Source organism: Polypterus senegalus, chromosome 4, assembly GCF_016835505.1.
Source record: "Polypterus senegalus isolate Bchr_013 chromosome 4, ASM1683550v1, whole genome shotgun sequence".
Lineage (NCBI taxonomy): Eukaryota > Metazoa > Chordata > Cladistia > Polypteriformes > Polypteridae > Polypterus > Polypterus senegalus.
The window spans coordinates 14,601,462-14,874,327 of NC_053157.1; the positions used below are offsets into that span (position 1 = coordinate 14,601,462).

Here is a 272,866-nt window from a genome sequence, read left to right on the forward strand (position 1 = left end):
TGTTGTTGTTGCAATCAGCCTCTGTGATATGCTGGATGCTCAGCAGATGTCACAGCTCTTCTTATTCTTCTTTGTCCTATTATACTGTTTTTTCTTTCATGTAATCAGCCTCTGTGATATGCCTGATGTTAAGCAGAGGTTGCAGCCCTTTGTATACTTCCTCCTATTATGGTGTAGTTTCTCTTATGTAATCAGCCTCTGTTATTTGCTTGACGCTAAGCAGATGTCCCTGTTCTTCTAATTCTTCTTATTTCTTTTATGGTATTCTTTTCCTTATGTAATCAGCCTCTGTGATATGCTGGATGCTCAGCAGACATCACTGCTGTTATTTTTCTTTCCACCATGTCGCTTAGTCAGGCGTTCACTTTGCCATAAATAAACCCACAGCCACAGATAACTTTCCTGAGGTTTGCCCTTCCTGAGCTTTTTTGAATTTCTAGAACATGGCAGGTTCTAAGTTTTCAATCCAGACCAAGATCAAGGTTTAAGCCCCAGTAGTCTTTGAATAATCGTGTGACAGACAGACGGACCATAGCATTTTGTATAAACAGTACAACTGAATATGGTGGCACAGGGTGCGTTGGGTGGCACAGGGTACGTTGGGTGGCACTGCTGTTTCCCAGATCCCAGCACTTTTTTCTTTATTTTTTTGGCCTGTGCTGAGTTTCCATGTTCTCCCTTTGCCTTTCCCTGTGGCTCCTCTGATTTTCCAGAGACATCCCGAAGATGTGCAGTCGATTGGTGCCTCGATTTGAGCTTCAAGTGGCCATTTGAGTGGAGCTCACAAACGGGCTGATGCCCAGTCAAGGGTGGGTTCCTGCCTGGCACCCAACAATGCCAGCAAACACATACTGTAAGCCCAAAAATGCAAAAAGTGTGTGTGTGTGTGTGGAATGCTACAGCACAATAAATCCAATAAAATATAAAAGCCGAGCAGATTGAACAAATAAACGGCGTTCAAGAACACTACAAGCGCGGTGCCGCGGCCATGAATCACGCCAATAATAAACTCGGCCTTCTCTGAGCTCTCGCTGTGTTTTCAGCCATCGCAATTCTTTCATAAGTCTTTCGCCATTTGTTTTTAATTTTCTTTGAAATAAGAAATATATTGTTTTACTCAAGTCTCATTAAAGAGTATTTAATAACTGGAGCTTTCCAATCGGGTCATAAATCAAAATTATACCGATTTGCATTAAACACAGAAAAGTATGCTAATGGTATCTGACCCCGAATTCGTTCGCAGATAATTATCTTCGACTGCCAACTCTCTTATTAGGATCAGCCTGCTGCGCCACAGAAGTCTGCGCCCGAGCCGCGCGGCGTTTTACAATTCCTGTGTGTGCCACGGGGTCACGAGGAGAGGCCTTACAAACGCAAACACTTGGCTGGAAGGCTGGCCTCAAATTGTTTTCACACCTTTCCATTCCTGCTCCTCGTTTTTTTTTTTGTTTTTTTCTGTTCTGCTCCGATTTTGAACGGGAGCCATTGGTGAGTTAATGTGGCGTGTTGGGCACGAGGCCTTGGGCTCGCCTCCTGGGCCAGTCACCTGCTCAGAGCCTGTAAGGACTGATGAGGACCCCTCTTTTTGGCACATGTGACGTGGCACCAAGAAAAACAACATGGCTCTAGTGGTCTCTGGGATACACAAAATGGCATCATGGGAAAATGGTGAACAATGAGACAACGGGGGAAGATACACACTGGAAAAGGTCTTAAGGCCTGTGCTGATGTCCTTTATCACCTCGTCACTCTGTCCCCAAGGCTCCAGAAAGTGTCACTGCTGTGGAAAACACCCTGCATTGGAAGGTGAGTACAGACCTTATGTCTCACATCATGAAGACCTCCGAGAGGCTGGTCCAGAAATATATATGAGTCCTCTTGTGGTAGGCCACCTGGACCCACTGCCTATCGGACAAAGACTGGAGTGGAGGGTGCAATGATCTGTCTGCTGCACAAGGCTGGGCAAAGGCTGGCAGCACTGGGAGGGTTCTGTGTGTTTTGATTTGTCCAGTGCCATCAATGCCAGCCATGTGTTAAGGGGTCAACTTAGGGATATGCAGATGAGTGAGCCTAAGGGGTCCTTGACGATGGACTGATTGGAGGACTGGGTGAGCAACACTGGGGCAGCAACGGGCCTGTCTGCTCGTCTCTTCACTGAGCGAACCTCCGACTTTAAACACGACGGCGGGTCAGGACACTGGCAGCAACTCTCAGGTGACTCGGTACTTATGGGGGTCTGATAAGGGGGACGAGTCGGGGGGGGTGTTTGTCTGTTGGTGCAGAAACTTAATATCAGCAAAACCAAGGGACAGGTTACTGACGATAGATAGATAGATAGATAGATAGATAGATAGATAGATAGATAGATAGATAGATAGATATGAAAGGTACTATATGATAAATAGATAGATAGATAGATATGAAAGGCGCTATATGATAGATAGATAGATACATATGAAAGGCGCTATATAATAGATAGATAGATAGCCAGATATGAAAGGTACTATATGATAAATAGACAGATAGATAGATAGATAGATAGATAGATAGATAGATAGATAGATAGATAGATATGAAAGGCTATATGATAGATAGATAGATAGATAGATATGAAAGGCTATATGATAGATAGATAGATAGACAGATAGATGTGAAAGGCGCTATATAATAGACAGACAGATAGATAGATAGATAGACAGATGTGAAAGGCGCTATATAATAGAAAGATAGATAGATATGAAAGGTGCTATATAAGCGTATACAGAGTGTATATTCTTGGTGAAGTACAGGATGGTGAAATCCCCCCCAAAGCCCCTCGGTTCAGCACCACCGCCATCAAACAGTGAGACGTGAGCCGCGCCGTCGCCCCGACCTGCCGATTGTGTGGATGAACGCCGATGCCACTGGAGCGACACCTCATTGACTGCCTTTCACTGCTTGAGGTTATTTTGTATTTTTTATTTATTTATTTTTTCCCTCATCACATTAGTGTTGGATAAGGATAACGAAGTTTAAAATGGAGACTCAAAGCACGAGGTGTTATGCGTGGGGCTGCCAGCTGTTTTCAGGATTAGTCCCGATTACGACTCGGCCTTTTGTCATCTTCTTAAATAAACTGGTGACGGTGCTATTAAGATCTCGAGCGCCTCCTGCTGTGCTCCGCTGTCAGTGTCACCCTGGGGTTTTGTTTTCGGCCGTATTTTTTTATATTCTGATTTCCCTGTCGTGTTTTGCTCTTACTTTTCTATGTTAATTATTATGTTAATTTTTGTTTCTTGTAATTAATGTTATTTTGTTTTCTGGCACAGCTGATCTCCTGTATCTCCTTCTTCATTTTATTCATTTTTCCCCTCGAGTGTGGAGACCAGTAACTTCATCTCAGACATTATGACTTCATTCCCATCTTCTCCATCTGTGGAAGTCGGAGTTTCGTATCCAGTCGGAGTCGATGCTGTTGGCTCACAGGGGGTGTTTGTTTCTTTCTTTCTTTGGAAGCAAGTCCCATGATGCACATCATGCAGGTTAGAGATAATGGAAGGAAGAAAAATCAAAAATCAAGTAAAGCTCGTATTAGCTCAAACAAATGGAAAATATTACTCAGTGAAATAACGGAACAGTGAAAAGAGATCGCAGAGTGTTTGAGGATGTCTGGGGGAGAAGAGAGACAAGGCAGTGAGACAGAAGGACAGCTGCTGTACAGGCGTTTAAATGCACGAGTTGCAGATCACACTACAAGGCAGCAGGAAGCCAGCAGCTGATCGAGCAAAGAGGAGGTAAAAACAAAACAACTGTTATTTGATTCCCATTGTATCACCGTTTGAGGGGGGGTTTCGGAGGAGCGACTGCGTCTCCTTGGAGTGCGTTCAGCTCCCCTTTTCACAATGGCGCATAGCACTGCCGGAATGTGGGGTGGGAAGGGGTTGGCAAGCGAAGCCCCCTAGTTTTAATCAAAATCTATCAAACTTACTTTGTAATTTCTAAACATAGAAACTGGGAAATAATGGAAGTTGGTTGGAACAAAAACCTGCAGCCCGAGTGGGAAGCGCTGCTCTAGAGGACTAAACGGGTTAGAAAAACGACAGGACTGGCAATGCCTTACATCAGGAAACAACGAACAGTAAATCTTTACCTAAAGGTCAATGCGGCACTCGCGCTTTCATCTATATCTATATAGAAAATCCAACGTCTGTCTGTCTATCTGTCTGTCCGCTTTTCACGGGTTTAGATCTTTAGATCTTTTCTAGAATTTGCTTGCACATTCCAGTTCATTGCGCTAAGAATCACAGTTCACTTGCAGGAGTGATGTCTTCACGCGGATCTGAGACAGAGACTGTGGGCCGAGGGGAGGGGGAAGTGGGCGGGACCTGAGGAGTAGGGAGCTGGGCGGGGCCCTCCTCACACCGCCAGCCTCTGTTTGAGTCACTCTACCTCTCGCCACGTGTTGGAGCGCACCTCGCCTTGATCAGCAGACATCATATCATGGATTGTTAAAGAGTAACGTGTGAGAGATCACAGCTCCGTGTGTTTAGAGGGTAGCTGCTGACTGCCACAGATATCACGGCCACGTGCTTTTCTCCCCACGCAGGGGACGCTCTCCCATCAAAGCTCAACACGATCACATACAGTGGCAACGGTTGACGTTGGAGTGTACGGACCTTCCGCTTGACCAGAATTACATTTTTTAAACTTTGTTTATTGGTTTTTAAAGTTTGTCCTGTTTCACTACTACATAGGCAGAGTCGCAGGGAACAGCTAGTAGTTCAAATATGACATGCCGGAGCGTGTGCTTGTGCTTTAACACTCCTCCTCAGTTGTCGACACTCACGGGATAATGAAAGTGAATGATGTGCGAGGCCCGCCAACGTTTATCTTGCCATAACTCTGCTCGTTTGTTCTGCCTGTTCCCGGAGGCCGTCCATGAATTTTAGCAGATTTATATACGCGGCCTGACACAAGCTGTCATTTCCCGCCAGCGCCGCTCTGGATTCCAAAGCGTGTCTCATCACACCCAGCGCTGCCTGCTAACATTTGATGAATTATTACGAACCTCCCTTCAGTAAGGGGGGCTTTTATTAAGGCAACATTTTCAGGCAGCTACTTCACTTTATGGGGACAAGGCAGGGAAACGCGATCAGGCGCCAGGCCATCGCCAGTTCAAGACATACACACCCAGACACGCAGACATTGAAGACATTTGGATTTTAGATTGAAAGGTGAATATCAGGCGAGAGTTTTGAACGTCAGCTTTTATTTGCTGGTATAGACATGCAGAAGTGTTAAACGTTATGGAAGAGAGCAGCTTCTGAAGCAGACCACCCATTTCTTTTCAGACAAGCTGAAGTATAGGACCAGGGGATTGACTGGCATTTCATGTTCCCTTGGTGTGTCCTGTCAGATTGATTAATAATAATAAGAAGAAGAACAAGAACAAGAAGTAGAAGAAGAATAAGAAGAAGAAGTAGAAGAATAAGAAGAAAAAGAAGAATAAGAAGTAGAAGTAGAAAAATAAGAAGAAAAAGAAGTAGAAGTAGTAGAATAAGAAGAAAAAGAAGTAATAGAAGAAAAAGAAGTAGTAGAAGAAGAAGAAGAATAAGAAGTAGAAGTAGAAGTAGAAGAATAAGAAGAAAAAGAAGAATAAGAAGTAGTAGAGATAGCAGGGACTTACCGCGTACGCGGATCAAACACCGTCAGACCCCGACCAAGATCTTTTATAGTTCGTTTTGAACGATTATCATTTAAGTTAGAGGTGATGGAACTCCTCAGGAAAAAAAGGAAGATATTATATATGAAGATTGCCACATTAGCGTCTTCCCTGACTTCTCTCCAGCAACAGCTATCAAACGCGCCTTCTATAATATTAAACAGCGCTACGGCAAGCCAATGTCAAATACGGCCTCCTGTATCCGGCAAAACTGAAAGTGGAATGGCAGGGTCATTTCTATGTTTTCGCTAGCAAGGAGGAGGCAGAAAATGAGTTAAGAAAGCTGATCCTGGGACTATTCTGATACATAATTGTGAGTCATGGCGGTAAATGATAAAGCTAGGATTAATAATCTACTGTCTGATCTATTTGTTTTTAAAATACGGGTTTTTTATCAGCATATATTCTCATATTCTTATATTATTATTACTTACTTATTACTTATCATTACTTAGTATTACTAGGGCGCTAAATGTTTATGTTTTATTGTGCTTAATTACGTTTTCCTCCTCTTTTTTCTTTTCTAATTATTTCATGTGTACCCTAAATGAGACTGTTCAATATCATACCCTTGGTTTGCTGTTATTGCTATTACTGCATTAAGACTTGTTATGCTTGTTTTGGACACATCTTTAACACCATCACCTGGGTTTATTATCTGGGGATATCATCTTAATGCACTAAAATTGATGAAGATTATATGTATGTATGTATGTATGTATATATATATATATGTATATATATGTATATGTATATATATATATATATTAAGTGCAAAATTCTTTTCTTTTTTTTCCTCTTTTAAAGACTATATTGGTAACAGATATCTCTATCTTTTAACCTTAAAGCGCCACTGCATGGGGGCTTGATGTGCTTTGGGCGTGCTCTGTCTCTGGGTATGTCAGAGGACTGGGACTGCATGAAGTGGGTTTTAGCCTCACCTGGGGAGGCAAAAGGGAGGGTGGGGGTTAAGGGGAAGAGAAAGAGAGCAGGCTTGATCTATATCTAATCTATCATCTCAATCTTTATAATTATAACTATCAACGTAATAATAAGCTGCATGGCAACAACTCTTGGGGGAATAGGAAATTAAGACCTAAACTATTTCACTTCCAGTTAAGACTATAATATGACACCAAAAACTCAGAATCAGTGTCTCCATGATGGGACAGTTAACTTCGTAAGCTGGAATGTTAAAGGCCTGAATCACGAATTAAAGAGAAAGAAAGTACTTTCTCACCTAACAGGTCTAAATGCTAAAATAGTATTTTTACAGGAAACCCACTTACTAAGTAAGGATCAGTTCCGGCTGCAAAAGACTGGACTGGCCAAATGTTCCATTCTAGTTTTACAAAGAAAACTAGAGGGGTGGGAATTCTCATACATAGAACAGTACCATTTGTAGCATCAGATGTAGTATTGGATCCTGAAGGGAGATATGTGATGGTCATGGGAGACTTATCTAACTGTAAAATGATTTTGATAAATGTTTATGCACCTAATGTTGATGATAAGGAATTTATACAAAATTTATTTGCATCCATTCCCAATCTGAACACTCATAAACTTATAATGGCTGGGGACTTTAATTGTGTTCTAAATCCACTTTTAGATAAGACTTCCTCCACAGGGGAACGCAACTAACACCGCAAAGATAATTACAAAGTTTATAACTGATCACAACTTATCAGATCCCTGGAGGGTTTTAAACCCAAATTCAAGAACATATTCTTTCTACTCACCAGTACATCATTGCTACTCAAGGATTGATTACTTCTTTATAGATAATAACTTCTTGCCTAAGATTAAATCTTGTAAATACGATGCTATTGTTATTTCAGACCATGCTCCGATGATCTTGGAGCTGAAATTACTAAGCCCCATACACTCACCCCAAGAGATGGCGTCTCAATCCGCTTCTATTAGCTGACGAGAATTGTACTGAATTTATATCCAAACAAATTGAATTCTTTCTAGAGACAAATACATCCCCTGAGATCTCTGCAGGAATACTCTGGGAAACTCTTAAGGCCTTCTTAAGAGGACAGATTATCTCATATCTTTCCCACAGAAATAAATCCGAGCGAAGAAAGTAGCAGAGATAAAAGCGAAATTACTAAAATAGATGAAGAACATGCCAGACTACCAAGCGAGACTCTACATAAGAGGAGGCAGGCTCTACATTCAGAATTAAACCTCTTGACAACTAAAGAAACCGAACAACTAATTTACAAATCCAGACATCATTATTATGAACATGGAGAGAAAGCTAATAAGCTTTTAGCAACAAATTCACAAGCAAGATGTACATAGCGCAATCTCGTAATTACTCACAAACGGAGATAAAATCATCGAACACAAAAATATAATGTACACTTTTAGAGACTACTATAAATCCCTATATACTACTGAGTTTAAAGAAGACAATATACAATCTAATGCATTTCTGGATAAATTACAGATACCACAAATTGACGCTATTAGTGTGGAGGAGCTCGATAAACCTCTGTCATTATCAGAATTACTGGATGCTATAAAGTCACTCCAAGGTGGAAAAGCAGCAGGCCCTGATGGCTACCCTGCAGAGTTTTACAAGAAATTCTCCGCTCAGCTAGCTCCCTCCTATTAGCAACATTTACAGAAGCCAGAGATAACCAATCTCTTCCACAAACCTTTCGCCAAGCACTAATCACTGTCTTTCCAAAACAAAATAAGGACTTATTACAATGTGCATCATACAGACCAATTTCACTTCTGAATAACGACGTTAAAATACTCTCTAAAATCATAGCTAGAAGGATGGAGAAAGTGCTCCCTCAGTAATATCACAAGACCAAACTGGATTTATTAGGGGCCGACACTTATCTTCAAATCTTGACGCCTGTTTAATGTAATATACTCACCAACTAAATCAAACACCCCAGAAATATTATTATCATTGGATGCAGAAAAAGCATTCGACATGATTGAATGGAAATACCTTTTTACTATTTTGGAGAAGTTTGGGTTTGGCCCGAACATTTGTGCATGGATTAAATTACTGTATACTAACCCAGAAGCTTCAGTTTGCATCAATAACATTTGCTCAGACTACTTTAAACTAGAGCGTGGCACAAGACAAGGATGCCCTTTGTCACCACTGCTGTTTGCAATTGCCATTGAACCACTGGCAATACATTGTCGAAATACTGATCAGATAAAGGGGATTAGCAGAGAAGGACTGGAACAGAAAATCTCATTATATGCAGATGACATGGTACTGTATATATCGGACCCAGAAAATTCTGTGCCTGCAGTCTTAGCAGCACTCACAGAATTTCAAAAGCTCTCTGGTCTCAGAATTAATCTGAATAAAAGTGTACTCTTTCCGTGAATTCGCAAGCATATAATATTAGATTAGACACCCTTCCTTTTATCATTGCAGAACAGTTTAAATACCTCGGGTAAACATCACAAGTAAACATAAAGCTCTTTATCAACAAAATTTCGTGTCTGTATGGAAAAAATTAAACAAGACTTGCATAGATGGTCAACCCTTCATCTCACACTAGCTGGAAGAATTAACACTGTTAAGATGAATATTCTTCCTAAGCTCCTTTTTATTTCAAAACATACCAATATACATTAATAAATCGTTCTTTAAGCAATTAGATTCAACAATAACCTCATTTATTTGGAATTCTAAACATCCACGCATCAAAAGCGACCCTACAAAGACAAAAGGCAGAAGGCGGCATGGCTCTACCTAACTTCCAGTTTTATTACTGGGCGCAAATATACAGTCGATAAGAACCTGGACACAAATAGAAGAACATACACAGGCATGGACCGCAATAGAAGTAAAATCCTGCAGTACTTCTTTGTATTCCTTGCTTTGTGCTCCAATAAACACACGTTATCGGCAATACACTAATAACCCAATTGTGCTCCACTCACTTAGAATCTGGAACCAATGTAGAAAGCATTTTAAGACGGAGAAGCTTCTTTCTGTGGCACCCTGCAAAAGAACCACCTCTTTCAACCCTCACAAACATATGCAGTTTTAATATCTGGAAAAATTTGGAATTAACTTGCTTAGAGATCTTTATATAGACAACGTCTTTGCATCCTATGAACAATTACATTCCAAATTTAACATTCCAGCTACAAATTTCTTTCACTATCTTCAAATCAGGAACTTTGTTAAACAGAACCTTCCAGATTTTCCTCATCTTGCACCCTCATCCACGCTGGAAAAATTATTGCTCAATTTCAAGGAGTTAGACTCCATCTCTACAATATATAAAATCCTTTTACAATCCCTTCCTTTCAAAGATCCAAGAGGACACTGGGAAAATGACCTCTCAATTAATATATCAGAAAAGGAGTGGAAAGTAGCAATGCAGAGAATTCACTCAAGCTCCATATGCAAAGCATACAATTATACAACTCAAAATTATATATCGAGCACATCTGTCTCGACTAAAACTCTCAAAATGTTTCCAGGGCATGATCCAACCTGTGAACGCTGCAAACCAAGCCCCAGCCTCACTAGGTCACATGTTCTGGGCCTGCTCCAAATTAACATTATTCTGGACAAAAATTTTTAATTACCTCTCAGACAGTCTTGGACTCACAATCCCTCCTAACCCATTAACAGCTGTGTTTGGGGTTCTTCCAGAGGGTCTTAAAGTGGAGAAAGACAAACAAATTGTGATTGCATTCACTACACTGTTGGCACGCAGACTTATTCTGATAAACTGGAAGAACCCAAACTCTCCTCTTTAAGTCAGTGGGAAACTGATGTGTTATATTATTTAAAATTGGAAAAATCAAATACTCAGTTAGAGGATCTGTGCAGACTTTTTCAAAACATGGCAGGATCTAATCAGTAATATTTTGAAATGATTTTATAAAGCACAGAGAATTTGTTGATTTAGGTATTTTTAAAAGCCTTAAATTTTACACCGTTTGGCTTGCTCTCTCTCTCAAGGGTGGGGATCGATCTGTTCTTAGCATAATTCTTTTTTTGTAAAACTTGATTGCTATGTATTGATTGTAATAAAATTAATAAATAAATAAAAAAAAAAAAAGAAGTAAAAAATAAGAAGAAAAGAAGTAGAAGTAGAAGAATAAGAAGAAAAAGAAGTAGAAGAATAAGAAGAATAAGTAGAAGAAGAAGAATAAGAAGAAAAAAGAAGAAGAATAAGAAGTAAGAAGAATAAGAAGAAAAAGAAGTAGTAGAAGAAGAAGAAGTAGTAGAAAAGAAGAAAAGAAGAAGAAGAAGAAGAAGAAGAAGAAAAAGAAGTAGTAGAAGAAGAAGAAGTAGTAGAAGAAGAAAAAGAAGAAGAAAAATAAGAAATAGAAGAAGAAGAATAAGAAGTAGTAGAAGTAAAAGAAGAAGAAGTAGTAGAAGAAGTAGAAGAAGTAGAATAGGAAGAAGAATGAGAAGAATAAGAAGTAGTAGAAGAAGTAAAAGAAGAAGAAGAAGAATAAGAAGTAGAAGAATAAGAAGAAAAAGAAGTAGAATAAGAAGAAGAATAAGAAGAAGACTGTGGTGGGCTGTCACCCTGCCTGCGGTTTGTTTCCTGCCTTGTGCCCTGTGTTGGCTGGGATTGGCTCCAGCAGACCCCCGTGACCCTGTGGCTAGGATATAGTGGGTTGGATAATGGATGGATGGATGAATAAATAATAATAATAATAATTATAATAATAATAATAATAATAATAAAAAGAAGAAGAAGAAGAAAAATTCTTTACATTTTGTAACAAGATTGGACAGGAGACATAAAAAGGTTTGGGGCAGCCACCCGAGTGTTATGCCCTGGGAGCAAAGGGTTAATTAATTGAGGCGCTGAGTCCAAAACAGAACTGATGATGTGTGGCAAAGAAGGGGGCTTTAAAGGTCTGGACAGGAAGTGATCTCCTCACGGGGTGCCGGAACCAGAAGTGACATCATCTGGGCAGGAAGTGATGTCATCACGGACGGTTGGAAAAAAAATGGAATTCACGTCGACACAGTGGGGCCGAAAAAAGCAGAAGTGACGTCATTTGGGCAATAAGTGACATCATCACATGCACCGGAAACAGATGTGACATCATTACGGGCGTCCAAAAAAACAGAAGTGACGTCATATAAGCAGGAAGTGATGTCATTACGGGTGCCCAAACCCTGTGGAATTTCCCATGAATGGTCTGCAAAGGATTGGGAGAAAACGCCAGTGCAACTCGCCACCCCCTGGCCAGCCATGGAATTGTCCCTTATTCGAGCCCTTTACCTGCCTCCCATGTGCGTGTGTGTGACAATTTATAAAGCGCTTTTCTCACTATTCAAAGTGCTTTACATACTGAGCAGGGAGCCACTTCAGCCACCACTAATGTGTAGCACCCACCTGTATGATGCGACAGCAGCCATTTTGTCACCAGTACGCTCGCCACACATTAGCTATTAAGTGGTGAAATTGTGACAAGGGGAGAGAGAGAGAGAGAGACAGGGACAGATAGGGACAGGGGATGATTAGGGGGCCAGAATGACCAGGCCGTGGTGGACAATTTAGCCAGGACATCCTGATTCACCCAGCTGTTTATAAAGGATACTCAGGGATCTTTTATGAGTACAGAGAGTCAGGATCTCAGTTTTATGTCACACCCAAATAACGACACCATTTTCACAGCTCAGTGTCCCCCATCACCACAAAGAGATCCACAGGGTAAACTCCACTGGCCTCACCAACACCTCATCCAGCAGCCACCCAACCCAAGCGTTTCCTAGATGGTCTCCCACCCGAGTACTGGCCGGGCCTGAACCTGCTGAGCTTCAGGTGGGTGACCTCTTCTTCTGAAGGGCAGGTACTATGGCTGATTGTTTAACAATAAACGGCTCTGATCGTCAACTCTCGGGTTTCACCCACGAAGACTGCATTTGCTGCTGAAAATGATAAACCAACAATCAAGACCAGAGAGCTGGTGATGGCAGAAAAGAGACAGAGAAAGTGTGTTTGTGAGGCAGTGGGCACCAACATTGGGCACAGCCAAAACAACAATCCAGAATGTTCTGAAAATAATAAGTTGCATTTATAGAGCGCCTTTCACAATCCCGAGGTTATCTTTACATAAAGATGGGGGAGTAAAAAAAAAAAATCTTTGAAGAGGAAAGTTTTCAGTTGAAATTTAAAGGTGCAGAAAGAGGAGCAGACATTTACAGACTCTTACGTCTGGGCACCTTGGCTTGCGGCAGCCTTTACAGAAGCTCCATTTCTCTTTTTATTAATTTTAATGTAATTAATTCATGTTATTAATTATATGTAGTACTGTGGTTTTGTACCATGTTAGCCATTATAGATGTAATGAGAAGTCAAGCAAAATGCCACCTTGTATTGGCTAACCAAACAGATTACAATATGCCAACTTTTGAGGCAATCTTGCCTGCAGTAGAGGCCTGAGTCGCCCCGAAAGCTGGCATATTGTAATCTTTTTAGTTAGCCAATACAAGGTGGCATTTTGTTTAACTTCTCACCACACCCTGCTACAAGTAGGGTACCGTGTTAGCCATTATGGATGTGGTGAGATGCCAAGCAAAATGCCACCTTGTATTGGTGTCATTTTAGGGTAAGATAGCATTCATCTTAAAGGAACAGCATAAAGGGTTAATACATGTCAGAAACCTGGGCAAGGAAATAAAGAATGTACCAGAAGAAAGGCTGATGTGATGTACTGAAGGATGACTGAGAGATGACTAAGAAGTCAGCAGATATCCTTCACAATCTGAATGGACACTTGTTAGATGTACAGACATCTCAAGGGTGGTGGTGCAACTCAAAGGTATAAGAAGAACCAAAATATAATATAACAGACTTTTATTTTATATTGTGGTGGACGCCTAGAAGGACCGGGAGAGGGACAACACCTCCCCTGGACCACGAGGGGGCAGCTGCCCTGGTTTGCATCAGGGGCCACGGGATCAGAGCTTAGAAGCTCAACCCTGTAGGGGTCCATGGCTACCGCCAGGGTGCGCCCCAAGGAGTATGGACTGCAGCACTTCCACCACACCCCGGAAGTGCTGCCGGCAGAAATTCCAGGGACACCCCGATTGTTTCCGCGTGCTCAGGTGGCACTTCCATCACACCAGGTAGTGCCATCAGAAGATCATCATGAAGCACCTGGAGCACATCTGGGGCGTTATAAAAGGGGCCGCCTCACTCCATTAGAAGAGCCGGAAGTAGGGTGGAAGAAGATGGAGATTGTGTGAGGAGGAGTGAAGGCAAGAAAAGAGAAGAAGAGAGAAAGAAGAGTGGAGTTGTTGTGCAGTATTTGGTGCTGTGTGGAGTCTGTCAGTCTGTCTGTGTCGGGGCTGATCTTTCAGGTGTAAAATATAGGCATTGATTGACACTGAATGTAAATTCAACAGTTTATAAAATGAACCTCTGTTCCTGGATTCTCTGATCATTCTCACCAGGCTGTAACAGACTGCTTTCTGAAGGATGCTCCCTCTAATTAGGAATAATTTAAAGATACCATGAACAGCTTTACTCCTTTGTCCTCTTAGAGGATGTTTCTTTCTTGAATCCTCTGCTTCTGGCTGCTCCCGTTAGGGGTTGCCACAGCGGATCATCTTCTTCCATATCTTCCTGTCCTCATCATCTTGCTCTGTCACACCCATCACCTGCATGTCCTCTCTCACCATATCCATAAACCTTCTCTTAGGCCTTCCTCTTGCTGGCAGCTCCATCATTAGCATCCTTCTCCCAGTATACCCCTCATCTCTTCTCTTCTCTTCACATGTCCAAACCAACACAATCTCGCCTCTCCGACTTTGTCTCCCAACCGTCCACCCTGAGCTGACCCTCAAATGTCCTCATTTCTAATCCTGTCCATCCTCGTCACACCCAATGCAAATCTTAATAATAATAATAATAATAATAATAATAATAATTCTTTGCATATATATAGCACTTTTCCCACTATTCAAAGTGCTCAGCAATTATAGGTTAAGGGCCTTGCTCAAGCATCTGTAACTCTGCCACCTCCAGCTCTGTCTCCTGTGCCACCGTCTCCAGCCCATATAACACAGCTGGTCTCACCACCATCCTGTAGACCTTCCCTTTCACTCTTGTTGATACCCGTCTGTCACAAATCACTCCTGACACTCTTCTCCATGCACTCTCTTTTTCACGTCTCTTCCACACTCCCCATTATTCTGTACTGTTGATCCCAAGTATTTAAACTCATCCGCCTTCACCAACTCTACTCCATGAATCCTCATCATTCCTCTGACCTCCCTCTCATCCACACACATGTATTCTGTCTTGTTCCCTCTGACCTTCATTCCCCTCCTCTCATATCTCCACCTCTCCAGGGTCTCCTCAACCTGCTCCCTACTCTCACTACAGATCACAATGTCATCAGCAAACATCACAGTCCACAGGGACTCCTGTCTAATCTCGTCTGTCAGCCTGTCCATCACCATTGTAAATAAGAAAGGGCTCAGAGCCGATCCCTGATGTAATCCCACCTCCGTCACTCCTACCTCCGTCCTCACCACTGTCACACTTCCCTCATACATATCTTGTACAACTCTTACGTACTTCTCTGCCACTCCCGACTTCCTCATACAATACCACATCTCCTCTCAGTCACCCTGTCATATGCTTTCTCCAGGTCCACAAAGACGCAATGCAGCTCCTTCTGGCCTTCTCTAAACTTCTCCATCAACACCCTCAGAGCAAACATCACATCTTTGGTGCTCTTTTCTGTCACTAAAAAAATTTGCATCTGCATTTGGGAATACAGGGATATGTGTTGTGACAGACATGCGCATGGGAGGCAGCTAGAAGGACCAAAAGAAGGCAATTCCATGTCAGGCCAGGGAGTGTGCGGGGTCCATTAGACCTTTCTCTTTAATCTCTGCAGACCAGACTCGGGGAAATCCTGCCTGATTCCCATGACGTCACTTCCGGTTCCGGCCTCCATGCCAACACTTCCGCTGAACTGCCATAAAACCCCCAGACCACTTCCTGCATGGACTCAATTCTGTATTCAGGATTCAAGTATACGGGTGGCTGCCCCAAACCTTCTTTTCGTGTGTCAAGGCTGTTCACTTCACAGTGTGTCATATTTCATCCTCTGCTAATATATTCAGTTTTACACCTACTGAACATTTTATTTTTGACCAATCGATTTGTTTTTTCTGTCGACAGGAGAACTTGAGTGGAGGGCGAATAAGGAAGTGAAGGATGAGTTCGGTTTGGCATAGCCAAGTCTGAACTTCGCTCCTGCTCAGTCGGAGTGTGCGACCTGAGGCGGTCACCATGATAATGACGACTGCAACACAAATGCACAGGCCGAATGTGGTGTTAAGGGTCCACAGCTCACTGAGCAAAGGCCATTTTTAAATAATCACCGCACCCGAGGCGGCTTCGTGAGGGGCAATGTTAGCGAGAGCGCTGGGCGTCGTCGATGTGGGCGTTTCTCACCGTGTGCACAGGTGAGGAACTGCCCACATTCGTGATTGCTCCCGTGGCTAATGCTACAGCTGTGATGGCCCCTCACGTTATAAAAATGAAGCGCAAGTGGTTGAAGGTGAAAAAAAATGGAGGAATGAGAAAAAGAAACGATCGGAGAGAAAAAGGAAAGGAAAGAGGTCAGAGGTTACTGGGAGCGTGGAGCCAGAACCCACATCGTCACATTTGGTGGCAGCGGTGGGATCTTCCCCAGCGTTGGGATTCCCCAGCGGTGGGATGAGCTAGCAGTGGAGGCCAGAAGAGGAGACAGAGCAGCAAGTGGAATTGGTAACTGACTTTTGAAAGAACCCACGTACCCAAGCCGGAGGAAGACATTTTTAAGAGACTGAGCTTTTTAAGGACATTTATTTATTGCTGGTTTTTAATTGTCTTTTAAAGTTCTTATTCTTTTAATGTCCTGTTTTTATGAAGGGGGCTTGGGTTGGTTTGTTTTAGTGGGATTGTTTTAGTGCTTTTATTGGTTTTAGTGCAGTGTAGAGTGGCCGAGCTGTGGACCTGAGCTCCAGTTGCATTGGGTTGGCAGTGGTGTGGAGCCTTCCCATGCAACTGGAGTTTTATGGGGGGTGGAATGTGGTATAGCGGGTCCACAGCTCACTGAGCAAAGGCCATGTATTTTAAATAATCACCGCACCCGAGGCGGCTTCGTGAGGGGGCAATGTTGTAGCGAGCCGCGGGGCAGTCGTCGATGTGGGCGTTTCTCACCGTGTGCACAGGTGAGGAACTGCCCACATTCGTGATTGCTCCCGTGGCTAATGCTACAGCTGTGATGGCCCCTCACGTTTTAAAAAGAAGCGCGAGTGGTTGAAGGGGGTGAAAAAAAATGGAGGAATGAGAAAAAGAAACGATCGGAGAGAAAAAGGAAAGGAAAGAGGACGGAGGTTACTGGGAGCGTGGAGCCAGAACCCACATCGTCACACCGACTTCTTATGCGATGTTCACGTGCAATTGGACAGACGGGAAATAAACGTTTCCAAGTCACAAATTTCAAATGAATGCCCTTTTGACGTTTGAGCAGATTCTCCCAGTTGGGACAAAACGTTGACCTTTCACATACGACATAATCTAGAATACAAATGCAACTGTACGTGTGTACGTGTACGGCAGGTTTGAGTCCGGTCACTCCAAGCAAACCTAATCGGTCAGTTTGGCCTTGGTGGCTCAGTGCCAGGCATGACGACACAACACTTTAGGGGTGTAAAGTTTAATCCCTGAAGGTATTTTTGTTTTAAAATTTTTATAGAGAAACAAAACTAAGCAGGCAGTGTGGTGTGGTGTGGTTAAGGCTTTGGACTTCAAACCACGAGCTTGTGCGTTCAAATCCTCTGACTGGCACCACTATGTGACCCTGAGCAAGTCACTCGACCTGCCTGTGCTCCAGTTGGAAAATCAAAAGAAATGGAACCAGTTGTCTAATAAATGTTGTAAGTCGCCTTGGATAAAAGCCAAAGTGAATGACATACTAAACAACGTTGGGTCGCTAAATACTAACGAGGTGCAACCTGCCCTTCAAAGAGAAGTCATGCCATGTGATTTTGTAACCCGCTTAATCCAGACCAGGGTCGCGGGTTTGCCGGAATCTAAACAACGTGTAAGGTAGAAACAAACCCAGTCCATCACAGAACAAGCACACACACACATATGGTGTGTCAGTTAGGCATTGCCAGGTCAACTAAACTCCATCTCTTTGGACAGGGGGAAGAAACCAGCGCACCCTGAGAAATGCCATGTAAACTCGGGACCCAGGATGTGAACACTGCTCTGCTAACTATGAGGCAGGAGCACCAGCACTGCACCACCGAAGAAGAGAAGGATTTACAAGAATGGAAAAGTCGTTTTCACAGTTGGTAATGGGGAGGCCCACCTATCATTGGTGGTAATCAAAAAGCGAACAGGAAGTGAGGAAGGTACCTCAAAATGAGACGCCGGCTTTATGGAAACGCGATCGAGAGAGAAAGCACCTGCGCTGGTATAAAGTAAAAGAGAACAACCTGATCCATCACAAATGCCATGTTTGTGATCACGAAATTGGAGTGCTGCTATGTAATTTTGATGTGTTTAGTTTGCTCTTTATTTTTGCAAAAAAGTAACAACTTATCTTTAAATTCTTCTTGTGTGGACAAAGTAGCAAATGAGCAGTGACTTCACCTTTCTTTAAAAATGTGACCAGAAACTCCCATGAATGCAACAAACTGGGAAGGTTAGAACAATCATTTAGCCCAATAAAGCTCGCCAGTCCTGTCTGATTAATTCCTTCAAAATAACATCAAGTCATGTTTTGAAGGTCCCTAAGCATAGGTGTTTATTATGATTATCAAGATAATTATATATTGTGACAGAAGGGGGCGCTATCGCTCCCTTGAACCCTCACGTACCACGCCAGACACCAGGTAAAAGTGCAATAATTCTTTGTTTTATTATAATAATTATGTGCACCAAGCACCCTCCACTCCACACTATTCATTAACCAAATACAATACTATATAATCAATAAACCAGCTCAGCTTATTGTCTGGGAGTTCCCATAGTCCTTTTATACTCCCTGACTCGGAGGTGTTCCTGCCCAACAGTCCACAAGTCCTTATTCCTTCCGGGTCAGGGTGAATAGTCCTTATCTTCACCCCGGAAGCACGTCACTTCTTCCTGTCATGGGATTATGACGCACTTCCGGGTCATAGGGCATAAATGAGTCCATTGGTCTCCCGACAGCGACTCCCAGTGGTCTCCAGCAGGGCTGTGCATAAAAACTACATAGTCCATGAGGCCCTGCTGGAATTCGGGGCCCGTCCATGCTGTCGGGAGAGCTCCTCCAGGCGGCCTGTGGGTGAGGGCCGGAATAGGAAGCCGGCCATCCATCACAATATATATATATACACACACACAGGGTGAGTTAAAATTATGTTAACACTAATGGATTATTTTTATCTTAACCACACCTTTCCAGATCGATGGATAGGTCATGGTGGACCATTGCCATGGTCTCCTCACTCCAATGATTTTACACCCTGTGGTTTCTGGTTATTGAGTATGGTGAAGGAGCGCATGTATAGTAGGACAGTTTGTGATATCAATGACCTGAAGGACAGAATACGGACTATGGTATCATCAGTTCCCTGCAAAGTGTGTGTCGGGGCTTTAAGTGGTACTGTTGCTTGTTAGTTTTGTGTGTTGAACAAGACGGCGAACTGGTTGAGAAATTCCTGTAAATCATCTTGCACACGTGAAGTATGTTCTGTGAATAAATTGTTTCCGCCATTCACGTTAACATAATTTTGACTCATCCTGTAAATATACTGTATATATATATTGTCACACATGCGCGAGTAGGAGGCCGCGGGCGGATTTTAACACACCTGGGAAAACATTCGCCGGCAGGGAATGGCGGGGTACTAACTTTCTCCCTGTGCTTTCTTACAGAATAAAGGACGCTCCGCCGCCAAAAGCCGGCTTTGCCCGCAGTACGTTTACTTCCGCCTTTCCTCCGCCATCTTGTCCTGACGTCATTGGTCCCAGCATTCCTCCACTTCCGGCTCCTCCCTCATAAAATGGCCGCCGACGCCAGGCTTCGGCGTCTCGCATTTGAACTGTTTAGTTTATGTTTGACCTGCTTTTTCTTTTTTTGATTATTGTGGATCGTCTACAATATACGGGGCCAGAAAACCCCAAACCTTTGTGCTGTCTCCTTTTGGAGTTATTACAATATATCTATTATATAAAAAAATCCTGGAACAAGACAAGGCTTTTTTCAAAAGATTTTTTCAAGTTCCACGAAACGAGACTTTGGCCATGAGATGTTTTCAAGTCCCGACCTCCTCTCAATGATTTCCGTTTCCTGGCCCACGCCTGCAGTCCTCTCACCTCTCATTCCTGTAAATGCTTTTGACAGACGCAGTTCCTGCGCTCTCTGCTCTTATATTTTAATGTATTTTTCACTTTAAGTTACAAATTAAAGAAGACGTATTATGTCCAAATCTTATTGAAGAATTTCATCATGAAGGGTTATCAACAAAAAAAAGAGTACACTGGCAATCCTAGCAGCGAGAAACGATGAAGTCAAACAAATTAACGTGAAAATTGTCGATCGGTTACACGGCAAATTGGTTAAATGCGTATCAATAGACTCTGCTAAAACAGTTGATGGTGATGGTGCGGATGATGAAAACATCACGTAGAATATCTACAACCGTTAACACCATCCGGCCTTCCACTTCCAAATTATTGTAGAAAGAAGGATGTATCCAAGAAAGGTAATATAGTACATCTTCCACAGATAACACTAAACACCAAAGGAGATCTTGATACGCCATTTGCATTAAAACATTTACAGTTTCCCGTTAGAATAGCTTTTGCAAAGACAATTAACAAATCTCAGAACCAAACGTTCAAAAATCTAATAGAGAGAAAGAAACGAAATTCAATCACGTGCAGTTATACGTTGCGTTGTCACATGAAAGTCCAATCATGAAATCAAAATTCAATGCGATATTGACAAAACTTTAATTCAAAAGATTGCTTTTACTGAAGTTTTATAGTAAAAGTTTCTAAAGTATTTGTGTGTTCATTTCAAAGCCAAACAGAATGAAATCGTACTACACAATGAATAGGACGCAACAGGAAACATAATTTTCTTTCAATTTATTACGTTTTACTATTTTTACTATGGTTAATTACTCGCTTTAATGTAAAACAATTAGTTCTATTATGCATATGTAAGAATTCCCATTAAAATAATAATCTGTTTAAATTGTACATCTGCATCCCCATATGTGAGTATCAGAACCGCAAAGAGGGTAATGCGCCTAGTGTATATATATATATATAAATAAATATATATATATATATATCTATATATACTGTATATACTGTGGTAGATGGCCGGGACCCTTATTTGGCTGGAAAGCCTCCATGCTGGAAGGACCAGGGGAGAAAGTGTGGCCAGAACATTGCCTCCCCTGAAGCGCTAGGTGGCAGCGGTGTCTTGGACTCCCACAGGGCTCCATGGGAAATGGAGTTGAATACAGCCCTGTTCAGATCCATGGGTGCTGCCAGGGGGTGCTACAGCTGCTGCTGAGTCCTTCTCGACAGTCCTTCCGCCACACCCGAAAGCGTTGGCAGAAATGCGTCAACAGGCACATGGAGCACTTCCGGGTACATTATAAAAGGGGCCAGCTGACACTATTCTGGGAGCCAGAATCAGGTGGATGGAGACAAAGCTTGCCTGGAGAAGTGGAGGAGAAAACAGATAGAAGAAGATGATGAAGAGAAGAAATGTGTGTTTGGCTGTACTGTGCTTGGGGACTCTGCTTGGCTTGTGGGAAACGGGGGAAGGCGTTTCCCACGAGAAAAATCAAAAGTCCTGTGTGCTTTATGTTGTGCCTCCTGTGTCTGTCTGTGTCAGGTTGGGGCAGCTGGAGAGTCCTCTAGAGGCCACTATATATATATTAATTACATATTAATACATTAAAACATTTAGAACATTAGAAAGGTTTAGACGTGAACAGGCCATTCAGCCCAACAGAGCTCACCAGTCCCATCTACTTAATTCTCCTAAATAACATCAAGTCGAGTTTTGAACATCTGTAAGGTCCTCCTGTCTATCACACTACTTGGTCACTCATTCCATGCGTCTGTGTTATTATAAGAGAGTTTCATTTTAGTACTCTTTATCATGCATAGGAAAAGCCGTGAGCTGTAAATATCCAAATTTTTTTTTCTTGATGTGTAAGAAACAAATTAAAATACAACTTATTAACCAAATTATTTATTAGTTTTTCCAACACTGAAAAAAATAATTTATACATATATTACAAAAAAAGGCCTAACGTGGGCCACAAATGAGAAGGGGATGTAATAAACCATTTCAAGAACTGTGAAATATAACATTAAAACTAAAGTGCTGTAAGCTATACGTGCATCTCATCTCTCCTCATTGACTGTAGCACAGCTTTCGATGGTCCAGGATGTCCAACCTCTGACACGACTGGAGAGGATGAGGGTGTTTTTGCAGTAAGCAATGACAAGGAAGGAGAAAAACTTGGTGTCATTACAGAAGCCATGAGTCCTAAATTCTCAGAAAGTGGAGAATGGGCATATTTGGGAAAGGCCGTTCTACTCATGAATGTGGGAAGCCGTGGTGGAACTGTCCTAATTCCTGGCTGGGCCACTGAAGTAATTAATGGAGGAGGGTAAATTAATCCCTTGGTTTCTTCTGCTGTGTTTCGTTTTTGCAAAGTTTCATCTTGGAGCTTGGCAATGTCACTGAACACGCTGGCAAGAGGCTGAAACTTGGGCTCCCAATTTAGCAAGTAATCCCAACTGTAACTGCCACCAAATTCTTCATCGGCACTGCTTAGTGAAGCAAGGGAATCCCCCACAGAACTTTGTACATTTGTTTGAAAGACATTCTTATTGTCTGGGGTGTAAGGTTTGCTTTTAATATTTACACTGGGAATTCTTTTACATGTATTATTATTAACAGGATAGTTCTGATTGGAATACTTTCCTCTGTCTTCATTAAATATGTGAATATTCTTAGTCATTTCTGCAATATCTTCAGGGATGGGAATGTCTAGATCACCTTCCTCTGACTGGCAGGAAAACTGATCAGAATCTTGGGGGATCCCAGAGTCTGGCACTCTGGATTCTCTTTCACTGAGTGCGGATCCTGACTCCTTCCGGCACGGATGCTCATTGATCATCTTAATCTCTTCATCTTCAGCATTGTCTCCTTCTGCAGATCCATGTCCACTTGATGCAGAATGTCTACTGGGATGTGTCATCTCTTTATTATCTTTGATGTCCATCTGGGTTTTGAAATCTTCAAGATTAATTTGTCTCTGAACGTGATTATTGGTTTTCTCCAAATTATCTGAAATGCTGTTATTTAATGTTGGTGGCGCGTAATCAAAACAGTCCTTTCTTGCCGCCCCTCTCCTCCTTCTATGCCTTAGAATGAGTATCACAGTACTCATGGCTAGGAGTAAAAAGGCACCAACAGATACAGTGATGTTGATAGTTGGGTTACTTATTTGAAGCCATGAAAATGTTTGAGCAGAGCTTGAGATGTTCACAACTACTAAGCAACTGGTAGATCTTGAGTCCAGCTTAGGGCTACTTGCCTTCACAAAGAACTCTATAAGGTCTTCACTCTTCCTAGCGCTGCCTTTCATTCTGTACACTGTAGCAGACAAGTAAATGGTTCCATTGGTTTGATTTATTGAAAAAAAGTGAGATGGTGAGACCAGTGAGTACAGTACCACGCCATCTATCCCACCATCCTTATCTACTGCTGACACATGACCAATATTTTGTCCCACTTCACAGTTTTCAGGCAGTACAAAATAGTACGACTCTTGAAGGAAGACGGGACTGAACTCATCAACACTTTCAACATCTACAAGGACTTGAACTGTTGCTGTTTTATTTCCCTTATCTTTGGCTCGGGCAACAAAGCAGTACTGGCTTTCTTGTTCATAATCAAGAGTTTTCATAGAATGAATGTCACCACTTATTGCATCTACAGAAAAAAACAGATTTTTGCTTGAGATGCTATAATCTGCAGAACAGGAGGACAACAAGGAATATGTTAGATGCCCATATGGGCCAGAATCACGATCCAATGCATGGAGTGAGCATATTGGAGTAGAGGCAGGTAGGTTTTCTAAGATGGTACAATTGAGAGTTGGAAATCCAAAGTATGGAGCGTTATCATTTTCATCTAGCACATTCACAAAGACCAGTGCAAAAGCAGTATGTGATTTTCCTTTCGTACTATTGTCAGTAGCCTGGACAGTTAGAGTAAACCTACTGTTATCTTCATAATCCAAACTATGGTTCAGTTCAACACTTCCAGTTCTGTAATCCACTCTAAAGTGACCCCTGTCATTCCCGGAAACAATCAGATAGCTTATTTCTGCATTTACACCTTCATCAGCATCATGAGCTGAAACCTGACCTAGCTTGCTTCCAACTGCAGCACTTTCACTGATCTCCATGAAGTACTCAGAAGTGCTGAAGACTGGGGGATTATCATTACTGTCCAAAACTGATACTGACACAACCGCAGAAGCATTTAGCTGAGGTGTTCCTCGATCTGAGGCCAGGACTACCAGATTATAACTTTTTGATTTTTCACGGTCCAGTGGCTTGCACATTAAAAGATTGCCAATGATTTTATAATGGCTGTCAGTTGGAATCACACTGGTCTCAAGGCAAAATGTTCCCTGTTCATTTCCACTTATAATACTGTAGTCAAGGTAAGAATTTTGAAGGGACAGGTCGTGGTCCAGGGCTGTTACGTAAAGGAACGTGTCTCCAATTTTAGCATCTTCTGGGATATTTATCTGGTATGCAGCCTGCATAAAATGGGGTATGTGATCATTCACATCTTGTATATGTATTTCCACAGACGTTACAGCTGTTAAAACTGGATCACCCCCATCTTGGGCTTCCACTATGAGCACAACCGTGGTGCTGTCTGTTAAGTACCGCAGAGGTTTACTGGTGTATATAGAACCTGCAAAAAATAAAAACAATAGCAACAGATTAGTTGTATGAGGTGGAAGAAGAATTTCAAACCATTCTGTTAATCCCAACACTGACTGGATGTTGCCAGCACTTTGTTTTTCTAGTAGAAAGAAGCATTAAACATCCTTTTTGGAAGGGTCAACGTCATCAATTTCTCTCTATTATAATAAAAAAATCCTAGGACGAGATGAGACTTTTTAGCCTGAGACATGACTTTTTCAGAGAGACACTTTCATGTCCCGCAAGACGACACTTTGTGCCAAGAGATTTAACCATGCCCGGGGCTGGAAATAAAAGTCAAAGAGTAGATGACAAAGTAGAACATTGTAAAGAATTCAAAAATGTTGGTGCGATACACATGCAGAGCAGGTTAGAGATAATGGGAGTATAAAAATTCGAAAGTCTCAAAAAGTGAACAATCAATCCTAACCCAAACTTGACCAATTTGAAATTTCAGAAAATATGAGAAACGAATATTTGTATGGAAATAAAAAGTTTTCCTTGCTTTGTAGGTAAAAAAGACTACCCATTCCAAAGCTCCTTCTTACTTTAGGTACATTACTGAGAATATCACTCAACCATCTTTGCTAAAATTAAAACATGAATGTAAATACCAGTCAAGGCAGCCATTATTCATTTACAGCACTGCAGCTTTGATTGCTGGCCTTAGACTATGACTACATAATGAACGATTTTAACAATGAACCCTAACCCAGCCCTATCCATAACCACTTTTGAAAATGTGGCATAGATTTGAATATGATTTAAACTAGAGTCTTAACTGACTTTTTATTGGTAGAAGATTTTTTTACACAATGTGTGCTTTTTAACCTACAAATTACTAAAACTGTTAAGTTACTGTCATTGTTTGTACAGTATTTTACCCATTCTAACTTCAGGAAAGTTTTACCCAGATACAGATTGGATTCACAAGGAAACACAGGATTATTACTACCATCATCAGTCACAAAACAATAATATGTACAGAAACGCTAATTAAATGTTACTCTTATTATCAATACTAGATTCCATGCTGGTTTGCATAAATGCTGAGAGAACATTTAGAGCTGATAGTGTGGCTGCAAATGAACTTTGTCACATCTAGATACTATATATATTTTCACACATATGTGCTTGGGAGACAACCTGAAGATTTATCTAATGGTAATTCAACCCCAAGTCGAGGGTTGCTTTTGCTCTTTTCTCCCCTACAGATCAGATGACTGGCAGTCCCAGTGACGTTATTTCTGGATCACAGTTTCCTGGCCCCCTCTCTTCCGGTCTAGCTTGTCACTACCTGGTCTGTGCACACATGTGTATTGTAAGCCTACTTCATCAAACACTTTACTGTGCTGCCCGATCTGTTTCATGCATTCATAAACAATTTACGGTATTTGTGATGTCATAACCGAGCTGATTTGATACACCGAACATGCACTTAATGAAGATAAAAAAATAAGAAAGGAAAAGTTCACATAAACACATCACATTTCACTTTGTTCCCTCCTCCTTTGACTGAAGTTACATATTACAGGTGAAAAATATTCTTTCAAGATGTTATAAAATTCAAAATCTATTCCAGTAAGAAGTGACAAGACCACTTGTAGAAAGTGATAAATAGCAATACGAAAATGATCTGCAAGCTAAATTAAAATCAGGCGACAGTGGCAAGTGACATGTGTCGTAAATGGCAGTACATATTGAAAATGAGCAGAGAGTACATATGCAATGCAAATCGGAAGAGGGCTTATGTCATAAAGTAAGAAGTGTGGGACAGAAGCAGTAAATAATCTGCATATGCACGTACATGTACATCATACTGACAGCACAGATAGGGCAGCGATACGGCTTCCTCTTAAGGGGCTTTGCCGCCATTTTGAGTCAGTCAGTCAATTCAGTTTGAAAAGACTTCTCTGACATTTTGTTGTTTTTTTCCATCAATTATATGGGGTTTGCCTTTAATTTACCCCAACATTTTACAATAAGTTTAGTTTCTAGGTAAAAACAAAACAAATTTGTTCGCCCTGCTTATTATATATACACTTACCATTTTCAGAGCTGATGTAAAATCCTTTAAATGGAGATGAATAAAGCCGGAAAGATATTTCAGCATTAAGCCCTGAATCTCTATCAATAGCTGACACTGTGAGAACATAGGAGTCCACAGGAGTATCTTCAGGCAATGCAATCTGCAGAATGTGAAAAATATTTGAAAAAATATTCCTAAAGTATTCAGGATACTTTTTGATCACTTATGGAATAACGACAGAATTATAGCTTCCACTTTTCAATGGCCCTGCATGAAGCATCAACACAAGAGAAGTCCGAATTGCTCCTGCTCACTGCTTGTTTGACTTCCTCTCTGATAGTGTATTATCTTCAAAGGTCTTTTACTCATTTCCAGATCTACAACCCCAAATCAGAAAAAGATGGGAAGGTATGGAAAATGCAAAAAAAAAAAAAAGTCACAGTGATTCTTAAGTTCACATTGAGTTTTATTTCAATGCAGACAGTATGAATTTAAGAAATGTCATGTTCTGTCTGGTCAACTAAATTTCATTTGTTAACAGACATCCGTTTCTGCATTTCAGGCCTGCTACACATTCCAAAAAATGTTGGGAAGTGGGCAAATTAGCGTCAAAAGTGAGGTAAAATAATGAAAGAACGATGTGTTTTCACACTGGGGTTTTGATATCCATGAAAGGCTGAGTCTTTGAGGAGTGAAGATGGGCAGAAGAATTTGTCAATAAATGTGTGATTAAATGACTGAACTGTTTCAAAACAAGGGATTTGCATATTTCTCCCTCTGCAGTGCATAATATCATGAAAGAATTCCAAGGAATCTCGAGGAATTTCAGTGTGTAAAGGGCAAAGGCGCAAGCCTAAGCTGTACACCCGTGGTCTCCGACCCCTCAGAGGGCAGGCACTGCATCAAGAAGCGTTACTCATTAATGGCTGATATCACTGCATGGGTGGAGGATTACTTTGGCAAACCTTTGCCAAGTACTACAATATGGAGTTACAGTCAAAAATGCCACTTCAAACTTTAATGGGCAAAAAAGAATGCCTTAGGTTAACCATGTTCAGAAGCAGCATTGACTTCTAAGGGCCCGGAAGGCAGCTGGGATTGACTATCACACAGTGGAAGCGTGTATTGTGGTCAGGTGAATCAGTATTCCAGATCAATTTTGGAAGAAACAGATGCAGTGTGCTCTGGACCAAAGATGAAAGGGACGATCCAGACTGTTATCAAAAACAAATCGAAAAACCTGCAGGGTCTGTCATGGTTTGAGGTTGTGTTAGTGCCCTTGGCAAATGTCATTTATGCTTAAGTGACAGCAACATTAATGTTAAAAAGTACATTGGGATTTTAGAGCTACATATACTGCCTTCAAGATGACATCTTTACCAGGGATGTTCATGCATTTTCCAACAAGACAATGCAAAACAACAACAACACTTCTTTCTATAGCACGTTTTCATACAAATGATGTACCTCAAAGTGCTTTACAGGATGAAGAAAAATTTATAAAAATAAAATAAGGCAAAACTAATTAACTTAGAATAAAAGTATGGTCCGATGGCCAGGCAGGATAGAAAAACAAAATCTGCAGGGGCAAAACCACATTCTGCACATGTGACAAAGGCATGGCTGCGGAAGGAGAGGGTCTGGGTACTCGACTGGCCTGCCTGTAGTCCTCACCTATCCCCAATAGAGAGTGTGTGGAGAATTCAGAAATGAAAAATGCTTCAATGACAACCGCATACTGTTGCCCACCTTAAGATGTGTTTGTAGAAAGAATGGGACAAAATAACACCTGAATCGCTTCACCGCTTGGTGTCCTCAGGGCCAAAATGTCTTTTAAGAGATGTGAGAAGAAATGGCGACATTACAAAGTGCTAAATGCTTTACTGTCCCAACTTTTTTGCAGTGTGTTGCAGGCTTGAAATGCAGGAATGGATGTCTATTTTAATAAATGAAATGAAGTTGACCAGACAAAACATGAAATATCTTGGGTTCATATTGTCTGTAATGAAATACAAGTCAAAGTACATTTAAGAATCAGTTTTTTTTTTATTTGCACTTTTTATACTGTCCCAACTTTTTCTGACAACACAAAACTAATTAATTATACAATGAACATTACTTATGGTTATTACTTACCTCATAAACAGGCAATAGAAACCTGAGATCTTCTAAGTGTGGTCTTGTCACTTTTCCAAGACTCATATTCATTAAGCTTTGTGGCTTTATCTGACTGAAACTTTCATTCTAATTATATATTTAAATTTTGCTGAAAAACTCATTTTTTAGTACACTTTAAACAGCTACACCTGTAACTATTTTCTAATCACAAACTGTAAATCTATTTGCATGGATGATCAGTTCATGTTTACTTGTGTGCACTCATCAATTTCTTTTGTATTGAATGATCTTGCATTTTATCTTGTTACTTTGAATCATTCAGTTGTTTGTAATGAAAAGCTCCTTGTGAATGTTGCCCCATGAATGGAAACATATTAAAGTACAAAATGACTGATTGAAAAAGAATACAAGAAGAAATAAGTTATACTGAAGAGACCACCACAGGGGAGGAGCATTTTGGTTTTATGCCGGGGAGAAGAACAACTGATGCAGTCTTTGCATTGTGGTCTCGGGATATATGAGAGAGAAAGGAGGACCAGAGAAGTATGTGAGGATTGTCCAGGATATGTTTGAGGGAGTATTGGGGAAAAGATCCCAGCTAGAAGAGGTCTGCAAAAGGGATCTTCTTGAAGTTCTTGCCTCCTTGATCTGGTTAGGGACGTGTTGAGTCCTGGGATAAAAGACCAACCATCCTGGAGCAGGCTTTGTGCTGACGAATTGTGTTGTGTAGCACAAGAAAAGAGGGAGTGAAGAGGAAATTGGAAGAATGGAGAAGAGCTTTGGAAGATAGCGGATTGAAGATAAATGGGAAGAAGATCAAATATGTGAGATTTAATGATGATCAGAATTCAGAACTTAGCCTGCAGGGAGAGCTACTTACTGAAAAGAGTGCAGAAGTTTGAATATCTAGCACCAGTGGTAGTCTGAGATGGACAACTAGATGCAGAGATAACGCACAGAGTGCAGAAATGATGTATGGAGCTGAGACATGGGCAGTAAAAGCGCAGGAGAATAAGTTAGATGTGGCAGAAATGAGAACGCTGAGATGGATGTGTGGAGTTACAAAGAAGGACAGAATAAGAAATGAGACAATCAGAGGTACAATAAAAGTGGGAAAGATATCTAGACAGGAAAGGAGGTTGAAGTTGTATGGACATGTGATGAGAAGAGACAATGAATATGTGGGCAAAAGAGTAATGGGAATGGAAGTCCAGGGAAAGAGAAAACAGGGAAAGCCAAAGTGGAGGTGGATGGATAAAGTAACAGAAGATCTGAAGGAAAAGAGTCTGACTGGTGAGGAGGTACAGGACCGAGCTGTATGGTGAAGGATGATCAAGTACATCAACCTCACACAGAAGTAGGAAAAGATGAAGAGGAAGAGCAATAGGAAAAAGAAGAATTAAAATTTATGCTCAATATTCCCTATAAAAGTATCAGCAATACTAAAATAAATGAAGTAAAAAGATTGTTCCCTGGACAAGCTGGTGACTTTATAGAATTTACTGGCTTACAAGGAAGAAGACAAGTAACTGGGGCTTCAGGCATCATTTCCTTAGCAGCTAGATGTTTTAAAATAGAGCCAAGCACACTATAAAGCAAAACACATCAGTGACACACAAAGACACAGTTACACTTTCTAGTCATTATGGTAGAACAAATGTTGTAAATCTCTCAATGTGAAAAGAAGGAATTTCAATCAATGTGACAAAAACTAGTAACTTGCACTTTATGTATTCTACAATTATATATAATCTCCATAAATATGAAGGAAAAAATGTCCATATGTTTAAAAGCCTAAAGAAAGTTTGATTTTTTTTAACATCTAGATATATTTTACTGTTTTAGAAGAATAAGGGTACAAGGGGAGTAGAAGCATAAATAAAAATCAGAATCAATATTACAAAACCAACAAGGTCAACCATTGTTGCTGCATTATCTCTAATTTGCATGAAAAAATTGTGTTATTGTTTTAAAAATTCTTACCTGATACACATTTTGTGTGAAAATAGGAGGGTTATCATTCACATCAAGCACAAGAACTATCAGTTCAGCTTGTGTTTCATGTATAGAGTCTGAAACCACAATTTGCACGGTGTAATGGCTGTTTTCTTCATAGTCCAAGGCCTCAGCCAATGAGATTACACCAGTATAACGATCAATCACAAATTTATTTCCAGGATTTCCATGCTTTGTCAAACTGTATGTCAAACATGGTGTAAGATCAACATCATTAGCTGATACTTTGGTAACAAAATATCCTGCTGGAAGATCTAAGAGAAAAACAAAGAGACATCATCAACAATCACCATTTTTCTTCTACTACTCCCGATGAGGGTCATGGCATCAACAAACTTAGCTGGTCTGAGCAGGCCATATCACATATCTGCATTACAGAATGATTGGTGACCATAAATACTTCTGGTGTGTGTTTGGCTATCTGAGGTGGACTTGCACCCTAACTAGGATTGGTTTGTGCCTTGCACCTGAGGCAAATGCGATACGTTCTTAAATCTGCAACACTAGACAAACCAGTCGCAACGAATGAATGGACAGACACTTCATTTAAAGTTGTGTGGTATGAGACACAAAGCCTTTTATTTGCCTATTCACGACTTCATATTACGTATCAAAATCTGCCAATGTTACTATACAGGTACAGCAGACCTATAGCCACATAGCTCTAGGGATGCAAATTTAGTTCCCAGCTGAGTCACTACAAACCTTTCATCCTCATCCTCTCTGGGTCTATTAGAGACTCTGGTCTCCCCAATAGTTTAAAGATGTGCATGTTACACATTTAATGACTCTTTACTGATTCAGTATCAGTGGCTGTATGCATGAACGTGTCCCAGTTCTGAACGGTGCTCAATTGGCCTGCAACCATCAATTGCAGTTTTTTTTTTTGTGTAAATGTGTTTGTTTGCCTCAGTGTTCAAGTGTTGCACTTTTCTTTTTATTTATAATTCTGCACAAGGCACAAAATGAATATGTAACATAAATAATGTTACATAAACAGTAATATAATTAAGAAATAGAAAAAAAGTAAAACCTACTATAATACAAAGGTGCTAGAATCCAAAACTGTGTGCTACCATGTTTTTACATAACAAAGCTCGTTTTGCACCAGCAGCTCCCTACGCTGTTGGACAACATTGGCGCTAAAGTGAATGTAACACAGATGTGTTTGATGGTAACAGAATACACCAAATTTCCCCTTGGCATGCATATAATGAAGCTTCTGTACTAAAGAATCTATCCAATTTGCAGACATTTTTCAAATACCTAACTTTATAAATGAAACTAAATTTAGTTAAATGATTAAGTTATTTACTCAAGTCTGTTGTGACCGGTTCATTCACATGAATGTCAGTGTGCCAAAGATGATGTTGTGGTGTTTTTTTATGGTTTGTTCAAGCTGTTTCCTCACTTAGTTCATATATACATTGAACCCAGAAATAATATTTGGTCTTCACCTGGGAAATTGCCAGGCTGATTTTCTCATGATTCTTAACTTATGTTCACACATGCCCTCGACCTGACAGATGAACAGTAAATTCCAGAGATAACTTGCATGTGTGAAAGGGGCCCCCAAAGGCTTCATTTTGCTGGCATAGATTTGCATGCCAATCTGTATAATAAGTGACCCTGCTAACAGAATGTTTTTCCTATGTGTGGTTTTAGTGGTATATTTTCAAGCTCGGGTGGCATGGTGGTGCAGTGCAATAAAAAGGCCAGGTTTTGTGTCCCGGATCCTCCCAGAGTGGAGTTTGTATGTTTTCCCCGTGTCTGTGGGAGTTTCCTCCTACAATCCAAAGACATGCAGGTTAGGTGACGTGGCGATTTTAAATTGGCCCTAGTGTGCGGTTGGTGTATGTATGACCTGCGATAGACTGGTGTTCTGTCCAAGGTTTGTTTCCTTCCTTGCACCTTATTCTAGCTGACATAGGCTTCAGCACACCACTGTGACCCTCTTCAGGGACTAACAAGGTTAGAAAATCACTGACTGACTTTAAAGCTCCTTGAACTTCCTACCTTCCAAGACACTTTGGAGAAAGCATTCATCTCTGCCCTTGGATACATCTAACTGCAAGGATGATGTCCATAGATTCAGCAATGAGCAGACTTGCCTTTATTGCTCAGTGCTGAAACTTAATTTAGGCAGGGTATACACTATTAAAATATACAGGTAGGCCTTCTACCTCCTCAAGTTTAGACTTCTGTTTTCAGGTGCAGTAAAGCTGACACCGTTCCATAAAGTTTAGTTTAAAAATATTAAGACAATAAAAATCCTCAATATTAAAATATTAAATAGACATGACTTTTTGGTATTGTGGCTGATAGATGGCGCTATAACACATTAACCCGACACAGACAGACGCTAGAGGCCCAAGTACAAGAAGCACACGATTTATTTCTATTTACAGTGTCCCCAACAGCCCAAACACACTCTTTACTCTTTTTCTTTCTCTCTCATTCCTTTTCTCTCTTTCTCCTCCACTCTTCTTCGGTAAGCTTCGTCCTCCTCCTCCCAACTCTGGCTCTCTGAGTGGTGTCTGCTGACTCCTTATATAAGGCACCCGGAAGTGCTTCAGGTGTCTGATGACGTAATTAAGGCAGCACTTCTGGGTGTGGCGGAACAGATGATCTCAAGGGCTCAGCAGCAGTTGTGGTGCCCCCGGATCCCAACAAGGCTGCACCAAACTCTAACTCCCATGAAGCCCCGTGGAAGTCTGAGATACAGTTGCAACTTAGGGGGTCTGCCATCTAGCATCCCGAGGGAGGTAATGTTCCGGCCACTGCCACCCAACTAAACAGCATAGAAATGCTCCAGAAATGCTGCATCATATTCTAAAGTTTTGATACAACCTTATTTAGATAATCACTTATTAAAACAACATACTCTTACTTACTTTCTACCACCTCTGCTGGCTCCATTGGAGGAATAGATGGGGCATTATCATTAATATCGACAACTTGTATTATGATGGTAGTGGAAGCTGTAAGTTGTGGGCTCCCCTTGTCAACAGCATGAAGAACAAGTCTGAAAATGAAAACAACAGTCACTGCAATTATTTATCTAATAACGTCAGTAACATGTAAAGCAATTACTGTAAAGGAAAAAAAGGGACAGTTCATAATTTTTCAAAAGAATTTATAAAGCAAAGGAGGACATTCATATACACTCACTTGTCACAATATTAGGTACACATGTTAAACTGCTTGTTAACACAAATATCTAATCAGCCAATCACATGGTAGCAACTCAATGCATTTTGGCATGTAGACATTGTCAAGATGATCCGTTGAAGTTCAAACCAAGCATCAGAATGGGGAAGAAAGGTGATTTAAGTGACTTGAAATGTGGCATGCTGATCTATTGGAACTGTCACTCACATCTACCTCTTGGGATTACAGAGAATGGTCCAAAAAAGTAAAATATCCTGTAAACGGCAGTTGTTTGGGCGAAAATGCCTTGTTGACATCAGAGGTCAAAGTAGAATGGCCCGACTGGTTTGAGATGACAGAAAGGCAACAGGAACTCAAATAATCAGATGGGCTACAGCAGCAGGAGACCACCCCAGGTGCCACTCCTGTCAGCTAAGAACAGGCAACCAAGGCTACAATTCGCACAGGCTCATCAAAATTGGACAATGTCAAAATGAACCAAAAGCCCTCAGGAATGTTTCCATTACCTTGTTGAATCTATGCCATGAAGAATTACAGCAGCTCTGAAGGCAGAAGGGGGTCCAACCTGGTACTAGCAAGGTGTACCTAATAAAGTGGCCGGTGAATGTAGTAAATACTTGTAAACAGGGAAAAGTCATAAGGGTTTCCTTATATGTAAAAAGTTCTGCATTGAACTAAACTCGAGTTGTACTTTTTAAATATTTCAGAGAGGTAGCTGAAAAACTACACAGAAACACGATGTGATAAGAGGTCCACGGCAAAGTGAGATTCTTATATAAATAATCGAGTCCTGGAGCATGCAGGCTCCAAATGGGTGCAGGTATGGTGATTGGCTGTTTGCATATTCACATGTGAATGTGGCCGGGTAAGTCAGGTTCCTCAATCACACCTTGGAGTGGCTGGAGGATAGCACTTGCAACCCAATCAGGGTTATACAGGGAGTCTGCATGGCAGAGAGGGGACAAAAAATAAAGATAAGGAAGACATGGAGTTTAAACGAAAGGAAAGGAATGGAAAGGAAAGAAGGGGAGAAGGAAGATGGAGCCAGTGCAATATGAGAGGGGAAGCAGGTGGACAGGAAAGTGAGCACCATAAGCTAACGCTCAAGATGGGGGCAGAAGGGACACTCCTGCTGAGTACTCGTCAGAGCAGGAGTGACCAACAGCTCTGGGAAGCTCCTACAGATGTCCAAAGGATTGTAGCATTTGGGAAGAACAAATAGCAAAGCTTGGCATGGTGCCCTTCGAACACCGATGGATTGGCAGCAGGGACCCGAGCTGGCTTAAGGGTTGCCTGCGCCTGTTGGCGGACGTCTACTCGTGCTCAGGAATCCATAAAGGGTAATCCAAGTAGATGTTGGATTTTAGAGAGAAGCACCACGGCTCGTGGTTTTAAAACAGAAAACAGGATGTTTGCCCTTGATTTTAACCTTGTTTTAATTTAATTATTTATTGCATGTTTTTATCCCTTACTTGACTCTTTGATCTTATATGGGTTATTAATTTATTTATTATTTAAAGATTATTTTTGCACTGCACTATTGGACACTCTTTGCTTGTTGGATTTTAAATAAAGCACAGCACTTTCGCACCAACCCCTTTCTGTCTATGTGTGTCCTCATTTGTCCGGCCCCTATTGATGGTTCCGATTTCAAGAGGCTCCTGGAAGAAACCAGGGAGCGTGAACTCAACCTGGACTATCACACACACATTTATTATAATATCTTAAGTCAACTTTATAATATAATTTTCTATTACTAATGACAGGAACGGCATGTTGCTTATTGTTTTCATTTTCATTGCCCAAATCACTTGCTAATGGCACTCACAGTTCAGAAATTAGCTGTTATTCCTTTAAATATTTTCATATTTAGCTCATAATAACTGGTGGTTTTTCTATTCTAACTGTGGTAGGTGTTAGCTGCTCAATAAACATTAAGATTTTGTATCAAAATATCCATTGATTAGGATTGATTATGTGTGAAATGTGTGGAGGACAGTGTGAAAACTCCACTTACAGTAACTGGAGTTGGACTTCAAACCAGATGTGTGAGGGCACAGTGCAGGTCATTCTGACACCTAGGTGCCCTGGATCAAACATTATACAGTTGCTTCTAGCAATCCCTATAATCAAATGTTTAAACTCAGCTGTAAATTTGGACTTGAACGATAAACACACTTACTCATAATAAGGAACAATTTCTCGATCTAAGATAGTATTTGTTGAAAGGATGCCTGTGTTAGAATCTATGACAAATGCTTCATTTTGGTTTCCAGAAAGAATGTAATACTCTGTCTGCCCATTGGGACCACTGTCAGCATCACTGGCAGAAACCTACAAATAAAAACATAAAAAAGTATTATTATTTTTTTTAATATTACATTAGTAATTTGCTCCAGCAGAAACTTTCTACACAACATTTGGAAAATCTACTAGTAAATGACAACATCCTCAAAACAAAGATAGATAGATAGATAGATAGATAGATAGATAGATAGATAGATAGATAGATAGATAGATCTTTATTTGTCCCCAGGGGGAAATTGGGCTTTTACAGAAGCTCTTTAAATCAATAACGATATAAACAGGTAAATAAGTAAGTAAATAAATAGATAAATATACACACAACACACTTTGGTCTGAACATACAAATGAATGACTACAAAGGAAGATAATTCAAAAGAAAGAAAACTTCTGACTTGGCTGTCACAGTCCCAGTAAAGCATAATAAAGGCATATTGCTGTTGGCAAAAAGGAGCATTTCTTAACACACTTCTCCTGAATAATTTGTTGGCTGAAAATCCTCAGTGTTAGTGTGTCAGAGAAAGGATGTGCAGCATTATTCATAATGGCACTCAGTTCTGTTTTCATTCTCTCCTCCTCTACTACCTCCAGGGGGTCCAGAGTGTGTCCCATTAATGTGCCAACCCTTTTAGTTAGCTTGTTGATTTGGTGGGTCTTTATTGAAGTGAAGATACCGGCCCAGCACCCCACAGCATATAAAATTGCACAGGCCATCACAGAGTTATAGAAGACGTGAAGGATATCACTACTGACATTAAAGGAGAACAGACTCCTAAGGAAGAAGAGCTTGCTCTTTCCTTACTTCTCTAGTTCCTCATTGTTTTGAGACAAGTCCCACCTCTCATTGGCTTTTTTGATGCAACGAAAGAGGAAGAGCGATGGTAAGATGCACTCTGAGAGAAGGTGAGCACTGACAGAGTCACCTTCAAAGACAGAACATATGAAAGCAGACAGGAGGTGAGAAAGGCGCCTCGAAAATAACGAGTCTGAAAAACAGGTTTTTACGAGAACACACTTGAGAAAGGAAGCATGAATGAAGAGGGGTTCAGACACATGTGAATACTGAGGAAAGGCGCTGAAAGTACCCGTAGGGCAAGAGATAGTAAATACTTTTAAAGCTTTCCATTACCTGCCTTTGACTGGTACTGTGGCTATTAATAATAATACCTTTTATTTATATAGCACCTTTTCAATGTTCAAACTACCACTCTGGGTCTGGGTGGAGGAATGACACCCTGAACAAATTCCTCATCAGAGACAAATGAAGATATAACCTGGATTTGCTTAGGGTAGGGGTGAGTCTTATGAGAAGGGGTGTGCACCATTAAGCTAAGTAAGCCACCCTGCACCCTACAAGCCAGAACAGCGGCTGACTGAATGGAGATCATTCTTTATCTGTGGTAGAACTTGCTGCTTGTAATCTCAGAGGCTTTGTGTCCAACTATGACCATGTTAGTATGGTGTGAGGCAGGCAGTATGGTGTAGTGGTTAAGGCTTTGGACTTAAGGCCCTGAGGTTGAAAAGCAAAAAGAAATGCAACCAATTGTATCAAACAAGTTGTAAGTTGCCTTGGATAAAGGCATCAGCCAAATAAGTAACTGTTTTAGGAAGGAAAACCAGCTGGGAGTGGGATTGTTGCCAGGGCTGGGGCAAGTGTAACAGGACGGCCTGCCACTGTGTAATATGAAACCCTCCTAGCTGCAGTAAAATCATTGTAACATAAAAAAAAAACTTAGTAACATTAAACATAAGACTAAACTAACAACAAATGAAGCTATAATTTTATCAACTCTAGAAAAAATAATACTTTAGGAAATTTGAACATATTATATTAGAGTTTACATTTAGTTAGAGTTGGAATCGGTAAAAATCTGACTCCAATAACCCAATATCAGCTTCTGACTCTGCAGCTCTGCAGGTGACAATACACTTTTCAAACAAATATCAATTAGAACGGAAAAAAGAGGATATAGAACAGTGGTTCCCCAACTCGATCCTGGAGACCCCCTGTGGCTGCAGGTTTTTGTACCAACCAACTTCCGTTTTTCATTGGACTCTTAGCCTAATTAAGCGAGTCGTTATTTCCCAGTTTCTGTGTTTTGGGGTCAATGTAGAAATTACAAACTAAGTTTGGTAGATTTTTATTAAAATGTAATAAGCAGTTCTACAGGGAATATGCAGTTTTTTTACGTCGTTATCAGTATTTTCAAGCTAATTTTCATTCTGCTTTTCCTGGTGTTTAGGTTATTTAATTTACTATTTACTAATTAGCAGGTCTGACACTGAAGTGGTTGCTGCTTTCATCATCCTGGGTGTCTGCTGTGCTGGTTATTAATTGTCACTATTAGGGTTAAATGAAGGGAGCAAACTACACAGGTAAAGGGGAAAACATAGGAAAACAACAACAGAGAGTTATGCATTTATAGCTTTAGAAAAAAACAGAAACATTTCTAAATGTCTTATACATGTAAACACCATACTGTTGTGTTTTTCTGAAAGCAGAATACGAGATGAGTAAAAAAGACCAGCTAATTAAATGAGATCAGTTATTATCAGTTATTATCACCAATTGTGAATCTGGTTGGAACAAAAACCTGCAGCCACAGGGGGTCCCCGGAACTGAGTTTGGGAACCACGGCTGTAGAACAACTGAATACAGTAATAATAAAAGAGCATCCTTACTGGATAAGTTTGGATGTAATCAATTACAAACTCCAAATACTGCCTTTTTAATTAGAAAGTTACTAACTACTCTAAATTAATCAGTGACTGAAAAACATGTTCCAAAAAGTTCTAACTCCCGTTTTATATCCACTTTCCTCAACCCATTGTTTACATCACAACTATTCAATTACATCTATTGCAAACATCGAGTCATATTTTGTGTTCAAACCACAGTGTGTGTGTGTATATCTGTTTATCATATAGTGCCTTTCACATCTATCTATCATATAGTGCCTTTGTCATCTATCTATCTATCTATCATATAGTGCCTTTTCATCCATCTATCTATCTATCTATCTATCTATCATATAGTGCCTTTTCATCCATCTATCTATCTATCATATAGTGCCTTTTCCATCCATCTATCTATCTATCTATCTATCTATCTATCTATCTATCTATCTATCTATCATATAGTGCCTTTTCATCCATCTATCTATCTATCTATCTATCATATAGTGCCTTTTCATCTATCTATCTAAGATGTTCATTCTACACTAAGCACCTTAAGCATGGGAAAGGTGCTGTATAAATAAAATGTATTATTATTATTATTATTATTACAAATGTCTGGTTGGTGTAAGTGCAGTATGAAACAGTAGTACATTTTATAATGCATACTGAATAAATTCAGGAACATCGAACCTGTTCTGAACACATTTGTATTACTTTATTACAGCAGTTTATCCTCATACAAGTATTGTGTACAACAGATCCACAAAGTTTCAAAACTATGCTCTATAGACTGTATTAACATAAATACTGTATGTACATATTCTCTAATAAAAAAATCAAAACATCCACATATTTTGCACTGACTACTGACAAAGAAACAAAATTAATTTAGGAAACAACAAAGTGATAAACGGAAAACCCGTTTTAAAATGCACAGAGAAACTAACACAACAACAGATACCTTAAAGAATTAGAAGATACGGCTTGACAACAATGACATAGAAAACGAATCCCTGGAGAAGCCAAATTAATTAGTATGAAGCCAATTCAAAATCTGTCTGCCATTGACCTAATGGTCACAAAACCTCATCAGGGCTTCTTGGAATAAGGTACAAAACACCACAGCAGCTATAACTGTGTTACGATCCATATTCATTGGTCTTTACAAAGCTGTAGAAACGTGGCTAGCATTGTACATTTTATGACAAACAATTCTTTAATATATTTCTTCTGTATCTTAATTAAAATAATACATTTTCTTCTCTTGATACTTTGCTTTTTCTATAGCTTCTTTTAAAAGTGATGGTCAATGAAGGTTCACCCCCTTGCGTCTCCTTCAAACATGCATTTACTGAAATAAGGAAGCAGACAACCTCTTAAATAATTTCAGAAAATGATGAAGCTCTTTATATACTGTCAAACACAAATTTTTGCAAATTCCAAAATAAAATGAAAGTAAATCCTGGATCACTACAATAAATACACAGACACAAGTACAGTGTGAGTTAGACTATGTTAATCTAGCAGCCAAAGTAAACGTGGTAATTAGCCTGTGACTAAAACATTTATTTGGAATAAAAACTGTCTGCAGGCAGCTTGTGGGTATTTAAAACTGCACAATCTGTATACGGTATACGGCTGACTTTTATTGCCCTTCATAAAACTGCAAAAGTAGTCAATTAGTTAGGCCCATGTCTGAAAAGCAAAAATCCATTATGTTCATACCTGCATAACAAAAGTGTTGAAGATCTGCCCTTCCCATACAGCTGTTTTATAAGAACTTTCTTCAAATCTTGGAGGATTGTCATTCACATCTTCAAGTGTGACAGTGACTGTGCAGTGTGAAATGTGTATGGCACTTGTTGCAAGCACCATAAACTGGATCTTATTTAATGCTTCATAGTCAAGCTTTTTGTTGTCTTTTACATAAATGCTCCCTGTAAATTAATTAAATATATTTAGATTAGGTTGGATTAGATTAGATCACATAAACTTCACATACAGACAGCAGCAGTGACATAAAAAACAAGAATACAGACTCACAGGCGAAATAATACAGCCAATCAATCAAATCTATTAGTAAATCAATTATCAATCAATAAGTAAAAATAAAAAATAAATAAATGAAGAAAGACAGAAATATATATTGTGCAGAAATCTCAAAATGAACTGAAAATGTACATCAGGAGGAAGCATTGAATTGCCTGATTGTAGTAGTCAGAAAAGACCCCCAGAGGCCATTCTTAGAACAACATGGTGGAATGAGCCTGTGTCTAAAAGTGCTCCAAGAGAGTGCATCCTGGACGGGATTTCTCATGATGGCAAACACACATTTCAACACAATTATAAATCCATTTAAACTGTGTGAAATCCAAATTAAATTAGATTGTTTTACAATGTCAGTATGTTTTTACTTTTAAAGTTTTAAACTTCTCTTGTACGTTAAAAATTATATTAAAGTGTTAACTTTCACTGGCTGGACTGGATTTAACCAGTTTGAAAATGGATGGATGGGAGTTTCTCTTAAAGTACATATTGCTTAATTACATTTTACAATTTGCTAACGTGACAGTAGTGCTATTACAGAGATCCCATCCTTTAAACAAACGTTACTTTAGGAACAATTGCAAGCTCCTATATGACTCAATTATGGTCAGCATGACATTTTATTTTTATCAAAAAAAAAAAAAGTGAAATCTTCTCTCAAACATACTATTATTATTATTATTATTAAATAACATTAATGCTTGTCACGTTCATATCGCCTGTCAATCCATTTACAAATACCCCTTTTTACTATTAAGGATGGTGGCAAGCTTGAGTTTGTCCTGATAAATTAAACAAATATAATTTAAAGTTGCCATCTTACTACGAGTTCTTTCTTTGCATTTTTGGTAGAAAATCAGGGTTTTCTACAGAAACAATAGATAAACTCTGTGCAGACAGCATCAAGAACTATGGCCAGTGTCACAAGAAGTACACAAATATATCAAAAAGGTTTGGGGCAGCCACCCGTATATTGTGCCCTGGCTGCAAAAGGATAACTTTTGTGAGTTGTGTTCAGGTTAAAATCCAAACTAGAACTGATTTTAGTTTGATAAGATGGCGATTTTAAAGGCCATGACAGGAAGTGACATCATCTGGACTGGAACCGGAAGTGACATCAACAATAGTGCTGGTACCTAGTGGGTTTTCCCGGGGATAGTCTGTAGAGGACGGAGCGAGAAAGTTAGTGCAGCTTGCTACCCCTTGGTCTGGTCTGGTATGGTACAACTACTATTTAGGCCCTCTAGCTGCCTCCCAATTGCACATGTGTCACTCCAGGCTGAAATGTCAAGTTAAACTTCACTTCATGCTCGAAGGCCATGTCAAGATTTGTAAGTGTTCATATTTCTGTCAAAGAAGCCAGTTTCAAAATTGGCCAAAACAGGCAGATACAGTGGTTACGTATTACACAGAATGTTTTTATTTATTACTAATGTGTTAGCATGTAGGCAATTTGAAAAATCTGTCATTTTGCTTATTATTTAGATTATTTTCTGTAGCAGCTTAAACAGCACATACAAATGTCTTGTTGAAATTACTTAAAAAAATTATTATGTTACAATACATACATTGTCACAGGTATGTAATACCACCCCAAGCTGAGAGGGTTGCTGCTGATAACTTCTTTGTCTTCTTTTTTCCTCCAAAACACAGTACAGTCCATGGGCACATGAAAAGGGGACCATCTGGAAAGGAGGTGCCACTTCTGGTTTATGCCTACTCACGAAGTTCTTGTGATAGTCTTTAAAACTACTGTGTTACAGGGCAGCCTTTTATTATTCTTTCTATGAACACCATCATGTGTTGTTTTTGTTTTCCCTGCAAGTAACTGGGGACAGCTGGGTTGGCACCCCAAAGTGTCACTGTTGTATCAGCCTGTTATTCACTTGGATGTCCACAACATTGATTTCAATTACTTTTCCAGCTATAAAATTTCTATTCACAGGGTCTACTCCACACCATTAATTTCTATTAATTGTTTGAGTGGTCAGTAACATTCACATTATATTTTATATGTTCTATTGAAAAAATGTTCGGAGAAAGAAATGATAAATTAACACAAACAGGCACGTTGTCAAGATGCCTGCAGCAACTGTAATTTTTTAGATGATTTATAATAAATAGTCTCAAAGGGATGCATGTTCTTCCAAGAAGCTATGAACAACATTGGCAAGAACGTCTTTAACTACTGATGACAAAGCTATTTCAGTAAATTTTCAAATAACAATTTCCATTACAGAACAATTGCTTATTATTCACTTAGTAAGAGTCAGAGCAGGGATATGCTTGCAAAATGATGTAAAGAAAATACACATTAATTGTCATTAAAAACAGGAATTCACACCGGACAAGTTAAATAACCACAAAAATTTGGCTTCACACATTAAAAATAATTTTTTTCCAACTGGTACTAAATGCAAATGAAGAAAGAATTCACTTTAAGATTATATAAATGTTCCAAACTGTTAGTGTGACCTTGAATTAATTTTTAAAAGATGCGCAGTAACTTCTCAAACATGAAAAAAAAAAGCACTCACCAGTATCTGAATCTATGCTGAAAGTGCCATTATCACTTCCACTAAAAATGCTGTATTTTAATTTGCTTGTATCATCCTCAGAAGAATAGGCAGTGACAGTGGTAACCAAAGAACCTGGTAGAACAAACAAAAAAACAAACAAACAAACAATAGATTGATAGATACATAGATAGATAGATAGATAGATAGATAGATAGATAGATAGATAGATAAGAAAGGCACTATATAATAGATAGACAGACAGATAGTATTTTTTATAAAGTAACCACCCAGTTTCTTTAATTTACAGATTAGCAAAAATTATATTACCAACCTCTGTCACTGTCCTCTTCTATCATATTATTTTCTTCACATAATCAAGATACCCATTGTTACAAATTAATAAATTACATTCTAAACCATTTGATTTGGATTTTATCAAGTACTACAAATATTTTTCATTCATTCTTTTGGAAAAGCTCCTATTCCAGTGCTGGGATTACTCTGGCAGTGGATGGCCAGAGTTTAGCAATACAGTGGAACCTCGGGTACAAACCACGTTAAACCGGTTACCAAAAAGTTCACCAAACTTTTGCATCTGTTCACGACCACACACTCGGGTTACGAACAAGCCAGTTTCCCTTCTGGTTCGTACACACCGATGATTTCTGCACATATTCAGTCTCTTCCTGTGCATTCCCTGTGCAGCGAGCGAGCGAGAGCGCGAGAGAGCGAGCGAGCAAGAGAGAGAGAAAGAAGGCAGTTAAAGAAGGCAGTAAGGCAGAGTAGGCAGTTAAAGAATGCACCGGGCTGGTTTTTAAAGAGACTGCAAGGTTAGTTTTCTCTGTTCAAGGTTTTCTCAGTTATTCAATGTTTTTACATTTAGTTTACTATTACACTGTGCATTCTATGGTATAATTAACTATTTTTTTGCTTAAAAATCTTTAAATAAATATATATATTTACATACAGCTCGTACAGTCTGGAACGGATTAATTGTATTTACATACAATCCTATGGGGGAAATTACTTTGGGTCACGACCAAATCGGGTTGCGACCAGAGTGACCTGAGGTTCCACTGTACTATTGCCTTGAGAACTATATAAATAAAATTATTATTATAGGTATAAGGTAGATATCAATTCTGGACTGGACACCAACGTATTTCTCACAGAGAGTACTTTAGAAAAGCTGATCAGCCTAAGTAGCTCATTTTCTGGATACTGATGAAAACCAAATCACTCGTCTAAAGAATTTCTGAACACAATACTAAAAGTGCTAGGTTTGTATTTTGAACCCAACATTCTGCAGCTGTAAAGCACAATGCTAACCACCGTTCCATCTTGCCGAATGGAGCTAACCTCATAAATGTGATAATTCAAATAAAACTTGTTTGTATGTACTGTATGTACGTATGATGTGGCTTCACTTACCGGATGAACAGTTTTCCCGTATTGTAGCTTCATAGACATTCTCACTAAAACTGATTGCAGCCTCTTCACTCCATAAATCAACAAAGACAAGTCCAGAGGAAGATAGAATGGGATTTCCCTGATCTGCAGCAATCACTTGCAGGACCTTTGTACCAAACTGTCCATCTGGCAATGAGCTCTTTAGCCAAATATCTCCAGTCTGACTGTTAATATCAAAAACTGATTCTGGTTTTGCAAAGCTGAAGCTAACTGTACCATTTAGGCCCAAATCACTATCATAAGCTTGAACTGTAGTAATAATCTGGTTTAGAATAGTGTCCTTTGTCACTTGACCGTTGACTGGGTTCTGAATAAAGATGGGTGTATTGTCATTGACATCTTCAACATCAATCAGAATGTCAACAGCTGTGCTCTTTGGTCCTTGGGTACTACAGTCACTGGCAATAGCCTTGAAAATATACTGTGATTTGGACTCTCTGTCCAGAGCCACGGCAGTTGACACAACACCAGAGGTGTTGTTAATAATAAAAATGCCTTGTGCTTCATTACTGAGTGAATACATAATGTCACCACTGGGGCCTGTGTCTTCATCGGTGGCTGTCAAAGTCAAAACCACAGATCCTGCTTCCAGGTTTTCACTAACTGATATCCAGTAATGATTTTGGCTGAAAACTGGGCTGTTATCATTCTCATCTAAAATATTTAATAAAAGTTCCATAGTGGCCGTCTTCTGGGGAGACCCCAAATCATGGGCTTCTATGATAATTGTGTAATTGTTTCTTTCTTCCCTGTCTAATTTCTTAGTTGCACTAACTATGCCAGTTGAGACATTAATGGTAAAGAAATCATAAGTGCTGTCACCTACAACAAAAAGGTAAAAGCTGCAGTCAATAATGATCCATTTTGCCCCAAATCATTTCTTAAAAATAAAAATCATAGCTGACACCCACAATTCAAAAGATTAGAACATATTTGTTACTTTAGGGTAAACAGAAGTTATAAATCTATGATTCATATCTAATTAACCCACTTAATTAGAAAATTAATCAAAATCACTTTAAATATTAAGGTGGAGTGGTGGCTTTATGGCTAAGAAGATGCAATGGTATCTGGAATGTTGCAGATTTAAATCCCGTTACTGCCAGAAGGAATCCTATTCTACTGGGCCCTTGAGCAAGGCCCTTAACCTGAACATTGCTCCAGGGGTGTACCGTGTGCATTGATCCCCAAAGGTCACGTGAAAAGATAATTTCCCCTTGGGGATTAACAAATTATATCAAAATTATCATCTCTGACAGGAGTAAGTAAACATTTATTTATAAAGCACACAGACAAAAGTCACAAAGCGCTAAACAATAAAACTTAGAATAAAATGAAATATTAAAACCAAATATAAAAAATGGACTAAATAAAGAAACACCCACGCTATCGAAATGCCCGTCTGAACAGATTCATTTTAAGTTGACACTTAAACAGTTCAGTAGGTTCTGCTGATCTCAATGACGTTTCCATAACCTTGGAGTAATGGTTTGAAATGCGCAATCCCCCCCCACATGTTTTTAATCTGGTACAAGGAACCAAAAGGAGATCTAAATGAGGAGATCTCAGAGGACGTCCTGAGGTATAATGCTGAAGGAGGTTTGTGATATATTCGGGAGCATGACCATGCAGAGCTATGTAAGTAAATAAGTGTACTTTTATTCAAGAATAAAACTGAACAAAAGACGATTAAAAATTTTGCACATACATTAGTGTCTTAACAGCCTGTGTAAAGTTATGATACTTCAGTTTTATTCAGTTATATTCACGCTCCCCCCGCCAAGATCTGACACTGTTAGTTTTCAAATAAAGACATGATATAAAGAATTGTGTGTTTTTATGTGTGATTTTTTTCCCCTTCAGTTTTTATTCAGATTTATTCTTAAATAAAAGCACACTTTTTTCGTTGATTTGTCAGAGACTCACATCAAATGCATGTTTTAATTATATAATAGTAACAATAATATAATAATAGCAATAATAATAACAATAATATACATTTACACAGATTGTTGTAGACAGGGAACACACAAGGAATGTATGGATTTCAAATAACGAAAGATTATTTTGCTAAACAATTCTGGACACCTCACTCCCAGTTAAACCGATTTCAGCTGTGAGTATTTTGTGTCCGACTTCAGTTGCCTTAGTGTAGGACAGGATAGCAGGCTGCCTGCCTGTTGCCGACTGACACATTTACAAAAAACAAAGGCAATATTAGTGTACAATTAACGCAGTGATAAGGAGTGTGAGTAAAATTAAAGTGGCCTGGCATTATGAATATTTTCGCAGGCTTCAGGGATTCTAGTGTTAAAGGGACAAAAGCAAAAATAGTGCTAGGGGCAGAAACAATACTCTTACTGTGACATTGGTCCTTAAATGTTTCCTTAAACTATGCATATTATCACAGCTTTTCTTTTCGTAGCTGTGAAATTTGAACAACCAGGTACAGCAGAACATGTTATATGCAATATACCATGTGAAGTCCCTTCAAATATTCATTTTGAGGAAATTCGGGGCAAAATAAAGAGCTACATTCAGCTTCAAGTACTGTCTAATATTTGAATTCAATTGCTTCTGTGTTAAACCATCAATTATATTTTAATGCTATGGAAATGCCAAAGTACAAGTATAGTAAAAGCAGTCTCTAACATTCTTTATAATGAAACAATACTATAATAGTCCAGGCCAAAGTTTACAGATAAAATGCTCAGAACTTTCCAACAAGGGTTGGCTTTGAAAGTATAAAACATATACCTACCAACCAGACTATATATAATGGTACCATTCTCTCCAGCATCTCTGTCAGTAGCCAAAGCTCTGTAAATCATTCCTGGTTCTTGGTTTTCTGGAATGTTCACTTGAAAAGCATGAATCATGAATTCTGGTGCGTTGTCATTATCATCAAGAACAGTACAGAAGATAGTGGCAGTAGAAGACAGAATATGGATGCCACTATCACGAGCTATAACTGGATTAGAAACAGGAAAATCAGATTTACTAAAGTTTAACAAGGTTTTAGAGACAGAAAGCTTTGTTAAAATTTTTATTGAGCCAACAACAAAATCTTATTTCTACAGTTTAACTATTGTTTCTTCCTTTCCTCTACACTGTGTTGTAAAAATGGCGCCATCCCCAGGATGAGATGTAAAACTGAGATCTTGAATCTCTGTGGTCATAAAAGATCCCTGAGTATCCTTCATAAACAGCGGGATGAATTAGGATGTCCTTGCTGAATTGCCCACCACGGCTGAGTCATTCTGACCCCCTAATCATCTTCTGTCTCTCACCCCTTTACCACCTAACAGCTAATATGTGGTGAGTGTACTAGTACAAAATGGCTGCTGTCACATCATCCAGGTGGTTGCTGCACATTAGTGGTGGTTGAAGTGGCTCCCCACTTACTATGTAAAGCACTTTAAGTAGTGAGAAAAGGCTTATATAAATGTAAAGAATTGTTATTATTATTACTCTGATATTGTATCTTACTTTGCTTAACACATAACAATCATTTTATTCATTCCTTGTGCTTTTGAAATAGTAAAAAAATTATGCTTTATTAGGGGCAACAGGGTAAATCCTGGTGGGCTGAAATTCTGCTCATTTTCATTATATCAACTTAAGCCTGTTCATTGTAGCAGAGGATGCCGCAGCCTCTAAATATTTAGGGTTATTTTTCTTTTATTTCTATCCTAGCTGTGTAAGCCCATGCTGTAAAAAGCACGGGGTCCTAGAAACTATTGAAATCGTCAGAAAAAAAATTGAAATGTAGAGGATTGAAAGGAACTACTCTGGGTGTCTCTCTGCTAGGAACATTTGTTTTGCTGACGTGCTTGCATTGCTTGTGAATTAGCAGCTGAGCGACTTTGTGTTTCTTCTGAGGTTTCGTTTTGCCGATGTGCTCGCCTCACTTGTGTATCAGCGGCTAAGTGAGTGTCTGTTTCCTCAGAGGCAGAGTCACTTCCGGGCCGGACAGACAGACAGACACGCTTCCACGAGTAGGCGTTTATTTATAAGACTAGCTGTGTAAGCCCATGCTGTAAAAAGTCTGGGGTCTTAGAAACTATTGAAATTGTCAGAAAAAAAATTGAAATGTAGAGATGACAGGCAATTGAAGGGAACTAGTCTGGGCCTCTCTCTCCTAGGAGGTTTTCATTTGTGTATTAGCGGCTAAGCGAGTGACTCTTTCTTCAGGAGTTTCGTTTTGCCGATGTACTGGCCTCACTTGTGTATTCTTGGAGATGGAGCTCTTACTCCGACTCCACCTCTTACTTCCACGCTAGACAGACAGACACACACACTTCCACGCGTAGATGTTTATATTTCTATATAGAAAGGACTGTGATCTTGGCATGGTAAAGATATGACTTGAAAACTTCAAAGACCCTTAGATCCAAATTGATCTAAGGGGAGGGTCCAGGAAAACAGCAATTGCATAATGATATCAAAAAAATCTAAAATCTGAGCCTGAGCAGAGAGTGGTGAATGCTTGTGCGTGTCTGGTGGTTGGGTGACCAACATCGCTAGGTCTGGTTCCGCCCCGAAAAAGTCCTACAAAGCTGTTCAGTAGGCTTAAAAACTGGAGGGGAAGGGGATAGGTATAATGCCAGTCGAGTTACAGGCATTGATGAATCAGTTCACATATGGATAAGGGGTGATGCATTCCAAAGGACATTGAAAAAGTTTCACAAATTTTTGGAGAGGGTTAAGACTGCGTACCAGTTACTATGACAAAGCCTATTTTGCATTACTGTAGCAAAAATTCTGCTCCATAATCAAACCTTAACCAAAATGAACAATAAAGATTCCTCCCTAATCATGGAACAATGCACTACTCATTTGTCAGTGGAAGGTGCTACAGCAGTATGGGGTTACAGGAGTACTGCTGGTGGTCATTCAGATCTTGTATTAAAAGAGTGAGAGTTGTGTTTGCACACTTAGCATTAGGATAAGTGGATGTGGGACTCGGGTGGAAGTGTTCAAGCACCTCTGAGCCTTGTTCATGCTGGAGGATGTGGAGATTCTGTTATTAATTAATGATCTGGTATAGCACTGTTAGTTTTACAAACACTGAACTGATGGAGAACCTTGGGCTAAATCTTTTGACAAATCCTTCAATTTACCTGTCAGTCTACACCCCTATACTTACTTATGGCCATGACCTTTGGCTAATAAATAACAGACATCACGAGTACAAGCAAGTAAAAGGAGGCTCTTTTACGATATGGTTCATTGTGTAGGGTGAAGAGCTCAGCAGAAGCAGAAGCCCTTGCATCTCTGGATCAAGAGTAGCCAGTCTGGACATACAGTTTTGGTGACCTTTGACTGCCTCTCATGAGAGGTGTTCCAGGCATAGACCACTAAGACAAATCCAGTGACAGACACCGAAGGACTTGAATCTCTTGGATGGCTGAGGACCACTTGGGGAGAATCAGGAGACTTTTGCTGGGAATAGGGAGGCCTGTTGTGTTCAGTTTGGCATGTTGCCACAGCGTCCCTCACTTAAGATGAGTTGAAGTAAAGTGAAGAAAAGGGACACATGGTTACACTTAAAAATGTTTACTGTTTGATAAATATACAGTAAGCTTAAATCTGATTAGGTTTCTGGAAACCATCTCAGAAATATGTAAATAATTTGTAAATTATTTAGTTAGAATGTATCAAGGGAGGGTATAAAAGACGTTAAGTTGCTTGATCCATTTCACAGTCATTGTGAGCTCACAAATGTACAAAACAAAAACAATGTGAGAGTGGCAAAATAACAGGGCTCTGGGCTAACAACTCCTACTTGTAGTGATTATGTGACAATCAAGGAGAAGCCTTTTGTTCATTAATTTGTATGCTATTTCCTACTAAGTGAAACATTACTTATGCCAAACCCTTCCAGTTAGTTCAGAGACATAGACTGATGTAGTACTGATGCTTAGAGTAATAAAGACCGTCTAATTTATACCCTAGTTGTTGACACAGATGAGGACGCACCACCTGGAGTTCAGTTGTGGTTAGGGTCACAGTCTTTACAAGTCCCTAGTTCTATGATAGTGCTAGCAATGCCCACAAAGACAGTACTAGAGCCATGAGCAGATGGTGAAAGAGAAATCTGCCATCATGTCAGGTCATTTAATAAGGCAAGTCGCTCTTTTGCAATTAGGATTTGAATGGCTGCTACCACACAGTAGTACAGAAAATTGGGAGGTCGCACAAATGTAATACCATTGAAAAGGAGGTTGTTTAAAACAAAATGCATCTATATTGACTGAACTGAATCAAATGGAGTGGCTTCCCACTAAAAAGTTCTAAACATCCTCATTAGTTTTGGTTATTAGTATAGAAATTATTGTAATGCTAAAGCCTGTTTCTGTTTTAGCACTTAAATGTAAAGTTTTTATTGTTTTGGCAGTAAATCCACATAGCTTAAGCATAGTCTGTGAATCATACAATATACTGTATATTACTACTACTACTAGCAATAATAATAATGATAGCAATGATAAAAATAATAAAACTAAATATTATTTAAAAGAGCTCAAGTTATTAAAGTGGCTATAAGCTTGGAGTATCAAGATGTGGGACACATCAGTTCTGTCTGCCATTATGGTTGTTTCTTTACAGAACAGTTTATTAAAAGAAATCCTGAAATAATTTAAACAATTTAAAAGAATAAAAAACATTCCTGCTTTGGTGGAAATAAAGAGTTTTATTAAAGCATAACATGTCAACAAAGTACTGAGCACACTGAATGGAAAGTTTAATATTACCTTTGAGGACGTAGCTTTCCTGAAGTTCCCTATCCAGCATTACACTTGTACTAATCACACCAGTCTGTGAATTTATTTTAAAATACTCATACCCTGGTCCGGGAAGCAGGCTAAAGCATATACCAGCATTCATCTCTGTAAAAAAAATAATAATAAAAAAAAAAAAATGCAAAATTATTGAGCATGGGAAAGGTGCTATAAAAAATACAGGGTGAGTCAAAATTATGTTAACATCTGAATGGCAGAAACAATTTATTCACAAAACATACTTTATATGTGCAAGATGATTTACAGGAATGTCTCAAACTGTTCGCCATCATGTTCAACACACAAAAACCAACAAGCAACAGTACCATTTAAAGCACGGACACGCATTTTGCGGGGGAATTGATGATACCACAGTCCGTATTATGTCCTTCAGGTCACTGATATCATGAACTTTCCTGCTATACACACACTCCTTCACCATACAACATTAACCAGAAATCACAGGGTGTCAAATCAGGGGAGTGTGGAGGCCATGGCAATGGTCCACCATGACCTATCCATCGATCTGGAAAGGTGTGGTCGAGATAATAATAATCAATTAGTGTTAACATAATTTTCACTCACCCTGTATATTATCATTATTATAGTACATCATACCTGCAAATTACATTTTGATTATGTAAATTCCAGATCAATTACTATTTACTGCAGTTAATGTTTTTGATGTAGTACTTATTTGGTGTAACGTTACTTTACTGTAGAAAATACAGATGTCAAAGGAACATGACCTGTCATGGTTCTGAAATAAAAGATATAATTTGTATTCACTGTGCATCAGTTCTGTATAATTTTTTACCTAATAACATATGAGGGGAGACTCAAAAATTTCCAGATTCTGTCAATAGTACGGGAGTAGGGTGTAGTTATCAAATATACTACTAAGTATTGTATGCCTTGTGACAGATAGGGGGCATCAGAGAGCCCCCCAAACCCTGGACACAACCAACACAAATGCAGTCATGGGTTCAAAACAGAGGTTTTTATTATCAAAATACCTCACAACGGTTTCTTCAAAAGTTGCAGAAGCACAATAATAAGCAAATTGTTCTTCCTTCCCTTTTTTCTCTTTACACCTCCTTCTACTGAGTGTTGCTTTCTTTCCTCCCGACTGTGACTCCCCTGGAAAAAGCTGGCCAGTTTCTTTTTATGTCCGACCCCCAGAGAACATCCAGTGCTAGGGTATAGGCCGATAGAAGCACTTCCTAGTCAAATGGAATCCCCGAAAAACAGGGATCATGAATCCCAGCAGAACCCCATGGCAGCATCCATGGGACGCAGCAAGGCTGACTCCTGGCACTACAACTCCCATCATGGTTATTGAGGTCCTGGGATGCTGCCATCTAGCGGATGGGGGGATAAACATATTCTGAAATAGGAGCCTTTCTCCACTGCTCCTTTGTTGTTTTGTCCTCATGTCCAGATAAAGTTCCCATGCCCATTCCAGATGGGATGCCAGTATATCATTCTCGTTCCATTCCAACTTCCCTTCTCTGGGGTGGGATGCTGCATAATCCTGGCACTTACAGCCTACAGTCTTGTTAATCAGTCTGCCAAGTGATATTGTGCTGATTTGATCGAGTTCTTACTTATGACATTTACTCTTCAAATGTGTGCATGACTCGGACAAGTTTTTTTTTTCTCCAAGCCGGAAAAAGCACATCAGGTCATATCGAACATCAAAATAATAATAATTGTGTTTTTCGACATTAACGGATTTGTTAATAAATAGTTTTACAGTAAACAGATTGTTAATTAGCAACATTTTTTACTGAACTGCTGACGTGTCTGCTGGAAAGAATCAGGAAAAAAGCAATGGCACACGCAAAAGTGCATTTTGCATCATGACAGTGCACCTGCAACACACCACTTTGTCAGTCATGAGTTTTTGAACAAAAACAACATGTTTGTTGTTTTGCACCCCCAAATTCTCCAGATCTTGATCCATGTGAGTTCTTTATTTTTTCCTGAAATTAAAATGGAGATTACCGTATATATTCGCCTATAAGTCGGGTCTTGAAACCAGAAAAATCAATCATAAAATCAGACCCCGACTTACGCCCGTTCAAAAATGCAACACATTTTTTTTTTCTTCTTGCCTCCTCCAATCTCACACCAGTTTCTCAGACACATCGAATTTTGTTGCAGTAGCCCAGTTACCAATTTCTTTCACCACTTCAACGACGTTTAATTTAAAACCAGCTTTAAATTTTCTTCTGATCGAACGCTCCATCGTAGATAAGGGATGCTTACTTTAAAGGTGTATGAGGGTTTGAGATACAAAAAACACAAATCACTGCAAACGTCACTTCAGAATAGTTTGGGTATTACCGTGTGGTCACGTAGGTACAATACATAGAAAAAAAAAGGCAGTGTGCTCCGTGGTTACTCTCTCAGGTGGGTGTTAGCATATCATAATCTCCTGGACCAATAGCGTGAGTTTTCTGCATTTGACTTACTGTATATGACTGACATTATAAAATACTGGAAATTATACAGTAAAATTAAGCCCAACTTATCCGCAGGAGAACTTAAATGCGAGTAGATACAGTACTTTTTTTAAAATATCAAATATATGAACATGAAACAAACATAAAAAACCTATGTTATCTTTTATCACAGGACTCTACAATGCAGGCTTTACACTCACTCACACACGCCAGTATATACAGTAAATGTAAGGTTAGTACTGTGGAAAAATCCAGAAAAAACATTGCTGGATGCTCTAGACATAGGAACAAAAGATGAGTATGGGAAATGTATCCAGGCATGGAAGAAGCACTGAGACAAATATACTGTGTCTCAAGGGGAGTAATTTGACAGTGACTAAAATGGAATTGCTGTAAGTTGTATAGTAAAATTTCTTTAAGCAATGCTGGAAATGTTTGGTTTCCCCACATCGTATAACTGGGACCCATGAATCTTGAGCTCAGATTGCTTTGTTCTTTGTCTTTATGGTCTTCCCACTACATCCCAAAGACACAGGGTAACTCACAGTTCAAAATGGACCCCATGTGAATTTGGATGTTAATGTAAGTGGAGAGTCACACCTTAGGGTAGGTTTCTGCCTTGCAAATAGTGATAGTTGAATAGACTTAAGCCCCCTAGGAGCATGAACTAACATGAGCAGGTCAGAAAATCTTATGTTATAACACGTCACTAAATGCATCTACTGTGTCTGGTACTATTTAAATAAAGCAGAACATGTTTAATAACTTAGACCTGAAGTCAGAAAACATGGGCTTCTCATTAGTACTCAGTTACAGTGCTGGAATGAATCTTTCATTATTACTTGTAATTTACATCCTGGTAATTGGGTTCATATATCTTTTCACTATAAACTTTGTAGCGAATTCCAAGACAAAGCATGGTTTCCCAGCCAGGTGACACATTTTTGAAAGAGTAAAATGACAGATTTACAGTCGCAGTATCACACTCCAAATCCAATTCTTAAATTATGCTCCACTTGAGATATGAGATTTGTACAGGTTTACATCTATCAACAAACTGTCAGAAACATTTGCTGGATCCAACACAATGTACTGGAATTGTTTTTGCTTCACTTTTTGACTTTAAAGGCAGTAATATCACTAATCAAATTTGTTTTATTGCCTTCAACATTTCAGAGCAAGAACCATGGTATTTAAAAACATCAAAATGCTGTATCAGCTTTAGAAAATATTATGCTGTTATTTAGTTTACACACTTATGTCTAACCCATACTGTATTGAAACAATTTTGGTACTACAGCTTGTAACCACAAGGGGGTGCCAGTGAGCCCCAAATCACAGACACAATGTCACCTAACACAATACCAGGCTCAAATAAAATGTTTTTATTATTGACCAACACGTTTAAATACAAACATCAGCCAAACCACTCCAGAACAAATAGATTACTTCCTCCACCTGTCCTGCTGATGTGTATCACTCACTGCCTCCTGACTCTGACTCAACTGGAGGAAGCTGGACAGCTTCATTTTATGTTGGACCTGGGCCATAATACTGAATGATGGAAGCACTTCCAGGTCATGAAGAATCTCTACAAAACAGGTGGTCCCTGTCATTGCAGCAACCTCCGGTGGCACCCAAGGACCCCAAAATTCCCATGGATCTCTGTGGGTGTCCACACCGGGCCCACTACAGAGGAACACTGTCATTCACTGTACCAAGGGAAGAACTGCTCTTGACAAAAACCACCCCAAACCCTCTATTAATCCTCCTCCATGAATTGGCATGATAATCAAGTCTCATCCCAGCTGGGTTATGCCTCCTTCCATATTGTCATTTCATTATGGCCTCCTGGCCAGGCAAGGATCCACCCTCCATCCCAGTCTAGCTGCCAGTCCATCCATGATGGCACTTACAAGCTATAAAATTACAGAATTAAGATGGAGCCGAATGGTCTGAATTATACAAACCGGATTCCAAAAAAGTTGGGACACTATACAAATCGTGAATAAAAACTGAATGCAATGATGTGGAGGTGGCAACTTCTAATATTTTATTCAGAATAGAACATAAATCACGGAACAAAAGTTTAAACTGAGAAAATGTATCATTTTAAGGGAAAAATATGTTGATTCAGAATTTCATGGTGTCAACAAATCCCAAAAAAGCTGGGACAAGGCCATTTTCACCACTGTGTGGCATCTCCCCTTCTTCTTACAACACTCAACAGACGTCTGGGGACGGAGGAGACCAGTTTCTCAAGTTTAGAAATAGGAATGCTCTCCCATTCTTGTCTAATACAGGCCTCTAACTGTTCAATCGTCTTGGGCCTTCTTTGTCGCACCTTCCTCTTTATGATGCGCCAAATGTTCTCTATAGGTGAAAGATCTGGACTGCAGACTGGCCATTTCAGTACGCAGCCATGATGTTGTGATTGATGCAGAATGTGGTCTGGCATTATCTTGTTGAAAAATGCAGGGTCTTCCCTGAAAGAGATGACGTCTGGATGGGAGCATATGTTGTTCTAGAACCTGAATATATTTTTCTGCATTGATGGTGCCTTTCCAGACATGCAAGCTGCCCATGCCACACGCACTCATGCAACCCCATACCATCAGAGATGCAGGCTTCTGAACTGAGCGTTGATAACAACTTGGGTTGTCCTTGTCCTCTTTGGTCCGGATGACATGGCGTCCCAGATTTCCAAAAGAACTTGAATCGTGACTCGTCTGACCACAGAACAGTCTTCCATTTTGCCACACTCCATTTTAAATGATCCCTGGCCCAGTGACAACGCCTGAGCTTGTGGATCTTGCTTAGAAATGGCTTCTTCTTTGCACTGTAGAGTTTCAGCTGGCAACGGCGGATGGCACGGTGGATTGTGTTCACTGACAATGGTTTCTGGAAGTATTCCTGAGCCCATTCTGTGATTTCCTTTACAGTAGCATTCCTGTTTGTGGTGCAGTGTCGTTTAAGGGCCCGGAGATCATGGGCATCCAGTATGGTTTTACGGCCTTGACCCTTACGCACAGAGATTGTTCCAGATTCTCTGAATCTTTGGATGATGTTATGCACAGTTGATGATGATAGATGCAAAGTCTTTGCAATTTTTCGCTGGGTAACACCTTTCTGATATTGCTCCACTATCTTTCTGCGCAACATTGTGGGAATTGGTGATCCTCTACCCATCTTGGCTTCTGAGAGACACTGCCACTCTGAGAAGCTCTTTTTATACCCAATCATGTTGCCAATTGACCTAATTAGTGTTAATTGGTCTTCCAGCTCTTCATTATGCTCAAATTTACTTTTTCCAGCCTCTTATTGCTACTTGTCCCAACTTTTTTGGGATTTGTTGACACTGTGAAATTTTGAATCAACATATTTTTCCTTTAAAATGATACATTTACTCGGATTAAACGTTTGATCTGTCATCTACGTTCTATTACAAATAAAATATTGACATTTGCCATCTCCACATCATTGCATTCAGTTTTTACTCACAATTTGTTTAGTGTCCCAACTTTTTTGGAATCCGGTTTGTAGATCATAATAAGATTAATTTCAAATGCAAAATGAAAAAAATGGCAGTTGACAGTGATACTGACATATTATGAAAGATTTAGGAAAAGCTGTAGAAAAAGAACATTGACAGAATTATGAAGTACATCAAGAATAAGTGCAAGGGCTTTACATATGAACTGTAAAAATAAAACATAAAATGAAACATCTGAAACTAAGAAGAAGATTCTGCAAAAAATGGTGAATAATGGATGGTCGGTTTTGGATATAATGATTATAATTGCCTTCATTCTCAACATTATTGATATTTCTTTAAACATTTACAGATAATTGTTTCATTCCACGCATTCATTTATGTGAAGTCCATTATGGTTACAAATACACTGCTGTAAAAAGGTGTAAATCTGTTCTGAGTTCCAATAAAGTTCTGCTAACAAGAGAGAAAAGAAAAGAACCTTTTTAAAGGGAGTGAGGTAGGATTCATAGCTTTGAAGAATTTTTATTAGTCTATATATATCTTAAACACATAATGCATTATGAAAACAGCACATTAATTGTCTCAATGCTAGTGTCATGTAACTCATACGGGAATTGACTATATATACAACCACAAGAATTTTTCACACTCACTCAAATGTATCTGAATGAATATGTAGTTTTTGTATGAAATATTCAGATATCAATTCAAGTGACAATTGTAACCACAGGTAAACGCAGTGTATATTATATCAACATACATTACTAAAAGTCTAGTAATAAACAGCTTATAAATATTGCACTTCCAGTTGATTAATTTTGTGTCTGATGCATATCTCTCCGCTCTTCTTACAAGCTTACAAATGAATTTGCTTACTTCTCTACTGTAAAGGCGTTTATATTCTCATGTCAACTGTATTGTACTTTTTTCATTGTGTTTTTCATCCGTTACGAAAAGGTGTAATGGGAGGCCTGTCAAACTTCAGGGGGAAAAAGCAGATATATAACAGGGACAGGACCAGACATATGAATGAGAGGAACCCAATAGCCTGCAAATGGCAATGCAAGTTGCCATTCTGAAAAAAGGGGAAGGATATTAATAAGCCAGTATAACAAATCTGTTGAAAAACTACTCGTAAATTGTTAGGTTTGCACAAATAATTCCCTATTCCTTTGTCATCTATATATATAATTCACTAAGTCCATGGCAAGCAAGACGCATGCAAGACAGAGCCCTGCCCATTAACAATTCACTAAGCGGCCTACCAAGGCATGTAAGACAGACCATTGGATATGCACGACAGAGCCCCGTCCACCAACAATTCGAGCAAGAGCGAAAGCATTTGCCAAGAATGTTTTCATTAATCAAGACACACACACAGGCACGCAAGAGACACACACACACACACACAAAGGCATGGCAAGTAAGACACACGCAAGACAGAGCCCTGTCCACTAACAATTCACTAAGCGGCCAACCATGGCACGCAAGACAGACCATGGGATATGCACGACAGAGCCCCGTCCACCAACAATTCGAGCGAGAGCGAAAGCATTTGCCAAGAATGTTTTCATTAATCAAGACACACACACAGGCGCGCGAAAGAGACACACACACACACACAGGCGCGCGTGAGAGACACACACACACACACAGGCGCGCGAGACACACACACACACACAGGCACGCGAAGACACACACACAGGCGCGCAAGAGACACACACACACACACACACACAAGGCGCACGTGAGAGACACACACACAGGCGCGCGTGAGAGACACACACACAAAGTCGCGCGAGAGACACACACACAGAGATAGACTTGAGACATTGATAATTATGTAGCGTATGCTACGCCGCGGGTTGACTAGTATTATTTAATTATTATTGTACCATTATTTCAGCAATGTGCTTTCATTACCCTTCAGTGTACTTCTTTTTAAGGAAACCCCTACTGTGTGAGTTAGTCTTTCATGGGGATTGTTAGTATTTATACATAACACTGTGCTACTCAGTCTCCATCTTTCAGTGTTACCATAAATCTGTCACTCAGTGACTGAGGTTGCATTTACCTGAATCTCCATCAGAGGCTGCAATTTTCAGTACAAATTCACCAGGACTGTGATTTTCAGGTACAGTGGCATTATAACACAGTTTCTCAAAAGCAGGTGCCACATCATTTACATCCATAACTGAAACTGTAAGAGTCTGTGTAGAGGACAGAGCTGGATCTCCAGAGTCAAACGCCACAATATGAAGGATATAGGTGTTAATGGTCTCATAGTCCAGATGAGAAGCTAGTGAGAGGAAACCTGTGTGAAGAAAATAAAGCATTAAACCAGAAAGTCCTTTACAAAAAATGTCATTATCATTTAATGTACAATATCATACAACCTATTCATCCATCATTATACTTACCAGTTACATAAAACAATATTTTACATTATTATTCCTTTTCTACAAACAAAATGAATTTCCTAAAACTGATACATTTAACATGTCTTTATATTGCAATACAGCATTTTTAAGAAACAGAATTTGTTTTCAATTCTTTTGCTGCTAGAATGCATTGGAGCTTACAATCATTGTTTAATAGAATAACTATTTGATCCATTCTTTTAATGACAATTGTCACATGCAGCGGACAGTTTAACCTTGTTAGTCTGTGAGCATCTGTCTGAGTTAGACCTGAGCATCACACGGGCAACGGTATAGATGCGTCTCATGTAAGACCCGAGGTTTACTCGGGAGGCAAAAGTGCCAACAGCGTTAGTGCTGAGCGTTACTCGGGATAAGACACACTGAGCTTCAGCGTTACCCTGACAACAGTGTAGCCGCATCCTCTCCTAGCCTCATAATGGCGTCTCAGTGATGAGAAGATGAATCTGTCTTCAGGCAGTGAAACGGAAAGTGATTTTGGTGAATCCAAAAGTGACGCTAGAGTCATTTGCGTCATTTGCACATGTGAAGTGTGCTATTAATATTATTATTAGTATCTTTATTATACTTTCTACACTTCTGACTTTGTATTTTTAGTTTTTTTGCAAGTTTTACAGTAGAAAGATGAGATTTACAAAAAATGTAATTTTTCAGTCCAAAAAAATGCAAGGCTTTTTACATGTTTTTTTGAGAAAAAAATGTAACACTAAGAAGGCTAAATGCTCTGCTGATGATGATCCGCTTCAGGGTTTGGCACTGTGTGATAATGCCTTCTCTTTTTCTTGTTCTGCAGAGCGGGAGATTGACGGCTTTTAGCCACTGATGTCACTTCCAGTATCCGGCCACCTGCCTCTTCCTGCCCGAACACAGCATAACTGGAAGCTCCACTATCTTTGAGTCAATCAGAACCAAACTCCCATCTGAAAAGACGAGATTTTAACACTCATGAATAACCTATTGTCTGTGGAAGAGGAGTTAAAAGCTTTAGATTCCTCAAAAATTTTGATTTCCGGTTTTCGATGGATCTTGACATTTTAGGGTTTCCTGATAACGAAAATATTGATATCTTGATGATGGATGTGTGTCTGTGTGTCACAGTTTCTTGATGAAAGTCTAGAGCTAAAATGGCTGGATGGTAAAATACCAAACACGAAACCTACAGTAGGCCTGTTATAAAATAACGATGTGCTGATTAGTTTTTGGGCCAAATTGTGCAAGAGAAAGAAGCACTCGAGAGGAACCCTCAAATACCATAATTCTGCAATTAATTTTAAATTCTTCTCGTCAATTGCTATGTGCAGTGACCTATTTTATGATCAGAAAGATCAGTATCAGAGCAGTAAATAATTACTGAAATGTTACAGAATAGTTCAGGTAATTTGGTTCCAAGGGTGCAAACCCTACTGACACTCATATCGGAATTATTTTAAATCTCAATTACACAAGGTTTGCCCAAAGGTGCCCCAAACCTTAATATTGTGTCCTCTTGGTTCTTACAAAATGTTTGGAAATAAGAAGTGTATGCACACATGTGTAGTGCCACATCAAACTTTTTTATGTAACACAGATATCAAATAATGTTCTTTTTGTGGAACTTGATGGTAATAAGAAATGGGAAATTAGCATAAAATAAACTGAAAGAAATTTTCGAAGAAACTTTTTACATAAAGAGACTGAAGAATACTCTCAAATTCATAAAATACATTATGCCAAAGTTATTTTAGATCATAATATGAAATACTATAAAAATTACAGCACAGCTAAAGCAGTTTACAGTTAAATGGACTCCACAGTGGGTCAGTGGTGACATATGAAACCACAACTTCAAGACTGTAAGCACAACTCTACAATTTGTAGACCACACTCCATAGATAAAAAATTGACAACTGAAGAAGAAAGGAAACACATAACACACAGTGGTTTTAGGGAGAATTTATGGAGTATAAGTGATGTGCTCCATACCCTCTAGAACATTATCAAAACAGTATTCTAATGGTATATAAGTGACTATTTTTGTCTAAATTTACTTTCAGGGAAAACCAGAATAAAAGAGTGATGGAGGTATTTAATATGCCTATAAATTTCATTCTGTTAATGATGTTTTATTCCTCCGGTATAAGGGTGAATCATGCATTCAAATCAGTGGAAATTAAGGGGAAGTGCATTTATGACAGAAGCCAGAAGGCACTTCTTTACACAAAGAGTTTACATGGAGTTAAAGCAGGAACCTTGACAACCTCGAAGAAAAATCTGGATGAGATACTGCCTTTCCCGAGGTTTCTTCCATTTTTCCCTACAAGGTTTTTATTGGGAGTTTTTCCTTGTCTTCTCAGAGAGTCAAGGCTGGGGGGCTGTCAAAAGGCAGGGCCTGTTAAAGCCCATTGCGGCACTTCCTGTGTGATTTTGGGCTATACAAAAATAAACTGTATTGTATTGTATACTGGAACAGCTTAGCTATTAGCTAAAAAATGGGCTTGATGGACCAAATATTCTCCTCTCATTTACCACATTTCTAATGTTCTTATGTTCTATTATTTGAATAAACCTAAAAGTTACAAGTTGGGACCAGGCCAGAGAAAATGTAAGAACTGGAAAAAAAACAAAACAAATTTGAATTACCTTTTATACTCGTGTATAAGACGGGTCTTGAAACCCAAAAAATCAATCATAAAATCAGAACCCGAATTAGACCCCTGTTCAAAAATGCGATTTAATTTTTTTTTTTTACATCTTCTTACCTCCTCCAATATCGCAAAAGTTTCTCACACACATTGAATTTTGTTGCAGCTGCGCAGTTATCAATTTCTTTCGCCAATTCAATGACTTTTCATTTAAAACCAGCTTCATATTTTCTTCTGATCGAACGCTCCATCGTAGATAAGGGATACTCTTACGATAAAGGTGTATGAGGATGTGAGATACAAAAAATACAAAACAGTGCAAACATCGCTTCGGAATAGTTTGGTTATTACCGTGTGGTCATGTAGGCACAATACAGAGAAAAGAAAAGCAGTGTGCTCCGTGGGTATTCTCTCCTGTGGGCGTTAGCATAGGATAATCCCTTGGACCAATAGCGTGCATTTTCTGCACTCGATTTATATGATCGACATTATAAAATACTGGAAATTATATGGTAAAATCAAGCCTTGACTTATCCGTGGGAGAACTTAAATGTGAGTATATACAGTACTTTTTTAAAACATCAAATATAGGAACATGAAACAAATACAAAAAACCTATGTTATCTTTTATCACAGGACTGTAAAATAAAGGTTTTACACTCACAATGCTGAAGTGGACCAATAGCGTGAGTTTTCCACATTCGACTTGTATAACTGACATTATAAAAAACTGGAAATTATACGGTAAAATCAAGCCTTGACTTATCCGTGGCAGAACTTAAACGTGAGTATATACAGTACTTTTTTAAAACATCAAATATAGGAACATGAAACAAACACAAAAAAACAAAAAATGTTATCTTTTATCACAGGACTCTACATTGCAGGTTTTACACTCACAATGCTGAAGTGCAAATATGCACCCAAATCAGCGTACTTGTAATGCCGGATTAACTACTGCATTATCAGAAGCCCCAAATGCCAGCATGCATGTGTGTGGTCAAATGCTTTTCCTATTAACATTAGCTGATCTGTTAGTGAAAAACATTATCTGGCATGCATAAATACTTACAGCAGACTGCCACACATATTTAAGATTGGTGCTTAAACATACCCCCAAAATGTGACAAGGTCTAAACGTGGCTTTAAGACTACAAGTCAATGATCAAAATCCTGACAGAGCGGATGGATGGCAATGGATATGTGCGTTGACTTGTTTAGCTTTTGATGTTACTTTTATTAAACAATACAATAAAAATGGATAGGGTTAATTGAGCCAAACGCAACTTCATACTAATATCTGGTTTAAATGCTTGTATAGTTAGTTATTTCTTAAGGCCTGTGCTGACCTCCTTTGTGGCTATCCTCTGTCACCTGTTCAATCTATCCTTAAGGCTTCAGAAAGTGCCACGCTGTGGAAAAATTCCTGCATTGTTCCTGTTCCAAAGAAGGCAGGCACCTCTTCACCTAATGAATACAGATCAGGGCCACTTACATCTCACATCATGAAGACCTTTGATAGACTGGTCCTGGACTATATGAGTCCTCTTGTGGTAGACCACCTGGAGCCACTGCAGTCTGCCTATCAGACAAAGGCTAGAGTGGAGGATGCAATTTTCTGTCTGCTCCACAAGGTTGGACAATGCTGGCAACACTGTGAGGATTCTGTTTTTTGATTTCTTCAGTGCCATCAATACCATCCTGCCATCCATGTTAAGGGGCAAACTCAGAGATATGCAGGTGAATGAAACTGTGTTGACCTGGAAAATGGACTGTTGGACAAACTACAGTTTGTGAGACTCAAGGATTGTGTGAGCAACAATGGATCACCACAAGGAACAGGCCTGTCTGCTCTTCTCTTCAATCTGTACACATCCGACTATAAATATAACAGCAGGTTATGTCACTTGCTGAAATTCACAGATGATTCTGCACTTATGATAAAGGGGATGAGACAGAGCAGAAGAGTCAGGGGGAAAAGTTTGTTTCTTGGTGAAAAGAGAATCGTCTGGACCTTAACATCAGAAAAGCCAAGGAACCATTTACTGACTTTCACCGTACCAAACAGCCTCTATATTTGGTCTCTGTTCAGTTGATGTAGAGGTGGTCCACTCCATGTACTTGGGGGTCCACATTAATGACAGGTTGGACTGGTCTTGGAACACAGCGGAACTACATAAGAAAGGGCAGATCAGGCTCTTTTTTCCTTACGAGACTGTGTTCCTTTAATGTGGGAAGTGACATCCTTCACATCTACTACAACTCTGTGACGGCCAGTGTCGTGTGCTGGGCTGGTAACATCGCTTCAAGAGAGGCCCACCAAATTAACAGGCTGATTAAAAGGCCAATCTCAGTTATAGGATACACTCTGGACCCCCTGAAGGTCATAGCAAAGGAGAGAATTAAAACAAGACTGACTGTCATTATGAATAATGCTGCACATTCTGTCTGAGACACAACAACACTGAAGACTTTTAGCCAATGAAACATTCAGCAGAAGTGTGTCAAGAAACACTATGGGGACTCCTTTATACCAATATATCTGCATAATGCCTCACTTGGATTGTGACAGCCAAGTCAGAACTAGTATTTCTTTTGAAATTTTCTTGCTTTATAGTAATTCCATCTGTGTATATATTTATTTATTTACTTACTTGACTACCTATTTATATATTTATTTATTTATTTAAAGAGCTTCTGTAAAAATAACATTCTATCTATAAACATTAAACAAATCGAATCCACAGCTTTCTGCTTTCTTATAAGATCTCGTTTTCCATTTCTTTAAAAACTCAAGTTTACAGTATATTCCATGAAAGGATCATTGGAAGCCCAGTGTAATATACTATAAAAGCAAAGGGGGACTTTGTTTTTCACTATAAATGTATTAATGGATTAAAAGTCAAGGGCATGACAAATCAAATTGGGAAGACAAAAACCTATTGTGAATTTTAGCCTTTCACAGTAAAGAACTGAAACTGTGTATTGCCTGTGTTAAAATTATTTGTAACCTTCTAACAATGCATCTAGAAAATGCTGCCAAAAATATAAATATTAGTAAAAACTGTTAGATAGATAGATAGATAGATAGATAGATAGATGTGAAAGGCACTATAAAATAATTAGATAGATAGATAGATAGATAGATAGATAGATAGATAGATAAGGCACTATATGATAGATAGATAGATAGATAGATATGTGAAAGGCACTATAAAATAATTAAATAGATAGATAGATAGATAGATAGATAGATAGATAGATAGATAGATAGATAGATAGATAGATAGATAGAAAGAAAACACAAATCTGTCTGAACATTACACAAAGAAAAGGGTTTACAACTATTCCATTGTAGGGTGACAAAAATGTGTGAAAAGATGGCTGAAACACAACTTAATCTAAACAATACTTATAACACATAAAGACAAAATCAAAATGAAACTTGTAACTTATAAGTTATATATAACTCATATTCTTGTTCCAGTTCCCAGAAAGTGATCAGTGTCATCTGAACTATTGTACTATGCACTGTGAAACATAAATTGAAAGGTTTTCAAAGTAAAGAATTTTAAGTGGCATCTATTTCAAAAAAGACTATACTGATACTTTTCACAAACACTTTAATCATAACAAAAAGTAGAAATGAAGCAGTATAGCTAAGCCAATTAATTAAATGAATGGCAGGTTTTTATTTAACCGTATTTTGTTACTGTTGCTGCTTTTACTTTCCTGCCCAAATATGAAAAACATGAGCAGTGCTTTCAGTAACTAGGGCTGGATGCATTTGTTTTAAACAGATTAATAAAAGTTATTAAATCATGAGTGCTACCAATTTTTACAAAGACTTGCATTTTTTAATTAAGTTTTGGCATTTATCTGGAAATTGTGAGTAAAAAAAAATGTTTTAAGTTCACTCTACTGTATGTGAATTTAATTTACCACAGATGAAATACTGTAAATCCAAAGAGAACTACAGCAATATCATGGCAGGTAATTTCGAAAGCCAATTACAGATATGTTAAAGAATTCAATGACAGAAATAAAAAAAACCAAAAGCACATACTACGGTCCTTTACTCCCATTGTGTGGCTGTAGTGAGTACTGCACCCTTTAAAAAATGAAAGGACAAAATTACATCCTGTAATATTCACTGTTCTGTGCATAATTAAGAAACAAAATCAGTCTGAAATAGTCTATATACTAGTGATGTAGTGATACCGTAGCAATTCAATCAATGAAAGATTTTACAACACAACTGATTATACTGACAATTACATAAAATCCAGTAAATCAGCTTATCCACTCACTGGCCACAATATTAGGCAGACCTGTTTAACTGCTTGTTAACGCAAATATCTAATCAGCTGATCACATGGCAGCAACTCAATGCATTTAGGAGGTAGACATTGTCAAGACGGCCTGCTGAAGTTCAAACCGAGCACCAGAATGAGGAAGAAAGGTGATTGAAGTGACTTTGAAGGTGGCGTGGCTGTTGGCTATTGGTGCTAGATGGGTTGGTCTGAGTATTTCAGAAACTGCTGATCTATTGGGATTTTCACACACAACCATTTCTAGGGTTTACAAAGAATGGTCTTAAAAAGGGAAAATATCCAGCAGTTCTCTGGGTGAAAGTACCTTGTTGATACCAGAGGAGAATATGCAGACTGGTATGGCTGATAGAAAGGTAACCATTCCTTACAACTGAAGTAAGCAGAAGAGCATCTCTGAATGCACAACATGTCAAAGATGGGCTACAGCAGCAGGAGACCCCACTGGTGTGGTCATCTCAGCTAAGAACAGGCAACTAAGGCTACAATTCACACTGCCTAACCAAAAATGGACAACAGAAGACTGGAAAAACGTAGCCTGGTCTGATGAGTCTCGATTTCTGCTGCAACATTCGGATGGTAGGGTCAGAATTTGGCATCAACAACATGAAAGAATATATCCATCCTGCCTTGTATTAACAGTTCTGGCTGGTGGTGGTGTAATGATGTGCTGGATATTTTCTTGGCACACTTTGGATCCCTTAATACCAGCTGAGCATTGTTCAAATGCCACAACCTACCTGAGTATTGTTGCTGACCATGTCCACCCCTTTATGAGCACAGTGTACCCATCTTTTGATGGCTACTTCCGGCAGGACAACACGCCATGTCACAAAGCTCACATCATCTCAAACTGGTTTCTTGAACATCACAATGAGTTCACTGGACTCAAATGGCCTCCACAGTAACCAGATCTCAATCCAATTGAGCACATTTGGGATGTGGTGGAACAGGAGATTCACATCATGGATGTGCAGCCAACAACTTAGCAGCAACTATGTGATGCTATCGTGTCAATATGGATTCCCTGAGGAATGTTTCCAGCACCTTTCTGAATCTACACCATGATGAATTACGGCAGTTCTGAAGGCAAAAGGGGGTCCAAACCACTACTAGTAAGGTGTACTTAATAAAGTGGCCGGTGAGTGTATATGTACACAAGTAAATGTAGAGTAAAATGAACAGGAAATTGATTCAAATGAATAGCTTAAATAATATCAATCTGAAACTAAACACATTGGTTCAGGGGTGCCTCAATGCCTCTGTCCACATCTACCTTTATAGATCCATTAAGTTTGTTAATTTTGTTTTCTTCTTTCTTCATCTACCATGTGCTCTGGTAGGGCAAACAAGCTGTCAGCTATCTTCACTTATTTGAATGTGCGTGTGTGTGTGCGTATACAATTTATATGAATTAAGTATATCAAAAACTACTTTGTACTGTGCAAAAAACTTTGCAAACCAACTGGACTGGTCTTGTGACTAAACAGAGCAGACTGCAAAAACCCCAGTTGAATTAAACAATTTCTACAGCATCATTGGACATACAGTGGGTATAGAAAAGATTGACTCCCTTCAAAATATTCATATTTTGTTGCTTTGCTGCCTGAAATGAAAACACACACAAAAAATGTTTTATCAGCAACATGTAACATTCTGATAACCAGCTATTCCTTTAGCATTCCATTGCTTAGAAGTTCAACTGAAAGCAAACTAGCAACAATGGGTGGCAAGTCATTGTTCAGAAGATCTCAGAGATAATGTTGTTGGCACACAAAAGGCAGAAGATGAATACAAAAAAATGTCAAAGGCTTTATTAGTCCCTAAGAGCACACAGGAAAGTCCATAATCAAGTAGTGAAAGGTGTTTGGTACTACTAGGGCCATTCCCTCCAAACTGGATGGGAGAGCAAGGAGGAAACTGGTCAGAGAGGCTACCAAGAGGACCATAGCATCCTTGAAGCAATTAGAGGAATTTTTGGCAATAATTGGTCATTGTGTGTAGGTGACAACAATATCACAAATACTCCACAAATGTGGTTTGAATGGGAGGGCTACAAGAAAAAAAGCCACTCCTCAAGGAAGGTCATATCAAGTCTCGAATGAGCTTTACCAAAATGAAAACTGAGGCCAAATGGAAAAAGGTGTCATGGGTCAGATGAGACCAAAATCAAACTATATGGCCTCAACACTAAACAGTATATCTGATGGAAAGCAAATATGGCTTATCATCCAAAGAATACCAAACCTACAGTGGGGCAGGGAGGTGTGGTAGCATCCTGTTATGGGGGTGTTTCTCTGCAGGAGACTGGGGCACTTGTCAAGATAAAAGGAAAAATGGAGATTCTTTTTTATATCTAATGCAGGTCAAACTGTTTTTGAAGAATATGGGGATAGGTACTGAACCAAAATAGACCAAAACCAATGAGCCTGCAGCCTGTAATAAGGCAAACACAAAACGACTTGCTTGAAGAAGATACATCAGTTTCTTCATAAGTTATCATTGTATATAGATGTGGCCACTCTGGACAGATATCTCGGAAACCACTTCTTCTAAAATGCTCTATCTTTGCTAGGGTGTGGTCATCCAGGAACTGTACAAAATTCAAAAACACTTAATAGTTTTCAAAAACTGCATTTTGAAGACAAGAAAAAGAAAATTTTTCCCCAGAGACACCTTGCTAAAAGTAATTTTTCTCGATGCTTTGAGCATCATAAAATAAGAATCTGAACTTAACTCAGTAACAAATTTTTGACCCTATCACCAAACTAAATAAGCAAAAAAAAAAAGTAGTTTTGGAAATGATGAATAATTGTTTTCAATTGTCTAAAATGATCAGCATAAATATGCTGAGGTTTGGCTTCTTAAAATATTAAACATTCTCAAACAAGTAAATCCAGAACTCTTTCAGTGTTCTAAAGGGTGTGCCCATTTTGTCACAGCTGTTTACAAATGTTTCTGTTCTGTGAACCCTGACTATCTAAGTGGGCGATGAACTGCTAAAGGCCTAGAATTACTTATTCCGTTAGAAGGTGAGAGAACCCCGGGATGCCTGTAAGCTGGCATTGCCTCCTTGAATCTGGAATATTAAAAATTGTAAACTGAGGATGGACTTGGCAATAAGGACACAGAACATAAGGGGTAGGTGCAAAATGTGCATTGTGATTTCATTTTCCATCAACTATAAAGTGTCCAAAGTAAAGTGCACTGCAGTCTTCTTAAATAAATAATTAAGGCATGATAAAAATGGTGTCCAGTGGAGTTTACAAATTCTACAAATAATCTAAAACCAAATTAAAACACTGTCAGGATCAATCCCTTTAAAAACCATCACAAGCATTGGTCCTTTCTTCTAACCCACATCACTGCTGCTCACCCATACAGTCTGCTCAACAGCAGGGGGCGCCTTCCAAGAAGTGCAGACAAAGTAGCTCCAATTCTTACTACCATCCATTGACATACTGTGCGGACCCCACAAGCCCTGTTCCCTTTGCCCATTGAGGTGACCTGGAATCTGTGGGACTTCCTGGAGCGGATGGTTGGTCGCTCCTGCTTCTTGGGCACTCAGCAGAAACGACCCAACCCCATGAGTGCCGTCAGTTTGCTCCAACCTAGTTCCTGACTGCTTGTCTAATCTTGCATTACTTTTTGTGAAACTAAGATGGCTGCAACAACCATGATAACATGAATGAGTGGCTATGTGACACAATACTTGTAGTCTTGTTAGCTTGCATGTTGTGCCATAGCGACCAATTTCTCCTATATAAAAGTGGCCCTAAAAGCCTGGAAATGTTGTCACTCTTTTTATTCTATTTGAAAAGCAAGACTTTTTTCTAAGACTGTATTCCCTTTAATTTCTTTCAGGGTTACATTATGTTAGATGGGCGGCATGGTGGCGCAGTAGGTAGCACTGCTGCCTCGCAGTTAGGAGGCCCGGGTTTGATTCCCGGGTCCTGCCTGTGTGGAGTTTACATGTTCTCCCCGTGTCTGCCTGGGTTTCCTCCCACAGTCTAAAGACATGCAGGTTAAGTGCATTGGCAATTCTAAATTGTCCCTAGTGTGTGCTTGGTGTGTGGATGTGTGTGTGGGCGCGCCCTGTCATGGACTGGCGCCCTGCCCGGGGTTTGTTTCCTGCCTTGCGCCCTGTGTTAGCTGGGATTGGCTCCAGCACACCCCCGTGACCCTGTAGTTAGGATATAGCGGGACAGATAAAGAATGGATGGATTATGTTAGACATGTATTAACAGCTGCTTATATTTTGGTATATGAGTGAAGGAGATTCTTTTGATTCTACCTCCAGTTCTTAACTATTTTTTTTAAGCTAGCTGTTAGATTTTAGATGTAGATCTTTTGATTTTTCTGGCACCACATTATTGCTAGTTTTATTTAGGGGACTCAGTGGCATTGTACCACCAGGAAATACATTTTTACTTTTATGTAATTAATTAATCTGGCGCAAATATTATTTCTTGGCTGATGCCTCTATCCAAGACAACTTGCAATATTTAAGAAATACAACTGGCTACATTTATTTTTGTTTTTCTAATTGGAGCAGAAGCAGATGAAGTGATTTGCTCAGGGGTCATACACTGTCAGTAGCAGGATTTGATACCACAACTTTAAGGCCTGAAGTCTAAAGCCTTAACCACTACGCCAAGTGCCTGGTGGTAATAACAAGGTAACAAGACAAGTGGAGTTTAGCATCAACAGTAAAAATCATGACTACAGGTAGTCGTCAACTTGCGACTGGATGGACCGGTCAATAATAAGTCGATTTGGACGCAACATGGGCTGGTATATGTATTCAAACACGTATGTAAAGTACTGCATAATAAGTCCCTTAAGTCATATTGCTTGTTTAATATCCTTTTTTATTATCATTTTCAGGACATTATGTAGATTTTCATTTTTTTTTTACTTTTTTTTATTCTTTTGTTTCGTTATTACTATTGCTTGCATGGGTGCTGAACCTTTTTAAAGCTTCACAAATCCTTTCTTTGTCCGTGTTATGATATGCCATCAGTGTGAGCCTCTCCCAGTGTTCAATGTGTCAACTCTAAGAGGGGGATTTGTACCTGCAGAGTCTGAGCACTCATATGCTTTCTGTTTTAACATTTCAGCCTGTTAATAATAAACATTCATAGATAAAGGAGTTCACTGTGGTGTCATTACCCCTTCGTGGTGGTTTGCACCAAATGGCACATCGTGAGTCACAATACAGAAGCTTTGGAGGTTAACCGGATTCAAAACCAGAGCGCAGCAGAATAGTGCGTGCGGTGAACTCCAGTTAAAATGGGATAACTTATGCGAAAATATTCGCTTTCTTTCCTCCCTCATACTACTTGATCATTTTCATTTTTGTGTCGAGATCAATTTACCTTTTCCTTTTTTTTTATTTTATTAATTTTATTGCAATCCATACAAAGCAATCAAGTTTTTACAAAAAGAAAAGTTGAGTTAAGAACAGATCAATCCCCACCCCGACCTTTTCCTTTAATTGTAAGACAGTAGTGGAAACCACTGCAGGTAATAAACTGAGATTGATATAAATGAGTCACGGCATATGCAGCTGGTGTGACAAAAAACTGTCATTTGCCAGTGAGACACGGTAGGGGTCGCAAGTCGATGACTACCTGTAATTTAAATCACAAGTTGTCAGCCTATGCACATATAATTTCTCCCTGCAAACTATAAAATTACAAAGAAGAGAAGAAGAGCTTCAAAAATGAAAATTATATGTAATTAATACATTAACTCTTAATCCTCTGTCAGTGAAAACACAAACATACACTGTACATTAGCAATTATTCATGCTATTAGATACATATGCATGTAAGAAAATAACAATGAGCATTTGGCTCAGTAAAAGTAGTTTTAATTACACTTTCTTACAAAACTTACACTTTAATTTGTAATAAACTTAATGTTATCACTGAAATTACTTATACAACTAAACTTTCTTGAGAAGCCTTTTCTTCATATTGCATCAGCATGGCTCTTAAACATGTTTACAGGTTTATAATTATGCATAGTCCTTTACATTTTTTGGTATTCCAGATATGCATACTTTATCCACATTAAATTAGGGATTGCTGAAAAAGGAAGCAATTATTTCTTTTGTTTTCTGAAACCCACAATCAAAGAAATTCAGTGGAATTAAAAAACACTACTTTCAAATTAACACTACCTCAATTCCGGTACTCCGAGTATTTATATATACAGTATATATTTATTAAATATATCAACATACCTGCTGTTTCATCCAATGCAAAGACTCCTAACTCATTTCCATGAAGAATGCTGTAAGATACCCTTGCGTTTCTTCCTACATCACTGTCCCGTGCAATAATGTGATGCACCAGCGATCCAATTTCCGCATCTTCCAATATGTAGGTAATGTGAGGGGTAACAAATATAGGGCTGTTGTCATTGTCATCTAGAATAATGATCTTTGCTGTCAGGGAGCAGGACCTCTGGTCCTGTGGGTTAACCGCATAGTCCGTAGCAGTCACCTGAAGAATGAAGAGTTGCGACTCCTCCCTATCAATTGACCCACTGGTTGTCAGTGTGCCTTTTGAAGGGTCTATATAAAAGGGAATATCATTTCTGATATTTGATGTTATAGAATACTGTAAAGCACTGTTGTACAAGCTTCCATCACCATCTTTAGCATTAAAGGTAAAGACTGTAGTATCTAGTGGTAGATTCTCATTTATTCCAATAACAATAAAGTCATCTAAAAACCAAGGTGTATGGTCATTAACATCTTGCACGGTCACGCTCACAAAAACTGAAGTATTTTGCATGGGAAACTGACTAGGATCCTTGGAGATCACTTTGAAAAAGTAGTGTGACGTTATTTCAAAATCCAGTTCACGAGCAAGGTATAAGTCGCCTGTAGATTTTTGTATTGCAAAATGGAAGCTGCTGTCACTTTCCACAATAGTATGTTCATCTTCTCTGTTAGATTCATGTGTTAACACTGTGCCAATATAATCTCCAGGCCTGGAATCTTCTTTAACAATGAAGTGCCTGAATATGTGATTGAAGTTGTAAAACCTCATTTTCTCTGCATGAACAACCTGTAAAAAAAAGCAAAAATACAATAAAATAAAATATGACAGTGGATAGCAAGAAAAGAGTGCTACGAAGATGCTATGATTTTTGCTCGGAGTAACAAGGGTAGGCAGGATTAGAAATGAGTATATTAGGGGGACAACACAGGTGACCAGGCAAGAGAGGCTAGATTGAGATGGTTTGGGCACGTGCAGAGGAGAAATGAATTGTACATGGGGAAAAGAATGTTGAGGATGAAACCACCAGGCAAGAGGAAATGAGGATGGCCAAAGACATTTATGGATGTGGTGTGGGAGGACATAATGGCAGACAGTGTGGCAGAAAATGATATAAAAGATGGGGATAGGTAGAGACGGATGATCCGCTGTGACAACCCTTAAATGGGAGCAGCTAAAATTAACGTTCTTGCAAAATTCTTCAAAATTAACAATCATAAAGATTTATTTTATTATGTATGATGCAAATACAGCTCAGTCTAGTGTTATCAGACATTGATATTTTAAATGCTTGATGAGAAAGAGAACATAAATTACAATACTAACATATCTACTTATAATATTTACATTGAAAGCCACATAAAAGTACTTATTTGTAACATGACATGTCTGGAGGCATAGTATTACAAATATACCTACCATTATATGAACTACAGCAGACATTTCCAGGGGCACAGCTCCCATGTCCTTAGCAATAACAGTAAGCTTGTAGTGACGTCGAGGTCTTCGATAAAAATTTTCAGCAATTCTGATTTCACCACTTAAACTGTCTATTTCAAAATCTCCTAAGTCGTCATCTGAAAGTGGACAACAGTACACAATTGTCACTTTTCAAACAAAATATAATATATATAAGAATCTATCTCTAAAATAATACATAGAACTAATCAACCAGTTATAATAAACACATATTATGACAAAGTATTCCTCAGAGCTAATAGCTTCGCAGCAAACTGTAAAATGGTTAAGAGTATCAAAGATGCATGCAGCGGGAAGCTGACTGCTGCACATTACTTTGTTCCACGTAAAAGCAGGTAAAATTTACAATAATAATAATAATAATAGTTCTTTCCATTTATATAGCGCTTTTCTCACAACTCAAAGTGCTTGTCATAGTGAGTGTTGAGCCACTTCAACCACCACTAATGTGCAGCATCCACCAGGAAGATGTGTCACCGGCTATTTTGGTATAAGTACGCTCACCACACATTAGCTGTTAGGTAGTGAAGTGGTGAGACAGAGAAAACCAACTAGAGACAGGGGATGATTAGGAGGTCCAGAATGAGCAGGCTGTGGTTGTAACATCGGTAGGTTGTAAACTATTAGTTGTTCCCTGATATTCTGATATTTCCTTTTTCCACTTTTTGTTAATGTTTACCTTAAATGTAAACCTCTTGCAGTTTACTGCTTACCTTTATATCATTTTAGGTCATTCATTGTATTTCAGCAGATTAAAATTGAAGAAAAACTTGAAAAACTGACATGTCCTAAAACTTTTGACCAGTAGTGTAAAGGATGCCGCTTGACCTCATGCAGGTGAGTTGCTGTCAGATGTGAAGGATGCGCAAAGCACTCCTGGGTAGTGTGGAGGAGAAAAAAGAAAGTGGGGGAAGAACTGTGTTGTGTTATGCCACGGCTTAAGCCTTTTGGAAAAGTATTTGTGAGAATTAACCTTTTTTTTTTATACTGGGACTTGTTTTTGTACAGTTGTGTCCAGTGTTTGTGGTGCTGCAGTGACCCCTACTGGTCAGTAAGAACGCTGTTAACTCTGAAAGCTCCAAACATTTTATACTTCAGATTACAGTATGTACAGTATATCACATTACTTTATGAAAGTAGAAATTCCTGACTTAATAAAAAACTGTATAAGAGAAGTTCTGTTTTTTGTACTTGATCACCTAAGGTGAACAGATGGAATCTTTCTTAGTAGACAAGGTAGGTAGGTGTTGTGAATATACTTTGTTTAAAATTTTGATTGCATAGTTATAATGGTTAATTGGAATCTTATACGTATTCATTTCTGACATTGTTTTGTTTTGTCTCCAGTTTAATATAGTTGATCATTTTTTTGCATCATCTTCCAACACCATTTTGAACGCTACAATTTTGTGGCAGTGTTGTCTCGATGTTGCTATAGAAACGACACAGAAATAAGCACAAATGACATCACTGGTTCAATGGTATGAAGTTCACGCAGCGCACTTCCTTATTATTCTAGTTTGATGGATTTTTTTCCTGTAAATGTTGTGTTTGCTTGATTTATTGTTTTCCCAACATTTGAACTCAACCGTTTCTTTGACTATGAATTAGGATTTTGTTTTGGCTTGACAAAAGTTTGGTCTGATTTTCTGGTTTCATGTTTTGTGACTTACGTTTGATTTCCTGGTCCTCATTTCAACTCTTTTCTGCTATTTCTTTAGCAGAACAGTAAGACGGTGTATTTTTGGGTAAATCACAGCCGTCAACCCTTTCAAAGCCTTCTTTGTGAAAGCAGATGAAGCATTTCTTTAAATTTGTGAAGTTTTCTTCAATTCTACAAACCCAACTGCCACTTGTATTGCTTACAACACATTTTCTTTTGTTAATGTCAGTGTCATGTCTGAAGTACGTTTAGACAGTACATTCCCATTTATGAATACTGTAATTCTTTTTTGTGTGTCCATGTTTATTTCCAATGTTTCATGAAAGACAAGAAAATCAGAAAAAGGTTTTGCAAATTAATGATCCATTAAATTGGATAAAAGTCTCCACATTTTAAAGCAGCAAAATGTGCACAATGCATTTTTATTTTCTTGTTGAGGTCTTTAGATACTTTGTCTCATTCAAAAGTAACTTTAACTGAAATAACATTTTTATTACAATTAAGAACATTTTAAAGAACACATGGTTTCTTCAAAATTGTGTTGGGCTACTACATTTTTTCTTTATTTTAGTATCTTAAATTTTCCAGATAAGGTGGTACTAACACTTTTTTTTTTGTTTATGCCTTTATGTCTCACTTGTTTTGTCTGAAATGTTACAATATAGAATTTAATAGAAAAACATATGCACATACATAAGCTGAATACACTTTACTACTAAAAAGAAGGGTGATTGGAAAGTGGTTTTGAACTGATCGGTTGAAAAGATTATTTAGATTTGAAAATACAAAGAACACCACAGATAACAAATAACCACAAAAGAAGAAACAGAAAAAAACAAACATACAGCTGAGAGAATTACTCTGTATAATTTAAATACTTTTATAAATGCATATTTTGTTAATTGCAAATTAATTCCCAGCAATGTAAACATTTTAAAGCCAAATCAAATAAAAATTAGAACCCAATTAGTAAAAAGCTTTGCTTGAATAAACAATTTAGCACAACAAAATCCTCAAATCTGTACCTGGAGAAAACCTGTGGAGGACAGTTCCATTCTCCCCAGCATCAACATCTTTTGCGAAAAGACTGGCAACCACAGTCCCTGCAGGACTGTCTACCCATACCTAAAAAAACATAAGTAAGTACAACAGTAAGTGTTCAAGATATTCAACTTCAGATTTATTGTCATTTCAATAAAGTAGAATGAAATCTGTCTGAGAATATTCTGGGCAGTCAACCTTCCTTACATTTTCAAAAGATATTCAAGCAAGTTGACTGGCACAAATAAAAACTGTCATAATAAAAATGAGTGTGTTTATGTATGTGAGTATTTGTGTGTGTGTGTGACCTACAATTGACCAGCAGCCATACCACCTGCATCTCAGAAGAGGTTATCCACCTGAAGCTAAACACGTTCAGGTCCGGCCAGTACTTGGATGGGAGACCATCTAAGAAAAGCTTGGATTGCTGCTAGAAGAGGTGTTAGTGAGGGGGTGCTTACCTCTGAATGTGGATCCCAATGCCCCAGTGCAGTGATGGGGACACTGTGCTGTAAAAATGGTGCCGCCCTTCGGATGAGACGTAAAACTGAAGTCCTGACTCTCTGTGGTCATAAAAGATCCCTGGGCATCCTTCATAAAAACTGGGGTGTATCCGGATGTCCTGGCTAAATTGCCCACCATGGCATTCTGGCCCCCTAATCATCTCCTGTCTCTAAGTGGTATTCGCTCTCACCGCTTCAACAGTTAACATGTTGTGAGCATACTGGTGTAAAAATGGCTGCCTTTGCATCATCCTGGAGGATGCTACACATTAGTGGTGGTTGAAGTGGTTCCCCACTCACTGAAGTGCTTTAAGTAGTGAGAAAAGCACGATATGATGGTAAAGAATTATTACTTTTGTTATAGTGTCCAGCCTATAGTGTTTTTTTTCTTTTCCTGCAGTTATTGGTGGAAGTTAAATTAGGTTTCCATAACATTGCAGCATGGAGATAGTCAGCAGGTGGCCTGCTAAAGCCCTAGGTGTTACACAGAACATAGAAATAATGGCACCAGTTTAACATTTTAAAACAAATATTTTTAGCTAAAAACCAAACAATTTTTTTCTTAAACCCAGCAATAACAAAGGGTCACGTGAACAACATGAAGACAACCATAAGAAAGCCGCACTGTAATTAACATCTATTTAGCTTGTTACCCACCCACATCCATTAAAAAACAGTGAAAAAGATAACAGCATTAGCCTCAAATTACAAAATGTGATACCGATGTGAAAAACGCCCTTGTTCTTGATAAGAAGGTTAAAACGCTTCTGTTAGATTAATATGTTCTTTCAAGGAGTTTAAACTACAGTCATGTTTTGCTAGACTTGTGCTAAAATCGATTGCTTACCCCTAAAGTCATTCACTGACTGATCTTTTTAGTTTATTAATCGTAATTGGTCATTTTACAAATGTCAATGGATTTTTCCAAATACTGCACACTAAGTCAAGTGGCTTGAAAGAAATCCCTGTATGCCCATTCATTTTTACTACTATTGTATTAATAAATCAAGGAGTAAATAAAACCTGTCAAAACTTTGCTTTATACTGTATATACATAGAACACGGCTTACTGAACCTACTGTAGTCTATATTCGGCAATCTTTTATTTAAAAAAAAATATCTTAGATATAAAAACTGGACATCTTTCATCTTTTTGAAAACTAAAATCAATCTTAACATGGAGATTATGACCACAAGATGGTGCTCTTTGGTAGTCAAATATTTAAAACCTTAAAACTATTAAAAACAAACCTGTACAGAAAGTTCCTTTTCCAATAACAGGTGGGCGAACTGGGGATGATTGTCGTTAATATCTGTAACAAGGACATAGACGGTAACAGAGGCATTGTGACGTGGAAATCCATGATCTGACACCAGAACACAAAGAGTATGTTGACTACTCTGCTCACGATCCAAAGCAACCCAATTAACAATTTCTCCTAGAAAAAAAAAGAAAAAGACATCATTATAGCAACTGAATCACCGATACATTACCATAAAACTAATACAAAGTGTAAATAATTTGATTAAATGGGTTTGCTAGAGAATGTTTGAATGTTATTGTGCAGTTTACAAATGGACAAAATGACATGAGCCTCTTTGCAACTAGTTCTCTGTGAATGGTGAAGTCTTTGGGTGAGTTAATGTTTATGTGTGTTCCAAGACACACTGATATCCCTACCATGAGTGTTTGCTGTTTGGCATCCAATACAGCAGGCTGCTAAAGATCCTAGCTATAAAGATGGAGGCTGGAAAATGGAAAAAGGAAATAATGGTAGATTTCAAGAGGGTCAAACTCGCTCTGCAACCAGTTGTCATTGATGGTAAAGACATATAAAGTAATAACTACCTTACGGTGTATCTAAACAAGCTTGAGTGGAGTACCAGCACAGAGGTTGTTTACAAGAACAGCCAGAGTCTCCTCTATTTCTCAAGGAGGTTAAGGTCATTTGGTGTATGCAGGCCACTCTTACATGTTTTCTACTGGTCTGTAGTGGCCAGTGCCATTTTCTACATGGTAGTGTGCCGGGGAAGTGGCATTAGTGCAAAGTAAATAAATTAAATGAAGAGTCTGATTCGGTACTGGGAGTCAGGCTGGACTCACTGGAGTAATTGGTACAGTAGAAGTCACTCAGGAAGTGGCTTAGTGTCATGGACAATAAACTCTCATCCTCCTGTATAAGGTCTTGGCTAAGCAGAGCTGCACATTCAGTGACAGACTGAGACAAGTGCTTTGCTCCAAGAAGCACCATGAGAGGCTGTTTCTACTCTCACCAATCAGGATGTATAATGAGTCTCCCCTCAGTCAAGGTGGTCTTTTTCCCTGTGTGCTGAATGGTACTAAGCTGGTCTAGCAGACATCTTAACAGACAATAACCCTATCTGCAATAAATGGTGTCAATTACTGAGATCCTGTACTGTGAAGCTGTCACTGATAGATATATGGAATTCAAATCACTTTGCACTTACAGTAGTAAATACCCACACTTTACTTATACTATATACTTATAGAGAACTCATAATATATTTGTATTTATACCTTTTTAACATACTTAAGAATATGATCATTCTTGCTATATGTATATTTGTGCCTTTTTATGTCTGCTGCTGGAACGCTGCAATAAAGTGTCTGTCGATCTACTGTGAGCACCATTGGGTGTTGTAGCACTTCTAACCCTAGACACAACCTTGCAGACATAAGTGCCAGTCTAAATAAAAGGTTCAATCTTGCAAATACCTTGCACAATGGATTTGGAATGGGCATAAACCAAACAAAACACGATTCTTCTCCTCTTTCTTCACATCACATTCACATCCCAGGCAAGCTTTTTCCTTCTTCCACCTGACTCGCCTGGATGAGGTCAAGCTTGGCTTGGACGCAGGAGTACATCCTGTGTTAGGGCATAGCCTGATGGAATTACAGTACTTTCAGGTCATTTGTAAGTCCCAAAAGGTACGTATTGTGAAGCCCTTCAGCTCACCCTGGTGGCCCCCACAGCAGCCAATAGGGCTGCCCCAAGGTACTACAGGACTCAGCATGCACTGCAGGTGTCCATGTAGGAATCCTAAACCAGGGATGCTACCACCTAGCATACTGGAGGAGAGAATAATAAGCAACCCTCATCTCCCCTGGTCCTGTTCAACCCTGGCCAGGATGCCAATCGTGCATACTGTCTGTCTATCTATCTATCTAGAAATCATATAGTGCTTTTCTCATTTATTTACCTACCTATCTAAGCTCACTAGACAAAAAATTAGTCACTACCCGTGTAAGAGATGATACATGCTTCAGGCAACAACAGAGGACGGCCCAGTAAGAATACTGTCATACAAATAGTCATGTCATGTGCTGCTTGGTTCATAGAGTGACATGTCTTCCAGCACTGGCATATATTGCAGTCAACTGTTAATCATTGCGGTCACAAGACAGTGCTCATGCTTAGGGTCTGCCATTGTGTGTCATGCATTGCCACACTTTGTGAGCAAACCACTTTGCCACCAGGTAAGAATTGCTGCACAGGCCCACAGTAAACAGTTTCCGAAACAAACACTCAGAAGAGAACTGAGCTTAGCATCATCTGCAAACTTAACTTGCATGTAATTTATATTCCTATTCAAATTGTTCATATACAGGAGTGAGCAAAAGTAGATTTACAGCTGTGAGTATGCAAGGCCAGCAATTTGAGCACTTACGAGAGTACACTGTTCCATTTTGAGTTAATAAAGTTAACAAAGCTATCAAGATAATACAATGATCATAACCTGTATGTCTTTTCCATATGAATAACTGTAAACCTACTTTTGCCCTACCCTTATATTAAAAATATCAGCAGCCCCAGCACTGACCCCTGCTGGACACCACTCTTTAACATCAGCCAATTCTGATGAGATTCCTCGCACCATCACCTTCTGCTTCCTGTGTCTGAGTCAATTCTGCACCCGTCTACACAACACACCCTAAACTGCCACTTCGTTAAGTTCAGGTTCTCCTGCATAATATAATTTTGCCTCAGATGATGTGCATGGAGTGAGACAAGTACATTATAAACATGAAAATGAAAAAGAACAACACAGAACAGGGAGTGTGCTTTACATATTTTAGGCCAAAATCTACTTCATATCTGACTCATATATCAGTGTAACAAAATACTTTTTGAGCTTTCAGCTTCTTTATAGGATTTAAATCAAGGTGAACTCAATGTATTATACTTTGTCTAATACAAAACACATCATGTAGGCCAGAATGGACTTTAGAAGATTTTAGGATTTAAATGTTCAAAGTCCTGATTACATGACACACCCAAGCTTGCATATGGTTGTGCTTCAAAGCATGAGTCACTAGGAACTAAAAGCAGGTTAAGACTTTCCACATAAAAACATTCAATGAAAATAAAATGTATTCCTAGATTACTGTGTATCTAATAAACCCACAAATATAAGCCAGCCCTAACTGTGGAACAAAGCAGACTCTTGTCAAATGCTACTTTTCGAGTCTCTGAAAATATTTCAATGACTGCTGTTTACATGGAAAAAAAAAGGTTTAATGTTTACTCTAACATACAACCAGAATGTCTTTTTTCCTCTCGTCTTTTCATTTATCTATTAATTTTGGAATGCTGCAGTGGAAAATGTTCTGTAGCCTAAGGTCTTAGACATGGTCTCAATTATTTTTTTTATCTCAATCAAAACAAAATGATTCAATATTTTTGTTTTTGAAAGCAAGTAAGTTCTGAAACAAGATCCATGACAATTAAATCATAAAAAGAAAATAAAACCTAAGACACAAATATAATTGGTGGTATACTACACAAAAAAAAAATCACTTCATCAGTAACTCAAAAGCTGAAACTAATTTGAAAGCTAAAGACGGAGAACCTGATGTTTTGTTTTCAAATGCTGTCTTAAATTATGAATCACAGGCCTCCATATGGTTTTCTTTCTATTCAAGTAGTCAGCGTGTGATTCATCAGAGTTTAAGTAGCTGGATGATCCTGTAAATACGTTTAGCATATACACGTCAGTACACTGTGACAGGCAGTTGGATTGTATTGTAAGGTGAGTGTTCCAGTTTATACATAAACCGTTGCAGTCATCGGCTCTCCATAATCTGAAACGTATTTGAGGAGAATGTAGTGCTAAGACCGCATTATGCACCAAAAGTCAAACAACCTGATTTACTACTTGTGATAATTTCCCTCCACTAAGACTGAGGGGATTTTGTTGAATATAACCAGACACAGCTGTCCAGGTTAATTCTCATTAATTAAAAAAAATACTATGCAATAGATTTTTACAGTTGGGGAAAAGCATTAGTTATCATGATGTACGATAAACATTATGTGTACTATGATGTTTGTGGATGACACCGTAGTGAGAGTAGACAGCAGATTGAGACAAACCTGGAGAGGTGAAGGTACGCACTGGTGATAAGGGGAATGACAGTCAGAAGGAGTAAGGAGGAGTACATGTGCTGAATATGAGGAAAGATGGTGGAAGGGTGTGACAGCAAGGAGCAGAGGTGGTGAAGGTAGACAAATATAAACACTTGGGTTCAACAGTCCAGACCAGATAGATGAAGAAGAGAGTGCAGGCAGGGTTGTCTGGGTGGAGAAGAGTGGAGGGAGTGACTTGTGATAGAAGAGTACCTTCAAGAGTGGAAGGGAAGGTCTATAAAATGGTAGTGAGACCAGCTACAGTCATATGAAAAAGCTTGGGAACCCCTCTCAGCCTGCATAATAGTTTACTTTCAACAAAAAAGATAACAGTGGTATGTCCAGTGATATGTCTTTCATTTCCTAGGAGTACTGGGGTGTTTTCCGAACAAAGATTTTTAGTGAAGCAGTATTTAGTTGTATGAAATTAAATCAAATGTGAAAAATTAGCTGTGCACAAATGTGGGTTCCCTTGTAATGTTGCTGATTTGAATACATGTCACTGCTCAATACTGATTACTAGTAACACCAAATCGGTTGGATTAGCTTGTTAAGCCTTGAACTTCATAGACAGATGTGTCCAATCATGAGAAAAGGTATTTAAGGTGGTCAATTGCAAGTTGCGCTTCCCTTTGACTCTCCTCTGAAGAGTGACAGACAGCATGGGATCCTCAAAACAATTCTCAAAAGATCTGAAAACAAAGGTTGTTCAGTCTCATGGTTTAGGGGAAGGCTACAAAAAGCTATGTTAGAGGTTTAAACTGTCAGTTTCAAGTGTAAGGAATGGAATCAGGAAATGGAAGGCCACAGGCACAGTTGCTGTTAAACCCAGCAGGTCTGGCAGGCCAAGAAAAATACAGGAGCTGCATATGTGCAGGATTGTGAGCATGGTTACAGACAACCCACATATCACCTCCAAAGATCTGCAAGAACATCTTGCTAAAGACGGTGTATCTGTACATCGTTCTACAATTCAGTGCAATTTGCACAAAGAACATCTGTATGGCAGGGTGATGAGAAAGAAGCCCTTTCTGCACTCACGCCACAAACAGAGTCACTTGTAGTATGTAAATGCTCATTTAGACAAGCCAGATTAATTTTGGAACAAAGCGCTTTGGACCGATTTGACAAAAACTGAGTTATTTGGTCAGAACAAAAAGCTCTTTGCATGGCGGAAGAAGACCGCATTCCAAGAAAAACACCTGCTACCTACTGTCAAATTTGGTGGAGGTTCCATCATGCTGTGGGGCTGTGTGGCTAGTTCAGGGACTGGGGCCCTTGTTAAAGTCGAGGGTCGGATGAATTCAACCCAGTATCAACAAATTCTTCAGGATAATGTTCAAGCATCAGTCACAAAGTTGAAGTTACGCAGGGGTTGGATATTCCAACAAGACAATGACCCAAAACACAGTCCAAAATCTACAAAGACATTCATGCAGAGGGAGAAGTACAATGTTCTGGAATGGCTGTCACAGTCCCCTGACTTGAATATCATCGAAAACCTATGAGATGATTTGAAGCAGGCTGTCCATGCTCAGCAGTCATCAAATTGAGCTGAACTAGAGAGATTTTGTATGGAAGAATGGGGTCAGAAATACCTCCATCCAGAATCCAGACACTCATCACAGGCTATAGGAGGCGACTAGAGGCTGTTATATTTGTAAAAGGAGGCTCAACTAAGTATTGATGTAATATCTCCGCTGGGGTGCCCAAATTTATGCACCTGTCTCATTTTGTTATGATGCATATTGCATATTTTTCTGTTAATCCAATAAATGTAATGTCACTGCAGAAATACTACTGTTTCCATAAGGCATGTCAGATATTAAAAGAAAGTTGCTACTTTGAAAGTTCAGCCAATGAAAACAAAAATCCAAAGAATTAAGAGGGGTTCCCAAACTTTTTCATATGACTGTATATTGTATGGTGTGTAGACGGTGGCACTGACAAAAAATCAGCAGGCAGAGCTGGAAATGGTGGAGTTGAAGATGCTACGAGTTTTGCTTGGGGTAAGCAGGATAGACAGTATTAGGAATGAGTATATTAGAGGGACAACATGGGTATGACAGTTTGTTGACAAAGTGAGAGAGGCTACATTGAGATGGTGTGGGCACATGGAGAGGAGATATGAGGAGTACATCAAAAAAGAATGTTGAGGATGGGACCAGCAGCCAAAGAGGAGGTTTATGACTGTGGCGAGGAAGGGCATGAAGGCAGTTGGTGTGGCAGAAAATGATGTAAAAGACAGGGATAGATGGAGACGGATGATCCGCAGTGGCGATCCCTAAATGGGAGCAGCCGTAAGAAGAATTATAGTTACTTATAATTATAAATTATAGTTAGAATTTCATTCAAAAATATACACAACAATAAACTTGAACTTGAACTGTACACACTGTACACTTTTCTTCTGCAACCTCTCCTCCTTTCCTCCCAAACTTCGTCCACCTTCCACCCAACTCTGGCCTGCCAAAATGAAGTGAGGCGGTCTCCTTTATAATGCACCCAGAAGTGCTCCAGGTGTCTCCCAATTGACATCCGGAGTTCTGCATAGGAACTCAGCTCCTCTTCTGGCAGCACTTCTGGGTGTGGTGGAAGGGCTGCATGCCCAGTCTCTGGAGCTGTCCAGGCACCCCCTGGTGGTGGCCACGGACCCCCCCCTCCCGGGTTGAGCTTCTAAGGTCCAATTCCGTGGCCCTGATGTAAACCAAGGGGACTGCCCTCTTGTGTCCCAGGGGAGGTACTGCTGGTAGTATGTCCATTCCCTCGGTCTTCTCTTCAAAAGGGTGTCCCCGGCCGTCCATCACAACATATTGTCACATACACGTGCCTGGGAGACAATTTCAGGGCTTGTGGACTTGTATTTCCACCCTGAACCACAGACTGGCGCTGCCTTATGACGCTTCTCCTCTCTTTCCTTTTTCTGATTTGGAAATCAACAAGCTGAGGGCTAATGACATCACTTCCGGTTTGGGGACTCCTGGACCTGTCCCTTCCACCTCACTGCCTTCATACATGGCACTACTGCCATCTTTCTTCAGTCTAATAATAAGACTTGTGTCTGGAAAGAAGTTTCTCATACCAGAAGTTAAATTCTTGTTTTTTGTTTTGCTTTATGATATACAGGGATTGCCTGAGGGTGTCTCAAACCTTTGTCTTTGTACAATATCTGTCTGAACCTAATATCCTGAGTGTTCTGCACTATTGGGAATGCGATATTATCTGATTTGCCACCTATTCACCTATATATGCCTCACACTGTGTACACAATATTGCATCAGTTGATACTAAATCTAATAATTTTTATCTGATTTTGAAACACTTATTGAAACATTGAAAGCGCATGTATGTTTAGATTTATTTTTACCTGTGTTGGAATTAATCCGGAAGTGTTTACCATCTGATAAGAGGATGTAGGAAAGCTGGGCATTTCTTCCAGAATCAAGATCTGTTGCTTTCACAGAGCCAATTAGTCCGTGAGGTACAGGACCTTCTTGAATGGTGAAGAAATAAAAGTCTTGAGAGAAAACAGGTGCATTATCATTATCATCCAGGACACTGATAATAACAGTAGCTATGGCACTAGCAGATGCATTGTGTTCTTGGGCTCTGGCTGACACAGTGAAATGGTAATTATGAACAGATTCAAAGTCTAGGCCAGTAAGGAGATAAATCCAACCACTGTTCGCATGAATACCAAAAGTAGCTTTGCCAGAAACTGTGTTTAGAGAATAGATAATGTCTGAATAGGTCTGAGGACTCTGGCCATGGGCACTGACTTGTATGATCAGGCTGTCAACCTGGGTATTCTCATTTACTTCAGCTTGATAAATAAGTGTCTCAAAAGTCAAGATGTCTTCTGTTTTGGTACAGTCAACTTTGACAATAAGAGTGAATGGTGAGCCCAGAGGAGGGTTTCCTAAATCTTTTGCTATGATGTCTACAATAAATTGGGTGTGGGTGTTCTTGGAAATGTTTTTGTTTAGGTAAACCATTCCGTGCCAAGGGTGAATGCTGAATACACTTTCGGTGTCCTCTTGTAAAGAATATTTAACCTTTCCATTACGTCCACTATCTTTGTCCTCCGCATGAGCCAAAAACAGAACAGTTCCAGGCAAAGTGTTACAGGATATCCAAACTGTTTCAGATTCCTTATGAAAAAATGGAGCATTGTCATTCAAGTCAGTGATGGTTATATTCACCTGTGTGCTGCTATACACAGGAGAGCTACCCATCTGAGACTGTACAATGAGAATGATGTAAGGATAGCTTTCATGATCCAAAGGCTGACTGGTGCTGATCAACCCAAACAGTGGATGGATGGTGAAAAGATTGTTTGGATTGCCTGATGAAATCCTGTATGTGAGCAAGTCAACTGAACCTGAAAATTAAGAAGAAACAGGAACTATGAAAAATTGGGAGGAAAACAAATCCTTACATAAAAATGACAAGAAATACTGACTAAGTGGAAATGAATTTAAATGTTCATTTGCATAATAAAATCTACACATTTAATTTCTGAACCCACAAGGGGTCGTAATAGAAACCCAGCCCAATTCTAGCAACACTGGATGCAGGGCAGAAATCAGTCATTGACAGGCTGCCCATCCATCATGAGGCAACCTCAGGAACACGAACATACACACATCCACTCAAGCGTAACTGATTTAAAGTCAGCAGTGAACTTAATACAAATATCTGCATGGTAATGTATTTGTCAGAGGTACTGAAGTCATGCTGAAGTCATTATTCCCTAAACAATACAGTATAACAACTGTTTACATATCATTTACATTGTTTTGGGTATTATAAGTAATCTCGAGATGATTTAAAGTATACAGGAGGATGTGTATAGGTTAGATGCAAATACTATGTCTTTTTATATAAGAAACTTATAATAAATCACCCGCGACTGTATGATTTTTTGGTATCAACCTAAAGAAAAAAGAAAGCAGTTAAAGGGAACATTTACGTAATTGACAAAAAAGCCATAGTGAGACTGGGAGGGAATAAAATAAACAAAAAAAAAAACTAAAGGAGCTCCAAAAAATGTGGCCAATCAAATTGTTGTTTCTATCACACCACATCTCATACAATCTGGAACAATTCAAGCAAAAAAGAACAGAAAAGTGAAAAATTAGAAAGTTTGTCACACCAGTTGGTACAAGCAACAATCAGCCACCAAAATGCAATATTTGCTTTGATACAGGGTGCCCAATGTACAAGCAGAATAGGGCAAAACTAAAAGATGGCAGGTTGGTCACATAGTGATGCAGCTGCATAGAGTCTTCTGAAAATGCTTGCCTCCTACGGTGTGGAGTAATTCCTGTCAACATTTGAAAGGACGGCAGGTTGGTCACCACAAAAGATACTGGTGGTACTTTGATAAGGTAAGAGTTGCACTGACCTTGATCCTTGGCATGGTGCACCAACTTTCAGCATTTCAAACATTCACATATAGTTAGGTTGGGAACCAGAGGTGCAGCGACAGGATAGGAAAGGCAGGTAATTGCCTGGGGCCCCAAATTGGGAAGAGGACCCCGAGTGGCATCCATTTTGTGGAAAAAAAATGAGACTTGGGAGTCACATAGTCATTTAGGGGTACTGCACATGAAGTGTTTGGAATGCTTTCCACGTTAAAATATAGCATTGTGATGGTTGGCCACGGCCACTACCTGGCTGGGACACCAACAGAGTGGAAGGACCGGGGAGAGGGCATTGGTGAGATAATTCCTCCCCTGGGACACTAGAGGGCAGCCCTCCTGGGCAGCTGTGGCACTGCATATTCCCACTGGGCATGTTGGGAGCTGGAGTTTGTTGAAGCCTTGTTGGGTTTTTGTGGGGGCTGCCTTGGGGAGCTATAGAGCCTTATAGAGGACCTCTAGTGCACCTGGGAGTGATTCCAGGTAATACTAATGAGCCACCTCCCGGGACCTGAATAAGAGGAGCCGCCTCACTACAATGAATGGCCAAAGTTGGGAGGAAGAAGACAAAGCCTGAGTTGGAATGGAGGTGAATGGACAAAACTGTATGTTGCGGTGTTGGTGATTTGTGCACACTTTAAAACTGTGAATAAACTGGGTGTTGAGTTTAAACCTGTGTCCTGCCTATGTGTGTCCAGGTTATAACTGCTGTATGCGCCATGGTGGCTTCACAGCATCTATATTAGACGATGTATAAAAGGGTTAATAAATGTCAGAAACCTGTTTCAAGTACTGTATATCAGGAAACCAGATAGGTCAAGTGGACAACAAAAAACAAGAAAACTCTGGGTGATAGTTCAAGAAGTTGGCGGACTATCATGTACCCAGTAAAACTTGACAGATGTCTCACGTACAGGAACTCATGAAAGGTATTATAAGTTAATGAGACTTTTATTTATATATAACATATGTTATCTGGGCATGTAAGCTAATGAAACAATCAGACCGATGGGTGTGTGAATGTCAGGTGATGCGTATGCATGAATTCAGCACTGTTATGTAAATTCAGTTGTTTATAGATCTCTGCTCTTATTCTTTGACCACTTACTGCCAACATCTGCCCAAGGAACTGTTCCTTAGTAGATTGTTGTACAGGGTGCTCCCACTTCAGTATTTGCTGAAGAGTAAACAAAGGACACAATGGACAAGTTAACTCCTGCCTGGTTGCGGTCTCAAACAGAATTTATATTTCCAAATTTCATTTCTACAACAGTTTACATTGGTTCTCACTGCAATAACAAATTTATGGGAATTCACCTTGAAGCACAGCATCAACACACTACAATGACACAGTTGGATACACCCTTGAGGGGGGACCCCCAATCTCCTTTGCGAGAGTGTCAGTATTTTTGTAATGAACATTACTTTTTTAGTGACATTAAATGTAATTAGAGCCAAATTCATCAATCATGAAGAGCATTTACATGTCTGGAAGCAAAAATTGGATTGATTCATTTGTTTATACAATTCTGATTTGACTTCAGTCTCTCCAGAGCCCACTGTAGTCAGTGCAGAGTAGGGTGAGTGGGTAACACTGAGATGGCGGTCTAACAAGTCAAAATGTAGCCCCTCAGCAGTCCTGACTGTTCCTACCATTTATGCATCTGCTGAGAGAAGTTTCCATCTGTTCAAAACTCCTTAAATGTCACTTGAGATCTACCATGTGCCAGGTGATACTTTCTGCCCGAGCTCTAACTTCAGTTGTGCGCAGTATTTATAGGTCTTTGGACCTGGAGGACATGGTGGCTGCATTACAATGTGTAATTTGTATTTAAATTTTATTACCATGTACACCTCACATTTAATTAATAATAATAATAATACATTTTATTTATATAGGGTCTTTCCCAAGCTTAAGGTGCTAGCATTTTATTTACTTTTTCATCTCTCTATTATATTAAAAAATCCTGAGACGAGACGACTTTTTGGAAGATTTTTTCAAGTTCTGCAAGATGAGACTTTGGCCATGAGATGTTTTCATGTCACGCCCACCTCTCAACCATAGAAAACCACGCACACGGTAATCTCACCTCTCATTTGAGTAAATGCTTTTGACAGACACAGCTCTTGCTCTCTCAGCTCTTATAAATTTTAACGGTTTCCTCACTTTAAGTTTCTATTTAAAGAAGACTTATGTCCAAATCTTACTGAAGAATTTCATCACGAAGGATTATATACAATAAAAATGAGTATACGGGCAATCCTAGCACCGAGAAATGATGAAGTCAAACGAATTAACACCAAAAATGTTGATTGGTTACACTGCAAATTGGTTAAATGCGTATCAATGGAATATGCTTTTAGTACTTGCCATTATGTTTGCCATTATGAATGTAGAGAAAAGCCAAGCAAAATGACACCTTTTATTGGCTAACTAAAAAGATTACAGTAGGCAAGCTTTCGAGGCAACTCAGGGTCCTTCTTCAGGCAACATGTTCTCTACAATTGGCTACCTGCTGAAACAGTTGGTGGTGATCGTGCAGAACATGAAAACATCAACTTACAATATCATAAAGAATATCTACAACCGTTAACACCATCTGATCTTCCTCCACACGAATTACTGTGGAAAAGAGGGTGTATCCAAGAAAGGTAATGTAGTACATCTTCAGGGGATAATATTAGACACCAAAGGAGAACTTGATATGCCATTTGTATTAAAAAGTTAACAGTTTCCCATTAGAATAGCTTTTGCAAATACAATTTGCAAATCTCAGAGACAAACATTCGAAAAAGTTGTTTTATGTAATAGAGAGAAAGAAACAAAATTCAATCACGGGCAGTCGTGTTGTCACGATGAAAATCCAAACACAGAATCACAATTCAATGTGAAATTGATGAAAATTGAATTCAAAAAATTGTTTTCACTTAAGTTTTACAGTAAAAGTGTAAGTTAAAGTTTTTGCGTGTTAATTTCAAAGCCAAACAGAATGAAATTGTATTATGCAACATGAAACATAATTTACTTTCCAATTATTACATTTTATTATTTTTTAATATGGTTAATTACTCACTGTAATGTAAAAAAGTCAGTAAATTGTACATCTGCATCCCCATACACGAGCGGCAGAACCGCAAAGAGGCTAGCACATAGCACAGGCAAGGGGGGTTGGCGAGTGAAGCGAACAGAGGGCAAAGCCCCCTAGTTTATTTATATTCTCAAAATTTACTTTATTCCATTATTGTTTCTCTATTTTATATACCAATGTTGTATTTATTGTGGTGTTTTATTGAATCTCTTTTTAACAAAATGAAAATGAAGAATTTGTGTTTATTAAATCTTCCCTGTTGATTTTATTCATGTACATTTTGCACTAAAATAATACATTTTACCATGTTGAGACTCGACGAAGGACGAGTTGGAGGACCCCATGGAGTTTATTTATTTATTTATTTTTTTGCTTGGGAAGAATCACCTCTGTTGGGAACTTCAGTTTGGCAGGGACTAACTACTTTATCACAAGAACAAAACTCTTCAAGCTGAATCTGAACTATTGTAATGTTTTTGGCTTTTAACAAAGTATTTGCTGTACACATTAATCTTGTATTAGTGGTGTATAACATTTATCTATCTTTATCACACTGCCATGTATGATGGAAAAACTGCATTAGAATAAAGTATTCAGAGCACAATGATATCAGCAATGTCCTCCGACTTTTTGAGTTAAGTCAAGCTGTTGCATGTCTGCAACACTATCAACATATTTTTTTCACATCTGGAACTAATTAGTGTTGGGGGAAAAGAAAATAAAAGATTTTAATCAAAAGTTTGGGATGATCTGATTGAGCAAAAGAAAAGCATCACTCTTGGCTTTGCTTATCCAGCTTTGATTGTCTAGTTTGCCTGCCTTGTGTAGATTTTTGATTTGTATCTTCAAAAGACACATTGATCAGGGAAGATTTTTAGGAACTGACCTTGAAATCCCATATCTAAGAATGTTAATATCCTCAATTTTAGAATCTTTCACTTTAACCATGTCACCATCCTGCACCACAGACATCAATGGCCAAATGTGCAGTGTAACAGACAGGCCGGCCTCCCAGCTGAGATAACTTACCCAGCCAAGAGGCCAATATAATAAATTGTACAGAAGGGAGGAGCAAAAGCACTGGCATCTCAGCAGCAATGGATGGGAATCACATATTCAGCTGGGATGCCAAAGGACAAAATGGATGGACCAGAATAAGTAATGTACTCTATTACAGTTGGGAGACCACATATATGGGACAATGGGAGATTGCCTCTCACACGCAGGTTGTAACCCCCAATACACTTGGTGAAAGCATCCCTTATGGCTAATCCCAGTAAAGATGCCCGTAGGGTAGCATGGGATTTGTGATCCCGTAAGACTGCCTTTTGAGATCCATGGGGGATGCTGGGGGAGCTGTCAGGAAGTGAAAGCTCAGGTTCCACCTGACCCAGAAATGCTTCTGTGGAGACAAGCAGTTGGGACCGAAGTACTTCTGGGTTGGGGTTTAAAAGGAGGGAGGGGAGATGGACAAAACTCACCTGGAAAGAATGGAAAAGAGAAGTAGATAAATGATTGTGCATTGTGAAAAGAAGCTTGTTAAGTACACTGTTCAATAAATTCTTGCTTTGAACCTTGAGACTTGTGTCTGAGGTTTGGGGGCATGGTGGTGACCCCTTATGAAAGCCGGACTAGGAACACCACTCTACGTATACAGTGAGGCAGCGGAGGCTTGTTAAAAGATGCTTCTCGTTCTTGTCTGTAAATTCTCGCTGCCCAGAGAGTAGCGAAAAATGTCTGAGCTGGCACTGGCTAATTGTAGCTCTGGTTTCTGGTGTGCAGGTGGCACGTTGTTGCTTGCTGGCAAAGTTAACCTGCTCTCTTAGGCATCAGCTACTTTCTGTATTTTGCCTGTTCTTCTCTTTACTCAACTATTCATCCATGCATCCATCCACTGTCCAACCTGCTATATCCTAACACAGAGTCACGGGGGTCTGCTGGAGCCAATCCCAGCCAGCACAGGGCAGGAACAAACCCCCCGGGCAGGGAGTCAGCACACACGGGGAGCACACACACACACCAAGGACAATTTAGAATCGCCAATGTACCTAACCTGCATGTTTTTGGACTGTAGGAGGAAACCCACGCAAACCCGGGGAGAACATGCAAACACCATGCAGGGAGGACCCGGGAAGCGAACCCAGATCTCCTTACTGCGAGGCAGCAGCACTACCACTGTGCCACCGTGCCACCTTCTTTACTCAACTAATGACAGCTTTTGGTTTATGCCATCAATTTTCCTTTTGCTGAAACTGTGTTGTTTTTGTTAAGAAGTTCTGATGCACAGCCTGGAAGATCAGCTAATATTAAAACACTCAGGGGTACATTTTATTTATTTTTGGAGTTATTGGAGGATTTCCCTGGTAGAGGGTCCTGGTACGAGCCCAAACGATTACCAGAAAAAGAACACAAGTGACAAAAGAAAAGGGTCTAATTACATAAAGCAGGAGAAGATTCAAAACAGTGCCTCATAAATACATAGGGGCTTAAGAATAACAAAAAACTAAGCCTTCTGGTCATTTTGTTTACCCTCTAGTCTCTTAGCAATGGCTTCCTCCCAACTCCACGGCCCCCTGTATACCAAATACGACAGCCTTTTATGCCCAGGTCAGGAAACCCATCCGGGTAAGTCCTCACTGCTAATTCCGGGTTATCCGGCCAGTGCTCAAAGTTCTACAGGTACCCCAGAGGCGCTCCCCCTAGTGGCACTAGACATCCCTGCAGACTTCTCCCACCACAGAGTATAGCAGAAGAGGGCCAGTCTGTCTGTCCTCTCCTGGTACTCCTGTAATTTTAGCCCTCAGTACGCTTTATGGGTCTGGGGGACATTAACAAGGGTAACAAACTGGTTGTTCCCCATTCCACTTCAACAACTGTTTAAGAAGAACAAAGGATGTCCATATGGGTCCAATTTTCACAGAATTTTTCTTGATGTGTTAATTCAGTTTCTAGCTTTTCAATCTTAATTCTTGAGGGCTACAGTGTCTATAACTTTGAATTTGTGCTAGCTTCTTAATTAGAAACAAATTGCTAATACTGTACTTGTAGGTGCCCAAGAGGATGAACGGGCATCCAGGCTGGGATGGAAGATAATTTATTGCCCAGATATGTGGCCAAAATGGAAGGACATACCAATTTGCCAGCTGGACCAGGAAACGACTTTGTGCCCCGCTTAAGTAATATAAGTGGACACACTGTGGTACTGGAAGCATCCTTGAGTCCGGCTTGAAAAGGAGCTCACCGCCTCACATCAAGGAGTCAGAAACAGGAGGCAGTGGGCAACACTCTTGGAGGCAGGAAGGAGGAAGAAATTGATTGATTAATTTGATTGTATTGTGACTGGGTGATTATTATAAGGGTGCTTTGGTTTAACAAATATCTTTTATTTAAACCCAGAATTGTGTTGGGCATTACTGTATCTGAGGTTTGGAGATCAGTGGCACCCCTGGTGGTTACATACTATTGTCACCTAATTTAGGCTTAATAATTAATTGTCTGAATTGACTGATTTTGCTTAAACCATTATCCTCCCAGAGCTAATCAAACCCAATTGTTTGTTCTTATTGTGCTGTCAATTGGTAATGAGACACGAGTGACCTGAGAACGAACAGCTTGCCCACCAATTAACTTACTCTCATTTACGCCTGTGTCTGTTCATCACAATGTAACTATCTACATATATTAAATAAATCTAGAAAAAATAAAAATCCACAAAATTTCTCAATGATGTTCTAGGAATTGGAAAACACATTATATTAGAAAGATCTGGCATGGTAAAATGAAAGCACAAACGCATCACAGAAATAAATAAAGTTTCCTTTACATCAAAGATTTGGTAACAACAGCAGTACTTCAGGACAAAGACTGGCAAAAATCTACTTTAAACTTAGAAGGAGTTATTTTTTTGCACCTAATTAAACTAATTCTGTTACGAAAAATATCGACACTTCTAAATATAAAACTAGATGGCCTGGTATTTAAGATTATGAGTAAGGATGCGGTAAAATAACGCCCATTAAAACTGACCATTTCATACTTATGAAGCAGATTCTCTTCACTGAACATTAGACATCAACTCAGCAAATGTTCATTATTACCGCAAAACTCACACAGCCCAAAGATAATGCATCTCTGACATGCCCAAGGTAAAAATTAATATGCCAACAACTTCAGCTCAGCTTTCTAGGTCTAAAACAAAACTGTAGCAGTCTTGCTTATACTTTGATATATACCTATATTGATGGATTAAAGGCCAGAAGTCCACATGACCGTCATCATCAGATTTTTCCATGTGAACCCCGAATACAATGAGGACTGATTGTGAGATCATTTATGTGAGGTAGAATACCTAGAGGGGGCTGGGTGGTCTCGTGGCCTCAGAACCCCTGCAGATTTTATTTTTGTTTTCTCCAGCCATCTGGAGTTTTTTTTTTTTGTTTTTTCTGTCCTCCCTGGCCATCGGACCTTACTTTTATTCTATGTTAATTAGTGTTCCCTAATTCTATTATCTTATTTATTTTGTCTTCTTTTTTTCTTTCTTCATCATGTAAAGCACTTTGAGAGACATCATTTGTATGAAAATATGCTATAGAAAGAAATGTGGTTGTTGTACTTTGAATACCCAGACAACTAACTTCTACATTTTTTTACATTTAATTATTTTTCTTGAAGCTTAACAATTTATTTTTTAATAAAATATTGTTGTTGCAATATAATAAATATTATTACGATCACCACACATCAGCTGTTAGGTGCTGAAATGGTGAGAGACAGTTAGCAGAATAGAGACAGGGGATGATCACAGGGCCAGAATGACTAGGCCACTGAGGGTAGTTCAGCCAATACATCAGGATACATCCTACAACAATAACAATTACAGCAATTTATTTCTTACATAGCCCAAAATGACATAAGGAGTGCCGCAATGGCTCTGTTTTTTGACAGACAGCCTCCCAGCTTTGACTTCTTAAGAAGACAATTAAATACACAACAAAAAAAAAAATTACACAGAAAAAAATGGAAGAAATCTTTTGAACGAGACCCCCTTCCAGATAGGTTTGGTGTGCAATGGGTGTCAAAAAATACAACACACAAAACAGAACACAAGTAATTCCCTTCACAATACAGTAGTATAAACTACAAGGCAAAAATGCAAGACTGGATTATATACCACTCAGTAAATAAATATAGAACTGTTACATATGAGGATACAGACTTGTTCAAATACATCAAAAACAAAAAAAAACCTAATGAACATAAATGAAAAACAACAATATCTGTCCATCACCTAACTGGAAAACCACAAACGGACTGTAGAAAAGGAGAGGACAAGCCAATCACAGTCAGAGTCCTGGGGACCTTGGCCAACAAGAACAGAACAAACTGTATAAGCAGTGTGTGATCAGAGAAATCAACATTAAGTGTCAAACCTCAATGTTCAGCAGTAAAAAGGACCATGGGAAGTAACAAAAATAGAAGGCAACCTATTCCAAAAGACACTTTTTATTTTATTTTTTTATTTAAGATGTCAAGAAGAAGCCAATGTAACAATAACTTCAACTTATTTCTAGTTGTGTGCTTTTGCAGAAAAGTGGTTGTGATGTGGCACGTTATAAAGTTCAGCAGAGATATTTAGCTGCCATGACCAAGAATTCTACATTTAGAATTAAGATTGATAAGATCTGTTCTGTTTCTCCACTCATTTGACCATAGTTTCATACTACTTCCTCCATGTTCTGCTAGATCCATGGCTACTCAGCTAAGGCTGCAGTGGTGTTTTAATTTTGAGATGCTAAATATCCTTAGCAAACACCCACTGTTGGAAGCTGTGGGGCATACCATTGTGGTTTTGACACATTGGGTATGTTGTCTTCTAACATGAAAGCTAATTTTTAAGGGTAATATAAGTCCGGAGCAATGATGGCACTTCTTATAATTGGTGTTGTAGGTAACATTTTACATTTCTACACACTGCCAGGCAATTAGTGTATCTGACAGATGTTGGCACATGCTAACCACACACCCTGCTCTTCAATCTCATTACATTTCTAACTTGCCTTACATAATTTATACAGGTGAAAAAGAGACAGCTTTTATTAACTCACTGCATATGTACAATGTCAACAAATCAATTTGTAAATAGTAATGCTGAAAACATTCTAGGAGCTTCTTCATTGAAATAGCTGCCAGATGCACCCACATCACTGAAGATCTTACTTGGTTTCTTAACAAAACACTGCCTAAACACATCACATTATCGTGTAGGAACTGCACTGTGCTAAACCACAAGTCCCTTCAGCAAGTTGTTAAAATTCCCCATGTCCATACTCTCATCCATACTGAGCATTTGTCAGAAGAGATGCCCCCCCAAAAAAAAACACTCTCCATGTCGTAGACCTGAAACATCAAACTACCAAACATTATCTTTGCCTACCAGAACACAATATCCACACTACCACACTCACAGACAGCATTTACCTGCAGATCATTAAGCTGTTACCTTGCATACAGTCATCTGCTTAACGTAATCTATGGTAAGATTAAACCCCACATAATGGCTATTAAAAATATTTTTTGTTGTTTTTGACAAGAAAACAAAACATTTCATTGGATGATATTTCAATGATTTCTTTGATAAAGGTTACCAGGAAGGCTAAAACTGCCAGTTAAACATTTTTAAATATAAACAGTAGTTCTTTAAAATGTTTACTAACTAGGAAACTGGTTGTTAAAAAAGTAAATACTTCTCAGAATCAAACATTCTCTTGAACTTTGAGGTCTATCCATGTTTTGGCCACTGTAACTTGAAACGTGTAAGTTCACAACTTACAAGCCAAAAAAAATGAGAAAATAAATTCAAGTTTTACATATTGCCTTGTTATTCCCAGTGTATTAAATGAATCCTCTAAGCAGTCATGCAACCTGGTATGACTGTCTAGCACTCTAGGGGGGCTAAGCTAATGGCTCCAAAACAAGAGATACTGTATACAAGAGCAACAGTATCAACCTTAAGATGGCCAAATGTCTTTACTCTTTGAAATAAGCAAACCTTTATTTCTGTTAGGAGCCACTTAAATTACACCCAGTCATTATCACCTCAAATAACTGAACGAAATAAATTAAGTTAAATTGTTGTGAAGCTTTTAAAGAGTGATGATATAAACAAGGTACACCTTTGGCATTTCTAAGCTAAGAGCACAAACACAAATAAAGATGCACAGAATGCAAAGTGAAAAAGCAGATGTAAGTGATGAAAACACAAACAGTATGTGGAAATGCAGTCAAAACCAAATACAAAAAGTAAAAAGAGAAACATGCCATTGAAGACAAAGTGCCCGCTGGCAGAGATCAGTATAAAGAAAACTGCCAAGTGCATACAAACTTTTTTTCCAGTCTTCTATTGTTAGAACAAGACAACTACAATGGCAGTTTAATTTTTTACTGCTAAGGGGCAGTGGTGCAGATGAACCAATCACCATCTATCTGCATCAGATATTAGAAATCTGCTTTGACAGTTTCAGAATACTAAACCGAAAATTTAAAATTACACTGGAATTTTTTCCAATATATTTCAGATGGATAAAGCAATATTTTTACAAAGATTTGCGAATTCCTTCATTGAAATATGCATTGTAAATTGCAATGTTACGATCGTCATAACACTACATTGTTAATTACCTGAATGCTCACTGTGATTGCATTCACTTTTTTTTACCTACCTGCTCTTACCCAATATTAAGTCAAAGGGACCCTCAGTTAGCTACAGGAAACCAAAAACCTGACCGCAATATGAAACCAGTTGTCCATTACAGGATTACACACACACACACACACACACACGTGTGTCTACACTCTTAAACATAAAGGTGACAAAGTGGTTCTTCAGAGAGATGACATAAGGGAACCATTTTTGGTTCCCAAAAGACCCATCCACATGAAGGTTCCAGTAAGAATCTTTATATATTTAGACCTGTAACAGGCATATGTCTTTCTCCATATGTACAGTAACAAATACAGTAGGTTAAATCCAGATTTTCCTGATATATTGGTGTCCTGATAGGTAGCCTACTACACATGAATGATTATCTTTTCCACATATTTGAAAGTTTTTCGAAGCAAAAACCACCAACTTTCATATGCAAAGAACGAAATGGTGCTTTGTCATGCAATAACTCAATGACGAACCACACAACCCAGTAAAGAACTATACAGTGCCATAAAGAACCAGTACTTTCAAGAGTATGGACTGTAACCAGTTGGGGGCACCATTGAGCCCTAAACCTTGAACACAATCACACCCAAACCAATCATGAGTTCAAATACAGTCCATTTTTTATTAATAAACATTATCTCCACAGATCAAAATAAGAGAAACCAAAGTAAACAGCTCAGTAAACAATCCTGTTTCTTCATACTCGGCCCATCAAGCCTCATTCACTTCCTCCCAACTCCGTATACTGGTTAAGATGATGGACAAGGTCCGCAGGAAGCAATTCCGGGACTCACCCAAAGTAGGGGCCATATCCCCTTGTAGTCCCCCTGGTGGCAACCACTGAACAAAACAGTGCAGTGTTCCAGAACTCAAATTTCCCTGATGCCCTGTGGGTATCCAAAGGGGGCCTGAATCCCAGGGACAATGACCTCTAAGCATATCAGGGAACACGGTACTCAGATTTCGGTGTCTCTCCTGATCCTCCCTGCCAGGTAAGGATTCTAGTACCCATCTGGTCAGAGAGTCTGTCCTTTTGTTTTCTTTTCTTGTCCGGGCAAGGAATCAGCCTGAGACGTCCATTCATTTTCTGAAACACTCACAGGACACAGCGGGAAATTTTTGAAGTTTGCTAAACTGGACTGGTATTAAACATAGATTCTCTTCAATGGCAAAATGCTACTTTAATTTTTTTAGTGAAAAACTATACCATGGTACTGTAAGAAATGCAACAAATCAAGGGTCAAGGAGTTGCATATTTTCAAGTAGATATATAAGTGTAGTGCAACCAGTTCTTCCATTTTATTTTTTATTATGTGTGAGGCTGTAGGACAAAGTGGGCCTTTCCATTTGGCAAGGTGTGTAGTGGCAAAAAAGGCCGGTTAAGACAGCAGATTTAACAGGGATGCAGAAATCCAGCTGCATCTCCCACTTGCATTCCTGAGTAAATGGTTGCACTGCAGCTCATAACAACACCTTGGTCAGCTCTGTACTTCATCTAATAACAGAGGTGTAATTCAAAGTTGAGCTGACACATCTGCAGAGGTTCCTTCAGACAAAAAGACACCCAAATGGATATTCATCTTAAGCTTGTGACTATGAACTGAGCTGGCCTGGATGTGATGAACAAAGTATAAGCAGGCACTGATTCTGTAACTAGTAGTGACCTTACATCTTCCTTCAAAATTAGCTGCGTTCACCTGTATGTTCTCAGTTGGAAACCAAAAAGCAAAAAATGCACAGCAAATTGGGGAGCTGAAGCTGACAATCTGTTCACTTTGTAAGCAGAAACCTGACTGTCTGCTCTCTTTGGGGTGAGAAGCCATCCCTACTCTGCAGAGCAAAGAGCTCACAAACTTTCTTACTTAGAGCCTTGAAACTGGATGCTCTGAACTAACTCTAAGATCCACTTGACCAAGCCAAGCGAGCGCTGTTTCTGTGACTCAGCCCTGTCTCAGAAGACTAAAAGGCAGCATTACTTTACGAAGGGAACTTGAGCACCTTCGCTCTTGGTCCAGAAAGAGTAAGACTTTCCCCTATGAAGCTGCAGTGGGAAATACCTAACAGCAAGTTGAGGAAGGCAGCATCACACCACATCACACCACAAACAAAGGACCATGTTAGCAAAGGGAAAGAGTGCACTGCAATGCAAGAAGATTCCTCCACTTGAATCGAGAGCAACAGCAAACAACCCCACACAGCACTGGACAATATTCTTAAAGACTTTGAGCCAAGATAAATTAGAATTCTAAATGGCCTGTAAACAGCCAGCCTCTTCTGTGTTCTATGTTTGTCAGTCTCGTCTGTTTTGCGCCCTGCTTTCTATGTCAATATAAATGCAGTTATCATATTTAAATAATCCTGTGTTTATCAACAAATTGTATTTTTTTGTTTCTTAAAATGAGTGTGCTTTATAGTTACCTTGATGCAAGTCTCATAGCTGAGAAACCACTCTCAGTGGAAGCCTTATCAAATTGTCTAAGTAATTACTGGCAAAAGCCAAAACTGACAATTAATTAACTGATTAACGCCAATTAATCAATTCTTTTTTTCACATCCATGCATTTTCTACATTTCTTCAGTGTCTTTGGCCCCACGTTGAAGATCTAATTTTACTACAATGCATTCTAAATAACTTATAATAAACAAATTAAATTAAATTGCCCAAATGGAATAATCACGTAACAAGTTCCTTGCAAATGTATATTTTACAGAATACAAATTCTACACAGAAATTTTGTTTTAAGTGATATTTTTTATGTACTGTTTGCGTGCCTTGTGAAGCGTGTCACCCACCACAAAGTGTGCATGTCTTGCCTACCACTGCTTTGCTCTCCTATTTACCTTCCTTCTCTCTCTCTCTCTCTTATCACTTATTCTTCCTACTAAATAAGCAGTTGAAACAAACCTTTTTTCCAGAGTCCACATTTCTTGAGATTCTGACCTGGAGAGGTTTTAAACCCCTTCCTGGGGTTACTTCCAGAGTTCAGAAGTAGCTTCAAAATTGCAACAGGAACACAAGGCTACAGCCTGTAGCTGTTGGTGTCCCTGCACACCTATGGATTCCAAGTCAGAATTCATGCCCTCTGTTCTCTCAGAAAGCTGGCATGGTCCCAAAGACCTACTTCTGGAACCATGTGACCTTTATCAATATGAAGGTTTTGATACCTCTGCTATTCTTTCCTTTACCATTCTTTAAAGTTGATGCTCTTTCTTGTAGCCACATGGTGTAAAATACACTCACGTAATGTATAGTATACCCTGGCAGTGATCATGTTGAGACACTTTTGACTTGCTGCTATTGCCTGTATGTGTTTCTTCTAGATTGGCCCTGTCCCTGTTCCATGCCACCTGCTTGCAATCCTGGTTCTGACCAAATTTCTTACTATAATATCCAAAATGTAACAAATATTCAGACTTTCAGAGCTGATACCTTACATCTTCGATAGATAGATAGATAGATAGATAGATAGATAGATAGATAGATAGATAGATAGATAGATAGATAGATAGATAGATAGATAGATAGATAGATAGATAGAACTTTATTTATCCCCAGGGGGAAATTTGGCTTTTAACAGAATCTTTTTAAAGAAATAAATACATAAATTGGTAGACGGATAAATAAATAAATACATACATACATACACACACACACACTTTGGTCTGAACACACACAAGAATGACTAAAAAGCTAGAAAATTAAGAAGAAAGAAAACCTCAGCCTCAACAGTCCCAATCCCAGTGAGACATTATGCTGGTGTACTGCTGTTGGTATAAAGGAGCCCCCGTCACGATTCTTGTCACACCTCTGTTGAATATTTCTTGCCTGAAAGTCCTCAGGTCATGCCACAGAGATGATGTGCAGCAGTGTTCATAATGGCACTCAGTTTTGTTATCAATCTTTCCTTCACTACTACCTCCAGGGAGTCCAGAGTGTGTCCTCTAACTGATTCTGTCCTTTTAACCAGCTTGTTGATTCAGTGGGCTGCTCTTGAAGTGATGTTACTAGCCCAGCACACCACAGTGTAGAAAACTGCACTGGCCATCAAAATTATTACAACGTATCATAAATGAACTGAAACAGCATTTGTCAGAAAATACTTGACATTCAGAAGTATGAGCAAGGTTTTAGGAATAAGAACGCAACATAGAAAAATTAAAGAGAAAAAATGTGTTTAACAGAAACAGCTTTATTAAGTGAATTTGCTTTAATCACTAATTTTCTTTGGTCCTTTTCAGTGAAAATGGAAGTCTGTGTATACAGTAGTAAATGTAGAAGAATTAAGGTTTTGAAGAATTCAGCAGAAGCAAAAAGGTACAGGTAATATATGTACTGCCAGAATTTGTTGCGATTCACACACACAAACACACTCATTGTAATCTGCCACAAATTTTTAATGTCATTTAATTAAATTAAGAGGTCACATGAATGTTATTTAACATAGTATTTCAAAGAAATGTATGTTATCTGTTCAGCTCTCTGCTTCTTACACAATCTTTTTCAATTCAGGAGCTGAATTCTATCCTTGCTAAAACCGGCACATTGCAGTAGTGAACCCTGGACTGAATGCCAGTCCATCTTTGTTTCATTCATTGCACCCCTTTAGGTTTATCTTTTCTACCGGCTTCTAGCTAAAATATTATCTTGTTTAAAACTCTTCTCTTGACCTTCTAGTCTTTCCACAGCTCTGCACCTTGACAATTTCAGTCTCATCTCTCTGTAAACCATTACAAAAAGGTTTCTGCTCATTTCCAATGGCCTGAACTTTGACATTTTGCCAATCATGGCAATCTGAACCAATGAGAAAAAGGAATGATCCTGTAAAATAAAGGCACTGGCAAATACAATATATAGGATTAAACTTTAGTAACATTTATCTGATAGGTTTGCACTTATTACTTACTTGATGGGTTAGTTGCCTGAACTGTTCCCACTGGTGTTCCAATCTTGGCATTTTCAGGAACAGCAAATAAATACTTTGTTCTCTCAAATACTGCAGGAGCACCAGAACTTTGCAAGATGTTTATTGTAATAACGGCACTGAGCAAAGAATCCAGGCCACCTCCATCCTGTGCTGTCACAGATACTTTCAAAATAGTTGATCCAAGGTGGTTTAAAGTAGATTTCAAATACACTACACCTGAAAAATTAAACAGAGAAAAGAAATTATTTTAATTATTGACATAGTTCCATTAATATTGAACTACATCTTATCATGATATTAAATGGTCCATGACTACTTAGATGTAAGCCTAAAACAAAAAAAAAATAATCTAGCATTGCCAAACTACATAATTTTTTAAGGTATCAATGCTGAAATTATTTTGGTGTCTTTTTAGTTTAATATTGGTTTAGATCCTTAGCTATTGAACTCGCAAAGAAAATATAAAGTTAATGCACCATAAACAGTACATCATATGCTGTATTTAATGACCAATGTGTCAACTAGAGTATGTAGTTTCTACAAACAAAAAGATGAAGTCACCAAAATTCTAATGCTAATTTAGAAATTGCAATCTACAGATTAAACACAGATAAAAAAATAGCTTAGTTCTTCAGTTAAATATTTAAAAAATGGTTTATTTTGACTTTGCGAATGTATTGTTACAACATAACAGCTCACATTAAAAATAATGGATAAATATGTAAACAAATCTTCTGTCATGCAGAAAATTAGGATAACTTCCAAAAATCAAAGGGGACTGAATGCTTTTGCATGCTACTGTATAAACACAATCCATCAGTGCACATAACGTGGATAGCTTACACATCTGGGAAGGCAACATTAATGCTGAATGATATACACAGGTTCTGGAACAACATACACTGCCACCCAGACAATGTCTTTTTCATGGAAGTCCTTGCTTATCTCAGCAACACAATGCCAAAATTCATTCTGCACGTATCACAACAGTATGGCTCCATAGCAAACGAGTCCAGATGATAAATCAGCCTGCCTAATATCCAGGCCTGTCACCCACTGAAAACATTTGGTGCAACAACACTTCATCATTAATTATCCACTACACAAAATGCATATGCATAAATTAGAAAAAACAAGTTTTACAAAAATCTGCCAATGGGGTGGGCAAAATTTACTTGACAAGATTTCCTAAAGTAAGCTAAATAACTAAATATATATTTTTTCATAAGTCGAGAATTCTTACAATAAGGAAAACGAGATTTAATGCCATGATATAAGTACTTTTCAATTGCTTAGATTTCATTTTTTGCAGTGTGGATATTTATGGACTACTAATTAAATTGTGATGCCACCTTTGTTATATAAAATATATTTAGGACTAATGCCGTTCTCCATTAAAGAAGTTGTCTAAGACACTGCATAACAGTGTAATAGGGTGTATTGATAAGTGGAATGAGAAACATCTCCTCCAATTTTGTGATGGCCAGCGAGATTTTCTAAACTGTAGTAGGCTGGGCTGGTAGCATCAGGCCATAGCAAAGGGGAGAATTAAAACAAAACTGAGTGTCATGATTGGTGCTGCACATCCTCTCTAAACACTGAGGACTTTCAGACAATGAATTATTCAGCTGAAGTGTTTCTAGAAATGCGACCAGGACTCCTTCCTACCAACAGTAAAAGGTCTGCATAATGTCTCACTGTGACTGCCAAGTCAGAAGTTTTCTTTCTTTAAGTTTTCCTGCTTTATAGTCATTCTGGTTTGTGTATATTTATTTACATGTTTGTTTATATAATGGACTGGCGCCTTGTGCAGGGTTTGTTCATTCCTAGTGCCCTAAGCTAGCAGGGATAGGCTCCAGCAGACCCCCATGACCGTGCTCAGGACAAAGAGGGGTTGAAAATGAATGAATAAATTATTTTTTTTTACCTACTAGGAAGCTTCGCCCCCTGCTCGCTTTGCTCGCTAACCCCCCCATCCTGCGCTACGCGCCAGCTACTTTGGATCTCTGCCGCTCACGTATGTGGATTTCACTTTTACCAAACAACAAATCTTTTAATTCTCGCAGATACACCTCTTCATTGAGAAGAATCACTACTTTTCCCTGATGGCAACATGATCTACAGTAAAAGTCTCTGACTTAAAGTATAAATCCGAACAATATATATTCGATCTCTTTTCACTGTTCCGTTATTTCACCGATTAATTATTTCCGTTGTGTTCGTTATCTTTACTATCATTCTATTGAGACTTTTGAATTTTAGTACTTTCACTATCTCTAACCTGCTCTGCACGTGTATCACGCCAACATTTTTCAACCTCTTTATGACGTTCTACTTTGTTATCTACTCTTTGACTTTTATCTCCGGCCCTGGGCGTGGTTAAATCTCTTGGCACAAAGTTTTGTCTCGTCTTTCGGGACATGAAAGTATCTCTCTGAAAAAGTCACGTCTCGTCCCAGGCTAAAAAGTCTCATTTCATCCCAGGATTTTTTTTATATACTTGAGAGATTTATGTATTTATTTATTTAAAGAGCTGTTACCAAGCCAACGTTCCATCTATCTATCTATCTTGCCCATGAAATTAAATAACTAATAAAAAGAAACACCAGTAAATATCAAAAATTAAACATCACAAATTTTCTAGGTTTTGCTTCATACTTTTTAAACCGCTAACTTAATTAAAAAAGTAAGTAATTAATTTAACTAATGTAATTAAAAAATACAACTGGAACTTGAATAAGTGTATGTATCTTTACTCCTATATATCTGCACACCCTAAATAAATCTTTAAAATTCCTCATCCCATCTGTTCTTTAAATCTATGTGCAGAAAACATTCTCATTGGCCGCAGTACCATCTACTAGAATTAGGCTACCAAGGTACACATTATGGGGGCTTCTCCTGAGAAGCAAACAATGAAAGCCAATGAATGCGGAAACAGAAACACACTGCTTCTCGCTGCTGAAATTTGAAACTAACCATAGCTTCTCCGATGGCAAAAGTGCCACACAGCATTTGTATATCAATTTAATTTAGTTTTACAAGTATAATGAGTAAGCATTTTAAATTTGTTTTAAACTTTCTTTAAAAGTTGACTTTACATTTCAAACTTAACCTTACAATTAAGTGATTTGTTGGACTCATCAAATTACAGTACATATTGAGACAACACCTGGTTTTGGTCAAATTGAAAGGGACAGACAGAAAACATTAAGTACATTTGTTAACTGTGTGTGATGTACGGTATGTTCTAAAAAAAGTGATTGTAGATAAAAAAGAAAAAGTTTTCATTTTTTGCTCTAAGAAAAGAAACCATCCTTAGTTATGCTCTACAGAAAAAGCCACATACAAAAACATATATTTGTGGTTAAAAATTTTAAATAACATATGTTTCACTGATTGTGGTGTCTGGAAAAGCTTTCTATTTATCAGTTCACATCAGACAGAGCACAGATGGCCGTGATCCTTCTAGCATCATAACCTAAACTTACCTTCAAATCTGACTGTAATAATCTCTAGAAAACCAGTAATTCTACTGCTATTTTTAGATGTCTCTAATAAGGGTGTATGAAATGTTTTTAAATATTTAAAAAATTACATTTTGTCTCAGGCTTTATTATGAAGATTACTAATAATGTCATGGCACAAGTGTTTGCTTAATATAAAACACATGTAAAAAAAAGACAATTTGAAGAGTACAAGAAGTGGTCAGTAAACCAGAAATCTGTGCAGTATTAATAGCACCATAGAAGATTACACGACAGTTAAGATGCACAGATTTAATTGACAGTTAAGAATTAAATTTTTCATTACAAGTTAACACATAACCTTTGTTCGAATACTGACGATTTTCACAATATTCACTAGTACGTGTTTAGTGCTGTTGCCTTATACTGTATGTATATATTTAATTATTTACAGTACTTAATTAGCTTGAGTAGCACGGTGGTGCAGTGCACAGTAAATATACAAGAGTCTACTTACTGTCAGGTTTCCTCCCACAGTCCAAAGACATACAGGGTAGGTAGACTGGTGATACTAAATTGGCCAGATTGGTTCAAGGTGATAGAAAGGGAACAGTAACTCAAATAACTGCTCGTTACAACCGAGTTGAGCAGAAGAGCATCTCTGAATGCACAACACATCAACCTGAATGGCCTGTTCTCATCTTGAACATTAGAACAATCTAGATGACGAACAGGCCATTCAGCCCAACAAAGCTCACCAGTCCTATCCACAATTCTTCTAAAATTCTAAGAATATGGGTAAACCGGAAGAATAGTCCACACAGTGGTCCGAAAAAGGGAAACTATCCAGTGAGTGGCAGTTCTCTGTCGGAAAATGCTTTGTTGATGCCAGAGGTCAGAGGAAAATGGCCCGACTGGTCTGATCTGATAGAAAGGCAACAGGAACTGAAATAACCACACATTACAATTGAGGTGTGCAGAAGGACATTACTGTGCACACAGCATGTCGAACCTTGAAGCAGATGGACTACAGCAGCAGGAGACCATACCAGGTACCACTCCTGTCAGCTAAGAACAGGCAATTGAGGCTACAATTCGCACGGACTCACCAAACTTGGAAAAACATTGCTGGTCTGATGGGTCTCGATTTCTGCTGTGACATTTGGATGGTGGCATCAGAATTTGTTGCCAACAACATGAAAGCATAGATCCACCCTACCTTGTAACAATGGTTCAGGTCGCTGGTGGTGGTGTAATGATGTGGGGGATATTTCGTTGGCACACTTTGAGCCCCTTAGTTCCAAATGAGCATCGTTTAATGCCACAGCCTACCTGAGTATTGCTGCTGACTATTTATGACTGCAGAGAACCCATCTTCTGATGGGTCCATCCAGTAGGATAACATGCCATGTCAAAAAGCTCAAATCATCTCTGACTGGTTTCTTGAAAATGACAATAAGTTACTGGACTCAAATGGCCTCCACAGTCACCAGATCTCAATCCAATAGAGCACTTTGGGATATGGGGGAAGAGAGATTCGCATCATGGATTTGCAGCCGACTAATCTACAGCAACTGCGTGATGCTATTAAGTCAGTATGTACCAAAATCCCAGAGGAATGTTTCCAGCACTTTGTTTATTCCATTCAAAGAATTATGGCACATCAGATGGCCAAGTGGAACTAACACAGAACTAGTAAGGTGTACCTAATAAAGTGGCTGGTTGGGGGAATCTTATGTATATGTGAGTAGGAGGCAGCTAAAGGGCCTGAGTAAGTGTAATGAAACATCTGACCAGGAGCGGCGGAGGGCGCTGACTGTCTTTCTCAGTTCCCTACAGATCTTTCCCGGGAAATCCTGCAAGGTTCCGGTGCCTCAGAAGACATCACTTTGCTGACGTCACTTCCGAAGCCGGCCCCTTTGCTGACGTCACTTCTGGTTCCGGCCATTTTGAGGACATCAGTTCCTCTCCAGGCCTTTAAAGCCTCCATCTTGGGCTACTATAGCCAGTTCTAGTTTGGACTCTGTGAAATACACTTCGTATTTCTGATACAACAAACCCTTTTGCAGCTGGGAAAAACAATATATGGGCGGCTGCCCCAAACCTATATGATGTCTTTGGCATATTATTATCACAATATATATATATACACACAGGGTGAGGAAGAAAGGATGGATTTTTTACAAAATCACAAAATTATTAATTTTTTCTTACAAAGAAATTTATTGAAAGATTTGAGTTCATATTGAAATAGCATTTGACAAAATCAAGTGTGGAAAACAACATCTCCCACCGTTATCACTGATGCATTTCTGAAGGCCTTCATGGAAATTGGCCTCCACTCTTTTCAGCATCGCTCTGTTGATTTGGGCGACTTCCATGTGAATGGCTTCCTTCAGTTCCTCCAGTGTAAGGGGCTTATGCTCGTATACATGTGCCTTGAGGTGACCCCACAAGAAATAATCGTACATGGATAAGTCAGGGGACCAAGGAGGCCAATGAATGTCACCAAACCTGGAAATGAGGTGACCAGGGAAAAGAGGGCGAATAACATCCATTGATGCTCTAGCTGTGTGGGCTGTCATCCCATCCTGTTGAAAACACACACGCCGGATGGGAATACGTTTTCGTTGTAATTAAGGTAAAAAGTAGTTGTTTATCATCTTGATATAGCACTCTGAGTTCACAGTAACAGCATTCCCATTATCTTCAAAAAAGTAAGGACCAACTATGCAAGTTTTGTCCATAGTGCACCAAACCGTCACTTTCGGGCTGTGCAGCGGTCTTTCGTGTAATTTTTTCAGATTTTTAGCAGCCCAATAACGGCAATTCTGTTGATTCACCAAGCCATTGAGGTGAAAATGAGCTTCATCACTCATAAACAAAATGTGCCTAATCCCCGGCCTTCAACTGTTGCACAACGGCCAATTTGTAGGGATGTAAATGCAGGTCTAAATGTAAAATATGCCTTACCGAACAATTACTGAGGCCAAGTTCAGAAAAATGCTTCCAAGCAGATCAACTTGGGCTGCGCAACAGAGCTAGTTGTATGCTTTCCACATTTTCAGGGGTACGTGTTGTTCGTGTAGCCCCCGGTGGTCTTTTGTTCATTAGTGCACCTTGTGTATAAAGTGCTTTAACCCAATGTAGTATAGTGTTACGAGCGGGAACAGCTTTATTTCTGTGGATATTGAAATGACAACAAAACTCACGCTAAACTGCGGTAACAGATTGGTTGTTCTTGACAAGACAATCGTACAAAAAAACGCGGTGTTCTACCATCCATGGCTCCATTGCTTCAACTAAAAAGAAAATAAAAAAATTCTAAGACTTTGCGAACCTAACGCAACCTACCGCACATCTGTCACTCCACCTGGTGGTGAGTTCTAGCCATTTCAAAGACGTCCTTCCTTTCTGCCTCACCCTGTATATACTATATATCTACTCTCTATATATAAAATCCTAAGCCTAAAAATGCAATGATTTTGTGCAACGATTTTATGTGACATTTTTATGTCACGCTTTAAATTGGGCATATTTTAAAACCTACATAGATATGTTTAGCATCATTCTTTTCAGAATTTATCGAGCTTTAATGTGATGTTGTTAGATTTTCAGATTCTTATTTCATTTTTAAATTAATATCTAAAAAAAATATCAAGAACTCACGTCCTGCAAGACGAGAATTAACCAAGTGTGCCAAGAGATTTAACCACGCCCGGGGCCGGAAATAAAAGACAAAGAGTAGGACAGCTGCTGTACAGGGTTTTAAATGTTCTATGCATCGCGCAAGAAGCAGATCATGCGGCATAGCAGCAGCAGCAATCCAGCAGCTAATCAAGCAAACAGCAGGTAAGTTTAAGAGGGGGTTTCAGAGGAGCGATCGCGTCTCCTTGGGGTGCGTTCAGCCCCCTCTTCACAATGCGTGTGGCAGTCTAGCCACAACTGGGGTTGGGCGCCAAAGGGGCTTGCCCCCCTAGTATATAAATATACAGTATATATTGTCACGCACATGCGAGTAGGGGGCCATGTAAGGACCTAAACAGTAGCGTGAAAGCACATGCCAGAGGAGATTGGCGGAGCACTAAACTCTCTCTCTTTTATTCTGCAGAAAGAAAGATGCACCACCGCCATGATCCTGCTATGATTTCCTGAACAGGCATCACCACTTCCGCCCTCCCTCTGTCGAGTCCTGATGACGTAATCAATCCCAGAATCCATCTTGGTTCCTTCCCAGCATGCATCACTCTTCATTTCCGGTCCCTCATCATAAAACTTCCCCTATTCCGCCATTCTGGCAGTCTCTGTTAGAACTACAACTCATGTATCGATCTACTTTGGCTCATTTGTTGCAGTATATGGGGCTGGAAAAACTCCAAACCTTTATAAGTGTTGTGTCTCTTTATTCCAATATATATATATATATATATATATATACACTCACCTAAAGGATTATTAGGAACACCATACTAATACGGTGTTTGACCCCCTTTCGCCTTCAGAACTGCCTTAATTCTACGTGGCATTGATTCAACAAGGTGCTGAAAGCATTCTTTAGAAATGTTGGCCCATATTGATAGGATAGCATCTTGCAGTTGATGGAGATTTGTGGGATGCACATCCAGGGCACGAAGCTCCCGTTCCACCACATCCCAAAGATGCTCTATTGGGTTCAGATCTGGTGACTGTGGGGGCCATTTTAGTACAGTGAACTCATTATCATGTTCAAGAAACCAATTTGAAATGATTCGATCTTTGTGACATGGTGCATTATCCTGCTGGAAGTAGCCATCAGAGGATGGGTACATAGTGGTCATGAAGGGATGGACATGGTCAGAAACAATGCTCAGGTAGCCCATGGCATTTAAACGATGCCCAATTGGCACTAAGGGGCCTAAAGTGTGCCAAGAAAACATCCCCCACACCATTACACCACCACCACCAGCCTGCGCAGTGGTAACAAGGCATGATGGATCCATGTTCTCATTCTGTTTACGCCAAATTCTGACTCTACCATTTGAATGTCTCAACAGAAATCGAGACTCATCAGACCAGGCAACATTTTTCCAGTCTTCAACTGTCCAATTTTGGTGAGCTTGTGCAAATTGTAGCCTCTTTTTCCTATTCGTAGTGGAGATGAGTGGTACCCGGTGGGGTCTTCTGCTGTTGTAGCCCATCCGCCTCAAGGTTGTGCGTGTTGTGGCTTCACAAATGCTTTGCTGCATACCTCGGTTGTAACGAGTGGTATTTCAGTCAAAGTTGCTCTTCTATCAGCTTGAATCAATTCTCCTCTGACCTCTAGCATCAACAAGTCATTTTCGCCCACAGGACTGCTGTATACTGGATGTTTTTCCCTTTTCACATCATTCTTTGTAAACCCTAGAAATGGTTGTGCGTGAAAATCCCAGTAACTGAGCAGATTGTGAAATACTCAGACCGGCCCGTCTGGCACCAACAACCATGCCACGCTCAGAATTGCTTAAATCACCTTTCTTTCCCATTCTGACATTCAGTTTGGAGTTCAGGAGATTGTCTTGACCAGGACCACATCCCTAAATGCATTGAAGCAAATGCCATGTCATTGGTTGATTAGATAATTGCATTAATGAGAAATTGAATAGGTGTTCCTAATAATCCTTTAGGTGAGTGTATATTAAACTGCAAAAACCACTTTTATAGAGGCATCTATGAAGCAATTACAGCTGCACAGAGTTCATAATTAGTATTACCAGTGTCTTGCATCTTAGTGCTAAGCTAATTGAAATAATATATAAAATGTCACTCAAAGAAGACCAGCTTAATGCCAAGTTTTGTCATACAAGTGAGAAAAATTAGTATATATGTCCTTGAATTACACTGAATTATTTCCATGTATCCAGGGTACTAATGACATGAGCAAATATACATTATTTGAAATGTATTTTTTTAAGAAACTGGTGCATTTTTATTCAACAAGAAAAGATCTTAAGAAAAAACTTTGCTCATGGTAAGAAAAAAAGCCACTAGCAGAGTGCTAATATTTACTGCAGGCTTTAAGTATTGTCACACATGTGTGAGAGTGGTTGCTATCACTAACAGTATCATCATTTTTTTTCCTCTACAGCAATGAGAAGACACCTCTTGAGGGAAACTAACTCCACCCCTTCTAGTCAGAGGGCTATAAGAATCCGTCACCTCTGAATATCTGCATCTCATTTGGACCCAGAATAGCCAGAGAACAGAGCTTCTTTTGACTGACCCGCTTTTAATAGTCACTACCTTTAAAGAAGCCAGGAAGGCTACATATGTTATTTCAGTTCAGCATCCTTGTGTGCCTGTTTTGTTAAAAAATCTACTTAGAATTTAAAAGGGGTGCCTGTCCGCAATATTAGTAGAATAATGAATGTTTCGCTATTCATTAGTTAATACTGACAGAATATTTATGTTGGATTTTGTTAAGAATGAGAAGAAATATTTTATGTCTGCTAATACATAATGTCATCATTATTAGTATTTTACCATAACAAACAACACGGCTTCAAAAGGAGTATGGTACTGCTTCAGAAAAAATTAGGCTGCTGAAACTAGTTAAGTTAGATAAAAGGAGCCAACCTGCCGGTATTATCATTGTTTTTAGAGACGTACAAAATATATTTCTCCATGAAAGAAATATATAGAGATAAACCAATTGTATTCAATTAAAGTTAAGAAACCTACTGAGAATTAGGCTGGACCTTATCGCTTTATTGCTGTTTCTGAAAATCATTAATTTTCACTGTGATAAAGATTAAACTCAGCTCTCTGCAAAAGCCTGTAAAAGCAACAGATTGTTGTTCTGCCCAGCATCTGCACATTTAAAAAAATCCAGGTTTATGTATTAGAGGAAATTAAAGAGATAAAATAACAATAAGTCATGCCTTAAGACGTTTAGCACTTTATCTGCAAAATGAAGGCTTTCTAAGTTCTACTATTACAATAAAGCAGCTGATAGTGAAAATGCATGTAAGGGAAATTTGAAATTAAATTATCTAAAAATATGTAAAATCCAGTGGAATGGTATAATCAGCTTATATCTTAAGTATAGAAAATAATTATTCAATTTACCTGCTTACCAAAATTTACATGGGCATCTTCAGTTCTAGTATAAAACTACCTACCGGTCAGCACTACACCCAGTACATCTTTACCTATAATACATAATTCATACCTGTTTCTGAGTCAATTGTGAAAAGCGATGACCATTCTCCAGGAACAAGTTTGTAAGATACTTGACCGTAGCTCCCAGAATCTCCATCAGAAGCGATAACATTGATAACTTCAGTTCCAGGCTGTGTATGGCTGCTTACACTTGTAACATACATCAATGGGTTGAACTCCGGTCGGCAGTCATTGATATCGTCCACATCTATGTGGAGAAATGCTTGGCTACTCAATCCACCCTATTAAAAAAGGCAAAAAGAGATCAGTTCTGTAATAATGCAATTTTTATATTCCACAAGAAAAATGTACACCAAATTTCAGAATCTTAGACAGGTAAATAGCTACATGAATGTAATAAACAAGTTCATAAAGTTTTTTTTTGGAGTATTATTTTAAAATATATTAAATGTATATAAAAAGTTAATCCACCTGTCCTGTTTAAATCAATTACTTTTGTTAAAGAGTAATTTTCATGCTGGAAAACCTTTAAATAGGACTTCACTCCACCTTAAAAGTTCCAAATTATTAACATTAATTTCACAGTACCCCCTCTTCATAATGCTTTGGATAAAGACAAATTGCTTACGCTTACCTTGATTTAGCCCTCTGCTTCAAAGTTTAAAATTACAAAATCAAACAATTCAGACATTGTGATTAAAGTGTACACTGCAGACTCATTTAAGGCTATTTGCATACATTTTGGTCACACAACACTTTTTCTACATGGTCACCTCATTTCAGGGCACCATAATGTTTGAAACACAGCAACGGCAGGTCTATTAAAGACGTTGTCATATTTAGGACTGTGTATACTGTAAATGTGGCATACTAAGGCTCACAAATGCTTTCCTCTCCAGTGGTACACATTGTAATAGGCATTTATGTGGACATTCTTGCACATTAATATGTTTATAAATATAGTTCAAAATTGTTTCTTACCCCATCTTCAGCTTTGACAATTGCATCGAAACTTGACAATCCATTTTCTCTGTCAATATCCTGGGCTATACAGACCTTCCCAGTGTCTGGTTCAATTCTAAACATCGAGGATTTTTCCTGCTTAGTGAATCCATCATATAAAAAGAATGTAAGTTTTCCAAACTTGCCATTATCCATATCAGACGCTACAACCTGAAGAGAGAAAAAGTGGCATTTTAGTTAAAAATAACGTTTTCACAAATTATTTATTTTAATATACAGGTCAAGTATACCAGAATTATGTTTAATTCTTAAAACCACATTAAAAACCTACCTTCTTACAATAAAAAATATCTAGTTAAATGGTATTTCTATAATTGGGAATATTCAGAATATGGTAAATTTAGGAATACAATGTAAGATTATTCATTTTACAAAAAAGTTAAAAAAGAAAATGTGAAAACAAAAAAAATCTAGTTAGGTATAAGCAACAGGACTTAATGAAGAACTAGCAAATCTTGCTTGCGAAAAGTTCGCAAGAATAAAATCGTTACTGAAATGATGATGAGGGAGAGAAAAACATTACACGTTAAAGTAAGAAAGGAGATAATTTTAATAAGTATAACTTGTGAGAGGACTCAATATTAGAATAGTCACATGATTAGTATGGGAGGTTATTATAGTCACTTATAACAGCATGAATATTTACAATACAAAGTGTAACATAAACAGGTTAACAGAACGTATTCAGTATGTGTCAAGTGTGGCCGTCAGGTAGCGTAGTATACCAATGTCTATGATAATTGTCAGAAAATGCAATTTGTTGCATAAACGTTATTGTCAGTGAAAATATTCCCCTGTGTGTAACCCGCAAGTACCTGTATGTTTAACCCAAGTTTTGATGTAATTTTGGAAAAAGTATTGTACAACTGGCCATGGGTAAAAACAGGGCCTGGCAAATAAACTTTTGACGTTATTAAACGTTTGCCTTTGTGACTTGGTGAGAGTCATAGAATATGCTAAACGAATGAGGAATTGCCTGCACCGTAATATAAAGGGAATATCTTGTTTTGAGTTGTCAGTGTTATGGAATCCCTGTGGTTTTTCCGTTAGTGTTTCTTGTTGTCTGGCAGTTTGCTGCTGCTCTTCAGAAAGGTTCTGTGTGTAATTTGTTTATTGTTCACTGTCAAGGTGCGAGACTTGCTGCCGCTGATCTTCTGATAATGTCGTTCTGTGGTTTGTCATACGTTGTCTTTGTTGTTTTAAGACATTTTGCCTGTGCTGGTTGGTCTGGGGGCAGCACGGTGGCGCAGTGGTAGCGCTGCTGCCTCGCAGTTAGGAGACCCGGGTTCGCTTCCCGGGTCCTCCCTGCATGGAGTTTGCATGTTCTCCCCGTGTCTGCGTGGGTTTCCTCCGGGCGCTCCGGTTTCCTCCCACAATCCAAAGACATGCAGGTTAGGTGAATTTGCGATTCTAAATTGGCCCTAGTGTGTGCTTGGTGTGTGGGTGTGTTTGTGTGTGTCCTGCAGTGGGTTGGCACCCTGCCCAGGATTGGTTCCTGCCTTGTGCCCTGTGTTGGCTGGGATTGGCTCCAGCAGACCCCCGTGACCCTGTGTTCGGATTCAGCGGGTTAGAAAATGGATGGATGGATCGATGGTTGGTCTGGTGTGATGCAGATGTTTCTGCTTCTGTGCGTTGGTTTGAGTATGTAGGCCGGTGAGACCGTTTCTGTTGATTGCAGCTAGGCTTTATGTGCCTTTTCATTTTATCAGGAAGCTTACCTTGAAGTGAAGGATAAAGGAGGTGTAAAATGGTAGTGTCATAATGCAGTTTCGGTGAGTAACAAAGTATGCACTGAATAAACAGTCAAATACCACAGTCGATAATTGGTCACATTGACGAACTGAAGATTTGAAGATAATAAGCCTAAGACCAAAACTCTGCCAGGAACACGGATTCCTCGCTATTGTTGTGGAGGGATAGAGTAGTTGTGGCAACTGTTGTTTATATCGCACACAAACAGGCACAAGCGCAATAATATAAGGATTTTCAAAAAACTGTTTGCTATTTCATAATTTGTAAGAAGACAATTGTCTTTAACATTGAGAAAACTATAAAGCCCCTTCTTTACTGATAAATGCTTTAAAAACGGAAAGCTATAATTACAGTTCTCCTATACTGATAAAATATTTAAATATGTAAAGTTATTTGACTTTAATCTGATAAACATGTTCAGCTTACTACTATGTATCAATCCTTCATTTAAAACCTACCATCTATAGTACGATGGCCCAGTATGAATGAGTGTGCTTGTATGTATGTGGGTCTGCCCTGCACTTGGATGGCTTCCTGCTTTGTGCTTAATGCTGTTCAGATAAGCTCCAGCTCTCTGTGACATTTTCATTACATAGGCAGAGTTTTGTGATCATAGCGCCTGGCGTTAGTATAACTACTGTATACGAAAAAGTATTTCTCTGTTGGGTTGGCCAATGTACATTGTCATTATTATTTTGTATTGTGCAGATATTTCAAAATGAACTTTGAGTGTACAATCGGAGGATGCATTGAACTGCCTGATAGAGGTGGGCAGAAAATAACTCAAGAGGTGCTTCTTATCACACCACGGTGGAATGAGCCTGGGGCTATAAGTACTCCAAGACAGCGCCTCCTGGAGGGGACTTTTCATGATGGCATCTAATTTTGCCACCATCCGCTTTTCCACAACAGCTTCCAGTCTGCCCAGTGTTATTCCTGGCATTGTGCTTCATTTGAGCTCAAGCTGCTTCCCTAGAAGACCGCAGAGCAGAACACCACACTGGTCCATACTATGCACTGACTAAACTGACAGCAGTACAATCATCTAGTAATTAGCTCCATAGCTTCACATTTCCAGGATCCCAAGTTCAGTTCTTGGTTCAGCTACTGTCAATGGAGTGGGAGAGGTTGCACTCATTGCCCCTTTCTGCACATCTGGATTATCGGTTGGCAACACTACAGCACTGATTTGGGCCTCTCTGACCACGAAGTAGTGCTCTCTGACCACGAAGCAGTGCTTTGCACTGTCTTGATGCCTCATCCTGCTCTTAACTGTAAACATCTAATTTTTTTAAGAACCCTTAAAAATATATGCAACCCCCTATACTTGTTTGATCTGTTTCTGATCTTTTTCTATCTTCCCCTATTCCATCTGCATTCGGTAGTCTTATTGAAAACTATAACTCAGCCCTCCATTCAGATAAAATAGCTCCTTTAAAAAAAAGGGAGGTCACCTTTAGGCATTCTGTTTCATGGTGTAATTCAGCATTACGGTTTATGAAAAGTAGCTGGCTGTCACGTAAGCCTGGCCTCACTGTACATGTCCAGGCTTTCTCTGATCATCAAAGGGCTTATAGAGATACACTAACTGCAGCCAAGAATACACACAATGGCAGAATAATATACAGTGACCATGATAATCCAAGAGTTTTGTTGTCAGTGGTTAATATCAATCTGGCCCAATCACCACTTCCACTGAAGACTGTGAAAAATCATTTCACTTTTTCTGTGAATACATTAAAAACCTAAAATAAAAGTCAAATGCAAATCCATTCTCATTTTAATTTTTTCCCTGTCTTCCCACTCCGTACAGTTCCTTTTCCAAATTTTCACCAGCTTCATCTCAATTGTTTAATGGCCTGATCTGCAAGTTGAGGTCTACTACTTGTATACTGGACCCCATCCACACCACACTTCTCAAATTCTGTCTTAATGTCACAATTACACCTGTTATGACAGTAATAAATAAATAAACCTCTTGATACAAGCTCTGTGGCAGCTACTTAGAAAATTGCTTCTGTAAAACAATATTAAAAAAAGTCTGGTCTTGATGCTGACAATCTGAACAATTTTTCGTCTATCTCTTGCTTAACTTTCCTGCCAAAGGATCATGAGCGTTTTGTGCCCCAAAAACTTACCAGTTACTTAACGTGTAATAAGCTGATGGAACCCTTTCAGTCTGGTTTCAGAGCATAACACAGTTGTAAAATTGCTCTGCGTCCAGTAACAAATGATTTGCTTATGACAGCAGACTCTGGGCAAACCGAATCAAGCATAATGTTCTGTGTCTATAGCTTCCCCTTGGCCATATTATTCGTAGATTTGGACTGAGTTATCATTTATTTGCAGGTGATACTCGGAGCTGTTGCAGTGTTGAAAGTGAAATTTCATCAGACGTTTCTCAGCTCACACCTTGACTCAATGAAAGTAAAACTTGGGTGGAATATAATTCTTTAAAATCAAACTGCAAAAAAACCAATTGGCACTAAAGCCCAGCTTAAGAGCATCAGCGTCTTCTCAGTCACCCTTTTTCTGATTACTTCCTTTCTTATTCTGCCCACACTAATCACATTAAAGAGAGTTTCTTACTTCCACCTCTGTAACATATATGGTGCTAGCATTCCTCTCCATTTCTAATGCTGAGAAATATATTCATACTTTTATTACATTCTGCTTCAACTACTGTAACTACCTACCGGCAGATACTCCTTCTAATCCTTTATTACGGCTCCTGTTTGTTCAAAACTCTGCTGCAAGAGACCTTACACAGACCCGCTTCAATGAGCACATAACAGCCACCCCACGTCATATTCACTGCCTCCCTGTGTCTTACAGGATTGAATATAAAATCTAATATAAAATCTATAAAAACCTCTTCCATCACTGAGCTCCTGTGTGCCCACTAAGGTCCACCGATTCTGACAATCTCTTTGTACTCTAAACTAACCTGTGCTCTATGGATGACAGAGCCTTCAGCTGACCTCCCTAAATTTTGAAATAAGCTGACTTGATTCATTCTTTCAAAAAACAACTTAAATCGCATCTGTTCAGGAAGGCATTTAACTTACCCTGACATTCTAACTTTTCTTTCAGTTAACCCAGTTTGTCCAGATGATCAAGATGATTTGTGTTTTGTTATCATGAATTATATAAATATAATAATACCAGTAACCGCGTACTGCACAATAATGTGCAGTGAATACACTTGACTTGAGCATTCCTAGTTTTCATCCTCTTTCGCTGTACATTTACCATTCGTTTGCTCAGAGGTTGATGCGCTTGCTGCTTCCTGAGCAGCTCTTCTTTTCTCCACCCTAGAGGCCTGCTGCTTCTCTTCTTTCATTGGCATCTTTTCGTGTTAAAACTGATTATGTCTGAGTTTGTATTGCAATTTCTTAGTACATTTTCTTAAATTTTTCACTTAAGCTGGCACTTAAGTCTTCAATCTGCCTCAGGAATGATTAGCGAAGGTGGTAGGGAATGAGAACGGCGCCCATACGCATGCGCCGCACGGCCGAAATGCTGCGCGCTGCCGAGAGTTGATTCTAAAATAAAATAAAATAAAAATAAAAAGAGTAATAACAATCATCACCCCGAAAGTGGATAGTAGAAGTCACGTAGTATATGTGTACCAAATTTCAAGTCAATAGGTGAAACGGTTTGAGAGCTACAGGTGATTTAAAATCCTGGACAGACAAATGAACAGCCACGTTAACGTATTATATAAGAAGATAATAATAATAATAATAATAATAATAATAATGTTTGGGCTTTTCTTGTAGTATTTGTATTTTTGTATTTTATTCTGGTTAATTGTCTCTTAATCTATTCCATTGTTTTGTATATCCTGTGTTAATCTTGATTTAGTGTTTTATGTGGGTATTATTTGTATCCAATATTGTATATGCACATTTAGCTCAGAAAAGCAGCTATATAAATGAAATGATTATTACTATTATTATTATTACCATTTTCTGCATTAGATTTCCTCACTGGATTTAATTTTACTTCCATATCATAAAGTTGTGCGAGTTCACTGGTCAACCAGTGACTCTGGTTCAGTGTGAGTGAATGTGTCTTGTGACGGATGAGCATTCTGTCAAGATTTGTCTCCTGACTTTCACTTAGATAGGCAGAACTTTATTTGTCCCCAGGGGACAATCTGGCTTTTTACAGAAGCTCTTTAAATAAATACCTAGATAGATAGATAGATAGATAGATAGATAGATAGATAGATAGATAGATAGATAGATAGATAGATAGATAGATAGATAGATAGATAGATAGATAGACAGATAGACAGACAGACAGACAGACAGATAGATAGATAGACAAAAGTAGGTTACAGATGTGAGCACACAAGACCAGCAATTTCAGCACTTATGAGATTGTATCTACTGTAAGTGCACTGTGCCATTATGACATTCTTTTGAGTTAATAAAGCTACTGAGTTAATAAAGCTAATATAATAATCATAATCAGTAAGTCTTTTTGTATATGAACAATTGTAAACCTACTTTTGCCCACCCCTGTTTACTGTATATATATATACACACACTATGGTCTGAACAAACAGAATGACTAAAAAAAGTAAAAGAATTTAAAAGGAAAGAAACCACCCCGTGTAGTAAGTCTTCTGACTTGGCAGTCCTAGCCCCAGTAAGGCGCTATACAAATGTATTGCCGTTGGTAAAAAGGAGTCCCCTCACATTTCTTGATGCACTTCTGCTAAATAATTTGGTGGCTGAAAGTCCTCAGTGTTGGTGCAGCATTGTTCATAACAGCACTCAATTTTGGTAGAATTCTCTGCCTCACTATGACCTCCAGGTGGTTTGTAGACTCACTAGCTTCCATTCTCTACAATTTCGTACTGGATTATGCAAGTTCATAAAATGGATTGATGAGTAAGAAATGCATATAGTTAAATAAAAATAAAGGGAGGCTACAATCATGGAATGTCTAAGATCTGTTAACTGTACAAATTAAATGTTAAATAAGCAGTATTGATAGTATACCTAACTAACCAGGTGTGTTTTAGGCTATGTTCACATAATGTTAATTCAACCTAAATGTATTTCTGGAACACATTTCAATGAATAAACACAGGTAGACATGACCTGGAGTCATTTAGGTGGCATAACCAAAAGACCATATGACGAGTAAAATTCATGAACAAAAAGCTTAGGAAATCTCTTTGTAGTAAAACTCACTCACCAACAACACTCAAATGTACGCACAACCCCCAACACGCCGGCTACCATATGGTTACTCACTCTGACAGGTCCATGATGCATCTGTACTTTGCAAGTGACTAATCCTTATCCCTTTAAAAAATTAACAGCCTAGAAGACCTTCACAATAATGACAAGCCTGCTGGGTTGCTCAAATACAGACAGACTGTAACAAGTGATTTTACAGTATACTGGCCCAAAGAAAACCCATGAAGCAAGTCCAATAAAATAAAAAAGAGAAAGAATCATTTTACAAGATGCTGCTGGACTGCTTAATCTTGTGTTTAATGTAATCTAGCAAGTGAACTGCTATTTGGAAAGTGCATTAAATACTTGACACAAGCCATGCTTAATTTAGTAAGACTTCTTAAACTAATGAAGACTCTTAGCACTGTAACAGTTAGATAATACATGTGGATACCAGAATGTGTGAGAGTGGAAAGTAAGAATGTCCAAGTTAAACAACAGGGGGAACGCATAGAGAGAAAAGGCACTATATGATAGATAGATAGATAGATAGATAGATAGATAGATAGATAGATAGATAGATAGATAGATAGACGTTTTCTACTGTACTTCCATTTGCATATAGCATTGTCACATATCAGTGACAAAAAATTCTTTTTCTAAGGATTTTCTAAAGACAACCCCTGAATAAATGTCTGTTAATCACTGCATCTCAACATTAATTGGGGTGATGACTGCTTCTACTGGAAAAATTTGTACTTCCTAGTTAGTGCATTTGTGAGCAGTCAATAATGAAGTTGATACAACTATACATACATTAGTTTATTACTGAAGCATGATTAATTATTTAATATAATTTTTTTCTTGGTTTTATACTTATCTTTCATGGCTTTATTTTGCTTCTTCACAGATATAGTGAATATGGAATAAATGTAGCCATAGACTAAGACAATAACAATTAGCCTAGACAGGGATTAGAAGGGATCTGGCGAGATAAATGCAGATTTTAGATATTTCACATTTGTTGGTGACAAAAGCGGGATTAACAAGACTATGGACATGTAGCATCTAACATACCGTTTTAGAACAGATGCACCAGGATCAAAAACAAGTGCATCTTTTATAAAAGACACTTTGGTACATAAAGCCTTTAAAGTTGTATTGTGTTATAGTGGCACCTCAGGATAATCAATATTATTTTTTCCTATGAGTTCATAACTCAGAATACAAATCCTTAAATTTATCTTGTTTCTGCTTCAGTCTGCAGTTATTAAATTGATTTTCTGTCCTTTATCAGAACAAGCAGGTTTGTTTTGACAAAAAAATGTAGCATTTACCCTTCTTATTAGATGTTTTATGTATTATTGTATATGCTCACGTACTGTGGGATGCAAAAGTTTGGGCAACCTTGTTAATAGTCATTATTTTCCTGTATAAATCGTTGGTTGTTACGATAAAAAATGTCAGTTAAATATATCATATATGAGACACACACAGTGATATTTGAGAAGTGAAATGAAGTTTATTGGATTTACAGAAAGTGTGCAATAATTGTTCAAACAAAATCAGGCAGGTGCATAAATTTGGGCACCACAAAAAAGAAATTAAATCAATATTTAGTAGATCCACCTTTTGCAGAAATTACAGCCTCTAAACGCTTCCTGTAGGTTCCAATGAGGGTCTGGATTGTGGTTGAAGGTATTTTGGACAATTCCTCTTTACAAAACATCTCTAGTTCATTCAGGTTTGATGGCTTGCGAGCATGGACAGCTCTCTTTAACTCACACCACAGATTTTCAATTATATTCAGGTCTGGGGACTGAGATGGCCATTCTAGAACGTTGTACTTGTTCCTCTGCATGAATGCCTTAGTGGATTTTGAGCAGTGTTTTGGGTCGTTGTCTTGTTGAAAGATCCAGCCCCGGCACAGCTTCAGCTTTGTCACTGATTCCTGGACATTGGTCTCCAGAATCTGCTGATACTGAGTGGAATCCATGCATCCCTCAACTTTGACAAGATTCCCAGTCCCTGCACTGGCCACACAGCCCCACAGCATGATGGAACCACCACCATATTTTACTGTAGGTAGCAGGTGTTTTTCTTGGAATGCTGTGTTCTTTTTCCTCCATGCATAACGCCCTTGTTATGCCCAAATAACTCAATTTTAGTTTCATCAGTCCACAGCACCTTATTCCAAAATGAAGCTGCCTTGTCCAAATGTGCTTGAGCAGACCTCAAGTGGCTCTGTTTGTGCTTCCTCTGCATCACTCTCGCATACAGCATCTCCTTGTGTAAAGTGCCAATGGTTGAACGATGCACAGTGACTCCATCTGCTGCAAGATGATGTTGTAGGTCTTTGGTGCTGGTCTGTGGGTTGACTCTGACTGTTCTCACCATTCGTCGCTTCTGTCTATCCGAAATCTTTCTTGGTCTGCCACTTCGAGCCTTAACTTGAACTGAGCCTGTGGTCTTCCATTTCCTCAATATGTTCCTAACTGTGGAAACAGACAGCTTAAATCTCTGGGACAGCTTTCTGTATCCTTCCCTAAACCGTGATGGTGAACAACCTTTGTCTTCAGGTCACTTGAGAGTTGTTTTGTGACCCCCATGTTGCTATTCTTCAGAGAAAATTAAAGGAGGAGGGAAACTTACAATTGACCCCCTTAAATACTCTTTCTTATTATAGAATTCACCTGTGTGTATAGGTCAGGGGTCACTGAGCTTAACAAGCCAATTTGAGTTCCAATAATTAGTTCTAAAAGTTTTGGAATCAATAAAATGACAACGGTGCCCAAATTTATGCACCTGCCTGATTTTGTTTGAACAATTATTGCACACTTTCTGTAAATCCAATAAACTTCATTTCACTTCTCAAATATCACTGTGTGTGTCTCCTATATGATATATTTAACTGACATTTTTTATCATAACAACCAACGATTTATACAGGAAAATAATGACTATTAACAAGGTTGCCCAAACTTTTGCATCCCACTGAATAAGTCGGTATTGAAACCTGAAAAATCGATGATAAAATCAGACCCTGACTTATACGCCCGTTCAAAAATGCGACACTTAATTTTTTTTTTATAACTTCTTGCCTCCTCCAATCTCGCACCAGTTTCTCAGACAAGCATAGCAGTTACCGATTTCTTTCGCTACGTCAACAATGTTTAATTTAAAACCAGCTTCATATTTTCTTTTGATTGAATGCTCCATCGTAGAATAAGGGATACTCTTACTATAAAGGTTTACGAGGGTGTGAGACACACAAAACAGTGTGAACGTTGCATTGAAAAAAAAGGCAGTGTGCTCCGTGGTGACTCTCTCAGGTGGCCATTAGCATATTATTATCTCTTGGACCAAGATCGTGAGTTTTCCACATTCAACTTATACGATCAACATTATAAAATACCAGAAATTAGAGAAATTAAAGTCCTGACTTTTTTATCCATGAGAATATACGGTAGTCCTTTCTGAATATTATAGTTCTCTCTTTATGCGTGTGGGTGAACCCTATAATATAGTCTTAAAAGCAAGATGCTCCTCCATATATCTAATACTAGCAAAATACCCGCGCTTCGCAGCGGCGAAGTACTGCATTAAAATTTTTATTAAGAAGAAAATTAAACCTTTTTAAACTGAGCGAAAATATACCAATAATTATTTGTTAAGGATCTTTTTGTATACCACGTTGTCAGTTCGGCCCTCTGGTTGTAATATGACCAAGCTGTGCGCTGAGCTTAGTCTTGAGCATGTAACGTACAGTTGGCCATGTGAACAGTAATCTTGTCTAAAATCTCACAGCTTGGATTGCTGCTGTCATAATCGGTTTGAGTTTTATGATTTGTTTCAATGACGACAGTATTTGCAGGATTTGTTGTGTTGAAGTCACATTTGGCATCTGTCAAGCGTTGTAAGCACACAACCGGTTTCATCGATAAAATCACATCCAACTTTTGAAAGTTTAAACATTCATAAACATTAAAGTATCCACTACTGAAATCGTCACCTGTCAATCTAAGATGTTTAAGAGGGATTGGCGGTTTAGAAAGGTGTAAAATATTTGGCCATTTCAGTAAACTTGAAAGCGACAACCGAACAATTCAGCAGCAGCCATCAACTCACATGCAGAACCACAGGTGAAGGGCTTAAGCATTTCACTCTTCTAGTGCTCCTGTGTAGTATAATTATCTCCCGTACCGTCATCAGTCCACACCTTGAACCTGTCCCAGTCATTCAATACATAAGACACAATGTTCCTCAGATATCAAGAGTGAGCCTGATATGGCCGTGCAATATGTAACAAAGAGAATGGAAAAGGTAGGTTCTATCTCCGGGCATGGAGAATGTAGAGACCGGAGCGACGGATGGCCTTATATAGGCAGGCAGCCAACAACGTGGGAGGCGTTGGGATGGGGGACCCAACGCCACCTCACACAGTGACCGAGGTGCAGGCTATGGACGTATATATGTATGTAAGTAGGATTCAGTTAGCGTTGGGAACCCGTGTACCAAATTTCTTGAAGATGGGCCCATAAGTAACAAAGACTGTTGAAAAGTTCAATATGGCGGCCGACAGTGGCATCATACCACCGAAACAAGTATGTACATTGGTTTCGGTTAGCGCAGGGAAGCCGTCTACCAAATTTTGAGAAGATGGGGCCATAAATAAGAAAGTTCAACATGGCGGACGTTGTTGACCGTTATGACCATTACTCGTAGAATTTCGAAATGAAACCTGCTTAAATTTTGTAAGTAAGCTGTAAGGAATGAGCCTGCCAAATTTCAGCCTTCTACCTACACGGGAAGTTGGAGAATTAGTGACGTTGGAAAGTTCAATATGGCGGCTGACAGTGGTGTCATACCAACGAAATAAGTACAACATCGGTTTCCATTTAAAGTTCAATATGGCGGCCGACAGTGGCATCATACCACTGAAATAAGTACAAAATTTCAGCCTTATACCTACACGGGAAGTTGGAGAATTAGTGACGTTAGAAAGTTCAATATGGCGGCTGATAGTGGCATCATACCACCGAAATAAGTATGTACATTGGTTTCGGTTAGCGCAAGGAAGCCGCCTACCAAATTTCGTGAAGATGGGGTCTGCCTTCTACCTACACGGGAAGTTTAAAAATTGGTGACGTTGGAAAGTTCAATATGGCGGCCGACAGTGGCGTTATACCATTGAAATAAGTATGTACATCAGTTTCGGTTAGCGCAGGGAAGCCGCCTACCAAATTTCGTGAAGATGGGGCCATAAATAAGAAAGTTCAACATGGCGGATGTTGTCGACTGTTATCGACCGTTATGACCGTTACGTGTAGAATTTCGAAATGAAACCTGCTTAACTTTTGTAAGTAAGCTGTAAGGAATAAGCCTGCCAAATTTCAGCTTTCTACCTACATGGGAAGTTGGAGAATTAGTGATGAGTGAGTGAGTGAGTGAGTGAGTGAGTGAGTCAGTGAGGGCTTTGCCTTTTATTATTATAGATTTCACTAACTGCTGACCTTGCAACAGAGATCAGGGAAGTCCTGTAAACTATCCTGATGTCCTGGCTAAATTGCCCACCATGGCCTGGTTATTCTGGCCCCCTATTTTTAATTGCCTCTCTCTCTCATCCTTTCACCATCAGCTAATGTGTGGTGGGCGGACTGGCGCAATAATGGCTGCCGTCACATCATCCAGGTGGATGCTGCCTATTGGTGGCAAGTAAAGTGGCGCCACGCTCTCTTTGAGTAGTGAGAAAACTGCTATATAAAGGTAAAGAAGAATTAGTATTATTATTAACACATGAAGGAAATGATTGTATCTTTCTAATTTACTGCTCTGTTCCCCAAAATGCACATATAGGAATTGAAGTCCTGTTTTCTGCTATGTTTAAAAATAATTAAAAAGGAAGAAAAAAATCCCTCTTAGACAGTTTATTTATAAGGAAGTAAACAACATACAGTACACCAAAGCACAGACCTCTACATGTAAATCATTTGTGGAAGCATTTAAGTTTCATGTTGTAGTACAGTAAAGTTAGGGATTTAGTTGTTTTTTATGTATAGTCTAACATTTAATTTTGAAAAACCTCTTCAATGAAACTCTGGAGTCATGTATTAACAAAAGAAAACACTGTTTACCTTAACGTAATCCTGACTCTACTGAGGTTAACCTCATGTAAAAATACTTACTAGATGATATATTTCAAAATATACCAAAGAAAGTCACCTCTGTTTCAATTTATGTTTGTCAGTTAAATTAAAAAAACAATCTGCAAACTTTTTTGTTCAAAAAACATTCTAAAGAGGCTTTCTCTTCATTTTAAATTGAAAATCATACTTGGTGTTAAAAGCCAGTCTTAGAATGTTTAATGTTAATGTTAGAATTGCTTCATTTATTTTTTTTAATATGTTTTATTTTATTAAAATCCAAAAACATTCCATACATGCAATTCAAGTTTAACAAAACTGGTTTGAAAACTCATGAGAAAGAGAGCTAGGTCAGCAGAATAGCACTTTAATAATAGTAAAGATATGTAAATAAATAAATAAATAAAAACAGATAGAATAGAAAGAGAGGGGAGAGAATCCACTTCCTCAATTTAAATGCTTATTCTAAAATGTTATTGATCAGATCCTGTCAGGTTTGGAAAAAGTTTTGCACAGTGAGAATTTGATTTTTTCCAGTTTCAAATAGTATATAGCATGTGACAGGCGCCTGGCGTCCATGCCCAGCCGGGACGCCCCTGCACACTGTATTCAGGGGGAGCAGCCCTGGACAGTGCAATACCTCCCCCTGGACGTTAGATGGCCGTCCCCTTGGGCTGGTGTAGTGCCTCAGTTTCCCACAGGGCTCCCTGGGAATTGGAGTTGGGGGCAGCCCTGTTGGGTCCCACAGGTACCACCAGGGGGTGCTGTGTTTGGGACTCCTGAACCCGTGTGGGCAACAGATTCATCACACCTGGAAGTGCCACCGGATCTTGGTGATCAAACACCTGAAGCACTTCCAGGTGACCTATAAAAGGGAGCCAGCAACCACCACTCATCGGCCAGAGTCGGGTGGAGGAGGACAAGGTTGCTAGGGAGGAGTGGTGGTGCCAAGGAAGAGAAAAGTGATTGTGCTGTACTGGTGGTTACTGGTGCTTGGGACTGTGTTGTGGCTGGGGGGATTACAGGGAAGACGTGCCCTCCAGCTGAAGAGAAATAAAAGTCCTTTTATTTTACACGTGCCTCCCGTGTTCAATCTGTGTCGGGTCAGGCGCTATATAGTGCCTTTCACAAACATCAGTTACCCACTGACTTAACAGAGGTGAGTTAGGATTTTTCTAGTTGAGCAAGATAAGTCTACATGCCAATAGTGAAGTAAACACTTTTACAGTTTGTTTGTCCTTCTCCACTTTAAGCTCCCTCTGTGAGCCCACCAGACACAGCTGTTAGTGGGTTAGGAGGGATCGTGACACCAAGGCTCTCTGATAGGCATTTAAAGATTTTGGTCCAAAATGTTGCTAATTTGGTGCAGGCCCAAAACATGTGGCCCAAGCAATCTATATCAAGCAATACAGTACATCTCAAAGCCAATATGAAAAGGAGAACACAAGTGAATTCTTTTACTTGATCTGATGAATGTTTCATATACTGTATGGAACATTAAAGGTCTGCTTTAGTATGGTGAAGTTAGGGTATCAGTCATCTTTTTATGAAAAGTCTAACATTAAATTTTGAAAAATTTCTTCAATGAGACATTATAGAGTCGTACATTAACAAAACACAAGTGGATTCTTTCACAAGGTTTAAGGATGACCTGGATTCAGGAGCTAGCCTGCATGGAGAGCAATTGAAAAGAGTAGATAAATTTAAATATCTAGGATCGGTGGTAGCCTTAGATGTAGAATCACACAGAGATAACACACAGAGTGTAGTGTGGATGGAACAATTAGAAGAAGGTATCAGGAGTGTTGTGTGTTCAGAGAATTAAGATGAAGGTTAAAGGTAAGGTTTTTACGACAGTAGTAAGACCAGTAATGATGGATGCGGCTGAGAGATGGACAATAAAGGGTGCACAGGAGAAGTTGGATGTGGCAGAAATGAGAATGTTGAGATGGATGTGTACAGTCACAAAAAAGGACAGAATAAGAAATGAGACAATCAAGGGTACAACAAAAGTGGGACAGACATCTAAAAAAAAGTACTGGAAAGGAGGTTGAAATGGTATGGACATGTGATGAAGAGAGAGAAGGAATATGTGGGCAAAAGAGTGATGGGAACGAAAGAACAAGGAAAGAGAAAGTGAGGTAAAGCAGAGGTGTCTGGATAAAGTAACAGAAGGAAAAGGCTTGACTGGGGAGGAGGTGCAGGACTGAACTGGAGAAGATTCATCAACCACACATAGAGGTGAGATAAGATGAAGAAGAAGAAGATGATTCTTTAACTTGAACAGACGAATGCTTCATAAATAGATTGGTGAAGGTCTTCTGACATCCTTTTCCCCTGTTCATAACAATTAAAAAAGAAAAGGATAAGACCAAACATTTGTAGTGGATGCAAAATGTCTGAATTATGGTCCAAGCAGCTCTCTGAGAGGAGCTGGCACAGTATCCCATTTGGGTTTGTTTTCCACCCATATCCCCAAAGATTATTTTAACTGGCAATTCTAAATTTCCTCTATTGGATCAGGTACGGGCCATAACATAGTCTCATACCATGCCTAGTGTTAATTCCTGCCTTGTACCCAGTTATGTTTGGATAGATCTCCTGCTCCCCAAAGGGTTAATCTTGTTAAATTAGACCTTCGACCCATAACACACAAGACTATGCAGGGAATGTTCTGCATGCATGAAATACAGTATGCAACAACAACAGTTTATTTCCTGGATAGCCCAAAATCACTCAATGGGCTTTAACAAGCTCTGCTTTTGACAACACCCAGCCTCAACTCCCTAAAAAGACAAGAAAAAATTACTCCCTCCCAAAAAAAACCCTTGTAAGGAAAAAAATGTCAATTCAGAGAGAGACCCCCTTCCAAGTATGTTAGGCGTGCAATGGGTGTCAAAAAATGAGGTGATTACAATACACAAAACAGAACACAAGTAATCCTCTTCACAGAGATAGATGGCTAATCTAACATGGATAGCGCAGAAATATACTGCTCAAAAAATTAAAGGAACACTTATTAATCAGAGTATAGCACAAAGTCAATAAAACCTCTGGGATAGCGATCTGGTCAGTTAAGTAGCAGAGGGGGTTGTTAATCAGTTTCAGCTGCTTTGGTGCATTAGAGGGGTAACAATGAGACAACCCCGAAAACAGGAATGGTTTAACAGGGGAGGCCATTGACAATTTTCCCTCCTCATCTTTTCTGACTGTTTTGTCACACATTTTGCATTTGGCTACGGTCAGTGTCACTACTGGTAGCATGAGGCGATACCTGCACCCTACAGAGGTGGCACAGGTAGTCCAACTTCTCCAGGATGGCACATCAATATGTGCCATTGCCAGAAGGTTTGCTGTGTCTCCCAGCACAGTCTCAAGGGCATGGAGAAGATTCCGGAAGTCAGGCAATTACTCTAGAAGAGCTGAACAGGGCCATAGAAGGTCCTTGACCCATCAGCAGGACTTTGGGCAAGGAGGAACAGGATGAGTACTGCCATAGCCTACGAAATAACCTCCAGCAGGCAGGCCACTGGTGTGAATGTCGCTGACCAAACAATCAGAAACAGACTTCATGAGGGTGGCCTGAGGGCCCGATGTCCATTGTCAAACTTAATATATAAATATTTTAATTAGAAAAACTGCTTCTCATAAGAGTGAAGGTTTGTTTTGCATATCAGTGGAAACATTTTGCTTAACAATACCTGGTTGATTTTTTATTTTGTATACTTAACGTTTATTAGAAATCATCATAGTATTAATTAATGATAATAATACAAGTAAATGTAGTATATCTTTGTTTTTGTTGATTAATCTGTGGAAAGCACCTTGAGTTGCATGTAAATGTAGGATACTGTGCTATAAGTTATTATTATTATTATTATTACATGAACCTCTTTACATCCAAGCAGTTAAGCAGTGCAAAGGCTCATTTACAGTTGGTGAAAGCCTTTTTGTAATCATATTCTACCAGTACCAGGCAAGAGGACAATGACCTTAATGAGGATGCTACAGCATAAATTGGATTTGTCATATTACATAAACACCAAAAGCATTGGCTGTGCCTGCAAAGTCTTTTTTCCACAAAGACAGCATTGTTCTCAGAAAAATAGGGAGTATCTATGTCATCTCTTGAATCTATGAAAGCTTTTTATTCTAACAAGCGGACAGACAGTGTCACACATGTCCGGCCACATGATAATCTTTTTCTTTTGTTTGTAGCTTTTGGTAAGTAAACCCTTTTAATATCTTTTCCCCAAAATAAACTATTTTATCTACAGATAATTTTCAAATATCAAACTTTTAATACCACTTTATATAGGACAGAACACAAAGAGAAGCTACAACTGTAACTTAGAAATCAAAGTAAAGAATAATCAACCCAAATCACAATAAAGCAGAAACTAGCTTTACTCTCTCCGACAAGACTTACATCCTTCAAATTGTACAAAATGGTATTGAAAAATATTTTCTGACAAGTTTTTAACCTGTCAAAAAGAAATCTCTTAGACCAGTAAATGTAAAATGCAGATTCAGTGTTGTGAGGTTTAGCACAGTTGGTGCCATGTATGATTAGGACTGCCACACGTCTCAGAGCTGTAGCCTCCGCTCAGTTTGGGGTTTGTGGGGTTTTACTACGCTGATTGAAAGCACACAACATACCAGATACAAGGCGTTTCATCACAGCCATCATCAATCATCAGACTACGTTTTAGCACTACAGCCTTTTAAAGTTTGGGTTTGAAGGCTGTAGTGATTCAGCTGTGGCTTTTGTATATTATTTATTAAATACTAGCTCTGTAAGCCTGTGCTGTAAAAGGTCGAGGGTCCTAGAAACTATTGAAATCGTCAGAAAAAAAACTGAAATGTAGAGATGTCAAGTAGTTGACAGGAACTACTCTGGGCATCTCTCTCCTAGGAGGATTTGCTTTGCCGATGTTCTCGTATCGCTCGTGTATTAGCGGTGGGAGGAAAAGTAAAAGGCTAAGCGACTTTGTCTTTCTTCTGAGGTTTAATTTTGCTGAAGTGCTCGCCTCGCTTGTGTTATTAGCGGCTAAGCGGGTTTTCTGTTTCCTTTGGAAGTGGAGCCCTTACCCCGACTCCACCTCTCACTTCCGGGCCGGACAGACAAACACACTTCCACTTGTATATGTTTATATACTGTATAAGATTACAAAATTAAAATAGGGACTATATTTTTCACCAAAAGGCTACAATAAAAATAGTTTAATTGAATTAGTACAAGTGAAATTGAAAATTTGAACACATTATATTACAATTTACATTTAGAATTGCACCAACTCCAACTCCTGTAAATTTGTTCCCGACTCCAACACCACAGCCCTGACTAGGACCAGTAGAACAGCAAGGGATTTGATTTTGTCTATTGATACTGATAGTTTGTAATGTGTTCATTCTTATGAAGTACCATTCCTTGTGGTCATTATTTTGTTAATAAAATCTCTTATTGTTGACCTCCTAGTTGTCACTCTGGATTAAGGGATGGCTTGGGAGTGCCCAAAAGTGCAAAGAATGCATTGAGGCTAACTAACAATCTCTTGAGGCCCACCAAGGTCTTGCTGCCTAGTTTACGATTACAGCAGACTAACATTTTTTTTGAGGGGCAGTTGTCTTTTTTAAAATATGTGATGCTATTTGCGCTTGTGGGGAGTCCAATAAAACTGGAAATGGGCTCTGATCTCCAAAGGTCATATGAGAAAACAAATTTCCCCTCTGGGATTAACAAAGTATATTAAAAAAATATACATACATATTAATATTATGAGTCAGAATTGTTCTTAATGTAACCTAGCCAGTTTTAGTTAGAACAAGAGGAAAATAAAGGTTAAGTGAACATTTAAGAATGATAAGCAAATATTAAAAATTCTGCATTATATCTAAGTCTGAAAAGGCACATTTGAAATATCTTAAAGCAAAGCATTAAATAAAGTGGAAAAAAAAGTGTTGATGCAAAGTTGTTGAGGAACAATGGTACACATTTTACGAAGCGACCTCAAGGTGCGGACCTGTGAGGGACAGGGGGGCTCCGGACAACCTGATGATATGTGAGTGAGGTGAGGTGGAGTTGGGTGGCATGGATGAACGGACAAAGCAGCTGGGAGCATGCATTGTTGCTAAACTTGTTGCTTTAACTTCATTTTAATCTTAATTTAACTTAATCCTGATACTCTATATGTTCAATTTCCTCAAAATAACTATTCATGGTGGCTCTAAAATCGGTACTGACCCCTACTCTCTTTTCTGTTTCTTTTTCCGGTTTCTTTGTGGTGGTGGCCTGCGCCACCTCCACCTACTCAAAGCTTCATGATGCACCAACATTGATGGACTGATTAAAAGGCAGAAGTCTACGTGACCATCATCATTATGAAGCCCTTCCGTGAGAATCCTAAATCCAAAGAGGACTGTTTCATTTATGTTAGGTAGAATGCCCAGAGGGGACTGGGTGGTCTCATGGTCTGGAATCCCTACAGATTTTATTTTTTCTCCAGCCGTCTGGAGTTTTTGTTTTTTCTGTCCCCCCTGGCCATTGAACCTTACTCTTATTCGATGTTAATTAATGTTGATTTATTTTGTTTTATAATTGTGTCTTTCATTTTTCTATTCTTTAATATGTAAAGCACTTTGAGCTACTGTTTGTATGAAAATGTGCTATATAAATAAATGTTGTTGTTGTTGTTGCTAAAGTCCTGAACGGTGTGGCATAATTGACACTGGAGAAGCCAAATGGTCCTTTTTTGGGCCACTCACAGGCAATCGCCATAAAAAGGCTAATACAATTCCTCCACCTCTCACAAACCCACTGGCCTTTTCTGTAGAAAGTGTACTTGTAGTCTGACAACAGAAATGTGAGATATATTCTTAAATGATAAGGAAGGAGATAAAAAAGAAATGATCAAAGAAAAGACACTTCTATGACTACTTAAAGATAAGTAAAAAAAAAAAAACACATGATAGTGACAATTAAAACAAAAACAACAAATAGCAAATAGCCTCTGGAAAATAATATTATTAATAACACTAAAGATGACATGAAAAGGATCTTTCTGATTCTTAGCATTAACAGAACAACCAAGGAGGAAATCAATTATGTTGGGAAGAGTAAGGATGAAGAAAAACACACAGAAGAGGGAAAAGCAAGAACTCCATTTAGGCTTTTCTAATATTTTCTTCAGTGAAAAGGTTAGTAATGTGAGTTGCAACAGTGGATTAGTATTTTAGTATTTTTGTTAGTAAAAAAAGGGTAATTATAATGCAGAATTCTGTTAGATGATCTGCTGTACAGGTACATCTCAATAAATTAGAATATCATTGAAAAGTAAATTTACTGTATATATTTGCTATTAAGTCGGGTCTTGAAACACAAAAAATCGATCATAATATCAGACCCTGACTTATACACCCGTTCAAAAATACTACAATTACATTTTTTTTTTTACTTCTTCTCGCTTCCTCCAATCTCGCATCAGTTTCTCAGATACATCGAATTTTGTTGTAGCAGCGCAGTTACCAGTTTCTTTCACAACTTCAACGACTTTTGATTTAAAACCAGCTTCATATTTTCTTTTGATCGTAGATAAGGGATGCTCTTACAATAAAGGTGTACGAGGATGTGAGATACAAAATACACAAAACAGTGCAAACGTCACTTCGGAATAGTTTGGGTATTACCATGTGGTCACGTAGGCACAATACATATAAAAAAAGGCCGTGTGCTCCGTGGTGACTCTCTCAGGTGGGCGTTAGCATATCGTAATCTCTTGGACCAATAGCGTGAGTTTTCCGCATTCAACTTATATGACGACATTATAAAATACCGGAAATTATACGGTAAAATCCAGCCCTGACTTATACGTGGGAGAACTTAAACATTAGTATATACAGTATTTCAGTGATTCAATTCAAAAAGTGAAACTCATACATTATATACAGGTATCTGCCAATCCAGCAAATTGTCCCTCAGTGAAAAAAACTCTAAGCACCACTCACTTTTATAAAAAACATGTTTTTTTTTTCATTGGATCAAATTATTACATATTGCTTATGTTTTGAAAATTATTGTAATATAAAAGAAAGGTAATTGCAGTCTACAGTATTCACTGCTTAACTTGTTATTGGTTCATGTTACTGATATGACTGAATACATTCTTTCACTATTTCAATGTGATAAAAGCATCAACTATTCTAAACTTTACGGCATTTCAGTTGTAGCGCCCCTTTATGCGAGGTATTACGGTAGTTGAGGCAGCGGGCGTCTTCTTTTTTTTTCATGTAAACAGAGAACTGTAAGGCAGACTTTACCAGAGAGGCAGAAGACCGTAAATATTAGTCTTCACATTTAAGAAAATTTTGCAAATAACTGAGAAAAAGAAAGCAGTGAATTTGTCCTGTGTAATTAAACAAACGGCAAGAAAAGCTACTTTAATTAACTCAGACCAGGCTTGTTTTAAGTGCAGCAGCTTACATTTTTAATTAGAAAAAGACAAAAAGAAGAATTTGAAATTGCTGCTGAGTAAACAACCAGCTTGTTAGCTTAACAGCAAAATTTGTCTTTGACTTGCAAACTTGTTAAGCATGTTAGCCTTCTATCTTTCTGATAAACATCTTATGAACATTTCATAGATTTGTGGCTTTTTTGTAAGGGTTTGTACTGTGTTTATTTTTTTTTTGTTTGTCATACAGTATTCATTTTGGTAAGAAATAATAATAAAAATACATTTTATTTATACAAGGCGCCTTTCTGATAACTCAAAGACACTGAACAAACAATAAATAAATAAATAAAAAGACACATTATAAACAACTTAAAACATCAGATGAGTACTTCATTATTAAAATGGCAATCCATATTTATAATGACACCTCGAGAATTAGGGCGACACAATGGTGCAATGATGGTACTGCTGCCACGCAGTAAGGAGGCCGGGGATTGCGCCTCGGGTCCTCCCTGTGTGGAGTTTGCATGTTCTCCCCATGTCTGTGTGGGTTTCTTCCGGGTGCTCCAGTTTCCTCCCACAGTCCAAAGACACGCAGGTTAGGTGGACTGGCAATCCAATACTGGCCCACCTGTGTGCTTGGTGTGTTTATGTATATTTGCCCTGAGTGGCACTCTGTCCGGGATTTGTCCTGCCTTGCACCCTATGGTAGCTGGGATAAACTCCAAGAGACCCCTGGGACCCTGTTCAGGACTGACCTCAAGAACTAGGAATGTCAGTTTGGTACACTAAAAAAAAAAATATCATAAAACGGTATAAGTAGTGCACAAATTAAATTGTGACTCTGCCTAGGATAAGTGCCCTTAGAAAATGGTGTGTTAAGGGCTCATCTTCACGTCACCTGGCTGAAAGATATTTTTCAAAATTCACTACACAAACCGTCTTCTTACCAATTATTCATATTAATTCAAATCAAATTGGTAACTATAAAGCAACTGTGCATTGTGACCTCTTAATCTTGATAGACTCATTTTATTGAAATATTAGCATTGCATGGACTCCAAAAACAAGCAAAGCTGCAAGTCCTGGGGACTTTATCTGCAGCATACTGTACGAGTTGCATTATACTGTAAAAGCAGAGAACAAATCCAAACTAAGATCAAAGCTAACATAAACAGGGGATATAATCCAGCCAACTATTATGAATAACACAATTCATCTTAAGAGAGCAGCCTACACGAAAACGTACATGCTGCCTTCTTAGAGCTTTTTACTCCATGCGTCTTGACCTTTATTTAGTCTCGGAAAACCAAAAGGAATGCAGGGGAGATACTGTATGACACCTGCAGAAACTATCAAATATGTTTTGCTTTGTTAGAACCTTTTACTTAAAATAATTTCTTCTTTTGTCATTAGTCCAGAAGAAGAAAAAGGAGTGCAGGGGAGATCTAACACCTGGATACACTGCCCTCCATAATATGTGGGACAAATACATGTTTTTCCTTGATTTAGCCCTCTGCTCAACAGTTTAAAATTACAAATTAAACAATTCACACACTCTGATTAAAGTGCACATCGCAGACTTTCATTTAAGGAAATTTGCATACATTTCGGTCACATAACACTTTTTCTACAGTGTCCCCCTATTTCAGGGCACCTCAGTTGGCGTCACATGTGTTTGTAATTCTTCTAGGGTATTTAATTGCTTCTTAAGATTCCTCTCTTTAATTTAAAGGCAGTTTACAAACAGAAGAACAAAAAAGAGAGTGTCACATTCAATGGAGGAATATTTCGGACAAAACTAAGTAAATAAATAAATAAATGCGCAAATAAATAAAAGTACTGTGAAATGTGAGCATAAATAAATAAATGTGTCATGAAATGAGTGCCTAAATAAATAAATATGTCATGAAATGAGAGCATAAATAAATAAATGTGTCACAAAATATGTTTTTTGTTGCTTATTTATTTATTTAATTTTGTCCGTAACATTCCTCCAAACCATCATGAAATACGACTTGAAATAAAACTGTCACTTTCACTCGTCAAAGTTGAGAGGGTGGGCTCTAACACGCCCTCTAGTTACTGATTGGTGAATCGATAGCACAAGAATTAATTAGAAAGACGCTTACTACTGCTGATGAAATGGATTCTGCCGAAGATATTACGTATTTCAGAGAGAGAATTGAAGATTTATCGGAAGAAATTGCAATGTTGGCGGCCCTTTTAGACTCTGATATAGATTAAACTATTTTTGAAGATATCGAGGAACTGGTGGAAGGGACTCGACTACACTCCAGTTCAGGTGACACAGTTCCCTGCTATGGACGTCCATCCTTTGACATTCCAGCGGAGTCAATAGAACACCTTCTGTTACGACAGATTGCAGATCTATATGGTGTATCGGAGAAGACGATCACAAGGCGAATGACCCGGTTTGATATACGGCTGTATTAGTTTAGATACTTTGACATGGAATGCCCAAAGCAGCGCCAACTAAAATTTTGATCTGAATATTTGACCCTTGTTTTACGAGTATAAAGTCAGGTGCATATTCGCAGCTACTTTTTCAAACAACATTGTAAGAACATTGCGATTTCTTCCGATAAATCTTCAATTCTCTCTCTGAAAACCATAATATCTTCAGCAGAACCCATTTCATCAGCAGTAGTAAGCATTTTTCTAATGAATTCTTGTGGTATCGATTCATCAGTCAGTAACTAGAGAGTGTGTTAGAGCCCACCCTCTCAACTTTGACGAGTGAAAGTGACAGTTTTATTTCAAGTCGTATTTCATGATGGTTTGGAGGAATGTTACGGACAAAATTAAATAAATAAATAAGCAACAAAAAACATATTTTGTGACACATTTATTTATTTATGCTCTCATTTCATGACATATTTATTTATTAAGGCTCTCATTTCATGACACATTTATTTATTTATGCTCACATTTCACAGTACTTTTATTTATTTGCACATTTATTTATTTAATTTTGTTAGAAATATTCCTCCATAACATTCATGCCCATTGCGGACAGCTTAAAAACTCAGGTGATGGAAATTTCTCATCTGAACAAAGGATGGCGCCATTTATTAACACTTTGTCTATTGTTCCATCTGTAGACCAGAAGACTGAAGGCTTTACTACCCCTTATGTCACTTCTGGTGTCCGTCCGACTTGGACCCGCCTCTTCCTGCCAGATGATCTTACTACCGGACATTCCACCATCTTGAATCAGTCACTCTTGAGACTTGTATCTGTGAAGACATTTCTTTTCATTTCTGACGTGTTTGTAACCCACATCCATCCATCCATTATCCAACCTGCTACATCCCAACCACAAGGTCACGGGGGTCTGCCAGAGCCAATCCCAGCCAACACAGGGCACAAGGCAGGAAATAAACCCCGGGCAGGGCGCCAGCCCAACGCAGGTTTCTAACCCACATTTGTTTCCAATTTTATTGGGTTTGCCTTATGGGTGCCTCAACTCTTTGCGATTGTGGTTTCTCTTACCGAAGATTAATACAATTAATACCATTGATTGAGACACTCTTACCTAAAATCAGACAGCCCAGTACAGCACACTACTACTCAGTCTGGCCTTGACAGGCTAACCTGTACCATCAGATGCATGTGCTTCATATTCAACAGCCAGGATAATATAATAGAAAGGGACCAGAAAATGGCAATTCCACACCAGGCCGGGGGGCAACGGGTTGCACTAAACCTCTCTGTCTTTTCTCTCTGCAGACCACATACGAGAAATCTTGCCTGTCCCGGCCCCGAGGATGTCACTTCCTGGGAACTGACTATAAAAGCTCTCATCCTTCATACTTAATCAGTTCTACTTTGGACTCGAATCTGTATACATTGTAATCAAGTGAAAGCCTTTTGCAGCCAAGGAAACTATATGGGTGGCTGCCCCAAATCTTCTTGCATATTCTCCGTTAATCCGATAAACTTAATGTCACTGCTGAAATACTACTGTTTCCATAAGGCATGTCATATTTTAAAAGAAAGTTGCTACTTTGAAAGCTCAGCCAATGAAAAACAAAAATCCAAAGAATTAAGAGGGGTTCCCAAACTTTTTCATAAGACTGTATATATATGATTTTACTTAGGACAATACACTGCTGGGACAGCACGTTGGCACAGTGGTAGCATTGCTGTCTTGCTCCAAAGAGAGATTAGGGTTCACATCCTCAGTTCACTATGCGTGAAGTTTGCATGTTCTCTCCGTTTTTCCTCTTCACAGTTCAAAGAAATGCAGGTTGGATGCACTGGCGATCCTAAACTGGCCTGAGTGTGTGTGTGTGTGTGGTGTGCCCTCTGTCTAGGGTTTGTTCCTGCCTTGCGCCCTATGCTAGCTGGGATAGGCTCCAGCAGACCCCCGCGACTCTGTTCAGGACTAAGCAGGTTTGAAAATGACTGACAACACATGGCTGTTTTTCCTGTTTTCAGCAGACCAGTTAGCTGGACCCTCCCGTTACTTTTTCTGGTTTACATTAATGAAATTGATTCTGATGTAGTTAGTAAACTTGTGAAATTTACAAATGACACTAAAATTGGAGGGATGACAGAATTTAAAAAGACCTGGACGAGCATCAGAACTGGACATAAACTCGGAAAATGCAGTTTAATTTAGGAAAGTGCAAAGTTCATCACATGAGCAAAAGGAACATCAATTATAAATACAAGACGGGAGAAAAAGAGCTACAGAAAGCAACTTCTGTAAAGGATTTAGGGATTTATATTGACACAATGTTTACATCGACAAAGCAATTAAAAAGGCAAGTAAAATGTTGAGTTATATTCAACCATTTTTATGATATAACCTAAGGGACGTTATGCTCAGACTATATAACGCACTGGTAAGACCTCATCTGGAGTGCTGTATGCAGTTCTGGTCACCACGGTACAAGAAAAACAGAGCAGCACTTGAAGGTGTGCAGAGAGAACAACCAAGTGCATCTCAGGACTTAAAGACATGTCCTCCTGTGACAGACTTAGAGAATTAAACCTGTTTGGTCTCCAGCAGAGGAAACTGTGCAGGGGGCCCCAAATCCAGATCTTTAAAATCCTCAAAAGCATTGATAATGTAGATCCAGCAGAATTCTTTCTACTTAAGGGTGACTCACATACCTGAGGATAACAGTGAAAATGAAGGGGAAGTGCATTTAGGACTGAAGTCAGTGCACAAAAAGTTGTGGGACTCTGGAACAAACTACTGACACATGGAGGTGAGGCAGAAACCTGGACAGACTTTAAGAACAATCAAGATGAGATATTAGCTATTAGCTAAACAAACGAGCTCGGTGGACTGAATGGCCTCCTCTCTTCTGTCAGGTTTCTTATGTATTCTTCAGTTTCTTTTTTCTCCTTCATAAAACCAAAATAGACATTGTTAGAACCAGAACAAGCAAAATATGAAGGTATTACTACCAGGCAGTGGAGTGTGGTGTGGTGGCTAGGTAGCATCTCAGTTCAACACCTACTTTAAACATTTTGTGAAACCCTGACTGTGCTCCAATTGTAAAGAAAATGTAAACATTTGTAATCAATACAGATCTTCTCAGCTCAGCTGCCTTGGGTAAAATAGGCTATCAAATAAATATAATAGTAGCAGTAATAATAATAATAATTAATAACCACCTTAAAAATGGAAACTGAATCGAGGTCATAGCAGCTGGTGAACTATACAAACATGCTGGGTTCCAACAGGACAAATTTATACAACACAAATTATATATACTCTAACATAAAAATATACATCACGTCTCTCACAAATACATGCATGCCACACAGTTAAAGCTACTAATACATCCATCCATTACCCAACCCGCTATATCCTAACTACAGGATCACGGGGGTCTGCTGGAGCCAAATCCCAGCCAACACAGGGCGCAAGCCCACTGCAGGGCACTCACAGACACACACACACTAGGGACGATTTCAGGATCGTCAGTGCACCTAACCTGCATGCCTTTGGACTGTGGGAGGAAACCCACGCAGACACGGAGAGAACATGCAAACTCCACGCAGGGAGGACCTGGGAAGCAAACCCAGGTGTCCTTACTGCGAGGCAGCAGCGCTACCACTGCTACTAATAGAGTTGAACAAAATACCAACGGAGTCTTTTCAAATGCTTACAAGGAAGACTGCATGTCTCGTGCCTGTGTATTTTTCCTAAATTTAAATCGGTGCTTAAAGGAACATGTTTTGACTCAATGGACGCAGTAAAGAAGAAAGTGTCAGATGTCTTGAAACAGCTAACAGAAACTGATCTGCTCCACGCCTTTGACCAGTGGAAACCAAGACTGCATCAATGCGTAATTGCAAATGGGGAGTATATTGAAGGAGACAAGCATTAGAATTGTTATATAAATAAAAGTGAGTTATTGTGTCAGTCTTGTTATTTAATAGACAGACCTCGTACACCCTACCAACCTTCGGAGTGATACACTGGTCACAAGCAGACCTGACGCAGCTCCAAAGAAGAACGCAAACACCACCACCCACAAGCAGCCATAGTACAACTCGCTCTTCCAAGTGCTGAGGGAGGCAGGCGTCTCATAGATACAATTCATTTACAAAACACACAACAGGGTACATCAACACGATACAAAGCGATAGTTTATGCAGACACAAACTACACACCACTTAACTTCTATGCTAAAGACAACATCACAGAGAACAACCACACAATTTAAAACACAAGTATGGGCCCTGAACACAATAATAAATAACAACAATACATTTCATTTAATAAGCGCCTTTCTTTGCACTCAACCTTACAATGAAATTAAACAACAGTAATAAGATATAAAAACAAAGAGGACAATAAAATCAAATAGCAGTTTAAGTACAGAGGTAGTAGCAAACATCAAAGATAAGTTCATAATTGGTATGCCAGTTTAAAGAGATATGTTTTGAGGGCAGCTTTAAAATGTGTTATTGCCTGGCAGACACCTTCATGAGCTTGATCAGCCCCTCATGGATAAGACTGTGTCAAACAGCATGATATTCCACGGTGACATGTTTAGAGAGACAGAAGGGTTTATGCTAGCCATACAAAATGAAGTTATAAACATGAGAAAGTACAGAAAATATATTCTTAAGGATGCCAACATTACAGACAGCACTTGCAGATACTGTCATGAGGTACAAGAAACAATCCAGCACATCACATCAAGGCTATAAACTACTGACGTGGGCAGACAACCAGCTCAGGCACAATCAGAACCAGATTTCTCTTTATTGGCCAGGTACACTAATGTGTACTAGGAATTTGTCTTTATAGTAGAAGTACAACATACAAGAATACAAAAGATAAATATAAGAAGATAATATATCAAATCATAAAATATGATGCAGCATACAAGGGAAATACAAAAAAATAAAGAGCCACTAGGATTAAAATGTCCGGGCTGTCTAGTGTGCAGATAGCAAGATAACAAACATTACACATCAAGAACTAGTAGACACATACACGCCAGATTATAAGTACAGTCAGTCATTTTCTAACCCACTTAGTCCTGAACAGGGTTGCATTTTGGGTTTGGTTTGCTGGAGCCTTTCCCAGGGCACAAGGTGGGAACAAACCCTGGATGGGGTGCCAGTCCATCACAAGGAAAACACACACAAACACCAACCACACACTGGGGCCAATATAGCATCGCCAATCTATCAATCGCGAACCTGCATGTATATGGACTGGGAGAGGAAACTGGAGCACCTGTAGGAAACCAACACAGACATGGGGAGAACATGCAGACTCCACGCAGGGAGGACCCGGGACGTGAACCCTAATCTCCTTACTGCACTACCAATGTGTCGCCATACTGTTCTCAATAATAAGTGCACCCCACCACAACACTAGAAAATGCCACTTATAAACTATACGGGGGTAGAACCATACTGACCAACAAAAATATCCACAATAGAACAGCAGATATGACACTGGCAGACAAACAAAATGAAATGACCTGTTTTTGCTGCTAATTAACTCCTTTTCCTTTCATTTTAATGGACTCATTTTAAAATTTGTTCCCCTGAATTTGCTTCAATTCTTTCCTTAAACAGAAATGAAATGTGAAGTGAGCCAACAGAAGACCAACTGTGTCAGGGCTTCAAACTCCAAACAATTTCACTCCAACCAGTTGCTTAATTAGGCGGCGATTCTTGTTGTTAATTAAACCTGCTCTTTAATTCCATGATGTGTTGCTGCTCTCGTTGAGCAATAGCAGACATTTCCGAAATTGTGGATTTTCTCTTTTCTAATGGCACTGGTAAAATGTTTTGGGGGAACTGAGCAGATCAACATTCCTGAGATCTCCACTTTTCTATATTTTCAGGTATGGTATGATGGTCACAGTTTGCTGGTCAGGTTTTGGTTCATTTTGTATCTCGTTATTGTTTGGCTGCTAATTAAGGAAAAAGAAACAATTAAGGGGGCCAAGTCTTCAAGAGCAAGTCAATCACAATGAATTAAAAAGGAGTTAATTAGCAGCAAAAACAGGTCACCAATTAAGAAAAGGGTCAGAATAAAAACCTGCAGCCACTGCGGCCCTCCAGGACGGGAGTTGGGGACTCTGCTGTACTGGGATAAGGGGTTTGAAGAAAAAAAAATGAATGACTAAATGAGTTTGATTTACTCAAATCTGCTAAAAATAATAAAAGACATTGTAAAGGAGTTGGTATAATCACATTGTGCTCATTTAGGGTTAGTAATTTATACTCAAAGTGCACCTTAAACAGAGTGCTTTTCACCTCAGCACGTGCATTTGGAATTTAGGGTAAAATGAAAATCCACCTGCATCAGTTAGTGTCAATTATTATAGAAACTAGATATTAAGCCCGTTACAATAACGGGTGCTAGAACAGTAGTGCATAAACATTACTAGGAGCAGTCTATATTAAATGGCAAGGGACCTTGTATGTGGCTGTAATATGCGTCCCTGTATTGTGTGCCTTTCATTTTCTCTCTCAGTAATACTGGTTTGTATTTCCGTAAAATGCCTGTAATTTTGTCTGACAGTAATACAGTGGAACCTCGGTTCACGACCATAATTCGTTCCAGTTCTCTGGTTGTAACCCGATTTGGTCGTGAACTGAAATAATTTCCCCATAGGATTGTATGTAAATACAATTAATCTGTTTCAGACCGTATGAACTGTATGTAAATATATATATTTTTAAGTTTTTAAGCACAAATATGGTTAATTATACCATTGAATGCACAGCGTAATAGTAAACTAAATGTAAAAACATTGAATAGCACTAAGAAAACCTTGAACAACAGAGAAAACTAACACTGCAAGAGTTCACGCTACAGCCTTACGACCCGCTCGCTAAAAACACTTTTTTTTAATGAGTTTTAAGCACAGGGGAAAAAATGAACATTTGAAAAATCTGTAATTTAATAAACAACCAAGAAAAGTAACATTGCAACAATGCACACGCACACCTATGTGTGTGTCTCTCACGTGTGTGTCTCTTAAGCGCACGCCTGTGCCTGTGTGTGTGTGTGTGTGACTTGCGTGTGTGTGTGTGTGACTCGCGCACGCCCGTGTGTGTGTTTGTGTGACTCATATGTGTGTGTGTGTGTGCGCGTGTGTGTGTGTGTGACTGACTCACGCATGCCTGTGTGTGTGTGTGACTCGTGTGTGTGTTTGTGTGACTCGTGTGTGTGTTTAGGTAACTCATATGTGTGTGTGTGTGTGTGTGACTGACTCACGCATGCCTGTGTGTGTGTGTGACTCGTGTGTGTGTGTGTGTGTGTGTGACTCATGCGTGACTTGTGTGTGTGTGTGTGTCTCTCTCTCTCTGCACAGGGAAAGCACAGGAAGAGACTGAACACGTGCTGTGTGGCCCCGCGCATGCGCACTTCACCAGAAGACACACACACATGGACACTGGACGCACACAAGGGTTTTATTAAAGAGGATGATAAACTATAATGAGAATAATAAAATGACATCAAATAATACATTAAATGTATCTTTAACGCACAACACGTGCTGACAAACTCAAACATCTTACCTGAAGGAAACAGCCATCGACAGGTGAGTGCTCCTTAACCTTGGCTTTATAGACTTGTCTCTCAAAGACTGGTTCATTGTCATTGATGTCTTCAAGCACGACGGTAACAGTGGCTGTCGATGACAAGGTTGGGTGTCCAGAATCAGTAGCTACAACAACAAAATGGATGATGGGTTCTTCTTCATGATCTAGGTGAGATGCTGTGGTTATCAGACCAGACTTGGAGTTAATATTAAAACGGAAATTGTGTACAAGGTTCAAAATTGCATAGTGGACAACAGAGTTGATTCCTTCATCTGAGTCTTTAGCGTGAACTTGGAGAAAGGCGGTTCCCTGGGGTACATCTTCTGATATATTTACTGTAAGCTCTTGGTGGTCAAACACTGGAGGATTATCATTGACATCAGTGACCTTAAGTAGAAATATCTGTTCACTCCATTGAATTGGGGATCCATAATCAGAGGCAACAATCTTAAGCTCATATAGATCTGCTGTCTCTCTGTCTAAATTTCCATTAACACATAGAAAGTAAATCGAACCCGCTGTTGTCTTCAAAATAAATTGACCGTCTCCACCTTCCAGGGACACCTGAATTTTCTGGTGATCAGCAAGGTCTGGATCGGACACGGATATCCTGGCAACATAGTCCCCTAGTGCAGCCCCTTCAGAGACCTCACAGTCGCCAGACTCACTCAGAAACATGATGTCAATGGAAGGGGCATTGTCATTGACATCCAACACTTTGATAAGGACAAATGTACTGCCAAGCTCTGGCTGAGCACCATCATCCTGTGCTTGAACTATCAGCTTGTGGTATGGCTGAGTCTCATAGTCCAAAGGTTTGTTCAGAGTAATGAGGCCAGTTCTGTTGTCAATCACAAAAAGCTCACCTGGATCACTTTGCCGTCGGTTAATCCAATAAAAGACGACTCCATTGTTTCCAATGTCTCGATCTGTAGCAGACACCTGACAGACAGAAGTGGACACTGGCGCGTTTTCCCAAATATATGTCAGATATTCACTTTGATTAAACACCGGGGGGTTATCGTTTTCATCCAAGACATTGATATCTACCCACATACTTCCCATTTTGGAGGGGCTTCCACCATCAAATGCCTCCATTTCTAAAGAGTAGAAATCAGCGACTTCCCTGTCCAATTTTCCCATCAAGATAAGATCGATGTTAAGAACATTATTATCACCTCGTTTATATTCTAATTTAAACATGTCTCCTGGATTTCCTTCCGTTATCTGGTAACCCTGGGTGCTGAAAGGCCCCTCATCCAAATCTATTGCTCCTTCAAGATGAAATCTTGTCCCAGGTGGGCTCTGCTCTGAAATATTCAGTTGTGTCCTCTCCCTGGCAAACACTGGGGAATGGTCGTTTATATCAGTAACCACAATCTCCACCTGGACCATCTCTCCATCTAACGTGGCTGCCACAAACGCGTATCTGTCCACGCTTTCTCTGTCCAGCACCTTTGCAGTAGTTATGATTCCGGTGTCTCCATCAATCTCCAGATCGCGAAATACATAGGAATCTCTGCTTTCAGAAATAAAAAATCCACTACTGGCCGTCTCTTTAGGGAGTCCTGCTCGTATATCACCCACTATAGTCCCGACTGAGAGCCCTTCTTCAACGGACAAGCTGAGGTTGTGGACCTGACCGGAGCAGATATGAAGGAGCGCAGACAGGAGGGCACACAGATGCGGGCTTCGAGACATTGACACCTGAGGCCGACAGCGTCGGCTTGCCAAGTTATCCATCTTACTGTTTAGACAACCATACCATCCCCGACTTTTAAACGGTTTGCTTCTTCTTCTTCGAGTGGGGTGAAGAATGTTGCGCACTCGGTGAATCCAAACAACCGCCGCTCAAAACTGCAGCGCGCTTGGAAGTTGCGAGGTGCGCGCTCAGCAGGTTCAACAATCTCGCATTAGTATTAACGGACTAGCTGCAAATATAAAGTGGCGTCGTCAGGGCGCGCATCAACGCTTCCACAATACGTTTACTTTCTTTCTTCCCGATGCCCTCTTCCCGAGCTTACCTGCTTGCAAAGTGTCTGCGTAAAGTTTGCCAGTGGAAACTCCGAAAATGACTACGAATGCTGTTAAAATAAGAGACAGCGTACCGCGTGAGCAGCGACCAAGCGGATTGAAGCTCAGCCTCAGCTAAACTCCGCTGGCGCCGCAGTAGGGGCGGGGCCACCTGACTAGGCGCGCACACTGCTCTCCGTTCGGTCGGCGGCCGCTCGCTCATACACCACAAGAAGAGGCGTCGAGGGTCGGCGAAGAGTTAAATCGCTGTCACATCTGTCAGATTTGGTGATTTCTTCACTCTCACTTGGGCTATTTCTAAATCTGTCATGCATGGAATTGAATGGCGTGACTCCTCATTTTGGGCTATTTTTCTTGAAACTGTGCGCGACTTTGAAAAGACTAAACGGTGTCTATTTGCATTCCCCCCGCCTCTGAAACCACCTCTTCTTCAACCTAATGACAGGGAAATGAACAAACTGCCTCCTGTATTTAAAGATTAAAACCTGACAGTTTCACAGTTTTTGCAACCTATGACATTTCAGTCACCGCTGCCCAGTAATTGATAAAGTTGGGCAATGCGATAAGAATGAACTAATTATGGCTGATTAAATAGTCTGTCTAAAAAAGTAATGCGCATTACTTGGTGTCTAAAAAAGGGGTACAAAGGTGGGATAACCGCAATCAAGAAAGTATTCAACTACTGTCGGATCACGGTTTGTAATCACGTAGTAAACATTAAGATATTTTTAAACATAGAAAAAAAAAACATTAAAATGTATGGTAAGATACTCCCGATTTAAAACAGATCATCGCTTCTGTTGTTTGAGACAACGCGAAGGTTAAAGCCTACGGCATGGCTGGTCATTTTCATTCGACTGCAACATTTATTTGTTTCTTATTTTATTTAAAGAAAATAGCATAGATCAAGTCGAAAGTATATAACAGATTACTTCATAGTGAAACCAGTAAAAAGAAGAAAAGAAAAAACAAAAAATTAGAAAGTTAAAAAAGAAAGCAGGAACAAAAAGAGAAAAAATCCGACTGCAACGTTTAATTAATCATTAAACTGCTAAAACGTTATTGTATTTGTAAAAGAAAGACCCTAATGAATATATTTCTTCGCCAAACAAGAAAGAAGGTAAGATACACAACGATTTGGCTACGGAGCCTTCGTCAGGTGTGTCATCGAAACGTTGTGTCGCTCTTGTTCGGCGTAGAAATAAATACATTCAGTTTTCTACTTTTTCTTTTTAATATAACGCCGCTGAAACCAAGCAATCCAATTACAAAAATCCTGGTAAAAATACAATTTATTTATTGTATAGCCCAAAAATCACACAAGAAGTGCCGCAATGGGCTTTAACAGGCCCTGCACTTGAACCTGCTCTCATCTGTGAAAAGCTCAGGGTACCAGTGGTGGACCTGCCAAACCTGGTATTCTATGGCAAATGCCAATCAAGCTCCATGGTACCGGGCCACTAGAGGATGTCGGGCTCTCAGGCCACCCTCATGAAGTCTGTTTCTGAGTGTTTGGTCTGAGACATTCACACCAGTGGTGTACCTGCTGGAGGTCATTTTTTTTAGGCTCTGGCATTGCTCATCCTGTTCCTCCTTGTCCAAAGAAGCACATACCGGTCAGTCCTACTGATGAGTTAAGGACCTTCTACAAAGGGACCCTGTCCAGCCCTCCAAGAGGAACTGCCTGTCTCCTGGAATCTCCTCCATGCCCTTCAGACTGTGCTGGAAGACACAGCAAACCTTCTGACAATGGCACGTATTGATGTGCCTGCCATCCTGGAGAAGGTGGACTACCTGTGCAACCAAACTCAGTAGGGTACAGATATGGCCTCATGCTACCAGCAGTGACACTGACTGTAGGCAAATGAAAATGAGTGAAAAAACAGATGAGGAGGGAAAAATGTCAGTGGCCTCCCTCCACCTGTTAAACCATTCATTGCTGTTTTGGGGGTTGTCTCATTGTTGCCCCTCTAGTGCTCCAAAGCAGCTGAAACTGATGAACAAAACCCTTTGCTACTTAACTGACCAGATCAATAGCCCACAAATTTCACTGACTTGATGTTAGACTCTGATTAAAAAGTGTGCCTTTAATTTTTTTGAGCAGTATATATACTAGGGGGCTTACGCCCTCCTCGCTTCACTCGCCAACCCCCTTGCCTGCGCTATGGACCAGCCACTTCACATCTCTACCGCCACGCTAGAACTTATATATATATATATATATATATATATATATATATATATATATATATATATTCTTCTATAGCTTCAATGGTGATTTTAAGAAATAATCAAAATAAGAACTCAAAGTTGGGTGTTTTTTTTACTTCACAGCACTTGAAGGACTAACCTTCCTTATTTTGGTAGTTGAGAAGTTTTACTGACATGCCTCCAGTACTAAACATTACTGTATAATAGGTAGGCTTCTGTCATTAACCACACTTGCTAATGCCAATCAATGCACAAATACACGGGGAGAACATGCACAGCCCATGTAGACTCTGACCATATAGCAATGTAACCTCTGCTGCTGGCACTGAGAGTCACAACTGCCAGCTCCTTCCTGCTGCCCTGTCTAAGTTGAAACATCTGAACTGAATTCAGTAAACTTTATAGGTGGACATTTAGCTTCAATTTGGTTAATATTAGTGCTGTTATCACCATACGCATGCACAAGAAGGCAATATCTTTGCAAAACAGCGCAATACATTTGTTGTGAAATAAGGCAATACTTTTGCAGAAAAATGCAATTCTTCTGTGAAATAACTCCCATTCATTTCTTTTTTGAGTAGCTTCTTAACTGTTCCACAGAGGGGTTTAAGAAAGTTGTTGGATGGATAAATGGGTGCAGTCCTGTAGCTGTTTCCGACAAGCCAGGATTTATAAATTGCAGGTACCTCATGCTAAGATTGATTAAAAAACTGTCATCAACATAGACAGATAGATGTGAAAGGCAGTATATAATAGAGTGAGAACTGAAAGGCACTATATGATATATATATATATATATATATATATATATATATACACACACAGTGGTGTGAAAACTATTTGCCCCCTTCCTGATTTCTTATTCTTTTGCATGTTTGTCACACAAAATGTTTCTGATCATCAAACACATTTAACCATTAGTCAAATATAACACAAGTAAACACAACATGCAGTTTTTAAATGATGGTTTTATTATTTAGGAGAAAAAATCCAAACCTACATGGCCCTGTGTGAAAAAGTAATTGCCCCTTGTTAAAAATAACCTAACTGTGGTGTATCACACCTGAGTTCAATTTCTGTAGCCACCCCAGGCCTGATTACTGCCACACCTGTTTCAATCAAGAAATCACTTAAATAGGAGCTGCCTGACACAGAGAAGTAGACCAAAAGCACCTCAAAAGCTAGACATCATGCCAAGATCCAAAGAAATTCAGGAACAAATGAGAACAGAAGTAATTGAGATCTATCAGTCTGGTAAAGGTTATAAAGCCATTTCTAAAGCTTTGGGACTCCAGCGAACCACAGTGAGAGCCATTATCCACAAATGGCAAAAACATGGAACAGTGGTGAACCTTCCCAGGAGTGGCCGCCACCAAAATTACCCCAAGAGCGCAGAGATGACTCATCCGAGAGGTCACAAAGACCCCAGGACAACGTCTAAAGAACTGCAGGCCTCACTTGCCTCAATTAAGGTCAGTGTTCACGACTCCACCATAAGAAAGAGACTGGGCAAAACGGCCTGCATGGCAGATTTCCAAGACGCAAACCACTGTTAAGCAAAAGAACATTAGGGCTCGTCTCAATTTTGCTAAGAAACATCTCAATGATTGCCAAGACTTTTGGGAAAATACCTTGTGGACTGATGAGACAAAAGTTGAACTTTTGGAAGGCAAATGTCCCGTTACATCTGGCGTAAAAGGAACACAGCATTTCAGAAAAAGAACATCATACCAACAGTAAAATATGGTGGTGGTAGTGTGATGGTCTGGGGTTGTTTTGCTGCTTCAGGACCTGGAAGGCTTGCTGTGATAGATGGAACCATGAATTCTACTGTCTACCAAAAATCCTGAAGGAGAATGTCCGCCATCTGTTCGTCAACTCAAGCTGAAGCGATCTTGGGTGCTGCAACAGGACAATGACCCAAAACACACCAGCAAATCCACCTCTGAATGGCTGAAGAAAAACAAAATGAAGACTTTGGAGTGGCCTAGTCAAAGTCCTGACCTGAATCCAATTGAGATGCTATGGCATGACCTTAAAAAGGCGGTTCATGCTAGAAAACCCTCAAATAAAGCTGAATTACAACAATTCTGCAAAGATGAGTGGGCCAAAATTCCTCCAGAGCTGTAAAAGACTCATTGCAAGTTATCGCAAACGCTTGATTGCAGTTATTGCTGCTAAGGGTGGCCCAACCAGTTATTAGGTTCAGGGGCAATTACTTTTCACACAGGGCCATGTAGGTTTGGATTTTTTCTCCCTAAATAATAAAACCATCATTTAAAAACTGCATTTTGTGTTTACTTGTGTTATATTTGACTAATGGTTAAATGTGTTTGATGATCAGAAACATTTTGTGTGACAAACATGCAAAAGAATAAGAAATCAGGAAGGGGCAAATAGTTTTTCACACCACTGTATATATATATATATATATATATATATATATATATATATATATATATATATATATATATATATATATATATAGACACTGTATGATTTATAGATAGATGTGAAAGGCACTACATAATAGACAGATACACGGCCCACCTGCCAAGTTGTTTCCCTGCCAATGGTAAAGTCATCCCTGATGGAGGATCACAGGAATCATGAGAAAGAGGGGTCCTTTCATCGGAGCAACGTTTCAGCCGTGGCATGGCCAAATGGGGAGGCAGCTAGATGGATGAGGTCTCCAGGACTCTAAAAATATCCAAACCTAATTATGTCACATCATCTACTGTTAAACCGTACTTCTAAAATTTTTATTATTATGCTGTCTTAAGGAATTGTTCTGTTCTGTGTATTGTATTGTATTGACCCCCTACTTTTGACACCCACTGCACGCCCAACCTACCTGGAAAGGGGTCTCTTTGAACTGCCTTTCCCGAGGTTTCTTCCATTTTTCCCTACAAGGTTTTTATTGGGAGTTTTTCCTTGTCTTCTCAGAGAGTCAAGGCTGGGGGGCTGTCAAAAGGCAGGGCCTGTTAAAACCCATTGCGGCACTTCCTGTGTGATTTTGGGCTATACAAAAATAAACTATTGTATTGTATTGTATATTCCCCCTTCTCCTCTGCTAATATGCTCAAGCTCAGGTGTCAAATTGATTGTGAGTGAACAGCCTTTTAGAAGTTCAGCCACAAATTCTCAGTTGGAATGACATCTGGACTCCAACTCGGCTACTCTAGGACATTAATACTGTTATTTTTACATTGTTTTCCTGTGTAGGATTTGCTATAGGCTAGGGGCTATAGTTTGCCTGGAAAACAATTTTTCTCAGAAAGTCCATAATTCTTGCAGACTGCATCAAGTTTTCCTCCAGGATTTTCCTAAACTTTGCTGTATTCATTTAAACCTCACTAGCCTCTCCGCGCCTGATGCTGCCACCGCTGTGCTTCCTGGTGGGGATGTTGTGTTTTTAATAATGTGCAGCGTATGGCTTTTGTCAAACATACCGTCTAGTCTGATGGCTAAAAAAACCTCAACCTTGGTCTCATCAGACCATAAAGCCTTCCAGCTGACTTCAGAGTCTCGTCTGTGCCTTCTGTCTGACTCTTAGCTCAGATGTCCTGTGTGTTTCTTCTCTCTGCTACTTTCCCATAAAGCTATTACTGTCTGCACAGTTCCTCCAAACTTTAATGCCTTCAGTTCTCGCACATCTCTTATTGGCCTCCCTCAGTAGTTGTCTTCTTCAGTTTTGGTGGAGGACCTGTTCTCACAGATCTCCAGCTGTCTCCCCCTCTTTCCATATTCTTAATGACTGATTTCACTGGACTCCAAGGGATATTCAGAGACTTAGATATTTCCTTGTCCAGCCTATGACTTATGCTTTTCAATCCCCTGTTCATAGAGTTGCTTTGAGCATTTTTTTCGGTCTTCACCATGGTGGGCTAACCTACACAGTGACTTACCTCAAGCTGGCCCTGCCATATTCATGTACTGTACATTTAGATTAGACTCAACTGAACTTCCAGATAGGTGACTTCTATTGAACTCCGTCTGTGGCTTCTGAAGCCAATTCGCTACACCAATGATGATTTAAATTCTCAGTGATTCAATGTTGCATTGTATTATCATGGTAAATATGCTCACCAGATTCATTACCACGTTGTTCTACTATTGCACCTTAAGATTAACACATGCATACATAGCTATACGCATACACACAGACCCTAAACACAACAGTGCCCCATGAATGACACACACACACAGCTGGTTAACCGTTGGCACTTTAAACCACACAAGTGCCTTAGGGAATAACACAGCCTGTAACTCTCCTAGGACTTCAAAAGGCTTGCTTATTATCGGCATGAACATACAACGTTTTAAAGATATCTCAGACCTAAATATTACTTTTGGTCTACAAGAATACATTTAAACATACAAAGGCTCAGCATCCTTGACTATAGGCAATTTATCAGCCAAGAATGCCTAACTTTATGTCCTGTTCCCTACTATTGGGTGGAGCTCTCACCCTCAGCCTTAATAAACCTCGCAGCATGGAGTGTGCGGCAAGTCTCCTGCTGCACCAGGTGCTCAAAGAAATCTACCTTATTACTTCAATCACTCTAAACATAAAGACAAAGCACAGAAAGTTAAAAGCAGGAATAATAATAATAGTACAGTAGAACAAAGAATAATAGAAAATAGGACTGATGGTAACGTCTGGCTATATATATAGTCTTTAGAAACAGCTTACGAAAAGTTAAAAGATGATAAGGATGAATGTCGCAGGCGGCTTGTGATCGAGCACTCGTAGTTGTTAATGAGATGCTTTTCTAACGATCAGATGGAAAAGGCCGCATGTTGCCAGCTCGCTCTTCTGATGTCGCTCCGTTTTCTTCTCCCGACGTCTTCTTCCCTTCTTCTTCCTCCTCCCTCCCATGTCTCTCTTCAAAATGAGGCATATTTATTCTAAAATTCTACCAGGGGGTTTTGCAAGATGTGATTGTTCGATATTCTGATTGGCTGGCTGTCAGTATGATGAATGAATTCACGGTTTTCCCCAAACAATAAAACTTTTTTGATGTTGCTTGGTACCTACTGGCATGTCTTCATTTCCTAGGCTGTTAAATAATTTTCTTGTCTCAAATGCCCAGGTTATAAACTAATCGATAGCCTGAGGCACCAGCAGGTCTTCCTTTCTTTGTTAGAGCCGCTGTTTTAAAAGTGAGGTACAACTGGGAAGAGGATATGCTTTGATGTGTCCTGAATTTAGTTCATCTGTTGTTGTTTTGAGCAAAATATAATGAAAATACAAGATTTTGTACCCCACAATTTGCATATAACAATAAAATGTGCAAACTTCGAAGGAGATGAATATTTTTTTTATAGGCCACTGCTTTGAACCAATCACAACTTAATAGGAGAGATTATGGCTATTAAATGCAGTGTGTGTCACAGCACACCATGGAGGCACCTATGAAGAGTGATGTGGTGCAACGAGCGGTGCTCCATCTTCAGCAATAACTCACTTAAGTCTGAACTACTAACAGATATGTAAGACGACGCCACCGCTTGTGGTCAACCAATCAGCACAATTTATTACCCCAGCCTCACCAATAATAGTTCCCGATTGAACAAAACGTACATACCCTGGAGAAGAAGCTAAAAGAAAAGTACCAGTAACTTTAAAAAAAAAAAAGGCCCAACTTCCTGTGGTGGGGAATGCTATAAAAAACATCCAGAGTTTCGAAAAAGTTGTTGATGGGAAAGCACCCTTTGTCCCACTTTCACCCGGCAGAATGTAGTGTAGCACTCGAATCAGTTCTGCCAGGTCCTGCAACAGCTTCTATCCCTTGTCCCATGTCCCATATCCAAACTCTGAACTCTATTTTCCATATCCGCTCCGAGTATTTTATTTGTATACAGTACATTTTTACAACTGTTTTTTTTTTTTATTATTACTATCCCTTTCAGATTATTACTATCTATACACTTAACTATTATTTATTTATTTTCTAGTATAATTCTTCGCCCACCTTAAACTTGCCCCGTGTTTGTATGTTTGTTGAACAGCGGGCCTAGGGTACATCATTTCATGGCACTGTATGCTGCAATATGGTGTATGAATTGTATGAAAATAAAGCCAATTGACTAAACCAAAACAACTGCAATATCAATGTTTAATAAGTCTGCACCCCCTTTAATACATCATCATTTAAACTCATCACGGAAATAACCAACTGCCTTTATGATCACATTAACACCCTGTGTGGGATCACCGCAATTAACTTAAGATGTTTGCTGCCCTTGTCCAGTTTGCAAGTGCAGTCACACACACACACAGAAGGCAGCATGGGCTCCAAAGACCTTCCAAAACAAATCTGAGACAAAGTTGTGGAAAGGTACATGTAAGGTGAGGAACATAAGATTTCCAAGGCTTTGAAGATCCCTCAAAAGTACAAACATTAAGTAGAAAGTGCAAAGCACCACCCACGGTCTGTCAAAAACAGGGCATCCATCAAAGCTAAATGACCAGGGAGAGGAGACAATTGGTAAAAGAGGGGCAACCAGGAATCCAATAGCAACCCTGAAAGATCTATAGCAGTGGTCCTCAATCACGGTCCTGGAGGGCTGCAGTGACTACTGGTTTTCATTCCAGCCACTCCGTCCTTGCTGATAATGATAGCTGGTATTAGCTCTATGCCTTGTTAGTGCTTTCATTCCTTAAAGACAAATTGTAGTTACTTTGTAGATCAGAGGTCCTCAATTACAGACCTGGAGGTCTGCTATGGTTGCAGGTTTTCACTTTAACCAATTTCTTAAGTAGGACCCTTTTATTTACTACTATACATTTTTTGGTCTTAATTTTAGTCTCTTGCCGGTTACCATTCAGAACCGTTAATTGCCTATTTTAGATTTTAGCAGCTGCATTTAAGTTTTAATTGTTGCCTGTTTAGTTAAATCAGTCATTAGTTAATAATGAGATGCAGATAACCAATAAATCAGCAGCTCTCCAACTCACGTACTTACCATGAAGTATCTGTGATAAAAAATGTTTTAGAAATGAATGTGAGGGGAATTGGAAGGAACATTAAGTTTAAATCTATTCTAGTCCACAAAACACATGGATAATGTTCTCACAGAAGGAAACTCTACAGTGCAATTAAAATTGCTCTTGGAGGAATGCAAACATTAACAAGCCAAATAGTTCAATAGCAAGTTTCATTATCAGCATGGACTGCTTTCTAATTAGGAAACTAGTTGGGGAAAAAAAGCCTGCAGCCACTGTGGCCCTCCAGGATCATGATTGAGGACCCCTGATCTATACAGCCCAATGGCCAAAGGATAAGATGTGCATCATACAACAATATCAAACATATTACATACAGCTGACAAAAAGAAGAGAGCAAGAAGAAAGCCACTTCACAAAAAGGTCCATCTGGAGTCCTGACTGAAAACCAACAACAACAAACTCTCAAAAGTTTCTGAGAAAAGACGACAAAATACAGCATTGGTACTCGTGTACTAAACAGACGGCAGTTCCTACCCATTCTAGTGTTGGGCTCCGTGGGGGAGGCGCCCCCCGGTTGCTTAATTTTTGGAGTTTAAATAATTAGACTGACCTACCCCAACCAGAAATACTAACTTTAAAGTTAGTAGGGGTGGAGCATAGTTGCCTATAGGTCCCTAATGATAATGTCCCCTTTGGGTGCCTAATGTTAAAAACGAAAATCTGATTTGCGTCACGATAATAGAAAAGGGTACTGGCCGTTCATACCGTCCATTTAGAACACAAATACCACAGAAACACCAAACGTTATGTCTGAAAAACCCAACAGAGCCCCTTTAGTAAAACTCCATCCCGATTGTGAAGTATGGTGGGGGCGGTGTAATGTTCTGTGGATGGGGAACTTGTCGGGACTGAAGGGTGGATCGATAGATCAGAGAATAGGGAGATTATGGAGGAGAACCTGGTGACATTTGCAAAAAGTCAGTAGATTGGTCAGAAATTCATATTTCAAATGGACAGTGAAATGGAGCAGCTGGCAAAGAAGGTGGTGGGTGTTCTGGAGTGGTCAAGTCAAAGTCCCGACCTAAAGTTAAGTCAAGTCAAATCAAGTTGGGGAGCATGCACTGGTACAGTGCGTTGCTGGACCCACCACACAATAAAACAACTCGGGATTCTGGTTGGCAACCCCCCAAGGCAGACATGCGGTCCAGTCCCGCCCTCTGGAAATGACCCTCTATCTGCCGCAGCCAGGTGGTACGTGGGTGACCCCTTGGCCAAGTTCAGCCACTTGGGTCACCAACAATTAGGATCCTATAAGCTGAAACACCCTCTGAGAAACGCGCCACATGGCCATAGTGCCATAATTGACGCTTCCCCCACAATGCAGGTAATGTGCCTCATTCAGGACTCCATGAGCAACACAAAGTCAAACCAGTGGTACCCAAGGTTTTTCTGGAGAGAGACAGCACTGTAGGAGTCAAGTCTTTGTCTCAGGTCACTCACAGCATCCATGTCTCGCAACTATATAGCAAGAGAGGAAGCACCAGGACTCTAAAGACTTGGACCTTCGTCCTTTCGCACAGATATCTGGAGGGCTGCACACTCTTTCCAGTGACCTCATGACCCCCACCAATGCTCTCCCAATCTGTCTTCTGACTTCATAGGAAGAGTCACCAGAGACATGAAAGTCGCTTCTGAGGTACTGTAAGTAAGCCTCTCGACGAGGTCAACACTCTCTCCGCAGACAGACACACTGCTGATGGCCGTGCCCAAGAGGTCATTAAATCCAACTGAAAATTAACAGAATGACTTTAAGGTTGCCATTCATAATATTCAAATTACTTCATATAGCAGAAAATAAATAATACAATTACACGGGCAAAATTGAGAACCCTTAAAAGATTCTCTAAGGCATAGTTGGGCTGTAGTGATATCTCAAGTAAATTCTAATCAGTAGCAAACGCCAACGTCTTCAATCAATCACTCATCCAAGTTGAATGGAGCAAAGGATGGAAACTTTTGGCTCCGTCTGACCGTCTAGTGTTCCTAATCCTAAAATTAGATTAAAATACCACAGAGTGTACTTGGCCATTGTTAATTTTAACTTTAAAAAGCCATATTGCAGAAGGTATATGAGAAAAAGGAAGTACATCCCAAAATTCATTAGCTTTTCAGGGCACCAGCAATAAATTAACTTAATGGTGTTAGGTCCAGGCTTAAAAGTACCCTTTGCTGCAGTGGATTCACTTTTGGTCTGCTGTTTCCGTGCTTTGATTTTTGAGGCCATTCATTTACGCACAAATCACTTAAGTCTCACACAAGCATGTCCGAGAGGGGGTAAGGGTCTGAACTTTGACTTGGGCATTCTCTTGCCGTGATTCTTTTCTTTTCGGCCATTCAGTTGTATGCTTGTGTGCTTATAAGAGATTAATGTTGTCACTTGATAAAATTTCAGGCCTGGCATTACCTTTCACACCAGTGGACCTATATTTTCCATGATATAAAGTGGAGCTTATCAGGCCATTATTGTCACATGCACATACTTGCATGTGCTCATTAGTATGCAACAAGTCACCATGATCTGGCACTGATTAGTGAGTAAGAACAGCCTTAGACTGAAACGACTCACTAGGGCTCAACTGTGAAAACTAAAATAATTCAAATAATTAATACGTTAATAACGCAGACTAAAATAACTAAATCAAGCAAACAATACTGAAAAATTACAAAGTAGGAGCAAATACAGAATAGCAACATTTGAGGTCCAAGTGGACTTGAGTCTTCTGGCTGTAAATTAACCATCAGCCCTCCACGACTGTGGTTTACAGTTGGTATGAAGTTCTTGAGGTGATCTATGCCGGGACATGTTTCTGTTAGACATGTCACTTTGGGTAAAGTTAAAAGAGTGCCACTGGGGACCATGACCTCTGGACAGGTGAGACCAAACGGTCTTTTGTTTCATTCAGGTATAACTTTGTAACCATAAGTTGTGCTGCCACATTTGTCTTTGGAGAGAAGGGCTTTTTTTTCTGGCTACCCTTGTATGAAATAAAAGTACTGTGAAGTTCGCAAAAAATACAAATTCACCTTCTTACTGATAGTCAATTCACAATATTGAGTAAGCAAGAAAATTAAACAATTAAGCGAACGATTAAAAAATACAAAATCAATCAATCATCAAGTCCGGTTATTTTTGTTGTAAACTCAAGTGGGATTATTAGTGGGTTAAAACTGATCAGTTTATTGGAAACTTGTAGTCGATCCACAATTAACAATCTGTTTATACGTTTTTCTCATTGTAATTCAATTTGAGTTGATCTGCTTTTGTTTTTTTTGTGGCTCTCTTCGTTTTTACATAAAACTGGTTTCTCTTTTGTATTTATACATATTAGGGGGCTTTGCCCGGAGCTCGCTTTTGCCAACCCCCATGCTTGCACTAGCCTCGTTGCGGTTTTGCCGCTTGCGTTTGGGGATGTGGATGTACAATTTACTAACTATTTTACATTACAGCAATTAATTAACCATATTTTAAAAAAGTAAAACGTAATAATTTTAAAGTAAATTATGTTTAATGTTGTGTTAAGAGTTATTCATTGCGTAATATGATTTTGTTGTGTTTGGCTTTGAAATTAATACGCAAAAACGTTTTAAACTTACACTTTTACTGTAAAACAAATAAAATTGTCAATATCGCATTGAATTTTCATTCTGTGTTTGGACTTTCACCGTGAAAACGCAACGTATAACTGCCTGTGATTTAATTTTGTTTCTCTCTCTCTAATAAATAAAGCGACTTTTTCAAATGTTTGGCTCTGACATTAGCAAATTGTCTTTGCAAAAGTTATTCCAATGGGAAACTGTAACCGTTTTAATATGAAAGGCATATCAAGATCTCCTTTGGTGTCTAATGTAATCCCCTGAAGATGGACTACTTTACCTTTCTTGGATACATCCTTATTTCTACAGTAATTCATGCAGTGGAAGACCAGATGGTGTTAACGGTTGTAAATAGTCTTCGTGATATTGTAAGTTGATGTTTTCATCTTCCGCACTATCACCACCAACTGTTTCAGCATAGTCTATTGATACGCATTTAACCAATTTGCAGTGTAACTGATCGACATTTTTAGCATTAATTCATTTGACTTCATCGTTTCTTGGTGCTGGGATTGACCGTGTACTCATTTTTACTGCTGATAACCCTTCGTGATGAAATTCTTCAATAAGATTTGCAAGAACTGTGTCTGACTAAAGCATTCACACGAATGAGAGGCGAGAGGACCGTGTGCGTGGTTTTCTATGGTTGAGAGGAGGGCATGACTTGAAAACATCTCATGGCCAAAGTCTCATCTCACGGGACTTAAAAATAAAATCTTCCAAAAAGTCTCGTCGCAGAATTTTTTTATATAATAAGAGAGATGTTTCAAGGTATATATACTGCATGACTAGTGTAATTATATATCTTTTTTTGATAGATTGGTTCTTCTGTACTCGGTGATTATTTGACGTTTTATATTTTTTAATTTTTCAATATACTTAATTGTGCTAATTTTCCTCCTTACTCCATAATGTGGATTGACTACCCTTGTACAAAAGCCACACTTGTTCAATTTTTTATGATGGCACAGTCATGAACTGTTAACATTCACCATCTTGGCCCAGCAGATCATAGGATGCAGCATCAGGGTTCTTTATGGCGCATCATGTGGTCTGATTGTACAACGTAAGTGAAGTTAAAGAGACACTCATTTCTAGGAAGACCAACAGCTGTCTTTGTATGTTCTGCATTCGAGGGTAATCCTACTTTAGTGAAGACTTACGGATTTTTAAATTGTTATGAAATGGCCTTCTAACTGTTGCCAGACTGATGAGTATATCGAGATGGTAGCACTGTAATAAGACTCGCAGGGTTCCAAGGCAGAGTTCATTTTTTAAAATAGACAATGCACTTAGGCTCAGTGGGTGTGGGTGGGCATGTGCAGTAGCATAGCCATGTGCCCTCCGGTCTCTAGTGAGGAAATTGGCTAATTGCAATTCACGTGCCAACGCTGTCGATATGTCATTTCCACCATTATACTCTTTGGGGTGTACCTGCAACCGCAATAGCTTAAAAGAAGCCTGAGGCGATTAGACCGGAAGGAAAGATCAGAAGAACAAGAGAAGGTTATTGTGATCAACAAGTGATTCAGAGCTGAATAAAATAAAATAAAATAAAAATGAATATTGTATAAAATGAAGGGAAGTGAGCCTTGCTCAAAGAAGAGAGTCCTCGCAGAAAGCAGGGTTGATTTCATCCTGCTGCAGCTAGGAAACAGTATGGACTTGGAATCGTTCTGCACATACCGATGAGAGGTAGAAGGAGGCAAGTCAAAGTATCAGAGTTCCGTGTCTGCTGACAGGGAGCGGCATGGACACGGTGCTCTTCAGAGTCAGGTGTAAGAATGAATGCAGATACAGAGTTGGTACAGTGAACTTGGAGTCACTAGAATGCCTTGTTGGTAAAGGGGCAAGTTAGGCGATGGAGCACGGTCAACGGATGAAGTACTGGGTCACACATAAAGATTGTTTTCTATTGGTTTTATGGATTTTATTTATTGAGGTTATTCATGGAATTACTGGAAGGCACGGTTTTATGGGAGTATTTATTTATTGACAGGATATTCAGAACTGCACTTGGACACTTTCTGAAAAATACTTGCTGTGTTAGGTGTCCCCATTGCATAGCTCATTTTAGTCATGGCTATTGATAATCCTGTGGTTACGGACATAATGGCAGATGCAGCCAAACCATACTGCCACTAGTAAATTCCACTCATCAGCTAATCAAGTGCATTTAATGAGCAGCACTTGCCTCAAATTAACTCCTTTACTGATGCGAGACCAATAAGGGTGCATTCACATCTGTCATAAGTGACTTCTGCTAACCAGTCAGACTCACTTAATCCAGGACAGGGCTGGAGGAGCCAGAATCTATGCCAGCAACAATAGGCATAAAGCAATAAACAGCCCAGGACAGGTGCCAGGCCCTCTAACACATACCCACTCTCACAGTGAGTGCCAATATGAGGGAGGGGAAAAGAAAAAAAAAAACCATTGGGAAACATTTTTAAAATCCTGATTTTGTTTTTCTAAGGTATTAAGTGTTTCATAATGAGGGGAAAAATTAAATTTCAAATGATTTATAGCATAAGGCTGCCGCATAAAATGGGTAAAGAGTGAAAGGGTCTGAACACTTTGTGAATCAGCTTTACTTTTGTAAAATGTAATGTCACGGTCAATTATACAAAAAGTAAGCGAAAAGAATAACCCTATTTTGTTTTGAACTGTTACTGTAAAGTTCGTTGCAACAATGAAATTAAAGGTGCTATATGAAACTAATTGTTTATTAAGACTGAAGATGCAATAAAAATGTGCAACTGTACAAAAGCAGTTGAGCCAACAACCTTCCAAGTTATCGTATAACACTGCATTATCATCTGTCCAATTCCTTAACATATAGGGAGGGAAATAACAAATGGCAATGCATAGAGACATGTTGGCGCTTATTACATACATTATTCATGAAGACTCAACTGGAAAGGCACTAAAAGTATCAAGAAATAAATAGAAAATATTGAAAACAAGTTTAAAGATTTTTGCATCAATTTGTGATTTAAAACAGATGGCCTAATGATCAAATAACCATACGATACACAACTCATGAAGAAGCTAGTAAAAAAGCATTCTCAAGAACAATATAATTCATTAAATGTGAATTTTAAAACTATTGCTCCACATGATGTTTTAACCCATTATTTCTTATAAACACAATAATTAAGACCGATACCTTCATCCCAACTTGGAATGGCTGTGGCCTCTACAGCAAGGAGGTCTTTCACAAATGCGCCAGTGCAAGCCATTCCCGATGCACTTTAGGATTTGACTTGAGCACCATAAAATGGAAACGTGGCAAGGGAATTGTTTATAAAGATAAATTAAGAACTTCAAATGCAGCACGGATAATTTGTAGAGTGACTCAAAGTGATAATTAATTAGTAGTAGACAGTCAACATTTTTTGGTCCGTTTTCATGACAGTTAATATGAAAGAGTGGCAAGTAAAAAAAGAAAAGACCACCACCACCATGAGAAAATACAAAAGAAATGTTAAAAATGAACAATTTTAATGGAGCACATGCTCCTGTCAAAAGGAAGAAAAAAATAAAAAATCTGCCAAGTTTACACTGTTACTGACTGTTACATGAGACGGGGTGACGACCCAAACAAATAATGTGTGTTTTGTTGCTGCACAAACAATGTACCACTTCTTGAGATGTCCTGGGGGTGAATGAGTAATGTCAATTCTTTTAAAATCTCTTTCGCTTCATAATCTCTGGCTTCCAGCTTACTGGATGCGTTTCCTCAGTCTGTGAATGAAAAAAAAAATTCATTAATATTAAAAAACCCACCTACAATGGGATGAATTAACGTAGACCTCAGCGTTAAACGTTTACGGTGCGCCATCTACTGGAATGTATATTGTAATGCATGTAGGAATAAAATGCCTTGCATTTGTCATTCCAGCAGATGGCACATTATAAACATTTGCAGTAATAAAATGCATTACTATAAATATTTGTCATGCGCCATCTTTTGTAGTGACCGAGACATAATGAACACTGTGCCCTCAAGACCAAAAATTTAGAGTCCATAATTTTTTACCTTTCATTGTAAGAGTGTCAAAAAATGTGGAATGCTGCATGAATATGTTAAAAATTAGCAAACTCAATAAATCTCTCTCTATACACATTCCTTACTATACAACAGAGGACCCCCAGGACTAAACTAGAGAACCCCTGCTATACAGCCTACACGGTTCATCCAGCAATATATCTCCCATTTCATGTAGATGCTGGTTCAGAACATGGTGGAAGATACCAACGATGTTAGTAGTGCTAATCATTGCCCCCTCTAGTAACAGCAGATATGAACAATCACTGACTGGCGATAGCACACCACACCATGATGTCCAGTGCAGGCCCTATGGGTGGCAGGCATATACACACACACACACACAAAAGACATTGGCTCTCTCGACACTCCAATCTGACATGCACATGGCCATCCCACCTTCTCAGGCAGAATCGGCTCTCATCACTAAAGACTTAAAAATGTCATTCTTTATTCCAAACAACTTTGTTTGAAGCACCACTGTAGGTGTGGAAGGCAATGACAATGAGCGAAGTTTTAGTTGGCCATGGGGAACACATATTGCATATGATCCGAGTGAACACTTCTGGTGCACCAGTGGCTATGGTGTGTGCGGCTGTGGCTGGACAGTCTGCCACAGCCTCCCTTTCAGATGGTCATTCATACAGCGGAGCCATGTAGAACCATGTCTCCTATCCCATTGTCGCTACCACTGATGTATATGCACAATGGCTGTCCAATTTGTTGCACAATTTCATGAAAGAGCTACCCTGCTTTGTGAGGCTCACTATACAACTCCTTACAAACTCCCTTAACTGCACAAACGGTGTACATGGACATCTACAGGGAGATTCACTCAAAAGAGGCCTCAAATATTCTGTAATAAGTCTCGCTAGGACAAAGCAATCTGAAGGAAACATCGTACAATTTGCTCCTCCTTCGAACAAGCTGGGATGCCCCTGCGTCACAGCGATGAGGTAGGCGCCGGACAGCTGTCGTGACGTTTAACCTCTGGGTGCAAACTGCCCGCACCCCTTCACTCAGTCCATCAACTTCTCATCAGGATGGTGGTGTACAGTATTGAGCAGCACATCTTCATGGTGCTAACCTATGGGGTCACCAATTCGTTTAAGCGATGTCAGAATCAACTGGATGACTGTTAGTTAACTGAAGGTTACTTCCAGCAAGATGGTGCAATGTGTCACACATCGGCAAGGAGCACAGCAGAAACTGAATCCTTCTTTGGCAACAGGGTAATTTCAAAGGGGCTTTGGCCGCCGCAGCCACCGGATCGGACACCACCAGAATTCTTCCTTTGGGGCCTGCTCATTGGAAAAAGCCTCGCACTGTGGAAGATTTGAAGGAAAACATCCTACGTGAAATCTTTGCTATTTCCCCCGTAACACTTGCCAATAAGTTCAGGAACATGGAGCGTTGCATTGAACTGCGTCTGGCAGAAAACAGAAATCACTTCCAGCATTGCATGTAACACAATCGATTACACATACGTCAAGGTGTAGTGTATTTTTTTTTGTTTCAGACTGCTTCATCCTAACGAGTGAATATCCTTGTATCAGGCATGAAGAACACTTCACAAAGTACAGTATACCATGTGGTAACACAAACTATTGTGTCACCGGTATGAAGTTTCCCGAATTCGGTATCCCCATGGGGTGGCTCCAGTGACCTCAAAACCCTGATCACATATCATCTGCCCTCTATTGTTACCACAGTGTATTAGAGTGTTTCAAAATGGATTCCTTCAGGATGTTCTTTCACTTTCCAGTTGTATTTACATTCAAGAATCAACTCCAGATTAGTAAACATTGCCATAGTTCACTGCAAAAAAGTATTTGCAGTAACACACAAAAGCCATCTTTTTTATTAAATGAGGATATATTTCTACATGGGCGGCATGGTAGCACAGTGGTAGCGCTGTAGCCACGCAGTAAGTAGACCTGGGTTCGCTTCCTGGGTCCTCCCTGTGCGAAGTTTGCATGTTCTTCCCGTGTCTGCGTAGGTTTCCTCCGACAGTCCAAAGACATGCAGGTTAGGTGCATTGGCGATACTAAATTGTCCCTAGTGTGTGCTTGGTGTGTGTGTGTGCCCTGCAGTGGGATTGGTTCCTGCCTTGCGCCCTGTGTTGGCTGGGACACCAGCAGAACCCCGTGACCCTGTGTTAGCATATAGTGGGCTGGATGATGGATGGATGGATATTTCTACATTCTCTTCGGTGAATACAGGGGCTCCTGATAAGTCAGTCACACATACAGCTAATCATTCCATTCAGAATAGTTTATGGAATATAGTTTCCATGCACTTAAGCCAAAATTTCAAAATACAGTATATACACTTAATATTGTATTGCAGGTGTTCCATTTACTGCCTTTTAAATACATTTGTCTCAACCATTCCCAGTAGAAGAAGAATGAAAAATTCATAAACTAAGTAAATTTAACTGAGAAGAATCCATCCTAAAAAGAGGATACTGCAAGGACAAAAAAATAAAACTGCCAAATGAATGTTTCTATCATTAATTTAATCCAACCTCTTAATACTCGACACATGTATACAAAGTTAAATCTTACCGCTGTGTCATCTTCTTTATACACTTTGATGGTCTTGTCGGCCTCAGCAGTGATTAGCCTGGACTCTGAATTATCAAAAACACAGGCAAAGATTCCAGATTCGCTGTCCAGTGACCCAGGCTGTACAGCTGCATGAATCTTCTGGAAGTTGTAACCAGTCCTCCAGTCCCACAAGTGGATAGTGCCATTGTCAGCTAAAAAACAAAAATAGAAATAAAATATTTAAACCACCTCAGAAAAACACCCTCTATTTATTAACGCTCTACTTGCATCTACATAGGATTCAGCTGTTCAGCTTTGAACACAAACCAAAAAAACTTGAAATAGTACAGTCAATTCTCAACTTTCAGGAATTTAACTTTTGTGATTTCAAGTATTTGAGCAATTTTTTCTTTTTCACTTTCATGTTGGCAACCTCACACATTTTCAGGCTTTGCGGCTATGTGCAGTAGGGAAAAAAGGAGATGCTCAAGTTTGGGGAGCGGTAAGAACTTGTACCGATCAACCTGACAGTAGGACACAATTGCTGGGATGGACCGCCTTAAAAACGCATGAGCACAGCAATTGGGGAGGACCTTCGAGTGGAGGAAATCATCTTCTGGATTCATGAGCCTGTATAAATGGACTAGCTACCTAACGAAAATACCTACAGCGTGCTTCCAATGGAATATATACAGGGCATGGCCTACTAGGAGAAGACCTAATGGCATACTTAAAACGCACTGAGGAGACCAGAACAAGTTAGAGATGGCCGTTGGTATTGAGGAAATCTAAATTTGATTCAGCCTGTTAATATAATCTTCACTGGTGGTGGTGGAGGGAGGAGATAAAAATAAAGGTGGGGAAACCAGACCAAATGCGGGGGCACCATTCCACTGATGTGAATTTTTAAAATTAGGCGTAGAAACAGTACTTTTTTCCCCTGATGGCAACACAAATTAGATAATCTACAAGTCTCTAACTAATCCGAACAATACATTCGATCTGTTTTCGCTGTTCTGTTATTTTACCGAGTAATAATTTCCATTTGTTAGCACCAATGCGATCTTTACTATCATTTTTTTTTGAGACTTTCAAATTTTCCCACTTCCATTATCATCTCTAACCTGCTCAGCATGTGTATCACTGGACTTGCTTCCAAAGGTTGTAAGTATGACGCGACTTGTCCGTCTTGCGAGACGTGAAAGTGTCTCTCTGTCTCTCAAAGATTAGGGTTGCCAGACGTCCCTTATATACGGGACATGTCCCGTATTTGATAATTTTGTCCCCTGTCCTCAACTTTCAGGGACACCCAAATGTCCCGTATTTAGTTCATTTTAGTACTTTCATTATCTCTAACCTGCTCTGCATGTGTATCACGCCAACGTTTTTGAATTCTTTACGACATTCTACTTTGTCATCTACTCTGTCTTTATTTCTGGCACCAGGCGTGGTTAAATCTCTTGGCACAAAGTCTTGTCTCATGGGACATGAAAGTATCTCTCTGATAAAGTCTTGTTTCGTCTCAGGATTTTTTTTATTATAATCAAGAGATGATCACCTTAAACACCTTTCAATGTGTCATCCTGGAGTTTTTATGGTAAGTTATTACAATTTTAAATTATTAGACATCATTTCAAATAACTACAAACACATTATTTGCATCATAAAGAAATGTAAAAATAATCAAGCCATATATTTTACCAAAGTATTATAACAGATATAACCAAAGTGCACTTCTTTGTTTCTTGAGTTCATATGCCTACTATTAGGATGAGTTACGAAAAAAGATTAAAAGAACTGAACCTTCTCAGTTTAAGCAAAAGATTCAAAGGAGATATGATTGAAGGGTTTAAAATTATGAAGGGAAGTAGTCCAGTGGATTGAGACGGTGACTTTAAAATGAGCTCAACAAAAACACGGGGACACAGGTGGAAACTTGTCAAGGGTAAATTTCACTTAAACTAGGAAGTTTTTCTTCATACAAAAAACAAACTTGTGGAATAAGTGGCCAAGTAGTGTGGTGGACCATCAGGACTTTAGGGACATTCAAAACTTGACCTGATGTTATTTTGCAAGAATTAAGTGGATAGAACAGGCTCACCTAGATTGTTCTAATGTTCTACCACACCTCTAATCCCAGTCTGCATATACATCAAAAATTTAAAAACTCTAACGGCTACTTTTACAAGGAGGTTTAGGTGGGGAAAGCCATAGGATTTTTTTTTCCCCTCACTATTTTTATGACTGCAATTCTTGATTTATATTAATTTGCATGTTTGATTTTTTTTTTTAAATTTAATTAAAAACTGTGATCATATAACAAAATATACAATAAATTTGTAAAAAGAAAAAAAAATTACCTCCTGAAACAAGAACTCCATCAGAATTTATAGCAAGTGTGTTAATGATAGCATTGTGGCCTGAAAGGTTTTGGATAAAACTTCCATCTGGAAATTTCCACTGTTTGATGTTGTCTGGTGAACCAGAAGCAAATGTGTACCTGAAAATAAAATGATTAACACAGTAAGGATAAGCTGTTCAAATGCCCTACTACACGTTTGTCACTGCCACCTTTTGACAAATTATAAAGCCTTCTGCCTCAGATTTTACTGACACACTAAGCAGCAGTGTACATTTCACTCTTGATAGAGGGATGAGATCACACAAACCATAAAATATTATGGAAAATATAGGCAGAAGAATTGCTGAAAGGGCAGATTAAAGCCTGGTTTGATTATACATAAGAGAGAAAGAAAATTACATATAACAAAAGAAGGCTACTTATTTAACCTTGGCACATTCAATATATCGATTTAACGTCTCAAGAAAGAAGGTAATGCTGATTAATAAGTAATAAAAATTAGTTAAAACTACCATGATCAATGAACAACTACTATCAAAATCCATGCATCCAAATATCAATATCAAACAAAAACTTGACCCTTTTCTCCGCTTGTTTCCACTTCCACATATTCTTCATTTGTCCACATTTTAAGGCTGTATTTGTGAAACAGACTTGCATATTGAAAAAATGATGTTTCCGCTAAATGAACAGTATAATTTCAGGAATTGGAATTCTTTGAAAATCTAAAATAGTGTTGGATTAGCACCAACATTTTGACTCGGGTATCGATACCAGCTTTCGGACCTCAGTATCAGTACCAATTGAGAGGAAAACTGATGTTTACTTCTGAAACCAAAAATTCCAAATTGCTGGCATCATACTATTTTTATACCTTGCGTTTCTGGCACTTTACCAGTACTGGTGTACAACAACAACTATAATTTACTTTTTGTATAGTGACCAGGCCCCCCCACTCCCCAAAAAAATTGCCTGGACAGATTTGTTTGTACCCCTTGAAAAGTTATCTTGAAGAGTTATTTTTCAAACTAGCTGTTTTCCTGAATTAGTATTACACGTCTACAATTGTGCAATCAGTTGGTCAGCATAAAAAAAAAAAAATTGTCAATCTGCTGTTTTGCATCATTGTGTGCCCCACACTGAATAAGGACAAGAGATCAAGAAACAGAGAGAGTCATTTGAAGAGTTCAGAAATAACATTTTTGCGTGACAGTGGGCTCAATGGAAGAAGACCCAGAAGGACTCCACTGTTGAAAGAATATATATATATATATTATATTATATTATATTATATAAATAAAATATTACAAAGGCAGACTGGACTCTGCTAAAATGCATACTGACAAGCCACAATGCTTCTGAGAGAATGTCCTTTGGAAAGATGAGACAAAACTGGAGCTTTTTGGCAAGTCATTATCAGCTCTGTGTTTACAGACAAAACTGAGGCCTTCTAAGAAAAGAACACCAGACCTACTGTGAAACATGGAGGAGGCTCGCTTATGTTTTAGGGCTGCTTTGCTGCATCTAGCAAGGGGTATCTTGAGTCTGCAGGGAACAATGAAATATCAAGACTATCAAGACATTCTGGAGCAAAACATACTGCCCAGTGTCAAAGCTCTGTCTCAGGCACAGGTCATGGATCCTCGAACAGGATATGGAGCCAAAACACAGCGAAAAGCACCAAGAATGTCTAATAACAAAACACTGGACTATTCTAAAGTAGCCTTCAAAAAGCCTTGATTTGAACCTCATCGAACATCTATGGAAGGAACTGAAACAATGCAGTCTGGAGAAGACTCCCTCCAAAATGGACACAGCTGGAGCAGCTTGCAGTGATGGGATTGTAAACGTTGTGCACCAAATATGTTAACAGTCTCATTCTTTCTGTCCATGCCATTTTCATTTGTGTTATTTTTTGAAACACTCTGTTGAATCAAAACTCTAACGCAAAGCCTGATTTTCTTAAACATGAAAGATCCTATAATGGGTACCAAATATTATTGTCAGTTTCAAGTTATTTCAAAGACAACTGTGGGATCTTTTCTCGAGGAAGGCTACCAACAAATGTGTCCATGTCTATATACTGTACAAAACAGGGGTCACCAAGTACAGTCCTGGAGGACCACCGTGGCTACAGGTTTTCATTCTAGCCCTTTTTTTAATGAGAGCCCTGTCTGTGCTGCTAATCAACCTCTTGTGAATTAATTTTAATTGAATTGCTTTTTTTAAGATTTGTTCCCCTGAATTTCTTCATCGTTCCTCTGAAGTGCTTCATTTCTTTCCTTAAATGGCACCCAAACAGAAATTAAATGTGAAGTGAGGGAGCCAACAGAAAACCAACTAAGTCAGGGCCTCAAACTACAACCAATTTCACTGCAATCAGCTGCTTAATGAGGTGCCAATTCTGGTCATTAAACTCTTTCTTTAATTCTGTGGCTTGTTGCTGCTCTCGTGGTGCATTAGCAGACATTTCTGAAATTGTTGATTTTCTCTTTTTAAGAGCACTGGGAACCTGAGTAGATCGACATTCCCGAGACCTTCATCGTTCTTTATTTTCAGATATTGTATGATGGACACCAGTTGTTTTGCCTCATTTTGTACCTCATTATTGTATGGCTGCTAATTCAGGAAAAAGAAACAATTAAGTGGTCTGAGTCTTCAAAAGCAAGTGAATTAAAATGAATTCAAAAGAAGTTAATTAGCAGCAAAAACAGATCACTCATTCAGAAAAGGGTTAGAATGAAAACCTGCAGCCACGGTGATCCTCCAGGACCGGAGTTGGTGACCCCTGGTACAAAATACAGTTCTGTGAATTGATGGTAGTAAAACCATTCATTATTTCATAAAGAAAAAGGAATCGTACTTTAAGGGAAGGAAATAATTTGTCAAATACTTACAGCCTAGGATGCAAGGCAATAGCTCTCACGGATTTCTTGTGGTTAGTCAACGTTACTCTGGTTTTCCCAGCTACCAAATCCCATAATCGGATGGTAGTGTCGTGGCTTCCTGTAGTAAAGCAAGAGAGAATGTGGACCAAGAAAAACAACATATTTAACAAAGCACGTACTTCAAATACAAAACCATGTGCTGTAACATTTTAGTTCATACAGCTTACCAATTATCCACTTTTACAAATACTGTCAACTATTAGTTGTGAAAAGATATATTTTGGCTACAGTGAAAAATGCACGTCAGAAGGTGGGAAAACATATTCATATTATGAGTTATCATTACCGGTTTAATGAACACGTTCCAAATTTATCCCAGTTAACTGGTTGTCTACCAGATCATTTTCCGCTACAGCGTATAGCCATCAAGACAAGACCTATTCTTAGCATCCAAATTGATTATGAATTATTATATTAAAAAAAAAAAAAAAACTATTTTAGCACCATAACCTCAAAAGTCTGAGGAGGAGGCTAGAAGCACACACTGATACAGCGCATTGCCGCACCCACCAAATGAAAAACCAACTCAGGATCCAGATTCGGACCTGAGTGTAGCCATGCAACGGGTGATACCTCAGCATCACACTAGTTCAGATGGCATGGAACAGTGAGAGGTTTTTTTTTTTATGGTGGTTGGAGTGCCAACTCTGCCACCAACCCCCAAGTTTTTCCCTGCAGATTGGAGGGCCTACATGCGCGGCTGGATGCAGGTTAACGCCATACCCAGGGCGGAGCAATTGCTTCACCAATATTCAAAATACATCATTAAAGGCACTTAGTGACTGTTATTTTTCACAAAGCCCCCCACCCCTTTAACACTTGTTTCTATAGATAATTTAGCTGGATTATATTAAAATGGATCTCCAATGTCTGCTCACATTTACCTGTACGACAAAGCTACCAAGTTTAAATTGGATTGGACACAGAGTGCTCTTATTGACCCTACAAGAATAAATGAAAAGAAGGTGACCAGTTAACGCTGTCATAAAAGAATGTACTGTTTTAGAATGAAGGCAAACATGTGACAGTCTCATCAAAAAGATGGTAGCTCAACTTTGCATACTGTACTCAAATTTCAAAAGACACAAAAAAGTGTCAGGGCTGACCACCCTTCTGTGGCTTAATGCTGACTGAGGATGCCTTGATGCCACCCACCCGCCCATCAATTCAATCAATACGAGATAGGCAAACTGGTGAGAACAGTGTCTATCCAACACTGAAATCATGTGCTGGCTTTCCTCAAATACATTGAAAGACTGTATATTGTGTTTATTTAATAAAAAAAGGAATCCCCAAAAACAATGATGAACTGATAGGAGATAAACTATCACACATTACAAAAAACCCAAACCTCCCTGTCACACCCTTTCCAAACCAGTCTAAGCCAAGGGGTAAAAAAAAAATGACAGAATCCAACCACCACTGAAGAGAAGAGGAGAGTTAAACAATCATACCACAACTGAGAAAAAAAACAAACAAAAGACAGAAAAACAAGGTCAAGGTGTTACAAGCTAAGATTTACACAACCAAGCGGCAGTAGACCAGGTACTAATTGCACTGCTGGAAGCACCATTAATCTGTCCAACAGACAACTCCTGATGTATTGAATTGTAGGACTGCCAGAAGAGATTGGGTGACAAACAAACATGCATCCAAAAGGATGCAAGACAAGAAGCACATGTACTGGGGGTCCTTTGTAGGGTTCAACTGCAATGTCAAGCAGGAAAGAGTTTGCTGCATGCAATCTGGTAACAGAAACCTATAATTAAAGGGTCAATTTGACTAAACATGTTCATAAAACACAAGAAAATGATCACAGACGCCATCCTTATTTTCTGATTTGTATCGCGGGAATGCTAAATTGTGAAGGCTGAATTTCAGTATAAGCTGTATTGTGGGATAAGTGTGTTATCTCATGCCCAGCAGGTATCAATTATAAACTTGCGCTTTGTAATTCTCTACTGCTCGATTCCAGAGAGCTCCATTATATACTGTATAGTGTGCTGCTGATATCATAACTGTTTTGAAAATGTTTACAAAAAAAGTGACTTTGTCATTTCAAATCAAAAACTGTTGCCACTGCACATTTTTGAAGAAAGTGTAAAATTACCTAAAGATCCAGATTTACCAGAGTGCATTATTTAATTCAGGTAGGTCAGGTAATTTGAAGATTTTTACACTTTTCTTAAAAATTTAGCATAAATACATAAAATTAACTACTGATGAGATTTGTACTAATTTTAACAAACAATTATTTCATATCTTCATTAGTTACAAAGCTCAATGCTAATGTCCCAACACTCAACACCAAAGGGCTGGAAGTTTTATTCACAATCCTTTACCTGTAATAATCTGAGGCTCTGCTGACTGGCACCTGACAGTTGCCACTGTGTTGGTATGTCCTGACAATGTATGAACATTTGCTTTAGTTCTCACATCCCAAACCTGCAGTATAAGCAAAAGAGAGAAAAAAAAAAAATATTTATGTAATTAAATATATGACAGTCAAGTCCTAGGATAGACCCATCATACTAGATCTTGGCATGGAAAAGATGCTCTTGTGAGGTGGAAAAGTAACTTGTCTGGTGGATAATGAGATCGACATGTGGCAGAGTCGCCTCTATGCACTGCATTGGCTCTGGAACTAAACCTCTCAATTAAGATTGGTCTCTCTCTCTCTCTCCAGGTCTTGGCTTGGCCAACAGGAAAGACTTTGGGTAGAGCTGGAGTTACTCACCTTTGTTGAGGGTCACATTGATGGTACTTTGATTTGAAGAGGGGAAAACTTAAGATTGTTTTAACATGCATGAAAACAACAAGTAATTTGCCTTTTTAGAGGCATCAGATTTATTGCTTGAAAGGATATCATCTGCTGATGCTGTAGTCCTATAGCAAAGATTTCAAAGTGTACATGGGAAATGGTGAATATACCTAGTGTGGAAAAAATGACTGGCACACAGACAGACTGACTCAGAAAGTCCACAACACACACATTTATTATGTTCTGCTTCTTCTTTACAGCACAGCCACAATAAACTCAAGGCTCAGTCCTTCTCGACTTCTCTTTTGATTCACTGCCACCTCCACTCCTCTCTTGCAAGCTCCGTCCTCTACCACCAGACTCCGGCTCCTTGAATGGAGTGAGGTGGCCCCTTTTATAATGCACCCAGATGTGCTCCAGGAGCTCCCCGATGGCCTTCCTGCAGCACTTCCTGGTGTGGCGGAAGTACTGCATGGGCACCCAGAAGCACTCCGGGTGTATCTGGTTCTTATTCTAGCAGCACTTCCTGGTGTTTCAGAAGTGCTGCAGTCCATGGCGCTGGAACCATCCAGGTGCCCCATGGCGGTTTAAGCTTCCAAGCTCTGTGCCCCCCATGTAATCCGGGGGCTGCCATCTTGCATCCCAGGAAAGATACTGCCCCTCTCCCGGTCCTTCCCTTCTCCAGGCATACAGGTGGGGCAAGGTCCCCGGTTGTCTCTCAGACTAGAAAGGTATGACTGCAAGCATTTGCCTAGATTCCTGTGCTAGTCATGGACTGTCCACAGTGGCCATTGTGATCAAAATTAAACTACCTTGTAAGTGTACTTGCTATCAGATTACCGTTTGTAAAAAGTCAATGATCAACTATGTACTTTTATTACCTAATCTGAGGCCATATATTCTGGATGCCAAGGTAAGGATTATTGAGCTATAAAATAATCACCATCTGGTGGTAAACTGACTCAGAAGGATGAAGTGCCAATCTGTCAAACTAGAAGACCCATGCAGGTGGTGAGGACATCCATGGAATGCCTAGCAAAAGTATCTGCTTAAAATAATTTGAATTCACCTCCATCAGAGCTTCTACTGCTGTTCAGAAGTACAGTAGTTAGCAATGCAGAGTCCAAATAAAGCCTGTTTGAGTCCTTAGTAGTGGAAGCATTTACAAAGAATTATGGCTAAAAGGTTGTTGGTGCCTCTGTCAGTAGTAATCCTAGGACTCACTGGGGAACACACCGGTGGAAAGCAAAAGGTATCAGTAGGCTTGAAAAGGAGGCAGCTTTGGCAGTGGCTCCTTTAAAATGCTAACACAACTTTTATAAACAATTTACACATCTAAATGTAAACATCAAAGAAAAAAAGAAGATAAAAACAACAAAAAAAACAACTAAAGACTAAGAAACAACAATCTATGCTGCCCTAGACAAAGAATGAATTTCCAACTCACCCTAGCTGTAGAGTCTCTGCTGCAGGTAACCAAAACATCAATTGTTGGATGCAAATCAATATCATATACGGCACTGAGATGACCATGGTAATGTCTAATAACCTAAAAAAATAAAAAAAAATTGAAATTGAAATCAAATAATGTCTATAAATAAGGGCTGTACCAAAATTTACAATCACATACATTTTAAAATTTGCTAAGGACATTAGAAGGAAATTATATCAAATCTATTTATTACAATTATTAAATTACAAACCCAACTGATGCATTTTGCCACTGTTGTAGAACACAATCTATCCTTAATGCAGAATTTTGTACCTCCAGCTTTCAAAACACATTATGTCTTATTCTAACCTCTATTGTCATTTCTCTGACCAATTTATAGATTTTTGCATATGTTGCTCAATGTGGCGAATTTGTGGACAACTACGACAAGGTTGACTGCCAAAGTCATTTTTCTTTCTTTAAAGTGATTTACTCCATCATTTGACACTGGTAGAAACCATGAAGGCATCTCCATGTGTGAACCCGAAGTGCATGTGAATGCTGGTCCCCCAAAGAGTTCCTTATTTAGAAGCAACTCAATCCCTATACTTTAGGTCTACAAGGCTGTTAATTAAATGGGAATCTCCATTCTAAGCCAAAATATTGTGATCATGATTCTAACTTATGTTTCTTTGACACCTCAGTTTCTTAATGAACAATATGCACAATTATTGACTACATTTCCCATTTTATTTGTGCTCCATAACATGACAAAACTATTACAACAATCCTGTAGACCGCTTTATATGAATGTCTTAATTTGAAGGTAAACACAGTGTGTGGGTGTTTGTTTAAAAGACTCAATGGTTGTTTTTAATTGTTACATTGTTTTTGTCATACAGCAAACATTTTAATGACAAACAATCAAGTGTGTGTTTTTTTTAGGACTTCAGTCATGTCTCCCTCACAAAGTGAAAGTTGCTCGTGTTATCCTCCTGCATAATCCATAAAGCAAGAGCTTCCATTTTACAATTGTAATTAGATAGATGGATAGATACTTTATTAATCCCAAGGGGAAATTCGCATAAGAGAAAAAATGTAATTTGCAGACAATGACATCTCAGTGTAATGTCTGAACGAATAAAATTATTGTACATGTTCTTAAAAAGAGTTAATGTTCATTGGTTCTGCAAAACTAGATAGATAGATGATAGATAGAAAATAATCTGTGTGTCTCAAGTCTGCATCAGTTTTCTCTCAACATGACAAATAGGCAGAGCAATTGAACTTTTGAAATATAGTTTCAAGACTGCATAATGCTTGTCAAGGACATCAATAATTTCTTAAACTCTCATTCCATGCAGTATTTATGGAAGCGATATCTTCTGCCAAGTGACACGTCACTGTATCCGTCAAGTTCCAACGGGTATTAAACATTTGCCCCTTATGGACAATTGTAAAGTGGCAAGGCGTGTATGTTGGAAGACTTCATGGCCTCCTGATATGGTATGTTATAGTGAAGCTTCGTTGTTGTATACGTTTCTTGCACCACCTTGTACTGCTAGTATGGAAACATTGCTGGCACAGTACATGCTGTTGACAGTCGTCGTCATCCTCTCTAAACCCAAAAAAGTTTCATGTCAAAAGAAGAGGAGCCTTTTTCCAATATCCTTACAGTTATTACTTGCATTGGTATTGTCATTTTCTTTTCTTCATCTTCATGAGAAAATTACATTTGACTAACGTTATTTAGAATTTCACGCAAAGCTACTTGCCTTCTCTTCCTTTCAACATACACTCACATACTCGATCACTGTGTGCTTTAGGTCATGTGGCACATATGGTCATGTGAAAAGACAATTTCCCCTTTGGGATTAATAAAGTAGATCGTCATACTATAGATTTTCACTGGTAACAGCAAATGAGACGCTTATTCAGAGGGTCTCTAGTAATATGAGAGAGGGTTTAAAATACTGAGAGTCTGAATGCACATACTGCAGAATTGACCATATTCATGATTTAGAACACACAATTAAACTGAAACTGCAATTTTAATACAATTGATTTTCTGTCCTTGCTATTTTATTGAAATGACATGCACTTGTCACCCATTCTGCCATTCTATACTATGCACATGCAACTGAAGCAGGTGATGTCAGATAGAACTACTGGTGACATACAACACTGTCAAGCATTTCTTTGTCAATTATAATAAGCTCATTACATTTGAAAGAAAGAATCTTTATAATAAAAGTAATAATTACAAATAATTATAGAGATCTATACCTTGTTATACTCCAGATCCCAACATTTAACTTGCTTATCTTCTCCACAGGAGAAAAGGTATGGACTCCGTGAACTAACAGCAACCCCTCGAACAGTGCTAATGTGCCCAGTAAGAGATAATTTCAATTTGCCGCTTGCCAAGTCCCAGATCTGTAGAAAAATAAGTAAACATATATTACAGTTTTTTTTTTTTTTTTTTATTTTGTTTCAGCATCACAGTGCATGTTGAGTCAGAGCCAAATGCACAATTATTCAGTATTTAGTTGTGGCAGGTTAGAATGCGTTACAGAATGTAATTATGTGTTTTAAAATGTTTCATACACTGTAAAATCTGCGTTCCTGAACTGTGATCATAAGTTTACAAACCCCAATTTTCTCTTTTGACAATGCAATACACAGTTAATATGGCACGAGCTATCCATAAGTCTCCAAAAGCAAATGTAAAATAAGCAATAATCTATGGCATTATTAACATAGACTGAAAATAATTCCTTCTGAAGTGTTTTAGTGGTTTTGCAAAAGATTCTGTTACAAAAAATAAACAGAGCGTCTCCTGTAAAATAAAAGCCAATGACTCAACTTTAATATAGTTGTACGTTAACATAAAAAACTACAGTACCATTAAGAATAATGTGAACTTACCTTGATTGTTCTATCAGCCGACCCAGTAACAAACCACTGGTTTCCAGGCTCTACTGCAATCGATCTCACCCATCCTAAATGGCCACTAATTACCTGCAGAAAGAAAACCGTGGACATCTTGTGCATCATTACTTTAAACAGAAACTAATTTCTACTTTTTTTAGTATTAAGTATTTCTTGTAGGAATGTAAAGTGCAATGATATGCATTCAAACGGAATGCTAAAAAAGAAGAAAGAAAAAAAAACAAAACACAAAAATATACGCTAATATGCCAAACAGTCACATAACATAAAAACCAAACTGATGTATCTTCTAACTAAATATATAAAAATCTTTGTGTCTGAAACGGAAATTATATATGACCACATGCAGTCGCGTTTGAAATGGAAATTACGTATGACCACAGAACATATTATAATACACTATGAGCGTATGACCGGAATCTAAATATATAAAGTTCTCGATAATTTAACACACTTTTTTATTTAGAATGATGGTGACTTACAGATCCCTGTGGTGATCACTATTATAACTCAACAAAGATGTAATGCATTCGCCCTAAAATCAGTATTCAAACAAATATCCCATGGTTTAAAGAAATAGAAAAAGAAAAAAAAGTATTGTTTCAGATAATGTTTACAAATAATCAGAGTACAAGATATGATGTTGACTTTAGGTAGGCAAACCCAGTGTTGAATTTCAATTATAAATATAAAACCAGAGCAATATTAAAAGAAAATGATTTTTTACTTTACACACCCACATGGATTTCTAGACATTTCTAAACCTTGGTACATCATAGAAAAAAAAAAAAAAAAAGAGCACAGTGCAAAATCTCATGTAGCAAAATTATGAAACGTTTCACAAGCTGCTAATACAATTAAAAAAATAGCGTGTTGCCATATTCTGGGTATATTTACTTAGTTTTTGAAACAAAATTAATCTGTTCATTTCCTGATCTGTTATTTCAGAAGTATAGTTTACTAAATATTGTGTTACATTAAACCCTGTAAAACCAATAATCAGAATTATTAACTGAAATGTTTATGCTGTATTATATTCCAGGCAGTGGTGGCACTGCTGCCTCACAGTAAGGAGATCAGAGTTTATGTCCCGGGTCCTCACTGTGTCTGTGTGTGTGTGTGTGTGGGTTCCCTCCCACAGTCCAAAGACATGCAGGTTAGGTGGATGGGCCCTTATCCATGTGTGTGTGTTCAACCTGCAATGGACTGGCAACCCTATCCAGGGTTTGTTCCTGCCTTGTGCCATATCCTAGACTGGATGGACTCCAGCACCCCCTGCAACCCAGTTCAGGACTAAGTGGGTAAGAAAATGACCAAAAAAAAAAAAAAAACATTCATTCTTCTATTCTTTAAATTTGACCAATTTAAAGCAAAACTTACCCGGTAAAGTTTCCAAGGTGGATGCCACTGTGGTTTTGGCATTGTTGGTGCCTTCTTTGATATCAAGGAAGAATTCTTTGTGCCTCCTGCCTCCATAAGCGACTGAAGGTTTAAAAAAAATAAAAATTAACATCAGAAAAGATTCAGCACAGAGGGAATAGTGTAGCAATTGAACAATCTGCAATAGGGAAAGCATTACAATGAAAGTATTAGAAGAAGGAAAACTAACTATCACCAAGTAAAAAATGAGGCTGAATAGTGCAGTTTAACTTACAACTACAGTCTATTTCGTATCCTATAGCCTAATGGATTTTAGAAAGCAGAATACTTGGAGATTTGAACAAAGAAAATTGATTTATCATGCAAGTTTTGGTATGACTTGTAAAACAAGGTGTGCCACAGAATGCTCATCTAAATCTATATAAATTAAACAATTAATAAACTTGAACACATACTGTATACACAGAGGAGGCCAGTAGCTGAAAGACATTTGAAACTATTAAGTGTATAGCAGGTTCAGGATATGGCAGTCTTGACACTGTGCAGTGTTTGGGCTGTAACTTTAATTTCAGCTGGTGTGTAGTTTTCACTTTTATTCCAAGTTTACACATGTTCCCCTAGAATTCAAAAATTGCCCAAAACTAACATGACCTTGTGAGCATATAGGTCTTCAAGACCTTGGATCATAAAGGTTTTCAGAGACGATGAATAACAAATAGACATTCATTCATTAAGACGTTGGTGGTATATCTATCATTTCCTATATGCAGGCAACACTGCGATGCCTTTAAAGAATAGACTGGACTCTCAGTTATACTTTAATCAAAAGTTTCAGGAGAGGGATATTATATATAAAAATAGATACAGATTTAAAAACATTAATAAAATTAACGAATGCTACTGGGACACCAACACCAATATGCCTGCATAATCCCCCACTATGACCATCAAGTAAGAAATTTTTCTATATATAAAACTTATTTATTTAAAGGTCTTCTGTAAAAAGCCAAATTTTACTCTGGGGACAAATAAAGTACTATCTATCCATTCTGAATGACAGATAAAATTACTTTTAGAAATCAACAGAAAGCAACACTACACCAATTCTGACTTTGAGATGTCATAAATTACATAGAAATATATAGTGAGAATTTGTTCATTTTAACAAAAATAGAACAGAAAGCAACAGAATATAATACTGGTAAAATAATAATAGAAACAATAAGCTAACTTAACATTACTCTTCAAAAGATTGAACATACACGCAGTGCAGTGCAGGTTCTGTGGGGGCAGCCTGGAGAGCTCTCAGATAATAATGCTACAAAGATCGTTGATGTCCAGCCTGACCCAGAAATGCCTCCTGGAGTCAACAGATTAGGCACCGGAAGTACTCCCAGATCACGAGCTTAAAAAAAGAGCCCTCCACTCACTCCCAGGGAATCAAATTCAAGAGAGAAGACAGATAACACTCCACTGTGAGAAATGGAGGGGAACAGAAGGAGCAAAGGGAGTGACTGGTTGTATTATCAGGCTGTTGTGCAAGAGCTGCTACAACCCTGAAGGGAAGGAAGGCTGCAAAAGGCACACGTTACTGTAAATAAATGCGCTCAATTAGAACCCAAGACTTCATGTGCGTAATTGTGTTTAGGGTGCTGGTACAAAGGGGGTATAAAACTGTTTGACTTGAATCTAAGTGAAAATTAGAAAAGATGAGCCCCCTTGGATATAATGAAGTCCCTCAATGATCAGATCCCTCTAAACCTCAAGAGAAAATATTCCATTCAACAGGGGAAAAAAACACTTACCATAGACAGCCCAGGTGGCTGGGACCTTTCTGCATTGCCTGCATGCCTAAGGATGTCAGACACACTAGGTGCAACACGACTTGCTTCTTGCCTACAAGATAAAAACAATTTTAAAAAAATAAACAAAAGAAGTGTTTGAAGTTTAAATACTGCAGGTTTAAAACATTTAAGCCGAAAAAAATTGCTATTTCAACAAGTGCTGTGAAATGTGTGGAAGCAAAAAGTGAGGAAAAATATTAAATACAGTTAATACCACTAAGACAAAAAAAGTAGTGGTAACAGCAGTCTAGCATGTTTATTAATGTTTAGCATGTTAGTATAACTCAAGGAACTATCGAAGTTTTACCCAAATTAACAAAGACAGATTTTTTTGTTCATTTTTGTACTTGACACGTTAGCCCAAATTTACATTTTGATTGCCCACATTTTAGTTTGTGTGGAAGAAGGAATGCATTCATTTCCTTTATCTCAGAATGTATAATGATTACTTCTGATGAAGAAATCACCACTTTGTGGCTTTGTCAATACCTGGATTGTGAAGGAGGAAGGGCAAGTGCCAAAGACTGAACTCCAATGTCACTTGGCATCTTCTGTATTTGTGTTTCTGCAGTTAGCGCTATACCTATAGATTGAGGCAAAAAACAGTTTTAGAAACATAAAACATATACAGTGCGCAAAAAAAAAACCAAAAAAAAAAACACACACACGAACAGAACAGCAGAAATAGCATTTTTCTCCCTAGTTTCCTGGATACAAAACAAACTAGAGACTGATCAGAAAGGTTTCTACATCAGCAATATAGAGGCCAGGATGTACGTTTGGACTGATTGGAAAGAATTTTGGTTGGGTTCTGCCAAATGCCAACAGCATATATGGACTAGCTGACAGTTGAAACGCTGTGTCAACATACAAAAATGTTTAACAAAATTCTATGACCTACCAGTACTCCAGGTATCACTGATGTATACCACATCTCCCTTAAAGTAACTACTTTAGAAACTCAGAGATGGCCTTCAACTGTAACTACACAAATACATTTCATTGTGTGCTTGAGGAAAAAAAATGCAGTGACTATGATTTTTATAACATTTGAAATTAAGCACTAAATTTAATTAACTTGAAGTCCACCTGGTTTCTACTAAAACAATGTAATATAACTATTCAAAAGCTAAACTTCACAAACATGAATTTTCTTTGAGATATGTAGGAAAGGAACAGGAAAAGTAAAGTATTTATTCATTGAAATGCATATGGGCAGAAAGCAGGCTGAAAGGTTGCACATCCACACACAAGACAATTACAATGACATACTCCTACACCTCAAAAAGTGACATCTGATGCAGTAAATCAGTCAGAGTTGGAAGCTACACAAGTGCATTTAACAAACAGGTAAGAATTATTTTGGTAACTGGCAGAGGCGATAAACACATTTTTTCTCCCCACTATAAACTGTCAAAGACCTGGTCATAGGTTGAACATGGTGCCTTTGGAGGCTGTGAATTCTATATGTTCAATTATTAAACTACAACTATTAATTAAATACATACTTCAATTACCAGATTGGGAAGAAGCCCCTCGAAGCAAATGGAGGTATGGACTGACAATTAATATTAATCTTGTTTTGCCTGTGTGTTTATACATCATAGTTTGTATGAGAAGTACCATACGACTTGTAAATTAAAAAATCAGAACTTAAGAGTTGACTGAAATTGCATAAAGCAAAACACAAAAAGTGTCAAATTGCAGTTTAATAACCTAACACACATCTGCCCATCATGACCAAATATGAGGAGTGAAAGGAGTATGAAAATTTTGCTAATGCCTTGAAAATAAAATAAAAAGACATGTGCTTGTTTCCCTATAAATTGTCCTCCTCTGGTGATTAATATATGAATGAGCACTTTTTTTTTTTTAATTAACACATTTTAATTATCAACAACAGCAGCACATCTGAAAAAGATCCTGTCACTTGAATTCACGGATAACTGCATGTCTTAATCTATAATATCCACTGCCTAAATTAGCAGTTAGTAACCTGGAATTTTCACAACATTAACAGAAGGTCATTAAAAGCATACGAAAGTCATTTTTGTCCTTCTCTGCAGTCAGACATTTCATTGTTAAATGCAGGAGGAAAGTGTAAATGTGTAGAGTTTTCAACTTTGGCTAAAAGTTGTATTAATGCTGAAGTAAGAGCCTTCTGATAAAAAAGAAAAAATTAACTGTCTCTCTAGTAACACGTTTTGATTTGTCAGGAAACAACATCAAGAAGACATAAACACAGAGAAGGCACAGCAAGCTGCCGTCAACAGAGATAAAGATTCACCAATACAGTACTCAAATAATATTCATTATAATAAAATGTAAAAAGATAGTAAAAGGTCCTATTTTTTTCTTCCGTTATTCTAATTTCCTGGTACAGTGTAGGAGTTGCACTATTCTATAATTTGATTTTTTCATTTTAATTATATTGAACATATTAATCACATTCTGCTTACTTCTGTAACTCTTCAAAAGACTTAAAACAATACACTTAAAACGAGCTGAATAGTCTTTAAAATGAGAAAACATGGGACACTTACAATTAATAAACGTAAATATTTTTCAGCCTACATTCAAGCTCTACTATTAATAAATAAGGATAAATTCTTAAAAAGCAAAAGGTATACCTGGTCCAGATGGATAGGGGTGGGTCCCAGTTATAACATAATCAGAGTTTTGACCTAACAGAAAGAAATAAGCAACAGACTGCATTAAAATTCATATGAATTATTGAACTTTACTGTTATTTTTAATACTCGTGTAATAAATTACCACGGCAGCACAAACTGTTCCTCTAAAATTTAAGCAAACAGAAATTATGACACAACATGATTAAGTGTTAAAAATTATGAAAGGAATTAAGACAATGCATCACAGCTATTACTTTAAAATAAATTCTGCAACCAGAACACAGGGACATTGTTTGGAAATTTGCTCAGGCAGACTTTACCTCAAACGTTCCGAGAGTTATTCTTCAAGCAAAGAACCACAGACAGGTGGACATATAAAAAATGACTAAGCAATGTTGTGGAGAGTAGGACTTTAGGGACCTTCAAATCTTTAGGGGCGGAGAGGTGGCTCTGAGGCTAAGGATCTGTGCTGGTATCCAGAAGGTTGCCGGTTCGAATCCCCGTCACTGCCAAAAGAGATCCTCTGCTGGTCCCTTGAGCATAACCCTTAACCTGAAATTGCTCCAAGGGTGCTGTACAATGGCTGACCCTGTGCTCAGACCCTCAAGGGGTATGCGAAAACTAACAAATTCCTAATACAAGAAATTGTAGAAGGCAAAATAAAAAAAAACCCAAAAACTTTGTTTTATTTTGGACAATCTAAGTAACTAGGATATGGATGAGCCTTTTGGACCGAATGGCCTTTTCTCTTTACAATTATCCTAATGTTCTAAGATCCTAAAATCACTCAAAGGCAAAACTATTATGTAAAACTACATAAATTAGTCTTTAATTGGCTTATAGAAGCTGAAAAGTGCTGCACTATGTGTGCTCCTACCAAATGAAACAGTGCAGGGCTTTAAAGAAGTGGCAATTAAATACTTCCTAAAGTTGCCCGTTTCCTACTTATGAATTATGAAAATTTGTGCCATACACTTTCTTAAACAAGGGATTCTGGAATATTTAGCTCTGCATTGGTTCTACTAATTCTTGTTTCTCAGACGTTCTCTTACAAGGCAACTGAATTAGTTCCAATATAAAATATTACTCATTTTTCTTTGAAAGAGAGTGATTAAGACTATATAATATCATGGTGTTACTTAAAAATGCAAACAAAACTACATTTCAAATGAATTCCAGCGTGGTGTGGAAGAAATTCAAATTTAGATATATTAACAGAATCAAATTAATTTTTCTTTCCCATAGGAAAATTAATAGAAAGAATTATTAAGGATAAGATTGAGCAACACCTGGCAAGGACAGGAGTTATTAACAACAGTCAGCATGAAGTCAGAAGAGGGAGGTCGTGTTTTACTAACATGCTGCAATTCTATGAGGAGGCAACAAAAGGATACGATCAAAGTGGAGCAGATGATGCTATTTATGTGGACTTTCAGAAAGCATTTGATAAGGTGCCACATGAGAGGTTGGGCATCAAATTAAAAGACGTGGGAGTTCAAGGTGATGTTTTTAGATGGGTGCAGAATTGGCTCAGACACAAGAAGCAGAGGGTGATGGTGTGAGGAACCTCATCAGAATTGGCCGATGTTAAGAGTGGTGACCAGCAGGAGTCAGTGCTAGGGCCGCTGCTATTTTTAATATATAGAAATGATTTAGATAGAAATATAAAGTATCAAGCTGGTTAAGTTTGCAGATGATACCACGATAGGTGGATTAGCAGATAATTTGGAATTCGTTATACCATTACAGAAGGATTTGGATAGCAGAAAGACTTGGGCAGATTTGTGGCAGATGAAATTTAATGTCAGTACAGTGATCCCTCGCTATATCACGCTTCGACTTTCGCGGCTTCACTCCATCATGATTTTTTTCTCATACACGCTTACGTCACTACGCATGCGCTTTCTGAGAACTTTTATCTAAGCCCTACGATGGCTCCTAAACGTGCTGCTTTTTCTAAGCCTTCCGACAATAAAACTAAGCGCCAAAGGAAGATGCTTACTATCCAGGAGAAGGTGAAACTCTTGGATATGATTAAAGATGGCAATACCCTACAAAAGCCTCTTCACGCATATGAAAAGACAGCGCCAGCAACTGCCTATCACGATGTTCTTCAGCCACACACCCAGACACCCACTGCCTACTCCTAGTACTTCTTTAGCGGAAGAAGACAACAACGCACCTGCTGAAGATACTGCACCACCTCTGAAGACTCTCCTACTGAGGTCATACCTTCATAGGTTAGTGGTTGTGTGCAATTAAATGTACAGTACAATAATCTACTATACAAAAGCGTTCGGGATTGTCCTTCCCTCCCGTGAGTACAAAGCGTAGCGGTATTGCGCTTATTACAGACTTACTACTTGCGGCTTGCGGTACGAAGCGACGCAATGTGAGCAGAGTTCTGGTGCTCTCATCGTTCCCTTGCTTTTGTGCGCGATGCGCTGGAAAAATAGACAAAATTATGTCTCTGGAAATAATTAATGTTGAAGTACAAATGCCTCACCGCGTAGTAAATATCAGGGGAGATGGTGCTTGCTTATTCTCATCTATAGCTTATTTAGTGCATGAAACTCCGTCTTTAGCGGTACAGATTCGGGCTGACATTGTACGACTTTGGACAGGCACTTGAGGTGATTAAAAAAAAAACTTAACTTTTCGGGAGATGTTATGAATGGGCACTTTGATGTTCTCATTCCCTACACTTACATGCCTGATGTACACATGGAGCGCACAAAAATTGAGGAGAAAAGTCGGTCGCCTTAAAAGGCGAGTGCGCCTAGTAATATGATATTTGTAACGTCTAATATGTCTTATTTTCTCCTATTTTGTCTAATATATTGGGTAATACGAGTGTAATGGCGACTAAAGGGTGTTATTTCATGTCTAGAGGGCTGTAATAATGTAAAAAACATATTTAGAAGGTCGTAAACAGGTTTTCTATACTCTAACTGCGAAAATATTTGATTTATAAATAAAGAATCCTACTTCGTGAAAATTCATTTATCACGGTAGAGTCTGGAACGGATTAACCGTGATAAACGAGGGTTCACTGTAAATGTAAAGAATTACACTTAGGAAGTAAAAATGTTAGGTTTGAATACACAATGGGCGGTCGGAAAATCAAGAGTACACCTTATGAGGATTTAGGAGTCATAGTGGACTCTAAGCTATCGACTTCCAGACAGCGTTCAGAAGCCATTAAGAAGGCTAACAGAATGTCAGGTTATATAGCGCCTTGCTGTGTGGAGTACAACTCGCAGGATGTTCTGCTCAATCTTTATAACGCACTGGTGAGGCCTCATTTGGAGTCCTGGGTGCAGTTTTGGTCTTCAGGATATAAAAAGGACATAACAGCACTAGAAAAGGTCCAGAAAAGAGCAACTGGGCTGATTCAGGGCTACATGACATGAGTTATGAGGAAAGATTAAAAGAGCTGGGCCTTTACAGTTTAAGGAAAAGAAGATTAAAAGGAGACATGACTGAAGTGTTTAAAATTAAGAAGGGAATTAGTCCAGTGGATCGAGACTGTGACTTTAAAATGAGTTCATCAAGAACACGGGGACACAGTTGGAAACATGTTAAGGGGAAATTTCACACAAACATTAGGAAGTTTTTCTTTACACAAAGAACGATAGACACTTGGAATAAGAGACCAAGTAGTGTGGAAGACAGTAAGACTTTAGGGACTTTCAAAACTCAACTTGGTGTTTTTTTGGGGTGAAATAAGTGGATAAGACTGGTGAGCGTTGTGGGGCTGAATGGCCTGTTCTCATCCAGAGTGTTCTAATGTTATCTTAAATGTAAAACAGGCAGGAGAAGAACTGTTCTATACTTCTTAATGTCACTTCAAGAAGAGGGAGCATTCTCACAAGCAGACTATTACAACATGGTCAGAATGGTCAAAATATTCAAGAGTAGAGCTCTGTTTTAGAAGCATATGAATTTAAATAACTGCATCAATCAATACATGCATTTACTCTGGTTGGTTCATCAGCTTATAACCAAATGACATATAAAAGTCTCTTATTATTTTTCTGGTTCTTCTTATACCTTTGAGTTGAGCTACCACCCTTGAAATTCCTGTGCATATAACAACTGTTCATTCTTGTTGCTGACAGGTCATCTGCCGACTTTAGCCATCCTTCAGTACATTTTGTATATAACACAGCCTTTCTTTGGGTACCTTCTTTACTTGACCATCTCAGTATTTTTCCTAAACCAATTCTTATATTTTAAATGTACAAACTGCAAACAAAAATAGTTACATTTGAATTATATTAGGTTACATCTAAATTATTCTTAAATTATTCTCTCACAGTTTGACAACAGTCCGACTTGATTCTGTTGGCGAGTTGTCAAGCAATTAATTAAATCATTTCAATTTTATTTAAATATTTATTGTTTGCTTTTTGGCTATATCCTGTGAAAGGATCTACTGGCTGATTCTGGAAATGTAATGTAATGACCACCCGTTTAAAAAAAAAAAATAATAATAAAAAAAGTATATTAGAAAAGCTTGCTTGGAAGATGCTACAAGAAAAACTGGCAAAACTGCAGCACTCTCAAAACTTGAGCTATTAAAGCAAAGCTAAACTTAATGAGATTATAAGGCTCAGATTTCAAATCCTGCCCTAAGCATTATAAAGGGTGATTCTAGTTAGTTATGATGTATTATTGTCTTAATGATGAGGCAATCCAAACAAAATAAAAGATCACGGTACTCCTGGATAAATGTACGAACAAGTGACGCTCTTCTATAGAGACAGTCTGTGGGCGAAAGAACGTCGGCGTCTTGTCTGAACAAGAAATTGCTGCCATCAGCCCTACAATGCTCGCAGATACATTTGCTAAAATGGAGCACCGTGTCGATCTGCGTTTGCAATAAGAAGGCAACCATTTCCAATCCCGAATGTGATAGGATTGTTTACACATCTATCAAGGTATGCACTCTATTTATTTCATTTCTATCTTTTCACCATTATGGCAGTCGCACATCATAACTCGGGGTCCCGTCCAATAGAATCTCCCTGTATTTTATGCTGGTATTTGCCGAATAATGAACCAATATTCACTTATTCCATTTGTTTGGCAAAATGTACTCCCTTCCCCAAAGCAACAGCCGACAGTTTGAACTGTCGCATAGAGTAGCACCTTTTAGATTTCCATAACATAACATTTTACAACCCACTTAAGTCAATTCAAGTCCATAGGCTGAAGCCTTTTCAGGCAGCACTGAGTACAACAGAGGACCAGTTGTGGATGGTACACCAGTTCTTCACAGGTTCCATCCACAAACAGCAGTGTTCTCCTCAGAAATTTTTTCCAGCTGGGTGGCATGAAAAAGTAGCCGGGTGGGACGGGACGAGGAAATTTGGAGGTGGGGAAAATTAAATGTGCACGATTTTTATTAGTGAACTAGGATGACCCGCCTTTTAAGGCGACCAACTTTTAAGTTGACCACTTCTTAAGGCAATTCAATATGTAGATCAATTTGATATTTGATACAAACTCATTAATTTGGTTATATTGCATTTGAGCAGTATTACTTTAATACTCGTAGTTTCTGTTATTTTTGTGATGAAATTTAAACTTTTTTGCTATATTGTGGTCGCCCTTTTGAATCCCCCTGATATTTACTACGCGGTGAGGCATTTGTACTCCATCAACATTAATTATTTCCAGAGACATAATTTTGTCTATTATAAGCATGGGAAACCCAATGGAAAAAAAAAATTTTAAATGTTCTTCAAAGCCAGCTTGCATATGCAGAAGGTGTTTTCAATTAAATATTTATTCGAGATGACAGCCGGGCGGAGCACCCGGCTAAAAGACGTTAGGGACAACACGGAACAGGGCCCATTTAGAATGGCTAAATAGCCTAACTTTAATATCTTTGGGTTTGTCTGAGTACAACCAGAGTACCAGGAGTAAAGCTATTAAAACTGGGGAGAACATGCACACTCCACATGGACGATGACAAGGTGCAGGGCTCAATCAAGGACACTTTTTCCACTGAATCTTTTCCTCCATTTACATGGAAAATTAATAATGTTTACAGCTTGTGGGGAAAAAAAAAAAAATTAATCACGGCAGCCCTGATCTTACAGCAGAACGTGCACATAAGCTACTTGGTCTGATAGGTTTCATATTACTCTTTCAAGGAATGTTTAATCACCATTGTAAGCATTAGCATTGATCTCCATTGATTCTCCTCTCCAATACGAGGGACGTTCAAAAAAGCTTCCGCACTTTTATATCTTTGTTGGAAACGGTGAAGATGGGAGGAGTTAGTGATTGGTTGTGTCCAGAGTGTCATGTGACTGGGAAAACTGCATCGCAAAGGATGGTGACTATGTAGAAAAGTGATGTCATTTGTTTCTGAAATTCTTAATAGAGTTAAAAAAAAAAAAAAAAAAGGGAGAAAATGTCCCTTGTATTTAATAAGTAAATACATACCAGGGTTTGTTGAGAAATTGTTGTGTCCGTATGGATCTGTCGCATTTTGCAAAGCTTTATCTTTTCCCTCTTTAATAACAGGCATATGAAGGACTGGAAAATAATCAGCTCGGAGCTTTACATCCATTTTCAGCTTGTGGCTGCAATAGAAAATATTTAGCAAATTTTTATTAGGATTAGATCATTTTATTTATAGAAGCACATTTAAAAACAACAGAGGTTTTGCCAAAGTGCTGTACAAAAAAGCATTAAAATAAACAATACAAACAATCATGCAAAAGCAGATTAATAAAACAACCAATTATAACATCCACCACAATCCCATCATACACAGTGCAAGACAGAAGAAAACAAGGAAGTCTTATCAAAGTAAAAAGCCACAACAGGTTCAATGACATCACACATATTACTAAAATTAGCCCCATATATGATGTCAAAAAAATGAAATTAACATAACAAAAACTAGACATTAAGCCTGTTACAATAACGGGCGCTAGAACAGTAGTGCATAAACATTACTAGGAACAGTCTATATTAAATGGTAAGGGACCTTGACCTCATTCTGTTTCTTGTCTTAATTTTTTTGTCAAAAATATTTTTGCAAAAAGCCTAAAGTAAAATAATAATAAAAATAAAATAGAAACGTATATGACAACACAGTAAGTATAATTAATATTGTCTTAGTGTAAAACTTTGTAACAATCTGTAATACACAATATCTGAAGAAGATACATAGGTAAAATTTTCTATTTTTTTACCTCATGAAATGTTTTTATAAAATTTCATTATAGACAACATTTCTTGTAAATATTCTGTCTGAGCTTGGCAACAGTTTGCCTTGTTCAGGACCATCAACCTTGACAACAACATTTGGAAAACTTCTAACTCTTTATAATGCAACATATAACTGAATACTGGTTCTGGCAAGTAAATGGCAACTTTTTCTAAGGTTTGCTCTTATGAGTCTTTCTCTTTTAGTATTTTTCTGACGCCCATTTTCTTTTTCTTCAATCGATCTATAAGCTCGTATTTTTCTTTGTCTTTCAGCCTTTCTTTTGTTGATGTTTACTTGTTGAGCTGACTGTTCTTCCAGGAGATGTTGCTTATATAGGATTTGATTGTCTGTGTCTTTTGTCCTACTTGATGTGTCCTTTTTTTTTTTGGGTGGCATGCTGTTAGCGGATACGTCTAATATTTTCTCTTACAGTAATACTGGCTTGTGTGTGGCTGTAATATGCGTCACCGTATTGTGTGCCTTTAATTTTCTTTTGCAGTAATACTGGTTTGTATTTCCGTAAAATGCCTGCAATTTTCTCTGACAGTAATACTGGCTTTGTTGTCCATAATATGACTAATTTTCTGTCACAACAGTGGGCAATCAGCAGAGTGTCCCCAGCAACTGATTTAATGTGTGGCGTGTAGCTGATAATCGTGCCCGTGGCGTCTCCCCAGCAAGTATTTTCATCTGTGCTGGCGTGCAGCTGATTATTGTATGTGTGGCGTCTCCCCAGCAACGGATTTCATGTGCGCGGCCACGACTAGCCAATCAGCACTCTCCCCAGCAATGGTGTCCTTTATTTGCTTATCATGCACGGACACGGCTAGGCCATTCACTGTGTGCCCAGCTTCCAGTGTGTGTGCGTCCACGGTGCCCCGCACATGCGCACTTCACCAGAAGAGACACACACGGACACCTGGACGCACACAGGGGTTTAAGTAAAGAGGATACAAACAAATTTTTAAAAAATGTAAAAATGTTAAAATCAAAGTGCCATTTGTTTTTAGATTTAAAGTCGAACAGTCTTTTCACAAAGCTAGTTCTTAAATTGTAACACTGCTGCTCAGCTGGAGTGAAATAAACTAGAAAAAAGCAGACACCATTGCTTACATCTTATACACAAAACACACACACATTTAATTAATATGGAAAAGGACAGTTTGCTTCCACATTATTTTACACTGGGATTTAGCTGCATTTGGCTTATGTAAATGGTGTCACCCACTGGTGTCAAAGACTGTTTAAGACCCTCCTAGACCTCATTTTTTATGCACAACTGCAGCCCGTTTTTAAATTTTCAAATAACATGACACCATATTTTCAGTAAATCCTGTTTTTCAAAACAACAGTACTTAGGTTAGATTAGATCAAACGTATCAATCCCATGAGGAAATTCAGATCCATACAACAGCAGAATTTTCAAAAAATAAAAAACAAGGATTTGCGGTGGGTTGGCACCCTGCCCAGGATTGGTTCCTGCCTTGTGCCCTGTGTTGGCTGGGATTGGCTCCAGTAGACCCCCGTGACCCTGTATTCGGATTCAGCGGGTTAGAAAATGAATGGATGGATGGATGGATAAAAAACAAGGATTCAGGCTCACAGGACAAATAATACAGCTAATCAATTGATAAATAAATGTATATTGTGCAGATAGATCAAAATGAACTTAATAAGTAAGTATGTCAGGCAAAAGCTTTGGATTGCCTGATGGCAGTGGGCAGTAAAGACTCCCAGAGGAGCTTCATAGCACACTGTGGTGGAATGAGCCCGTGACTAAAAAGAGAGCACCTCCTGGAGGAGATTTTGTTTTAAAGATGGCATCGAATTTTGCCACCAACGTCTTTTCCAAAATAGCTTCCAGTGTGTTCAGGGTTCACCTTATGATGGAGCTGGCTTTCTTAAGAAGTCTGCGTCTTTTCAGCTCAAGCTGCAGCACAGCACATCACACCACACTGTCTACTATGGACGGACAGAACATCTGAAGCAGCTCGCTGCACACATCAAAAGACCCGAGTGTTCTCGGGACATTCAGCACAGCGCCGCTGCATTGCTACATCAGTCCGGTATGCTGTTCCTGTGGGACCCCCCAGGTACTTGTAGCTCTGCACCACTTCCACATCTTCAAGCTGAAAGGTGACCTGCGATTTCTTGTGTAAACCAGCAAGGTTTACTTGTATGCACTGTTATTTACAATTCTTTAGAAGAGCAACGGTTTCATCGCAAACCTCATCAGCACCCACCATTTTCATTTTATCCCATCCATTAATTAATTTGTTTCTAGCACTGCGTGTTGTACCGTGTTAGCCATTATGAATGTGGCGAGAAGTCAAACAAAATGACACCTTTTATTGGCTAACTAAAAAGATTACGATATGCAAGGTTTCGAGGCAACTCAGGCCTCTTCTTCATTACATTTTGCCTAAAGAAGGGGCCCAAGTTCCCTTGAAAGCTTATCAATTGTAATCTTTTTAGTTAGCCAATAAAACTTGTAATTTTGCTTGACTTCTCCCTTAATTTGTTTCTTTAATATATTATTGATTTTAAAATATGCACATTACAATTCACCAACATCTCTGCAGTTATGTATTATCGGGTGCTGATGTCTTCCTTTTCCAATTAACATGCTTGAAGAAGAACATAATGAAATATTAATGTAGTAAACGTGAATGCGCTTAAACGCGCTACAGCAGCTGAGCTTCTTCAGGGATTACAAATGCTAGCGGCGGGCAACAAATAAGAAAAGACGCGTACAACTTCAGAACTGCCGCGTGTAATGCAGATTTTATCTTTTTTTTCGAATGTTAAGTAGTATTGGGAGGTTTTTTTTACTTACTTAAAATATCTGAAAAGACACCCATGAATGAGTCGCCTGCGTTAATCGTTGTGGTGAAAACTAATGCTCAATGCACACAATCAAAACTAGCAGATTTCAAATGAATGCAGCTTTTAAGCAGCTCCCGAACAACAACAAATAAATGAATAAATAATAATAATAATGATATTACCTCTTGTCGTCGATGGCTATAGATTTGGCATGGTCCGCCACAAACATGTCATGAGTTCTCTTCAGGGACCTGAACACCAGGGTGTGCACAGAATGCTTCTGCACCTCCTATGGAATTGTGTAAAGGCAGCAATCAGCCAATAATACAATTAAATACAAAAGTAATAATTAAAACTGTACTGTTAAGATTATTAACTATGGTATTATGGGCCATTCAACATTATACACGTTTAAAGAAACAATTTTCAGCGTGTTACAATAGTCGCAACATCTTCTGTAACTGCAGATGTAAATCACGAGTACTGCATGTATACAGATATTCCTGTACTTTACAGCCGTGCACGAAAAATATTTTATATCTGAAGCACGTGATCGAGAACTAGCATCTTAAACACAGAAAATCGATTAGTATTAATGAGAATAAAAACTACACATTACCTCAACCATTGCGAAACCAAAACCATTCAACAATCAAAAAATAAATATCGGAATGTGTGGAGCGCCGCGACTTTAACTTCCACTTCCGTCGCTTTGTGTTGTACGGAGAAATGCGCTTGCGCATTAGAGATACATGAGTTAGTACTTCATTTCCCTTGATACACTGGGGAGGGTTGCTACAGAACTACTTTGTAGCTTTCTCAACTCGGTCAAAGTCTGTTTAGCGTGAGCGAGTGTGATATGCAGAGTACTGAAACCTAGCTACACATTACTTCAGCCATTACTAACCCAAAACCATATAACAATCAAAAAATAAATATTGGAATGTATGGAGCTCCGCGACTTTAACTTCCACTTCCGTCGCTTTGAGTTGTACGTAAAAATGCGCTTGCGCATTAAAGTAGGATGAGTTAGTACTTCATTTCCCATGATCCAATGGGGAGGGTTGATACTCCGCTACTTTGTAGTTTTCTAAATTCGGTTAAAGCCTATTTAGCGCAGCGTGAGTCAGTGTGGTATGTAAAGTACTGAAACCTAGTCCACTGTTAATTCCAAAGAGGTCTTAATTTTACTTGGTTAGGCACCTCGTAACTATGCAACGAATTAACTGTGTGTACTCCGATTTCCCTCTAACAAGGCGTGCGAGCGTTACTCAACAGGCTGTTCCTGCTTTAATTGCTGTACTATCGGTGTAGGCTACGGTGATTGGATTAATCAGGTGATGGACTGACATAAAGTGGGACGACGATTATTAGGTGGTGTTCTGTGATAATGATCAGGGTTCAAATCCTGTTATGGGAAGAAATCACTCTTCTTTATTTATGTTCGTTAAGGCTTTGGACTTCAAACCCTGAGGTTGTTGATTTAAATCCCAGTGTGATACCATGAACAATTCACTTCAGCTGCCTGTGCTCCAACTCGCGAAACTAAAGAAATGTAACCAATTTCATGCCTCAAATGTGGTAGGTCTCCTTGAATAAAGGGGTCTGCCAATGAGATCAGGTGCGTCTGTCTTGCCCAACAAAAGTGTGAGAGGCGCGTCCAAAATAAATGTATTTTACAAGTGTTGCAGGAAAGTAACTACGGGCTAAGGGGTTCCTGATCATCCGTCAGTCATCTTTGAGGCCTTTTGCACATTTTACAAGCTTTCTGTCAAGGGAAGTAGTGCTTCCAATAAATTCCAGAAACGGGAATGGGTGTTTAGTGCTAATAGGTCTCTTCTCACAATGCAGCCAAAATGCATGGGGCACTGAGAGTCTCCACAAAGGCAGCCAGAGGCAAGACCATCTTACTAGTATCATAGCTACCCCCAACCCCTGGCAAAGCAGTGCACTGGGGCCCCTGTTTCGATAGTAAAACAGAAACATGCTTAGGCATGGGGAACATCATTGGCTCCTGAGGCCCCCAGCCAGTACCCATTGTGCCCATACATTAAGACGACTCTGGTCAGAGGCCTAGGCTTTCTGTATTCTTTTCCAGCCTTTTAAACACATTTTCTAATGCCATTGTCCAGTTCAGTTTTGGAAATGCAGATAACCCAGCAGTCTAGATTGAAATGTAACATAACATTTTAAAACCCACCTAATCCAGTTCAGAGTCGCAGGGAGCCTGTGCCAATCTCAGCAGCACTGGCTGTAAAGCATGAACTGATACAGCCGAATGTGCCAGCTAATCATTATGTCAACCAGTGGCGTAGCTCAACTTCGTGCCACTCAGGGCGGGGTGGTGCTTTAATTTGCCCCCCTCCAACATATCTGAACATGTTAACCTATTTAAATAGAAAATTGAAATCTCGTATAGAAAAAATTTTGCACAGATATATTCATATATAGAGAAACAATAAATTTTCACATAAGCATCAACTAGACAAGAATATAGTATAGACGCACTGATAAGCCATGTTCTAGTTATTAGTTTGATATAATTACGCTGCGAAAACCAGAACCAGTGTAGTGTACAAGTGATAGGTGGGGATGTTTTCTGCGCAGAGCAAAAACGCATTCGGATTGATAACGAACCAAAATTATAAATTGTAAATTAGTTGTTTATCTTCCTAGAAATGATTATCTGTGTGATGTTTCTGTTTATTTTTGTTATTGCCTCATAAATTTCAGCTGCTGTGTCTGATGCTGTCACAGAAGGACAGTCTGAAAATTATTTTTGAAGCATTTGTGGATAAAAATCAGAGAATTTTACTTTTTTCATTCATGAATGATATTTTTCCGGAGCCTGCAGCTTACATACAAATTGTACTGAGCCTTTAGGCCAATAATGCCACCCGCAAAAATGTGCTGCCCAGGGTGGACCGCCCTCTCTGCCCACCCCTAGCTACGTCACTGATGTCAGCTCATGCACAAACACACCCTGAGTGTCACTTGGTCAATTAATAGTCAATATTTACCTTAACAGAATGTCTTTGTCATGTTGGGGGAAAATCTACAACACATGGAGAACATGTTAAGGCCCCACAGACCATGCCTAGGCTCAGATTGAAACTCAGGACTCTGAAGCAGTTATAAAAGTGCATTTAAAAACCTAATATACGTATACTGTGACTACCAAGGCGCACCTGCTCCCCAAACACCCGGCACAACAGACACAGGCCAAAGTCCAGTAGCACACAAGGCTTTTATTCAGGGGGAAACGCTCCCCCGGTTTCCCACCAGCACTAAGCACAGTACAGAAGCACAATACAGCACTTTTCTTCTTCCTTTTCCTTCTGTCTTCTGCCTCCACTCCTTCTCAGGCAAGCATCATCCTCTTCCTCCCAATTGTGGCTCCCAGAGTAGTGGCAGGCAGCTCCTTTTATGTGATTCCTTGAAAGTACTTCTGCTGTCCTGAAGGCTTGACCTTCTGAAAGCTGGACCCCACAAAGTAGGGCTCACCCCCAGTCCTCATAGTATCTCCTGGTGACACCCACAGAACCCAACAGAGCTGAGCCAACAAACTCCAAGTCCCATGATGCCCTGTGGGAATCCGTGGTACCTGAGCCAACAAACTCCAATTCCCATGATGGCCTGTGGGAATCTGGTCCCTGAACCAACAAACACCAAGTCCCATGACCCTGTGGGAATCCGTGGTACCTGAGCCAACAAACTCCAATTCCATGATGCCCTGTGGGAATCAGTGGTACCTGAACCAACAAACACCAAGTCCCATGATGCCCTGTGGGAATCCATGGTACCTGAGCCAACAAACTCCAAGTCCCATGATGCCCTGTGGGAATCCGTGGTACCTGAGCCAACAAACTCCAATTCCATGATGCCCTGTGGGAATCCATGGTACCTGAGCCAACAAACTCCAAGTCCCATGATGCCCTGTGGGAATCCTGAACCAACAAACACCAAGTCCCATGATGCCCTGTGGGAATCCATGGTACCTAAGCCAACAAACTCCAAGTCCCATGATGCCCTGTGGGAATCCGTGGTACCTGAGCCAACAAACTCCAAGTCATCAGTATCCCTCGTGTTGCCCTATGCAACTACGATGTGAGTGGCTCACTCCTTCCTAATGTTGGGAATTGGAGCCTCATATATGATAGTTGGAGCTCTTCTGGGTGGAAGCATCAGGTAAGTGTAATCAAGAGGCTTAGCCTTCTTGACGTTAACCGCGACTGTGACTCAGGCTTAGAATTCTATATAAATGTGGTTACACCTGAGTGCTGTGGAATGATCCAATTTATAGTGTTAAGCCTGAGTGACACTCGAGATGGTATTCTTATCAGGATACTGAGACATTTTGTAAATTCTTGACAGAACCATCATCTGGCTCTAGTATTGGAGCTGCATATTGTTATATGGGTTATCTACACCAAGGAATCTGATGAAATGGTTTGTTTTTCAATTTGATTGACTTTAAAATACTGCTTATGGTTTACAAAGCCTTAAATCATCTCACTCCATCTTATATCTCAGAATGCCTCTCACCTTACACTCCAAATCGTAACCTTAGATCTTCAAATGAGTCTCTGCTTAGAATTCCAAGAGCAAAACTTATAAGAAGTGCCTTCTGCTGTTATTCACCTAAAATCTGGAATAACTGACTGATAGACATTCTCCAGGCTAATACGGTGGAGCACTTTAAAAAACTGCTAAAAACTCATTATTGTAACATGGCTTTCTCATAGCTTCATTTTAGTGTAACCCTGATATTCTGTATATGCATTAAATTATCATTTTTATCATATCTCCACAATCCGTACTAGCCCCTACTTTCTCTGCTGTCCTTTTTCTGGTTTTCTGTGGTGCCAATCTGCACCCCCACCACCTGATCTTGGCACTGTGCAGCCCCTCAATTGATGGATCAAAGACCAGAGGTCCACATGACCCTCATTATCAAGTTCTTCCATGTGAAGCCTGAACACCATGAGGACTGATTGAGATCATTTATGTTAGGTGGAATGCCCAGTGGGGGCTGGGTGGTCTTGTGGCCTCGGAGCCCCTGCAGATTTTGTTGGTTTTTTTTTCCATCCATCCTCTTTGGCTTATCTGAGATTGGGTCGCGGGGGCAGCAGCTTGAGCAGAGATGCCCAGACTTCCCTCTCCCTGGCAACTTCTTCTAGCTCTTCCGGGGGAATCCCGAGGCTTTCTCAGGCCAGCCAGGAGACATAGTCCTTCCAGCGTGTCCCGGATCTTCCCTGGGGCCTCCTCCCGGTTGGACGTGCCCGGAACACCTCACCAGGGAGGCTTCCAGGAGGCATCCTGATCAGATGCCCGAGCCACCTCATCTGACTCCTCTCGATGCGGAGGAGCAGCGGCTCTACTCTGAGCCCCTCCCGGATGACTGAGCTTCTCACCCTATCTTTAAGGGAACGCCCAGACACCCTGTGGAGGAAATACATTTCAGCCGCTTGTATTCGTGATCTCGTTCTTTTGGTCACTACCCATAGCTCATGACCATAGGTGAGGGTAGGAGCGTAGATCGACTGGTAAATTGAGAGCTTTGCCTTACGGCTCAGCTCCTTTTTCACCACAACAGACCAATGCAGAGCCCACATCACTGAGGACGCCGCACCGATCCGTCTGTCAACCTCCCACTCCATTCTTCCCTCACTCGTGAACAAAAACCCTGAGATACTTGAACTCCTCCACTTGGGGCAGGATCTCGCTCCCAACCCTGAGAGTTCACTTCACCCTTTTCCGGCTCAGGACCATTGGTTCAGATTTGGAGGTGCCGATTCCCATCCCAGCCGCTTCACACTCAGCTGCAAACCGATCCAGAGAGAGCTGAAGATCACGGCCTGATGAAGCAAACAGGACAACATCGTCTGCAAAAAGCAGTGACCCAATCCTGAGTCCACCAAACCGGACCCCATCAACGCCCTGGCTGCGCCTAGAAATTCTGTCCATAAAAGATATGAATCGTTTTTTTGTTTTTTTTTTCTGTCCTCCTGGCCATCAGATCTTGCTTTATTCTTTGTTACTTAGCATTGCCTAATCTTATTTTTATATTTTTTCTTTCTTCATCCTGTAAAGCACTTTGTATGATTAACGTTCTATAAAAATAAATGTTGTTATTGATTCAATGCTTCATTTTAAAATTCATTTGGGCCGTTTTCCACCACCATTTTGTTTTTTGTTCAACTGCGCTAAATTTACAGGTTTTGTCCAGGAAGGGGTGTGGCTTCAGAGGTCGTGATCCTGTCAGTCATTACTCATCGGGGTTAAAGGGTCATTCTGGGTTTCAATTCCTTATCTGACTCCTCAGATTCAAAAACATTTCTTGTGCTTTAATCTGGTGATTTAGTGTTTGATGACTTTTTGTCCTTGTTCTTGTCACGTGGTATTTATGACAAGTTTTGTGATATTTTTTTTTTCCCTACATCTTTTCTTCCAGGTGTTCTCATTTTCTCTTACAGCAGGGGTCCTCAATCACGGTCCTGGAGGGCCGCAGTGGCTGCAGGTTTTTATTCCAACTAGTTTCCTAATTAGAAAGCAGTCCATGCTGATAATGACACTTGCTATTGAACTGTTCGGCTTGTTAATGTCTGCATTCCTGCAAGAGCAATTTTAATTGCACTGTAGGCTTCCGTTCTGTGAGAACGTTATCCAAGTGTTTTGTGGACCAGAATAGATTTAAACTTGACGTTCCTTCCAATTCCCCTCTCATTCATTTCTAAACATTTTTATCACAGATACTTCATGGTAAGCACATGAGCTGGAGAGCTGCTGGTTTATTGGTTATCTCATTATTAACTAATGTCTGAGTAAGAAAACAGGCAACAATTAAAACTTAAAATGCAACTGCTAAAATCTAAATTAGGCAATTAAGGGTTCTGAATGGTAAGAGAACTAAAATAAAGCCCAAAAAACGTATTGCTTTAGTAGTAAATAAAAGGGTTCGAATTAAGAAATTGGTAAAAGTGAAAACCTGTAGCCATAGCAGTCCTCCAGGACTGTAATGGAGGACCTCTGATCTACAAAGGAGCTGAAATTCGTCTTTGATGAATAAAGGCACTAACAAGGCGTAGAGTTAAACACCAGCTATCATTATAAGCAAGGACGGATTGGCTGGAATGAAAACCAGTAGCCACTGCAGCCCTCCAGGACCAGGGCCGGATTAAGGTGGGTGCTATTGATGCTGCAGCATTAGGCCCATTCTTGAAATAGGCCCAGATGAAAACAGACGAGAATTTTCCGGAAGCTGAACAGTTTTCCTTTGCTATATTAACCTCAAAATAATTGTTAGAATGAAATTTAGAGTCCGACTTTTGGATACCTAGACACAGCATTACTTATTATGCAGTTACTATTGTCCTTTGCGCTGTGATGTAACTATAACGTTGTTGTGTTTATTGTTAACCCGAAGATGTCAAGTTAATGCTATCAATTTTCCGTTAAACTGTTTACTTAGTAATTTAGCTGCGTTGTTGCATGATGGTGTCCAATGCCTCTGGCGAGCGGAGCTTCTCAAAGTAGGGAATAGTCAAAGGAGAACTGTGGTCCTCAATGGGGCAGGAAAGGCTAAGCATGCTGGCACTTATGAGCATTGAGCATGAGCTGCTGCGCAGCCTTGACTTCACCGACACGATCGAAGAATTTGCGCTAGCTAAGGCTTGAAAAACAGCAATATAAGTAAGCAGCACTAGCGCAGTAGTTAGGGTGACAATATGCCTAGGTTAAGTTGATCTAGTTTAGCCTTTTCTGCATTAAGTGCATTTTTCAGACAATTGCTATTGAATGTTGATGTTACATAGTTTGATGTTAATCTCGAGTTGTTACGATACTACGTCGTTATTATTATTCATGTTCAATAAAGGCTGGCTGGTTGCGTTGCAAGCAATTAAGGCCCCTTGGTCGGTCTGAGTGCGCATGTACGGTGAGTGTCGAATGCACGTGCACCAATGGTGAGAAAAAATAGGCCTTTTTTGCACTGCAGCATCAGGCCCAATTTCATCTTAATCCGGCCCTGTCCAGGACCGTGATTGAGGACCACTGCTATAGATCTTTCAGGGTTGCTATTGGATTCCTGGTTGCCCCTCTTTTACCAATTGTCTCCTGGCTTACAGTCTGGACAGAATAATTCTACTGCAATCTAGTGGATGAAATAACATCAATGCTGTCACAAATCACTATTTCTATGTGTTCTGCCACTTTATGATAACTGTATGGTAACTCATCAATATTCATGAGTGGGGTGGAGCCTTTAACCAAAAATACAACGGCAAGTGAAAAGCCATAAAGCCAGTTTTAGAACAAGTGATAGTGGTGAGTTTTATGGAGTGATAGTGATGACAAAGTGAATTGGTCATCAGATGTCATCACCTGAACACTTGTTTGGTAGATTCTGACCAGTGATGGCTGATTTAATTTATTATGCTATATTAATCCCTGATAGGGAAATGATCTATTCTTATGACCTTTGGGGGTCAGAGGGCAGGATCTGCCATTGCACAGTGCCCATTCATGTTCGCTGTCAGCTTCATGCTACTGCTGACAATCCTGCACCTTCTCAACGCCTGTTTACAGATAACTAGTGGTCTACAAGAGTCTTGTTATTTTTGGGAGTTTTTTCTTGTCTTCTTAGAGAGTCAAGGCTGGGGGGGCTGTCAAGAGGCAGGGCCTGTTAAAGTCCATTGCGGCACTTCTTGTGTGATTTTGGGCATTACAAAACTAAATTGTATTATATTGTAGTATATTGTATTGTAAAGATGAAGACTTTTGCAAGGCACGTACCTTTTTGTGTGTCTTTGTAGGTTTTCTTCCGGCTCCCATGATTTTTACCCTCAGTGTAGCTCCTGGTATAAAGCACAGGTCAAACGCGTGCCAAAAGAAATCTCTCCAGTCCAAAAGTTTGTTTTAAAAGATTTAGTGAAAATGCAAAGCAAACTGTCCACACAGGCATAAAGAAAGAAGGTTTTTACACACTGTGGTGAACGGCTGGCATTTCAGTCCGGTCAGGACGTCCCTCCATGGAAGAAAATAGCCTTTTCAGGAAACTACATCCCCCGGAACGCTAGATGGCAGCTCCCCTGGATGGAAATGGCTCCTCGGATTTCCACAGGGCAGCATGGGACATAGAGTTCGTATCCTCAGCCCTGTTGGGTGCCATGGGCGCCACCAGGGGGAGCTCACCCACAATCGGGGGATATTATGAGGATGTCAACCCGGAAGTGCTTCAGAGTCACGAGGACTGAAGCCCACAGTACTTCCGGGACGCTTGATAAAGGAAGATGAGATGATGACCCGGAGAAGAAATACTTCCGGGTCACGAAGTATAAAAGGACAATGGGAAACCCCAGTAGGGAGAGCTGGAGTTGGGTGGTAGAGGATGGAGCTGCTGGGAGTGTTGGATTGGATTATTGTATTGAATTATTATTGTGTTTATTACTGAGAATTGTGGAGAGTGCGGTGCTTTGGGCACTATTATTGAAGAAAATATTAATAAAATCTTCTTGCTACTTTTTCATGTGTGTCTGGGACGTCTGTCTGACGGGTTCAGCGGGGCAACAGCGACCCCTAGCGTCCACAACATAGAATAAAAGAAAAGAAATGGAAAAAAATGTCTCTAAACTTAGCTTTTCTCGTCAAGCTTCAGTTGTTCCTATAGTTAAAGATTCTTTACTTCGCCTTCAGTACGCTCCAAACGTACGGCACTGCACGTTCAATAGAGCTTGTTATGGTACATACTATTGGGTGCATTAAGGCCCGGTTTAAAACCGTGTGCCCTCCATGCCTTACTCTCGGCAAGGTGAGACTAATCTGTGGTCATAAATAAGGTTAGGTAGCTTATGCTGATACAGCGCATTGCCGCACCCACCACATGACAAACCAACTCAGGATCCCAGATTGTGCAGCCCTGCAACAATGGATGACATGTCAGCACCAGACTAGTTCAGATGGAATGGAACCAGTGTGAAGTTTTTTATGGTGGCTGGAGTGACAATTCTGCCACCAACCCCCAGGTTTTTCCTTGCAGGTTGGTGAGCCTACATGCAGGGCTGGATGCAGATTAATGTCATGCCCAGGATGGAGCAATTGCAGGTTAAGGGCCTTTCTGAAGGTAAAAGTAGAGTCACTTTTGGTGTTTACAGGATTCGAACCGGCAGCCTTCCCATTGCCAGTGCAGATCCTTAGCCTCAGAGCCATCACTCTGCCTATATAGTCTATAGTCAGAGAGAGAAGAAATCGTTAGAATATTCCAATTCAGTTCAGCTTGTGTGGGTTATAAGAACCTCCCATAAACTATACACTAATATATAGGCAAACATTAAATATAACTTAAATAGCTAGCAAATCGCTCTTACACTCAGTTTAATGTGCTTTGTCGTTAAAACCGTCTTATAAATGATCAGGAAAAACAGAGACAGAGCATGAGCACCACACCTTCATCAAAGCAAGTGGAGCGTGAAATGCAATCTTCGTCCTTAGAATGATTTGTGAGTGTGCTATACACATCAATTTCACCAAATGTGTGATAAGATGGGACACAAAGTGCACTTTGAAACTACTAGGAATGATTTAAGAATAATCGAGAATCTGTACTGGGAACAAAGAGCAGAGATTAAAGTGAGACAAATATCGTTATTCAGATTAGCAGGGGAGTCAGAGAAGGTTGTGCTTTCTGATCTGAACTGTTCATTTTTATAATAAGGTTTTGTCATGTTACCTGTCGAAGACAGGGGGCATCACTGAATTCCAAACACCAGAAGCTTCAAATACACTCATTTTAATTTCTCCCAGATACTTTTAAAGGAATGATTTCCACAGCATGATATATATAAGGGTGGTGAATTGTTTCCTTTTTTTCTTCTACCTTCCTGCTCCTCTCCCTCCACACAAGTGTTATCCTATGCTTTTCGACTCAGACTCCCCAAGCTGAGGCAGAAGACTTCTTTTTAAGACAGACCCTGGAAGTACTCCTGGTGTTTGAGCAAAGTCCAGAGGAGGAGAAAGTTTCTACAAGGTAGGGATGTTTCATCTCTGTAGCTCACTCTAGCAGCACCCATAGCATACAGCAGGGTTGTTCCATGGGACTACGATTCCCATCATGCCCTGCAGGCAGGTATATGTGAGTAGCAACATAGGAATGCTGCCCTCTAGCATGTCAGGGTAAAGTATTTACTCCGAAAAGGTCCTTCTATTATTCTGGCCTCCCTTCCTTACAAGGAATCGGTTCCCAACCTGGTCGGAATGCCAGTCCATATATTGTGGTTGAGAAAGAAACTGCATGTTGCCACTGGAAAATGTTGGAATGAATAAATATAGAATATTTTTTTAAGTTTTTAAAAGGAATGCTCCACCCAAAAATGATATTTTTTATATGTAACTTACCCTCCATAGTTTGTACTGGTGTAGTAATGGCTACGTTTTCATAGAGAAAAGACCTAACAAAGATTCAAATTGAACAGAACCCAACACTGAACAACTCTGGTCACACTGTGAAAAACATCCATGGAAAAAATAAAATAAGAAATTCTTACTTAAGATGTGTTGCATAATCCGTTGTCCATTTTTGTCTGCATTTGAACTGAAAGTCTGCCTCTCTGCCACTCCTTCATTGGTCCAGAAACCTGTCTTCAGTTCAGACACACATTCTTATGGGAATAGGGAAGGCAGTCTGAAGAGAGATGTGAGGCAGAACATGCAGTTGTGATGACCTGAGAGCTACCTGCGTGTTTTGTTCGTGGACAAAAATGTGGCAAAATTTGTTTGTTGATATATTTAGGTCTGCGTAGGGTATACAGTGGTGTGAAAAACTATTTGCCCCCTTCCTGATTTCTTATTCTTTTGCATGTTTGTCACACAAAATGTTTCTGATCATCAAACACATTTAACTATTAGTCAAATATAACACAAGTAAACACAAAATGCAGTTTTTAAATGATGGTTTTATTACTTAGGGAGAAAAAAATCCAAACATGGCCCTGTGTGAAAAAGTAATTGCCCCCTGAACCTAATAACTGGTTGGGCCACCCTTAGCAGCAATAACTGCAATCAAGCGTTTGCGATAACTTGCAATGAGTCTTTTACAGCGCTCTGGAGGAATTTTGGCCCACTCATCTTTGCAGAATTGTTGTAATTCAGCTTTATTTGAGGGTTTTCTAGCATGAACCGCCTTTTTAAGGTCATGCCATAGCATCTCAATTGGATTCAGGTCAGGACTTTGACTAGGCCACTCCAAAGTCTTCATTTTGTTTTTCTTCAGCCATTCAGAGGTGGATTTGCTGGTGTGTTTTGGGTCATTGTCCTGTTGCAGCACCCAAGATCGCTTCAGCTTGAGTTGACGAACAGATGGCCGGACATTCTCCTTCAGGATTTTTGGTAGACAGTAGAATTCATGGTTCCATCTATCACAGCAAGCCTTCCAGGTCCTGAAGCAGCAAAACAACCCCAGACCATCACACTACCACCACCATATTTTACTGTTGGTATGATGTTCTTTTTCTGAAATGCTGTGTTCCTTTTACGCCAGATGTAACGGACATTTGCCTTCCAAAAGTTCAACTTTTGTCTCATCAGTCCACAAGGTATTTTCCCAAAAGTCTTGGCAATCATTGAGATGTTTCTTAGCAAAATTGAGACGAGCCCTAATGTTCTTTTGCTTAACAGTGGTTTGCGTCTTGGAAATCTGCCATGCAGGCCGTTTTGCCCAGTCTCTTTCTTATGGTGGAGTCGTGAACACTGACCTTAATTGAGGCAAGTGAGGCCTGCAGTTCTTTAGACGTTGTCCTGGGGTCTTTTGTGACCTCTCGGATGAGTCATCTCTGCGCTTTTGGGGTAATTTTGGTCGGCCGGCCACTCCTGGGAAGGTTCACCACTGTTCCATGTTTTTGCCATTTGTGGATAATGGCTCTCACTGTGGTTCGCTGGAGTCCCAAAGCTTTAGAAATGGCTTTATAACCTTTACCAGACTGATAGATCTCAATTACTTCTGTTCTCATTTGTTCCTGAATTTCTTTGGATCTTGGCATGATGTCTAGCTTTTGAGGTGCTTTTGGTCTACTTCTCTGTGTCAGGCAGCTCCTGTTTAAGTGATTTCTTGATTGAAACAGGTGTGGCAGTAATCAGGCCTGGGGGTGGCTACGGAAATTGAACTCAGGTGTGATACACCACAGTTAGGTGATTTTTAACAAGGGGGCAATTACTTTTTCACACAGGGTTTGGATTTTTTTTCTCCCTAAATAATAAAAACCATCATTTAAAAACTGCATTTTGTGTTTACTTGTGTTATATTTGACTAATGGTTAAATGTGTTTGATGATCAGAAACATTTTGTGTGACAAACATGCAAATGAATAAGAAATCAGGAAGGGGGCAAATAGTTTTTCACACCACTGTATTAAGTGTTGTTTTGGCCATCTGTCAAATTGAGTTTGACTGTGGTAGGCCATTGTTTGTAGTCTTTGAAAGGTTCAAGCATTGCATCAGGTTTCATTCTTTCTTGTGCTTCTCTAGATGATTTTGGGGTTGTGCTGCACCGAGTTGCTGTGTGATACATGAGTTTAGTGTGTGTGAGTTTCTGTATTTGTATTGTGGCACGCGGCTGGGTGTGGTACCCAGCCGGGACACTCAGGAGGACCGGAGGGGGGCTTGCGACCATCCTGGTGGTTTTGGGGACCACGGCTGCAGAGTTTTGAAGCTCAGCCCTGTAGGTGCCCATGGTCACCGCCAGGGGGCGCCCCGATGCCTATGGAGCCCTGGACCTCAGCACTTCCGCCACACCCAGAAGTGCTGGGGGGAAGAGGATCAGGGACACCCGGAGTGCTTCAGGATGCAGAGCCGATACTTCCACCACACTGGGGAGTGCTGGTGGAAGATTGCTGGGAGGCACCTGGAGCACATCCGGGTGTGTATAAAAGGGGCCGCCTCCCTCCATTTGACGGCTGGAGTTGGGTGGAAGAGGACAGAGCTCGGAGGAGAGGAGTGGAGGCGGACCAGAAGAGAGAGTCATTGTGTAAAGGCCTGGACTTTGGGGTGATTGGTGCTGCGGCACTGGGGTGTGTGTGTCACTGTTGTAAATATTAGTGTAAATAAACGTGTGTGGTGCTATCAGAACCATGTCTACCTGTCTGTATCCGGGCTGTTCCCCATCGCGTATATTTATTTAATTCATTTTTTTTTCTCTCTTACAGCAGTGCTATAATCCCAGAGAAGAACTGACAGAATGCAATGACTTGTGTCATTTGCTGTTTACTTGGAACAATTTCAATGAAGATTTGTAGGATATACACTTTTAATTCATTAATAAAAAAAAAACATTGTTAAGTAATTAACTGAAATATTCATTTACTGTTGGTTTTTTAAACTATGTTATTAAAATATTAGCTGTGCTGCCCATCTAAGATGGACTGATATCCAAGTAATCAACGTAGAACATTTGCAGCGCACTGTCTATTGAAATGTATTGTTGTGAGGGTGCGGGTCGACTCCACCAGGATCCTCTTCAACTCGCCACTGCCGATAACTTTTCCGTGGGATGAGCTTGGCAAATAAGGACACAACACAAAGCCAGGGTAAGGTGCAAAGTGCTCAGTGCTTTTATTACAGCAATTCAAGAAAAAAAAAAAAACAAGTGCTCAAAAAGTGCAGTGCGCAGTTCCGAAATGAATAAATAAACCAATTCAAAAGGTGAGTTTGCGGAGGTAATAGAATAAATGAATCCATTAAAATGAGGTTAAAACCTGCTGGCAGGAAAGTGTCCTTTTTTAAAAGCCATATGCACTGCGACCGTCCATAGAGGCTTTTTGGTGTGGTTGTTGCTGATGTTCTTTCTTTCTGCACCAAGAAGTTCTCTCCCTGACTCCTCTTCTCTGTTTCGTCCCCTTTATCTATACAGATGTAGGATTCCATGCTTTTTCAGAAATGCACACTTCATCTTTGTTCTTCCAACCCACCTAAGTGAAACTACCATATGTACTCATGTATAAGTCGGGCCTTGAAACCCAAAAAATCGACCATAAAATCAGATCCCGATTTATACGCCCGTTCAAAAATACTACAATTCCTTTTTTTTAACATCTTCTTGCCTCCTCCAATCTTGCATCAGTTTCTCAGATGCATTGAATTTTGTTGCAGCAGCGCAGTTACCAATTTCTTTCGCCACTTCAACGACGTTTAATTTAAAACCAGCTTCATATTTTCTTCTGATCGATCGCTCCATCATAGATAACAGATGCTCTTACAATAAAGGTGTATGAGGATATGAGATATAAAATACACAAAACAGTACAAACGTCGCTTCGGAATAATTCGAGTATTACCGTGTGGTCACGTAGGCACAATAGACAGAGAGAGAAAGAGAGAAGTTAGGAGTGCGCACTGATACAACGCATTGCTGCACCCACATAGAAGAAAAAGACTGTGTGCTCCGTGGTGACTTTCTCAGGTCGGCATTAGAATATCATAATCTTGCACTAATAGCATGAGGTTTCCGCATTCGACTTATACGACCGACATTATAAAATACTGGAAATTATACTGTACAATCAAGTCCTGACTTATCCGTGGGTGAACTTAAACACGAGTATATACGGTGTACATTAACCGCCTGACCTGGAAGTGCTGGGAGGCCATGTGGACGGAAGAGCCAAAGCACTTCCGCGTTGGACAGTATATAAAGGACCGCCGTGAACCCACCCAGCATGCCTGAGGAGGAGGACAAAGCGTGCGAGGAAAGGAGTAGAGGCGACAGAAGAAAGGAAAGGCAGAGTAATAGAGAAGAGAAAGAAGAAGAGGAAGGGGCTGAGCCTTATTGGGAAGAATTGTGTGCTGTGTGTTGTGTAAAAGCATGTGCTTTTGGGACTTGTGTCACTGTGCCAGTCTGTGTTTGGGTTATATTCCACAGCATATATTGCGCCTTTACTGGAAAATGTGCTGCATAGCACTTTCAAGCCATGTCTGGTGGGCCCTTCAGGGTGGGAGCCATGTGCTGCAGATATATTGTGTATATTGTCTACAATTACGGTCAAAAGGGCGCAGTTTGGTCGGGAGAAATAATTCTAATTTTCCAGATCAACTCCTGCAACATCAGGCTTACCGAGGATTGATGTTAATTTTGTACGCCTGCGGACCTCCAGTCCACGATTGACCAAGCCCTCCGTCGGCAGAAAGGTCATTGCAGACGCTTTGGTTGTGAAATCCCAAAGTTTTCACCCTCCCTGACTGCTACAGAAATGTTGCCAGCCCTGCATCTTGGTGGCTCAGAATGTCTTTGTCACTATTGATCTCCTTTTACTGAAAGTTGAGCCGAGTTCCAGACAATCCAAGTCAGGCAAACAGCCACCTGAATGAAGCATAGCTCTGTTATTCAGTAAGCAGAAAAGATTTATCGATTTGTCAGATAAACAAATGTCAACCAGTCGGGTACAGCGTGTTTGTTTGCATGTTTGAGCTCTGACCGGCCCTGACTTCTGCTCAGTGGGCAGTCAAACAAACAGACATATTGGTCATCTTTACCATCTGCAGTTTTTTTAACTTTGTTAAAGAGACAAAACAGATGATTAGTACTTGAAGTGTTAGGGTTTTGATCCAAATATCCTAAACTATGTGATTTAAATTCACATTTGTAGTAGTAGTAATGTATGGGACCATAAGAAACACAGAAACATAAGAAATCTGACAAACGAGAGGAGACCATTCAGTCCATCAAGTCTGCCTGTTTAGCTAATAGCTAAGCTGTCCCATGAAGCGCTGGCCTCTGCAGCTTAATAAAATGTGGAGCTACGCATTATACGTTAAACAGCTTCTGCTAGACATAAAGACGCGGACAAATGTGTTGGTCCCCTTACAGTTCATTGAAGAAGTGCAGTCTGCCATTTGAGAAAAGACACAATGAGAAGCCATTGTCCCCTGTGTACCTGCATGGTTTTGATACGTCATCGAGTAGAGTAAAGCAAGTGTGAAAAGAGATCAAGTATTGCTTGTTCTATAAAGCTGGGGTTCTCAACGTCGATCCCGGGGACCCCCTGTGGCTGCGGGTTTTTGTTCCAACCAGCTTCTGTTTTTAATTGGACTCCTGGGCTAATTAAATGAACTGTTATTGCCCAGATTCTTTGTTTTGGGAACAAAACTCTTCTACGCGGTGGTGTGCTGGGGTGGCAGCATAAAGATGAAAGACGCCTCACGCCTGGACAAACTTGTTAAGAAGGCAGGCTCTATTGTAGGAGTAAAGTTGGACAGTTTAACATCTGTGGCAGAGAGACGGGCACTAAGCAAACTCCTGTCAATCATGAAGAATCCACTGCATCCACTGAACAGGATCATCTCCAGGCAGAGGAGTAGCTTCAGTGACAGACTTTTGTCACTGTCCTGCTCCACTGACAGACTGAGGAGATCGTTCCTCCCCTACACTATGCGACTCTTCAATTCCACCCGGGGGAGTAAATGCTAACATTACTCAAAGTTATTGTCTGCTTTTTTATTTTTATTTTTTTTTTTTCATTTTTATTACTATTTAATTTAATATTGTTTCTTTGTATCAGTATAAAGCTGCTGGATTATGTGAATTTCCCTTTGGGATTAATAAAAAGTATCTATCTATCTATCTATCTATCTATCTATCTATCTATCTATCTATCTATCTATCTATCTATCTATCTATCTATCTATCTATCTATCTATCTATCTATCTATCTATCTATCTATCTAGAAGTTTGGTAAGGGTGTCACAGTGGCGCAGTGGTAGCATTGCTGCCTCGCAGTTAGGAGACCCGGGTTCACTTCCCAGGTGCTCCCTGCATGGAGTTTGCATGTTCTCCCCGTGTCTGCGTGGGTTTCCTCCCACAATCCAAAGACATGCAGGTTTGGTGTACTGGCGATCCTAAATCGTCCCTAGTGTGTGTGCTTGGTATGTGTGTGTGTGTGTGTGTCCTGTGGTGGGTTAGCGCCCTACCCGGAATTGGTTCCTGCCTGCGCCCTGTGTTGGCTGAGATTAGCTCCAGCAGACCCCCGTGACCCTGTGTTTGGATTCAATGGGTTGGAAAATGGATGGATGGAAGTTTGGTAAAACTATATCTCTCTATTATAAAAAAAAATCTTGCGACGATATGAGAATTTTTTTCCTGCAATGAGATGTGATCTTTTGAAGAGAGACACTTTCACTTCCCGCGAGACGGTCAAGTCACGCCATACACTGCAAAAAATGCATATGCAAAAACTAGACAAAAAAAACTTTAAATGAGAGTTGCTTTGCTTTTATTTAGCAAAAAAATCTGCCAATGGGGTAAGCAAAATTTACTTGACAAGATTTCTCAAAACATGCTAAATAATTGTAAATAAGTTTTTTGACAAGTCGATAATTCTTACAATAAGAAAAAAAAAAGATTTAACATCATGATATAAGTACTTTTCACTTGCTTTGAGTTCATTTTTTGCAGTGTACTTATAAGCTTTGGAAGCAAGTCCCTCGATACACATGCAGAGCAGGTTAGAGATAACGGAAGAAGGAAAATTCAAAAGTCTCAAAAAAATTAGAGTAAAGATCACATTAGTGCAAACAAACGGAAAATATTGCTTGGTGAAGTAACGGAACAGCAAAAAAAGATCGAATAGTGTTTGAGGATGTCTTGGGGAGAAGAGAGACAAGGCAGTGAGTCAAAGGACAGCTGCTGTTCAGGCTTTTAAACGTTTGCAGCGCTGCACGAGATGCAGATCACGCAGCACGGCAGCAGCAGCAAGCAAGACGGCAGCTGATCGAGCAAAAAGGAGGTAAAAAAAAAAGGAATTCTTTTCCCATTGTATCACCATTTAAGAGGCAACCATAGAAGCAACAAAAGAGATAAGCATTTACATCTATAGCAAAAATGGAGATATTTCTAAATGTCTTAAATGTAAAACTCATGCCACTGTGCTTTCTTAATGTAGAATAAGAGAAGAGAAAAACAATACCAGCTAATTAATTGAGATCAGTGCTGTCAGTTGTCATTGATTATGAACCTGAAGCCATAGTGGGTCCCCAGGACCAACTTTGAGAACCTTTGCTATAAAGATCTTCTAAAATGGTCTGGACACGTTGGTTGGTACTCCTAGAAAAGATCCTAAATAACTGGATTTTTCAAACTAACTGTTTCCTTGAATTTGTATGTCTCCAATCAGGCAATCAGTCATTCAGACAACTTAAATGGAGAAAAGTCGTCACTCTGCTCTTTGGTGTCATCGTGTGTCCCACACTGAATGTGGGAGAGAGTCATCTGAGGAGATCAGAAAAAAATGATAGATAAGCACGTTAAAGGCAGAGGCTAGAAGACCATCATCTCCAAGTACCCCTGTAGCTTGACGTTCCTGTGACAACAGTTCTCAAATATTATAAAGAAGTTTAAGGTCCATGGGACTGCGGTTAACCTCCTTGGACGAGGCCTGCCAAGAGGAAAATTGACCCCAGAATGGGCAGAAGGAGAGTGAGAATGGTAGATAAAAAGCCAAGGGTGACTTCCCAAGAGATACAGTACAAGCTGAACTCCAAGGTCAAGGTCCATCAGTATCTGATCGCACCACCATTGCTTTTTGAGTGACAGTGGGCTCAATGGAAGAAGACCCAGGAAGACTCCACTGTTGAAAGAAAAACACACAAAAGCCAAAACTGGGATTTGGTAAAATTCATATTAAGAAGCCACAATGCCTCTGGGAGAAGGTCCTTTGAGATGAAATTGGAGCTTTTTGGCAACTCACATCAGCTCTGTGCCCATAGATGAAAAATGAAGCTTTCAAAGTAAAGAACACCAGCGGTACTGTGAAACATACTTATGTTTTGGGGCTGCTTTGCTGCATCTGGCATGGGGGTACCAGCAGAAAATAAAATCCTAAAAACTTTTACTATTACTAATAATTTTTGTGGTTAACCATCTGTTTGACAAATGTAATGTATTTTATTACTTCAAATGTTTGTGATGCACCACCTTTTGGAATGACAAAGACATAGCAACCAGACAGACACACAGACACTTACCATTTAATTAAGGTGAATAACTAAGTAAATTAGCATAGGGTGATGGCCCAAGATATTTAAATACCCTTTTCATCACTTAATCCCTCCCCCTTTAATGGTAATCATGCAAATGACCCAAGATATTTAAATACCCTTTAATCACTTAATCCCTCCCCCTTTAATGGTAATCATGCAAATTAGCATAATACAGCATCCCAAGAGTCTGTGCAGGGAACAATGAAATCTCAAGACTATCAAGATATCCTGGAGTGAAACATATTGTGCAGTGTCAGAAAGCTCCGTGTCAGTCGCAGGTCATGGACCTTCCATCAGGATAAGGAGCCAAAACACACACATTGAAAAGCACCAAGAATGGCTACAAACAAAACATTGGACTATTCTGAAGTGGCCTTCAAAGAGCCCTGACTTGAATCCCATCAGGCATCAATGGAAAAAACTGAAAGATGCAGTCTGGAGAAGACCTGACACAGCAGGAGCAATTTGCTCAGGACGAGTGGGCCACACGACCTGTGGACACGTGCAGACGTCTCATGGAGGGGGTCCAGGAATTGCTTGTGTGCAGTGATGGCCTCTTAAAGTTGTGCAGCCAAATATGAGATTAAGGGTCCCATCATTTTGTCTGTGCCATTTAATTTGTGGTATTATTTGAACTATTGTGTTGAATCAAAGCACTAAAGCAAAGTCTGATTGTTGTTAAATTTCCATCCATCCATCCATTATCCAACCCACTATATCCTAACTACAGGGTCACGGGGGACTGCTGGAGCCAATCCCACCCAACACAGGGCACAAGGCAGAAAACAAACCCCAGGCAGGGCACCAGCCCACCGCAGGTTGTTAAATTTGGAATAAACAATGATGGGCTCTAATTACTTTAGTCAGTTTCAATTTATTTCAGAGACAGTTGTCGAGTCTTCTTTGTTGTGCAGCGGCACCAACAAATTTGTCCACGTCTATAACATGTTATGTTAAAGAGCTTCTGCATGGTCCAACTACTGTACTGTATATACAGTATATGCTTTAGATATCAAATGCTATGGATGTTCACTTCTAAATAGGTTGCTGCACATCATAATGGACAAACCTAAATACGCTCCTCCAATCACAGATCCATGTTGCACATCATGAACTAACTATGATTCTCTATTCTATACGCTCACTTGTACAACAGTCAGGGTCATGTTCTTTGGTTTCTCCAAGTACTTTTCACACCATTTTGCCTCATGAACTGAGGAAGAAGCTCAGGGCTTTACATCTTGATGCCCTTGCAGTCTCCTGGATCATGAACTACTTGACCAACTGACAGCAGCTTGTGAGGCTGAGGGACTTTGTGCCATCCAAGATGGTGTGTAATACTAGAACACCTCAGGAAATTTTCCTGTCCCCCTTCCTATTTATCGTCTACACAGCAGGCAGACATCCAGCACAACACCAGCACTTGCCATCTACAGAAATTCTGAAACGACTCCTCCATCAAAGGCTGCCTTAATAATGGAGACCAGAGTACTGGAAGGTTGTGGAGGACTTTATCTTGTGGTGCAGAGACACTCAACATCAGCAAGACAAAAGAGTGGGTGGTGGACTTCAGGAGTGCCATGAAGCCTCCGAGACGAGTCAGCATTCGGGGAAGGACATGAAGAGGTACAGAGCTACAAGTATCTGGGGGTTCACATCAACAGCAGGCTGGACTGGTCTGACAATACAGTGGCACTGGACAAGAAGGACCAGAGCAGAGTGGACCTCCTGAGGAGACTCCTGTCTTTAGACGTATTCAGAAAGCTGCCAGAAATGATCTATCAGTCCGTAGTAGTCAGTGGGTTATTCTACATTGTGGTCTCTTGGGGAAGCAACTGAAGTTCAAACTGTGCCAAACTCCTGCACACAGTCTGCTCCATCACAGGGCAAACCCTGGACACGCTGGAAGTGGCTGTGGAGAAGAGGATGGTGGCAAAACTGGATGTCATCATGAAACATCCCCTCCAGGAGGCGCTCTCTTAATCCAGCCACAGGGGATGCACAAACCAATTTCTTCGTGCTGGTCCCCAAGCCCGGAAAAATGGGGAGGGTTACGTCAGGAAGGGCATCTGATATAAAATTTTGCCAAATCAAAATGCGGACAACAATACAAATTTCCATACCGGATCGGTCGGGGCTCGGATTAACAACGACCGCCACCAGTACTGTTAGCCAACAGGGTGCTGGAGGAAATTGGGCTACTGTTGGCTGAAGAAGGAGGGAAAAAGATGATCCGTTGTGGCAACCCCTAATGGGAGCAGCCAAAAGAAGAAGAAGAAGGAGGAGGAGGAGGAGGAGGAGGAGGTGTTCTCTTGGAGCACTTTAACCCACGGCCTCATTCCACCGCAGTGTGCTACCTACTGCTATCAGGCAATTCAATGCTTCCTCCCGACATCCCAGACTACAAATCTTTAATTTGCAATTTCTACACAATATGCTTTTATTATTTAAGTATTTATCTGTTGTGGTAGTTCTGCCCGGACACAGACAGGCGGACACAGAATGTTCCAAAACACACACATTTAATTATAACAGTCCGGCACACAACACAGTGCTCTCACTCCAAACACCTTTCTTTCATTCTTTTCTCTCCCACCTTTCCACCTCTCCTCCCAAGCATTGCCTTCTTCTTCCTCCCGACTCTAACTCATCTACTTGAGGGAGGCGGCTTCTTTAATAACCACTCACATGTGCTCCAGGTGCTCCATAAGGGTCTTTCGGCAGCACTTTCTGGAAGTGTCCCCGGTGTCCCTGAAATTCCTTCTGCCAGCACTTCCGGGTGTGACAAAAGTGCTGGCATCCAGGGCTCCTCAATCCTCCGGGCACCCCCTTGTGGTGGCCACGGGCCCCAATAGGGTTGAGCTTCCATGCTCGGTTCCCGTGGGCCCCCATACAGACCAGGGTGGTTGTCCTCTCATGGTCCAGGGGAGGTATAATCCCTCTCCTGGTCCTTCTAGGCGTCCTGGCTGGGCATGGATCCTGGCCACATTGTCGATCACATGATTGCATTATTTGTCCTGTGAGTTTGTATCTTTGTTTTTTTATATTTCTGTGGCTGTATACATCCAAATTTCCCCTTTGGAATATTAAAAGGTTTGTCCAATCTAATCCAATCATTTACATCCTAAATATTCCCATCAAACAAGCTGCTCTACATTATACACAGACAGACCTAAAAAGGCTGCTTCCCCTTACAAAAATGAAATATGTTGCCACAGGGGTGGGCAATGTCAGTCCTGGAGGGCCGCAGTGGCTGTAGGTTTTCATTCCAACCCAATTGCTTAATTAGAAACCAATCCTTGCCAATCTCAGACTTTATTTAATTTCACGGCTTGTTAGTCTGCAATGCAAGGTTCTTATATCGTACATTTTTTTCCTTTCCAAAGATATCATCCAAATAATTTGAAGTTTTAAACTGATCATTTTCAGTCTGTCACATTTTTCTATTAAGTGTTTTATTAAATCAAACAGTACATGATGAACACACAGAGATGTAAATGGGGACAAGCTAGATGGAGAACTGCTGCCTGCTTTGTCATTTACATCTTATTGCTAATAAGGAGCTATTAAAACAGTGAATGCAGCTGTTTAAGATTGAAATAAGCAGTTAAGGGTGGGGACCCTTAACAAGCGAGACCACTAAATTGAAGAATCAAAATGTCACTTAAGTAATAAGAGCTTCATCAACAATAATTGACTTCTCATTAAGAAGGAGGGTTGGAAGAAAAACCTGCAGCCACTGCGGCTCTCCAGGACCTACACTGTCCACCCCTGTGTTGCCATATGCCTGAAATATATGTGGACATACTGTATCTTTTAATAGAATGTAAAATAAGCTTTTAATGTTAAATCTGAAATATAATGAAACATATATTTAGCTTAATTAGACATATATAAAGGAAAGACCAGTGTGTGTGTGTGTGTGTGTGTGTGTGTAGGGAGCAGTCCTCTCTGCTCACGCTCAACCACAGTCATAATAACAATATATTATTATTAATATATTATATATAGGGCGGCACGGTGGTGCAGTGGTAGCGCTGCTGCCTCGCAGTTAGGACTCCCTGCGTGGAGTTTGCATGTTCTCCCCATGTCTGCGTGGGTTTCCTCCGGGCACTCCGGTTTCCTCTCACAATCCAAAGACATGCAGGTTAGGTGGATTGGCGATTCTAAATTGTCCCTAGTGTGTGCTTGGTGTGTGGGTGTGTTTGTGTGTGTCCTGCGGTGGGTTGGCACCCTGCCCAGGATTGGTTCCTGCCTTGTGCCCTGTGTTGGCTGGGATTGGCTCCAGCAGACCCCCGTGACCCTGTATTCGGATTCAGCAGTGGTAGCGCTGCTGCCTCACAGTTAGGAGACACGGGTTCACTTCCCGGGTCCTCCCTGCGTGGAGTTTGCATGTTCTCCCCGTGTCTGCTTGGGTTTCCTCCCACAGTCCAAAGACATGCAGGTTAGGTGGATTGGCGATTCTAAATTGGCCCTAGTGTGTGCTGGGTGTGTTTGTGTGTGTCCTGCGGTGGGTTGACACCCTGCCCAGGATTGGTTCCTGCCTTGTGCCCTGTGTTGGCTGGGATTGGCTCCAGCAGACCCCCGTGACCCTATTCGGATTCAGCGGGTTAGAAGATGGATGGATATATATATATATATAATAATGTTTGTTGTTGTTTTTGTAAATCAATCTGCCAAGTGGCATTATGATGAGTTGGTCTACAGTCGTGCCCGCGACTTCAGCAGGTTTTTTAATACAGGACGTATAAAAAGCACTTCAGGTCATATCGAACATCAAGACAACGACGATCGCGTTTTTCGACATTAATGGACTTGTTTTCCCATAAACAGAATTACTGAGGCGTATATGCTGTTCAAAAAAGTCCTTAGCAGCGGCGCACGCATTTTGTGCCACGACAGCTGACCAGCACACATCCAAGACATTTTGCCCAGTAGGCAGTTGTTACTTCACATCTCTCGTTTTCGCCAGATCTCGCTCTTTGAGACTTTTGTTAGTTCCCGTAATTAAATTTGAGACCGAAGGAAAGACGATTTTCCACTATGTTAAAAATCCAAGATAATAAAAAAAAAAAATCGCAATAAGCACAGGTACGCAGACGATAAAAAGGATGATTAAGTCTACAGGAAATGTTTTACAGGCATGTAAGAAGAGCTGGAACAATTGTTTTGTATCTCAAAGAGACTAATTTGACAGTGAATAAAAATAAATTGTTGTTTACTCATATGTTTATTTTTCTAACTATTTATTTTTAATTCCGATATTTTTTTATTATTTCTCGAAAGGGGAGAAATAATGAGATGCGCTTATTTATATTCAGGGTACAGGTGGTGGAGCAGTAATACTGCACATCGGGGTCTATCAGAATGAGTCGAGAGGAGATCACTCTGAGGTCAGATGAACGCTGGCACTAGCTCCAGTGTTCCCATTCCTACACACGTTAAATCAACTGTCCGTTTTTTTCTCGCTGCATATCACACTTCAGCCCACCAGGTATTGCATTAGTTCCCTTCCTGTGGGATGGCGCTTCCCGAAAAATAACTTATTAACAATGAGGCAAAGGTTAGTCAGGACACGGGCCAATGAAGCCCGCCGGAGAATCCTGTCGGCTTTATAAAGAGCAACGAGCCCCCGGTTGACCAACAGAAGGACAGGAGGGGCATCTCAAAGAGGACTCTCTCTGCTCTCATCATGAAGCGCTACCTGCTTCTCGCGCTCTTTGTAAGCGCAGCGTTCTGTGCCTCAGACTATGACGACGATGAAGAGGTATGTGTGGTGGACTGTCCTCGGATTGTTCCTTACTGGGGTTGGCTGCAGCTTCTTCGCGACCCCTCTCAGGATAGGTGGGTTTGAAAATGAAAGAATGGATGGATCGTAGGCTAAGAAAATTCATCAAAATAAACCGCTGCGTGCTGCAGAAGTAAGCTGAATTACATACTGTACATATGTGTGCGCGCGTGTGTCACTCAGTTTTATACAAATGTGAAAGGCACTATATTAGATAGATAGATAATCACTAAATTATGTGTGTGTGAAGTCACTGTATTAAAGATTTGATAGAACAAAGTCAGTGAAATATATAAAGATGTGAAAGGAACCATAAAACGTATTAGATTATAGATAGATAGATAGATAGATGTGAAAGGCACTATATAATAGACGGATAGATATATTATATAGTATATTATAATATATATATATTTTATAATATACATAATATATACAATATTATATACTATTTTAAAGATTATATAGATAAAGCAAAGTCAGTGGATTAAATATAGACGTGAAAGGCACTCTGTTAAAAATCAGAGTTAATATATTCATCCATCCATCCATCCATTATCCAACCCGCAATATCCTAACTACAGGGTCACGGGGTGTGCTGGAGCCAATCCCAGCCAACACAGGGCGCAAAGATTTAATATATTACATAGATGAAATAGTTACAAAATTATATATAGATGTGAAAGGCATTATATCTATGTGTGTGTATATATACAGTATATATAATCCAACGTCTGTCTGTATGTCTGTCCGCTTTTCACGAGAGAATTACTGAACGGATTTAGATCGTGTTTTTTTTTTTATAATGTGCTTGAGCATTCCAGTTGATTTTGCGACTTCTCACAACGCGCTAGGTATCACTTGTAGGAGTGATAGGCCTATATGCGCGCTAATCGAGACAGAGGCTATACGGGCCGAGGGGAGGGGGAAGCGTGAGAGGGGAGGGGGAAGCGTGACGTCAGGATTGGAGAGCTGGGCGGGGGATGGCTAGTAACAGATAGATAGATAGATAGATAGATAGATAGATAGATAGATAGATAGATATGAAAGATCATACAGTATATATATATATATGTATAAAAAATATGTAAAAATTTGTAAAATCTTACCACATATTAATGCATATTTGTTTTTTTTTTTTTAAGGGTGGGGTATTAGCTACACAGGTAAGACAATCACTTTTTGCCTCAGTTGCTTTCTGTTCCAGTGTTTAATGTTTCTTTCTTTTATAATAAAGTTATGAAAGACTATAAAGTGCTTCACATATATTTTCCGTTTTTTATGAATTGTTTCCACAGCATGGCTGATTTGTCAGCTACTTAATCACATTGTGCTGTATCTTATAATTCTGATTCTGATGTAATTAAAGCTCTAAATCCCTTCGCGTTTATAATTTAAAGTAAACGTTTCATATATATTTCATTGTTTTCCTCCAATCATTTCACACAGATTTCTGTTGCTGTCTATTTGATTTTATGGTAGCCTCATTTGTCAGCCCCAGTTCAGATGTCTATTTTTTATTTCCATATCTTTTCCTCTCCTGTTTTTTTCGAATTGACCAAAGCAGTACCTCATTTGTTTCACTTCGCTCCATGTGTGACAGGCCAGCTGTACCGTACATCGGTGCTCCATGTCCTGTTCACAATAGACACAATCTGGCCACTAATATGTCCTGTGACTGTGCAGCTTATGCCTAAAGCCAAGTCCTGTGACCGGCCACATAAGTCACGTAAGCCATCTCTGTGCACAACTGGGATCTACTGCTGAGAAGCAATATTTTTTAATGTGGTGTTTTGTAAATGAGAGCACATCACAGATCACAGGGATGATGTCAATAACAGTGCTGAGTGCTTTTAATATAACATTTTAGACTTTGTGGCTGGCTTGTGTCCTTTTCATTTTATTTTTGGATGCCATTGTGTGATTGATGTGCATAAAGCTTTGTCTACAATGCAGTTCTAACAGAGCCTGTAGACTGATTAGCCACAACATTAAAAAACATTATGTAGGCCCAAACAGCTCTGAGCCATCGAGTCATGGACCCCACAAGTCCTCTGAAGGTGCCCTGTGCTTTCTGGCACCAGGACCTTAGCAGCAGATCCTTCAAGTCCTGTAAGTTGTGACTTGGGGCCTCCATGGCTCGGACTTGTTTTTTCTCCTGCACACCCCACTGATGCTCAATCGGATTGAGATCTGGGAAATTTGGAGGTCAAGTCAGCACCTTGGACTCTCTGTCATGCTCCTCAATCCATTCCTGAACAATTTTTGCAGTGTGGCAGGACACAGTATCCTGCTGAAAGAGGCCACCACCATCAGTCAGGGAATAGCATCTAAAATCTTTAGGTAGGTGGGACGTGTCAAAGTAACATCCACACGAATGCCAGGACACTAGGTTTCCCAGCAGAAGTTTACCCAGTACATCAAACTACCTGTGCCAGCTTGCCTTCTTCCCATAATGCATCCTGCTGCAGGTAAACAATTCACATGATAGCTATTCTGACTTTCTGGTCATGACCTCATTTTGCATTTGGACTTATGATCCATCTTCAGGTCTGTTTATACATCTTCTCTGTGCAGTTCCTGGCAGAACACATACACTATATAACCAAAAGTATTGGGACGCCTGCCTTTACACACACATGAAGTTTAATGCCATCCCATTCTTAATACTTAGGCTTTAATATGGAGTTAGCCCACCTTTTGCAGCTCTAACAGCTTCAGCTCTTCTGAGAAGGCTTTCCACAAGGACTAGGAGTGTGTTCATGGGAATTTGTGACCAGAAGGTCAGGCACTGATGTTGGACGAGAAGGCCTGGCTCGCTCGCAGTCTCTGCTTTAATTCATCCCAAAGTTGAGGTCAGGGCTCTGTGCAGGCCAGTCATGTTCCTCCACACCAAACTTGCTCCTTCATTTCATTATAGACTTTGCTTTGTGCACTGGTGTGTGCCCAGTCACGTCGCCATCCCCAAACTGTTTCCACAAAGTAGGGAGCATGAAATTGTTGAAAATGGCTTTGTATGCTGAAGCATTAAGAGTTCCTTTCCCTGGAACTAAGAGGGCCAAGCCCAACCCCTGAAAAACAACCCCACGCCATAATTCCCCATCCACTAAACTTTACATTTGGCACATAGCAGTCAGGTGAGTCCTGTTCTCCTGCCAACCGCCAAACCCAGACTGGTCCATCGGATCACATGATTCGTCACTCCAGCGGACACGTCTGCACTGCTCTAGAGTCCGGTGACGGTGGGCTTTACACCACTGCATCTGACGCGCTGCTTTGCACTTGGTGATGTCAGGCTTGGCTGCAGCTGCTCGGCCATGAAGACCCACTCCATGAAGCTCTCCCTCTACACTGCACTGTTCTTGAGCTTTTGGAGGTCTGTAGCTGTTGACTCTGCAGAAAGTTGGTGACTTCTGCACACCTCAGCATGCGCTGTCCCCGCTTGACGTGGCCTACCGAGTTGCTGTTGTTCCCAGTTGCTTCCACTTTATTATAATACCACAACAGTTTTTCACAAATAGACTTATTGCACAGGTGCCATCCTATCCTGGTACCACACTTGAATTTGCTGAGCTCCTGAGAGCAATCCATTCTTTCACAGATGTTTGTAGAAACAGTCGACATGCCTGGGTGCTCGATGTTATACACCTGTGGCCATGGAAGTGATTGGAACTCCTGAATTCAATGATTTGGAGGGCGGGGGGGGGATCCCAATACTTTTGGCAATACAGTGTAAGTGCGTATTTATGAAATGAAACACAAATGTGACTTTGTTATACACTAAAACCTTGGACTGCGAGTTTTTTGCAAGACAAGCTAAAATTTGTAATACATTTTAACTTGATAATATGAGCAATTCGAGTAGTACGTATATGCTTTGTCTGCCAAACGTCATGTGATCACAAATGAGCCGATGGCTCTTCTCGCTCTCTTGCTGCGGGATTGTGGGTAATTGTCTCCCATTCTCGGTCTCAGTCGGCGTGCCTCACTCATATAGCCAACATCCCTACGAGCGTATACTGTTTACTATAGCGTGGTGACCACGTGTGTGTGCTGTGGCGTGTGAGTCCCTGTCTTGCACCCCAAAACACAAGGCTGAGTCTCAGTACTTTAGCAACACCAGCTTTATTCAGCTTGAAACAGCGCGGTTATTTATTGTTGCGGGATCTGCCACTCTCCTATAGACAGACACAGCAGTCAGGCAGGGTCGTGACCAGGTTAGTGGCCAAGTAATACTGTGGCCTACATATTTATAATGTTCCTTGTATCACCCATCGACGGCAGGTGCTTATAGCACAACAGCGATCTTTTCGGACTCACTTTTACAGAAAACTGCTCCAGCGCTGGGAGTCTGCGGTTGCTTCGGGACGCTCTTCTGCATGTCACCCCATTTGGAGGGGAATCCCAAAAGAGTTTAGAAACCTTACAGTGCATAAAGCATATTTTTAATTTTGTGTCCAAGTGTAGCGACTCTTCAGGCAAAAGCAACTGTCATTGGATAGGCTCCTTGTTAAAGTCGCAAACAAAGAAGACGATTCCAGTGAGCCAACAGATAGCAGGGATTCTGTTAGTTAGAGTGAAAGTCCATCCATTTATCCATTTTCCAACCCGCTGAATCCGAATACAGGGTCACGGGGGTCTCAATCCCAGCCAACACAGGGCACAAGGCAGGAGCCAATCCTGGGGAGGGTGTCAACCCACCGCAGGACACGCACAAACACACCCAGCACACACTAGGGCCAATTTAGAATCTCCAGTCCACCTAACCTGCATGTCTTTGGACTGTGGGAGGAAACCCACGCAGACACGGGGAGAACATGCCAACTCCACGCAGGGAGGACCCGGGAAGTGAACCCGTGTTTCCTAACTGTGAGGCAGCAGCGCTACCACTGCGCCAAGAGTGAAAGTCGTCCTACACAATAACCTTCCTCCTCCCGTCTCTCGTCTTCCTCACACCAGCCATGATTCTTTTCAAAGGTAAAGTGTAGGTTAATTTGTTTTATGTATTTTGTATTAATCATTTTTATATGAATAGTTTTGGGTTGTGGAACGGATCATCTGAGTTTACATTATTTCTTATCGCTTTGATATACGAGTGGTTTGGATTACAAGCACGTTTTTGGAACAAATTACGCTCGCAATCCAAGGTTCCACTGTACTAGGGAATGGCTGTTGAGGCTGTGATGCCATTCTCCTTACCTTCTTGGTCACAAATCTTTTCTCAGCCAGCCATTATGCGCCACATTCCTTTTAATAGGTTACTGTGAAAGTTAAGAACGGCATCATGGGTGCGTGACTCTTAAATGTTTGCTCTAACCACTGAGGTGTCTCATTTGCTTTAAGAAACCTGGAGCGGAAATCAACGTACGAGGCAACAGACCCGTTCCTAAGGGAAGAGAAGATACGGTTAGATCACAGCCAGCACCGCCACCCCTCAGTGGCAGCAGCTACCGGGCTCGACCGACCACTCCACCTCGTGGCAGACAAGTGGCCCAGAAGGCTGTCATCCCCGACGAGGGGGGCTGTATTCACGCCTCAGAGGAGATGGTAAGACAACACAATGAAAGAAATAGCCATGTTTGCTAAATGCAGCGCATCTTCTAATTGAATTTCAGTTGCCCACCCCGACTCTTGCGCCCTGCTTTGACCTTTAAGGCGTCCACATTTGTTTTCCTTTGCAGGGATTGCTCTGTCCAAATGGCTGCGAACTGAAGACAAACTTCTTGAAGCAAGAAAGAAACATAAAGACCTCCATCGACCAGCTGAAGACCGACGTCAATGGCTTGTCGATAACCTCTGATAACATCTATAAGTATGTGGATGGCCTCACAAATGTTGTCAGAGAGAGACAGAAGCTGACATCAGGTGAGTAAGGTGGTACTGTCATGATGCGTCACCTACATCGTTGGCACCTCTCCCCGTTTTTATCATTACACTTTCATTGACACAACTTCCTTTGCCGTTTTCCTCACTTCCCCTGAATGTTCTTTCACTTTTTACTTTATTCATCGGGGATATGCTCCTACTTCTTTCAAAAGGGGCATCACTTCAGCCTCCTGAATACACAATATACCTATGCGGACAAATCAGCAGAGGACAGGGAATAGTTTCGGGGCACCAGCCTTGGTTCAGGGTATGTTTTAAGACAAAACAAAATGACAAGACAGGCTCATTGGTGGCAGCCATCATCTACAGCCTCCATTCCAAGTACTGTCATCCTACTTTACCTGACTTTTCTTCATCCAACTGTAAGCAATAACGCCTCATTTTTTAAATCTCAGATTCGGTAGCCATGCAGATTTTTCACTATAAGGAACATTTCATCTTATGTGCCTCTGAAAATTAGTAAAATCTCAACATGCAATTGTGGTTGGCTATGCAAGCATACAGTTGTTTGCCCCCACGCGCTATGAGTTGCATCTGCAAGCCTTGTGTCTTCATCAGCCTCACTATGATACCTTTCTGCAGAGCCTGCATTTATCACTAAATATCTGTTGTGACCTGCGACCACTAGGGGGCGCTGCATCACCCCAAACTCCAGGCACAAGTCCCAGTTTTATTACAAATGATTACCTGCACAGAGGCTTCTTTATTGTACTGGCACAAGCACAATGCAGAAATGAAACTTCTCTCTTCTTCTCTTTTCCTCCACTCCTCCCAGGCAAATTTTGTCCTCTTCCACCCGATTCCAGCTCCCCTGGGTGAGGCAGAACGACTTCTTTTATCCAAGACCTAGGGGTACTTGCAGTATTAGGGCATATCCCATTGGAAGTACTTGCGGGTCAAAGCATAAGTCTTCAAAAGCAGGCATCATAAATTCCCACAGTACCTCCTGGTGGCACCCTTGGAACCCAAGAGGGCCGCTCTGCGGCACTACAATTTCCAGCATGCCCTGTGGGTTTCCATTTGGGTACCATGGCCACCATGTAGCATATGGAGTTCCCCCCACACCTGTCCTAGGTAAAGGTCCTTTGCCAGGATGCCAACACACTCCTCAAATTGTTGGTTCCTCATGCCAATGACAGGAAGTCTTTGGCTGAGAATCGCAGATCTTTTATACAGTACGTTTTGACTTCGAGTTTTGCTCAGTGTCTTTGCTTGTTTCGAAAGAGTGGTTTGATGTTCAGGTTATGATCCTAGCATGTTTATATTCTGCGTTGTTTGCAAGAACAAAAGAGCAGAAGAAATTTGACACACGAGAGGTGAGCACTCAGTCCATCAGGCTCATTTGTTTTGTTAATATCTAAGTTGTCCCAAAGTCTCATCCAGGTCCTTCGTTAAAGGTTACCAAGGCTTGTGCTTTAATTCAATGTCTTGTAAAAGGTTCCAGACCCCTTCAAGTCCTTGCGTAAAGAACTGCTTCACGGCCTTCAGTCCTCAATTTCTGCTGGTGTCCTCGAGTATGTGATTCACCATTAAGTTGAAAGAATTCTACTTTTGCAATGCCTTAGAGGATTTTGATGACCTCTGCTTGAGACTAAACAGATTTAATTCTCCGATTCTGTCAGAATAGGACATTTCCTGAAGTCCCAGGATGCACTTGGTTGTTCTTCTATGCACAGCTTCAAGTGCTGCTAAGTCTTTCTTGTAGTGTGGTGACCAAAACTACATATGGTTCTCCAGACGTGGTCTCACTAGTGTGTTATACAGTCTAAACCTAACGTCCTTTGATATATATTCAACAGTTTTAATGATAAAACCTAACATTTCATTTATCTTTTTAATTGTTTCTCTCCATTGCTTAGATCAGTGGTTCCCAACCTTTTCTATGCACCGCACCCCATGAAAATGTTTCATTTATGTCCACACCCACTGCAAAAGTAGGGTGACATTTGACGATAAAGAAGTCAAATTTTTCATTTTTGAACCACAACTTGAAACACATACAGTACTGCGGGTGAACAAAATGAACTAAAAAAAAATAAGCTTTCAACTCAATGCATAAAATTTTAATTTGAATTAAGCACTTTACATTCAGAAATCTCAATAATGTTATATATGTGCCCAAATGAAGCTTAGACAGGCGATTGATGATCCTAGGCTTTGGGTATCCCGTGAAGTGTGACTCAATGTGAAAAAAATGATACACGGCCAGTGATTGAGAGGTTTGTGGGACTGCAGACCCCCATGAAGCAATGGGTGCCGCTAAGCAATGAAACACAGTTGACAAGCTTTGTTCCCCCCAACCTGCACTGCAGTTCAAAAATAGATGTGCTGCACAGTTAAAATTGCTGCGCTACCGCCAGGACCGCCAGCAGGAGAGATGGATTGGGGGTAAGCAGCAAGTGTTGCATCTAATTCAGCCCACCTTGACGGCAAAAGTATCAATCAAACCTCATAATCAGTGACGTTTCATTATCAGAACTTACAGAGAAATCAATATAAGAGCTCACCCTTCCCTACAGATCTTTGCAAGGTCCAAATTCCATTCCTTTCTTATTCACCTTCATGAATGCTCCACACTCGCAGCAGGGAATCTGCAAGAATGGGCCTATTTGCGGCTTCTACATAGGTGACAAGGGCACACAAAATGTTTGAATCTTTTCATATCATAGAACAGGAGAACCAACTAATAAATGACCTACAAATGACGGCACACTGCAAGATACCGATAAAGTTGGACAACACACCTTATTTTGTTCCCAAACGGCGAATTTGCGAGGCTTCTCTCCCAAGCCCCAGTCCGTATGGAGTGTGCGTCACCCCGCTGGTTGTAGTGAACGTGGACAGATAGTTTTACTCACCAACAAAGTCAAGGCTGAGAATCCGTATACTTTAATATAGATTTCTGGGAAGAAGTCATACAAGTATTAGGACGTGAAAAACCATTGACAACTCGAAGGTAAAAGGACGATAATTTCCTTAACTCTTCCAAGGCTGATATCAACTTTTGTCAAAATTCAGGCGTAGAGGATGGTAGTCAGCTGTAAACTGCAACAAAACTCACCCTTTCATTTTAGTTTGACTCTCTTTGCTAGAAATAAAGTTACATAGCTTTGTTGATTCCCGCACATGCATGAGTAGCAAAGAACAAACAACCTCTAAAATGGCTTCGACATCTGGCGAGAGACCAAGGCGAATGTGCAAATTACAATACTCCATGGACGTTTTACGTAATTTCGTTGAATAGGACTCTGACTTGTCGAACTCTGAGTTTGATGCAAGTGATCTGGAGATGGATATCAGAAATGAAAGTGATGTACCGGCATCATCTGATCGGTCCCCAGCTGATCGTGGCCGTGCATTCCTGCTGACCATCGAGACGCTCCCATGTAGCCACTGCCACCAGAGACATCGAACGTGCGCCAACAGCAGCCACAGCACATAGCAACAGACGTTTTATGTTGACTTATGTGTAAAACCATTGCTTTGTGTACTCTTCAGAAAACTGAGGTTTTTGGAAAAAATATTCAGCCCTCAAAGAGTTAACCTAAAATACAATATGGCGGACGGTAAAGCAAAGGCTGAAGCAGGACCAATAGCAAAAAGGGAGCTAGGGACATACCAATATGTATTAATTAAATAGGGGGTGGAGGTAGGAAAGTACCAAACAGTCTAATGATAATATTAACACAGGCTGCTGTAGCAGCACACACCTCACTCAATTTAATTGTGGTGCAGCCATCCTCTTTGTCCCGTCTCCGGAAATGACATCTAAAGTTTGGAACGCCCGGCTTAGATGATGAGAACATTTTTTCAAAATTTATATAATAGTCACCAATGGCTCCAAAAAAAAAAAAAAAAAAAGGCAGCTCAATTTCTTTTTTTTTTTTTTTTTTACATAAATTTCATAGATACGTCCACCATGGTAGAACGTGAGCCATCCTTTTGCATGAGTGTAGTGAAGGCCCAGTTTCTTTTTTGAATCTCCAACATAGTCTAATGTACCAAAAAAACTTCCATTAGGCCTTTATCTTAATTAGGTAACTGATATATGAACTGTTTTATAATGTGGAGAAATCAAGGGTTAGTGGCTTATAATGGTGTTTAAGAGTGTTCAAGTGATATTTGGGGAAGTAGTTGGGAGTCTCTTGATGGATGGAGAAAACAGTATTTTAAAATAATAGGGAAAAGTTTTTGGAAATCTGATTTTTCATTTTCCAACCAGTTTTTTGGGACGGATTTGAATTAGATATTGAGTGATTGTATTGTGGTTAAGTGATTATTTCCTGGGGTAGTCTGTTCCCTCGTCATCCCGGGTCATCAAACTGTCCAGTAATTGAGTCCATTTATGGTGATACCAGTGCGCAGTCAGGACAGGAGCGAGTATCCTACTGATTGCTATAGACTTGTGTTAAACTTTTGATTCAAGACTCTGTTCCTTTCGAGTCCCCTTCGAACACTCCCTGGTCACACTCGTGACACCGTCACAAAAGAGCACTGGCAGTATCTCTTACACTCTCTTATCTCTTTCAGACAACAACAACGTGATCGACGAGTACACCAATGAGGTGGATGAGCAGCATGCCTTCGTGAAAGGCAACATGGACACCACGATTCCATCTAGCATCCGGCTCCTGCGGGGTGTCCTAGAAAACCTACGGTCCAAGATACAGAAGCTGGAGCAGACCTTGATTGCCCAGAGAGATTACTGCCAGAAGCCTTGCACTGTCTCCTGTAACATCCCAGTTGTGTCTGGCAAAGGTAATAACATGGCTGACCCCATTTCAGAAAGTGTACTCTTCAAACAAACAAGTTTACATTTAAAATTTGTAATAATAATGTGCTAATCATGGTGAAAATAATGGGAGGGAAAACATACATCTTATGATCTGGCTTTTGGTCTGAAACAACATAAGAACATAAGAAATTTGACAGATGAGAAGACACCCTTCAGCCCATAAAACTAATAGCTAAGGTGTCCTAATATCTTATCCAGATACTTCGTAAAGTTGTCAAGGTTCCTGTTTTAATTCCACGTCTTGGTAGATTTTTCCAGATTCCCACAATTCTTTGCGTAAAAAAAGTGCTTCCTGGCTTCAGTTCTAAATGCACTTCCCTTTAGTCTCCATTGGTGGTACGTGATTCACCGTTAAGTTGAAAGCATTCTGTGGGATCTTCATTATCAATGCCATTTAAAACAGACCTGGGTGAAGTCCCCACATGGTCTCCTCTGCTTGAGGCCGAACAGGTCTGTCAGAGTTTCAACATGTCCTTAAGTCCTGGGATGCACTTGCTTGCTCTTCTCTGCACAGCTTCAGGTGCTGCTATGTCTTTCTTGTGGCATGTTGACCAGAACTGCATACAAAACCCCAGATGTGGTCTCACCAGCTGAGCATAACATGTCTCAATTTATATTCAACAGTTTTAAAGCTATAACTTTCTACTTCTACACATTACTTAGCGCTAGAATCCCTGAAACTCATAATCCCGGCCCACCTTAAATTCCTTTGCACCTCTCTATCAGCGTCTTTTGTTTTGCAAATATGTCGATTAGCACAAGAAGCCTGCTGTCCGAGCCTGCACGTGTTTATTTGATATTTGGACTAAAGTCTTCACACGTTATACACGTCACGTCATTATTAGTACAGCATGGAAAAAGTTTCTGCTTTAGGTATGTGTTCAGCATTTCTTGCATTTCTCGCATTTCCTTTCATCCTACAATCTTTGTAGACACAGAACACACATGAAATGCATATGTTCCAAATAACGATACACTGTATTATTTACTCAATACAACTCCATGCACCTCACATGCAGATAATGAGCCTTGGCTTGAGCTGGGAGAACTTTTTGCTCGAGTTGAGCTCCGTCAAGGCAGGGGATGGGACAGCAGGCTGCTTGCTGCTTGGGCTGATCAACGCATTTACAAAACAAAAGACACTGATGGAGAGGTGCAAAGGGATTTTAGGTGGGCCAGGATTTTTTTGTAGGCTTGTATAAGATCAGCGGTTCTCAAACTTTTGGATTTCGCACCCCTCCTTTTCTACCTGGAATAATTCTGCGCCTCCTGCATAAAAGAAGATAGATGAGAATAACCCATGATACAACTAAGAAACGTATGATACTCGTGCGGTGTCATGGTATCCTATCATTTTTACTTCCATAAGATTTGCAAGCGTTCAACTAACTTCGATGAAAAATTTATTTTTTTTAAGTGCTTTAATAACTGTTAAAATGCCTTGTGTGGTTTTTGGTAGTAATTCTAATCCCAAAAACAAAGAATAAATTACAAAGTATTTATTCTTATTTAATTATTTTTTTATGTAAAGAAACAATTAAATATGTTTTAATTTTTAAAAATCTCGTAAACGAGGACACCGATGAAGTCAATCTGCGCGAGACGAATGTATTTTTGTCTGACAAATATTATACAGCTGTTAGTTGTATCATGAAAATAACCGAATACGCAGTAAATTATTTAACTCAATTTTGCAATATTGGCTACACTGCCAGTGTGGTGCAGTCGCACCGCATTACCACCTGATCTACTGTTACCGGAATGTTCGCAACAGATACCGATATGTCTCGAACTTTCTGGATTGAAAATACGAGACTATAAAAGCAGCAGCAGCGGCGTCGCTCGTCAGTTAGTAGTCATTAGATCGGTGCCTTAGAAATGTTTAATTTTAATTTTAGTTATAATGCATTTGTTGTGATTATATGCTTGCAAATTTAAATTTGAAATAAAAATGTAAAAAAATAATTTATTCGACGCCCCCCTTGTACAGCTTCAGCGCCCCACAGTTTGAGAACCGCTGTATTAGATGATGAATATATTAAGTCAACAGAAATCCCTTTAGGACAGTGTCTCCAATCTTGAATTTATAATTGATGTTCCTTTGGTTCATGTGTAGCGTTAAACTGCATTTTCCAAGTTCTGAAGCTTGTCCAGGTCTTCTTGAATAGTTTCTTCTATATAGTTGATACTCCCATATCATTAATCAATTCTGCCCATTTTTAATCCCCATCTCAAATAATTCCAAATGCTTTGTAAAAGTCAACACTGTACTCTGTTGATGTGGAACAGGAATGTCTGTTCTTCCCAGAAATTCTAATATGTATGTCTTAAGTGGAACTTGCACATTCTCTAGTTTCATGTTAAAGACGTTCAAGTTATGTTGATTCCTGATTCAAAATGAACAGATTGGCCCAGTGTGATTGTCAGAGTTTGTGCGCCCTGCAAAACTATTCAGGACTGGTACAAGTTTTACATGACAAAGAAAGTTTCTGCCTGAGAAAGTCTCGGCTCTGACTGAACACTAAGGTGCCGGCCTGTCACAGACGATCATTCACACCAGTCCAACTTCTAGTTAAAATTAAAGAAAGTCACAGATACTACATGTGGTCTTTATCAAATATGTGCTGTGCTTCTTTTACAGAATGTGAGGATATATACAGGAAAGGTGGAAGGATCTCCGAGATGTACTTGATTCAGCCAGACAGCTTCTTTGCACCTTACAAAGTCTACTGCGACATGGAAGCCAGAGAAGGCGGTAAGGAGCCACTCTGGTCTCACGCTGTGGTCGTTATTCTCTTTTGGGCATTGCACTACATCCTTTAACTCTTTATTGCAGGCTGGACGGTCATTCAAAACAGGCAAGATGGAAGCGTCGACTTTGGAAGGCGATGGGATGCCTATAGGGATGGATTCGGAAATATCGCACTCGATGGCAAAAAAGGCGTCTGTGATTCACCAGGTGAGATTTCACAGTTGGGTACGACCCCCCGTTCTCCGCTTCTCTGTACTCTTTGTCTTCTGCTAGTTAACCAGCTTGAGATCCAGTTTTGTAAGGTTATTTCTAATGCCTACATCTTCTAGTCTAAAAATTGCTCTTTGGTGTGGGATGACCGAGTCAAAGACTTTTTGAAAGTCGAACTGAATTCTGTTGTATGCTTTGCTTCGATCAACTACTACAGTAGCCTGTTCAAACAAATCTGAAAAGATTGGTTTGGCAAGATCTTCCTCTCATAAATCCTTGCTGACTGTTATTTAGCATGTTGTTTTCAGATAAGTCTTCTTCATCTTCTTCTTTTGTCTGCTCCCGTTAGAGGTTGCCACAGCGGATCATCTTCTTCCATATCTTTCTGCATCTTGTTCTGTTACACCCTTCACCTGCATGTCCTCCCTCACCACATCCATAAACCTTCTCTTTTCCTCTTACCTGGCAGCTCCATCTTTAACATCTTTTTCCCAGTATACTTAGCATCTCTCCTCTGCACACGTCCAAACCAAAGCAATCTCGCCTCTCTGACTTTGTCTCTCAACCGTCCCACTTGAGCTGACCCTCTAATGTCCTCATTTCTAATCCTTTCCATCCTCGTCACACCCAATGCAAATCTTAGCATCTTTATCTCTGCCACCTCTGTCTCCTGCTTTCTAGTCAGTGCCACCGTCACCAACCCATATAACATAGCTGGTCTTACTTTCATCCTGTAGACCAGTGTTTCTTAAACTGTGGGGCGGGCCCCTCTAGGGGGGGGGCGAAGTAACAAAAAGGGGGCGCGAAGATGTGAAAAAAAGAAAACAAGAATCGAAAATATGAAAAATATATCTATTGAAACCAAAACAAATGAGCTTCTGATACAAGAAAATTAAATATAGAGTTAGATAAATGTCGTGCGAACTTGGACCCGGACACAGACAGACGGACAACATAGTTCCACCCAACACACTGTTTATTTACAAGTTATTTACAATAAATACGTGCACTCACAACCCCAGTGCCTCCAGCACCGATTCACCCAATGTCCAGGCCACACAGTCCTGTGCCTCTCTTTCTCCTGGCCGCCTCCAGTCCTCACTCCAGCTCCGTCCTCTTCCACCCGACTTCCACTGCTGACTGGAGGGAGGCGGCCCCTTTTATAGGAACCCGGATGGGCTCCAGCTGCTTCCCGTCAATCTCCCGCGGACACACCCCCGTGTGGTGGAAGTGCTGGCTGCGCACCCGGAAGCCGTCCGGGTGTCCCCTGTCATCTTCCCCCCGGCACTTCCTGGTGTGGCGGAAGTGCCGGGCTCCTGGGATAATAAGGCACTGGGGCGCAGCCACGGGCCCCTACAGGGCTGGGCTTCCAAGCCCTTTATCCGAGGCCCCCAACATAACCAGGACGGACGTCCCCTCTCGGTCTGGAGGAGGCACAAGCCCTCCTCTGGTCCTCCTGGGCGTCGGCCGGGGACCGCACAGGATATACTGGCATCGGGGCGCCGCCTGGCGGTGGCCACGGGTCCCTGCAGGGCTGGGCTTCCAAGCCATTTACCCGAGGCCCCCAACATAACCAGGATGGACGCCCCCTCGCGGTCTAGAGGAGGCACAAGCCCTCCTCTCCTCCCCACAGTCGATAAAAGTTAAGTAGGTATAATAAAATATCCATCTATGAAATATCATTAATTAAAAAAGAACAAATTGGTATTAGTGGGCTCCTTTAAAAAAACCTGGGGGGGGGGCGATTTAAACTGTTATGAAAACTCGGGTTGCAAATATTTAAAGGTTGAGAAACGCTGCTCTAGGCCTTCCCTTTCATTCTTGCTGATAAATCACTCCTGACACTTTTCTCCACTCACTCCACTCTTTCTGCATTCTCTTTTTCACTTCTTTTCCACAATCCCCATTACTCTGTACTGTATTATACTGTACAGTCCTAATACTGTATTGATCCATCCATCCATCCATTTATTATCCAACCCACTATATCCTAACTACAGAGTCACGGGGGTCTGCTGGAGCCAATCCCAGCCAACACAGGGCAAGGCAGGAACAAACCCGGGCAGGCGCACACCGCAGCCTATTATAATGTCACACCATCCAAGCACACACAGGGTCACGGGGTCTGCGGGACAATTTAGGATCGCCAATGCACCTAACCTGCATGTCTTTGGATTGTGGGAGGAAACCCAGGCAGACACGGGGAGAACATGCAAACTCCACACAGGGAGGAAACAAACCCGGGTCTCGTAACTGCGGGGCAGCAGCGCTACCCACTGCGCAACCGTGCCGCCCTGTATTGATAGGTATTTATCTAATTTATTTCTTAATGCAGATTACATAATTTTGCATGGTACAGAAGTAAGATTAATTGGCCTGCAATTACAAGGATCCATTCTGTATCCCCTCTGGAAGTTTCCTCTCAATTTTCCAACTCATAATATTACAGAGACACCATCTTGGGAAGTTTTAGATGTCAAGGAATCTAATCGTTATTTTTTTGTGATGTAGATATGTTTTGAACGGCATTAAAAACAGTATAGTTGTATGAGCTTCAGTTTAAAAGGCGCCTTAAACTGTGAAGGCTGTGTTGTCACAGGAATGCTGGGATAGGCTCCGACTCAGGATAAGTGGGTTTAAAGACTGATGGATGGATAAATCTTAAGATATGTTTCTCAAAAGCATTAAGTAACTGTTTCCCTTATGTCTTTTTCACAAGGTTCAGATAACACTTAACGTTAAATTTTGAGATTTCTTTAAAAGATGCTTTTTTTTTTTTTTTTTAATCAGGGGAGTTTTGGCTTGGAAACAACCGAATCAGTCAGCTTACAAAAATGGGACCGACTGAGCTTCTCTTTGAGATGCAAGACTGGAGTGGCAACACAGTGTCAGCTCATTACAAGCAGTTTACTGTACAAAATGAGGCGACCAACTACATGGTGGCTATTGCTGGTTATGATGGCACAGCGGGTAATGCTCTTCTGGAAGGAGCCCAACAACTCTTTGGCATCAACAGGACAATGACAATCCACAATGGCATGATGTTCAGCACCTCAGACAGAGACAATGACAAATGGTGAGCGTCTTTTCAAATATTCTGTGAAATCCGATCTGATGTAAAACTGAGGGTTGTGTAGCTTGCCTTATAGCTTTTAGAAGGAAATAAGAGTGGCAGCGCCATGCAGAGAGCTCAGCGACTAACTTCTGGAAATTTGCCAATGTTAGTAACCTGTTTTATGATATTCTGCTCATATGAATTAATTATGAATGCTTTGAAATGCTTATGAACGTGCATCCTGACTCGCTAGTTCGAGAAAATCCCCACGTACAACGCATCTTGATGTCTAATTAAGCAAGACATCAAGCTTTTTTGGGGTTTGCCTCTTTTTTTTGACCCACTAGACCCAAACAAACCCTAATTTCTAGGCCACTTTGAACCACATTTTGTGCAGGAAATTACACACATATGACGAAGAGTAAAGCGATAGGCGTCTTCAGCAGTATAATCTATATATACAGTGGAACCTCGGTTTGTGAGCATAATTCCTTCCAGAAACGTACTTGCAGTCCAAAGCACTCGTATATCAAAGTGAATTTCCCCGTAAGAAATAATGGAAACTCAGATGATTCGTTCCACAACCCAAAACTATTCATTTAAAAATGATTAATACAAAATATAAAGTAAAAATACATAAAACAAATTAATCTGCACTTCACCTTTGAAAAGAATCATGGCGAGTGAGTTTCTAAACTCTTGTGGGATTCCACCCAAAATGAACACGCGGAAGAGTCCCAAAGCAATCGCAGTCTCCCAACGCTGTAGCAGTTCACTGTAAAAGCGTATCCAAAAAGATTGCGGACATGCTATAAGCGCCTGCCGTCGATGGGTGATACAAGGGACATTATAAATGCGCAGGGCACAGGACTACTTGGCAACGACCCTGCCTGACTGCTGTGTCTGTGTATAGGAGAGTGGCAGATCCCGTACAATAAATAACCGCGCTGTTGCTGTTTCAAGCTGAATAAAGCTGGTGTTGTTAAAGTACTGAGACTCAGCTTCGTGTTTTGGGGCGCAAGACGGGGACTCGCACGTCACAGCACACACACACAGTCACAATGCTGTAGTAAACAGTATACACTTGTACGGATGTTGACTATATGAGTGAGGCACGCTGACTGAGAACGAGCATGGGAGACGATTACCCACAATCCCACAGCGAGAGAGAGAGAGAAGAACCATCGGCTCAGTTGTGATCACGTGACGCTCAGCAGACAAAGCGTATACGTACTACTCGTATTGCAAAACACTCATAAACCAAGTTACTCGCAAACTGAGGTTCCACTGTGTATAAAAGCCAAATACCACTGACTCACTCATCGCGAAATCTCCAGAACCATGACGACTTGGGACTTGAAATTTGGAGTGTAGGTTACCCTTGGCCCATAGGTGCTCGCTAAGAAACAGTTTTAAAGATTTTGTGGTACAAGCGCGAAATTTTTTTTTAGTTCTTTAGACCCGTTTATATGTTTGTCCGCTTCTCACGAGAGAACTACTTAACGGATTTAGACCGGGGTTTCTTTCTATAATTTGTTTGAACATTCCTTTGAATTCATCGTCAACTACTTAATGCTAAGTATCATACTGTAGTTCGCTCGTGGTACCGATTTATTAGCGCGAATCCGAGAGAGACTCATCGGGCTGCGGGGCCCTCCTCACTCACACGTCTGTCTCGAGATGTAACCTTAACTCCGCTTCTCACGAAAGAACTACTTAACGGATTTAGATCGGGGTTTCTTTCTATAATTTGCTTGAACATTCCTTTGAATTCATCGTGCTAAGTATCATACTGTAGTTCGCTCGTGGTACCGATTTATTAGCGCGAATCCGAGAGAGACTCATCGGGCTGCGGGGCCCTCCTCACTCACACGTCTGTCTCGGGATGTAACCTTAACTCCGCTTCTCACGAAAGAACTACTTAACGGATTTAGATCGGGGTTTCTTTCTATAATTTGCTTGAACATTCCTTTGAATTCATCGTGCTAAGTATCATACTGTAGTTCGCTCGTGGTACCGATTTATTAGCGCGAATCTGAGAGAGACTCATTGGGCTGCGGGGCCCTCCTCACTCACACGTCTGTCTCGAGATGTAACCTTAACTCCGCTTCTCACGAAAGAACTACTTAACGGATTTAGATCGGGGTTTCTTTCTATAATTTGCTTGAACATTCCTTTGAATTCATCGTGCTAAGTATCATAGTTCGCTCGTGGTACCGATTTATTAGCGCGAATCTGAGGGAGACTCATCGGGCTGCGGGGCCCTCCTCACTCACACGTCTGTCTCGAGATGTAACCTTAACTCCGCTTCTCACGAGACAACTACTTAACGGATTTAGATCGGGGTTTCTTTCTATAATTTGCTTGAACATTCCTTTGAATTCATCGTGCTAAGTATCATACTGTAGTTCGCTCGTGGTACCGATTTATTAGCGCGAATCCGAGAGAGACTCATCGGGCTGCGGGGCCCTCCTCACTCACACGTCTGTCTCGGGATGTAACCTTAACTCCGCTTAGTTAGCGAACAAAAGGACTACTTAAATCTACTTATTGTTCTCATTAGCAGAACAATAACAGAACACTTACTTCCACAAAGAAACGTAATTATACAAAACTAAAATATTATATGGAGACAAAATAAATAATTATTATAAATATATAAGAAGTATTTTAAATGAAAGAGAAAAGACATAAAAGAAGCGGGGGTTGATTCATTTCAAACCTTTTTTTTTGTAAAACTTGAGTTATGTGTATGGAATGTTATTTGTTTTTAATAAAATCAATAAATTTATAGCAAAAAAAAAAGAAGTATAAACAGAAAACACTGAACCTGAACTTGCGGACACATAACACACGGAATGAATGATTAAACTAAAAGTATCAGAGACTAACTTGTGCTAAACTGTTTTTCCAGGGACCCTGGTGATCCCACCAAGCAGTGCTCCAAAGAAGATGGTGGTGGATGGTGGTACAACCGCTGCCACTCAGCCAATCCAAACGGCCGATATTACTGGGGTGGAGAGTACACCAAAGTAATGGCCAAGCATGGCACAGATGATGGCGTCGTATGGATGAACTGGAAGGGGTCCTGGTACTCCCTGAAGGCAATCAGCATGAAAATCCGGCCATTTTTCTCCTCATAAATGTAAAGCCAGTATGGCCGAAGCTGACAAGACTCTAGAAGTGGACTTGCCTTGCTTTTAATGTCTGACATCTTTAGCTGAATGCACATAATGTTGAAAGTGAACCTACTGAGTGTGAATTTCCATTCTTCCCACAATATGCAATACCAGTTTGGGGTCATGCTTTTTGATAGAAATTGATACCTTTTTTTTATCAAAATACCATTAAAATAATTTAAGCTATTACTGCTTAAAATAACTGCTTCTTAATTTATTATTCATGTAAGGCAATTCCTTCAGTGTCCAAATGGTCGGCTCCCTTAGCTTCTGCATTTTAATTGTGAAATCCTTCTAAATTGCAATAGCACCACTGAAACCTGTTATTCTGTTCACTTACGTTCCAAGGTACTGGCACTCCTAGAATTCAGTTAGGGATCATAAAATGGCCAACATCAAACAGCTTTCTCAAGAAACACGTCAGTCCATTGTGTTTCTGCAGAATGAAGGCTACTCCGTGTGACAGATTGCCAAGAACCTGAAGATTTCATGCAAAGGTTTCATTTACTGTCGTGAGAGAAGAGGGGGGTACTGGATCTAACCAGGACAGAAAAAAAGAAGGGCAAGGCCAAGATGGACAACTACATAAGAAGAAAAGGACTTCAGAGTGTGTAGTTTGAGAAACAAATGCCTTACAGGTTGTCAGTTGTTATCTTCTCTAAATGCACTCCAAATACCAGTGGTGTGAATTTAAAGAAGAAACCAACTAAGGACCTGTAAGGTGTTTGTTTCTCACCATACACACTCTGATGTCCTCATCCTCTTAATGCAGTTGCCCATCTGGGCCTTCCACTTCTTTTTTTTTTTTTCCTATTCTGGTCTGATCCAGTTTGTTCCCTTCTCTCAAGACAGTAATAGTCACCTTTGTTGAAATCTTCAGTTTCTCGACAATCCACCATATGAAATTACCTTCATTCTGCAAAACAAAAATAGAGTCGGGCATGTTTCTCGATTATTGTGGCCATTTTTGAACCCAGAATTGAACTTTAGGAAAGCCAGTACTTTGTACCACAAGTGGACGGGATGACAGGTGTCAGCGGAGGTTAGGTAATTACAAAGGAGTCTGTAATAACCTGTTAGCAGGTAAAGGGAGGTGACCATCAGGACAGGCTGCAGTCATACGTGAATAATAAACTAAACATCAGGCATTTCAGGCGGTAATCGCCGTTATACACACTAGCGATGCCTTGGCTGTATTTTTAAATCAATGTAATTGCATCTTGATAAATAATATATATATATATAAAAAACTTTATAAAAACCACACTTATATTAAGTGTAGTAAAAAGTCAAAAATAAGTCTCTCATACATCACTTGTAAAATAAGTGTGGGCGCTTTTGCTAAGATTCTATTGATTGATGAAAAGCGGCCATACTTATTTTACGAGTGATGTATGAGAGACTTATTTTTGACTTTTTACTACACTTTTTAACTTAATATAAGACTGGTTTTTATAAAGTATTTTTTTATATATATTATTTTCAACTTTTTAGTCTTGGGTTTGTTCTAGTATAATTTTGTAATCAACACTTCCTTTAATATTGCTATCCATTACTAGCGCCATCTATTGGTGAAATCTTGAACTGTTCTTCATATGAAAATTTCATTTCTTAATTAACATGGATTAATTGATCAGTTAGTGAAACTGATTATTGATTCATGTATTGTCATCGGAAGTGAGTAAGTGTGCAAAATATCAAGTCATTTGGACAATAGGGAGTGGGTTAAATATCGATTACAAGATTTCTACCAGGCAGCCAACAGGTGAAGTTAAAAGAAGCGCAGTAAAAAGGTATCAATTTCTGTCAAAAATACGAACACTTTTGTCTGAAACAAAACTTTTGACAGGTATGCAGAGTATTTCCAGTTCAAATAGTTTTACTTTGAGAAAACAACTTTTTGTGATGTTGTAAGATTGTGTTTAGTGAACAAAGGGACTGCAAATTGACAGGATAGCATTCCACGTATCTTGTCATTCTTAAAATAAATAACACTTTCAATTGTTTCATGTACTCTGTATACACTTTAAAGTTACTCAGTGGTGTTTAAACAAGATGTTAAAGAAGAATTCATGTGTGTTCACTTACTCATTTTCCAGACTTGCCTGTTCCAGTTGCATGTGTATGGAGTAAAGAAGACTTGTTTCATATATCATCTTACTGAAACAGTGAAAATCAATAAAAATATTACAACTCTTGTCGGCCTTGACACTGTGTTTATGGACCATTTCTTTATTGATCTCTCACAAGTGTTTATCTACTTAGCTTTTATCCTTGGCCAATATCCACTGAACCAGCAAAACTAATTCATCTAGAACAGAGGTAGGTAATGTCGTGTTACCGGCCTCAAGCCTAGGGGAACGTGGGCCTGGTACAAGCCACTGTTGCTACAGGGTGATGCCACAGCGATATGGTGAAAAAGCATAAAAGAAGCAGGCAGCAGTCACGAGTCTCAGATCAGACTTCTCTGTTCTGCTTTATTCTCATTTACCCAGAAATATAGTTACGATTACATCTTGCCTGAAGAAGGGGCCTGAGTTGCCTCGAAAGCTTGCATATTGCAATCGTTTTAGTTAGCCAATAAAAGGTGTCATTTTGCTTGACTCTCACTACACCCTGAAATATCTAAATGCTTTAATCTCTGCATAGATCAACATGACAATCAGTTAAATAATGGTGCATGCCAATCTCCTCTGCAGAACAATAGTAGCAACACATTTTCTTTGGTTCAACAATAGTATTGTGGTCAGCTATCAAAGAGGACCTGATTAGAAACCAATGTCCCCAGAACTCGTTCATTTTCAAAGGAAGCGGGCAGTTCTGCATCACCACATTGTGAGTGAATGAGATACTAATTAAAGCAGTCTGACTATTCAAAGGGTGGCACGGGGGCGTAGTGGGTAGCGCTGCTGCCTTGCAGTAAGGTTCGCTTCCCGGGTCCTCCCTGCGTGGAGTTCGATTGTTCTCCCCATGTCTTCGTGGGGTTCCTCCTGGTGCTCCGGTTTCCTCCCACATTTCAAAGACATACAGGTTAGGTGGATTGGCGAATCTAAATTGGCCCTAGTTTGTATGTGTCCTGCATTGGGTTGGCTGGGATTGGCTCCAGCTGACCCCCGTGACCCTGTGTTTGGATTCAGCGGGTTGGAAAATGGATGGATGACTATTCAAAGCAGGTGACTCTTTTGCAGTCAGCCAGTCATTGTCCAACCTGCTGTCTAACACAGGGTCACGGGAGTCTGCTGCAAGACAGGTTAAATATTTATGTCCTGTAGATAGACATCAACAATAACCTGTACCGGAATTTTCCAGAAATTTTGCACTGGTTTGTACATTATACTGGCAACACACAGAAATAATTCCAGAAAAGTAGTCCACAAACAGCTAGCCTCTTCACATGGGGTCACACTTTTGAAGGACAGGACTCTTGACCAATAAATGAGGAGGACAGGTGGGTCTGTGCTGAACTTTTATCCTATCACTGCAATAATGTTCACACTGTGCAGCTGAGCAACATCAATTCAATGTCACTGCCCTAGAAAACAAGAAAACTGGGAAAAGACAAAAAAATATAAAAGCGCTAGAGGCTCTGCCCCCTGCTCACTTCGCTTGCCAACCCCCAGGCGGGCGCTACACGCTACACGCTAGCCACTTTACAGTTCTGCCGCACGCATATGGGGAAGCGGATGTACAATTTAAACAGATTGTTGTTTTCATGGGAATTGTTCCATATCCATATTAGACCTAACTATTTTACATTACAGCGAGTAATTAACCACAGTAAAAAATAGTAAAAACGTAATAAATTGAAAGAAAATTATGTTTCATGTTGCGTTAGAGCAGTGCTTCTCAATTATTTTCTGTCATGCCCCCCCCAGGAAGAAGAAAACATCTCGCGCCCCCCGTGCGACTATAAATAGTATCATTTGTCTATAAAATTGTTATAAGTACACCTCTGCATAACACTGTATCCTTATTAACGTATAAGAGAATAAAAAAAGAAAGAAATATGGACCAATTTACAACAAAGAATAGCTTTATTAAATGTAACAGAAAAGATTTAAAGTGCATTCTAAATTCAAAAAAAATTTAAAAGAAGAATAAAAAAGCATGTTCCCCGAGGTCAAACGCGCCCCCCTTGACGGAGCCACACTATTTGAGAAACACTGCGTTAGAGGTATTCATTGCGTTATACGTTTTCGCTCTGTTTGGCTTTGAAATTAACACCCAAATACTTTTAAAACTTTGTGACTGATAGGGGGCACTGTTGTCCCCTTGAACCCTCAGACCAGATGCCAGACACCAGATTAAAGTCCCAATATTTATTTTATTATAATAATAATGTGCAAAACGCACCTCCACCTCCACTATATTTTCAATAATAAACAATAATACACAATTCACAATGATCAATAATAAATCCTCCACACCTCCCAGCAGCTCAGTCACCCTTCCTCCCAACTTGGCCCACTGCTGGGATGTCCCACAGTCCTTTTATACTTCTTGACCCGGAAGTGCTTCTTTCCCTCAGCCCACGTGGTTTCCCAGCACTTCCGGGTCAGATGAAGATTCCTTCTTTTCCTTAGCCCGGAAGTATGTCATCTCTTTTGTCCCCGTGACTGGGAAATACTTCCAGGCTATACGGATGATATAAATCTCTGAGCCTCCCTGCAGCGTCCCCTAGTGGCCCCGATGGTATCCAGCATTGCTGTGCATTAAAACTCCAAGGTCCATGAGGCCCTGCTGGAATTCGGGGCACCTCCATGTTGCAGGGAGAGCTGCATCTGGCAGCCTGGGGGTATTGGCCGGGATAACCTGCCAGCCATATACCACAACTTACACGTTTACTGTAAAAGTTCAGTAAAAACAATAATTGGAATTAACTTTTCTTCAACATTGCACTGAATTTTGATTCCGTGTTTGGAGTTACATCGTGACAACACAACGTATAACTGACTGTGAGTGAATATCGTCTCTTTCTAATAAATAAACGACTTTTTTGAATGTTTGTCCCTGTGATTTGTTAATAGTCATAGCAAAAGCTCTTCTAACGGGAAGCTGTGAACGTTTTAATACGAATGGCATATCAAGATCTCTTTTGGTGTCTCGTTATCGCCTGAAGATGGACTACATTACCTTTATTGTCGCCTTTTGAAAATGTCTGAATTGTTCGACCAATTTTCAATAGAACTAATCTTGTCCTATTGCATAGCCCATCACGCAGACATAAATTACTCAATGACATTACAATACATCCTTCTTTCTACAGTAATTTGGACGGTGGAAGACCGGATGGTGTTAACGGTTGTAGATATTCTGCGGAATATTGTAAATTGATGTTTTCATCTTCCGCACCATCACCGGCAACTGTTTCAGCATAGTCTATTGATACGCATTTAACCACTTTGCCAATTTGATCGTAAAAATTTATAAGAGCTGAGAGCACAGGAACTGTGTCTGACAATAGCATCCACACAAATGAGAGGTGAGAGGACTGCAGGGGTGGGCCGTGAACCGGAAATGGTGGAGAGGAGAATGGGAGTTGAAAAAATCTCTTGGCAATAGATTAGAAAACAATATGAAATCCAAAAACCAGTGGCAAAACTGAGTTCTGTGACCCTAAAAACGTATTGCCAGACGTATAATTTAATAACTAGAGCTCAAAGTTCCAACACCAGTACTGACTGAGAAACAAGAGTTTGTCTTCAATGCCCAGACTGGACCTCCAGTTCCTGCCTTTGCTACTAAGACTGTTCCTGCTTTTCCCACCATGATGGTGATATGTTTTCAGTCCTTGTCCAAGATTCTGGATTAAAACAATCGATAGCAATGTTTCTGGTCAGCGAGTTTTCTTTTCTGGTTTAAAGAATGCAAGCTCTGTTAGCCACTTGGATTATGGTTATCATTTTTATTTAGGTATTTGTGGCTTAAACAGTCTGACTTTTCATGGTTGCACATTTATTAGAGAAATATTTTGAATTAATTTCCTGGCTTTTCCCAAGTAGGTCCACACGCACCTGTGAGTCACGTTGACTGTTAATTTTCCAAACACGCCTCAGTCGCTTTCCACGTTGATTTTTCATTGTTCTTTGCGGTTCCGGCTGCTTTTTTTTTTATATAATCCACCAAGTCACCCGACCATGTGGGGGCTTTACAAAGGGCAGGGACGTAATCAGTGCGGCGTATGACCCGCGCATGTGGGAATTTCTCGTTCGTGGGGAACAATTGGAAGCCACGGTCTCCATCACGAATGGGGTTCAATGGCTTACCCACGCCGGGTAGACACACGTTGATCCATTCAGTGTAGCGCGCGTGCAGTACCGGACATACAAGTGCATCACAGACCTGTTAATGCTCAATCTCACGTGGCTGAAAGCGACTTGTCCGTCTAAGAATTTGGACGCCGACCGCTGTTGGGTCGTGTAACTATTTGGCAGGTGGGAGCCTCGTTCGTTTTCGGAAATAACCAGCCAAATCGCTCCACCAACTAAGAACTGCCATGCACCACCACCCACAGAATCGAGAAAGAGCTATCAATCTGTCAATCCTGTCCGTGTCCGGGCCGGGTGAGGTTTCCTGCGTTGAGTCAAATGAAGCGAAAGGCTCCACACCTGGTGGTGCCCTTCTGTCAATTCCTTTAAGTTTCAGCTTTGTAACCATTACTCCCCCCTGAACCCAAAGACTTTGGGTACCCAGTTGGCTGCCTGTTGCGGGCCTGCATTGGTGAAGCAGGTGAGACGGTAATGAAACAGAGGCACAGGGCTTATTGGTTTTTAAAGACTGCTTCCTTCATTGGGTTTTAACCAATGCACGGAACGAACCAACACACAATCGTCTGTGCGGCGCACAGGCGCGGAGGGTGGAACGGGAGGAGAGGAGGACGACATCCACTCCGCTCCCTCCATCATGCTAGTCTGCTGATTTCTCGTTCAGTATGCACTGCCTGCTCATGTGTCCACCTTCAACTCGTCACTCGAGTCGTTGTCGTCTTTGCACCGTCCAGATGCACCTGTGACTCACGTAGACGTTCATTGCTATGTGCGGTTTTGGCTGCCTTTCTATATATAATCCACCAAGACACCCGACCACAGTGGGAGGGCAGTGTGGACAAAGTGCAGGAGCATCTAAGAAGACGCATGTTTGTCGCGAATGCGAATTGCTGTATGTAGCGTGTAAAACAGTTTGCTATGGTGCACGCGGTCGTGCGTCGTAACCGAAAACTCGTTTTTTAAAGACTGCTCACTTCATTGTGTTTTAACCTCAGTTGTAAAGGAACGCTTTAAGGATCCCATGGGATACCCCTCGTAAACAGTTTTACACGCCGCATATGACGATTCACCTCCGCGAGAAACATGCCTCTATGAACAGTCAACGTGGGTCGGAGCTGCATGTTGCCTCTATGACAGACGAATATAAATGACGCCGGTTTTTCTGTGTCGTCGCGTCCGAGTTGGTGGGCGTGGCTCTGTGAGTTGTCGTCGTATCCAATGGTCTTGGAGTTGGTGGGCGTGGCTCCTTCCTGCGTGCGCCATGGGTGCCTCACTTGTCAGCGGCTTAGTGAATCCACACCCCTTCCGGCGTGCTTTCCATGGTTGTCTTGCCTTAGTGAATTATATATATATAGATGTTGCATCCGTGCCACAATGTTTTCCAAAATGTACTGTAAGGTCATAAAATGAATAATTCCAAATATCATATATACCTGTGTCTCTGTTTTTTGTCAGTGTGGCTTTGACATCACGGGCCTTGAGGCGCATACTAATTCAGCGTAAACAGGAACACTCAATAAAATTGAATTAAAAAAAAAAAATCAAGTGACAATGAGATACGAATAAGGCAGATTCACCCGCGTTTGTGTGTCAGCTTTTATCCCTCCAGATCAGAGGATGTCCAGTTCGATTGTCTCAAAACACCACTCACATCTCCAGTTACTCCCAGTTTCAAATAAAAACTAGCAACATCAGATCACTGGGTAGGGGGGTGGTAGTATGTATCGTAATCGTGACTGAGGGAATAAAAGTGAGAAAAAAAAGGCAACTTTTACAAGTACCATACATTTAATACAGTGGCTGTTACAGACGCAAATCAAATGTATGTGTTTATTGTATAATATTAACAATAAGAGCAGCTCACTACTCAAAATGGTAAATAAACGAGGCAGTCAGGATCGAATCGAGGACTCTTGATTATAAGTCAGCAATTCCTACCTCTGCACCACGGAAACTGTTGTATCATCCTTGAACCTTTTGTGAAAGTGTTTATTTGATCTTTGCACTTCATGCTTTACACATTATATAGTTTATGTCAACATTTTGTCATTTATTACTAAAGTATGAAAAACATTTCAGTTTTAACAATGTATTTTTTGGTTAAGTTAAATGCACTTTTTTTGTTTAAAGACTACGTGCACTTTAGTTTGTATTGTTTAATGTATTTCTTTTTTATTGTGATGGTCACACTAATGTGAAAACATCTGATTATTTTCAAATTCATGTGTTTCACTGGTTGTTATTTTCATTTGATTATTCATTTTAATCGTGTTAATGCAGAGACATCAGGGTGACATTCACAGGTTGACAGACTTGAGCAGATGAGGTAAGACATGCAGGCATCAAAATAGTCAGGCATGAAATAATTGTGACTAATCAAAAAATAAATTGAACGATTAGTCAACCACCAAAATAATCATTAGTTGCAGCCGTAATCAACAGAAAGACTCTTTAATGTGAAAGTGAAAACAGATGTCTGTAAAGTGCTCTAAACCAATAACAAAAGTAAAACAGAAAATAATTATTTTTATAAGCATTCTTCTTCTTCTTCATCTTTCAGCTGCTCCCGTTAGGGGTTGCCACAGCAGATCCTCTTCTTCAATATCTTCCTGTCCTCGTCATCTTGCTCTGTCACACCCATCACCTGCATGTCCTCTCTCACCACATCCATAAACCTTCTCTTAGGCCTTCCTCTTTTACTCTTGCCTGGCAGCTCCATCCTTAACATCCTTCTCCCAGTATACTCAGCATCTCTCCTCTGCACACATCCAAACCAACACAATCTCGCCTCTCTGACTTTGTCTCCCAACTGTACAACTTGAGCTGACCCTCTAATGTCCTCATTTCTAATCCTGTCCATCCTCGTCACACCCAATGCAAATCTTAGCATCTTTAACTCTGCCACCTCCAGCTCTGTCTCCTGTGCCACCGTCTCCAGCCCATATAACACAGCTGGTCTCACTACCGTCCTGTAGACCTTCACTTTCACTCTTGCTGATAACCGTCTGTCACAAATTACTCCTGACACTCTTCTCCACCCACTCCACTCTGCCTGCACTCTTTTTCTCTTCCACACTCCCTATTACTCTGTACTGTTGATCTCAAGTATTTAAACTCCTCCACCTTCACCAACTCTACTCCCCTCATCCTCACCATGCCACTGACCGCCCTCTCATTTACACACATGTATTCTGTTTTGTTCCTACTGACCTTCATTCCTCTCCTCTCCTCTCATATCACCATCTCTCCAGGGTCTCCTTAACCTGCTCCCTACTATCAATACAGATCAAAATGTCATCAGCAAACATCATAGTCCACAGGGACTCCTGTCTAATCTCGTCTGTCAGCCTGTCCATCACCATTGCAAATAAGAAAGGGCTCAGAGCCGATCCCTGATATAATCCCACCTCCGTCACTCCTACCTCAGACCTCACCACTGTCACACTTCCCTCGTACATATCCTGTACAACTCTTATATACTTCTCTGCCATTCCCGACTTTTGTGCCATCTTTAAACATCACTTCCGGTCTTGGCACCCAAGATGACATCACTTCTGCCATTTTGTCTTTAGAAATCAGTTCATACAGAGAACTTGAACTGTGCACATCAGTGTGACTACTAAAAATACCTTTTGCAGCCAGGTATAATATATGGGTGGCTGGCCCAAATCTTTGTGTCCTAGGCTGATTTCATTCACAGTGGCGTAGTCGGAAGGATGGCCTCCTACAAAGATCAGAAGCCTGACCAAGAACTTCTATCTATCTATCTATCTATCTATCTATCTATCTATCTATCTATCTATCTATCTATCTATCTATCTATCTATCTTTCTAATAGAAGCAAAGGTCTGTGATACAGTTTGCACAGTGATCGCTAGAAATCGATAAAGGGGAAGAAAAATGAATCACATATCTTAAAATAGTCTTTTATTCATGAGCGCTCAACATCTACAAGGTGTCATCATAAGAGAAAATTACTAGATAGACAGGAATCAAAGGCAATATATATATATACACAGGCCCCTACAGGGTTGGGCTTCCATGCCCTTAACCCGTGGCCCCCAAAGCAACCATGGAGGGCGTAGACCCTCCTCCGGTCCCTGAAGGCGTCCTGGCTGGGTCGTTGCCCCTGGCATCCTTGACAATATATATATATATATATATATATATGGAAAAAGATGATCTGCTGTAGCAACCCCTAACTGGAGTAGCTGAAGGAAGAGGAAGAAGATACAGGAATCAAATATATAGCACATAAGAAACGGGGGTGGAGTAAGTGGGTGTAAGGAGTGGTGGATCAATAAGGTGGGGTTCAGGGGGTCTTTTTTATTATTTGAATGTTCTTCTTTTTAAGTCTGCATATACTGGGTTCATGTCCAAAATTCTGTTAATGGCATTTTCATTTGAGAGCCACAATTCAGCTAGCTCTCTTAGTATTAGCCCTGAATCTTACTTGCACTGGGTCCCAGTTGAATGTGTGCCCAGTAAAACTGGTATGTGTATATGTCAGAGACCGTGGGTCCTTCCTTCTGACAGAATTGCGATTTTTTTGTATACGTGCTGCGAGTGTTTTAGATGTTTGTCCCATATATACGGCTGGGCATGCACTGCATGGTATACTATATACTGTGTTTCGTGTCCGTTCTGCACATTTCTTGCTTTTGGCATTATAGTGAAAAGTCTGCAAAGTGTTTCCCGATTTATGTGCTACTTTAACGCCTGATCTGGAGAGGATGTGTGCTGTGGTTTCAGATATGCCTCGGCGATAAGGAAGACTGTACCAGGTCTATCTATCTATCTATCTATCTATCTATCTATCTATCTATCTATCTATCTATCTATCTATCTATCTATCTATCTAAGTTACACAGTTTATTACAAATATTATTCCATCTCTGCCAGACTGATATCTTTTTTAAGAGTTTTTTGTTGTTCATCATTTTCAAAACATTCAGCCTTTCCTGGGATTTGTGTGCCAATTTATACCTTCTGGTAGCACCTAGTGTGTTAGGAGCGCTTATGAACTCTCCTTAATCCTGCTGAAGTTAGGAGTCGTTACCAAAATTAGGAAAACTGATCAAATGCTATCGCTCCTATTCTAAAGAGTAGGACTACGTGTGTGCCACTCTGAGTTTTTCCAGGCAGTTAGGACCATTTTCCTACTCTGAGACGCTTAATAAAATACAAACACTGGTATTTGAGTTCTGTTCAGAGGGTGCAGGTAAACAGCACAGTTTACATTACTTTGATCTGAATCCTGGTGACATACAAACTTTAACCCCACTTATCTTCAAATATTCTGTAAATTATTAGTCCTCAGTATTTAACAATTGTGAAAGCAGTGTGCTGTTATGTTTGCTGTGTGTTTTATGTGGGGGAGTATTTATAGCAAGCAATTTTCAAAAAGAGTAGCATGAACTAAATACCAAAATTATCCATCCATCCATTATCCAACCCGCTATATCCTAACTACAGGGTCATGGGGGTCTGCTGGAGCCAATCCCAGCCAACACAGGGTGCAAGGCAGGAAACAAGCCCTGGGCAGGGCACTAGCCCACCGCAGTTATTATATTATATTATATTATATTATATTATATTATATTATATTATATTATATTATATTATATTATATTATCCATCCATTGTTCAACCCGCTATATCCTAACTACAGGGTCATGGAGGTCTGCTGGAGCCAATCCCAGCCAACACAGGGTGCAAGGCAGGAAACAAACCCTGGGCAGGGCGCAAGCCCACCACAGATCCGAAAATTATTTGAGTATTTAAATTATTATAAGCATTCAGAGGTGTAGGTGAGAGATTTTTTTTTATCAGTTAGTAAGAACACAAAGCGTGACAGAAAGCAACAACAGTAAATAATTATAACAAGATAATCTAAAACAAGGCAATGAACATCCATAACCCAGGGGCTGGTAGCTTCAGTTTTAGAGAGGCCTGAGTTGACTTTATTATGGGGTTACCATTGAATTAACTTCTTGATTGATTTGTTGTAGCTTTCATTTATTTATTTATTTTTATCTTTAAAATACCAGCTATCTCAGTGTGGTTGTGTTGTGGTTAGTTAGCCTGACGGTTCCAGCATCCTATGTTGAATCCCACAAAGGGGGCCTCATGTATAAAGCATTAGCTGTCCCCCTACAGCTCCACCCGCGTAGTACTGAAACAGGACAAACTTTAAAAATCAATAAAAAAAAAATTTTAAAAATGTAATTTCTATTGAGAACAATTTATATTGATAGGTTTCCTATCCAAAGGCCTCTTGATGTTCAATATTTTTGGTTTTGTTATCAGGGACAAAGACATAGAGGTTTCTTGGGGAACTAACCTGGGAGAAAGTGACGTAAAGCTGACGATGTGAGAAGTACGGTGAGCTGAGATCAACCCCTGCCAACTTGAGTGTCTGTCCCCACGCCTTGTTAAGTGACATTGCAAAGCAAAGCTTCACCAGGCGCTGTAATCTCTTGAATTGAAAGGGCATGTCCGTCGCGATTAGAGAAATGCGAGAGATTAAAACCCTCTCTCCAATGCCACATCCTGTGATGATCATCGCCTCTATGATGTTGTTCTGAAGCTGACAGACCTGGAGACGGGTACCATTGCAAAGTTTGGGTGGGCTCAGGTTTCTCAGAAGGATAAGATGTGGGACGCCATGCCAGGAGGATTAATGGAATTTAAAAATTCTGTAGATTGATGAACTGAATCGTTGTATTCTAAAACGGTGTATTTCCGTGACAGCGCGTCAAATAATTTGAGCAGCAATTGATTCATTTCATGGCTCCCCCTCCCCTCGGCCCGCAGCCTTTCACTTATAAAATCGCTGGCACAAGTGAACTATGATACTTAGTGCGATGAAAGAAGTCATAAAATCAACCGGAATGTTCAGACAAATTATAGAAGAAAGCCCGATCTAAATCCGTTAAGTAGTTCTCTCGTGAAAAGTGGACAGACAGACAGAAAATCTTCTTATATAATACGCTACCATGACTGTTTGTCTGTCCAGGATTTTAAATCACCTGTAGCTCACAAACCGTTTGACCGATTGACCTGACATATACTGCGTGACCTTTACTGTCTGCTTTCAGAGTGATGATTTTTATTCCTTTTTATATTTTTATTTTATTTTATTGTAGAATCAATTCTCGGCAGTGGCCAGCAGGTGTGGTGCATGCGTACGGGCGCCGTTCTCATTCCCTACCACCTTTGCCATCACTTCCCCTACCTCTTCATATCTTAAATCATTTTTGAGGCAGATTGAAGACTTAAGTGCCATATTAAGGGAAACATTAAGAAAAACGTACTAAGTAATTGCAACACGAACACTAACAATCAGTTTTAACACAAAAAGATGCCAACGGAAGAAGAGGAGAAGCGGGCCGCTAGGGTGGAGAAAAGAAGAAGAGCTGCTCAGGAAGGAACAAGGGCATCGACCTCTGAGCAAACGAATGCTAAACGGACAGAGAAGGAAAGTCAAGTGTATTCATGCAGTGTGCCGTTACTGGTAAATAAATAAATCATTTAATTGTTGTTATTACATGCAAGCTGGGAAAAGCTACCAATTTTTGTGTTGTTCTCCTTATTGTACTCCTATTTATGATGAAATCGCAAAAAATCCAAAACACTATATGTTTAGGTGGGTTAACTTTAATTTGCATGCATAATTTCATGAACGTCCACTCAGCTGTTTTGGAGTAACGCTTTTTGATTTGATGGTTTTGCTCCAAGTACTTCAGTTTTCATCTCACATCCCAAAAATGTTCATTTAGGACTAAATGACAACATTCAATTAGCCCCTCATGAGTGTGACGGCGGCTGTGTGACGTGTGTTGATGGGCTTGTTCCTGACTTGTCGTTGATGTCACCCGAAGTTAGCGCCTCTAACAATCTAACCTTATGTAACAGCACATTACTAAGGATATTTAGTCACATGTTTGCTGTGGCCACTCTAAGTACCTTCTCATACATCTGTTTCTTCTTTGGGATATTTCAAAACCAGCAGAGCCATTCGTTTTAATAAAAAACCACTGGAGAGCAGGGACGTGCGGTCAGGGGAGGCTTCACCTGTCATCATGAAAAATAAAAAAAACTAATAATGATAACATAAAATACATTTGTCCACTGGTCTGTGCTATAATTTGTTTTCTGTATGATTCCAATAATTTTGGTCAATTTTTATAGTCAACATTTCCTGTTCAAATTCAGGGGAGACAGACACACACACACAGGCGCGCGCGAAACACACACACACAGGCGCGCGCGCAACAGACACACACACACACACACACACAGGCGCGTGTGAGACACACACACACAGGCGCGCGCGAGAAACACACACAGGTGCGCATGCAACAGACACACACACTCACACAGGCGCACGCGAGAGAGACAGACAGACACACACACACACAGCGCAATAGACAGACACACACACACAGGTGCGCATGCAACAGACACACACACTCACACAGGCGCACGCGAGAGAGAGACAGACAGAACAGAGGTGCGCGCTTAAGACAGACACACACACATACACAGGCGCAGAGAGATACACACACACACAGGCACAGACAGACACACACACACAGGCGCGCGCGCAACAGACAGACACACACACACAGGTGCGCGTGCAAGACACACACACACACAGGCGCAGTGCGAGAGAGAGACAGACACACACACACAGGCGTGCGGCAACAGACACACAGACACACACACACAGGCGAGACACACACAGACACAGAGGTGCGCGCTTAAGACAGACACACACACACACGTGAGAGACAGATACACACACGAAGGCCCGCGAGAGAGACACACACATAGGTGTGCGTGTGCATTGTTGCAATGTTACTTTTCTTGGTTGTTTATTATATTACGGATTTTTCAAATGTTCATTTTTTTCCCTTGGCTTAAAACCCATTAAAAAAAGAGTTTTTAATGAGCGGTTCATAGCGGTACAGTGTGAACTCTTGCAGTGTTAGTTTTCTCTGTTGTTCAAGGTTTTCTTAGTGCTATTCAATGTTTTTACATTTAGTTTACTATTACACTGTGCATTCAATGGTATAATTAACTATATTTGTGCTTAAAAACTTAAAAATATATATATTTACATACAGTTCATATGGTCTGAAACAGATTAATTGTATTTACATACAATCCTATGGGGAAATTACTTCGGCTCACAACCAAATCGGGTTACAACCAGAGTACTAGAACGAATTATGGTCGTGAACCGAGGTTCCACTGTATTACTGTCAGACAAAATTACAGGCATTTTACAGAAATACAAACCAGTATTACTGAGAGAGAAAATGAAAGGCACACAATACAGGGACGCATATTACAGCCACATACAAGGTCCCTTGCCATTTAATCTAGACTGTTCCTACTAATGTTTATGCACTACTGTTCTAGCGCCCGTTATTGTAACAGGCTCAATGTCTAGTATATATATATATATACAGTATATTTACCAAACTTAGTTTTCTAATTCCTATATTGTTCCCAAAATGCAGAACTTGGGAAATAACACATCACTTAATTAGCCCAGGAGTCCAATTAAAAACAGAGGCTTGTTGGAACAAAAACCTGCACCCACGGTGTGCCCCCAGGACCGACGTTGGGAAACACTGGTCTACATGTGGCAGAAAGCTGCTATGCGGATCCTACGAGAGCGGTGTGCGCACTTCGATGTTTGATGAATGGTTTGATGTGGTGAAGCAAAATGCAGACATACAGATGCATTCGTGGTGCTTTTATATTCAAGAGTCGAATATTCCCGATCGTAATGACATGATACATTTTAAAAGTCTCACATACCACCTTTTGTGCCGTCTTTCTTTTTTTTTGCAACTTCACAACAGCAACATAATGTACAGTGCTGTATTTGAGCCACTGAGAAAAAAAAATTAAAGACATGGTGAAAACGTGTATTTTGTGAGTAAAGTGGAGATTTCGGTTTTAATCCTGAAATGTTCACTCTAACCTCTAAGCAGACCGTCGTAAATGTCCTCCTAGTTTTTAATCGCTTCGAGCTTCTTGGACTTCCTCCTGACCTGACAGCAGCAGCAAGCAGCAACAGGTCACCACACAGAACACATTAAATGTATGATATTCCAGCTCTCTGCACATTCAGAATCCTTAGATTTATACTTGATATCACCTTCAGGATGAAATGCATTAAAGTATGTAAGTAGTTATAGGCGGGCGGCTACTGTCAAAATCGCAATTAGGGCTGTCAATCATAATGATTAACGACTTTAAGCCCCGCCCCCTATGACGTCACACCGGAAGTCCGCCCGCTGGCCAAGACCGGAAGTCCGCCCGTCACCTCCTGATGACGTCACGTCGGAATTTTCCCGCCCCTCCACGTGACCTCTCTCTGCCCCGTTGGCGCCGCCCCCCGGCGTCGGATTGGTGTAAGGCTTCCGTCCCTCCCGACTCCTCCTTGAACCCTCCCCTAGCCCCTGATTGGTTCCATAAACTGTCAAGGGTCCGTTTGACGGAGGCCTGACCGCTGTTTGAACCCGGATTGCCCCTGCCGGGCGAAATAAACTGTCAACGGCCCGTGTGACGGATGTCTGCCCGCTGTTTGAACCCGCTCAGCCCGGGCATGTTACAGCCTTTACCTCGACAAGCTCGGACATGCCGGGGCATGTTGACAGCTCAGGCATGCCGAGGCCTGTCCTGAACAGCTCGGACATGCCCGGGGGCTGCCTCGGCCCCCGCCCTTTCTCAGGCACAAGTCCAGACAGGCCCGAGGCCTGTCCTGACCGGCTCAGACCAGCCTAAAGTCGCCCCAGTACCGACCCGAGGATGTTCCGTACCCTGACGGCCTAAAAGGGACTGCCTCGGCCTCTGGGTCCGAGGCAGCACCTGACGGACGGCCTCCCCAGACTTCCCAGTCCCCCCATACTTACCGGCCAGTTCTGAAAGGCCCTATAAAAAGCTAAGCATTTTGTTCTATCTACGATTTTAAGACATGAAAATATCTCATCTTGGCTTCAAAAAGCTGCTTTTTTTTTTTTCCAGCTCACAGACCAACTGTCAGATCAAAGACACGGTCTGAGTCAGTCAGCGTGATCGCACCCTGTTTCTGGGACCCCCGGGGTCAGGCCGCACCTAGCAGCCGGTCTCCCCACCACTTCCCAGCCACTTCTGAAAGTGCTGTATAAAAAAGCGAAGCATTTTCTTCGGTTCTATCTATGATTTTAATATGAAAACGCCATTAAAATATCTATCTCATCTTTGCTTTATCACTTACAGGTCCATCCTTTTCCATCTCACAGAAATTCCTCAACTAACATTGAATCAGGTTCCCAGTGACAGACTCTGCAGTAAAAAACATTCTTAGCAATGAAGCAGCCCCGCTTTTAGCAGACCCCCCTTGCAATCAGGCCTGTGTGCTCTGTCTCTCTCTCAGAGCGCAGACACGGGCTGAGACAGACCCTGCTGCAGCGTGACCCTGCTGCAGCGTGGAGCGATCGCCGCATAGTTGTGAGCCCTGTCAGCGGCTGTCGGTAAACTCCCCTACCCTTCGCATAGTGTGAGCCCCTCGGTTAGCGCGCTTGTCAGCGGCTGTCGGTAAACTCCCCTACCCCCATATGTTATCGGGCTCGAGACCGCGCAGACCCTCTGCCCATGACGGAAGGATCTTTTAAAGTTAAGGGATTTTTAAAGATTAGCTTGTAAAGCTTGAGATAACTACTAGTTCACCCCTTTAAAAATCACACATAGTTAAATAATATGCCGCAGTTCCCTTTTAAATCACGTCTAAAAAATCTAGCTTGGACTGATTGGTAGCCGATACCAAAAATGTTCACATATATACAGAGCTTAACCTTAGGGGCCGTCTCCATTGAGAATATTCAGGAGTGGCTTTAAAGCGCAGGCCAGTGGTGCAGTAACTCTGACCTAATAAAAGTATTCTGAACTACTTGCAGAAGGGACCCGGTGGTGAAATGCCTACTCTTTCGAAACGGCCTCTCTCTCTGTACGGAGCCGCATGTTTTTAAAAGGTTGAGATAACAAAACATTTTTGCTTTATAAACTCTCATTTGGACAGCCGGTTAGAGACAGACTCCAGGAAATTACTGTAATGGTGTTTTCATTCATTCATTTCGCTAAATGTAATTATTTTAATACAGAATAGTAACCCAAAATCCGGGTGATTTTAGACGTGTGAGTAATATAATGAAGTTATTTTTAAAAGTAACCCCACACTGAACAAGAGAGACAGATTCCACGTGTGTTTTAGGATTTGCTGCGGTCAGTGATGAATTTTATTTTTTTTTTTTGCTCAGCTCATTTCTATCACCTAGGAGCCTTTTGACAAAAGAAACCTCTCTAAATACACTTGTGCATTTAAACGGAGATTTATAAGAAAGCAGGTTTTCTACCTTATCCCTGTTTTGTACATGCATGTAAAAGCACTTACTGTTACACTAGCACAAAATTTTGATATTTTCTGTCTACTCAAAAAAACTGAAATTATTTCTATTAACACAGATGATAATTAGAAATCATTTTACTATTTTTAATTAAAAAGTTAAAAACAGAAAACCCAATTATGATTTTTGTTTTGTCATGGGGGAGCCCTAGGGTGACACTTTTCCCCTTTATACTCTTACTTATGTAGACCTTAAAACATATTCTTACCAAAATAGTTTATCACTTCCCAATTCCTGTAACTTCAGGTAATTAGACAGAGCTCCATGACAGGCAAGAGAAGATTATAGGTCAAATACACAGTGTCATAAAATAAAATAAAGTGTGAACACCGCGCAGACCCTCTGCCCATGACGGATGGATCTTTTAAAGTTAAGGGATTTTTAAAGATTAGCTTGTAAAGTTTGAGATAACTGCTAGTTCAGCCCTTTAAAAATCACACCTAGTTAAATAATAGGCAGTAGTTCCCTTTTAAATCACGTTAGAGACGTCTAAAAAATCTAGCCTGGGCTGTATAATTTGTAATTATAATACTTAATATAATTTGTATAACAATCGATCTAAAACAAGCCCTTTTTTCTATTCAAACTCACCCCACATTTTAAATACAGGTATCTTCAGCTGACCCTAAGGAGCAGTGACGGACTCTGCAGTAAAAAACAGATTTAGCAAGGAAGCTGATTTCCCAGAGAGAAAGACCAAGCGGCAGACCCTGTCAGCTTTTATCCGACCACCCCAACCCTGCGAGCAGCCCCTGCTCGCTCTCTACACACAGAAAGTAAAGTCAGGCTCTGCAAGTACCCCACTCGGGGGGAGGACTCTGCGAGTTCGCTTGCAAACAACTGAGCCCGGCCGTTTCGAGCACACACCCCCCGCTGGGTAAGCGCGGGCGAGATTGCCGACTGGTACTCTCAGGAATTTGTTAGGATTATGTCATGTACCACTGCACCATAAGCAGCCGCACGCAGATCGCCTTTACTGAGTCCGCAAAGACGCTCAGGAAGTGCTCCGATTGCCCATAAAAATGCTCACTTCAAGCCTTATTCATCCCTTCACGTACCCTAAACGCCATATCAAGTTGCTTAATGATAGTAGTTAAGTTCTCGTTCAATCATATTCACATTATCTGTTCCATACTTTTCTAGGCTTTCACGCATACTTCTCACGCGTCCCTGCTCAAAGCACATTATCGACTTTGCAGTTACCATACTCATCCATCTCACCTTGATCATACCATTTGCCTTTCCGCATTTAGACGTTGTTAACAGTCCGTCAGACCCCTGTAACCTGCTTTCTGCAATTTTGCTTCTGCATTTTCTGGTTCAATTTCAAAATGTTTAATTGGGTATTTCGATTAAATTTATCTTCTAAATCTTATAACTAGTTGATTAGAAAATTAATTCCCCAGTGACTCAACTGCTGAACCTATGTTTAAATTTTTTGGGTTTTTTGGGGCAGGGGGGCAGTTTTTCCGGTTTCAAAAAAAATTTCACGCTTTAAGGGAGGGCTGGGCCAAAGGCCAATTTGGGGAACCCGGGCGCCCTGGCCAAGCAGGGGTTTTAAGTCGCTAGGCCCAAAGGGGAAAATAAACCCGGGAAAAACCCCTTTTCAAATAACAGGACCAGCAGTACCGAAGCTTTTTCGAAAAAAGCATTTTGCGTCCGTTCCCAAAACGTTGAAAACCTTGTTTAAAAGAGCTTTTAGATGGTTCACCCCCCCAAAACTCAAAAAACTTATTTCCCGTTAAATGTAAAAAAATCTGGACATTCAATTCCCCTTTCCCCTTGGGCCCGTTTTCAGATTTTTTTAAAAAATTTTCAAGGTTTGCCTGCTTTTGTCGATTCACAGACCCTTTCTGACCTCCAACAGGACATTCCACTGCCCCGCACTTTTTCGCGACAGAATGTCGACAATCAATTTGCCTGCCAAATAGCATTTCAACTCATTCCTGCTCTTCTTCATTTCTTCGTCCCTTCTACGCCCTTCAGTCGCCCCCTTCGAGAACCACATCGGTTCATTGCTTAAACATCGCATTTTTTGTTCTATACCATGCTCATGGTTTCCATTTTGTTAAATTGCGTGCTCTTTTCTCGCATCTTAGGATATTGAACAGGTCTTTCGACTTGATTAAAAGCTTTTCATCAACGGTATATCACTAGAACTCAATCGTAAACAACGCTTTAGATCTCGAAGCCGGTAAGCGTTCATTGCACAGTATAGCCCCCGAAAACGACGGTTACAGGTTGCCAGGAATGCTGTCAGGCCGGAATGCACTTCGGACAGAGGCCTCAGGATGGAAATGCCTTTCAGGTAGTACATCATACTAATTTATAAAGTTCGATGTCTTATGTACTCTGAGGTTTTATTCTCTAGTGTCCAGGATAAGACAGCTCATTAAACTCTCCCTTTCCTTGACCAATCGTTTGAGCACTGTCATCAGGGATTGTTGCACTAATGTCAAGGCCAGTTCCGCAATCTCGAGGGCCTACAGCCTTGTCCGGGAATCGTCAGCAGTAAAGCGCATGACATAACCTGAAGACCGCCCTATCCAAGATGAGTAAAATCCAAAATGTACAATATAGTACATGGATTAAACATTGCTGACGGACACGACAGCTCGTTCCTGGTAAACTGTATCTTTAGATTCACGAGGTTCCGAAGTTGGAAAACATTATTAATCGCTGATGAGCTACAACAGGCTTATGTTGAACTTATCTGACATATAAAGTCAGACTTGTATCTCCGATCAGGAAGAACATTATATTGATTAATATGAGCGCACCAGTTCGATGAGGAAGCCCGTGTATAGGAAACACCGATGTGAAAGGATTAATTGAATGCGGTGATTTTAACATTTGAAATAATGCATTTTGAATAGTCTGAAAATCAATAGTCTTAAAGCAGTTCATTTTTAAATAAATTACACAATCATTTTGTTTATAACTAAACCTTATAAATAGATCCCGGTGCTTGATAATACTCAACCCTAATTGATATCATTAAATGATACTTCTGTGTTTTATTCAGGTTTAATATTTTTAATTATTAATTATTTAAAAATGAACTCTTTAAGACATATTCAGACTATTCCAGACTGCGCATGTCAAAAAAGTGCATTTATTTCAAATGTTTTTTATACATCACGGCAGTTTTTTCCAAATTGTAATCACTCCACTTTTTCATGTGGTTATTTACTTTATTTATTTATTTTGGCACACATGTCCTTATCAGTCTAGTTCATATTCTAAACTCCAATATTTAATGTTCTTCCTGAATCAGGAGGAACACAAGTCTGACTTTTAGTGTCAGATAAGATTCATAACAATAACCGGCTCATGTTAATTAGCCTCATACTAGCAGATGTTAAATAATGTTTTTCCCCAACTCTTTGAAACCTCGTGGAACTGCCTACATAGATGACAGTTTAGCTAGTGTGCGGTGAGCTTGGTGTGATCCGGTCTTAAGATGTTTTTAATCTCCCCTGTGACTTAGTATTTGTACATTTTAGTTTTTACTGTCTTATCTTTGTGATAGGGGCGAGTCAATGTTTCATTTTGGAATAATAATGTCTAGCTTAACTCTGTCCCTGACTATGATTCCCCGGACAAACCCTGGTCCTTGGACTCGTATTCAAGAAGATTGCAGACACTTGTTGACTCTTGGAATCACAGTTCAAACTTACATCCCTTGACCCTGAATGCTACTAAAACCAAGGATGCTTTTTCACAAACAGAGGGGAAAGCAGTTTTCAATGATAGCTGTCCTATGTATCCTGGACTACCTAAAAGAATAAAACCTCACAGTTTTAGTAAAATTATAAACCTTGTGCTGATGTATATAATAGATATGATGTAACTATTCACTAAAAACATTTTCCATCCTGATTGGCCTAACGTGTCCAAAATAAGCCTAATCATCAGCCCTGTAGTGTACAGGTTCCTATAACCTACTATAACCGTTCTTATTTTCAGGGGCTCATAACTGCTGTAAAATGGAAGACTATTACCAAGCATTCACAGAATTTCTAAAACGTTGTATTATACAAAGACCCCTGAGTACCACAGTGGTTATAACCTGTTGATGAAAAAGCTGTTTTAACTTAAAGCCTGAACAAGATAACTGTTTTCTAATCATCATATAAAATGCTTAGTAAATAAAGAGAGACTAAATACAATTTATAACAAAAATGGAACACCGATGGACGGCTGAATAAACAAGGGAATCTAACTTATCTTAAAATGCCGCAGAGTGTTTTACAATAAAACCCTACAACAGTGGTTCTCAAACTGGGCTGACCACGCTTAGGGCGCTAACAAAAAGGGGACTGAAGATGTGAAAAAAGAAAACAAGAATCGAAAATATGAAAAATACATCTATTGAACCCAAAACAAATTAATTTAAACTACATTCTGATACAGAAAAATAAATATAGAGATAGATAAATGTCGATACAAGTTAAGTATATGCAAATAAAGTGTCAGGAGAATAAAATCTGATTTTTCATGATTAGCAGGCCAAAGAACTGGCCATTTGAGAAAAAATAATCGACATTTGTGTTGTAAGCAGAATCTGAATGACTTGGGCCGGCAAGAAAAGATATAGGGTAAAAGATATCAGATGTCTCCGGTTCCTTTAGGGACTTTATACTGGCTATTATCATTTAAAACGAGTACAGAAATTAAGTTCTATGCTATGTTTGGGGTGGACGTGATCAGAAAGGCACTGATGCTTCCAAAGAACTCTTTTGGAAACAAGGATTTTTCTTATAACGTTTTAAAATCGGACCTTTACAAAGATACTTTTAGATGCTTTATTTTCAAAAGATGCTTTATTTTCATGTCAAAGCAACCGGTCCTTTTACTTGGCTACTGAACATGTATTTAATTAAGAATTACCCGAATATTTGATCATTAGTTTAAGCAGAAAGAGTAATTAGCTCTGCTATTTTGTGAGCTATACAAGCGTGCTAAACGGTTGGCTCCCATTTTTGAGGTCACTAGCATGAGCTAAAGCTACTGATTTAAAAAAAAAACCACGATATTAGTTCTATGAACTTCGGAGGGGCAAAAAGTCCTACTTACATCCCCTGACTATAGTTAAACCAGCACACTTCACTGTGGCCTCCTGTGCATTCTTATAAATCTCCGTTTAAATGCACAAGTGTATTTACAGAGTTTTCCTTTGTCCAAAGGCTCCTAGGTGATAGAAATGAGCTCAGCAAAACACTAAAAATCACTGACCGCAGCAAATCCTAAAACACACATGGAATCTGTCTCTCTTGTGCGGTGTGGGGTTACTTTTAAAAATAACTTCATTATATTATACATACAAAATGAATAACCAAACATGTTATATAGTGTAAGGACGACAGGCATGGGCCGGCATCTCGACATGTACAGGACCTTGTTCATTAGCCTGGGTGTAAGCCCCTATTAAACCTGAGGCCACGGAAGGAATAGAGAGCTTTTACAGGCAGAAGTGTTAAAAAAAGACACAATGCGTTTGTAGCACGAGACTGCTCCATGTCTTTAAAGTTGATAAATCAAAGTTTAGGTTTGTACATGACATAATCCTAACAAATTCCTGAGAGTACCAGTCGGCATCCGCCTCCAGCTACCCAGCGGGGTGTGCTCGAAACGGCCGGCTCAGTTGTTTGCAATTTAACTCAGAGTCCTCCCCCCGAGTGGGGTGACTTGCAGAGCCTGACTTTACTTTCTGTGTGTAGAGAGCGAGCAGGGGCTGCTCGCAGGGTTGGGGTGGTCGGATAAAAGCTGACAGGGTCTGCCGCTTGGTCTTTCTCTCTGGGAAATCAGCTTCCTTGCTAAATCTGTTTTTTACTGCAGAGTCCGTCACTGCTCCTTAGGGTCAGCTGAAGATACCTGTATTTAAAATGTGGGGTGAGTTTGAATAGAAAAAAGGGCTTGTTTTAGATCGATTGTTATACAAATTATATTAAGTATTATAATTACAAATTATACAGCCCAGGCTAGATTTTTTAGACGTCTCTAACGTGATTTAAAAGGGAACTACTGCCTATTATTTAACTAGGTGTGATTTTTAAAGGGCTGAACTAGCAGTTATCTCAAACTTTACAAGCTAATCTTTAAAAATCCCTTAACTTTAAAAGATCCATCCGCATGGGCAGAGGGTCTGCGGTGTTCACACTTTATTTTATTTTATGACACTGTGTATTTGACCTATAATCTTCTTGCCTGTCATGGAGCTCTGTCTAATTACCTGAAGTTACAGGAATTGGGAAGTGATAAACTATTTTGGTAAGAATATGTTTTAAGGTCTACATAAGTAAGAGTATAAAGGGGAAAAGTGTCACCCTAGGGCTCCCCCATGACAAAACAAAAATCATAATTGGGTTTTCTGTTTTTAACTTTTAATTAAAATAGTAAAATGATTTCTAATTATCATCTGTGTTAATAGAAATAATTTCAGTTTTTTTGAGTAGACAGAAAATATCAAAATTTTGTGCTAGTGTAACAGTAAGTGCTTTTACATGCATGTACAAAACTGGGATAAGGTAGAAAACCTGCTTTCTTATAAATCTCCGTTTAAATGCACAAGTGTATTTAGAGAGGTTTCTTTTGTCAAAAGGCTCCTAGGTGATAGAAATGAGCTGAGCAAAAAAAAATAAAATTCATCACTGACCGCAGCAAATCCTAAAACACACGTGGAATCTGTCTCTCTTGTTCAGTGTGGGGTTACTTTTAAAAATAACTTCATTATATTACTCACACGCCTAAAATCACCCGGATTTTGGGTTACTATTCTGTATTAAAATAATTACATTTAGCTTAAATGAATGAATGAAAACACCATTACAGTAATTTCCTGGAGTCTGTCTCTAACCGGCTGTCCAAATGAGAGTTTATAAAGCAAAAATGTTTTGTTATCTCAACCTTTTAAAAACATGCGGCTCCGTACAGAGAGAGAGGCCGTTTCGAAAGAGTAGGCATTTCACCACCGGGTCCCTTCTGCAAGTAGTTCAGAATACTTTTATTAGGTCAGAGTTACTGCACCACTGGCCTGCGCTTTAAAGCCACTCCTGAATATTCTCAATGGAGACGGCCCCTAAGGTTAAGCTCTGTATATATGTGAACATTTTTGGTATCGGCTACCAATCAGTCCAAGCTAGATTTTTTAGACGTGATTTAAAAGGGAACTGCGGCATATTATTTAACTATGTGTGATTTTTAAAGGGGTGAACTAGTAGTTATCTCAAGCTTTACAAGCTAATCTTTAAAAATCCCTTAACTTTAAAAGATCCTTCCGTCATGGGCAGAGGGTCTGCGCGGTCTCGAGCCCGATAACATATGGGGGTAGGGGAGTTTACCGACAGCCGCTGACAAGCGGGCGAACTCGCAGGGGCTCACAACTATGCGAAGGCGATCGCGCTCCACGCTGCAGCAGGGTCTGTCTCAGCCCGTGTCTGCGCTCTGAGAGAGAGACAGAGCACACAGGCCTGATTGCAAGGGGGGTCTGCTAAAAGCGGGGCTGCTTCATTGCTAAGAATGTTTTTTACTGCAGAGTCTGTCACTGGGAACCTGATTCAATGTTAGTTGAGGAATTTCTGTGAGATGGAAAAGGATGGACCTGTAAGTGATAAAGCAAAGATGAGATAGATATTTTAATGGCGTTTTCATATTAAAATCATAGATAGAACCGAAGAAAATGCTTCGCTTTTTTATACAGCACTTTCAGAAGTGGCTGGGAAGTGGTGGGGAGACCGGCTGCTAGGTGCGGCCTGACCCCGGGGGTCCCAGAAACAGGGTGCGATCACGCTGACTGACTCAGACCGTGTCTTTGATCTGACAGTTGGTCTGTGAGCTGGAAAAAAAAAAAAGCAGCTTTTTGAAGCCAAGATGAGATATTTTCATGTCTTAAAATCGTAGATAGAACAAAATGCTTAGCTTTTTATAGGGCCTTTCAGAACTGGCCGGTAAGTATGGGGGGACTGGGAAGTCTGGGGAGGCCGTCCGTCAGGTGCTGCCTCGGACCCAGAGGCCGAGGCAGTCCCTTTTAGGCCGTCAGGGTACGGAACATCCTCGGTCGGTACTGGGGCTACTTTAGGCTGGTCTGAGTGGTCAGGACAGGCCTCGGGCCTGTCTGGACTTGTGCCTGAGAAAGGGCGGGGGCCGAGGCAGCCCCCGGGCATGTCCGAGCTTGTCGAGGTAAAGGCTGTAACATGCCCGGGCTGAGCGGGTTCAAACAGCGGTATGATTAACAGCTCGCCGCCCGCCTATAACTACTTATGTATGTTACATTTTACAGATAAATTTTTAATTTCGCTTAAATAATGACCACTGTTAATAATTACACACATGGAGGTTACCCGGTGGCAGAGCGGTAGCACTGCTGTCTCGCTGGAAGTCACGTCGCTCTTGTTCCCTGCCCAGAGTTTACATGTTTTTCCTGCTGGGTTTCTTCAGTGGGTTCCAGTTTCCTTCCAAAGACATGCAGATTTGGTGACACTAAAATGACGCTAGTGTGTGTGAGTGCTTGTATTCACCTTGTGATGAGCTGAGGCCCCATCCAGGGTTTGTTTCTGCCTCGTGCCCAATGCTTGCTGGAATGGACACATCCCTGGATTGATGGATTTAATCATTAAACATCCTTTTCAGAGATATTGCGGTAAGGTGTCATCGGAATTTAATGGACGTTTTAGGCGAATCACAACACAGCGAAGCCAAACCTGTTCTCACCGTGATGATATCTCACACTGCCTCCTGGTGGATTCCTCCAGATTTACATAAAGTACGCGAGCAAGTATAAACAGTAAAATGCTTGCGTAGCAGGAGTGTCCGCTGCAGCATGTGTCGCGTCGTGTGAAGCATAAACCCGGCCTAAGTCAAGCACATGGAGTGGCACGTGTGGGAACGAGATATAACTGTAACACTGGAGCAGAAGACGAACAGCGTTAAAACGAAACAAGGTTTGGTTGCGACTAAAAAGAGGAGGCGTCTCACATGGCTGAAACAGTGAGAGTTTAGCTGGGGGGCAATAAATGAAAGTTCAACGGTTTTGAATGCGTACAAGTATTCTTTCCTCTCTGTCTGGCTGTGGTTGTTACAATAATAAGCATATGCCTGCCTGACTTATTCAAATTGGTTTTAATTATTTTCGTTATTATTATTCTTTTCATTATTATTATTATTACTAGGAGGTTCACCCCCTGCTCAATTCGTTCGCCATCCCCCCTTGCTTGTGCTACGCGCCAGCAACTTCACGTCTCTGCCACTCGCGTATGTGGATTTCACTTTCACCAAACAACAAATCTTTTCATTCTTGCAGATACGCCTCTTCATTGGGAAGAAACTCTACTTCTCCCTGATGGCAACACGAATTAGACGATCTACAAGTCTCCGATTTAAAGTTTAAATCCGAACAATATATTCGATCTCTTTCCGCTGTTCCGTTATTTCACCGAGTAATAATTTCCATTTGTTTGTGCTAATGCGATCTTTACTATCATTTTTCTGAGCCTTTCGAATTTTAGTACTTTCATTATCTCTAACCTGCTCTGCATGTGTATCACTCCAATGTTTTTAAACCTCTTTACGACGTTCCACTTTGTCATCTACTCTTTGTCTTTTATTTCCAGCCCCGGGCATGGTTAAATCTCTTGGCACAAAGTCTCGTCTCACGGGACATGAAAGTATCTCTCTGAAAAAGTCACGTTTCGTCCCTGGCTAAAAAGTCTCTTCTCATCCCAGGTGTTTTTTATATAATAGGGGGATTTGGTTTTTGGGTTAAATTTACTGAGCTTTTAAGCCAGTTCGTGTGCACCACATATAGAGAATGGAACAATGTTCATAAACTGACCTTTCAATAAGAAATAAAATTAGGTGACCAACTGTCACCATCTCTTCTGTCTTTCAAACTTTTCTTGCTGTTCTTTCCTTCTCTGGGACTCGGAATTTTGCGTCAAGATGTCAATGAATGCAAACGGCGGAGAATCAGACTTGGGTGTTTTCTGCCCTATTACTGAAGTTCGTAAGGACTGGCGTGAACCCTTCTGGCTAAAGAAGTTAGAGTGAAATACATCCATCCTGCTATACCCTAACTACAGGGTCACAGGGATCTGCTGGAGCCAATCCCAGCCAACACAGGGCACAAGGCAGGAAACAAACCCCAGGCAGGGCGCCAGCCCACCACAGGGCACATACACACTAATGCACGTCTTTGGGAGGAAACCCATGCAGACATGAGGAGAACATGTAAACTCCACACAGGGAGGACCTGGGAAGTGAACCCGGATCTCCTAACTGCGAGGCAGCAGCGCTACCCACTGTGCCACTGTGCCACCATACATTCAAGTTTTAGTATGAATTCCTAGTTTTGGCGAAAAAAACACTGGTTTCTAAATAATAACTATATGATTCTTGTATCTTCACTAACTGGTCATTAAGATCTGATACAATAATGGTTCAGTATGTTTGAGAGACTCTGTCAGTTATGGACCCTTGGTGTCAGGTTTGGTGTCAGCTGTTGAATTTATTTGAATATAAAACCCAACGTCTGTCTCTCTGCTTTTCACGTGAGAACTGCTCAATGGATTACGATCGTTTTTTGTTTTCTATAATTTGCTTGAACATTCCAGTTGA

At 39.9% G+C, this 272,866-nt stretch overlaps 3 protein-coding genes across 3 annotated transcripts; 1 reads left to right on the forward strand and 2 right to left on the reverse strand.

Moving 5' to 3' along the window:
* Positions 1-21,962: 21,962 nt before the first annotated feature.
* dchs2 (dachsous cadherin-related 2) lies at positions 21,963-150,141 on the reverse strand. Its single transcript, XM_039750280.1, has 20 exons — positions 147,991-150,141; positions 116,362-116,553; positions 115,430-115,661; positions 104,756-104,992; positions 86,996-88,009; positions 79,448-79,635; positions 77,678-77,777; positions 74,930-75,087; positions 73,468-74,299; positions 59,899-60,138; positions 51,834-51,968; positions 47,837-48,046; positions 45,037-45,897; positions 43,624-43,737; positions 40,766-40,977; positions 36,240-36,391; positions 33,781-33,911; positions 30,854-31,140; positions 26,771-26,912; positions 21,963-24,712 (listed from the first exon to the last, which is right to left on the reverse strand). The coding sequence occupies exons 1-20, from the start codon at positions 149,755-149,757 to the stop codon at positions 22,101-22,103; spliced, it is 9,816 nt and encodes a 3,271-aa protein (XP_039606214.1). The 5' UTR covers positions 149,758-150,141; the 3' UTR covers positions 21,963-22,100.
* A 16,212-nt stretch (positions 150,142-166,353) lies between these two features.
* plrg1 (pleiotropic regulator 1) lies at positions 166,354-198,767 on the reverse strand. The gene is made up of 15 exons (XM_039750281.1): positions 198,460-198,767; positions 198,023-198,129; positions 194,240-194,379; positions 187,778-187,831; positions 185,637-185,730; positions 185,109-185,199; positions 183,304-183,405; positions 181,900-181,992; positions 181,258-181,407; positions 178,987-179,088; positions 177,121-177,223; positions 174,728-174,836; positions 171,829-171,968; positions 169,487-169,680; positions 166,354-166,615 (listed from the first exon to the last, which is right to left on the reverse strand). Exons 1-15 carry the CDS (start codon positions 198,466-198,468, stop codon positions 166,556-166,558), a joined length of 1,548 nt encoding a protein of 515 aa, XP_039606215.1. The 5' UTR covers positions 198,469-198,767; the 3' UTR covers positions 166,354-166,555.
* A 24,719-nt stretch (positions 198,768-223,486) lies between these two features.
* fgb (fibrinogen beta chain) lies at positions 223,487-243,658 on the forward strand. Its single transcript, XM_039750282.1, has 9 exons — positions 223,487-223,624; positions 224,791-224,811; positions 228,989-229,192; positions 229,327-229,510; positions 234,062-234,289; positions 236,968-237,081; positions 237,163-237,285; positions 240,079-240,364; positions 243,258-243,658. Exons 1-9 carry the CDS (start codon positions 223,550-223,552, stop codon positions 243,484-243,486), a joined length of 1,464 nt encoding a protein of 487 aa, XP_039606216.1. The 5' UTR covers positions 223,487-223,549; the 3' UTR covers positions 243,487-243,658.
* The last annotated feature ends 29,208 nt before the right edge of the window (positions 243,659-272,866 follow it).

Excerpts from the sequence above, each read along its gene's own strand:
- fgb (XM_039750282.1), top strand. The coding sequence starts at position 223,550 with ATGAAGCGCTACCTGCTTCTCGCGCTCTTTGTAAGCGCAGCGTTCTGT. Across the intron at positions 224,812-228,988 it reads GTGGGGTATTAGCTACACAG|AAACCTGGAGCGGAAATCAA; the intron begins GTAAGACAATCA and ends ATTTGCTTTAAG. Across the intron at positions 237,286-240,078 it reads AGGCGTCTGTGATTCACCAG|GGGAGTTTTGGCTTGGAAAC; the intron begins GTGAGATTTCAC and ends TTTTTTAATCAG.
- plrg1 (XM_039750281.1), bottom strand. Across the intron at positions 183,406-185,108 it reads AGCCACCTGGGCTGTCTATG|TCGCTTATGGAGGCAGGAGG; the intron begins GTAAGTGTTTTT and ends TTAAACCTTCAG. Across the intron at positions 181,993-183,303 it reads CACCTTGGAAACTTTACCGG|GTAATTAGTGGCCATTTAGG; the intron begins GTAAGTTTTGCT and ends TTCTTTCTGCAG.
- dchs2 (XM_039750280.1), bottom strand. The coding sequence starts at position 149,757 with ATGGATAACTTGGCAAGCCGACGCTGTCGGCCTCAGGTGTCAATGTCT. Across the intron at positions 115,662-116,361 it reads TTGTCAAAGCTGAAGATGGG|GGTGGATTGAGTAGCCAAGC; the intron begins GTAAGAAACAAT and ends CTTTTTTAATAG. Across the intron at positions 24,713-26,770 it reads TTACATCAGCTCTGAAAATG|GTTCTATATACACCAGTAAA; the intron begins GTAAGTGTATAT and ends TATTTTTTGCAG.